At 44.0% G+C, this 288,358-nt stretch overlaps 3 protein-coding genes across 3 annotated transcripts; 1 reads left to right on the top strand and 2 right to left on the bottom strand.

Annotated features, from left to right (window-relative positions):
• Positions 1-34,592: 34,592 nt before the first annotated feature.
• Positions 34,593-45,861, bottom strand: E2F6 (E2F transcription factor 6). Its single transcript, XM_075269160.1, has 7 exons — positions 45,729-45,861; positions 43,144-43,189; positions 41,995-42,211; positions 39,580-39,738; positions 39,199-39,313; positions 37,580-37,727; positions 34,593-34,861 (listed from the first exon to the last, which is right to left on the bottom strand). Exons 1-7 carry the CDS (start codon positions 45,801-45,803, stop codon positions 34,857-34,859), a joined length of 765 nt encoding a protein of 254 aa, XP_075125261.1. The 5' UTR covers positions 45,804-45,861; the 3' UTR covers positions 34,593-34,856.
• A 60,314-nt stretch (positions 45,862-106,175) lies between these two features.
• Positions 106,176-225,980, top strand: GREB1 (growth regulating estrogen receptor binding 1). Its single transcript, XM_075269143.1, has 32 exons — positions 106,176-106,332; positions 113,674-113,784; positions 115,647-115,823; positions 125,944-126,126; positions 127,202-127,333; positions 128,848-128,967; positions 129,125-129,250; positions 130,131-130,268; positions 190,884-191,069; positions 191,247-191,597; positions 192,912-193,040; positions 193,163-193,270; positions 194,467-194,664; positions 196,059-196,239; positions 197,610-197,805; positions 198,874-199,010; positions 200,104-200,443; positions 201,947-202,062; positions 202,264-202,463; positions 205,135-205,224; positions 206,827-207,407; positions 209,957-210,059; positions 211,223-211,381; positions 213,212-213,354; positions 213,855-214,016; positions 214,661-214,865; positions 216,545-216,719; positions 216,868-217,086; positions 219,206-219,341; positions 221,641-221,841; positions 223,588-223,726; positions 225,624-225,980. Exons 1-32 carry the CDS (start codon positions 106,176-106,178, stop codon positions 225,785-225,787), a joined length of 5,763 nt encoding a protein of 1,920 aa, XP_075125244.1. The 3' UTR covers positions 225,788-225,980.
• A 13,279-nt stretch (positions 225,981-239,259) lies between these two features.
• Positions 239,260-271,064, bottom strand: NTSR2 (neurotensin receptor 2). Its single transcript, XM_075266805.1, has 4 exons — positions 270,231-271,064; positions 262,901-263,186; positions 240,122-240,212; positions 239,260-239,509 (listed from the first exon to the last, which is right to left on the bottom strand). Exons 1-4 carry the CDS (start codon positions 270,873-270,875, stop codon positions 239,320-239,322), a joined length of 1,212 nt encoding a protein of 403 aa, XP_075122906.1. The 5' UTR covers positions 270,876-271,064; the 3' UTR covers positions 239,260-239,319.
• Positions 271,065-288,358: the final 17,294 nt, after the last annotated feature.

Here is a 288,358-nt window from a genome sequence, read left to right on the forward strand (position 1 = left end):
ACAAAGGTCACATATGTCTTGCATACACCAATGGAAATTGACGCAACATCTCTGCGACTTGATTTTGTTTTAGGTCGTACTGACCAAAAGTCACTGTGTCGCCCGTGCAACTCTACTAATGTGCAGCACTGGAGTCCTGGGTTCAAATCCTGCCAAGGACAACATCTGCAAGGAGTTTGTATGAACCCTCGGGTACTCCGGTTTCCTCCCACACACCAAAGACATACTGATAGGGACTGTAGATTGTGAGCCCTATATGGGACAGTGACTGTCAATGTCTGTAAAGCGCTGCGGAATATGATGGCACTATATAAGTAAGCATAATAAATAATGTACGTGAATAGAGACACAGTGTGACCCTGAGCCCCTGATTTTTGTGCAACAAGTCACAGTTCTGGGTTGTAATGCAACTCCATTGGCTTATGTTGGTGAAGAAGTTGCAGTGATCTTTGGTCACGCCATGGATTTGTGGTCAAAGTCACCTTATAGCCCTGGCTTTAATATTAGCAATTTCTCTGATATCCAGAATATCTATTTTAAGAGGTTCTTTCACGTCCTCTGACATTGGCCGTGTAATGTATTGCCGGGAAGTGAGGCACGCCCTCCTGACTGTACACTTCTATAGTCTTATACTGTCAGGGTGGGGGTCTAACTGCCGGGACCCTCACTGATCCTAAGAACTGGACCGTTAGGGCTAGTTCACATGGGACAAGTTGGCAGCGGATTTTGACACGGAATCCGCCTCAAAATCCACTGCTCCCATTGACTTCAAAGGGAGCTGCTCGCTTCTTTTTTTCTAGCTAGTAGTGGAACAAAGAAGCGAGCTGCCCTATCTGGCCGCGGATTCCGCGGCTGAATCAGCCGTGGCGTGGGGCTCTGGCCCATTCATTTGGACCTAATCCATCATGGAATGCCGCGATGGAATGTGTACATGCGGAACCTCATCTCAACTTAGCCCTTAGGGTGTACAATGTACTGTTCCATTCATTTCAGCTGGACCACCTGAAATACAGTCCTAGGCTTTCTCTTACAGTTTCACTAGGGTGCAAAGCATCCCATGTCTTGTTGGGGGTACCAACAATCAGAATGCCCCCTTCAGGCTAAGGCCCCAGGGCTGCAACTCATCGCATTTCTTCCCGCAGCACTTTAGACAGAAAGTTCGCAGAGTCTTTCTCCGCAGACTTTCTATTACAATTAAATCTATGAGGAAACCACTGGCATTACCGTAAATATAATTGACATGCTGTGATTTCCAAAACCACTCCGGTTTTGGAAATCGCAGTGTATCTGCACCATGATTTCTAGCGGAAAGTGGGCATGGGATTCACTAGAATCACATCCACTTTGCCCTGACTGAAAAGCTGCGATTTTTCCCGCAGCAAATTGCGGCATTCACGTCCCATGCAGCCCCAGCCTAAATATGGTTTTCCAACCCCATTATCTGATCTCTGAAGGTCCAACACCTTATGGGTGCCAGAACCTATAGCAGTAGATGCATGCAATCTTCTCCTATTCAAGTAATAGGAGCAAAGCTTCATCCCCATCCACTGTATAGCGGTGGTGGCAGGAAACTGCAGCTTACCTCAGCAGGCTGCTCGCACTCCCTGTATACTGCAGCAGCTTCAGATGCCTTGAGGTTGCCAAATCTGCTGAAGTCTGTGGGGCCGGGGCGTTCTGTATAGGTCATCAGTATGAAACCTAAATTAGAGGCCATAAAGCCCCTTTAGGCTAAGGCCCCACTGGGTGGAAAAGCAGTGTGAGAAAACGCTGTGTTTTCTGTCATGGAAAAAACGTGCATGTACATGCGTTTTTCATCGCGTTTTTCAGTTTTGTGCTGCCGAAATTCATATGAGTTTTCTGTTGAGTTTTTCATCGTGTTTTTGCTCGAGTTTCACATGTGCAATAAAAGTAATTTAAGGGCTATGTTGAAAATCCCAAGGAATTATGGACCTCTGCTATTTAGGCCGAGGCCCACAGGCCGGAAACACTGCGATTTGGCCGCGGCGGAAATGCCGCAGGAAAAATCGTGGCGTTTTACAGTACTTGCAAAGTGGATGGGATTCATGCGAATCCTATGCCCACTGTGGAGAAAAAATCGCAGCGTGTCAGTTATATCTACGGAAACACCGGCGGCTTTCCCATAGATATAATTGTAGCAGAAAGTCAGAGGAGGAAAACTCAGTGAACTTTCTGTTCAAAGCGCTGCGGGAAGAACTGCAATGCGTTCACGCTGTGGTTATTCCCACAGCGCTTTAGCACAGCGGTTTCGGCCTGTGGAGCCTTAGCCTAAACCAAGCAAAACAGTGAATCTTTGTTTGCAGATTTTGATGCTTTTCTGCGGAGTTTCCGCAACACATTTATCATGCTGCGTTTTTGCTGTGGTTTTCACATTCTCCATAGAAATCTATGGAGGAAAAACGAAGCGTTTCCACAACTATAATTGACATGCTGCAAAAGACAAAATTGCATTCACTATGCTGGTACTGTAAAACGCAGCGTTTTTTTCCGTTGCGTTTCCGCAATGCCCAAAAACGCTTAGCCTTAAAGGGGTTATTCGATTTCTAAAATTGATGACCTATCCTAAGTTTCTGGACAATTTTGAGGTAGAAGGCCCTTGAACATACTCTCAAAGGGGTTATCTGCTTTTAGAGATTGATGGCCTACCCTCAGGATAGGCTATCAATGTAAGATCAGCTGGGGTCTGACGCCCAGTAACCCCGCAGTTCACCCAGCTGCGCTGGTCACTCGCCGTACAAACTGTAGCAGCAAGTGTAGGTACTGCAGCGCTGGGTCTATGGGGTTACAGTTTGTAAGGCGATTCAGCAGCAAGGCTATCCTGCACGCTCGCGGTACCGATGACCTGTGGGGGTTCCAGGTGTCAGACCCCCACAGATCTAATATTGATGGCCTATATCCTAAGGGCAGGCCATCAATCTTAAAAACCACATAATCCTTTTAAGGATATGTTAAAACAGTGGAACTTGAGGTGGTCTTTCTTCTCAAAATTTTCTCCAGAAACTGACTCCCATTGTTTTCAAAAGGTGGTAGTAATGAATGCGCTGAAAAATTACAAATCTTGATCAACTTTATGGCGGTTTCCGTGACTAAAACACCACCACAGAAACTACAGCTCGAGGGGCACGTACAATTCTCCCCAATGTGTATAAAGCTAATCACACGTGGAAACTCAGCAGAAAGCCAAGGCTCAGCTTCAACTTTCCACAGGGTAGTTTTTGGACAGGATTTGATATGGAAGACCGCCTTAGATTCTGTTGTGTTTCATGTGGATTACCACAAAGAAAACTCATCGGTATCATTATGGAAAATCTCCTGAAATCTTTCTCCCATTGGTACCAGTGACAGACAGTTCGATTCTTCAGTCGCTGCCCTATCTTGCCGCAGTAGGTGGCCACACAGTGACTGATGGGGCTACTCAGCATGCCGACCACACCAAAAATCTGAGGCTCAGCCTTGGATTCCTGCTTCGGGCTCTATTTCATAAAAATACATGTCAGGTTTTACTAAAGTGTATTTTTTGCTGTGTGAACATAGCCTAAAGGCAGTTTTACCACATCAGAGTTTGCATGAAAAAAAATTCTTCTACTTACTGCCTCCTAAGTAGGAGACCACGCCATGGTAATGGTGTCGAATTTAAAGGAGGACTTAAAGGGATCCTATCATTAAAACACAACTTATTGTGACTAACACGTAGGAATAGCCTTAAAGGGATTCTACTATTAAAATTAAATTTTTTCTCGTTGACACATAGGAATAGCCTTAAGAAAGACTATTCTTCTCCTACCTTTAGATGTATTCTCCGCACCGCCGTTCGGTAGAAATCCCGGTTTTCATCAGCATGCAAATGAGTTCACTCGCAACACTGGGGGCGGTCCTCAGCACTGAAACAGCACTGGGGGCGTCCCCAATGCTGAAAGAGAACTCTCCAGTGCCGCCTCCATCTTCTTCAGGAACGGCCTCTTCACACTTCTTCTTACGGCGGTGGCGGTCAAACATCTAGGCCTTGGGCAAAGCCGACTGCGCATGCCCACAGGCCACAAGAAAATGGCCGCTTATTTATGCTCTCTACAGCATCAGCATCTGCCGAGCGTGTCTTCAGGATTCAAATCCCATTCATGCTCAGATGGCTCTGCCATTTCGCATTGGACCGAGCCGACTGCGCATGTCCAGTCAGCCATTTTCATGTGACCTCTTACACGTTCTGTCCAATGTGAAATGGCATAGCTGAATGAGCATGGGCAGGATGTGAATGGTGTGTGGGTGAACTACACTCCCCTATTAATTCAGAGGCCACAGGTCCAGAGAGAGGAGACTGTGATATATGCAGGACATGATATGGTTGAAAAATACATTGCCCTTAAAGGGAACCTGTCAGGTCGATTTGGAACACTAAACCACACGCAGGTCTTTATGGACCTGTGCAATGAAGACCACGTGTTTGTCCTCGGCTTCACTGAAGAACTACACAGGCCCTGGGAACACCAGAGAGGAGACTCATTGGACTCATTTCTAGGTAAGTATAAAGGTTTATTTTATTTTTTTATTGAACGTAATGATGGGTTTATAACGGGGCAATTTGTGACCTATAAGGACCTGAGGGTGGTTTAGTGTCCCAAATAGGCCTGACAGGTTCACTTTAATTCATGGGAGAACAAGGCTCTAAAAGGTGAGTCATTTTAGTTTAGGGACCCATCTAATAGAGGTCGCCTTGATGTGACTGGTGGGTTTACAATTATAGTTTGATGTAAAGTACCAAAGACCTAATTTCCATGTGTCCTTTTACACGGTCTACCAATAAGTATTTGGACCCCTGTGGTAGAATAGAAAAACAACATTTCTTCATATCCAATAGTTGGTAGACCCCAGCAGATGCTTCCTTATGGATGGGATTGATGGACACAATACTCCCGGATGCCTGGTGAGACTCCTGGTGTATGTGAACCATCGGTTGGGTGCGGTTTCTCTGACCAGCACCCGTCGGTCTCTATCTCCCAGTTTCGGGGGTCTGACGACTCGGGGCACATTCCGACAATCACCGTTCACTTTCCACTTTGTAATCACATAGGTCACTGTCGATTTTGGGTAATTCAGTTCACTTAAGGATCGATCATTTCTACCTCAAAATGGGACAACTCTGCACTTCGCAGCATCTTGCATGCGACTAATGCCAATGGTGTTTCCTATTTAACGGCGGAAGGCGTGACGTACATCATGAGCGCAGATATCTTCATTTGCATGGGTGTCCAAATACTTATTGGTAGACAAGTAGGTATTTGCAGTAATGCTTTTGGTGCTTAGCAGAGCACTCCTGCAACTTTTTGTATTCATATTTGTATTGCAGCTACAGCAACATGCACCTACATTTCTTGTTCACATTGTTTGGCAGAGCTGGCCAACTTTTTTTGGTGTGTGTGTTTGATTCATTTGTCATATGGCTTGTTTATAGCTCAGAATAGGGTTGAGTTGTAATGCTAAGTGCAGATCCAATGTATGGCACAATGCTTGGTATTCAATGACAAAGTTGCTGCGAGCACTCAAACACTGCAGTCTGTTTAACCCTTCCCAATTTATATATGCCGACTGCTCGAGAGCCGAATGGATGCAACAGCTGCCAGTCTTCGCTGTATTATACAGCAAAGACCTGTGGCTAATGACCACATGGGCACTGCCATCTTGGAGAGGATCGCTGGTCTCTGGTATGAGAACATATAATACTGTGAGTATCCCTGGAATTGTACCAAGCAATAGAATACAGGGGACATGTCTTGTCGTTTATACATCAAATGCACTAAGATGGAAGCCCATAAGAAAGTTGCACAAGTGCATTTTTTCTCCAATTCCACCCCATTCTGAATTTCTTTCCAGCTTCCCAGTACATTGTACAAAATATTAAATGGTACCATTATGAAGAACAATTTGTCCCGCAAATATTAAGCCCTCATATGGCTTTGTGAACGAAAAAAAGCTATAGGGTTTGGAAGGGGGGAGTCAAAAACGAAAAGCAAAAGAAGAGGTTAAACACCTGAAACAGGGTGGGTGGGTGGCAGCACACAGATTAGCCCCATAGAATAGGGTTATATCTGTATGTGGCCCTGAGACCTGCTGAACGGTGGCTGAGCATTATATTTCTACCGCATATTACACAACATGTGGACATACACCAAGACACACGTTTGTGCATATTTATTTGGAAACATATAGAAAAACAAATAAACCTTCACTTCAGGTACAGAATAATACAGCCTTAACTTCAGGCAAAAATGGCTAATAAAGCCCTGCTCGTCCGAGCACTAACTAAACAGGAAAAGGCTAACTATACGTTTGGCTTACTACCAACCACACAACTGAATGTCCCTATGATGAATGTCCCTATGATGACCCCACTTAGTTTGAGCCACCACATTTAGCCAAAACATAGTCTAAGTGCTACTGTCTTACGCTCGTGTGACCCTAGCCTTACAATTTAATCTGGCTGTGGTGGCCCTATAACAATATAAAGGGTGACCAGAAGGTTTTAGAGGCCCAGTGTGGCCACTCCTGGTGGCAGAGTCTGTTGGATGTGGCCTAGTCAACTCAGTGCTTGAATCGCCTCAGATTCATGAAGTTGATGCCCCACAGTGCTAAATCTGTAACTTGGCGCCCCACCTATCCTATATCATTTATAATACAGGTGTCTTCTTAGATGGCAGAGGGGTCCAGATGTGACTGATACTCCTCTCCCACTATAACTACCGTATATACAATTTATTATGAATCCATTAATGATTCATTGTAATGGCAGATTTTGTTTTGTGCTGGAGTTCCCCTTTAAATTTTCTGAATCATGGCAAGTTGAAAGAAATTGCACTTAAGCAACTGTGCTCATACTCATGCCTATGGTATACACGACATCTGGGATCTCCGACTCTATGTACCCATAGATTTAATCTGAAGGATTGCAGGGCTGCAAAAAAATGTGAGCAACGTAAGCCATGCAGGTGACTGGAGGCCTCTGTCATGGTGTATTCTTAGATCTGATAGCAGATGAGACTTTGGCCTGAATGACTATGGAAAATGAAACCGTGCGCTCTCAGGGGATATGGGGTAATGACTGTATGGAAACCATCAGCTGTTTACAAGTTCAACACATCATGGCATCCTCCTGTAGAAGATGAGACAAGTTATATCCCCAAAGAACAGCACAGAAAGTCCAACATTATGGCGGATTATCAGATCTAGCTTCTCAAACCTGGTGTAATAAGTAAGAGCTAAAGGTGGACAGATTTCACCAAACCCTAATATGTATAGTGTCAGGCAGAATCTTGGCCAAGACCATGGGGCGAGCCATCAGAGATGAGCGATAGTGTCTGGCAGCCTCTTATCCCCCTAAGTAATAAGGATGACCGTTCCTTCATTATACTGTATTCTTTTTATCTATAGTCACCTTTAGGTTCTAGCCCAGGCCCTTGCTGACCCGTGTTTTACCCCTCTGAAGTTATGAGATTTCTATATGTTAGCTATGGCTTTTTCTACCCTTGAGATATTTTGAAGACCCCAAAATGCCTCTAGTGATGATTCTAAAATCTGAGGTTGTGAGACACCTGTACTAATACCGATCAAGGGTCCATACTACAGGCCCAGACTACAAGAGCCCGCACAAGCGTCATAGTCTGTATACTTCCAATACAACAATATATGATTATACTACTGTCTATACCAGGGGTCTCAAACTCAACTCAGCATGAGGTCCGCACCACGGCAAATTTAGCTCCACCCACTTTTATGTTGACTCCGCCCATTCATTTTTCATGTGCCCCCACACTGTATAATCCTCCTACAGTCACCCGTAAACTATATGCCCCCCCTCCATCTTTCCTCCAGTTACATATACACCCTTCATCTGCCCCCAGATTCATGTCCCTCCATCTCTGCCCCCAGATTCATGTCCCCCCATCTCTGTCCCCAGTTTCATGTCCCCCCATCTCTGCCCCCAGTTTCATGTCCCCCCATCTCTGTCCCCAGTTTCATGTCCCCCCATCTCTGCCCCCAGTTTCATGTCCCCCCATCTCTGCCCCCAGATTCATGTCCCCCCATCTCTGCCCCCAGATTCATGTCCCCCCATCTCTGCCCCCAGATTCATGTCCCTTCATCTCTGCCCCAGTGTCATGCCGTTCTCCCCCCTCCTTTCGTCTGCCCCCAGTGTCATGAGCCCCTTCATTCCACCTCAATGTTTAAAGAGGACCTTTCACCATTTTGCCGACAGGCAGTTCTATATACTGCCGGAAAGCTGACAGTGCGCTGAGTTCAGCGCACTGTTGGCTTTCCCGATGTGGGCCCAGTGTGAAGAGCTATCGGTCCCGGTACCGTAGCTCTTCTATGGTCAGAAGGGCGTTTCTGACAGTTAGCCAGAGACGTCCTTCTTCACAGCACAGCCAATCGCGCTGTGCTGTGAGAGCCGGGAGGAACTCCCCCCTCCCTCCCTGATAATGCTCGTCTATGGACGAGTACTGCGAGCAGAGGGAGGGGGGAGTTCCTCCCGGCTCTCACAGTACAGCGCGATTGGCTGTGCTGTGAAGAAGGACGTCTCTGGCTAACTGTCAGAAACGCCCTTCTGACCATAGAAGAGCTACGGTACCGGACCGTAAGCTCTTCACACTGGGCCCACATCGGGAAAGCCGACAGTGTGCTGAATTCAGCGCACCGTCAGCTTTCCGGCAGTATATAGAACTGCGTGTGTGCAAAATGGTGATAGGTCCTCTTTAACACACAAAAAACCCACTTATACTCACCATCCAACGCTCCCCCGCCGCGCTCTGCAGTTTCACTAATAGACCTGTAGGCGCGATGTGATGATGTGACGTCATCACATCGCGCCTATATGTCCACTAGCCAGAACGTAGCGGCTAGTCACGCTAGGGACGCCGGATCCGCGTTGAATACATTGCGAGATGATTATATCCACTAGCCGCTAGTGGATATAATCATCTCGCAATGTATTCAACGCGGATCCGGCGTCCCTAGGCTTGTGCGGGCCGCACAAAATTGTTTGGGGGGCGGCATGCGGCCCGCGGGCCGCGAGTTTGAGACCCCTGGTCTATACCTTAGACCTCTGTCATCGATTCCACTCCCTCACACACATGCCCAGTGGGTTCAACCCAATATACATTTGTTCTAAATAGGGAATTTCAACATGGCCGATGCTGATTTCCCCAGATATCTGTTCTCGGGAGAGTCAGGACTCTTCCATGCACAGCCGACTTTCATCTAATGTGCACGGTCACTGTAAGACCAGGGGCTTATCTTAAGAGAGTGCAGTCACACTTGGGCCCAGGAGCCTTAGGGGCCAATAGGAGGAGACCAGTACTATACACTATACATTATAGTTAGGGGGCCTGGTTCAGATTTTGCACTGGCGCCCAGAAGCATTGTGTTATGTCTCTGAATGGGACCATATGCGCAGGCTGCAGCGGATGCACATGGACTATAATTTTGGGTCCTCTTTCTAAATCCATGTTACAGTCTGTATACTGCCTCGTGTGCTTGGTTATTTTTAGTCTAGTTAGAGAATACAATATAGCAGCATGCGATGGAGCTTACTGCAATTTACTGCTTTGTGCAAACAAGTCTCCATGTGAAAACCCGAGGCCCACAAAGGCTCAGCACGAGCGCATAGAATATAATGGGGTGCGAATTCTGCCAACCATGGTCATTGCTGACTATTATTGTGTGTATGACCTGTTGTGAACAATGGAAGTCAGCTGGAACACTTATGTATCATAACAATTTGGTCTTGGTTGTTAGAAGTATACAAACCCGACTACTAGTGTGAACCTAGCAGAACACTTAACTTCAAGCAGTAACCTTATTATACTACAGTGTCAGTCTACCTGTGACTATGTAAGAATGTCAGGGAGTTTTGCTTTATCTAAGAACTGTCCAATAGATTTTGCAAAATAATAACTTCAGCACATGTGCAGCCCTGGATTAATTCTGTCTCTACTGGAATGGTACACAACAATACATAAGCAAAGAAAATTCTATCTATCTGTTTTTGGGAAGGTAGCTCAGTAGCAGCAATGGTGCAGACCCAACCATTCAGAGACAGGGACACAATGTCTAGTGCAAACAGGTTTATTTGGAAACATATAGAAAAACAAATAAACCTTCACTTCAGGTACAGAATAAGCAAAATAAAATACAGCCTTAACTTCAGGCAAAAACAGCTAAGAAAGCCCTGCTCGTCCGAGCACTAACTAAACAGGAAAAGGCTAACTATACGTATGGCTTTCTACCAACCACACAAACAAATAAAATGACACAGTATGGTCTCACCAAACTCTCGGAGTCTGCTGTAGCTTGCAAAATCGTGTTAGGAGCCATTCATGTGGAGAAATTTGGAGCTGATTTTGAAGCAGATTCAGCTTCAAAATCCCCTCTAAATTCAGGCCACGATCTGTCAATTATTTTCAATGGGTGACATCACAGAACCTTCATTGTGAGACTACCTTTCTTTAGTCCTATTGTTTCTGAGGCTCTTCAATGAATAAACCCCAGGACACAGAGCTGAAGTTCTTTGAAGGGAATCCAAATTGGAAGACCGCCTCAAATTAATTTCCAAATTCCAGGCCCTTATGGTGATTTTGGGTTGACCATCAGTGAAAGATCACCCAAATAATGAAAGCATGGATCACCCAAAAAGTACCCATGTACATGAAAAAATGCAAACATGGATTGTCCTTGCATATCATGAGCTGATGGCGCCTAAGCTCTTGGTACGGATAGCACCTTGTAAATCGGGTGGAGTACATGGAGGCCTATCTCACTTTTATCATAGAGATATAAGGCACTGAAGAACCTGCAACCTCCCTGCAGACTCAGTAATAAAAGCCTTATTATCAGTCTCTGTTATTAGCTGTCAGAAAGGCCAGGGGCCGGGTCATATTATTTGTCTGCTGTGTTTGCCAATTGTATTGACTTTACACTGAGCATACAATATAATGGCAATAGAGGTACGGTCAATATTGGACTTACCCCTGCTGTACTACAAGACATTGGGACAGAGCAAGTGTCTGCTTCTTTATTAGGAGTCCTTATGTTCAAGCATGGGTAATCCATCACAACTATGGGGAAAACTCTGTCAGCCACTGCTATAGGCTGTATGTTCTGGTTTTGGATTGAAAGATCTCTCAGCTTTTTAAAGGAGCATGAATATTGATCCTATATACACTGAATGGCCACTTTATTAGAGACACCTTCCCTTTCATGAATGGTGCTTCCCTGTATGGACATTAGACATATGATCCCACATCACAGCATAAATGTTCTCTGTGGATACTTGTTATTGCAAATCTACAATAAAATGGGAAACTAAGACATTGGGGAACATTTTACAAACTACTTGCGCCTATTTTGGCTTTTCAGTTCGAGATCCGATGCTGGTGCCGTTAGTTTTGGCACCAATATCTCTCCACTGTCAGAAAGGCGGGCCTTACACTCTGCATCATTGCTGCCCCCTCCCTGTCAGTACAAGTCTATGGAAGAATACTGTTGGGAGGGGCGTTCTTCAAGGCCAGCGATGGCGCTGATCTGTCAGGCTTGCCTTTCTGACAGTGGGGAGATGTGGGTGCCCGTGTTCCCTACATCACCACACCAGCAATGGTAAGATGAAGTGCTCACCATGAGGCCAACCATTGGCAGAACCTGGATGTGTTGCTAAAGACAATACAGATCCAGTCTGTAACCGTTTAGGTTTTTCGTAAATGAAGGCAAAGATGGCTGACAGGTCATGTCATGGGCTCTGTGACATCAAATTATCCAGGCAGAGACAGGGGGTATGTAATGAAGGTGACGTATGTATCTGGATGGTGGACAAGCAAACTGTGAGAATTGCATGAGTGTAAATTATAGGCAAACATTTTCTACCATTTCCTACTAAGTGATTGTGACATTGAGCGTCACTTGGCGATCCAAACCGCAGTCACGTAATTGTCCATTGTTAATTTAGCAGGTTCTCTAAACGGAGATTTGTGACCATGTAGATTATCAATCGCTGGTCACTGTATTATTACAATGATACAATTAACAATAACCCGAACCACCATGTGTATATATGTGTGTGTGTGTGTGTGTATATGTGTGTGTGTGTATATATATATACAGTCCTATGAAAAAGTTTGGGCACCCCTATTAATCTTAATCATTTTTAGTTCTAAATATTTTGGTGTTTATAACAGCCATTTCAGTTTGATATATCTAATAACTGATGGACACAGTAATATTTCAGGATTGAAATGAGGTTTATTGTACTAACAGAAAATGTGCAATATGCATTAAACCAAAATTTGACCGGTGCAAAAGTATGGGCACCTCAACAGAAAAGTGACATTAATATTTAGTAGATCCTCCTTTTGCAAAGATAACAGCCTCTAGTCGCTTCCTGTAGCTTTTAATCAGTTCCTGGATCCTGGATGAAGGTATTTTGGACAAACAATTCAAGTTCAGTTAAGTTAGATGGTCGCCGAGCATGGACAGCCCGCTTCAAATCATCCCACACATGTTCAATGATATTCAGGTCTGGGGACTGGGATGGCCATTCCAGAACATTGTAATTGTTCCTCTGCATGAATGCCTGAGGATTTGGAGCGGTGTTTTGGATCATTGTCTTGCTGAAATATCCATCCCCGGCGTAACTTCAACTTCGTCACTGATTCTTGAACATTATTCTCAAGAATCTGCTGATACTGAGTGGAATCCATGCGACTCTCAACTTTAACAAGATTCCCGATGCCGGCATTGGCCACACAGCCCCAAAGCATGATGGAACCTCCACCAAATTTTACAGTGGGTAGCATGTGTTTTTCTTGGAATGCTGTTTCTTTTTGGACGCCATGCATAACGCCTTTTTTTATAACCAAACAACTCAATTTTTGTTTCCAAAATGAAGCTGCCTTGTCCAAATGTGCTTTTTCATACCTCAGGCAACTCTATTTGTGGCGTACGTGCAGAAACGGCTTCTTTCTCATCACTCTCCCATACAGCTTCTATTTGTGCAAAGTGCGCTGTATAGTTGACCGATGCACAGTGACACCATCTGCAGCAAGATGATGCTGCAGCTCTTTGGAGGTGGTCTGTGGATTGTCCTTGACTGTTCTCACCATTCTTCTTCTCTACCTTTCTGATATTTTTCTTGGCCTGCCACTTCTGGGCTTAACAAGAACTGTCCCTGTGGTCTTCCATTTCCTTACTATGTTCCTCACAGTGGAAACTGACAGGTTAAATCTCTGAGACAACTTTTTGTATCCTTCCCCTGAACAACTATGTTGAACAATCTTTGTTTTCAGATCATTTGAGAGTTGTTTTGAGTAGCCCATGATGCCACTCTTCAGAGGAGATTCAAATAGGATATCAACTTGCAATTGGCCACCTTAAATACCTTTTCTTATGATTGGATACATCTGGCTATGAAGTTCAAAGCTCAATGAGGTTACAAAACCAATTTTGTGCTTCAGTAAGTCAGTAAAAAGTAGTTAGGGGAATTCAAATCAATAAAATGATAAGGGTGGCCATACTTTTGCACCGGTCAAATTTTGGTTTAATGCATATTGCACATTTTCTGTTAGTACAATAAACCTCATTTCAATCCTGAAATATTACTGTGTCCATCAGTTATTAGATATATCAAACTGAAATGGCTGCTGCAAACACCAAAATATTTAGAACTAAAAATGATTAAGATTAATAGGGGTGCCCAAACTTTTTCATAGGACTGTATATATATATATATATGTGTGTGTGTGTGTGTGTGTGTGTGTGTGTGTGTGTAACTCCCTTTACATCAGCAGTAAGGATGTTGTCATTGCACAATGTCTACTAGAAGTACTCTATTAATAGCTACAAGGATTGCAATGTTCCACAGAATACCCAGTTATGTGACTAACCCATGGCTCAACACATGACAAGACCTTTAGTCATCTGCAGGACTTTGCTATAGCCTGGCCATCATTGGTGGGGTAATATGACCTGAAAGGTGTATAACTAAAGGACGCTGGTGCAAAACCTTCTCACAACCATAAGCTGCGTCCCCTTTCCTTTTTATGGGTCTGTATAAATGAGGGGGCTTTGTCTGGGGTCTGAATTAATTTTGAAGTCTGACCTGGAATCTTCCACAGAGTCTTGCCAACGTACATCTTCCCCTTGTCTCACTCTACCCATTCTGTTGCCTTCTCATCCCCAAGGACTGCTTGGCCACATGGGGTCTAGCCCATCCTTCATGTTTTGTGATATAGTATTTTGTCCATCAATTTCTCTACAATTTGTATTTTTGTCTTGACATAACCGAGGGGCCCCAATGAATAACTTGTAACCAGGGGCTCAGCTTGAGAGGGTGCAGTCTCACCCAGGCCCAGGACCCTTAGGGGGTCCATAAGCACTGGCATCAGTATAAAGGTTGCAGTTTCCATCTGGCCCATAAGCCAAGGAGGCCCACAGATTCCCCTAACCACACTAAGGTGAATTGAACTCCTTAGTACTCGTAACCATCACTATAGGGATGTGGTAGGGGGCCCCGGACAAAAGATTGCACCAGTGCCTACACGACTTTAGTTACACCTCTGCTTGTAACTGACCCTCCTCCACCATATGCCATTTGTACCACTTGTGTCTTCTTATTATGAAGAGGGTCTCTTTGGGGCCCCATCAGTCTCGCTGCCTAATATATATGTATCCAGTTCTTGTCTATAGCTGTTATATAAAGCATATTTGATCATTACAGGCGTCTGACCACTTTACGCTTAACAGTTTTTTCCTGCTGCTCGAAGACAGAAGAATGGATTAGCATTGAATGTTCCTGAAGTGTCATGAACAGAAACAAACTAGAAGTCGTGACCAGTAATGGAAAGATTACATGAGGTTCCTGCCTCTAACTTACTTTGTGGCTTGGAGGGGCCAGAGATATATTCTGCTTTTCATCAACTGTTTCAGATTATATTACCATGCGGAGATGCCGACATCGGATACCTAAACTATGAAATATAATTGGTCATATTACCACCAGAGTGTCAGATGAGGATATGAGCATGTTCAAAGACAGAAACCAGTGTAAGCGTATTACTGGGATAGAACACACACAGTCCTAATCTTCTAAACATACAGAATATTCTATAGTGAATTCAATGACAGCAAATTCCCAACATTAAATACTGTACTTGCCGAGTTTACCCGCAGCTTATGTATCATTGTTTAGGGGCCTGTGATATATTACAAGACATTTATATAAACTTAAAGGGATTCTAGCATTAGAATTTCTTTTTTCAGTCCTACCCCGTCGGAATAGCCTTAAAGGGATTCTGTCATTAAAATTGTATTTTTTCTGCCTACCACGTCGGAATAGCCTTAAGACAGACTATTCTTCTACCTTTAGATGTCTTCTCCGCATCGCCGTTCGGTAGAAATCCCAGTTTTCGTCGGTATGCAAATGAATTTTCTTGCAGCACTGGGGACGGTCCCAAGCGCTCAAACAGCACTGGGGTGCCCCAATGCTGCGAGAGAAATCTCCAGAACCGCCTCCATCTTTGTCTGGAACAGCCTCTCTTCACGTCTTCTTCCAGAGCTGGGTTCAAACTTCTAAGCCTCAGGCACAAGAAAATGGCTGCTTACACAGCGCCGGAAGAAGACGCGAAGAGAGGCCGCGCTGGAGAGATCGCTCACAGCATTGGGGACGCCTCCAGTGCTGTTTGAGCGCTTGGGACCGTCCCCAGTGCTGCGAGAGAACTCATTTGCATACCGACGAAACGGGATTTCTACCGAACGGTGGCGCGGAGAAGACATCTTAAGGTAGGAGAAGAATAGCCTTTCTTAAGGCTATTCCGACGCGGTAGGCAGAAAAAATACAATTTTAATGATAGAATCCATACCTTTAGAATTCTTCTCTGCACCGCCGTTCCGGTGATATTCACGTTTTTTTCCATATGCAAGTGAGTCTCCAGACAACACAGGGGACAGTTTGCCTGCACTCTAACAGCACAGGGGGTGTCCCCTGTGCGTCCTGAAGACTCTCCAGCGACGCCCTTTTTCTTCTACAGCCGCATCCTCCTGACGTCTTCTTCCGGCGAGATTGCGTTCACTCGTGGAGCGGCCACAGAAGAATGGCCAATAGGACATGTGCAGTGTGGGGCTGCGTCTTGAAACGTCCAGTAAGCAGCTAACTTTGCAGGCAGATGTTGCTTCTACAATGGAATCCCCAAGGAAATCCAGAAAACAGATAATTTTGCAAGGGGAAGCCGTGGCTAGCCAGGCAATAATTTTTCTTGAAATCTCAAACTTTACTCAAAACGGAGAATGTCAGAAGCAAATCTTATGGTCGGGGTAATGAGTCACATAAGGTGGTGCAGCACAGGAGAAGTCCTGGAGAAGGGAGTGAGAGGATGTAATGAGGGAGGATGAGAGGAAACCGTGGGTGGCAAGGATCCTAGACCAAATCAAGGCTAATGTTTCACTTGAGATGCAAATGGCCAGACTTAAGGAACACTCTGGTCTTGTTTATGTTATTCTGAAAATATCATGTGATGGTCCAGCTTATTAAAAAAGGAAATTTAAGGTTGAAATAGTCAAGGGGAAATTAAAGACTAGAAATAAGATGGTCTTCAGACATCCCTTCAGATTGGGTTACCTTAGGGCGCACCAGTAGTGATGATACTGAGGACTGTGCCTCCATTTATATTTATAATATCTGTAAACCCCATTACATATCCTATCCTACTAATATTATAAGTGTGAAAGTTTGTGTGTTTGGATGTTTGTGAGTTTGGATGTTTGTTCCTCAATCACGCTAAAACGCCTGGACGGATTTGCGTGCAATTTTCCACAAACATAGTTTTCCCTTAGGATTGAGTCACAGGCTACTTTTGGTGCCACTAAACAACATGGCTTCCTAGCAGGAGACTCACAAAAGCAGGACTCCTAGCCCCAGCTATAGACTCACACACACTGCCTGGCATTTCCTGCCTCAACCTGCCTGCACACTCCTTACTGTCACCTCAGGAGTAGCCCTCACTCTACTCACTCACATTGTCTGTATCACTACATACACAATATAACACACCACATTGTCTGTATCACTACATACACAATATAACACATCACATTGTCTGTATCACTACATACACAATAAAACACATCACATTGTCTGTATCACTACATACACAATATAACACATCACATTGTCTGTATCACTACATACACAATACAACACATCACATTGTCTGTATCACTACATACACAATATAACACATCACATTGTCTGTATCACTACATACACAATATAACACATCACATTTGCTATCCCACCAAACTTTTTAAAGCACTTTTACAGATTCACACGTCTGTGTCCACCCAATTCTTAAATCACCGCAGACGAAGTCGTGGGTAAAAGCTAGTAGTCTATAGTTCAAAGTCACCACCAAATAGGTTTGACTTCTACCGCAGCTTTGGGACCCAATATTATGTGTCAAAGCCTGGGCTCACTAGAAGGTCCTCTGGTACTTTGGATGGCCGGTCCATCCCTGTGTACCTACTATTGAGACCCCCCATCTGTCACTTCTAATCTGTGTGGTGATACAAAACCAAGTGTTCATTCCTCTGCAGCACAAGGACGACATCTGCAAGGAGTTTGTATGTTCTCCCCATGTTTGCATGGGTTTCCTCCAGTTTACTCCCGCGCTCCAAAGGCATGGATAGGGAATTTAGATTGTGAGTCCTATATGTGAGAGTGACTGATCTGTAAAGCGCTGCGGAATATGTTGGCGCTATATAAGTAAGCACAGTAAATAATAAAAGAACCTCTTTGTTTTTGTTTTTCCATCCAAAGCAATCCCTTTACTGATGTTTATAACCATATGTCCATGGCTCCTATTTTGCTGATGATGAGAACTTATAAGATCGGTTTCAGCAGTAACTCAAGGTTTTGTTTAATTTGTGGAGTAAATGAATAAAACGATCTTAATGGATAAATCAATACAAATAAAAAATTAAAGATGAACTAAGAAGTGCACAGATATAAAGTACCAGGAACTGTGCTCTATTGTTAGCTGAGCCTAGAATATGTAATGCCATTACCTATCAATGAATAGCACAACTGCAAGCTATGATAAGCCTAATGGAAGGCCATAATCCCCGGAGACCCCGCTACATTAGCGTTACGTACTGTAGAAGAGATAAAGGAGGCCAGATATAGAGCTGATACATACTGCAACAATGACAGCACTGTGTATTTATAAGCTGATGGATTCAGGTTGTGCATTTGGTCCGCCCACACTCATGTTATACATAGTCATTTATGTGTTGTAGGGTAGTCACTAATCTGGTGACCACAGGAGCAAATGAGGTATCTACAGAAAGACGGATAGCCTAGGTGATAGATCTAAGAGCGCAGGAATTCTGGGGACCTTGGAGCTTTGTAGCCCAATTTATGTGGGTTAAGGCCCTTTGTAGATGACCATGGACTGGACGCTGGCCGTGATTGATCGGACAGCCGGTGCATGGGTGGCACTCGGATCCGTGTGTACTTCTGTGGCCCCATTCATTTAATGAATAGGAATCCAATGAGTGATTTGGCCCCCAATTTATAGCAGCACTTAAGCTGTCCCATGATGTGGAAGGTTTAGTCCATTAACACTGTAGGCCAAATAGACGTAAAGGAGGAATTGGCTGGAGAGGAGCGGTGCAGAACGGGACAATGGGTGTAGACCAGGGGTGCTCACACTTTTTCAGCATGTGAGCTACTTTATAAACTGACCAAGGCAAAAGATCTACTACCCACTTCTTGTGGGCGGGGCTGGTGCGGGCCCGGGATGGACCTGTGGGCGGGGTGTGTCTTTGGGCGGAGCGTGAGAGCAGGAGACAGCAGCGTTCTGTGGCCGCCCAGAGATCCCGGTGTCTGCTTGTTCACAGCGCAGGCTGAGAGTTATCTCTGGACACTAGCAGGCTGGAGCTGTGGCAGCCCCGCCTGCTAGTGTCCGGAGATGACTCTCAGCCTGCGCTGTGAACAAGCTGCACCCCGGCTCCCTCCATCCCTAAGAGTGGGGAGCGCGTCATTCCCCCGGAGCTGCTGCTGCCCGGCCTGCAAGTGTCTGGAGTGCTTGTTCACAGCGCAGGCTGAGAGTTGACTCTCAGCCTGCACTGTGAACAAGCAGACACCGGGGATCCCTGGCTGCATCCCACGATCGACCCATACGTCCTTTGCGATCCACCGGTAGATCGCGATCGACGTACTGGGCACCCCTGGTGTAGACTAACCCACCTCTTCTGTAATAGGTCAATAGGAAGACAACATTGGTTTGAAAGTGGACCAAAACCTTCCAGAGTATAAATGTTGTATGAAGAGACTGTTCAGGAAAAGTTCCTAAATATTTAAGCGTTCCATACCACCATGAGTGACTAGTAACCACCAAGCGTATAGTGCCAGCTAGAATATACTGTAACTCCTGTGCCCGTAAGTGTAAACGAGATCCACTTCCTGCTACACTACACCAAATACTCAGCTGTGAGGGCCGTCTACTTCCAAAGACTCTCTGCCCATAGCCTAGACTTCATATCTGCAGATGAGAAGAGGAAACTCTACATCCTACTGGGAGAAGAAGAGGCCACTGTGGGAATCGCTGCCCAATACGTGTCCAGCTGTCACCAAACAAGAGGAAGATGAGACTCCACGGACTGTTATATTTATCCCAATACACCCGCCCCACCCCACCCCACCCCCACCTCTCTATATAGCGGTCACCAACTAAGAGGAAGATGAGACTCCACAGACTGTTATACCCCAAACCATCCGCCCCACCCCACCTCCCCATATAGTGGTCACCAACTAAGAGGAAGACGAGACTCCATGGACTGTTATACCCCAAACCACCCACCCCACCCCCCCATACCCACCACTTACCCACCCGAATCCAACTCCCCCTCCACACACACACACTTTACTAGCTTTGGCAATGCCAAATATCTATTCGGACGTGCCAATAAAGCTTGTTTGATTTTATTTGATTTGTAAACTAAACCATTATGCATATGGCGACTGAAGAAAGTAAAGTTGTCTGTTTAACCAATATGCAGGGGTGAACCTGCCCTTTTCGCCGCACGAGGCAGACGACAGAAAGTCGCCCCCGAAGGGGGCGGAGCGAAGGGGCAGGGTGGAGCGAAGGGGCGGGGCTTAGCGGCGTTCGCAGGCAGAGAGCAGGCAAGGAGAGGACCAGCTCTCTGCCTGAGCTTGAGGGGCGTCCGCTGGAGCAGCGCTGCTCCAGTGGCCTCCCCAATCCACTGCTCGGTGCTAAGCCAGTCCAGGACAGCTTGTCCTGGACTGGCTTAGGTAAGAAAAAATGCTGCCCTCTCTGGGGCCCTGGCATAGCGCCGCCTGAAGCGGTCGCTTCAGGTCGCCTCATGGGAGGTGCGGCGCTGCCAATATGGACCAAAATTACATCTTTAAAGGGAAACATTTGACCACTATCTTTGTACTCTGAGTTCCACCTATATATTACACCAGATGATGTCTGCTGCAGCACTATAGCCACAATCCGGGCCACAGGCCACAATAAGTGGTTGATATTAGATTGACTATGAGCTATTTCTCGTTACTAGCCATGTTGTAACAATTAAAAAGAATATGTTGCCAATTTTAATGAATTCTTTATATATTAAACTTGTTTTTCTAATCTGTTTTTATTTCCTGATTGTAAATTTTTTTTAACTCTATTTTCTGTAGCTGAATCTTTAACCAAAAATAGTAGGTCTGCACTCCTCGGGTTCCATAAAATATAACTTTTAATAAGCCATTAAAAACTCACACAACATAGAACACTTTGTGAAAAAAGTAGGAAAAAGACACATAGTGCTTAAAACCGCCGACGCGTTTTGAAGCTTTACAGCTCCTTAATCATGTTAGTTTTTAATGGCTTATTAAAAGTTATATTTTATGGAACCCGAGGAGTGCGGACCTACTATTTTTGGTTAAAGATTCAGCTGTGGAGTTGCCTTATTCAGTCCGGAGGTTAAAGGCCGTGCACCCGGAGGGTTATCTTGGAGCATACTTATATGGTGAGATCGAGACTTTCTTCTTTTCTTTCGCATCTATTTTCTGTACATATTTATGGGGGCGGCCATCTTGTCTGAGCTTTTCCTCTGCTTTACACCATAGTCAGGTCAATAGGCGGTGAATCAGGAGTAGGGAGTAGACTGTGACATTATTTATTATCAGCAGTGGATACAATGATGGGTCAAGGCTGTGTTATCTCCTATTGTAATATTGTTTGGGATCTAAATGAGGCAACTGCTGCAAAAAAAAAAAAAAAAACACAACAGAATTGGCAAATGTCAATCTACAGTAGATGGTAGAATGCAGTGGATAAAATCAGGTTCTGCCTGGTATGCCGTGGTTCCAGTAGGTGGTGCTGCCTCCCGTGACGGTTAGTATGAGGCGCCACCTGCTATATCCACGTCGAACCAGGTTGATTAGGGTTGTACAGTATATTGGAGAGGCATAGTTAGCCTCTACTTCAACAATTCAACAAATGAAAATGTCCAGGCTCTAGGTGTCGTACGGCTGAGGGCAGAGCTGATATGCCTGATTTAAACCACTCTATTCTTCTACTGTTAGGCTTAGTGGCCAGAGTGAAAATTTCAGAAATATAGCCATATATCATAAAAACCTGGTTTAAAACAAAAAAAGAGGTAATTTTCTGATAACACATTCCCTTGAGTGGTTGATACACATCATAAGTGTTACTTACAATATGAAGTAGATGGCGGCTTTTATTGATTGATACAGACAATTTACTGCTAATAGACAAGGAAACATTATAATAAATTGCAACCACTTGACCTCCCCTATCTACATAAACACAATGGCTGTGTCATGGATCAATACTATTAGCGGTAACGTGTGCGTTGGGATTACATCCATAATGTATGTGAAGTGTAGTACCCTATTAATACAGCTGCGGTTTATCCACTTAGCAAGTGGTTCCTGCCTGATCAGCCGGGATATTGTAAATGAAGAGCTCTTGTAAATGGAAGGGATAATTATCCTAATGTTAGAGCCTCACGGGTGCGAGGATGGAGGTGTATCATTGGGGGACGTGAGCAATAATTATCATTGGAGAGGTTCTTCAGCTGTGAGATCTCGTAAGTGCCGTATATAAGAGGCACCGCACAGAGAATAATTACAGTAGGTGATATGAGGGCAACACTGTAGGTGCAGAATATCTATAGGATATTGGGGGGACCGTGTATATGTGGCATAATAGTAACACCCCAATATATTGATTGGGTTCAGTGGCTTAACTAGGAATTGCGGGGCCCCGTGCCGAACTTTTGACATTCACCCCCTCCCGTATTCCTGCGCGCTCTATTATGTCCCATAGTGGCCCTTGCACATATTATGCCCTATAGTGGCCCCTGCACACAGTATTATGCCCCATAGTGGCCCCTGCACACAGTATTATCCCCCATAGTGGCCCCTGCACACAGTATTATCACCCATAGTGGCCCCTGCACACAGTATTATGCCCTATAGTGGCCCCTGCACACAGTATTATGCCCATAGTGGCCCCTGCACCCAGTATTATGTCCTATAGTGGCCCCTGCACACAGTATTATGCCCCATAGTGGCTCCTGCACCCAGTATTATGCCCCATAATGGCCCCTACACATACTATTATGCCCTATAGTGGCCCCTGCACACAGTATTATGCCCCATAGTGGCCCCTACACACAGTATTATGCCCCATAGTGGCTCCTGCACCCAGTATTATGCCCCATAATGGCTCCTACACATACTATTATGCCCTATAGTGGCCCCTGCACACAGTATTATGCCCCATAGTGGCCCCTGCACACAGTATTATCACCCATAGTGGCCCCTGCACACAGTATTATGCCCTATAGTGGCCCCTGCACACAGTATTATGCCCATAGTGGCCCCTTCACCCAGTATTATGCCCCATAGTGGCCCCTACACATACTATTATGCCCTATAGTGGCCCCTACAAAAAGTATTATGCCCAATTGTGAACACCCATGACCAATTATTATACTCTGGGGTCTTTTCAGACCCCAGAGTATAATTATCGGAGACAGAGAGGGGATACCAACATAAAAGCCACTGTTACTTACCTATCTCTGGCTCCGCTGCACTACTCGGTGGTGTCAGCCAATGGCGTCCGGGGTGTCACATGTCCTGGGCCCTGTGGCAGCTACTACTGCTGCTACTCCGGTAGTTACACCCCTGATTGGGATGGGTCAATGGTTAACTACCCCCACCCCATTAACATGTACATTAATTCAGCCAACCAAAGCAGACATTTTCTAATTTGATGGATGATTTTTTTGTTCATTTTCCTGACTTTTGGTTAAATTATCAATGATTGGCCAATACTAGCCATTTTGGTTAACTTTTATCTTGTATTTGGGGCTGAGCAGTTGCCGCTGATATTGCGAAGATTGAGGGGTATAATAAACTATGTATATAAAACATGGCATAACATGAAGCTCTTGGGCCACAATGCATAACTTTATATACTGGTCTCCTCATATTGGGATGTAACACCTTATGGGCCGCCCCCCTAAGGCTCCTGGGCCTGGAGACAATCACATCCTCTGCACCCCTCAAGTTGGGCCCCTGCTGATAAACAAATGGACATTGAAATTGAGCAAATGTTGGATATACTGGCATGGCCTGGATGCATGGTGGCTTTAGACTGCTGCCATGCCCTGATGTGGTATTCTGTAGGTGTATAACCAGATTATATTACTCCTAAAGGGAGGGTTCCAGATAGCTATTTAATCAGTTTTCTATACCCTGGGTCATCTGTCATTGCTTTCATTGTCAATGTTCAGCTAGGAAGCTCTGTTCTTGGGTTTGTTTCATTACATTAGTCAATTAATAAGTAAATCATCCGGTTAGGCTGGGTTCACACTAGCATTAGTGAAGTTCATAGCTTTTCATCTGTCATAGGATCAGACCAACGGCGATAGAGTTGCTGATGCAGGCTGAGCCCTCACCATCTGAGTCTGTTCCCATTCAGTCTAATGTAGAATGAATGAAAGTCCTGCAGGCATGTTATAGAAGCAGACATGACGGTAGAAAGCTTACATCATGTTTATTTTATACTAGCTGGTACCCGCGACTTCGTCTGCGGTGATTGTAGAAGTGGGTATATACAGGCGCGGGTAAGGTTTTCGTACTGTGTATAAGGTCTGGGATCTGAAATGTAACTTTATATCTTGTTTTTGCTGTAATTCAGAGAATACGTGAGACTTTTGTGTTGCAGTTATTTTGTATTTGAGCTGCTATATATACGGTGTTGTGAGAAACGTTACATAGTGACTTTGGGACAGAGGGATTTGAAGTTAACCCTTTCCCGCCGATGGCATTTTTTGATTTTCGTTTTTGACTCCCCTCCTTCTAAACCTCATAACTTTTTTATTTCTCCGCTCCCAGAGCCATATGAGGTCTTAATTTTTCTGGGACATTTTTTTCTTCCTGATGCCACTATTATTTATTCTATATAATGTACTGGGAAGCAGGGGAAAAAATTCAGAATGGAGTGGATTTGAAGAAAAAATGCATTTCTGCGACTTTCTTACGGGCTTTGGTTTTACGGCGTTCACTGTGCAGCCAAAATGACATGTCCCCTGTATTCTGTGTTTCGCTACGATTCCGGGGATACCAAATTTATATGGTTTTATTTACATTTTGACCCCTTAAAAAAATCCAAAACTATGTTAAAAATTTTTTTTTTGAAAAGTCGCCATATTCCGACACCCGTAACTTTTTTATACGTGCGTGTACGGGGATGTTTAGGGCGTCTTTTTTTGCGGGACCGGGTGTACTTTGTAGTTCTACCATTTTTGGGAAATGTTATTGCTTTGATCACTTTTTATTCAAATTTTTATCAGAATCAAAACAGTGAAAAAACGGCAGTTTGGCACTTTTGACCATTTTTCCCGCTACGGCGTTTACCGAACAGGAAAAATATTTGTATAGCTTTGTAGAGCGGGCGATTTCGGACGTGAGGATACCTAACATGTATGTGTTTCACGGTTTTTAACTACTTTTATATGTGTTCTAGGGAAAGGGGGGTGATTTGAATTTTTAATCCTTTTTATTTGTTTTTATATTTTTTTTACTTTTTTTTAAACTTTTTTTTTTGCATTTATTAGACCGCCTAGGGGTATTGACATGGGTGGGCGGTGTCGCGGATTGTCAGAGCGGTGGGGGTCGGCAAACATGGCTGCTCTGGAGCGTTATAGAGCGCCTCCCGGAGTATCGTTAAGGTGAGGGGCAAAGTGGTAAAGTATATGTATATGAGATTGTGTGGGGTTAGGGGCTAGGCTGTAGAGGGCAATATGAATTTTGTGGCTTGCTATGGTCCAAAGTGTGTGAGATTGCAGAGATGGTGGTGTGAGTTTGGGTTTTGTGGGGGTCCTGGCACAAACGTATGTGCGCTATTGTGACAAAAAGTAGCCTATTGCGCAATCGGGTGTATTAACTATGTTTGTGGAAAATTTCAGCCAAATCGGTCGAGCGGGTTTTGCGTGATTGAGGAACAAACATCCGAACATCCAAACTCACAAACCCACAAACTTTCACATTTATAATATTAATAGGATAGGATTAGAGTGAATGGGAAAAGTTGAGAACAGATGAGAGCAACGGACTTCAGATAGGTTCACACTGCTGTTAGTAATCTGGTAAGACTTAGTATAGTACCAGGGTCCTGAACGCTTTTAGAGAGGTAGATCCATATATCAAACCCATAAAAAAAAAACCCATGAACACGTCTTTCCTTTTTATGTTTTTTTCTGGTGTTTTTATGAGTACTATATGGCGCTATTATGAGGTAGTATTTATTATTAAAGGTAGTATTTATTGAATAGTGTTCAGAGAAGGCATCGAAACACAGTCTAGGGCCATGGTGACAAACCTATGGGGGGCACTGAGAGCCATCCTGTGGGTACATATGCTATCGCCCTGCAACCGGGCCGAAGAGGTTGTGGGTCCCACAGCACTAGGTTGTGGTCAGGGAAAGCCTAGTTCACTGACTGCTATACATATCCTTAACGGAAAGGGTCCCCTTACAAATAGTAGCCTGACCAGGTGAGGTAATTAAAAAAATCAAACAAAAAAAAACAACACATACTCACCTCTCATGGGTTTCTGATGGTTCCCTGTATTCTCTTCGGGGCTCTTCTGGCCTGTAACTGAGGTCACGTGTCCCAGAGGTCACTGCTGGGGACTGTGTTTGGGCCTTAGCAGTTACAAGGGGCACGCCAGCCCAATGACAGTGACATCTGGGGCGCATTGACTCAATCCCAGGGAGAAGAAGACTGGAAAGAGTCGAAGCGAGGATGCCCAGGAGAGGTAAGGCAAGGTGAGTATAAGTGTTTGTTATTTCCACTTACCTCCCCTGGACCTACTTATTTTAGCAAAAAACCACGAGGAAAAATATCCAGCACAGCAGAGACTTGAAAAAAAAATTATAAAACTTAACTTTTAATGGTCATGTTTGGAAACAGCAAAAACATGAACTTCAAAAAATTCCAATAAGAAACAGGAAAAGAAGAAATTCAGGATCAAAAAACATGACAAACGTACAAATACAGATACACTACATATCAAATTTTGCTTATGCGTTTCAAAATATAAGCCCCTTACTCATAGCATGTGCTACGTGGAGCATATTATACTGTGTGGGGACCGCTGTGGAGCATATTATACTGTGGGAGAGCCAATGTGGTTTAGATAATTGAAAGCCCTGTAACGCCCCATTCACATGACCGTATTTTGCAGGTCCGTAACTGTCAGCAGTTGTAGATCTGCATTTGCAGACAGTTATGGACATATTAATTTCAAAGGTGCCTTGAACACGTCCTGTTTTTTTGCAGTCTGAAACACCAGAAAAATTAGGACATGCCATTATACGCTTTTTCAGTGATGAAATATAACACAAAGTTTGTTAAAAAGTTAGTGATCATTCAGACTTCAAAAGGTGCTCTGTGATTTGGACAATCCTTACTTGTTAGAAGAGTCCGTTGACAATAAACTAATCATTTTCCCTGCAGCGCCACCACTGGGGACATGAATTATTACACAGTGTCCATGCAGAAGTAACAAAGGACAGGACAGGTCTTCCAGAGCAAGAGACTCTCTTTGTAACCATTCATTCTCTGTAGAGGAGTCTTCTACACAGTCTTTCTATCAAGGCATCTAGAGACAAAGAGGTCGCTCGCCATGTCGTATCGTCTTCGAGTGCTATAGAAGTAGAGAAGAGCCGCGGTCACATGACCACATATCAATCACCCACCAACTTCACCACAACACGGCCCAGCATTCCTTCTCCCCCTGCAGAGCAGGAAACCTCCATATGCTCGGTGTCTCTATCTGTCAGCTCTAATTTTAGCTTCACTCTGAAAATTCGGCATACTTTTCCTCCAACTTCTTTAAGACGTGTTGCTGCCATCAATTTCTAAAAAATTTTTTTAAGTGAAATGGAAAAATGTCTGATATCACCTTCTGCTATATGTTCTATTAAGGTTATATCATTGCATTCTCTTGTTTTTTTTTTTTTTTCGGAATTGGGGTTGTACTCTCCCTTATGCACACTTACCTGAATGTACATGTTATACCATTGAATTGGAAAGGTCTAGTCTTAATTCAGTAACATACCTTGTGTGCAAAAGATTTAGGCAGTGTTGTGGGGCGATTCTTTCAAAAATACAAAAGTTCATCGTTCACTTTCGTCCATAAACAATGAAGAGAAATCTAAATTTCATCAATACTTGGTGTGATCTTTGCTCTTTGGAGGAGGAGTCCTGGGAGTGATGATACGGCCCCCGCAGAGCCCTGATCTCATCATCATCCAGTCTGTCTGGGGTGATATGACGAGACAAAGGGATTGGAGCAAGCCGACATCCACAGAAGATCTGAGGTTTGTTCTCCAAGATGGCGGGAACAACCTTCATTCAAAAGATGTCTGGTGCCGAGAATTGATGGAAGGCAAGGTCACGACAAATATTGATGGAGTTTATGGTTCTCTTTTCTTCATTCACTTCATTTTTTTTTTAATTGCCAAATCTAAATGGTTAAAACTTTAATTTCTGAAAGCGTTCTTACTACGCAGCACTTTACCCACACCTGTCTAAAACTTTTGCACAGCACTGTGCCTCTAATGTGTACGGCCAGTTTTCAGCTTTGGTAAGATCTATTACAGGCTCATTACCATCTTCTTCCCCTCATGCTTCCAACTAGAGTGAAGTTGTAGTGTCAGACATGGCGACAAATTACTGACCACCCCCCACGACCTGAAGCTTTGCCATATAGCCCAGAGCTCCTCAGTTATACAGTATGTTACATACATGATATGTGGATGTGACAGGAGTAGATTATATATAGCTAATGCTTCATCTCCCACAAGCGGGGGCAGTGATGGTATATAAATATGCCTCCATTATCTCTTCTTGGTGTCAGCAATATAGACTTTGAGGATCGGGGGAATTCTATAACCGTCTCCTCTGCCTGAAAGCATTGCAGAGAATGTAAAGTCGCATTGCGGTCAGGGCAGACATGACCATCACGTAATTCCTATTATAAGGATCATCTACTTCAGTGTAGTATTAAAGAAACAGGACACAAATTTATCTTTATTTCCCATGCAACTAAACGCCAGTCATTTCAGGCTGGGACAGTCTGATACAGTGCGGGTTAATAAAAAGGAGTACTCCTGTATATTCTCATCTGCAATGGCGGTAGCATTCACCTATAGGCATGTGAATTATATCAGCGACTCCTTCCTTGGCCAAGCTCCCATATGTTCTGTATGGGGAGAGAGGAGCAGCTGGCCATGCTGAAATTCAATATGCCTGATCTTCCCAACCGAGTCCAGGATACACATTGGCTGGTCAGTCAGCGCCGCTGAAATCCGCAGCTGTAGGAAACATCAATCTCGTGTGTATGGTCGGCTTAAAGGGGCGATAAAGCCTACTAGTGCAATCCCTGCACCATATAGGTTTTATTAGAACTGTATAAATAGGTGAGGTTTTGCTTTGCAGGGTATTTTTGGGCGAGATCAGGAGTCTCGTACCTCTACCGTTCTAACCCTCAGTCATATGACTGGCTCCCCTCTACTCTATGGACTTGTGAAGGAGTAGAGCAGAGTCAGTGACCTAACAGAGAACCCGAGGCGCAGCGGGGGCATCTACACCCTGCAAGTATAATCGGGGCTCCTGTGTATAAAATTAGTTTAACGGCGGATTCACACCAGCGCCCGGTCTCCGCGTTGCAGGTTTCCATCTTCTGCCCGAGAAACTGGACAGGAGACCGAAACCGGCAGTCAGTTTTCAAACCCATTCACTTCAATCAGTTTGCAAAGTGTCCGCCCATCAGCATCTTCTGCCTCTCCACGGCAAAACCGTTTTTTTTAACCGGACACAAAGTCAGACATGCAGCAAAGCATTGGTAGGTTTTACTTTTCCCCTGCGTACCCCTTTAAGATAGAGCCCTTTGGTTAAAAGGGTTCTCTGCTGTAGACAATATTTTTATTTCTGCTTCTGACCCCCAACCACCTCAATCGGCTGTAATTTATTGGGCAGACTGGTAGCAAGTATTCAGTTTCCCTGAAGCGCCGCCACAGGAGAAACTGAGGATTTCACATTATAATCTGTTGGTGTATTGTACCCTCATGACAAATCCTCCAGAGCAGGAGACAACTCTACTCGCCACAGGAGGGTCTTCTTACCTGTATCAGATGTTTCTCATAGGTTAGACTGCAGAGAAATGCATTATTGAGACAGACAATACTATAGATTTCACATTGTTTTTTTTAATAGAGTTCACAAAAAAAAAAAGAAAAAAAGACAACTGTACAAAGACTGTATAAAATAGAGAGATCTGTCAGACAATACAAAGCTGGAAATCATTGTACAATACGATGAAGGTTTCTTGCCTGGAAGGCGATTGGCAAGTAGAGGCAGAGAAGAGGTGAGCTTATACTTCTCATAGATAAACTTCATTGTTAAGAAGGACAAGTCTTAAAGAGCACAGACTAAAAACCTTTCATGGTCTGGGGCACAGGCAGTTCTATATACCGCTGGAAAGCCGATTTCAGCGCACTTTCCCAATCTGTGCCCCAGGTGAAGAGCTATCGGTCCCGGTACCTTAGCTCTTTACAGTCAGAAGGGCGTTCCTGACAGTCAGCAACGTCCTTCTCCACAGCAGCGCCTATCGCGCTGTACAGTGTGAGCGGGGAGGAACGCCCATAGACGAGTATTAGCAGGAGGGGAGGGAGCGTTCCTCCCCGCTCACACTGTACAGCGCGATAGGCACTGCTGTGGAGAAGGACGTTCCTGACAGACTGTCAGGAACGCCCTTCTGACTGTAAAGAGCTACGGTACCGGCACTGATAGCTCTTCACCCGGGCACAGATCGGGAAAGCCAATAGTGTGCTAAATTCAGCGCACTGTCAGCTTTCCAGCAGTATATAGAACTGCCTCTGCCCAAATCAGTGAAAGGTCCTCTTTAAAGGGATATTCCCATCTTATAAAGTCATGGAATATTACCAGGATAGGCCACAACTTTATGACAGATGAGAATGACCTCTGGGATCCTGAAAAGGGGATGAAATGCTGGTTTAGAGCTGCAGACCTTTCATTAGTATTGGTTGGAGTCCTAGAGGTCTATACACGTACATTTAGAAAATAAACATATTTCCTTGAGTCACCTTCTAATGTAAAGATCCAGCCAAGTGTTCCCAAGTTTCGAGGAAACATTGGGCACAAGAATCATGCCTTAGCCTATATTCACAAGGACAATTTTTTTTAATGGCTGTCCCACAACTTTATTAAATTCACTGGACGTAAATGGGGGCTATTCACAGGACCGATTTTTTTGATGTCTTATTTTTGCCCATTTTCACAGATACCTCAAATATATGGAGGGATTTGTGAAGACGGGGGTGCCCCTCAGGTGAAAATAATATCCTGAATGTTTGTTAGAATTTGGTTTTGCAGTCATGAAGACAAAGCTGTGGCTTAGCTATGTAGCAATACAGCAAGTCAAAACAGAGGCAAATAGGAAAGGTGGGGCATTTCATCATTGGTTGTCGAATAACCTTCTGAGGCGCTGAGGGAACTATAGGGTTGTCCACCAGGTCCGCAAACCCATTCATTTCATTAAAGAGCTTGGGCTGGATTAGGATCTGTCCTAAATTTTGCCCCTACACGGACCCATAATAACACACATGTATGGGGCCGTAAGAAAGTAATGGCTCAGTTTGCTCATTGATATAGCACGCAGTTGTGTGCATGGAGTCCAAGTCTGAGAGACCCCCTCCTCTATAGGTGACAGATTACAATGTGACAACCAACTACACAGGAACGGATGAAAATTTCCCACAAAATCATTTGCCATTTGCAAATACTTGGATCCTTGGAAATAAATAGAGGATAAAGCATTTATGGATTGCAGTATTGTCATGATCCAAAACTGAATGATAAAGATGACAGTGAGTAAATGTATGACAGGTGGAGGGCCGCCAAGGGAGAAAGTCAGTCAAAATATGGATTCTGTCCTCTGCCGAAAGAACAGATCATCCCACAGAAATGTACAAAACCTCTTTACAGATATACAAAGGACACTTCTTACATTAGTGCAGAGGAATCGCTCACAAGACAACCTGCGCTGCTCCAGCGACACTACAACTACCAGCAAATAGCAGAAGATGAGGAGCCGCATAGAGTGGGGTCCACTAGATAGAGATATATATATATATATATATATATATATATATATATATATATATATATAGGCAAAACCCTATAGTGCATTAGGAAGGTAACAAGGACTAGAAAACATTATAACCTACTACTGGGACCCTAAGTAATCACAAGAATGGGGGGCCCCCGGGGTGAATGGAATGGTTTTGTGTATGTGAGACCACTACTCCTCTCAGGTCTATGGGACTGATGAACAGCCATATTCAGGGCAAGTTCACACGGAGATTTTTGGTCAGGATTTTGATCCCATATTCACCTCAAAATCCTGACCAAGAAGACTCCTGACTCATTGAAATCACCCTCCTCCCATTCATTGGGCCTAATCCGGAGCGGAGTCCGAGACTGGATGCCGATGCAGTGCACTCCGCCTCAGGTTCCAGTCCAAAAAACCCCATGTGAACTTACCCTTAAGTCAACAGAAGTGAAGGGAGCAATGGGAAGACATGCGCACTATCGCTCCATTAACCCCTCATGTCATCAGACACTTAACCCTATCCTGTGGATACAGAAGATGTGTTAGTTGAAAAACCCACACAAGTGTATAGGTCTATATACATATATTATGTATTTAAGTTAGAATATTACTAGAGAGGATTTTCCTTTCCTTAAAGTTCTCCACTTTGTATCACTGTGTTTAGGCCCAATACTCTGAACTAATTTACTTTCCTATATAACCGGTATCCAGAGTTGTGTTTACACAGATCTACTGCATGGAAATAGCATTAATATGACTTCCTGCTGCCACCACTAGAGGGAGCCTTAAGTATACTGCAATGCTATTATGATAAGGTAAAACAGCATGCTCCTAAGCTCCCTATAGTATCAGGTACAGGTAGCCATAATGTCATTCTACAGGGCCTTTCTGGGAGTTACAGACTATGGTATTGAGCTTCACTTCATCTTCTCAGACCAGTGACATCACCTCCATTTGTCACATGACCATGCTATAGCTCGGTTCCATACAAATGAATAGGCTGAGCGGCAATATCAAGGTTGGCCATTATACAATATACAGAGCAGCGCTTGGCAAGTAGAGACGAAACCACAGGAGTCAATATCTGATCAGAGGGATCCAACACTCACGACCCCACAGATCACCTGCTCGAAGCAGCAGTGGCTCTTCAGCGAGTGCTGCTTCTACTTCACAGGCCGGTGATGTCACCTGTTATGTAACCCATTTGCAGCTTAGTCCCATTTAAGTGAATGGGGCTGAGCTGTAAAGTCATGCGCAGCTTCTATGAAACGTATGGCACTGTGCTTGGGGTTTAGTAAAGAGGTCACAGCGCTCACTGAATGATACATTCTCTTCAAACACATGATCAGTGCTGGGTGTTGAACTCCCAGTAAGGGCAGGTTCACATCTGCGTTTGGGTTTTCATTCAGGGACCTCACGAACGGAAACCTATCCGCATAAAAAAGCGGTTACCTTAGGAAACCCGCAGACCTCATAGACTTTAATGGGGTCCATGTGGTTTCCGCATGAAACATGCGGAGAGAAAAGTGCTGCTTCTCTCAGATTTGCTCTTATGTTTACAGCAATCCATTGTTAACCCTTGCGCTGCTGTAAAACCGGAAAGCTTTGCCTGTCTGGAGAACTGACTGACTGACATCCTTTTGCTTACCCAGCTTTTCTAGAAACGACAACAGAATTAGTTCACCACAGCTTTACCTAGAACAATATAGAAGTATAAACAAACTTAACCACAGACTAAAAACCAAACATGTGACAAACCTCAGTGGTTATAGGAAAGGTAGAATTAACCCAAAGGCATCATGGGGAGTAAGCCATCCATTCATTATAATTATCTAACATCCTAATATGTATAATTTTGCAGAACATCCCCGGAATAGTCCTCCTGTCACATGGCTGTGGAGATGGGAGACCCTTTGTCATGTGATCCTTTTGTGAGAATGACCCTTGAGAGTGCCTCAGTGATCCGTGACCAGAGGTAATGTCCACACAGTATACGACTTCTGGTGAAAAATCTGAGCAGCAAAGTGGGTGGCAGCCAAATCTTATCCACATGCTGCAAAAAACAAAACAAAAAAACAAACAAAAACAAGACAACTTATCCCGTAACCACATGAAGGCAGATAAATGTCTCAACGCCAATGGTTCAATTACTAGGCCTCAGGCATGCCCAGGCCACAAGAAAATGGCCGATTGGTATAAGCGCTCATTTTCTTGTGGCCACTTACACAGTAAGCTGGTGTAAGAAGCCATTTTCTTGTGGCCCAGGCATGCGCAGTCGGCTGTGCCTGAGGCCTAGAAGATTGCAACCTAGGACAGAAGACGACACAGGGAGAGGGTGTTCCTGAAGAAGATAGAGGCATCGCTGGAGATTTCTCTCGCAGCATTGGGGACGCCCCCAGTGCTGCGAGAGAACTCACTTGCATATCGAAGAACACCTGGATTTCTACTGAACGGCGGCGCGGAGAAGACATCTAAAGATAGGAGAAGAATAGCCTTTCTTAAGGCTAGTACTACGTATTAGTAAGAAATAAAAGGGTATCCAATGATAGGATTCCTTTAATATCAGTCATGCAGCTCAAAGTGGGCTGTAGATTTCACCCTTTGCAAATCCATTGCAATGACATGTAAAATTTGAAACAAAAAAAAAAAAAATTGATGATTTGTTGCAGTTGATTATCTGCAATGAAAAATCCAGAGCACGGACGATGTGTGAACATATCCTAAAATGCTTAGCAGCTAGGTCAGGGAGTGAAGGGAAAAATAAAAAAAAAATCTTCCAAAAAGCAGCATTATCTATTTTTTTTTTCAGATCTGTGAGCCAAGAATGAAGACGTCTCTGCGCCAGTAGAGCGCTCTGTAGACATGACGTTCCAGTGACATACCAACCGTCTTGACTCCCCCATAAGAAAAGTGCAAGATCCTCTTTGATGAGACAGACGATAAGTCATTTCCTGGACGTTTCTACATCCATGAAGCCCGGATGGTGACTGGAGGAACCAGGAATCTCTTCTAACGTGTCTGTGTAGCACATTGGTAAACAGTCACATGAGTCTGACACCTTCATATATCAGTCTGAAAAATAAAGGAGACGCTAAAATCAGTCACAATATAAAAAAATCCCAACGCTGCTAGATGCCCAGTCATGTTATTCTTCCAGATTTATGAGCCATCAGCCTGGAATTAGTTATCTGAGGCTTTCCCACATTCAGTATCCCTGCTATCTCCTGCAAGCAGATGTTCCCCGGGCCGCCCTCCATGTGTCTTATAGGAGAAATCATTACACACAGCATATTGCTGCGAGATGTGAACAGCCGACAAGTAACAGAGCAACCAAAAGCAATAAATCTAAACGTCTGCATTGTATTTTACTAACAGCGTGTGGGCTTCAGGAAGATGGAGACCAGTATGGAGCCTGATTTATAGGACTGGAGATAATAGGACCAGGCAGCTAACTCAGAGGCTGCGCCATACTGCTAAAGCCAGGTCGTCTGATCATCTGGCACAGATCTATACACTGGAATTTACCAAATCACATACAGTGAAGAAAACAAGTATTTGATCCCTTGCAGATTTTGTAAATGTGCCCACTGACAAAGATTTGAACGGTCTAAAATTTTAAGGGTAGGTTCATTTTAATAGTGAGAGATACAATATCAAAACTAAAATTCAGAAAAATTACATTGTATATATTTTATAAATGTATTTGCATGTTGCATAGAGAAACAAGTATTTGATCCCTCTGGGAAACAAGATGTAATACTTGGTGGTAAAGCCCTTGTTGGCGCACAGCAGTCAGACGGTTTATGTAGTTGATGATGAGGTTTGTGCACATGTCAGGAGGGATTTTGGTCCGCTCCTCTTTGCAGATCATCTCAAAATCATTGAAATTTTGAGGCTGCCGCTTGGCAACTCGGAGCTTCAGCTCCCTCCATACGTTTTCTATGGGATTAAGGTCTGGACACTGGCTAGGCCACGCCATGACCTTAATGTGCTTCTTTCTGAGCCACTCCTTTGTTGCTTTGGCTGTATGTTTTAAGTGATTGTCCTGCTGGAAGACCCAGCCAAGACCCATTTTTAATGTCCTGGCAGAGGGAAGGAGGTTGTCGCTCAGGATTTTCCTGTACATGGCTCCATCCATTCTCCCATTGATGCGGTGAAGTAGTCCTGTGCCCTTAGCAGAGAAACATCCCCAAAACATAATGTTTCCCCCTCCATGCTTGACAGTGGGGACGGTGTTCTTTGTATTATAGGCAGCATTTCTCTTCCTCCAAACACGGAGAGTTGCATTACTGCCAAAGAGCTCAATTTTTGTCAAACGTATGGAGTTGTGCATGTTATTTTGTGAAGAGGCTGCAGGGCTCACTTTAACGCTGCAGTCTCGTTAAAGAAACGATTGATAAGGATCCTGAATGACTTAAGAATACATCGTCAATGGAAGCCTGGAAAAGGCCCCACATAGTGAGCTGCGGCCAAAAAGTGCTGCGGAAAAGACTGCAGCAGAAACGCATTGCAGTTTTTCCATAGCGCCTTTTATCATAAATTCCACAGAGTTTTCCTTTGTAGACTTTGTCCCCATTATACCTATATGGCAAACGCCAGCGTTTCTGTAGGTATAATTGACATGCTGCTATTTACAACAAAATTGAAATCGCAACATTTCTGTTGTGGGTATTTTCTACAATGTGTGGACGGGATTAGCCAGAATCCACTCTGCAGCTACTGTAAAATGCTACAGTATTTCGCAACGTGGGGCCCCATCTTAGGCCAAAACCACATATTGCGAAAAATCTGCTTTTTTTTTTATTATAGATTTTGTGCGTTTTTTGAGCTAAAGCCAAGAGTGGCTGCAAAGGGAATAGAAAATCTATAGAAAATACTTATACGTTCTCCTTTCTGCTCAATCTAGTCCTAAAGTTTGCTACATGTGTATAGCGGTGACAAATCCACTGTGAACCTGCAGCACAATCCTACTTATATTATTATAATAATTGTGAAAGTTTGTGTGTTTGTTCCTTTATCACGCAAAAATGGCTGTATGGATTTGAATGACATTCGGCACATAGATAGATTATAACCTCGATTAACACATAGGCTACTTTTTATCCCAGTAAATAACATGGCTTCACGACTGTTATGAATTTATGTTCACATACTATATTACAACTGCTCTTATCTCAGCTTCTGAGAAAGCCAGGGCTGTTATCTCTCTGTGTAAGCACACACTAACCCTCTGTGATCACACATTTGCATATTATCTGCTCTGCTCCAGGCACTGCAGACAAACTGACATGGGCAGTCACCTTTAATCCAAATTGTGAGTTTCTCAATTTTAAACATGCTGGGAAAAAGAAAATCTAATTTGCCGCAAACAACGAGCGTTATGAAGGAGCCAGAAGTCACAGAGTTCTCTTCAAGTGGAGCTGAGGCATCGCAGCGAGCTGCTGAGATGCCAGAACATTTACAGGCACAGTGCGAATAACAACTTTAGTGCCAGGGCAACTTGAGAGCTGTCGAAACGCCGGAGCAGGAGGATCATCAACGCCAACAACATGCTCATTATACGGCGTCCCAGTGAGCCGCTGAGATGCTGGAACAATCACAGGAACAGCGCGAGGAACAAGTTCAGCTGCAGGACAGCTTGAGAGCTGCCGAAACGCTGGAGCAAGCAAACCATCGACGGCAGCAATTTGCTAAATTTAGGTGGATCATACACGCCAACAACCCGCAGACGAAGTCACGGGCAGAGACTAGTCCACATATAACACATACAAGGATTGTGGCAATCTGTACCTTCGTCTATAGGAATTGGCTCTGGCTCCATCTTCACAGTCTTTGTTAATTTCTGAAAAGTCTTCTCATTCGTGCTTTCCTGCTCTACTTCACACAGGAACACATCGATCGGCCCTTTTGTACTCTTGATATGGATTTCAATGCAATCCTAAAAGAGGAAAATTTTCAACAAAGTCATCAGTTTACTCAGCATAAAAAAAAAAAATCCTCAAATTTAACCAACAAGTTGCTGCCTTTCAAACTACACGGCCAAAAGTATATGAACACTTATGTTTGGTTAGAAAATTAGGCGAACAGCCATGTAATCTGCATAGGCATACACTAGAAGTGGAATGGATTGTAGTGGTTTGGGGTTTTCCACGGTTGCGCTGTGACGACTCCTTTACAAGTTGGCTTCTATCCCAATGTCCCCCACTTGCCAGGTTTGGGCTGTTGTGTTATGGGGCCACAATCCAGGATCTCTTTACATTACACTTCATCTGATTCACAGAGGTCGAGCAATCTAATTGCAGCCTCATCCCATTCACTTCTATAGGATCAGGCTGTAATGACATCACATGGAAGCTATGAATCAGATGGCATGTGACGTAAACAGTCACGCCATCACGGCGTAAGCTGATCTGCCATTGATCCCAGGTGTGAGACCCCCGCTGATCTCTTATGACATATCCTAAATTTAGTCATGAATTAAGAAAGAACTGGACAAACCTCTTAAAATGTCAAGCTCAGCAGGACCTGCAATATTCTCATATGTATTGGAAAGCCCATAACAAGGATAGAAGAGGTTGAACTATAAGGCTCCGTTCCCACAGAGTAACTCGCCGCTGATTCTGACACGTAAACGCGTGTCACAGTGAGGCGCTTCAAAACAGATCCCATTGACTTCAATGGGTGCCGGCTTACGCTCGCTACACATTGAAATCAATGGGAGGCTTTATAACCCATTGATTTCAATGTGTAGCGCACGTAAGCCGGCACCCATTGAAATCAATGGAATCTGTTTTGAAGAGCCTCACTCTGACACGTGTCAGAATGAGCGGCGCGTTACTCCGTGGGAACAGAGCCTTACATGCCTGGTGCTTCTATTCTCATGAGAAAAGTGGCACTATGTGTCTAATTACAATTAAAGCCGCCCCCCCCCCCATACACCGAAGTACACCGCACCCACTGATTTTTGGATGGCTTGCCCACCTATCTAATCTATATGGAAGCCTCCCAACACATCAGGAGTAAATAGACATTGCAAATCAACCTGCCGGATCGCTTTGTTCTCTCCAAATATATGTCACGACCAGAGATGTCTGGTAGCAGCTTACTCCACTCTCCCCCCCTTGAAAATAGATACCTACCCTGTTGAACTGAGTGTGCAGATGTATGGGGTGAGATGGAAGGAATAGCTACTGGCCAAACAACAGCATCTATTGATGGTGCATGGGCAAATTTATCCTTCTCTGTCACGGTAATGGGGCAGCAGCTATCTGGATAAGGTAAGTTATACAAGCAAGTGTATTTCCAGTGTTGGATAACAGGGTGCTATTGTGATAAGCGAGCCTGGAAAGGGGCTCAGACACATATCTGTACCTGGGTGTGCAGCCCTCACCTGTATACAACTTACTGACCTCATTTGGAGTCGGCACTTCCAGCTTGGTTTCTTCTGGAGCTTTCACAGCAAAAACTACCTGCTCGTGGTAATCTTCAATACTGTGGAGGTCTTGATATGTTACATAGGCAAATGTTTCCCAGGTTAAGGACCAGCAGATAGTATGTTATGTGTGTACAGCACGTAATCCTGACATTATGGGATCAGGCACTAAATGCATGTGATATATATATCCGTAGGAGGGGAGTCAGGTAGGGATGCATGTATCTATATAGCAGAGGTGGGCTTGTCACTTGGAACAACCAATGTAGGTAGCATAGGGAGCTATGGGATTAACCTGATGACCAGAACAGCTGTATGCTATATACCACCGATAGTGTATATAGAAATAAAAGGATATTTCTTGTTAGCCCCATCGTCTGTGAGTCGGAATAACTGGTGGGCACAATCCAGAATTAATTCATCCAGCGCTTCCTCCATCGCTGTTAAGTCATTGATATCATTGCGTATTCGTTGTTGTTGTGAGATCTCAGTGCCTGCGAGGTTCAAGTCTGATCCCCTAAAACAAAACAAACAGTATTCTTATACATCAAAAACCTATATGGATAATGCTTAGGCTACCGTCTTATGTCCACCATGATATGAACATTGTATGAATCGTATGACGTGAGGTCTGTAAATAGCCGGATTTCTTTCATAAAACATGTAAGAATGGATCTGCAGGTTGTGTTTGCTTGCTGCTGCTCCATTCATCTCTATGGGACTGCCAAAGTATCTACAGCGATCCCACAGAGCTGAATGAACTACCAAAGTGCATGCGTGACCTGCGGCTCCATTTATACAGGGCACATGGGATCTCTGTTCTCGTAACTGGTGGGATTAACCCATGGTCTCTCCCCCACCACTGAAGGGGTTATCCATTTACTAATATTGATGGCCTATATCAATATTAGATCTGCAAAGGTTCAACACCCAGGATCCCTGCAGATATGTTGTTCGGGTGCCATGAACCAAATTGCACACTTGTCATGCAAACTGTAGAAGCAGCCCTATTAAAGTCTATAGGGCAGTGCTGAAGTACCAAAACACACCCCTACAAATTGAATGGGAACTTAGTAGCATGTAAACATGCAAACTGCATATTTCCTGTAACTTTATATCTAGTTGGGGGATTTGGAGTTCTGTAATAGAAAACGGGAGGACAGAATTACTGAACTATTTATTTATTATCAGAGGGCAGCTGGGGAGGCCGAAACTGTGATCCCTCCCCTACTGACGCTCAGGTCCAGTTGGTCACATGACTGACTCCTTTCTACTCAAAAGACCTATACCTGAAGTAGAGCGGAGCCGGTGACATTCACAGAGAGGAGGCAGCGCTCAAACAGTTCCACACAACTATGGTGCAGCTAGTTGTACTTGCTTAGCCTCCTTGGCACACTGTGAACACACCGAAAGTCATAAGTCTATAGGAAAAGGTTTCCCAAGACAATTAAGAAGGATTGGGAGTGTTTTGGGCATGTCCATCCTTGACCCTTTGCCTGAATGGATCCAACTCCTTGACTTCATAAAGGTAATTTCATACAGCATGTGGTGGAAAAGCGTATGAAAAATTTCCTATAAAGAGGCATTTAATAAAGCTTACACATTTATGGCCTATTCACAGTGAGCGCAGCCTCAGGCACACCATGGAAAGGTGAGTTTGAGGAACTCCATTCCAACCTGAGATCTGAAATTATCAGACGTTTATGGTGTATCTTATGGATATGACAAACATCTAAAAAATCACCATATGTTATACCGTATATCTGGTTACAGGTTATTAGATGTATTTGTGAGATTCAATGCTGCCACTTAGTGGCGAGATGAGGATGCACACACTACTTGGTGGGGTATAAATCCTGCAGCAGAGTGATCAGTGAGGACTGCTGAATACTAAAAATGACATTTCTTAATACATAAGAGACTAGCAGGAGGACCCGGCTTTGCACGAGTATATTTCATCTTTTGTTTGTGTAGTGGCCCCATAAGAATTGCCCAGTTTTGCACTGGTGTATTTTGTATGTTGTTTGTGTGTGTCCCCATAAGCATCATGTGATCATTTGTATCTCAGTGAAAAACCTGTAATCGGTTGTTATGGAAACCTGGAGTAAAGCTGCGTGTATGTGACCTTATGTAACAGTGTCACCAACCGTGCCCTGTCCCTTTAAAGCTAACCTACAGTTGTGAAGAAAAATGGCTGGGTTGTTAGAAAAACCTAAAGTAGAGCTGTGTGTGTGTGGAGACTAAGCGCCTGTGAGCTTCTATTGGCTGATAAGGGACAGTGACTTTGTGTATGGCCGTTGAAATATGAGTGAAAGACTTACAGGCTTGTATTGGTTAATGTAGGTCATTTTTTGGGAATACTGTATCTCAGGAACGGTACGTCCTAGAGAGCTGAGACGTGGTCTAAAACCTTCCCGGACACCTGATGTACCTGTGTGCCAAACTTGGTGAGGATCAGTCCAGTCATTTGGTTGCACATAAAGAACACGGAGAAACTAATTTCTATACATGCAAGATACATAAACCTGGCCGAAGAGACATCCCAGCACTATTAACATCTGCACAAGCTAGTCCTAAACCCCCCCCACCAGTATTGACTGCATTAACGCGATGGATCAATCTCATAAAAAGGCTCTCAGACTGCTTCATAACATATAACGGCAGTACATAGTCAGCGTGCTTCCTAGAGACAGTAATGGCTGCTAAATACTTTGTAGGCAAAAGTAATAATGTAAAGTTATTAAGATCTAAAATAAGACCTGACGTGACTTACACCCACTGGACAAGGTTCTTGGATCTCTTCTGAATGAGCCGAATCCCATCTAATACATTGGTGATATCGTATACTCTCCTCTTTCTCACCCCCAGCTGTTTGGCGGCATCATTTAGGTCCACGACGCCCTGTGGAGCGGATTTAATGATGTCCACGAACTTTCGTGTTAAGAAGAAGAGTGAGGCATCGAAGCGAGGTCGCGGTAACGCCAGAGACTCTGCGATACGGACAAAGGAAAATATTCAGAGCATTGCATGCAAGATTAACAACAACCATTACATGACACTGACTGCTAACCAAAGCCTTCCATTCAAACTGGGGTGCAAAAAAAACCCAGCCATTGTAATTGGGAAAGGGGGCCCCAGCAGTCAGATCCCCCCCAAAAAATCAGTAAGTTATCCTATGGAGGGTCCTGTATGCTTTAATGGGACACTGTTACAATACTCATTATAAAAGCAGCTCATTGGAGGGTCCTGACAATCTGACCCCCACTGATATAAAATGCACCTGTGACCCCATTAAAGCATGGCCACAAAACCAAACTGGAATAGGACCTGTCCAGAGTTTTGTGGCCCGGACTGTGATACATGGTCACGTGCGTGGGCCAATAGATATGAATGGGTCAGTATGCCATCCAGGAAAAAAATAAAAATGACCTACCCCAAGGGGCCTTAGGGTCACTCTATCCGTCCTCTGATTCAATAGACGGAAACAAACTTCTATGTGACTACAGATGTAGCAGAGTTAACCAGAACTTATTCAATTGGTTAACCTGCTGCAGTGAGATCTCATCACAGAAGACAACAAAACACAATGAGAAGTCACTGAAAAATATTTTTCCAACTCATTGGTTTTAGTTGTCCTCTGTGATAAGATATCTCGCTGCAGCAGTTTAACCAATTGCAGAAGTTGGGGTTAACTCTGCTACATCTGTGTGTGTTTTGCATGAATGAAATGGTCACATGGACGTCAACATTACTACTGTGAGCGACGGCGTGGTGAAAAATCTGAATCAATAATGACAGGTTTCTGTATTAACCTTTATTTTTACATGTCACTTCGGATGCTGCAGACAGTCGCTCAGTCGGACATCTTGTGGCATCATTATATATTCATCCATCACAGTATAATCACAAGGGGGGCACTTACTTTTTGAAGACATCTTGATCTCATCACCAGGAATGTTTGCCATGACCTAAAGGAGTTAGAGGCAGAAATAAGACATCTTTATTAAAACCAAATGTCCTACAGAGTACAGTTACACAATATCACATAAAATATCATTTATAAGGTGCCAACAAATTCCATATCAGAAGACAGGAGAAGAAGGCGCCGCCGTGTGCCTGCGGTATCATTACCAGGATTTATGGCACATTACACACATTAGTGCTGCACATCATTCCACTGGATCAGTGCAAGCTCAGGATAATCCAAGATCAAAGAAACTCAATACTAGCACACATCACAGAATTCACCTAAACGTGATGGAAATGGAGTCCACCTCCAGAATTAGGCAGTCAGAGGGAAGCAACAACGTGTCCTTAAAGGACTGCTCCCTTACCTCTGATCCCCACTTTCCGTCCTATGCCGTCACAACCCAGAAAGGAAGGGAAGCAGCGCAGGCGACCTCTGCGGATTCAGTGATTATAGGGTGGGAATCAGTGACGTATTAGCAATAACTGGCCACAGTGGTCACTTGAGCCGCCTCACTTCCAGTCTGACCACACAGGATGGAATGGGGGTCTCGAGAACGAGGGGGTGACCATTGTTTTGTATTTTTAACCCCAGGTAAACCCATTATGCATACTTATCTCCTATGCACAGGATTGGGGATGTGTTCAATCCCTGGTGCCCTGAACGCTGGGTCCGCAGTGAGAACAAGAGTACCCCTAAAGTTTCCATGCTAGTGGAGCTCCGGTGTGCTTGTGTCACCGGCACTCCATTCACTGCTATGGGGCTGCCAGGATTGTAATCTTACCATAGAAGTAAATGGAAAAAAGTATATTACAAAAATGTTCATCACACACCCCCTGCCACAATAACAAAAAAAATAAGATAAAATGGAAGTTACACGTTAAAATGCCAGCATCCACTGTAATAGTATGGGGATAGATGACGGCATGTTAAGCTGTTCTCTGCCACCAGTAAGGAACAGGTTAACATATGCTGTAATTGATTAAAGTCATATAACATGGGCGTGCTGCAGCTCTGGTCCCTGCTCATACACTAATCATCCAAGGCTGGGATGGAGCTGCTGCACGTCCTGGGGGCAGAGCCTAAGGGTAAGTTCACACAGGGTTTTTTGGACCGGAACCTGAGGCATCCTTAGGTTCTGGTCCAAGAGACAGGTAGCCGCGACTGAGTGCCAGTGTACTGCACCGGTATTCAGTCGCGCACTTCGCTCCAGATTACGCTAGGTTCACACCTAGGTTCAGCCTTCCATTCTGTGCTTTCCGTCTTCTGCATGCCAGAAGACGCAAAGCACAGACCGGGTCCGGCCGTGAGCGTTTTATGCTCTCCGCCACGAAACCGGATTTTTTAATCCGGACACAGAGTACTGCATGTCCAACTCTGTGTCCGGATTATAAAACCCGATTTTGCGGCGGAGAGCGCAAAACGCTCACCGCCGCACAGCTTTCTCACCCATTCAAATGAATGGGTGAGAAAGTCTCCTGCAGGTTTCCGTCTCCTGCTCTGTTTTAGGCAGGAAACGGAAACCTGCAGAACGGACACCACAACGCAGATGTGAACGAGCCCTTAGGCCCAATGAATGGGCCTAGTCGGGAGTGTCTTCAGGCCGAATCGCGAGGTGAAACGGTATGAAGAATAAGCACCTCGCTTCTTTCTCCGGGAGCCGGAACAAACCAGCTCCAGGAAAAAAACACCTGAACAGTTCCCATTGATTTCAATGGGAGTCGTCTTTTTGGTCAGGATTTTGAGGCGAATACAGCCTCAAAATCCTGACCAAAAAACCCTGTGTGAACTTACCCTAAGTGTCTATGATGCCTGTACAGGTGTTATTACAACCTTTGTCTACCGATCAGCTGTTTGAAGAGACCACAGAAGTCTGGTGAGTGCTGCGGTCTCTTTACAGGAAGCCAAGAACAGCAGAGCCATACCTATCATACAAGCTATGCTTTGTCTTGCAGCTCAGCCCCATTCACTTGAATGGGACTGAGCAGTGAACAAGCCATGCCCCCGCCGCAAAAAAAGACGCCCTATGCATCCCTGTACACGAAAGTATAAAAAGTTACGGCTGTCAGAATATGGCGACTTTAAGAAAAAAAAAATTGGGCACAGTTTTGGATTTTTGTTACGGGGTTAAAATGTAAATAAAACCATATAAATTTGGTATCCCCGGAATCGTACTGAAACACAGAATACAGGTGAGAGGCCATCTTGGCTGCACAGTGAGTGCCGTAAAAACGAAGGCCGTAAGAAAGTCGCAGAAATGCATTTTTTCTTCAAACAGGGTCTGAGTGCAATGCAGAGAAGCAGTTGCCAAAAGCAACCAGGTTTTCCTTGACTCGTCATATGACTTGGAAGCGGCACCCTGATTGGTTGCTATAGGCACCACGGGCTTGGAAGTCACATGACCTCAGACATAAGAAAGGCGGGAGACTGCTGAGGGGACGGTCATGAAACTCAAGTCATAAGTAAGCGAAGCCTCAGCCACGCAAGTACAAGGAAACCTAGTAATTATGGCAGGCGCCTCAGCGCGGTCACAGCATTACCTCAGCCTCGGCGTCCAGAGCGCCGTCTCCCTGCAGCACCTCCATGCTATCCGTTGAGGGAGCTGGCGACGCCATTATCACCGCACACACCGGACCTAATACCGAGGAATCCGCGGGAAACCGCTCATCCCCGAACCTCTAACCAGTCACATGACAATTGAAGTCAGTGCGCGGGAACCAATCCAGTCCCGCGAGTTCTCTCACGCACGAAGCTCAGGCCGCTGATTGGTGGGTGGAGTTGCCATTTAGGTTCTGATTGGTGCACACTAGAAGCGGTCCGGGCACAAGATGTCGACTATTCACTAAACACATGTCTCCAGGCGGACATCTTGTTGAGGCCACTGCTTGTGGTGCAGGTACACGAAGAATTGTTATTAATAATAATAATAATTCCTCCGCAAATATAAGTCACTATTATTGTCTTTTTCTGCCAAATTGATATAAATTCTGTTCAGATAATTGTATCTGCTTTTGGGAAAGCTGGGTGATAAGTGATGCAGTTGTCATGACATTGTAGCATCAGTTGTTACTAAGGGGGCGAAATTTCTGTTCAAGGCATGACAAAAATTTTGGCACGTGATGCTTTTTGTGCAAAATAATTGTGACTTTTTCTTTCCCGCCACACTTATAGAAATCATATATTTCAAGATTGTTGGCAGTTGTCCCGGAGGGACATTACATAAGAGGTGACCATGGTCCTGTCCACGAGACCTTGTTCTGCTGGGTGAAATGTCCTGCCACGTCTTTCCCCGTCTTTGGCCCAATTTTTGATTACCCATTAATTTTTCCTGCACTGCTATCGGTATATACTCTAGTCAGGTAATTGACATAGCACCACATGGGGGCAGTCTATCACAGGGGTTAACCTCTATACTATTTGCATAGTGTACCAATAGTATACTAGGTGCACACTAGTATTTGGGTGTCCATTCTTCGGGTTCGCATGAGGACGCCGGTTTCTGCTAATTTTATACTGAAACCGGTGGAGAGAAAAGTTTTCCTTGCTGATTTTCAGCACATTCTGCAGTCCTACGGATACTCCAACGTTAGGGAGCCTTCACACGGAGTAAACGCGCGTGTATTTTTGCAAAATACACGTGTAAAAATAAGACTCTCATTGACTTCAATGACATTTTACAGGCGTATTTTTACACGTGTAAAAAAATATCATTGAAGTCAATGGGAGTCTTATAATTACACGTGTATTTTGCAAAAATACACGCGCGTTTACTCTGTGTGAAGGCTCCCTTAGGGTGAGTTCACACTGAGTATACGGCAGCTTATTCTGAACGTAAAACACGTTCAGAATAAGCAGTGTATAAAGCAGTTCCATTCATTTCTATGGGAGCCGGCATACGAGCGCTCCCCATAGAAATGAATGGGCTGCTTTTTTCACTACGAGCACTCCCATTGAAGTGAATGGAAAGTGCCCGCGTGTATGGCTAGCTCTGCTCATGCCGAGCCGTACACGCCAGCACTTCCCATTTACTTCAATGGGAGTACTCGTCGTGAAAGAAGCATCCCATTCATTTCTATGGGGAGCGCTCGTATGCCGGCTCCCATTGAAATGAATGGAACTGCTTTATACGCTGCTGATTCTGAACGTGTTTTATGTTCAGAATAAGCTGGCGCTTACTCCGTGTGAATGAGCCCTTAGTATGTATCCAGACTAGCTGATTGTCCATGAAATTACCTCAGAACGCCACATTTTATTCTCTTGCAGACTCCTTAAGGGCCCATAGTTAGGATCCTGGATCCTTAAGCTGTGTTCACACCTACTTTTTTTGGTCAGGAATCTGCCTCAATATCCTCCTCTGAAAAACGCCTCACCATACAGTCCTATGTAACCTGCTTTTTTTTTTTTTTTCCGCTAGCAGATTGTCCGCTAGCGGAAGAATCCACTAGTGGATTTTCTGCTAGCGGAAAAAAAGGAGCGACATATCTATTCTTCAGGCATTTGCCGCCTGAAAAAATTCAATGCAAGTCAATGGGAGGTGGAAAAACCGCTATAATTTTTTCTGACAAAAAATGCCTCAAAAAACGCCAGGCCTCCCATTGACTTTTGCATTGATTTTTTTCAGGTGGAAAACGCTTCAGGAAATGTCTCAAAAAAAAAAAAAAAAAGCCTCAGGATTTTTCCTGACCAAAATAGTCTGTGTGAACGCAGCCTTAGGGTAAGTTCACACGTAGTTTTTTTGGTCAGGGTTTTGTGCAGTGTGCAGTGCAGTGCACCGCCTTTCAGTCGCTGCGACCTGGCTTTTGGATCAGAACCTGAGGCGGAGGCCGCCTCAGGATCTGATCCGAAAAACTACGTGTGAACTTACCCTTATAGCACTCGGGTCCAGACACTCTCAGTATCAATGTTCTGTCGTCCATTTTAGTCAAATCTGTCACAGATTTGTTATTTTGACAGAGATAATAACACGGGCAGGTATTTTGGCTCTGTTCAAATAACAGATTTATGATGGATATGAAGTGTCCCCTATTTTTTTTAACATTACTGCCCATGTCTAACAGATGTATGATGGTAACAGACGATTCTCCATTATACCATTTGGTCATCCGTTATACCATTTGTTATTTCTGTCCACTTTTTTCTATGCATGCTCAGAACGCAGAAAAAAAAGCCTGAGTATATAATAATAGACATTAATGGACTTTAACAGATTAATTTTTGTCCGGTTTTACTAATTTTTTTTTTACTGTATCTGTTAAAAAAACGGATGCATTAACATCCATTTCCAGTTCATTACTCCAGTCTTCCAATGATAGTGTGAACCTACCCTAAGGCCAACAACACACACTGCTGAAGTTCTATCAGGGAAATTCAGTAGTGAGTTCCCCTAAAGGTAATCGCGGTAAAAAAAAATATCACTAAATCATCAGCATTTTTTTAAAAAAGAAAACCTATGAGGGCGATTTCTCATAACTCCCAGACCTCGTTCACACGGGGCTCAGGACTGCGTATTTTGGTCCTGATTCTGATGCGGGAAACCGCATCAGAATTGGACCAAAATGCGCCAGCCGTGGCTTCCGACAGTCACGGCTTCTCCCTCCGGAGTAGGCTCAAACGAGAACGTTCACGTGTGAACGAGTCCTTATGCCATTTTTGGCACAAAATAGTCACAAAACGTTCACATCTGCTCCAGAGTCTCCAGTGAAAACTGTTGGAGAGTCCACCGAAAATTGATGGACCACATTATTAACAATGGGGTCTTCTGGACTCTGTGTATAAACACTGTTTAAGGCTAAGGCCCCACGGGCTGTAATCGCAGTGCTAAAGCGCTGCGGAAAGAACTGCGGCGTGAACGCATTGCGGTTCTTTCCGCATCGCTTTCAACAGAAAATTTGCGGAGTTTTCCTCTGCGGACTTTCTGTTACAATTATATCTATGGGAAAGCTGCTGGCTTTTCTGTAGATATAATTGACACGCTGCGATTTGCAAAGTCGTAACAGCTTTGCAAATCGCAGCATGTCCGCACTGTGTTTTTTTTTTTTCAACAAAGTGGGCATGGCATTCGCATGAATCCCATCCCCTTTGCTTGCACTGTAAAACGCTGCAATTTTTCTTGCAGCGTCTCAGCTGCGGGCATATTGCGGCGTTTACGTCCCGTGAGGCCCCGGCCTTAGACTTCTACCTCTTCATTGTTTGGGCCACTCGACGAACCCAAAGAATGGAGATATAATCCTAGTGTGAACCTAGCATCATATGTAACGTCACTTGCAACTAAAATAGACTCAAATGATGTTTTTATGCTGGCAAAAAAAGTGCGCAAGGGCTGTGGCCACTGTCTGAGCCATGTTCATTATGTGTTGGGAGGATGTTCCTAATTTATGATGAGCGGGCCCTGTTCTGCTGTAAAAAATATCGGAATTTGCTGATCTCCATTAATTTCCCCAATGTCTGTTGGAACCTCAAGATATAGGTTTACGTATTAAGTCAAGTCTCCTCCAAAATATTTCCAGGTCTTTGATGCTGCCAATTCTGGGGTTGGGTGGATTAAATAGAGTGAAAGGATGATCTGGTGCTGATGTATGGGATATTTACTGCATGCTGTACTGCAGACGAGATACACCTTTTGTGAGTTTTCCACAGTGTTCCTACTTATCATTGTTCACCCTATAACTAACAGTAGATTATGTTCACTCTGACTCTGCCATCAGTCAGGAAGTCCCTCTGATAGAAAGCTGTATAGACATACAGTATGGTAGATTGGGACCCTGGGTCTGACTGCGCTATCACTACCCTTGTTCTGTCTGTCCGCCCCTGAAGAGGTTGTGGTGTCTGTATATGGGCAGTGACATTGTAGCATACTGACCTGATAGAGGTCAATAGGACACTATTTTGTACTCCATATCGCTAGTGTAAGGCGTCATGTACACGACTGAGTTCAGATTTTTATCTGTGTCATCCGAGCGGCTTCCCTGCTCCATTAACTTCAATGGGGGTTTCCATTCGGACTTTCGATTGGAAGAGCCTCGGGCTGGCCACTCGCTCATGTGTATCAGGACTAATCCTATACATAATAGTAGATCTCAGACATGCACGCTAAACAAACAAAAGAAAAGCATTGTCAACTTTCAACATAGTTGCACACAATAGGAAAAGCTCCCTGCGAACAGATCAGGCAGAAAGATAGTAAATACTTTTTTTTTTTTTTTGGGCTGATTTGCAGATGACTGGAAAGTGTGTCAACATCCGAGTCCGGAGAATCCGCATCTCAACATCTGGTGTAGTCTGCATCCTATGAGGTAGACGAAGAATCCAGGGATCATGGAGGTAGTTTTATGCAGATCTCTGAGGAGGGAGAAGTGGTTATCACATTTATGGATTTCTTATACAAGGTAAATACAAATGGAGCGTATTATGATCTTACAATCTATGATCTCATAGACTGTAAGCCCTCGCGGGCAGGGCCCTCTACCCCACTGTGCCAGTCGGTCATTGTTAGTATTATATCTACTTGTTGTTATGTCTACTTGTATTGTATGTAACTCCCAAATGTAAAGCACCATGGAATTAATGGTGCTATATAAATAAACAATAATAATAAATAATAAAAAAGGTTACTTTGACATGGCAGTATTTGTATGACAAAAGAAGAAGTGGAAAAGAATACAGAAATAAATGAAAACTGAAATATTTGTGTCTCCATTGTTGGACCTGTTTCTGGTTTATGCTTACAAATAATGCTCCAAGATAGGGACCAAAATACTACTGTGTGAAAGTGTTCTTATCTGAAACTAGCTGGTACCCGCGACTTCGTCTGCGGTGATTGTAGAAGTGGGTATATACAGGCGCGGGTAAGGTTTTCGTAGTGTGTATAAGGGATGGGATATGAAATGTAACTTTGTATCTTGTTGTTGCTGTAATTCAGAGAATACCTGAGACTTTTGTGTTTGAATGTAATTTGTATTTGAGCTGCTATATATACGGTGTTGTGAGAAACTGTACATAGTGTCTTTGGGACAGAAGTATTTGAAGTTAACCCTTTCCCGCCGATGGCATTTTTGGATTTTCGTTTTTTGTTTTTGACTCCCCTCCTTCTAAACCCCATAACTTTTTTTTATTTCTCCGCTCCCATAGCCATATGATGTCTTAGTTATTGCGGGACAAATTTTTCTTCCTGATGCCACCATTATTTATTCTATATATTGTACTGGGAAGCAAGGAAAAAATTCAGAATGGGGTGGATTTGAAGAAAAAATGCATTTCTGCGACTGCTTTGGTTTTACGGCGTTCACTGTGCAACCAAAATGACATGTCCCCTGTATTCTGTGTTTCGTTATGATGCCGGGGATACCAAATTTATATGGTTTTAGTTACATTTTAACCCCTTAAAAAAAAAAAAAAAAACTGTGTTCAAATTTTTTTTTTGAAAAGTCGCCATATTCCGACAGTCGTAACTTTTTTATACGTGCGTGTACGGGGATGTATAGGGCGTTTTTTTTTTTTTTGCGGGACCGGGTGTACTTTGTAGTTCTACCATTTTCGGGAAATGTTATTGCTTTGATCACTTTTTATTCAAATTTTTATCAGAATCAAAACAGTGAAAAAACGGCGGTTTGGCACTTTTGACCATTTTTCCCGCTACGGCGTTTACCGAACAGGAAAAATATTTGTATAGCTTTGTAGAGCGGGCGATTTCGGACACAGGGATACCTAACATGTATGTGTTTCATAGTTTTTAACTATTTTTATATGTGTTCTAGGGAAAGGGAGGTGATTTGAATTTTTAATCCTTTTTATTTGTTTTGGTTTTTTTTTTACTTTTTTTAAACTTTTTTTTTTTTTTTTTTTTTTTTTTGCATTTATTAGACCGCCTAGGGGTATTGACATGGGTGGGCGGTGTCGCGGATTGTCAGAGCGGTGGGGGTCGGCAAATATGGCTGCTCCGGGGCGTTAAAGAGAGCCTCCTGGAGTATCGTTAAGGTGAGGGGCAAAGTGGTAAAGTATATGTATATGAGATTGTGTGGGGTTAGGGGCGAGGCTGCAGAGGGCAATATGAATTTTGTGGCTTGCTATGGTCCAAAGTGTGTGAGATTGCAGAGATGGTGGTGTGAGTTTGGGTTTTGTGGGGGTCCTGGCACAAACGTATGTGCGGTATTGTGACGAAAAGTAGCCTATTGCGCAATCGGGTGTATTAACTATGTTTGTGGAAAATTTCAGCCAAATCGGTCGAGCGGGTTTTGCGTGATTGAGGAACAAACATCCGAACATCCAAACTCACAAACCCACAAACTTTCACATTTATAATATTAATAGGATACAAGTCGTCCACATCCTCTGTCAGTTTATCAAGATGTGGAACCTCCTAGAAGAAGAAGAAATAGCTGTTTTCTTTTTAGATAGATGGATATATGGAGGGAATTTATTAAATCGTTACTAATGTGAAGGTTATAATCATGTAATGTATCAAAAACATTGTTATCCTTACAAGCTGAATGCTAGATATAGTTGCTTATGCTTGTAACTGGTATAATGTTATATGATAAGTTGGCGCCTGTATCCAGGATGGGTGCAAGAAAAACAAATGCTTGGCTTGCTGCCAGAAGACATCTCCCCAAGGTTACCACGCAGGACCAGAAGCAGCCGGCTATATATGACACTGCTTAAACGTTTTGTGTTTGATTGAGATTTACCATACCAATCAGGAATGAAGATGAAACTTACATTATTGTTATATCACTTCCTTTCTCTGCTACTATTTATCCCCCGTGTCTTAATAAAAATGCGTCAGCACATATTCCTTAGCTGAGAGAGGAACTAATACCAACACATAGAGTGGTGTGACTTCTTTACTGCCTGGCACTCAGCCTAATTAATTAGGACAACGACAGTTACCCGGGATTACTGGTCATTTGGTCATAAACACGGCTTTGACCTTATTACTAACGTTTTAGACATCTTAGAAAATGTAATGGACATTATTTAGGCTAGGTTCACACCTATGCCTGCCCTCTGCTGGGGTATTCCGTTCCTCATTCCACTTGAAAAATGCAGAGAGAAAAGCACTGCAAGCATTTTTTGCCATTTTCCACCTGAATGCAGGTGTGAACCTAGAGTTAAAAATGTTGCTGTTTGATAGCGTAGCGATTAGAGATCGTTTCTATCAATATTACTCGGACCTTTACCGCTCACAATTAAACGCTCCTGCTCAGGAACTTGTTCAGTATTTGACAGATGTCCCCTTTCCCACTCTGACAGTGGAGCAGCGGTAATCCTTAGATGCCCCTCTTACACTGGATGAGTTGTCCATGGCTCTGGCGGCTATGGCCGGGGGCAAATCACCTGGTGCGGATGGTGTCCCGGTGGAGGTATATATGCAATATCAGGACATACTGCTACCTGTTCTATTGGGACCCGCACTCTGCCGGATTAGTTTTATGACACTAGTGTCATTCTTCTTCTTAAAGAGGACCTTTCACCACTTTTGGGCACATGCAGTGTTATGTACTGCCAGAAAGCCGACAGTGCGCTGAATTCAGCGCACTGTCGGCTTTCCCGATCTGTGCCCGGTGTGAAGAGCTTACGGTGCCGGTACCGTAGTACTCTATGGTCAGAAGGGTGTTTCTGACCATTAGCCAGAGACGTCCTTCTGCCTCGCGGCGCCAATCGCGCTGTTCTGTGGAGCGGGGAGGAACGCCCCCTCCCTCTGCTCACACAGCTCGTCCATAGACGAGCATTATCAGGGAGGGAGGGGGCGTTCCTCCCTGCTCCACAGCACAGCGCGATTGGCGCCGCGAGGCAGAAGGACGTCTCTGGCTAATGGTCAGAAACGCCCTTCTGACCATAGAGCACTACGGTACCGGCACCGTAAGCTCTTCACACCGGGCACAGATCGGGAAAGCCGACAGTGCGCTGAAATCAGCTCACTGTCGGCTTTCTGGCAGTATATAACACTGCATGTGCCCAAAAGTGGTGAAAGGTCCTCTTTAAACCAGATAAGGACCCGTTGGAGTGCGGGTCTTACAGGCCTATTTCTCTTCTTAATCTTGATTACAAATTGCTTAAGAAAGGTCTTGGCTAACCGCCTGAATACTGTGATACTGGACTTGATTCATTCAGACCAATCAGGCTTTATGCCTGGCAAGTCCATCTCTAATAATTTGCGTCGGGTCCAAGTTGTATCTCAAATAGGGGCTGTTCTTAATCAGGATTGGGCGGTGGCTTCTCTAGATACCACTAAGGCATTTGACTCAGTGGAATGGCCCTTCTTGCTCCAGGTTCTGAAATTTTTTTGGGTTTGGGGACTCATTTATTGATTGGATTAGGCTTCTTTATTTGTCCCCTAGAGCTGCACTCTCTATTAATGGTGCGCTATCCCCGTTTTTTTGCCCTCCACAGGGGAACTCGCCAGGGATGTCCTCTGTCTCCTTTATTATTTGCCTTGGCGATAGAGCCTCTTGCTATTCTCCTTAGAATGGACCCGACATACAGGGGAGTACTGATTGGCGCTAAGGAGGAGAGGACATCCCTGTATGCTGACAACCTCTTATTATTTATGTCAGACCCTGCTAATACACTTCCTAGAGCTATGGAGATTATTGACAGATTCGGAATATACTCTGGTCTGAGGATAAATTGGTCCAAATCGTCATATATGCCCCTTTCTGCACGGCCGCCAAAAGGTGAGGACGGGAATATTTGTGGCCTTAAGATTGTAGACACTTAAGTATTTGGGAATTCACATCTCTACTGATCATAAACAATTCTTGAGTCTTAATGTGTTCCCACTCCTTGGTCACTTTCGGGGCAAGTTTCAGGTGTGGCGAGCTTTGCCTTTGTCAGGGGCTGGGCGGATTAACCTCATCAAATTGGTGGTTCTTCCAAAATGTCTGTATGTTTTAGAACACGCGGCTGTGCCAGTGCTGTGGCGATTCTTTTAAACAATCGGACTCCTTATTTATTCCCTTTATATGGGGTAATTCAAGATCTAAGGTACGCCTCTCCACTCTACAAAGGCCTAAAGCTATGGGAGGGATGGCTCTTCCTAACATATTTTTATATTACCTGGCCAGCCAGCTTCGCTATCTGAGTTCCTGGGTGTTATTGGATCCTTTACCTAACTCGGAGGCCCATTTAGCATCTTATCTGCATATTTACAATTTATGGCCAGTGTTGGAACACCCCCATTTATAGGTAACTTATTGCCAATTCATGTCTTGGCATCGCAGATTTGGCAGCGGGCTAAGCAAGTAGCAGCTTACACTGAGGACCGTATTGAGACCCCGATGTGGGATAATCCGGGTCTAACGGGACTATTTGCCCTCCCGGGTGCACAGAATTGGAAGCCGTTTGGTGTTATATCCCTAGCTGATGTTTATGACCAAGGGGCTTTCCATACTTTTGAATCCCTAAGCACCCAGTTTGGTATCCCCTGTTCCCAGTTCTATAGATTTCTCCAAATCAGGCATGCTATTTCTACACAGTTCCCCTCACCTAGTGTAACCATTTCAGCATATCCTCTTATAGGGGTGCTCCATTCCCAGGGTCCTCAAAGTCTCATCTCGACATTGTATGACCATCTCATACGGGTTAAGATGTCTAGTTTGGAAACCCCTGCTTTACTGAGAAGGCGCACTCTTATCCCTGATCTCACAGACGATACTTTCTCTGATCTTCTGGAGTCAGCACAGTTTGTTTCCCCTGCTGCTAATAATAAGCTGATACAAGTTTACATCCTGCATCAAAGCTATCTGACTCCTGCACGCTTATACACAATGGGAAGGCTGAGACACCCTGGATGCTTGTGATGTACTGGTATATATGCTGATTTTTGGCATATGATCTGGGAGTGTCCGATCATTAAAGGTTTCTGGTCCGAGGTTGTAGGCCTGTTATCTGATATACTGGCCACTCCGATTCCACTCTTACCTGAAGTATGTCTGTTCGGAGTTTTAGATGAAGAGGTATGGCCGCACCACTCGCGTATCTTTTTACGGGAATCGCTTTTCTTAGCCAGGAAGGTGATTGCCCCGCGATGGATGGCTCCCAGACCCCCCTCCCTCCCCATGTGGCGGAAGCTGGTGAACTCCATTGTCCCGTATAATAAAGTGGTATATAAAGGCAGGGGCTGCCCTCAAAAATTTTGTAAGGTTTGGGGCACGTGGGGCGACTCTCCCTTGATTCTGTATACTGACTATTCTTTTTGCTCTGCCCTGAATGCACTTGTTCCTTACATGTTCAAGGGGTGACTCTGGTCCATGCTTATACTGCATTTGGAGTAATGTGTATGTTCCTGTGCATGTTTTTCTGTTGTCTCTTGTTTTCTACTCGTCCTCTGCAGGTTGGATGGAGATTGAGACCTCTCTCGACTTTCTGGATTTGGACTTTCTACTGCACGATTTTGCAAGCCTTCAGTTACTAATATGGACTTTGCAGCATGGTTTTTGGTTCTTGTTCTGTTTGACAAGATTTTTTGGTCCGAGGTTGCTTTGGATTGTGTACCCTTTGCCATCTCTTATGTCTTGTTTTATCTTGTACTGTAATTTGTTATATACTTTCTCAATAAAACAAGTTTTAAAAAAATGTTGCTGATTTCTGCCTGAAAAAAGCAGTCTAAAGTTGCTGTTATGAGGTGTCCCTTCTAGCTAATATCTAGCTGTTCGCTCCCTGTTACCAAAGAAGTTCAGTCTATAGATACCATCAGCCTGAGTGTAGAAGGAAGGCATGTTCTCTTTTCACACAGAGAATGGAAAGGGGGAGGGTCTGGTTCATAAAGCCTCTACACGTCTGCAAACAGCTTTCTCTGTGAATAGCAGGCATGGAGAGAATTCTTCATCTTCTGCAATGCAAAGAGAATTTACTAGGTACTTCCATATACTTCTGATTAGCTGCTTGTGTTATTGCTGATGGGATGTTAGTCATAGACAGCCGGCAGCTTTCCTTACTGTGCTCAGATTTCTCTTTTCCTGTGTCAGGGTGGTACATGTCTCTGGTTAGTGGTCAGTCTTAATCTAGTCACCAGGATGATTATCCAGCTCCCATTACATCTGACCCTCAGGGCTAACTTAACCATAGATCCAACAGTGCACTTGCATTGGGCTCAATGGTAGTGGGCACCTCCTTGGGATAGCGGGACAGTCCTGCACTTAGAGTGTTGTCCCATTGTTCCAGGCCACCCTGAAATGTCACAGCTTCAACTCATCTGCATCCAGAGGATGCAGATGAGTGAAGTACAATGTTGATGCAGGGAGATGTCTCTCCCTGAATCACCATTTGACTGCCCCTCTGTCTCTACTCTCAGTGTACTGCTCGGGAGCCGAAGTCATGATTTAGTGCGTCACTTAGGGTAAGTTTACACAGGTTTTTTTGGATTGGAACCTGAGGCGGAGGCTGCCTTAGGTTGCGGTCCAAAATACGGGTAGCTGCGACTGGATGCTGGTGCATCGCACACTCTGCTCTGGATTAGGCCCAAATGAATCCGCCTGAAAGAATGATCAAGTCGCTTCTTTTTTCCAGGAACCGGAACAAACGGCTCCCGGAAAATAGAGCTGACCGGCTCCCACTGATTTCAATGGGAGCTGTCTTTTTAGTCAGGATTTTGAGGTGGATACGGCCTCAAAATCCTACCAAAAAACCCTGTGTGAACTTACCCTCACATTGCAACTGTTGCTCCCTGAAGCTGATGGCAGCAGAGACAAAAGACAACAGGGGAGCTGGGAAAGGTTGAGTTTTAGTTGTTGTTTTTTTTTTTGTTTGTTTAATTAATACCATGGGAGCAACCTAGAAAGGGGACAATATATTGTGGGGGCAACCTGGAAATGTGACATAAGTGAGGGCAACTTAGAAAGGGGACATCATACTGGGAGGGGAAAGTGGAGGAGGACATAATATGTCTGAGGGGCCACTGGGGTGGGACAAGTTAATAATGTATGAGAGGCCACTGGGGGGCATTTGATAGTGTGATGGGCATTATATTGTATTAGGGCCACTAAGGGGCATTATACCATGTGGGGCATTATAATATGTGCGTGATAGTTATTTCTTAAATATGTTGGTGGGGGAGCATTTATGAAACCTTTGCACTGGGCCCACAAATGTGTTAAAACGGCCCTGCTGCCCCTGTAACTGAATGACAATGTAAAATGGGTGGTTTGCGTGGCGTAGAGGAGGTGTGCTTGCCTGCTACCTCCCTGAACCTGGGGTAACTGTTATCCCTGGTTCTTTCTCCTGTTGTCCTGTCCGTCTTTGCTCGCTTCTTGGTTTTTACACCACAGAGGAGTTCTGGCCCTCTCCTTCTAGAAATAGCATTAATGTCTCCATGATGTCTCTCACTGGTGGAAGGTCTTCCTTGCTGTCTTTCAGCAGAACTCAATCCTTGAACATGTACTGTATGACATGATCTTTTCAGGGCATACAGACTTCTCCCAAGCTGCACCACTTCTCTGGAATGCTCTACCCCGGACAATCAGATTAACTCCCAATTTCTACAGCTTCAAGTGCAAACTTAAGACACATCTTTTCAGACAGGCCTATCCCAATTTCTAATGTAAACCCTTCCGTACTATAATTAGAATCCCCAAAATTTAACCCTCCTCTGTTCCCGCTTCCACATTACCCCACATGATATGATGCCATTTCAGGCTAACTTTATAGGTCCAAGCTCCATCCACATGTTAAAGGACACGACTGTTGACGACTCATACAGTTTTATGTTTGTGTAATGACAGTCACCTCTATTACAGAATTGTCTGACCTCTGTATGAGCAATGCCGCCCCTGCCACCTCTTGTGTCACCCCCTCTACCTCATAGATTGTAAGCTCTTGCGAGCAGGGCCCTCAGTCCCATTATGTGACGGGACTATCTCTTTGTAATGTATCTTTCCGTCTGTATTTGAACCCTACTAATTGTACAGCGCTGCGGAATATGTTGGTGCTATATAAATAACATTTATTATTATATTATCTTTAAAAATATAATAATTATAACTATACTAAATGTCTATGGTAAATGTAGAGGGACATAAAACAGTGTTATACCATAGAGAGAAACCCTGCATCTACACTGGGGGGCTTAAAGTATATCTCTGATTATAAAACAACATTTCATGAATGAATAGTACAGGGGAATATACTAACCTTGTAATATATCTTATTAAACAATTTTGTTCCCTTCCCTACTATCAACCTGCTGACCTCCTACTTATATGTACTTGGGCCTAGTTCACATCTGCGATCGGTAATCCGTTCAGGGATTCTGCATGGGGACCCTCCGAATGGACTATCGAACGCATTGGCAAGTGGTGAGCAGTGAAAACACATGGACTGCATAGACTATAATGGGGTCCGTGTGCTTTTAGCACGAGTCATGTGAGCAGGAAAGTGGATCATGAAGTACTTTTCTGTCCACATGTTTCTCGCGGAAAGCACACGGACCCCATTATAGTCTATGGAGTCCATGTGCGTTCATAAGGTCACTGCTTGCCAATGCATTTGGTATTCCGTTTGGGGGGGTCCCCATGCGGATTCCCTGGACGTATTACCAAACGCAGATGTGAACCAAGCCTGAGACAGTTTATCCTCTCCATTCACCATGCACACTGAAGTCTATGGAGAGGGACGGGAAGGGGGGAGAAGGCTGTTAATAGACATTTCACAAGTTCCATTTATCTGCTGTATTATCTACTTTACTTTGGAACAGCCTGCAATCTGCTTTTGTAACAGTAGAGGGCAGTACAGCATTAGCATTTATACCTGATATAGTTCAGCTTCTAATTAATTTCTGATGGTAATTAGCTGACTCATTTGTGGAGTGTATCCTGTGTGATGATACTTATTGGATAGGTTTGTGTCTGCCGCATTTACCAAGGCCAGGGCTATGAGTCATAGATGGCATCAAATCTGCGGGCAGTGACTGTACTGACCTATTCTATCTATGACTGGCATTCTATTCATACACTAGTTTATGCTTTGTAGGAAGGGCATTATACTTTATACTCTGAGCACATTGACCCCGCCGCCACAGCCATCAGATTTTCTAGCAGTGAGACACAACTGGATCAAGACTTAGACATGTGTTTTACAAATCAGTTTGGGATCCATTTTTTTCATGGAGCAGTGTAGCTTAGATTCACACAACCAAGTTTCACCCATGAACCTCATTCCATGTGCCAGATTTGCCAGCCTGAATACCCTGCCAGTAGAAGGACTCCATCCATGACTCTAGGAGTCTCTGCCTTCCTGTGCCATATTGTCCTGTAGATACTATAGTATGGGGCAGTATGTCACTGGGAAGCCGGGACTCCTAGTATCATAGATAACTATTATGTAACATCTTTGCCTGTTCGGGTCTCTGTGCCACCCTCAGTTATGATTCCTTGCTTTAAGTTCTTGTTGCTCACTCTGTACACTGCTCTATTCCTCATCTCTGCAATTGATTTTCCACCACATCCATCTCTTACACCTTTGTTTCCCTCTGCTCCTCTAAGGGTGAGTTCACGCATGGTTTTTTGGTCCGGAACCTGAGGCGGAGCCGCCTCATGTTCCGGACCAAAATATGGGATACACTCCGCTTTGGATTAGGCCCAAATGAATGGGTCTAGTCGGGAGGAGGGAGTGTCTTCAGGAGGATGTCGTGAGGTGACTCCGCCTGAAAGAATGAACATCTCGCTGCTTTTTCTGGGATCCAGAACAAACCGGCTCCCAGAAAAAAGAACTGACCGTTTCCCATTAATTTCAATGGGAGCCGTCTTTTTGGTCAGGATTTTGAGGCGGATACGGCCTCAAAATCCTGACCAAGAAACCTTGTGTGAACTTACCCTAATAGTTATCTTAGCCTTACCTGTGTGATTGACAGCTTATGTACCAAGTTCTGGGCTTCCTTAAGCAGGTCATCTGCTCACACAGGTTTGCTGGCTATTGTGACTCTGTCCTTGCTAAGCGTTTCTACTTACTATTGTATTGTATTTACTGACTTCTGACCTTTGGCTTTTTTGTGACTACTCTTTTGGATTACAATTTGGTACTGCTTTTCTCTCTGCCTTTGACCCTTGGCTTGCTGACTCCTCTTCTGTGTTGTGTCATCTTGACCACGTTTTGTGTTTACACTTCTCTAAAGAAGGGACTGTCGCTTAGTTGTCCCTGTCATTAGGACAGTTGTGACAATTAGGTAGGGACAGGGGCTGGATTGACTTTAGGACTCACTGTCTCTGTCTATTTCTTTCCTTACAGGTTTCGGCAGCAGCAATGGGGAGTTGCTGAACTGGCAATTCCCTTACATATTTTGTTGGAAGCCGCTCTCCTGACATGATATTGAAGCAAGTAAATCCAGCACAAACAAGGACCAAGTTTCAGTGGTACAGTACAGAGGCCACGCTTACTGGTTTGGTATGGAACGCCTATTACTCCAGTGTAAGTGGAATAGAATAATCCTTTTGGAGTAAATATAATACACCTTAGGCTACTTAACATTTTCCCAAAGACTCCATTGTAATATCTGCTTGAAATTTTTTTTGCCAGCCAGATTCAATTTTAAAACTACAGACACCTGACAGACCCCATTACTGTCAATAGGGTCCATCAGTCTCCATATGTAACCATTATATGTGTGTGTGACTAGGGGAAAGAGAAGGAACATGGCATGGTCTCAAATCTGCTGACATTGCTTATGACACAGTATTTCTGCCTTGCTTGTCAGGCCTCTGCAGTAGGTGGCAGTATACAGTCCTATGAAAAAGTTTGGGCACCCCTATTAATCTTAATCATTTTTAGTTCTAAATATTTTGGTGTTTATAACAGCCATTTCAGTTTGATATATCTAATAACTGATGGACACAGTAATATTTCAGGATTGAAATGAGGTTTATTGTACTAACAGAAAATGCGCAATATGCATTAAACCAAAATTTGACCGGTGCAAAAGTATGGGCACCTCAACAGAAAAGTGACATTAATATTTAGTAGATCCTCCTTTTGCAAAGATAACAGCCTCTAGTCGCTTCCTGTAGCTTTTAATCAGTTCCTGGATCCTGGATGAAGGTATTTTGGACAAACAATTCAAGTTCAGTTAAGTTAGATGGTCGCCGAGCATGGACAGCCCGCTTCAAATCATCCCACAGATGTTCAATGATATTCAGGTCTGGGGACTGGGATGGCCATTCCAGAACATTGTAATTGTTCCTCTGCATGAATGCCTGAGGATTTGGAGCGGTGTTTTGGATCATTGTCTTGCTGAAATATCCATCCCCGGCGTAACTTCAACTTCGTCACTGATTCTTGAACATTATTCTCAAGAATCTGCTGATACTGAGTGGAATCCATGCGACTCTCAACTTTAACAAGATTCCCGATGCCGGCATTGGCCACACAGCACCAAAGCATGATGGAACCTCCACCAAATTTTACAGTGGGTAGCATGTGTTTTTCTTGGAATGCTGTTTCTTTTTGGACGCCATGCATAACGCCTTTTTTTTATAACCAAACAACTCAATTTTTGTTTCTAAAATGAAGCTGCCTTGTCCAAATGTGCTTTTTCATACCTCAGGCAACTCTATTTGTGGCGTACGTGCAGAAACGGCTTCTTTCTCATCGCTCTCCCATACAGCTTCTATTTGTGCAAAGTGCGCTGTATAGTTGACCGATGCACAGTGACACCATCTGCAGCAAGATGATGCTGCAGCTCTTTGGAGGTGGTCTGTGGATTGTCCTTGACTGTTCTCACCATTCTTCTTCTCTGCCTTTCTGATATTTTTCTTGGCCTGCCACTTCTGGGCTTAACAAGAACTGTCCCTGTGGTCTTCCATTTCCTTACTATGTTCCTCACAGTGGAAACTGACAGGTTAAATCTCTGAGACAGCTTTTTGTATCCTTCCCCTGAACAACTATGTTGAACAATCTTTGTTTTCAGATCATTTGAGAGTTGTTTTGAGTAGCCCATGATGCCACTCTTCAGAGGAGATTCAAATAGGAGATCAACTTGCAATTGGCCACCTTAAATACCTTTTCTTATGATTGGATACACCTGGCTATGAAGTTCAAAGCTCACTGAGGTTACAAAACCAATTTTGTGCTTCAGTAAGTCAGTAAAAAGTAGTTAGGGGAATTCAAATCAATAAAATGATAAGGGTGCCCATACTTTTGCACCGGTCAAATTTTGGTTTAATGCATATTGCACATTTTCTGTTAGTACAATAAACCTCATTTCAATCCTGAAATATTACTGTGTCCATCAGTTATTAGATATATCAAACTGAAATGGCTGTTGCAAACACCAAAATATTTAGAACAAAAAATGATTAAGATTAATAGGGGTGCCCAAACTTTTTCATAGGACTGTAGGTGAGAAGGCTCCTGCATGGGAAAATAAGACCGGATTCATACAGGGTTTTTTGGTCCGGAACCTGAGGCGGAGGCCACCTTAGGTTCCGGTCTAAAATACGGGAGCTGTGACTGGATGCCACGGCAGTGAATCGGCATCCAGTCGCGCCCTCTGCTCCGGATTAGGCCCAAATGAATGGGCCTAGTCGAGAGGAGGGAGTGTTTTCAGGCAGATTTGTGAGGCAACTCCGCCTGAAGAATGAGCATGTCCTTTCTTTTTTCCGGGAGTCGGAACAAACGGCTTCCGGAAAAAAGAACTGACCAGCTCCCATTGATTTCAATGGGAGCCGTCTTTTTGGTCACGATTTTGAGGCAGATACGGCCCGAAAATCCTGACCAAAATACCCCGTGTGAACTCTGCCTAAGAAGGCACTATATTGTCAGCTGCCAGAGGGTGAAGGGGACTGATTCTGTCCAGAGTCTGCCCCAAGCAGCAAAAACTGGCATCAACATCAAGCATGACACATGGAAGAAAAAATCGTGAGAGAGGTATTTTATGATTTAATAGAGGGAACCTCTGTCTGGGACCTTTATTTCTCAGTCAGGGGAGAGAGCCATTACAAAGAGTAATAGATTAATGGATGACACATTGATTTAATGGATACTTCAGGATTTGCCAACGCATGTGATATCAGTTGAGGTGCGGCGGTGGGCACTGCATACTTTTTACTGGGAGACCTTTTTAGCTAATAGGGGTCATCCAACCCAAACCCTTGCTCCAGTTCTGTAGCAAATCTAATTAGGAGTTTATGTTAATCTGTATCAATGAAGAGCAAACTGCAAAATCTAGATGACCAGGTTTGTCCTGGACGTTACATGACGGACAGGTTATACAAGGGATGACTGAGCAGCTGCTGGAGCAAAATCTGCAAAGTGACCCTTGAAAATGTTTTAAAATAGATTCACAAGACAGGGGCCATGAGCATAATGAATATTCCTAAACCCTTGCCCTTTAACCCCTTCCTACAGCAGCCATTTTTCTATTTATTTATTTACATTTTCATTTTAGTACTCCCCACCTTCTAAAAAACATAACTTTTTTATTTTTCCTTTCACAGAGCTGTATGATAGCTATTTTTTGGGGGTGGGGGGCATAAATTGTACTTGATAATGGTACCATTGCAATTGTGCAGCCAAAATGACGTGCTACCTATAGTCTGCAGATACAACAATTTATATTTGGCCCTATGGTTAAAGCGGCCCATTAGACACATAAGGCCTGGTTCACATCTGCGTTCGGTATTCCGTTCAGGGAGTCCACTTGGGGACCTCTGGAACAGAATATCGAACGCATTAAAAAGCAGTTAGCTTAGAAACCATATGAACCGCATAGACTATAATGGGTCAGTGTGGTTTCCGCACGAAACATGCAGAGAGAAAAGTGCTGCCCCCATATGGAATACCGAACGCAGATGTGAACCAGGCCTTAGTCACATTTGACTGCTCAGATCGGACTCTGATCATGGCTATTGTTGCCAGGTCTCTGCCTTGTAATGGAAAGGGATCCTATCATTAAAATGACTTTTTTTTCCCCTAACACGTAGTAATACCCTTAAGAAAGGCTATTCTTCTCCTATCTTTAGATGTCTTCTCCGCGCTGCCGTTCGGTAGAAATTCCGGTTTTCTATGGTATGCAAATGAGTTTTCTCGCAGCACTGGGGGCAGGCCCCAATGCTGCAAGAGAAATCTCTGCACCGTCTCCATCTTCCTCTGGATTGCCCTTTCCCTGTGTCTTCTTCTGTCCTGGGTTTCAATCTTCTAGGGCTCGGGCAGAGCCGACTGCGCATGCCCGGGCCACAAGAAAATGGCCACTTGCACATTAAGCTGGTGTAAGCGGCCATTTTCTTGTGGCCCAGGCATGCGCAGTTGGCTCTGCCAGAGGCCTGGAAGAACGGCAGCACGGAGAAAATATCTAAAGGTAGGAGAAGAATAGTCTTTCTTAAGGCTATTCCTATGTGTTAGAGAGAAAAAAAAAGGGTATCCAATGATAGGATCCCTTTAAATTATGATTTCCAGGGTGAAGCCTATCTACCGAGGTGCCTCAGTGCAGAACTAGAAGATCTGGTCAAGCCAATGCATGACCATAGTAAGTGTTAGCAGGACCTGTTATAGAAGGTCTGGTCCTTTCAGTTACTAGAGGGAAGTTTTCAGGACATTTTCTGGCAGGTGTGATGGTAGTTCCAAAAATAGATCCTTGTACTAAGTCATAATACGGAGACAAACTATTGGGTCTTGACCAAAGACACTAAATAAGGTGAGAGAGGATGCTTCTCCAACTGGATGCGCTGCGAGGGTACAACTACCACCACCACCATCAGATACCGCGCAGTCCCCCTTTGACAGTGTCCGGCCTAGGAGCTGGTCTGGAGGAGTTTGAGTGTACTAGGCCTACCCCATGACATCACCACCCACCATCAATACTACTCCCATCCTCTGCTCCTCTCCATTGGGTTGTAGCATAATGACAATGGTACCCTTCATAGCAGTGGCCTGAGCATATGTGTCTATATAATAGGTGGTACAAATTTGGCATTGCTTACAAGAAAGAGGAATCATTGACAGCTAAGGGCGGGTTCACACTTGCGCCCGGGCTCCGCTTTTAGGTTTCCGTCTTTTGCCTTAGAAACTGGACAGGAGAAGGAAACCGGCAGTCACTTTTCAAGCCCATTCATATGAATGGGTTTGCAAAGTGTCCGCCCGTGAGCGTCTTCTGGTCTCCGCGGCGAAATTTATTTTTTGGTTTTTTTAACCGGACACAAAGTCGGACATGCTTGTTTCGCCGCGGAGACCACAAAACGCTCATGGTCACTCACGGGCGGACACTGACTGCCGGGTTTCCGTCTCCTGTCGGCAGAAGACGGAAACCTAAAAGCGGAGACTGCGGCGCAGGTGTGAATCTGCCCTAAGTCTAGGTTCTCATTAAAAAAATCGTGCACGCAGCATTTTATCTTCCATTTGAAAAGTAAACAAATAAGATGGCAGAAAGCTTCATCACATTTTCTCATTCTAGTGACTGAAGATGGATGCAATGCAGGGTGCTTTGTCTGCAGCCGTCATTATATTGTTTTTGCAGTCCATTGTTCTGTTCTAAAAAAATACAATAGCCTTTATTACCATACAAATTTTGTATAAAAATGACATATACATATTCAAATATGTATATAGTATATGTATATAGTTGAATATGTATGTGTAATTTTCATACAAAATTTGTATGGTAATAAAGGCTTTTGTATTTTTTGACATGATGTTGAGTGCTTGTTTGCTTTAGTCTTTGGTCTTTTTGTGTATTGGTTAAAGAACAAGTAGAAATAAAATATTGCATTCTGGCAAAAAAAAAAGTGCACAGAGCTTCACAGCACAACTCATTTATTAAAGGGATCCTATTAGTCGGACACAATTTTTTGTAGGTACCACGTCGGAATAGCCTTAAAGGCTATTCTTCTCCTACTTTTCGTCGTCTTCTCCGCGCTGCCGTTCGCCTACAATCCCGTTTTTTCTCGGTATGTAAATTAGCTCTCTTTCAGCACTGGAGGCGGGTCCCAGCGCTCAGACAGCACTGGGGGCATCCCCAATGCTGCGAGAGAACTCTCTCCAGCGCCATGCATGTGGCAATCATGCAAAAAACACTGAACGGATTTGAATGAAATTTGGCACATAGATAGATTGTAACCTCGATTAACACATAGGCTACTTTTTATCCTGGTAAATGACATGGCTTCACGACTGTTATGAATTTATGTTCACGTACTATATTACACTACACTTGCAGCAGCTTATCTCAGGTTCTGATAATGCCAGGTCTGTTATCTCTCTATGTAAACTCTCAGATAACCCTCACTCCATTGTGTACAAGCATTTGCATATTATCTGATCTGCTCCAGGCAGTGCTCACACACTGGATGGGAAAACACCTTTAATCCAAGTTGGCAGTTTGCTACTTTTAAACATTCCAGGAAAAAGAAAATCTAATTTGTTGTAAAATTCTAAAACAATGACGACTATGAAGGAAGCCAGGAGTCACAGAGTTCTCCTCAAGCGGAGCTCAGGGGATCATCGCCGCCAACAACACGCTCATTATATGGTGTCACAGCGAGCTGCTGAGATGCCGGAACAATCACGGGCACAGCGCGAGGAATGAGTTCAGCGGCAGGCCAGCTTCACAGCAGCCAAGACGCTGGAGCAGGTGGATTATCACTGTCAACAGCACGCTCATTATATGGCGTCCCAGCGAGCTGCTGAGATGCCGCAACAGTCACAGGCACATTGTGAGGAACAAGTTCAGCAGCTGGCCAGCTTAAGAGCTGCTGAAATGCTGGAGCAGGCAAACCATCGACGGCAGCAATTTGCTGAATATAGGCGGATCATCGACGCCAACAACACGCAGACGAAGTCGCGGGCAGAGGCTAGTATGTTATAGATGCCTTCCCTTCTCTGGCAAACAATGCCATGCTCTGTAATTCCCTGCAGTGTCCGTCTGTATGAATTCCAGCAACGCCATTCTCTAGAGTTTCTTCCAGTACAATTCGGTATAATTCCCAGCAGCGCCGTCCATCCATCCAGATCCACCTGCTGTGTTTTATACCATACCTTTTCAGTAACGGTCCCTGGTGCTGATGCTGCCCCATTGGCAGGTGGTCACTCTATATGTCCGCCTTTTTTTTTAAGTGACAGCCCCTTGTCTGGGTCTTTTCATTCCCCTGGTTGCCTAATGGTGGGAATATCTGTTTGTGCACTTTAAGGTCTGTCCACTATTGTGAAAGAGTGATGGGACTGCCCGGGATCTGTCAGTGCCTCCATGACCTCTGCCTGCAAGGTCTCGGGCTGCCCCTGGGGTTAGCCCAGTCTTGGCCTCCGTCTTTATCCTTCCAACACCTTTCTCCCCTAATGGATTACTTCCCCCAGCCCCCTCTGCATCTACTCCCCTTGAAAACCACTGCATCTTAAGAGCAAACAAGAACTGCTGGTTATAGAGGAGGGGGAGTGGGAGAATCCTGGGGGAGGGGAGCAATTCAGCAACAGGAGGCTCAGCATCTAGAGAAGAAGTGAAGACCCTGGTCACTTCTACACCACTGTCTGCATCCTCCTAGGGACTAGGACGCCCCAGAGGTGAGTGTATTACTGTATGAGGGTCCATCTCCGGGTCTGCGGGACATCAGGTGCTTCCCATTCTTGGGTTTATAATCCGCAAATGTAGGCGATTCTAGTCTTCAAGTCTCAAGATTGAAGAATAGTTTTGCCTGTTTGTGCTGGAAGCCGCCTGAAGGCTAGAGGGCTACAGACCTTACTGGTCAGTTCAGAAGCATGTGCTGAGGAGGGGGCTACACATGGAAATAGTATGAGGAAACCTGATGGACCCTTTCTAATTCCTACAGTAACTTTTTCATTCTGTGCAGAACTCTCTACTTTTAGGAGTATATACTAGAATTTATTGTGTGCAGTATATACTATAAGTGGTGGTGGCCATAGACAGCTCTGACAGCTCATGGGGGAGGGGAGGGGGGATCCGAGAAACAGATTGGAGAAATGTCAATTTATTTATGAAATGCAATATTCTTTGGACCTGCTTCAGAATCATCCTTGGTCATTGGTTATGATATATGGAACGTATGTTTGGTCGGAACATTTATCAGACATAGCGATGCAGCAGAGCTAACGTGACTTACTGCAGCAGTGTAATCTTATTAGAGATGAGTGAGTACTGTTCGGATCAGCCGATCCGAACAGCACGCTCCATAGAAATGAATGGATGCACCTGGTACTTCCGCTTTGACGCCGGCCGGCCGCTTAACCCCTCGCGTGCCCCGCTACGTCCATTCATTTCTATGCGAGCGTGCTGTTCGGATCGGCTGATCCGAACAGTACTCTCTCATCTCTAAATCTTATCACACAAGACAACAAACCCCCTTAGGGCGGGTTCACATCTGCACCCCGATCTCCGTTTTCAGTTTCCATCTTCTGCCCAAGAAACTGGACAGGAGACGGAAACCTGCAGTCATTTTTAAAGCCCATTCATTGGAATGAGTTTGCAAAGTGTCCGCCTATGAGCGTTTTATGATCTCCGCGGCGAAACCTTTTTTTTTTTTTTTTTTTTTTTATCGGACACAATGTCAGACATGCAGGACTTTGTATCAAGTTAAAAAAAAAAAGCGTTTTTGCCGTGGAGATCATAAAATGCTCACGGGTGGTCACTGACTGCTGGGTTTCTGTTTCCTGTTGGCAGAAGATGGAAACTGAAGGCGCAGACCGGGGTGCAGGTGTGAACCCGCCCTTAAGGCCCGATTCACATCTGCGTTCAGGTTTCCATTCGGATAGTCCGTTACAGGACCCCCCTCCTGAACAGAAACCAAATCCGCTTAAACCATCAGGCCCCATAAATTATAATGGGCTCTGCGTGGTTTCTGCTCAGTCACCGCACGAAAAATACAGAGAGAAAAGTGCTGGGATGGGGAACAGAACGGCCCGAACGCAGATGTGAACTGGGCCTAAAAAGTCTCCGTCGCAGTGTTCACCTGAAAATCGGCGGAGACAAAAGTGCTGCACGGGGGACTTTTTCCTCCACCAGTTTCAGTTTGACAACAATGGACACCGGGCGGGCTTCATAATAGTCAATGGGGTTCATCGGACTCTGTGTGTTTTCACTATGTAAACGGACTGATGGACAAGAACAACAGCGAGGCAGCGCTTCTGTCAACTCTGCTACATCTGTATGGGGTTTCAGATTATTGTCGATGATTTTTGACAGGATTCTCCAAACATCTGATGGGTAAAGGGACCTCATGATTCTCCCTGATGGGAATATAAGGATCAGGCAGTTGGATTGCAACATGCCCTCTCCATTTGTTCTAAAGAGAGCTAAGCCGTCCCCAGAGGTGACTGGCAGCGGATTATTATTGTGCGTGTACGAGTGTGTGCATGTGTGGGAAATTTAGAAGGAATAGCTATCATTTGTATGGCCAGCCTAAGTGTCCATGTTTAATGAGATCTCCGGGGAGATAGGTCTTAGCTGACAGCTGTATATGATGCATGCTCAGCTTTAGGCAATGATAGATTGGATTATGGGTGTGTGTCCACAGATTACTGTCAAGCGGCTGATAATGTATAGGATTGTACAGCGGGTTAGATCTGATATTCCTGCTGTATGTTACAGTGAACAATACCAGTGCTGGCCATTGCCTAACAAACTCTTGTATATCAGTATTATGGTGACCGACATAAATGTACTGACATATCTAAGTAGTTGTGTTTTCTTCTGGATCACTACTACCTAATATTATACTTCAAGGACCCCGAATACAAATGTGAACGGGGCCTTAGTTGCTTCAAAAATCTTCAGTGCATATTGACAACAGCAGCAATTTCTTGGCAATGGAGGCAGCGATTCATAAGTGATTGAGGTGACCCTAACCCATCTACCCCCAGAGCCGCATTGGTGTGCTGGGATCTGGGGGCAAATTCCTTTTAACCAGAGATGGGAGGAGAATACTGCCAAACAGTTCTGACAACAGCTTAACAGCATGATCCTTATCTCCCCCCAAAATCTGGCATGGGGGACGGTTCAGGAGACCCTCATAGACATTTTATGGTCGGCTGGTCTGGTGGAAATGGATGGCTCTCACTGACAATCATCGAAACTATATGGGCAGCAGAAGTTTTCTTCATGTTGTCACCTCCGGGTACCATACAGAGAGCGCTCCCTGGTTGTCACTTTTTTTTGGAGGGGGTGTACTGCTATAGGTATAAGGTGATGGGCAGTTACCCATCATCCTCTGCACCTAGACAGGTTGGTCTTGACACTTATGACAGGGGTCTGGACCACAGAAGGTTTTGGTCTATTCCTGGTGATGTGATGTAGCCCTCGGGATGAGACCTGTATGATTTACCCTGAACTTTGTATTCATTGATATTATCTATTTTGTGGCTCAGACTTTTAACTACAAATCTATATTTTATTAGAAAACCGTAGCGCCTTGGTGCAAAATGCATGTACAGTAGGTGCCCATGGTAGTGCTAGGTGTCCTAGTCACAATGTGACACGTGTCTGCTTTTTGTTATATACAGTATATGGATGTATAGTATCCTTTATAAGTCATATTATTGTATAATTCATGTTTATTTGAGTCTATATTGAACATTTTCCTTGCACGCCCCTTAGGTTGTCTTTTTCTGCCATCTTCAGAATTCATAGAGATATCTGTTCCTGATAAGGGCAACTAGGTGACAAACCAACATAGATGCCAGTACAGATATTGTTACCCAGCTTTCCCAGGTATCTAAATGGAAAACCAGTCTGGTTAGAGCCTGATACATTGCCCAACCTAGTACTGTATGATGAGCACCATCTTCCTGGGAATCTGTGAAAGTTATGTGATGTAGGAGCGGTACATAGTACAGCCATGATGTGTGTACCCTGGTTAGGGGCCCTTTGGTTTTCTTCTGGTGCACAGGGCCTTTATTGCTGGTAGTCAGCTTTCCAAGGGCCTATAATACTAATATCCAGCTTTCCACAGGACCCACATTACTAATATTCAGTTCTCCACTTAACGTATATTACTAATTTTTCCACACAATTTATATTACTAGTACCCAGCTTTCCACGGGACTTGTATTACTAGTATCCAGCTTTCCATAGGGTCTATATTACTAGTTCCCAGCTTTCCACAAGATCTATATTTCTAGTACCCAACTTTCTACAGGACATATATTACTAGTACCCAGCTTTCCACAGGGTTTATATTTCTTGTACCAAGCTGTCCACAGCGCCTATATTTCTAGTACCCAGCTTTCCACAGCGCCTATATTTCTAGTACCCAGCTTTCCACAGCGCCTATATTTCTAGTACCCAGCTTTCCACAGCGCCTATATTTCTAGCACCCAGCTTTCCACAGCGCCTATATTTCTAGTACCCAGCTTTCCACAGGGCCTGCATTTCTAGCACCCAGCTTTCCACAGGACTGGTTGAGTCTTGAATGTTGTGACTCCAGTAGGTGGCGCTGCCTTGACTCTGCCAGCTCAGAGCACTATATGGCAGCACAAGGTAGTTCACAGGGTGCAGTAAATACACTTGTTAGACTGAGTTTGGCATCTGAGGCCTGAAGCAGTACACAGCAGGGGTAGCGCTGAGCTCACATGGGTCCTTATACTTCTGCTCCTTCTACACTTCACTAGTTTTCAGGGTAAGCCCTGCGTACCACTACCAAACTGACAAGTCAAATTACACAGAGACAGGCAGATGAAACAGGCACACTGAAATTGTGCTTGAGTCTTGAATGTTGCGACTCCAGTAGGTGGCGCTGCCTAGGCTCTGGTGGTGTTAGCTGCCCGCCAGTCCTCCATAGCTAACACCCCCTGGGCCTCTGTATTCTCAGTGGTTGCATTGGTGAAGTAGAAGCTAACTATGTCTCTCCTATATACAACCCTAACCCGCCTGGTATGACATGGATATAGCAGGTGATACTTCATACTAACAGTCACCGGAGGCAGCGCCACCTACTGGATCCAAAGGATATCAGGCAGTACTAGTATTTACCATTCTAGCATCTCCCAGGAAAGGTGCGAGAAAAGTCCTTCATGCGAAATTTCCCCACCTTGGTGCGTTCAGCAGTGTACATGGCACAGCCAATAGGTAAAAACACAGTAATATTCTTCTGTAGCTTCACTCTTTTTCTTGACAATCTGGCCACTAGATGTCACTGTTGCACAGTTGTATACAGCTCCACACTACTACTATAACTGTTTCTGGCTTTCTTCTATCCTGACATTAGATACATGGCATGGTTTAGCGCTACAGATGGTTTGCTATATAGGTATTGGCTTTTATGGATACACTAGTTTTCTGATTTACGTCCGCTGCTTGCATTAACCGGATAGACTGTAACATTATGTCTGCAGCACCTCATAACCACCCGATCTGTTCATTTCCTGAGTCCAGGCCTGCGCCCTCATGACAAACATGCAAATATAGAGATAGAAAAGACCCATCCAAGTATTCTCTGCTAACTCTAAGATGTTTCTCACTTCCTATTTGTTAGTACAAGATTGTCCTAGTACCTACACTATATCCCATTCTGAAGGTCAGTCAAGGGCTTTATCTTCCAAGGTAATGGTAAGCAGACGTAAATAGAGAAGCCGTATTGTCATTCACAGACACAACAGCCTTGTGTCCTGTTCACACTGCTCCTCCTACGTCCTGGTAATTGACTATTATAGCCAAGGGTTGACCATTAAAGTGCAATGTGATGAGCCGTCAACACCAAGGTGCAGAAGTCTCAACCTTCATTTCCTCCCGTCTTTTTTAGACTCTGTTTTTTGATCCTCTGTTCAGAGTCCCAGAGGTCTAGGGATTAAGTGTCCGGCTTGTGTCTTAAGTGTTGTAAACTATTGTACAGGGCCTGTGCCTATGAAGTTGTAGGTACGTCTTCTCCGGCATGACTTTCCTTTGATGCTCCTGGTCTTTGTGTGATACAAACTTTGTACAATAGTTGTGTTATTGCCTCTTAAGTGTGAATACTTTCACTGCTGATGAATGGCTATTGTTACTACCTATGTAACGCCATGTGTTCTCCTTAAGTACTGTCTTTTTCATCAACGTGGCAGAAAGACATAAAGCAGATTTTGATTTGAGTACTTCCAACACGCCTTGCCCTTAGCTGAGGCTCAGGACCGGTTCACAGTAACGTTCAGGTTTCCGTTCAGGGAATCCGCTTGGGGACCCTCCGAATGGAAACCTATACGTATTAAAAAATGGTTACCTTCACGAAACCTGTGGACCCCATAGACTATGATGGGGTCCGTGTGTTTTCCACACAAAACATGCAGAGAGTGCTGGGCTTGCAGGATTTCTGTTCGGGGGTCCCCAAGCAGACTCCCCAAACGGAAACCTGAACATAGAGGTGAATAGGGCCTAAAAGGGTTTTCCAGATTTTTTGTTGTTGTTGTCGATCCTCTTAATAGTCCATTAATATCTAATCTGTAGGGGTTCAACTTTTTAAATCCCCCACAAATCAGAAGATGCTCGGTTGAGTGACCCTTCCACTTCACAGGCCAGTGACATCACATACATTAATCTGTTTGTGGCTTAGTCCCCTACAATATGTAGGGCTTCCTACAATATATATGGTGCTGTGGTGGTCCTAGCGTCAAATCCGCACCAATTTGATATTGATATCCTATCTTAAAGATAGACAACGTCAAAGGAAAAAAGGGGAAAAATACTCAGCCCTCCTGGAGAACAATTCATCAAGTGTCCATGTTCCACTCCCAGACCTACAATGTGCGGCACTGATTCCAACCTCCTCCATCGAGGCAAACAGATGAGTCCAACAGTAAAATAGATCCAGCCGGCACGTAGATAGATAAAACGGAACCTTTATTCTTCTAATACATCGTAAAAAATGTGTTCACATGAACTAGGCAATGAGACACTGCCAGACTGACGCGTTTCGGAAGAGTCCTTAATCATTAATCCATCATTAAGGACTCTTCCAAAACGCGTAAGAAGCAAGGTGCTCATTCTTCAGGCCGTTTAGCCTCGCGATTCAGACTGAAGACGCTCCCTTCTCCCGACTAGGCCCATTCATTGGGCCTAATCTGGAGCGGAGTGCGCGACTGGATGCCGGTGCAGTGCATCGGCATTCAGTCGTGGCTACTCGTATTTTGGACCGGAACCTGAAGCGGCCTCCATCTCAGGTTCCGGTCCAAAAAACCCCGTGTGAACTTACCCTTAAGCCTCCTGCACATGACAAAGGTGGTCTGATTACTTTCGTTATCCATTGATTTCAATGAGAGGTTCTTTTCCTAATCTGAAACTGGATCAGAACGGTCCTACTCGGATGCTCGGGGGGTCTAAACCCCTCTCAGAAGAGCCTCAGGCTGCACATTTATTAAAATGATTTTGAGGATCCTTTCTTCTAGAAGTTCTGCTATAACATCAAATATTAAGCCTCCGTCTAAGAGGTAAGTCTCTTAGTATCCCATAATAGCCAGATACGTAAAGACTATGTTAGAATATCTTATTGTTATTGACGGTTACATTGGATTTTTGTAGGTCGCCTTGTCCCATCACAAAAGCCGTGTGGGAATGGAAGCCATGTCATTGCTAGTGAGGACTTTTGATGTGTCTGGTCCGTGCTCACATTCATGCTTTGTGTGAGAGGTCATGGGTCATTCTATAGAAAAGTCTGGATATCAGAAAAGGGGCACAAGGGACATTTCCAATGGATCTATTGTCTGTATTGGTCACTTGTCATGACTTATGCCTTCGGACATCAAAGAAGCGTCTAAATAGTGTTATCCAACCCTGTCCCTTGCCCCCTGCCAAGCAAGAGGCCCCCATCGGCAGCGGAGCATTAAAGCGGATGACGATAAATCCCTTGTTTTGCTATTTCAATGACTCAATGTGGATTACAATTAACAATTTTGGTTACACCCTTGCTTTTGCTTTGTTTGTCAATTTTAGAGAATTGGTGTTGGCTTTTGATAGTGGTGCAATCTAGCAGTGCGTGGGCAGGGTAGGCCAATGCCTATGGCGGCAGAGGGGGAGATTATTATGTACAATATCATTGCTAAATGCAGAAGGTTGTCACACAGTATAGTGCAGGTAGTAGTAGATCATATTCACATATGGCAGTATAAATCTCTGTACATATGACACACTAGCCTATGCCCGCGACTTCGTCTGCGTTTTGTTGGTGTTGATGCCTGTAATTCTTCCGGCATCTCAGCAGCTTGTTAGGACTCCATATAATGAGCGTGTTGTTGGCGTTGATTATCCGCCTGCTCCAGTGTTTTGGCAGCTGTCAAGCTGGTCTGCCGCTGAACTCGTTCCTTCCGCTGTGCCTGTGATTGTTTCAGCAGCTCGCTGGGACACCATATAATAAGCTTTTTGTTGGCGTCGATGATCCGCCTGCTCCGGTGTTTTGGCAGCTCTCAAGCTGGCCTGCCGCTGAACTTGTTCCTCTTGCCATGCCTGTGATTGTTCCGGCATCTCAGCAGCTCGCTGGGACGCCATATAATGTGTGTTGTTGGTGTCAGTGATCCCCCTCAGCTCCACTTGAGGAGAACTCAGTGGCTTCTGGCTACCTTCACAGCTCTCGATGTTTTAAAATTTTGCAACAAATTAGATTTTCTTTTTCCCGGCATGTTTAAAAGTAGCAAACTGCCAATTTGGATTAAAGGTGTTTTCCCATCCAGTGTGCCAGCACTGCCTGGAGCTGATCAGATAATATGCAAATGCATTTACACAATGGACTCAGAGTTAGCGTGTGTTTACATAGAGAGATAACAGACCTGGCTGAGATAAGGCTGCTGCAAGAACAGTGTAATATAGTATGTGAACATAAATTCATAACAATCGGGAAGTCATGTCATTTACTGAGATAATGTCTTAATCGAGGTTACAATCTATCTGCATGCCAAATTTCATTCAAATCCATTCTGCCGTTTTAGTAGGATAGGATAGGATTAGTAGGAGGATAGGATAGGTTAGTTATTACAGCTGTGAGCCTGGCCGAACTTGTGCTCATATGTGCATTGGATGCTCTGTTAGAAGCTTCCATTGCAGATAATGAAAAAATCCGACAAGATAGAGCTGCATGCTGTACTAATATGTGCAGTCGAATGCCAAACCCCCTATACACAGTATAAAGCTCCTCAGCGCCCCCTATACACTATATAATGCTCCCCACACAGTATGATACCCCACTAGGTGTGGTGGCTCCATTTGAGGACCCTCACAGTATGGTTATCCACTATTGACCCCCTGCACAGTATTAAGCCCTACACAGTAGGATGCCCCTTTAGTTACCAATTAGTGCCCCATGCACTATGTTTCTGTATATAACCCCTCCTTGCATGTGCATTATAACCGACGATCGCGCCTCCTCCATTCTGTCAGCCCTCAGCACCTACAGACATCAGTCTAGTCCATAAATTGGTGGCGGGGGGAGGACCACGTGACTGTATACGTGCCAACCTCTGTTCTATAGAAACTATAGTAATCTTCTGTGTAGGTTGCACAGACTGTAAAAATCATAAAGTATAAAGATCTAAGGGGGCACAATTTTTAATAAAAAATAAATGAGGCTGCATTATTTTGTCCCATTCTTCTATTTAACCACTTCAGTACCGGGCCAATTTGTGGTCCAGGACCAGACTCATTTTAGGTTTATTTTGTATGTGCGGTTTTGAGGGCTGTAATATTTTTCTCATACGTCTCATTCAACTAATTTTTGCGTTTTTTTTCGGGGACACATTGGGCTTTATTTTTATGTTGTTTTTATTATCGAATGTGTTTTAATTTTTTTATATCCGGGAAAAAATAAACAAAATAGGAGGGAAATTGTGTCTGGTTTTCACTTTTCTTTTTTTTTTTTTTATTTAATAACACAAAGTGCAACTGAAAAACTTTATATAAAGTAGTTTTTACTCTCCGTTACGGTAATTTTTATTTTGTATGGCGTTGTTGGGGGTGGGGCTATAACCTTTAATAACGGGATTTTATTTATTTTTTAATTATTTTATTTCCTTTTTTTTTTTTAAACTTGTTGATTTTTTTTTCTTTTTTTTTTTCCATATGGTGTCCCCATAAGGTCATAATAGACCTTTGGGGACATCTGATCACTTTTTCTTTGTTAGGGAGGTTGATTTCCCCTATAACTGGGGCTGGTACCTTTAGCCCCAGTTGAAGGAAGAATCCAGCCTCCTGCTCGTTAGTATACACCTTACTAGAGCTTATCCTGGTCCTTTAGGACTGAGCAGCTCTTGTAAGATGCTGACACCAGCGGATTACGTGACCACCAGGTCAGAGGGCGGCCGCATCATGGCGGCGCCCATAGCCATGTATACAGCACTCATTGAGCGCTGTATACACAGCGATTGAGAAGGCAGGGAAGGGAATAAACCTTCCCTGCCTTCTCTCTGGGAGCTCCGGCTGAAGTTACAGCCGGCTCCCAGTATCTGCAGCTGCACGATCTCGTACCGGTACGTCCTATCAGAACAAGGCAACCACTTTCCGAACGTCTATGGGCAGTCTGCAAGTGGTTAAGGCTGGGACCCCACGTAGCATAAATGCCACAATTTAGCCGCAACGTTTTAGATTACCTGCAATCTGGCGAATCCCATCCACACATTGCAGAAAAATACCCGCAGCAGAAAACTGTGATTTCAAAAACCATTGCGTTGTTGTAAATTGCAGCGTGTCAATTATATCTGTAGAAACGCTGGCAGTTTCCGTATATGTATAATTGAAGTAGAAAGTCTTTTGTGAATACCACTGCAGGTAAAAATGCAATGCTATGGTTTTTCCTGCAGTGCTTTATGGCCGGGGCCTGCTCTGTGGGGCTGTAGCCTAAGGTTGGGTTCACACAGGGTTTTTTGGTCTGGAACATGAGACGGAGGCCGCCTCAGGATCCGCACCAAAATACGGACAGCTGCAACTGGATGCCAGCGCAGTGCACCAGCATCGAGTCGCACACTCCGCTCTGGATTAAGCCCAAATGAATGGGCCTAGTCGGGGGAGGGAGTGTCTTCAGGCGGATGTCACGAGGCGAATCCACCTGGAAGAATGAGCTCCCAGAAAAAAGAACTGACCGCTCCCATTGACTTCAAGGGAAGCCGTCTTTTTGGTCAGGATTTTGAGGCGGATATGGCCTCAAAATCACGACCAAAAAACCCTGTGTGAACTTACCCTTAAGGGGTTTTTCAGGTCTCTATCAGTGTTTTTATACTGATAGGATCGGCCATTAGTAGGTGATCAGTGGGGAGTTTGACACCTTTACCCTGCACATACACCTTGGCGCCACTGCTATAGTGTGGGTGCAGCTGCAGCTAGGTGTGTATTACCTGAAAAGGGGCTGAGCTGCTTCTAGCCCCGCACACAGTAGTAGCTGGCGCCACCCAGAGGCAGCAGGACTAATCGATTGCTATGGGGTCAAGTTGTCAGACTTTCACTAATCAGATATCGATGACTTGTCAGTTGAATAGATCATCAAAATAAATAAAAAAAAACACTACTGGAGCCTGGAAAACCCTATATTTGTTATATCCCTATATTTGAATGGGGGATTGTCATCCATTTTGTCCGTGCTATTATGAGTCAATTCACCGAGATGGCAGCGATAATTACTTTGTGTAGTCCTAATTGATGACCTGTCAGGGCCAGGTATTTAGGATCGGCATTAGTAAGTGCCGCCATCTCCAGGGTGTCGTAGTGTCTGTGGTCCACCTGGCTGGAAGGTTGTTGTCATTGTCATGCTAATGGCCCCTTCACCATGCTCAGGCTAATGGCAGCAGGCGTAGGAATCACATTACATGTGGAAGGGATCTATCTGGAGTTCCCACGTCTTACAGACTAAGGTCTTCTATCCCAGAGGACAGGATTAGATTGACCCCTTCCTTGCCTCAGGGAGAGGGGGCAGCAGTTGTGTTTTGTAAGCTGACCACAACCTATGGCCCATATTGATCTTTATTAATGGTCGTTCACTTGGGTTATTCTCATTACTTAATATTTTAATACCTTATAATGGATATCTGCATTCCCTTTTAGTGTCAGTTCACACTTGCATTAGATCTTAGGTTAGTCGGGTTTTTATTGTTCTTGTATAAAGTCTAAGAATACTTTGAAGTCCTCCCTGACCCTTTGCAGAACAGGCGTGTTGTGGTTATTGGGATAAAGAGACTGTCACAGTTATGGGGCCACTGTGGCTATCACTGTTAGGGAGGATGGTAAGCACTGCAGCGCTGGAGTCCTGGGTTTCAGTCCTGCTAAGGACAACATCTGCAAGGAGTTTGTATGTTCTCCCCGTGTTTGTGTGGGTTTCCTTTTGGTAGTCAGGTTTCCCCCCACACTCCAAAGACATACTGATTTGGAAAGTAGATTGTGAGCCCTATATGGGACAGTGACAGAACCCGGGCTTCTTCCGTCCTGGGTTTCAATCTTCTATGCCTCGGGCAGAGCCGACTGTGCATGCCCGGGCCACAAGAAAATGGCCGCTTACACCAGCTTACTGTGTAAGCGGCCACAAAAAAATGGCCGATTACACCAACTTACTGTCTAAGCGGCCATTTTCTTGTGGCCCAGACATGTGCAGTCGGCTCTGCCTGAGGCCTAGAAGATAGAAAGCCAGGACGGAAGAAGACACAGGGAGAGGGCGTTCCAGAAGAAGATAAAGGCGTCACTGGAGATTTCTCTTGCAGCATTGGAGACGCCCCCAGTGCTGTTTGAGCTCTGAGGACCACCCCCAGTGCTCTGAGAGAACTTATTTGCATACCCAGATTTCTACCAAACGGCGGCGCAGAGAAGATATCTAAAGGTAGGAGAAGAATAGCCTTTCTTAAGGCTAGTCCTACATGTCAGTCAGAAAAAAAGGGTATCCAATGATAGACTCCCTGTAAGGGCGCGTTCACACGATGTAACGTGTACGATCCTAACTCCCATTGAAATCAATGGGAGCGTATACGGCACGCAAACTCTCACACGCCGTATACGTGCCATATCACGCGGCACGTTACATCGTGTGAACGCACCCTAAGACTGGCATATCATATGGCAGTCTTAACAAAGGCCCAATCTGGCACAGGGAACGAGTGATATAAAGAAACGTTCCAATGCCAAAATGGAATCCACCTCAGAATGGAACTGGTATAGATTTCCATTATATCTCAAGTCAGGAAACTGTCACAATGTGGCCAGCGTGGCGTGGAGCAGGGGTTGGGGCGCATGTTTGGCACATGCCACCACAAAATCATAGCGTAGGGATTGATAAAAAAAAAGTATTTATTTGATTGACATTGGGGGGGGGGGAAGGGAAAATATACTGTGGGGGCAACCTGAAAAGGCAACATGATACGTGGGGGCAACCTGGAAAGGGGACATTATAGTGTGGATGAAACCTGGATGGGGCGACATGAAACTGTGAAGGAAACCTGGAGGAGGGAAATGAAAATGTGGTGGCACCCTAGAGGGGAGCATGTGGGGGCATCTGGAGGGGAATATGATAATATAATCTCTGAGGGACCAATGGGTGGGGTCAGTTGGACAGGTTAATGTCTGAGGGGCCATGATGGTGGGGACATGTTAAGGTTTGATGCATGCAGGGGCATTTGACTGTGTGATGGGCCACTGAGGGGCATTATACTGTATGGAGCCACTCGTGTGGCATTATACTATGTGGGGGAACATTATAATTTGTGCAGGTATTTCTAAGCGGTGGTGAAGAGGGACCAACCTATGATACCTTAGCACAAGGCCCTCCAATGTGATAAATCGGCCCTGCTGCTTACAGGACTTTTTTGCCCGCAATTTCAGACGGACTCTGTGCTGGACGGAGATGTTATTGCAGCCTAATAAACTGACTCAGAAAAGATAATACAAAATCTCAGCAATTTACAATCTCCCATAAAGATAAATTGTGAAAGTTAAATAGGCCAGGGGTTATGAGAGCACTAGAGGATGCGTCCTCTACGTGTCCTTTACCTCCGGCTTCACAGCCAAGATATAAAGTGTTGTGTTGTGTCTGTATTCCAGCGTGACATCTCCAGCGCGGTGTGTTATGACTAGAGAGCTCACATCAGCGTGAGAGATTATCACACAGGGCGGCCGTCATCAGACCTAGCCGCTATTAGGATATGAGGAGTTAGTCACTACAGGTCAGGGTGACATGGCCCACTGCAACTGCCAACAAAGACAATTAATACATGGCAGGGGCCTAGCCCAGGGGCTATTGAACCTGTATAGATATCCCCTTCCCCAGTCACAACTATGCTGGTAAGGACGGGAGGAGGGGTGATAAGGGCGATAAGCTGCGGGCCCCCCTGCCCCCTGTGATTGCTTCTGCCAGGGCAGAGTGCCCTATGTACACTACTGATATCATACATATTTGTGGTAGGGGGAACATAAAACTTAATAAGTATTAAGTAAACAGGAAATATAGCTGTCAGTCTGCAGCATTATCTGCACAAGCCCGGCGCAAACAGTAGAAATTCTGCAAAGTACACAGGGGTTAAATCCTGCTGATCATCTCAATCTTTGGCTGGAGATCCAGTGAGGTCTAAGAGGTGAGGCTTAAGGATCTTTGTCTGATTGCTTAGAGTATAGAATGGGAAAAATATGCAAATCTGTTTCCCAGAATGTAAATAGGGAAACAGTGCCTCAGAGACACTGTTTCCCTATTTACATCTTGGGGAACAGATTTGCTTATTTTTCCCATAATCCCCCCAGTGGAGCTCAAATGGCTTTTTGTAAGACTCCATACACCTGAGAAGGTGATCTCTCCTTAGGGCAGCGGTTCTCAACCTGTGGGTCGCGACCCCGGCGGGGGTCGAACGACCAAAACACAGGGGTCGCCTAAAGCATACCTCCCAACCGGTCGGTGGGAGGTATGTCCCGGTTTCAACTTATCGGCGCCCGGAGGACGCCGATGAGTTGAACACACAGGTGATTAAAGCAGGAGCTGTCACAGCCAGCTCCTGCTTTAACGCTGCGCTGCAGCTTCTGCATGTGTAGCCGCGATATGATGACGTTACATCGCACCTACAACTATATGAGTAAGCGAGACTGCGTAGAGAGCGGCGGGGGAGCGTTGGAAGGTGAGTATAAGAGTTTTTATTTGTTTTAAACATTAAGGTGGAACATAATGAAGGGGCAGATGAGGGGGGAGGGGCGGCATGACACTGGGGCAGATGAAGGGGGGAGGGACGGCATGACACTGGGGACAGAGATGGAGGGACATGAAGCTCTGGGCAGAGATGGGGGAACATGAAACTGGGGAACAGATGGGGACATGAAACTGGGGGAAGAGATGGGGGGACATGAAACTGTGGGCAGATGAAGGGGGGGTACGGCATGACACTGGGGACAGAGATGGGGGACATGAAACTGGGGGCAGAGATGGAGGGGGGACATGAAACTGGGGGCAGATGAAGGGGTTATTTGATACTTGTGGAGAGATGGCGAGGGGGCATATAATGTACAGGTGACTGTAGGAGCAGTGGGAGCACTGTGTGGTCGCACATGAAAAATGAATGAGAATGGGCGGAGTCAACATAGAAGTGGGCGGAGCTAAATTCACCACAGCGCGCTGCGCGCGCCGCATATTTTGTCCCTCTTTCTAGTCTTCAAAAATTGGGAGGTATGCCTAAAGCCATCAGAAAATACATATTTCCGATGGCTTTAGTCACTCAGAAGCCGCACTACTGTCTGCAGCAACACTATTCAGCTGGACGCACATTCCAAACTGAATTGGATCACTGCAACATGAGGAACCGTATTGCTGGGTCACAGCATTAGAAAGGTTGAGAACCACTGCATTAGGGAGTGACATTATCCCCATAACTTGGTCTAGAAGTCTCTCATCTCTGCCAAGTCAGTTCTCCCTAGGCTGTGCTGATGAGACCAACCACATCGAAATGGCGCCATCCACAGCTGGGATACAAACTTGGCAAAATCCCACATCGTAGCAGTAAAGGCTTGTTGGAAATTCAGGCATGATGTTCAAGGGAGTTACCCCTAGAGGGCAGCAGACAGAGTCACTGTTTCCCTATTTACATCTTGGAGAACAGATTTGCATATTTTTCCCATAATCCCCCCAGTGGAGCTAAAATGGCTTTTTGTAAGACTCCATACGCCTGAGAAGGTGATCTCTCCTCAGGGAGTGAACTTATCCCCAGAACCTAGACTATAGAATGGGGAGAGTTGTCTTACAACCATAATACAGAGGAGGAGTGACGTGGCTAACCTCCTAAGCAGACGGGTCCCATAGCAAATGTTTAACTGTGGCCCCTTCAGCTTCCACATTGTATAGCACCCCTTCTACTGGCACCCATACAGTATAATGCCCCCTTTACTGGCCCTCACACAGTATAAAGACCCCTATATTGGTCCCATAAAGTCTTCCTTACTTACCTCCACATTGTATATTGCCATCTAATTGGGCTCCCCTTGTATGCTGCCTCCTTTACTGCCCCCCCCCCCCCCCCCCCCACACACACACACAGGATACGGCCCCCTTTATTGGCTCCCATGTAATTAGTACCCCCTTTACAGGCTCCATATAGTAAGTGCACACCATAGTGACTTTAGGATGCTACCTGCTGGAGTAACAGATGCTATTTACTCCTGCCCATGGTCACCTATGCTTTCCCGTCAGCATGGCGCCTCTTGGAGGCTGAAGGAGAAGTGGAGACAGCCATGGGCAGGAGCGGGGATCGATAAGTAAATAGCATCTGTGACCTGCTGGAGTAATCCGGCAGGTAGCAGCCTAAAGTCACTATGGGGGTGATCTGTGAATGTGCAACTGGAGTGGTGACCAATGTTGACGTGTAGCCCTAGCCTAAATCTCCTGTATGGACCATTACGCAACTGTTGCAGTATTGTTTATGGCCAGCAGATGGCGCCACAATGACTTCTGATTTCTATGTTTGAAATGTTCTAAAGGAAAGCTATGGCATGGACTAGTACAGAGTCGCAGCTAGACTTTCCTTCCTCTTGGTCAAAAAGTCTGGTTACTGCCCTAGCCCTGTGCCTTAAGTCATATCCTCTACAGACATTTTCTTTTTCTTTTCTTTTTTTTTTTTTTTATTTTAAAAGTTTTTTTTATTATTTTTATTTTTTATTTTTCTGTTTGCAGATCCATAGGAGGGCCTATATTTTAATAGAGAAATTACTCCATACCAAAACATATTGGTACCATACCAATACCATACCAATACATATTCCGTATGAGGTGCTGTGAAGCGAAGGTAGACTTAGAGAAAAACAGCAATTGTGCCATTTTCATACTGATTTTATTGTTATGGCATTCACTGTGCGGTAAAAATGACTTGTTACCTGTATTCCATGGCTCAGTATAATCAGTTATGTCAAACTTATATAGTTTTTTTTTATGTATTAATAAATTCAAAAAGATTAGAAATTTTGAAAAATCGAAAATTGCTTTGAGCCGTCATATTACTATCGGAACTTTTTATATTTCCATACACAGGTGTTAGTCCTGGGTACAAACATAAAATCTGCATTGGGGCCCACACCTACCTGGTACCAGTTACAATAGAGGTATATTTTACGTGATCTTTGAGGCCCCCTTAGCGTCCAGGGCCTGGTAGTGACTGCTATCTCTGCACGCCCGTTTCCATATACAGAACTCTGTAAGACTGCGTGTACAAAAAAACCTCCATATAGCCATATAGCTGCACATGGACAATGTACGTATAAAAACACCTCTATACTACCATATACACAGTCCAGTCATATTAATGTGACCACCGTCTACTTTTGACATTAACGTTAAATAACCAATCGTAGAAGGCACGTGTCATCAGCCATCTGGGTGCACTCATCATTGTGGAAGGCATGATGGATAAACACCAGTATGCATCTATCCTTGCGGACCATGATCACCCCTACATGTAAATTGTTTTTCCTCAGGATGATGGCATCTACCAGCAGGACAATGCGACGTGTCATAAAGCTCGCAGTGTAGGTGCGTGGTTCGAGGAGCACCAGGATGAGTTTACCGTACGCCTTTGGCCAACAAATACTTGAACCCAATCGAGAATCTGTGAGACCACCTCGATCGGGTTGCTTGCGCCATGGATGCTCAATTGCATTACCTAGCACAGCTGGCCACGGCACTGATGTCGGCATGGCTCAACATCCCAGTGACATCATCACAACATCCCCTCTCTTCCTGCACGTCTCGCAGCGGTCCGCTCTGCCAAAGGGGGTTATTCTGGATTTTGACAGGTGGTCACATTAATGTGACTGGACTGTGTAGCAGCACATGGACAGTGTACGTACAAAAACCCCTCCATACAACCTTATAGCAGCACACAGAATGCGTACAAAACCACCCTCATATAGCCATATAGCAGCACATAGAAAGCGTACATAAACACCCTCGTACAAGCCATATAACAGAATATGTGGAATGTATAAAACACTTCAATACAACTATATAGCGGCACATGGAAAGTGTAGAAAAACACCTCCATACATCCATATAGCAGAACATAAGAGAGTGTCCAAAAATACCCCCATACAACCATATATCAGCACATAGATTATAGATACTTCTCCAACCGACCATATAGCGTCACATAGAGAGTGTACAACCCCCCCTCCATACCACCATATAGCAGCACAAGGAGATATGGAAACCTCCATGGCATAATATTAGCACTTTTTATGACTTTGCTTTGGTTCCATTACATTATTCTCTTGTGTTCATGAGGCCTTTGGCCTTGTCTCCCCGTCTCACGCTGATCCTCCCGCTGTCCACACAAGTAACGTGTCCGGTTACGACATCCCTACATCTTCTGGACACAATTGTATTATTTTGATATGTTTAGTGATCTATTACTTTGTATGGCCAAGTCGTACATTGTGTATGAATAACAGTCCATTAGCAGCACTTGGCAGGTGCGGGAATGGCGTATACAATCCTGCAAAAGTCATTAAGGAAATCGCTCTTGGGTCTAATTGTCAATCACAATGAGTTTGCTTGAGGTGATTGACCCGGTGCAGCTTGACCCAGCCAAAATACCTCGGTATTCTTCAGACATGAAATCTTTGGATGAGGCTGACACAGGCTCACGTCCGCACATTTACAGAAAACATTTTGCCGGTATTGTGGTCTACTTTGTTGATGTTGTTGTTCAGACTGAATAGATAGCTTTGAAAATGTCTCCTGTACTGCGGGGACGAGAGCACATTCGTGTCATGTCGACCTGACTGAATATTTAGCAGCTCTTTCTGCTCAACAAGCTGCATTACGTGATCGTGGGCGCTGCACCTAGAACAGCAAGGAGAGCAGACAAATCTATAATCGACACTCGCAGGAGATGTTAATAACAGGAAAGGAAGAAGAAAGAGCTTTCTGCGTAATGTCGCTTCACCGCGTAATTCGCCATAAAGTAACCATAATGTACCGAAAATCACGTTTTGTACCGATTCTTCAAAGACACGTCTTCCTTAAAGGGATGGTCCACTTATAAGTTATACTTTGTGGAAGTAATCAGTATCTGTGTGTATGAGTAGCATTAGGAATGGCTGCTATGGCCCATGTATTTCTGGCTTAAAGGAATTCTATCATTAAAAAACATGTTTTAAACTAACTAAGAGCACGTAGGAATAGCCTTTATGGAGGCTATTCATGTCTTACCTTTATCTTGAAGGTCAGTGCTGCTGTTTTTGAATTTTTCCTCATTCTTCATTGTGCTCAGAAAGCACAGGAGGCGTTCCCCCATGCTCTGAGCACAGCGTTGTCATCCATTCCAGCGCCACCTTTCCTTTGCTTCTTCAGCCATTCTCCTCTTCTTCTTGCAGGAGACCACCAAAAAATGGCTGACAGACATGCCCTGTCGGCTGTTCCGTCGGCATTGCCTGACAGAGCAGAAGGCGGCGGCGATGGAATGGATGACAACGCTGTACTCAGAGCACATTGGAGAGTGAAGAAAAATTTTAAAATGGCGGCCGATTTTTTTTTTTACGTCATTCATTAAAACCAGATGACCAAATTTTGTTTTCTAATCTGTTTATTTTCAGATTATGGTTTTTGCTTTTTTTTTTTTTTTTTCTATTTTCAGTACATGAGTATGGGGCGGCCATTTTGCCTAAGCTCCTCCTGTGCTCTGTTGATAGCATTTAGTGATATTCAACAACGGTCTATGCCTACAGTGAAAATGGCCATGAAAAATGGATGTTTTTCACGACTGTTTTGCACTCGTTTTCACAGGTCCCTCATACTTTATGGTGGGATCTGTGAAAACAGACAAAAATAGAGCATGAGCTATATTTTGACAGTCCATGACAACAAACCATCAAAATATCAGTCCTACGAGTAGTTCCCAGTCACCAACAGTAAAATAAATGTGGCCGTCACGTGGCTGATATTTACTGTCAGGTGAGTGTAGGCTAAGGATGACTCATAGAGGTCTGTGGGAGAATTTTCTAGGCATGCTCAGTGCAGGGAGGGAGAGGAGCTAAACTGTGACAAATAGTAACAGATGCAATGATGGCTAAGTGGTGTTATCTACAGAAGTGTTATCTCTAGAGATGAGCGAACACTATTCGAAACAGCCGAAACAGCTCCCATAGCTTCGGCAGTGACTTTCATTCCCTGTCGCTATGTACATGAATGCCCAGCCGAGCGTGTATGTGTATAGTATCATCTGATCCTTCATTCATCAAGTTCTGCAAAGACCTGGCCAAAAACTGCATTGCAATACCATGCCATATAACTGAGGACTAAATAATGATAACATCTACAGTGTACACACCGTGCTGGGCAAATCCACTGATCCTAAGCCATGTCTCAAACCCTGCCCATGCCCATTATTGCTCTGCACAATTCCACCCAGTGCCTTCTTTCTGCCAGATAGTATAATGCCCCTATAGGTCAGGTTCACACAGGAGTTTTTTGGACCGGATTTTGAGGCAGAGGCTGCCTCAGAATCCGGTCCACAAAAACGGCTAGCCGCGACTTGATGCTGTTTCAGTGCATACAGCATACAGTCGGGAGGGAGTGTCAGATTGGGCCTAGTCGGGAGGGAGTGTCGCGAGGCGGACGTCTGCAACTGAATCGGTCTGAAGAAAGGGCAGGTCGCTTCTTCTTTGTTCCCACGGGAAAACAAAATGACCGGCTCCCATTGATTTCAATGGGAGGCGTTTTTCTGACGTGGGTTCCGCATCAAAATCTGGCCCAAAAAACCCTGTCTGACCCAGCCTTAGTTATCTCAACACTGTAATGCCCCTATAGCGTGGCCATTCAGTATCATGCTCCCTTGTTTCTCCCATACAATATAATGTCAACCACAGTATAATGCCTCCTCTTTGTGGACCTCACACACAATAAATATAATTCCCCCTTAGGGCTTGTTCACACGGGGGGTGGTGGGGTGGATTTTGGCACCGAGAGTGACGCGGGGAGCCGCGTCACTCTCTGGTCAAAACCCGCCTGCCACGACCGTCACAGTCGCGGCTTTCTCCTCGGGAGTCGGCTCAAATGAATGGGCCGACACCGGAGGTTGCTGCCGCCAGGCTCGACATGCCACTAGCGGAAAAAAGAACGACAGTGGTATCCATAGACCACCATTGTATGGAGGTGGATTTTGAGTTGAAATCCGTTGTCAAAATCCACCTCCTTGCCCCCGTGTGAACTAGCCCTTATATTGAGCCACACTAGTGACATCACTATATCGGAACCAACTACATAGTTCTATCTTCGTTCAAGCTGAAGTCAAGACATCGGGAGGCAAGACAGCAGGACGGCACCTGAAATCCAGGACTTATGTGGTATGTCAGTACAGTGAAACTGAAGTACATGTTTGGTGGAGGGTGTTTTTCTAAAAACACAGTTTGAAAATAGATTACCATCTTCTGACTATAGATGATAAAATATTCTTCTTACAAGTACACTATGTGATCAAAAGTATCCGGACACCTGGCTGAAAATGACTTACAAGTTGGTGGCGCCCTCCATCGGTAATGCTGGATACAATATGGTGTTGGCCCACCCTTAGCCTTGATGACAGCTTCCACTCTCGCAGGCATACGTTCAATCAGGTGCTGGAAGGTTTCTTGGGGAATGTCAGCCCATTCTTCACGGAGTGCTGCACTGAGGAGAGGTAGCGATGTAGGTCGGAGAGGCCTGGCACGAAGTCGGCGTTCCAAAACATCCCAAAGGTGTTCTATAGTATTCAAGTCAGGACTCTGTGCAGGCCAGTCCATTACAGAGATGTTATTGTCGTGTAACCACTCCGCCACAGGCCGTGCAGTATGGACAGGTGCTCGATCGTGTTGAAAGATGCAATCGCCATCCCCGAATTGCTCTTCAACAGTGGGAAGCAAGAAGGTGTTTAACACATCAATGTAGGCCTGTGCTGTGATAGTGCCACGCAAAACAACAAGGGGTGCAAGCCTTCTCCATGAAGAACACCACCGCCTCCGAATTTTACTGTTGGCACTACACATGCTGGCAGATGACATTCACCGGGCATTCGCCATACCCACACCCTGCCATCGGATTGCCCTACCTTGTACCGTGATTCGTCACTCCACACAACGTTTTTCCACTGTTCAATCGTCCAAGGTTACGCTCCTTACACCAAGCAGGCGTCGTTTGGCATTGACCTGTGTGATGTGTGGCACCCAATCACCTGACCACGTTCGAAGTCCGTGAGTTCCGCGGAGCGCCCCATTCTGCTCTCTCACGATGTCTAATGTCTACTGAGGTCGCTGATATGGAGAACCTGGCAGTAGGTGGCAGCACAATGCACCTAATATGGAAAACGTATGTTTTTGGGGGTGTCTGGATACTTTTGATCACATAGTGTATATCTATAAGAGACTGAAACACAAAGTACAGTGTTGGCCAAAAGTATTGGCACCCCTGCAATTCTGTCAGATAATACTCAGTTTCTTCCAGAAAATGATTGCAAGCACAAACTCTTTGGTAATATCTTCATTTATTTTGCTTGCAATGAAAAAACACAAAAGAGAATGAAAAAAAAGTCAAATCATTGATCATTTTACACAAAACTCCAAAAATGGGCCGGACAAAAGTATTGGCCCCCTCAGCCTAATACTTGGTAGCACAACCTTTAGACACAATAACTGCGCACAACCGCTTCCAGTAACCATCAATGAGTTTCTTACAAGGCTCTGCTGGAATTTTAGACCATTCTTCTTTGGCAAACTGCTCCAGGTCCCTGAGATGTGAAGGGGCCTTCTCCAAACTGCCATCAAGAGATCTCTCCTCCCCCACAGGTGTTCTATGGGATTCAGGGCTGGACTCATTGCTGCCACTTTACAAGTCTCCAGTGCTTTCTCTCAAACCATTTTCTAGTGCTGACCTGAAGTGTGTTTTGGGTCATTGTCCTGCTGGAAGACCCATGACCTCTGAGGGAGACCCAGCTTTCTCACACTGGGCCCTACATTATGCTGCAAAATTTGTTGGTAGTCTTCAGACTTCATAATGCCATGCACACGGTCAAGCAGTCCAGTGCCAGAGGCAGCAAAGCAACCCCAAAACATCAGGGAACCTCCGCCATGTCTGACTGTAGGGACCGTGTTCTTTTCTTTGAAGGCCTCTTTTTCCTGTAAACTCTATGTTGATGCCTTTTCCTACTTTTGTTTCATCTGACCAGAGAACATTCTTCCAAAACGTTTTTGGCTTTCTCAGGTAAGTTTTGGCAAACTCCAGCCTGGCTTTTTTATGTCTCTGGGTAAGAAGTGGGGTCTTCCTGGGTCTCCTACCATACAGTCCCTTTTCATTCAGACGCCAACAGATAGTACGGGTTGACACTGTTGTACCCTCAGACTGCAGGGCAGCTTGAACTTGTTTGGATGTTAGTCGAGGTTCTTTATCCACCATCCGCACAATCTTGCGTTGAAATCTCTTGTCAGTTTTTCTTTTCCGTCCACATCTAGCGAGGTTAGCCACAGTGCCATGGGCTTTAAACTTCTTGATGACTCTGCGCACGATAGACACAGGAACATTCAGGTCTTTGGAGATGGACTTGTAGCCTTGAGATTGCTCATGCTTCCTCACAATTTTGCTTCTCAAGTCCTCAGACAGTTCTTTGGTCTTCTTTCTTTTCTTCATGCTCAATGTGGTACACACAAGGACACTGGACAGAAGTTGAGTCAACTTTAATCCATTTCAACTGGCTGCAAGTGCGATTTAGTTATTGCCACCACCTGTTAGGTGCCTCAGGTAAGTAACAGGTGCTGTTAATTACACAAATTAGAGAAGCATCACATGATTTTTCAAACAGTGGCAATACTTTTGTCCATTCCTTTTTATGTTTGGTGTTGAATTATATCCAATTTGGCTTTTTGACAATTCTTTTTGTGGTTTTCCATTGAAGACAAATTAAATGAAGATAATAATACCAAAGAATTTGTGATTTCAATCATTTTCTGGAAGAACTGAGTATTATCTGACAGAATTGCAGGGGTGCCAATACTTTTGGCCAACACTGTATATTAGATAGTTACGTGAGTTTTATTAGGGGGCGCTCACAATACCGTTGTTAGTGTCCATTACTAGCATCCGTCAGGAAATTTTAACAACAGACACTAAAAGATCCGTCAAAAATTTAATTAAATGAGTTTTGATCTGTTGTCCGTTAGTGTTTGTTTTCACCAGATCCATCACAGGTCCATTATTATGGCAGACATAAAGGAGGGTGCCGGACTTTTGGCTCCGTTATTTTTTAACATTAATGACTAAATGACCATAATGGATGATTGTTCTTTATGCTATTCATTTTTCTGAGCATGTTCAGACAGCAAAACAAAAAAATTTAAAAAAACGTGCAGACATTAACGCTTAGGTCGGTTCACACAGGGTTTTTTGGACCGGAACCTAAGGCGGAGTCCACTTCAAGTTACAGTCCAAAATACGGGTAGCTGCGACTGAATGCCAGTGCACTACACCGGCATCCAGTCACGCACTCCGCTCTGGATTAGGCCCAAATGAATGGGCCTAGTCAGGAGGGTGTGTCTTCAGGTGGATGTCGTGAGGTGAATCCGCCTGAAGAGCTTGCTCCCGGAAAAATAAACTGACCGGCTCCCATTGATTTCAATGGGAACCGTCTTTTTGGTCAGGATTTTGAGGCGGATACGGCCTCAAAATCCTGACCAAAAAAACCTGTGTAAACTTACCATTACAGACACAGACATTTTTCATTTTTGTGTTTTCATTTTTTAATCCTTACCTTCCAAAAGCCATAACTTCCTAATTGTTCTGTCTATGCAATCTGATGAGGCCTTGGTTTTTGCGTGACAAGTTGAACTTTAAAATGGTACCATTAATTATTTTGTATAATGTACTGGGAAGTGGGAAAAAAATTCAGAATGAGGTGGAATTGAGAAAAAAAATGCAGTGCTGACGTTTTCTTATGGGTTTTGTTTTTATGGCTTCAACTCTGCGGTAAAAATGCTATGTTAGCTTTGTTCTTCAGGTCGGTATGATCACGGGGATACCAAATTTATATACCGTATATACTCGAATATAAGCCGACTTTTTCAGCACATTTTTCACGCTGAAAAAGCTCTCCTCGGCTTATACACGAGTCAGGGTCCACGGAGCACAGAAAACTGGAAGGACCTGTAAGGGGGAGGTCCTTTAGTGCTACTGCTCTGTGATTGGCTTGTCATGAGGTCATGTGACTGTGATGTCATCAAAGGTCCTGTAGCCACTGGTATGTAACATCTGCAGATAAGGTTGAGTCTAAATCCTAGTAGCTCCACCCACACTAGAGTCCGATCACATGGTCATGACGTCATCAGAGGTCCTTTAGCACACTAGGATTTAGCATCTACCCTGCAGATGAGTGGCCAGGATTCATTGTGTCTTATGGAAGATGTCTGTTGTATGGAGGAGAGGAAGCTACAGTAACGTGACACTCACAGGGACCTTCCTTTAGTTACTCTGCCTATTAATGTCAGGCATTTGGGGTTATACATTTAGTTTCAGTAACTCCATGTGCCTCACATTAATAACAGTTAACCCCATCATTTCCCTCATATTAACCCCTGTGTGCCCCATATAAGGATTGCTAATATGTGAGACACATGAGGGTACTAATGAAGGACCTTAATTATGAAGATACCTAATTATTACCTCCATATGTCCCACATATCAGTAACTCTTATGTGAGGCACACAGGGGGTTAATTTGAGAGACATGAGGGTTAACTGCTATTACTATGAGGCACATGGAGTTACTTAGCGGCAATGCACATGACCAGACTTTTTATCTGCAATGGTGGATTTCCCCCCCTCAGCTTATACTCGAGTCAATACGTTTTCCCAGTTTTTTGTGGTAAAATTAGCGGCTCGGCTTATATTCAGGTCGGTTTATACTTGAGTATATACGGTAGGTTTTTTTCATGTTTTAATAACTTTACAAAAATTCTAAATTTTGACTATGACCATGGACCGTAAATCACCATACTCAGACTTTTATCCACTAGAAGCAATACAATGAATGATAGCAAGCAGAGATCTAGAAAACTGTGAGGAATTGATACAGAAATTATATTGGAAAACTGTATATCTTTTTATCATACAAACAATAACAGTTGTTTCTCAATATTGGTCTGAAAGTGGCCAACCCCTTTAAAGGGATTTTTTTTCCCTATCAGTATGTCTTTTTGGAGTATGGGATGGAAATCCATGCAAACACGGGGAGAACATACATACTCCTTGCAGATGGTTTTTTGGCTTTGGCGGGATTCGAACCGAGGACTCCAGTGCTGCAGTGCTAACCACTGAGCCACCGTGTGGCCCCCCTTTAAACACTTTTTTTTGTCGATCACATGTCAGAATAGCCTTAAGAAAGGCTATTTGTCTCCTACCTTTATAAGTCGTCTCCGACCCGCTGTTTGGTGAAAAATCAGTTTTTTGTAGGTATGTAAATGAGTTCTCTCGCAGCACTGGGGGCAGGCCTCAGCACTGAAACAGCACATGCCCCAATGCTGCGAGAGAACTCTCCAGCGCTGCCTCCATCTTCCTCTGGAACGATGTCTTCACCGCGTCTACTTCCGGTGGTGTCTTCTTACTTATTTAACACTAGATAGTGGCTCATATTGTCCATTATGAAAGGCGTTCATTTTTATTTTTAAACAGACCAACTGTAGTGTGAACACCTCCTTTCAGCACTATAGTCTGTGTCTCTCTCCTGCACACTATTACAATCTGTAGATGAAACCTAAAGCTTCCTGTCCTTCACATATGGAATGAATTCAGCGTAGTAAAATGTATGTAATGATTGATTGTCTACAGAACAGTCACAATGAATGACTTCCTTGTCAGCAGTGTGCACCACTACATCTGAATGGTGAGGGTGGGTGATCTGAATTGGTCTTTTCATGAGGACTCCTTAGCCACTTCCTTGTAGTCAGCTATTACCTCAGGTGCGTGCCCACTCTCCGATACTTCATGTAGGGAGACATCTCTCAAGTGAAGTTTCCTCTGTATTGTGTTTTACTGAGATGCAGTCTTATATCTATCTATCTATCTATCTATCTATCTATCTATCTATCTATCTATCTGTATATCTGGATTAAAATGGCAGCACTCCAACAAGTTCAATACCCAGTGCTTTTATTTAACCCCTTCCCGCCAATGGCATTTTTTGATTTTCGATTTTCGTTTTTGACTCCCCTCCTTCTAAACCCCATAACTTTTTTATTTCTCCGCTACCAGAGCCATATGAGGTCTTAATTTTTGCGGGACAAATTTTTCTTCATGATGCCACCATTAATTATTCTATATAATGTACTGGGAAGCAGGAAAAAAATTCAGAATGGGGTGGATTTGAAGAAAAAATGCATTTCTGCGACTTTCTTACGGGCTTTGGTTTTACGGCGTTCACTGTGCAGCCAAAATGACATGTCCCCTATATTGTGTGTTTCGGTACGGTTCCAGGGATACCAAATTTATATGGTTTTATTTACATTTTGACCCCTAAAAAAAATTCCAAAACTGTTTTAAAAATTTTTTTTTCTAAAAGTCGCCATATTCCGACGGCCGTAACTTTTTTATACGTAAGTGTACGGGGATGCATAGGGCGTCTTTTTTTGCGGGGTCGGGTGTACTTTTTAGTTCTACCATTTTCGGGAAATGTTATTGCTTTGATCACTTTTTATTCAAATTTTTATCAGAATCAAAACAGTGAAAAAAAGGCGGTTTGGCACTTTCGACTATTTTTCCCGCTACGGCATTTACCGAACAGGAAAAATATTTGTATAGATTTGCAGAGCTGGCGATTTCGGACGCGGGGATACCTAACATGTATATGTTTCACAGTTTTTAACTACTTTTATATGTGTTCTAGGGAAAGGGGGGTGATTTGAACTTTTAATACTTTTTGTATTATTTGTTTTTTTGTTTTTTTTACTTTTTTTTTTTTTGCATTTATTAGACCCCCTAGGGGTGTTGAACCCCAGGGGGTCTGATCACTAATGCAATGCATTACAATGCTAATGCATTGCAATGCATTGCAAAAAATCATCCTTTCTTTTGCAGGCTGCATAGACCAGCCTGCAAAAGAGAGGATTTGCAGACAAGCCTGGGAGCCTGTACAAGGCTCCCGGCTGTCATGGCAATGGGGCATCGGCCCTGGAGCATGCTCCAGGAGCCGGCGATCCCGGGCAAAATGGCGGCGCCCATGCGCTGCCGGGAAAATGGCGCCTCCGGCGCCTTTGACCGCAGCGCCGGAGGGGTTAATGCCTCCGATCGGTCCCCGGAGCCGGTTGTCTACTGCTCCCGGGCGGTCGCCATAGTTACAGACCCGACATGCGCTGTACTATTACGGCGCATGTCGGGAAGGGGTTAAAGGAATCATTTCGGTCCTCAGTCTGGAACCTTTCTCAAGCAGTTTCCCTATCTATCTATCTATCTATCTATCTATCTATCTATCTATCTATCATCTATCTATCTATCTATCTATCTATCATCTATCTATCTATCTATCATCTATCTATCTATCTATCTATCTTTAGGATTATTATTATTTATTTTTAGACCACCATTAATTCCACGATGCTGTACATTATTATATTCATTCCATGGTGCTGTACATTATTATATTCATTCCATGGTGTAGTACATTATTATAGTAAGCCCTTAGGGCTAGTTCACACGGGGTTCCGCGTGAACACATTCCGTCACAGCTCTCCGCTCCGGTTTAGGCCCAAGCGAATAGGCCTAGTCCGGAGGATGGTGTTGCGAGTCGGAAGCCGCGGCTGAATCAGCAGCAGAATCCGCCTGAAGAAAGGGCAGCTCTCTTCTTTTGTCCATGAGCGGGAACAAACTGCTCATGGAAAAAAGAACGTTTGTGGTCTACATAGACCTCTATTGTGAGGAGGCGGATTTTGAGGTGGATTCAGCGTCAAAATCCGCCCCTCTTGCTCCTTGTCAACAAGCCCTTTTAAGGCCACAGCCAATTTTTATTTTTACTTTTCCATTTTTCCCTTCCCCCATTCCAAGAACCATAATTTTTTTATTTTTTCAGCTTACAGAGTCACGATGGCTTATTGTTTGTGGGACAAATTGTACTTCGTAATGGTCACCATTTAATATCATGCATAAACTGGAAAGCTGAAAATTCTGAATGAGGTGCAATATATTGCAAAAATAATAATGAATATGCCTACCAAAGACTGGAACGCCCAACGCGCATTTCACCACGGATGACTTCGTCAGAGGACGCCAGAATCAACGCCAACAATGAAAGTATATGCCAGATGAACAATGGCTTTGGTGATGGTTCCTCCTGCATGTCCTCAGCCTGTGCAGAACAAGCGCTGACTGGCACGCTTTGTCGCCAGATAACGCTCCTTCAGAAATACCTTTAGGTATAATGACACCCTAAGGCTTTTCTGGTGCCGCTTATCTCACACAAATCAGAAGGATTGCATTTTAAGAATAAGGGACTCTTAAGCCTGATATGAAATTCTTGGAGTTCCCACCAGTTCTTTGCATTGGGGAAGTAAACCAGAATGAAGTCCATTAGTTCATCCTCAAAAGACAATTACATTGCTATAAATTTTCCATACAGAACAGTGAGAGGTCGAGTCTATAATTCATACAGCTCTAATATAAAATACTAGAATAAAAGAGAGATACATAATAGATATTACTCTTCTTCATCATCGCAGCAGGCAGAAGTAAAACAAAACTGGCTGTTCCCTGAACAAGTACAGTACATTCTCTAATATGAGAAGCTTCTAGTGCTGGGAATCAAAGCAAACAAGAGCGGCGGCTGTATCTCATTGACTGCAAGAAATAGGGGACAAGGATGAATATATAATAATGCTTTAATATTGTCTTGCTTCAGTCCCTGTTACAGTCTAATCTCTAGACCTCAGTCAATCTTAAGGCTGCATTAGACAGCTCTGTCTAGGTCGGTGCAGACTGTATAGGTCAGGTTTGATCTTGTTGGGGTCGTTTCTTCCCCGATTTGGCTCCATGGATACACAGGACGATCTGCTGCCAATAATCGGCATGTTATATCTGGCATAAATGATGTGATCGATAGTTCTATTAGATAGATATATTAGATAGGACAGATAGATAGATAGATAGATAGATACCACCCGAGTCCAAACCCCCCCCCCCCACACACACACACACACACTTTACTAGCTTTGGCAATGCCAAATATCTATTCGGACGTGCCAATAAAGCTCATTTGATTTGATTACTGTAGATAGATAGATAGATTAGATAGGATAGATAGTTGGATAGATAGATAGATAGATAGATAGATAGATAGATAGATAGATAGATAGATAGATAGATAGATACTGTAGATAGATAAGAAATGGAAAAATTGCAGCACTCCATTATTTAGAAAAAGTGTGGGTTTATTCTACTACTGTAGATAGATAGATATATAGATAGATAGATACTGTAGATAGATAGATAGATAGATACGATAGATAGATATGATAGATAGATAGATAGATAGATAGATAGATAGATAGATTGATTATATAGGACAAATACATACTGTAGATAGATTAGATAGGACAAATAGATAGATACTGTAGATAGATAGATTAGATTAGATAGATGGATAGATTCTGTAGATAGATAGATAGATAGATAGATAGATAGATAGATACTGTAGATAGATAGATTATATAGATAGTGTCAGTGGCGGATCCAGGGTTTGCGGGGCCCTGGGCAATTGACTTTGGCGGGGCCCTACTTACTGGGGGGTCTCGCACTTCTAACCTGTACTTCCCAACTGTTGAAGACTAGAAAGAGGGAATAAAATGTGCGGCGCGCGCAGCCAGTGTCATGCCATTCTCCCCCCCCTTCATCTGCCCCAGTGTCATGCTGTTCTCCCCCCTCCATGTGCCCCAGTGTCATGCCATTCTCCCCCCTTCATCTGCCTCAGTGTCATGCCGTTCTCCCCCCTTCATTTGCCCCAGTGTCATGCTGTTCTCTCCCCCTTCATCTGCCCCAGTGTCATGCCGTTCTCCCCCCTCCATCTGCTCCAGTGTCATGCCGTTCTCCCCCCCTTCATCTGCCCCAGTGTCATGCTGTTCTCCCCCCTCCATCTTCCCCAGTGTCATGCCGTTCTCCCCCCTTCATCTGCCCCAGTGTCATGCCATTCTCCCCCCTTCATCTGCCCCAGTGTCATGCCATTCTCCCCCCCTTCATCTGCCCCAGTGTCATGCTGTTCTCCCCCCTCCATGTGCCCCAGTGTCATGCCATTCTCCCCCCTTCATCTGCCTCAGTGTCATGCCGTTCTCCCCCCTTCATTTGCCCCAAGTGTCATGCTGTTCTCCCCCCCTCCATCTGCCCCAGTGTCATGCCATTCTCCCCCCTTCATCTGCCCCAGCGTCATACTGTTCTCTCCCCCTCCATCTGCCCCAGTGTCATGCTGTTCTCACACACACACACACACACACACACACACTCACTTTTCCTCGTTCGCCCGCAGCTCTCTCCGCAGTCTCCCTCATACACATATTGTAGGAGCGATGTGACGTCATCACATCGCGGCTACAAATGCCGGAGCTCAACATTAAAGCAGGAGCTGAGCTGTGACAGCTCCTGCTTTAAATGCCTATGTATTCAGCTCATCGGCGTCTGTAGGACGCCGATGAGTTGAAATCGGGCCATGCTGACCGGGACCATTTTGTTAGGTCCGGGCCGCGCCACGGGGCCCCAGGCGGTTGCCCGGCTCGCCCGGCCCTGGATCCGCCCCTGGATACTGTAGATAGATAGATAGATAGATAGATAGATAGATAGATAGATAGATAGATAGATAGAAACTGTAGATAGATTAGATAGGATAGATAGATACAGTAGATAGATTAGATAGGATAGATAGATACTATAGATAGATAGATAGATAGATAGATAGATAGATAGATAGATAGATAGATACTATAGATAGATAGATTAGATGGGACAAAAACTGTTCCTAGGAATTATCACTGTTGATGATAGTCCTGAATATTAACCCCTTTAGGGGTATATTCAACATTTTCAGAATCATTTTCTAGCCCCCTTCCTATTGTGTTTAACAGGAGGCAGAGATTGGAGCAGGACGCTGGAAATATAAGCATCCTGCTCCATCTCGATCTGAATCAGTGTGGGTGGCTCTAAGCCAGTGGTGTAACAAAAGTCTTGGTGGCCCCCGTGCAATCTTTTGTCCGGGGTCCCCTACCTTATCCCTACAGTGAATTCTTGATAGTGATGGTTATGGGTGCTAAGGAGTTTAGTCCTCCTTAGTGTGGTTAGGGGGATCTGTGGGTCTCCTTGGTTTATCGCAATACTGATGCCAGTTCTTATGGGCCCCTGGGCCCTTGTGTGATTGCAACCCCTCAAGTTACGCCCCTTCTTGTGACATCCCAAGGTGGAATGCCAATACTCTGGAGGGTTGTTTGGGGGCAAAGATGATGAGGAACCTGAGGTGATTGTCTGTCTGCCTCAAATTCCTCTTCATTTCCGCTGTGTGAGCTTAACCTAACAGGGCCTTCAGTCTAGAGCAGGGGTGGGCAATTAATTTTCCCATGGGGCCACATAAGAAATTGAAACTATGCTAGAGGGCCGCACCACGGCAAATTTAGCTCCACCCACTTCTACATTGACTCCGCCCATTCCCAATCATCTTTCCAAGTTCCCCCACACAGTATAATCCTCCTACAGTCATCCGTACATTGTGTGTCCCCACATTATAATGTTCCCTTCCAACTGCCCCACAGTATTAGGTCCCTTTCCTGGTGCCCCAGTATAAACTGGTGGAAACTAGAGGGGACATGAAACTGGAGCAGCTGGAGGGGGACATTAAACAGTGGGGGTAGTTTGAGAGGGGCAATAAATTGACAGCTAGAGCGGGACATTAAACTGGGGGCAACTAGAGGCAGACAGGTCCCCCTCCAGCTACCTCCACGGTTTAATGTCCCCCCAGTTTAAGTGCCCTCTTCATCTACTCCCAGTTTCATGTCCCCCCCTCCATTTCTCCCTCAGTTTCATATCCTCCTTTATTTGCCCCATTTCATGTCCCCCCCAGTTTCATGTCACCCCCTCCATCTGCCATCTCTGCCCTAGTATAACATTCCCCTTCCATCTCTGCCCCTAGGTTACTGAGACACACACACAGACAGACACATATAGACAGACACACACACACACATACAGACACACACATATAGACAGACACACATACAGGCAGACACACACACATGCAGACACACACATATAGACAGACACATACAGACACATACACTCTCTCTCCCCCCCCCCCCCCCGACACGCCTCCCTACCAGAGAATCATACTTTGCCCAGGTCTGGTCTAGAGTCATGTTTATCATCTAAGATACTTAGTGATCAAGACATTGCTGAGGTGTGGGAGGAGCTTTGTAACTTCACATAATGTAGATATCTCTGATCAGATTTGAACCCAGGTTCCCCATATTATAGAAGGTGCCAAAACATTTTCTCAGTAGCTGTTGGCTCAACACTCAGCTGACAACTATTCTGTTGTGTGCTCATGTGTTGTCAGGTTGAATGAGCCACTGCCAGGGATGAAATTCCACACTTGGGGCCAACATGGTGGCTCAGTGGTTAGCACTGTACCTTTGCAGCGCTGGAGTCCTGGGTTCAAATCCCACCAAGTACAACATCTGCAAGGAGTTTGTATGTGCTCTCCGTGTTTGCGTGAATTTCCTCCCATTCTACGAAAAAGACATACTGATATGGAAAAAAAAAAGTATATTGCGATCCCTACATAGGTCTCACAATCTACATAAAGAAAAATAATTCCACACTCCCCGATATCATCTGCCTGGAGAGTGTTGGCTCACCTAGAACTGGCCTTACATTGCATCTACAAGGGTTTAGATAATGTGACACATTTTATAATTGAATTTACAAAAACTAAAAATAACAAAAATAAAAAGTGCTATACGTAGTAAAAGATGAATCCATCCTTTTATTATGTTTTTCTGGGAAGATAATTTGGTACGGCTATATTCACATCTGCATCAGTATCGGTCGGTCTGAAAATCAGGGAGAAAATAACAAATATCTGACAGACATACCATATCCTCTGCTTCCTCTACATAGATCATGTCTGATGAAGGTCCAACGACCGAAACGTTAATTTGATCTATTGTTTTCCTTTTTGCCTATTTCCACATGTCCATGGCACAACGATTGTGTAATTTATGTAAATAAACTTATCACACCCTTAGCAAATTCAGTGTGTGCAGCAGCATTTTTACATTGTTTGCTGTTGGATTGAAGGATCCTTTCTGCTAGCACCACGCTATATATAATTCCTTGAGTGTGCGGCACCATTGTTCTTTATTAGAGATGAGTGAACACTAAAATGTCCGAGGTTCGAAATCCGACTCGAATAGCCGCACACTGTTCGACTGTTCGAACGGATTTCGAACCCCATTATAGTCTATGGGGAGAAATGCTCGTTTCAGGGGTATGCAAAATTCGATAAAATCATACTGAATCTGCTTGAAATCTTCTCCCGGCGCAGGGTCCCCGCGTCTTCTTCCGTGTGGAATTCACTCTGCCTAGGCATCCGGCCTAGGCAGAGCCGACTGCGCATGCGCGGGCATGCACGCGTATACACGCGCAGTCTGCTCTGCTCAGGCGTCGGGCCTGGGCAGAGCTGACTGCGCATGCGCGTGCATGCCCGCGCATGCGCAGTCGGCTCTGCCTAGGCCGGATGCCTAGGCAGAGTGAATTCCACCCGGAAGAAGACGCGGGGATGCAGTGCGGAGAAGACTTCGGAAAGGTAAGAGAAGAACCAGCGTTGATTGGCAGAATGTATAGCATTCTGCCAATCAACGCTGGTTCTGCATCGAACCTTAAACTTCGAACAGCTAGTAGTGTTCGATCGAGTACGAATATTTCAAATACCATAGTATTCGATCGAACACCTACTCGATTGAATACTACTCGCTCATCTCTATTCTTTATGTATCTTAGTGTCTGATGCTAATGTCCGCGGAAGATTTTAGCATCAGACACTAGCTGTGTCCATTTGCAATTTACATTGTTTTAAATGGGACGTCATGTAGTGTCCGTGGGTGTCCTTAAGTGTCCGTTTACAAAGGTGTCTGATTTTTCAAGCGGACAGCTAAATCCTACATTGGACATCTTTGCAAACGGACACTTAAGGAGACCCACAGACACTTAAGGACACTACATGATGTCCCTTTTATAACAATGCAAATTTCAAGCAGACACAACTAGTGTCCCATGCTAAAATCTTCCCCGGACATTAGCATCGGACACTAGCTGTCTGACACCGACACTAGTGTGAACCCTGCTTTAGAAAGAAATGCTCACTTGGAAGGGCAACGGAGTTTGAGTCAGAGTGATGAATTCGGAGTTGTGGGTGGAGTCAGAAAACCGTTATTGACCCTTCCAAATAAATCATATATAATTATATTACACAATTATTATTGTACAATTTATTAGAGATTTTTCCATATTTATTTTTTGTAGAATACTTCAATCACAGTCTTCTCCTGAATAAGACTGGGACCCCACATGGCATAAACGCTGTGATTTGCCTGCGACGGAAACGCCACAGAAAAAATCATGGCGTTTTAGGGCTCGTTCACACGGAGCAAGAGGGGGCGGATTATGGCGCTGAACCCATGTCATAATCCGCCCCCTCACAATGGAGGTCTATCTAGACCGCTAGCCTTCTTTTTTTCCGTGAGTGGCAACATGAAGAAAAAGAAGCGAGCTGCCCTTCCTTCCAGGCGGATTCCACGGCTGATTCGGCTGCGGCGTCCGCCTCGCGATACCCCCCTTCGGACTAGGCCCATTTATTTGGGACTAATTCGGTGTGGAAAGCTTCGACGGGCTGCCGTGCACTGCACTGGCATCCCATTGGGGCAGCCGCGACGGAATATGTACAGCGGAATCCACATGTGAACTCAGCCTTACAGTCAGAGCAAAGTGGATGAGAGTCCAGCAAATCTCCTGCCCACTTTGCGGTAAAAACAGCGCTGCAGACACGTCATGATTTCCAAAACTGGCGCGGCTTTGGAAATCGCAGCATGTCAATTATACCTACAGAAATGCCAGTGGTTTCCCCATAGGTATAACTGAAACCTCTGCGAACTTTCTGTCTAAAGTGCTGCAAGAAGAACCGCGATGCACTGCCGCCGTTGTTTTTCCCGCAGCGCTTTTTTGCTGTGGGACGCCACGTGGGGCCTTAGCCTAAGAGGATCTTTACTGCTTCTGTCTAACCCTGGCCACCAGCCATTTATAAAGGAGTCGGAGCAGGAGTTGAGCTGTGGAAAAGTAATGGTAACTCTATTGGGAGGCTTTTTTTGGAGGCTGATTTTGAGGCAGATTCAGCCTCAAAATCAGCACCAAAAAACTCCTTGTTCACACTGAGTAAACTCTAGCTTATTTTGTAGAGTAAAATTACACTTGTAAATTTTGCTATCCCATTGACTTCAATGACATTTTACAAGCGTATTTTTACAGGCGTATTTTTACACTTGTAAAAAAATATCATTGAAGTCAATGGGATAGCAAAACTTACAAGTGTAATTTTACTCTACAAAATAAGCTAGCGTTTACTCATGGGGCTGAATTTGGTGTGGAATCTGCGTCAGATTCAGCGCTGAAAAAAAAGCCTCCCTTTGACTTCAATGGGTTCCTTTTTTTGCTAGCAGAAGTCAATGGGGGGCTTTTTTTTTTCATCGCTGAATCTGACGCGGATTCCACACCAAATTCAGCCCCATTTTCCTCCGTGTGAATGTATACTAAAGGAGTCAGAGTTGTGGTTTGGCCTACCGACTCCTGACACATGACAAGCCCAGTTTCTGTGAGTCGAGGGGGAAACAGGGTGTCAAGACAGAGGGATGGATATCTGATTGATATATATTTACTGATGATTTTTTTGGGGGGGGCGGGGGGTGGGCTGGTTGGGGTACACTTATGTGTACTTCATATATTAAGAGACTCAGAGACTAACATCAGCAGTTTCATCATCTGTCTTCAGGGCAGGTTCTGAATCACTTCAATGACGTTTTGAGCCTTATTATGTGAAATGAAGGGTCACCCTGTCCCCGTCATTAAGGGGTTAATTGGAGCGCTGTATTGTATGTGTCTCCTCACAATGAGCCTCTCTCTTCTGGGGGTAGGAAATGTATTGTCTGACAAACCGTTCTGTGATGTTCTTGTACAGCTTGTAAACCATAGGGAGTCTCCTCCAGGATCACAGACCCAGTCAGATCTTTTATAAGGTGTCATTCTGTGGTCACTGCTGGTGACTTGGAAATAGCTGCTGGCAGGTTGCTTCCTGTAATATATCAAGCCCGGGCTCAGATCACACAGTCACAGAGGAGGAATTGGCTGCCTCATTGCAGTACAAGGCGCTCACTACAACACTCTGCTCATTGCTGTGCACCAGGACACACCGGCTCCTTGGACTTCTCCTTCTCTTCTATCACCATGGTTCTTCTCCACCAATACCCCTATACGTGACTGTACACACAGGAGTGGAGGGCGTCTGAACCCGCCGCAGGGGATCTGTACTGAGACTTTACAAAAAAAAATTTCTCCCGTGTTGCAAAAGTCTAACTTCTGTGCTCTTTTCCTCCTATGGAAGATGGGGAATTCGTATGCCGGACAACTGAAGACGACGCGTTTTGAGGAAGTTCTGCACAATTCCATCGAGGCTTCTCTGAGGTCCAACAACTTAGTCCCAAGACCGATATTTTCCCAGCTCTACCTAGAAGCTGAGCAGCAGTTATCCTCTCTAGAAGGTAAGGGGTTGCGCTATAGTATGCGGTGTATGACAACTACTCTACTGTCTTAGTTCCAGACATAAGAATCCTGGGCTTGATTCTGACCAGGGGCAACATCTGAATGTTCCTTTAGCATGTGAAGATTTCTATTAACTACCTTAGTGTATGAGTCTGATGTAGGCTGTGAGACCCTCAGGGCAGGGGTAGGTAACCTCCAGCACTCCAACTCTTGTGGAACTACAACTCCCAGCATACACACTTGCTCTTCTTGAAGCTATCCTCCGGTTATTTGTAGTTTCACAGCAGCTGGAGTGACAAAAACTCAGTACGGACTGGGATTGATATGATAGATTTCACTCTGTGTACAGCGCTGCAGAATATGTTGTCGCTATATACTGTAAATTGATCTGAAATTTCCCCACTGTGGGACTATTAAAGGATTATCTTATCTTATCTTATCTTGATCCCCAAAGGACCATTATATTATACATTACATAATAGAGGGAATATAGACTTATAACACAGCATGGAAAGAAATGAGAAGGTTCTGCACAAAGGAGCTTACTATCTAGAAGAGCAGTTGCAAGGGTCACTATGACAATTGGGGTGGGGGATGGAGATTAGGAGAGCAGGCTGATGGTATACAGGGATTAGGAATGAGGTAGAACAAGAAGGGGCACATTGTACACTCGCATGTAATGTACTGGACGGTAGAATAAATCACCGAGAATAGAACTTTATCATATACAGGGAATGTGGATAAAAACACCGTAAAGGGTTAAACCGTTTAAAATAATGTGTCCTAAGGAGTCACACTGTGCGGAGATATATGTAACATGATTCAGCCTACATCACAAATAAGCTGAAACCTCTCAAAATAGGGAACAAAAGTGTCCTCACATAGTATAATGCTGTGACTATAAGAGCAAAGTAATAGATCTATCTGTATATCTAAGTGGGAAAATATCTGAAATAGTAAAATATATATATCTACATTCTGTCTATTAGTCTATCTATCTATCTATCTATCTATCTGTCTATCTATCTCCTATCTATCTATCTATCATCTATCTATCTATCTATCTATCTATCTATCTATCTATCTATCCATCTCCTATCTATCTATCTATCTATCTATCTATCTATCTATCATCTATCTATCTATCTATCTATCTATCTCTCTCTCTATCTATCTCCTATCTATCTATCTATCTATCTATCTATCTATCTATCCATCTCCTATCTATCTATCTATCTATCTATCTATCTATCTATCTATCTATCTATCTATCTCTCTATCTCCTATCTATCTATCTCCTATCTATCTATCTATCTATCTATCTATCTCTCTATCTCCTATCTATCTATCTCCTATCTATCTATCTATCTATCTATCTATCTATCTATCTATCTGTCATATTTGTTTCCTTTAGATATTTTCTATGTATATAAAACCTATTCGTTTATCTATTTTTCTTTTTCTTTCTTTCTTTCTTTCTTTCTTTCTTTCTTTCTTTCTTTCTTTCTTTCTTTCTTTCTTTCTTTCTTTCTTTCTTTCTCTTCCTTTCTTTCTCCTATCTAATGTATCCTTTTTATATATTATTTATCCTTCTATTATTTATCTTCTATCCATCATCATATCTCTCTATCCTTTTGTTTAGGTATTAAGTTGTATCGGTCGATCTGTATATTGTACAGAGTATCTGTGTAGATAATACCTATTTATCTATGTATTTTCTTTTTTCTCTCTTTCTTATCTATCTATCTATCTATCTATCTATCTATCTATCTATCTATCTATCCTTCCTATCAAAACTATGACTGCTACTGTCGTTAAATCAATTGTTATTGTCAACGGTATGAACCCGTTTAGTGTATGAAATATCTGGAAATACCATGAAGTGATCTATTAGATTTGCCAAATTTTACTTAATTAGATTCTGCACTGTTTGATTTGATTATAATACCATACTATAATACAAAACTGTTATACCGTAACTATATTGATTATAAACCATACTATAATACCATACTATTAGGGGGCATTCACACGGAGTAACGCCGGGCGTGTATCACGGCCGTACACGCCGGCGTTACGGCAGACTGACAAACACTTCCCATTCACTTCAATGGGAGCGCTCGTAAACGCCGCTGTTACGAGCGCTCCCATTGAAGTGAATGGGAAGTGTTCGGCAGTCTGCCGTAACGCCGGCGTGTACGGCTGTGATACACGCCCGACGTTACTCCGTGTGAATGCCCCCTTATACCGTACTATAGTACCATACTATAATACCGTAACTATCCCCGACTTTTATAGCCATCCATAACTGCATAGCATCAAATATTACATTATTAAAATACTAATAATGAAGTAATAAGAATTAGAATTATTATTATTTTTCAGGCTTGATTTTAGCCATTACTTATAATTATGGGCTAGTTCACACGGGAGCAAGGAGGTGGATTTTGACAGCGGATTTCGCCTCAAAATCCGCCTCCATACAATGGTGGTCTATGAAGACCACTAGCGTTCTTTTTTCCGCTATCGGCATGTTGCCCTTTCTTTAGGCGGAAGCAACCTCCGGTGTCGGCCCATTCATTTGAGCTCCGGAGGGGGAACAGTCGTGGCAGGCGGGTTGTGACGCGGCTCCCCACGTCACTCCCAGTGCCAAAATCTGCCCCACCGCCCCCCGTGTGCACTAGCCCTAACAGAGCAGTCTGTGGATCATGAATGACAATACTTACACTAATCTATGTAGCCTACTAGTCTAATCTATAAGGTCTATCTTGTCCTCAGACTCATTTCCTATATTATCTATAGATGCCCCCTCTATACAGTCAGAAGTGAGTTCCCGGAATCATTAGACCCCGTATTATATTTGTCATCCGTCCGTTCCTGTAATACATCGCAACAGCTAAAAATAAAAAAAAAATTGTATAAAAATAATATAAAATATCACCAGTGAATAATGCAACTTGTCAGTTCAAAAAAATTGCTGTCATTACAGTATGTTACCCATCTTTCCCAGGCTTCTGAAAGTTCGCTCATTGTGCTTGTGACTCATCGTTTCACTATACATACTGGAAATACAGAGTGACAACCAAAATGCCGACAACTGGCCTTATAGGTTGTCACCCAGTTTAAGGGTAGTGAGGGAACAAAAATTCTGACAAGAATATAGCGTATCCTTAAGGGTTTGTTCAGATGGTGGAAAATGAATTTGAAGTAGATATCCGCCGCAGATTCCTCTTCATTTCCTACCCCCTTAATTTATCCATTTTGCTTGTTATGGGCTTAAGAGTCCAGTGGGCGGTCCTATCAGTCTTTACTGAAGGCTATCCATCACTGAGTAGGACCGCCCACTGGACTCCCAAACCATGAATGAGCAGAATGACTATATGACAAGTTATACTGGAAAATTCAGATCCCGGACTTACTGGTAAAGTCAGATAAAGGTGAGCGGGCTGTTATCAGTCACACGTGATGGTTGTAAAGCTCCTCCGTGCTCAGGTTTCAGCAGCTTTCTGGTAAATTGAGAAATGGCTCCTAATTCCATGAAATTTCCTGGATTAGTGCAGATGGGATCTTACTATTCATTTCAAGGCATTCACTTTCTAAAGGAAGTGCAGGATTAAGGCTTTAGCAGGGAGCGTCTCGTAAGATTATATTGGTTTACATGAGATATTCTTACCAAGTGACACGTTTTCTACCATCTTCTTCAGGTCGTCCTGTCCTGTTTAGGGTTCTCATATGGCATAAAAATAAAGATAAGTCACATTTGCACAGAAGTTGTGACTACAGGCCAGCAAATCTGCATTAGGACCTTTTATAAAGGTCACTAGACTGAGGGTTTGCAGGATGTCACTCCCAGTCATTGGCCCACGTGCGATGAGGCTGAAAAATGATCACTGACAATGTAAATAAGGGAATGTGCTGCCGAAAATAGGCAAACTGTATGGACAATCCTAATAGCAGTCTATCGTCCCCGTACAGGTTACATTGGGCCTTTAAATGAGCAGAATTGGCTTTCTATTGAGGGCAGAAACCAGCCCTTGTAATAGGAGGCGTATATATGCAGTTTTTGGCATTGTGAGGGTTAGGTGGAGGATGTAACTGCTGCTGATAGGGGGGCAATTTATGGAGTTAAATAAAGTTCACTTTAGGGAATGAGTATCATAGGCAAGACTTATAAGTACCTGGGTGCACTGCACAGAAAGGGCCACAGAAGATTCTACCTGCTCAGGAGGCTGAGGGCCTTCAGAGTCCAGGGGACACTTCTTAGGGCCTTTTTCATCTTTTTCCATCTTTTTCGGTGTGGCTTGCTGGGGGAGCAGTATATCAACCAGGGGCAGAAATAGACTTGACAGGCTGATTAGAAGGGCCAGCTCTGTCCTGGGGAGCCAGTACAGGTGGTGGGTGACAGAAGGATACTGTCCGTGGTGAGCTCCATGCTGGAGAACAACTCCCACCCCATGTATGAGACCGTGACAGGACTGGGCAGTGTTGTAAGTGACCAACTGCTTCACCCCAAGTGTGAGAAGGAGCTATCGCAAGTCCTTCCTTCCAACCACGATCAGGCTGTATAATCTACATCAGAGCAAGCGAAGATCACCCCGCACAGAGAACTAAATGACTCTGAAGTCTTCTTTCTTTCTTCTCTTCCTTAGCTGATATGGGCTCCTAGTATATCTTCTCTTCTCAGCTTATGTGTGTCTACTACTGTAATATATTACTGTGTATTATCCTGTATCTATATTACTACTGTGTTTCCCCGAGAGAAGGACACCCCCCCCCGAAAGTAAGGCAAAAAATGTTTTGTGTTTCTACTGTATTTGTCCTTTATTCACACCTGTAGTTTTAATGCAGTTGTTGTAAAGTTACGGTTTTCATTAATATTAGAACTATGAGAGCAACAGAGCAATACCACAAACTGAGCATGTTACATTTTGTAAAAAAACAAATCATTTAGGCTAAGGCCCAACGTACCAGGCTGCAGCGAAAATCAACATGGAAAAATCATGGAGGAAACACGTTGCAGATTTTCCCACAGCACTTTTCACAGAATGTCCGGTGTGTTTTCCTCTACTGACTTTCTGCTTCAGTTGTATAGGGAAAGCGCCAACGTTTCTGTAGGTATAGCTGACTTGCTGCAATTTCCAAAAATGAAACGCTTTTGGATATCTCAGCGTTTCCGCTGCGGGTATTTTTCTGCTATGTGTGGATGGGATTTGCCACATCAGGCCCCGGTTTTAGAGTTGTTTCCAACATGTGACATCTGAACTTACCCTTAGCCTATATTCATACCTCCGTGGTAGAAAGTGGCCATGTAAATTGTAAGTTTTTGCACCCAAGCGGCAAATGTTTTCACAGATTCCTCGTACATTTCAGTGTATTGAGGGATCGGGGAAAACAGACAAAAATTGGACATGTCTGTAGTCATTAAAAAAATGCCCGTCACACAACTGAATCTAAGCCATGTGAATCCAAGCTGAGGGGGATAAAGGTTTCCTGCTGCAAATCTTATAATTTGCAGGAGTCGCATAGGAAAAGGTCCTTCTAGGGGCAACACGATGGCTCAGTGGTTAGCACTGTAGCTTTGCAACACTGGAGTCCTGGGTTCGAGTCCTGCAACATCTGCAAGGTGTTTGTATGTTCTCCCCGTGTTTGCGTGGATTTCCTCCCATACTATAAAGACATACTGATTGGATGGGAAAAAAAAGCACATTGTGATCCCTATATGGGGCTCACAATCTACATAAAAAAATGGGGGCAACATGGTGGCTCAGTGGTTGCCCAAAAATATAGCTGTGTGTGACAGAATATTGTACTCCTCTGTACCTATAGCTCCTTGCAGACGACCGTGGCGTGGTTCAGTGTGCTATCTGGATTTTTTCCGGATAGCACACTAGCCCATTCATTTCTGTTGGTGAATTACACGGTCCCATGTGTGGTCCGAGAGTCTAGGCTGCAAAACTCAGGTCAGGTCCTATTCGGATCACATTGAAAACAATGGGAGCCGGTACCGTATACGCGGCGCTATTCTGCAGCCGTGATTTTGTGGCGGCCGCAAAATAGCGCCACGTATGCGGTACCGGCTCCCATTGAAAACAATGGGAGCGAATACAGCCCGCAAAAGCTCCTGCGCCGTCTACTTACCACATTACGTGTCATAATACATCGTGTGAACCCGGCCTAAGATCGCACCGCCTAAATTGTATTGAAGGTTCTTAAATACGTTGTGCGCCTACCCTTACAAAGTTGGGTCTTACAGGTGCAAAACTTGGACTGCTGAGGGGTAATATACAACGTAGATCACCATAGAACAAAATTTGGATCAATGCTTGGTTTTATATGAAGGGATTTAGGATTTGTTTCCATAATACAGATATTACGGCCACATTAGCTAGATTTGGCCCAACTTGGCACCCGTCCATATAGTTATTTAATGGTCTTTTTTGCAAAGTAGATATCGAGTTATACTAAAAGGTTATAATGCTTCTGTCCCCTTTAGGCTGGTCTTATACGGCCGTAATGTAAGTCGGCAATTGAGGGTTTTGAATTGCGGACCATTTGTGGACACATTATATTCAATGCGGCCTCTTACACCACCGGATATTTTATCCGTGGTGTGCCGGGCCGCAACCGTGGTCCGCAATTTATAGGACATGTCCGTAATGTTCGTGAATTGCGGCACTGCACGGACTCGCCCATAGAACTCTATGGGTGAGTGCGGCAGGACATGGACATCTGCGGAGTCTATGTTGCCGATCAGCAACTTGCGGACCGTACATTCAATACGGTCGTGTAAGACCAGCCTTATAAACACCTTTTCTTAGTCATTGCTTAGACAATGGCCGCTCTCTTCTTTCTTGCTACAAAGGGACCTTTAGGAGGGACGTTAGCATTTCCTTTAATGAGCTGAAGCTTCCAGAGCGCTGATATGATCACAGCCCTGCTCCCTGTCAGACCGCCTTTCATGTAGTAAATTCCACTAATGACTTCCATTACATTAGCATTAAACCTATGCGTGCCCCCCCCCCCTCCCATAGAGGAAAGTGAAAACAAAGTCTACCCCACAGTGAAAGTCTGCTTGTCATTATGGCTTTTTTCTTGCACTCTCTAGTCAAACTATTAGATGACATATCAGGCCGTTGCTGCCATGTCTTCACGTCTCCAGCCATAACTACTGTTTTGTGAGCTGGCGCTGGGCTTGTGCTTATACAAAGCGGCCGATCCAAACAGGCAGAGCTTCAGTATAAAGCTTAGATGGAAATTTTTGATGCTCAGATCTTAACAATTTTGCATGCGCTTCGTGATCAGTGTTTCTATTTATAATCATCCCATTTTATCCTCGGTAGGTGGTGGGGACAATGACGATGACGATGAAGACGATGATGCATCTGGGTCAAGCAGTCCAGCTCATTCATATCAGAACAAACCTCCCCCTGAAGGCTGCTGCACGACGGATGGTGAGGACTAAGAGCCCTGGGTTCTTGTTGCATAATATCTTCTGCAAGATTTTGCAATAAACTATTGTTGATGAGGAATTCAATTTTCTTCATGACGGAACTTCGTCTTGTGTTTTAGGCCCTCACAATAAAAATCAGAGCCATTGAGACAATATTTCAGTGATTTTAAAGGTTGCCATTCACATTGGGTAAACATTGAACAAAACTGACTGGTTTGTTGGGACCAGACAACCATCTAAAGTACATGGAGATGCCCCAACTCTCACGAAGAAGAAGAATTGGGCTGTTGGATTCCAACATGCCCAATCCTTTGTTCCCACAGGAGATAAATAATTTCCAGAGGTTTCTGGTAGCGCCTTATGCCCTCCTCCCATTGAGAACACTGCTCGCTTGGCTATGCCAAACCTCTATTTGTATGGTGTGGTTGATGTAGGCCAAAAATAATTTAATAAAACTATGACATAGCTGTAAATATTCATTGTGCTGCCATATACTGCCTACGTATGGCACTATATTAAGGAAATCGACAATGGCATAATTCTTCATGGCATAAAATCAGAGGTATGTAAGGTGAGCATGGACCATAGACACCACCTTGGCCGTACTATAGCCCTATACAGCTAGAAACTTGCATGAAGCCATGCTATATATACGTGAAGGCTAACCGGTTGGCCTAGACAGGTCCGCAGATCTTGGAATTTTAACCATATCCTTTACCCAGGGTCCTTATAAGTTGTGAATATTATGTAAAGCCACCCTTAGCCTTGTTCTTTTGGTCACCTCTGCCATCATAGTGGGTGGACTGCAGCATTCACATGAGCTCTGCATCTCCTTTAGACCGGGGCCCTACGGGACGTAAACGCCGCGAAAATCGCGGTGTTTTACAGTGCAAGCAAAGGGGATGGGATTCATGCGAATCCCATGCCCACTTTGCGGAAGAAATCGCAGCGCAGCAAAGCCGTCGCAGCATGTCAATTATATCTACGGAAACACTGGTGGCTTTCCCGTAGATATAATGTTAAGAGAAAGTCCACAGAGGAAAACTCTGCAAACTTTCTGTTGAAAGCGCTGCGGAAAGAACTGCAGTGCGTTCACGCCGCGGTTCTTTCCGCAGCGCTTTAGCGGAAAAAAACACTGCGTTTTACAGTATGTTGTACAGCATAGTGAATGCAATTTTGTATAATCCTAACCGCACACTGCGGAAAAAAACGCTGCAGAAAAGCTGTGTTTTTCAAAAACGTTTGCGTTTTTCAAAAACGCAGCACGTCAATTATGGTTGCGGAAACGCTGAGTTTTTCCCTCCATAGATTTCTATGGAGAGTGTGAAAACTGCAGCAAAAAACGTTGCATGATCAATGTGTTGCGGAAACTCCGCATAAACGCCGCGGAAAAGCAACAAAATTCGTAGACAAAAATTCACTGTTTTGCTTGGTTGAGGCTAAGGCCCCACGGGCCGGAACCACCACGCTAAAGCGCTGTGGGAACAACTGCGACGTGAACACATTGCAGTGCTTCCCGCAGCGCTTTGAACAAAAAGTTCACAGAGTTTTCCTCCACGGACTTTCTATGACAATTATATCAATGGGAAAGCCACCGGCGTTTCCGTAGATATAATAAAATGCTGCGATTTTCAAAATTGCAACGGTTTTGGAAATTGCAGCGTGTCCGCGCTTTTTTTTCTGCGACAGAAAACGCCGCGTTTTCTCTGCGTTTTTTTACGCTGAGTTTTTTTCCTGCCTTCCCGCCCAGTAGGGCCTTAGCCTTATTGTTGAGACTAAAAAATTGTACGTACCAATGGCCCGACCAGGATATTTGGACATAATAAAAAATTATAATTTTGTATTTCTTTATCTTTCTTTAAGGCTTTTGTCAGGCCGGTAAAGACTTGAGATTGGCGTTCATAGCGTCTGAACAGTTTGAAGTTCCTCCTGGATTTTTATTGGTTGGTGCGAAGTCGCCCAGTTTACCAGATCACGTCCTGGTGTGTGCCGTGGATAAGAAGTTCCTGCCAGATGACAATGGCCGCAATGCACTTCTAGGTACGTTTCTCGATGCTTTTGCCCTGTGACTACAATGGCCACAAATGGGCTCCAGAGGTCCTTATAGTCGGGATTGCAAGTGTGACTTACAGATTTTACATTGGGGGTCCTCAAGCTACATTTTTGCACACATTGTCATGGCAAAATAATTTTTGCATGTGGACTCATAACAAGGTCTTTTTTGGGGGCAGTTTTGGTTAGATGTGCCATGTATGGTCAGAGAAAAAAACCAGACGCTGCTGTTGAAGTGCAGGTATAAGGCCGGGGCACCGTGACCAAGTCCTGCATTACAACGAGTACTATATAAATAGAAGATAATGAGAGTAGGCTGGGAGAAAAACGAGTAGAAAAGATTTTTTTTTTTTATGTTACTTCAAGTCCCATGTCCTTGAATTATTTTGATTTATTCGTGCAGCCATTTATATTAGTTTCCTCCTACAACATATACAGGCCTGATACTTGTAACCTATGTAGAGGGGGCTGCAACTCGTATAATGCAAGGCAATATAAAAAGGAATGGTGTGAGATCTGGGGGCGATTTTTCAACTCAGATCAAGCTGCACTCATTGTCTGTTCGGGGATTCCGACACCGAAAAGTCGTGCAAGGGGAAACTGGGGTCTATGGGGTCCGAGGGTTTTAGTGGGTAACCATTTTTTAAGTAGATTGGGTTTTTGTTTTTCAGGTCCCCAAGCAGACCCAAAGAACGGAAACCCCAACGCAGGTGTGAACCTAGCTCAACTAGTATCTTTATATGTGACCAGTCCCAAAAGGGATTGGTATAAAATGGCAAAAATGCATCATTTACAGGATCGCTGCAGCCAAGGACTGGTCTCAGCGACCATGGGTGTACATGCAAGCGTCACCAATAGCATATAAATGATGGATGTGATGTGATTGTGATGTCATGGTGCAGTTGGAATAATTTGTCCTATAGGAAATCCTTCCCATTATTTCCTATAGTGTTCCCATTATCCCAAAAAGTGTCCTAAGGTTAAATGCACACAAGGTTATAATGATGTAATGTATGAAACACATTGTTATCCTTAAAAACTGAATGCTAGATATAGTTGCTTATGATTGTAACTGGTGTAATGTTATATGATAAGATGGCGCCTGCATCCAGGATGGGTGCAAGAAAAACAAATACTTGGCTTGCTGCCAGAAGACATCTCCCAAGGTTACCACTAGAGATGAGAAAATACTATTCGAAACTGTAGTTTCGAATACCTTGCTCCCATAGGAATGAATGGGAGCCGGCGAACTACAAGGGGTTAAGCGCTGGCGCCGGTCGGCGCGCAGCTGCTCCCATTCATTCCTATGGAGTGAGGTATTCGAAACTGCAGTTTCGAATAGTATTCGCTCATCTCTAGTTACCACACAGGACCAGGAGTAGCTGGCTATATATGACACTGCCTAAACTTTTTCTGTTTGATTGAGATGTACCATACCAATCAGGAATTAATATGAAAACTTATGTTGTTGTTCTCTCTCCTCCTTTCTCTGCTACTATTTATCCCCCGTGTTTTGTAATAAAAAGTGCGTCTGCACACATACCTTAGCTGAGAGAGGAACGAATACCAACATATAGAGTGCTGTGACTTCTTTACCGCCTGGCACTCAGCCTAATTAATTAGGACGACAACAGTTACCCGAGATTATTAATCAATTAGTCATAAACACGGCTTTGATCTTATCACAACCATAGTGGTCTTAACTACTTGCATAAATGGAACCATAACTACGGTCATCCATAGTCACAGATCGGTACAAAGACTTATTTGATCCCATAGACTTGGGCAAATCAAATTGCTGCAAGTACAGACAATAATAGGATCTGCTCCGTAGTTTGCCACCCAGTCACTGAATTGCTGGATTGCTGGATTGCGGCCATGCATGGAGTAAAACCCATTTTATCCAACAACCAGTAAGGGTAAGTTCACACAGGGGTTTTTTTTTGGTCAGGATTTTGAGGCCGTATCCGCTTCAAAATCCTGACCAAAAAGACATCTCCCATTGAAATCAATGGGAGTCGCTCAGGTCTTTTTTCTGGGAGCCAGTTTGTTCCGACTCCCAGAAAAAGTTCATTCTTCAGGCCGTTTCGCCTTGTGATTCGGCCTGAAGACACTCCCTCCTCCCGACTAGGCCCATTCATTGGGCCTAATCTGGATCGGAGTGCGCGACTGGATGCTGGTGCAGTGCACTGGCTTTCAGTTGCAGCTACCCGGTTTTTGGTCCGGAACCTGAGGTGGCCTCCGCCTCAGGTTCTGGACCAAAAAAACCCATATGAACTTACCCTAATATAGAAATTTTGGCAGTCTGACACTTCCAAACAGAAATGACTACTTTATTTCACAAGATCAAGGCAGAAGAGAAGTCCTTAGAGACTCTGCTGTCCTCACTACATTGTACATATACTTTTTGTCTATAATGCAATAATTTGGAATATTTAATATCAGTTACCCAGCACAGTATATACACACTAGTAAGGCTAGACTATATGATGACTTTTGATGCATAACGACGTATCTAAGCTGGGGCTACATGTAAATCTAAATCTTAGGCCTGATTCACATTTACGTTTGTGCCATTCTGTTCCCCTATACACATGAAATATGCGGAGAGAAAAGAAACCACTTTTTTACGTAGATAGATTTTTGTTCAGGGGTCTCCAAACAGAGTCCCCGAATGGAAACCCAAACGCAGATATGAACGGGGCCTTACAGGACCAAAAATGGCCAAGTCACCATGTCCTAATGCAAGTGAAATTCGTTTTCCATGTGTTAGTCTAGGTGTCGCCGGGTGACAAAAATCACTTTGTAGCTCCTACCTGTCTATGGGGTCACGTTGCAACCTATAACCTTGTGCAACCACAGTGGTCAAAAAATCCAAACCTGCGGGATATTTTGTCACGGATCACAAGTCGCACATGACTTTACCATCGTGGACTCAAGGGATGTTGAATGCAACCGTGATTCGCATATGATATATTTTTTTTTCTGCCAATTTGTACCCTAAAAAAAATCAGCACACTGTTTTTGGTTGTGTGACACAATCCTTGGCCTAAAACCCCTTGAATTTCCAAATGTTCGGCATGTGTGAAAAAGGATATTATGCCGTAATAAACTACACAAAAGCAGAACTTTCTACAGATTGTTTCCTAGTGTACAGATTTCCATAACAAACACTTGTAGGTCATTTAGTTGAACAATTCCTGGATTCTACAAACAAGTCCCATCCTCTTCCTAGGGATAGATAATAAAATTCCAGAAGAGCAGATCTGTCTGGGACATGAAAGCTCAGCAATTAGAGCGGAGGAAGCCATTGTATGACTAGCACTCTAAACAAAGGCACAAAAGAACAATAAATGATAGTAGTGGAGGCCAGACCTGTACAGCCCCAAGACAGACTCCCACCCCCCTACATCCTCAATAAACATGTCTGCAGACCTTCCAGACAGAGGAGCCGCTGCAGGTAATGGTCAGCAAGGTGTGTAGTCTGCCCCAATGTAAACATTACCAGCACCTCTATAAAGGTGCACCTCTGCTTTTGTGGAGGTGGCCATAGTTGTAAGCTCTGGGAGAACCCTTGAGGAAACCAGAACAAGTCGCCCCTCTGCTCCAGTAGCAGGTAGTTGTTAGCCTTAGCCACTTGGTACCTTCTGGTCCAGTAGTCTGGGGAGAGTCGGGAGCCATGGTGTTCTATACATATTCGCATATAGATTTGACTTAATTTTTTTGTTAAAGGGGTTGATCCGAAATTACAGGACTTGGGCAGGAGACCGGGGAAGATGAAACATTGAAAAAAAAATAAATCATAAAGTCCAATTTACTTCTATGGGACAGAAACAATTTTCGGAACACCAGTAAGGGGTGACTAATAGGGCAGTATATGACGTGTTTACATCGCCATGTGTGGTGAAGCTTTATATAGCTAGAGCCAAACTATTAGTGAGACTGTGGAGTTGTGCAATAAGAGTCGGGATAAAGTCACTGTCTGCCCTGTATCACTATATGATCCAATGCTATATACTGTATAGCCCGCAGAGTGTAATGCCATGAGACTCATGTATGACATATACCGGTATGCTGGAGTGCCATGACATAACCAGGTACATGACCATGATGAAATACTGAAGCAGACAATAGGGAGCCGCAGTCTGGATAAGAGTGTGTACATAGAGATAACTAAGGTGTCACGGGGCGGTGTAAATAGTATATAGTCAACTGCAATTACACATGGATGAAGGGTGTTATACTACAGGCAATAAATCCTAACTACACTCACAACTTTTATTCATTCCCTATAAAAAGTTTTCTAGGTGGGGTGGCATAGACCCACAAGTCCAGTTTCTTTAGTCCAAAAACAAGGGTAGAGTTTATTTTCACTCAAAAAAGGTAGTGCAGCAACAAAAGGAAACAATACATAAATAAATCCCTGCCCGGCTAGGCTCTAACTAAACATAGAATAAGTTATCTCACCTAGAATAACAGAAATCAAGAAGCCGTAGAATCATTCAGGACACAGCTCCAAAAATATGACCTCTCTGTCAGCTCTCCAGCCAAACTCTGACAAAGTGTTGCTGCTGGAGCTGGCTTCTTAAGCCTCCTTGACGAGGAGACTCTCTGCAGCTAAGTCACTGCTGGAACATCCCCAAAGTGTGGACTGGAGGGGGGTGGAATGACAGGTCCCACTACCAACTTACCTGTCATTCCTAAAAATCCAACCCAGTACTGAGCATTTACCAAAATGCTCAGCAGACGAAAGTTGTCTGGGTGAGATGTACACCCCCTCCATTACCTGACCAGTCATTGGATTACAATAAATATAATATATATATATATATATATATATATATATATATATATATATTTCTGTAGCCGTTTTCATCAGTTTTAGGACTGGGCGAGTTTGCAGTACTTCCTAGAATATGCAATAGCTCAGATGCATATCATTATAATCACCATTATTGCCCCTCCCAGCATGTTTTGCCACCTCTGCATCAGGGATGAAGAGCCCCAATACCCCAGAACATGACACAAATACAGAAAAACTCTTACCAACACTATCATCTGCATGTCACTCATCAATTTTAAGAATATGGGCAGAGCAGAGTGGGCTAGAGCAGCGGGCCCTTGACCTGACATATTCATTATAACTCATGCCAGTTATAATGGCAATCTATGCCAGTTAGCAACTCTGTCACTGGAGCATACAGGTGATATATGAAGAGATGTACGAAACACCAGTTTAATAAACGTGTCTTAATATGTTTAACATGGAAATTGGTTCAAAAATGTGCTAATACACAAGGCTGTATCCAGTCTGTGCCAGTCACTACACTGGCTGCCTATTCACTATAAACTTATCACCCTCATCCACAAGGCTCTCCGTATATTTCCTCCCTCATCTCCGTATACCACCCCCCCATGCTCTTTCACTTACATCCTCTATTATCAGAACTTCCTACTTCCATCTCCCAGTCTTCTCCCGAGTTGCACCACTTCTCTGGAATGCTCTACCCCAGACGATAAGATTAACTCCCAGCTTCAAGCACATCCTAAAGACACATCTCTACAGGCAGACAAGTCTCTTCTCTTCTTCTTCTTCTTATTATTAGTGACAAATCTTGCATGTAATCGACGCATTGCTCCAGACCTTATCTCAACGTTGTCTTCTTAGGAATTGTTATCTTAGCAGTTTCCAGATACTTTTAGCTCCATGACTCCAAGGTTGAGATTCTCTTGTAAGAATATCGACCTCACCTAGCAGTTCTTTGGGAGAAGTCGCATGAAATGAGATATGCCCCCTCTCCCGGGGCTGTGCGGCACTATTAATCTTTAGCTCGAGGAGTATTATTTGATTTCACAGTTTTGAGTTTCCTGCATTTTATGAGCCAATGTTCGGAGATAATGTTCTGGAGAGGCTCATGTTCCTGCGGCTTTTTCATGGATGTTAAGCAGATGGCTGGCAAATACCTTGATTAGTACTGTGGATTGTCCTGCCGGCCCAGTTGTCTTGACCCGAGATGTCACAGTGACCTGTGCAGGCAACCTGTGTACCACAGCATGTGATGCTACCTCCTGCATCAGCTAATGCTTCGTACAGTCCCTGGTACCCATAGAAACTAGACAGGGTGCACTAGGAATACTATTAAAAGCCCATAGAAATGAGCATGGCATCGGTGTCGCTTTGGTCTTTCTTTGCTCTTAAAGGAGATGTTTTAGCATTTATTTTATAATTTATTAAAACCAGGTAGTGAAATAAATCCCTTTTTTTCTAATCTGTTTTTATTTTCTGATTTGTGATTTTTTTTCTTCCTTTTATTCCATTATCTATACATGGTAATGGGTCTGCCATCTTGTCTGAGCTTCTACTTTACTTTGTTAACAGCATTTAGTGACTTGCTTTACAGCATAAGCAGAAATATTCTAGAATAGACTCATTGAGGTCTCTGGGAGAGTTTTCTGGGCATGATTTGCACAAGTAGGGGGATAGATAAGCTGTGATCTCATCTGTTTTCAGTAGTGGAAGCAATGATGGGTCAGTGGTGTTATCTATAGAGGTGTTGTCTTCTATTGTAATCCTGTCTCTGATGTAAATGAAGGGACTGCTCCAAAGAAAATCCACAAGAAGTTGGCAAAGTGTCAAATTACTGGATATAGCACTTTTTAGAATTCATTTCTGATGATTTTTTTAATTGTCTATCATATTTAATTAATTAATTAATTAATGAAATAAAAAATATATAATGACATGGACAACAACAAAAAAAAAAAATCTGCAAAAATTAGGACACTTTCTGGTGACACATACCATTTTGGAAGCTCAAAATGTCTGTACACTGGGCTGTGGATCACCTGGTACTGGGCCGCACGGTTACCAGAATGTGTAGCTGGTCCCGGGGAAGGATGTGTATATGTAGTGCTGGGAGTGCACTCTGGGTGGTGCATACAAACTGCACTCACCAAGGCCCTGATCTGTACACATCAATATAAATAGCACAACCCAGACCAGCATGCACATTGTCCAGTAGACCTGGGGAGGTAAGTGATGCCTGTATCCACAGGAACTGTCTATGTAATATCAGAATTGAATGCTATAATTAGAGCTCAAAACATGTAGAGACACATTATAGCAAATATATGAGCGATGGTGATCGCAAGGAGGTGCAAGCGGGCACAAAGTGGTACGGGGCCCACAGCCAGTTGGAAATGGTCAGGGAAAGACTTGTTCCCGACCGCTATACATATCGTTAATGGAAAGGAGCCTGAATGGGCCCCTTTCCATTAAATGCCAGCCCAGGTAAGGTGTATAAAAATAAAAATACTTATACTCACCTGTCCTGGGCTGAGCATCTGTTCCTGGGCTTTTCCTGAAGTAGATGCTAAATCCTAGTGGGTTAAAGGCCTTTGATGACATCATGACGTCATCAAAGGTCCTTTGCCCACTAGGATATGATCAGACTCTTGTGTAGGCAGAGATATTCTGATAGTACAGGACAGTGTGAAAGCTGCTGGGAGCAAGACTGATAGAAGGTGAGGAGGAGAGAAGAAAACATGTGTGAGCAAGAGGGGGGAATGGGGGGTTCAGGCTCTGGTGGGAACTGTTAGCACATAATATTGTGTGGGGCCACTGGTGAGCACATAATATGTGTGTGGGTTACTGTGGGAGCCACAGTGGAGCATGTAATACTGTTTGGGGGTCACTGCAGAGCTTGTAATCTGTCCCAGTATTGTTTACATTGTGAGCGCTGCTTACTCACTGTATTCTTGATAACTGCAATTGTGGGTACTAAAGCTTTATCCCTTTCAAGTATCCGAAATATTGCTTCAGCACCCGTAACCGCCACTATCAAGAATTCACTCTAGGAAGGAGGTAGGGGGCCCCGGACAAAAGTTTGCCCACAAGACTTTTGTTATGCCACTGTGTATGAGCATATATTATCAGGGCATAATTTGAGGCAGTGCAGAGGGTCCAGTCGCAGCGGGGCCCAGAAGCCTTAGGGGGCTCATAAGCACTGGCATGAGTATTGAGATTGCAACTTCCATCTGGCCTATAAGCCAAGGAGAGCCACAGATCCCCCTAACCACACTAAGGTGGATTAAACTCCTTAGCACCCATAACCATCACTATCAAGAATTTGCTCTAGGGATGAGGTAGGGGGGCCTGGACAAAATATTGCACCGGGGCCCGCAAGACTTGAGTTATACCACTGTATATTATAGTATAACATATGCTCATACATCTGCAGAATTTGTCTGTATGTGTGTTAGCCAGTGTTGTATGACTCCCATGTGGTCAGGGTGAGGTCTCTCTGGTCACTTGGTTGATCTATGAGCTGCCATGTGTAGAATGAACATATAAGGTCTGTCAGGAGTTGAGCCTGTATAATGTATAGTCTGGCCTGTCCGCTGCTTGCACAGTCCCTGCTACAATGCTCTGACTCTATTTAAAGGTCCTATGAGTAAGGCTTTTTCCACTAGACCACTCCTTCCTCCCCATAACCCAGGTCATGGGCAAGCTATCTTGTTTGGAACTGATCCATGGTGCAAAAAAGTTTTGGGACTGCTGGTCTAGACCAGTGGTTCTCAACCTGCAGTATGTGCACCCCAGGGGGCTAACCTCAGAATCCCTGGGGATATGTCCATGGTAAAAGCACTGCTGTAGTGAACAACGAGGTGAGTAAGGATTTAATATTTACCGTGCTGCTCCTCTGTTGTGGGCGCTAACCACTGACATCACATCGGACCCTAGAAAAGAGAACGAGCAGGAAAGTAACAAATCCAGTTCACTACTTTTTAATTGGATATTATACTGTGTGTTTATGGGCACTGAGGGAAGCCATTATACTGATTGTGGGGGCACTGAGGGGGCCATTATACCGTATGTGTGGGCACTGAATGGTGCCTTTATACTGTGTGAGGAGAACTTGATGGGCCATTATACTGAGTGTGTGTGTGTGTGGGGGGGTCACTGAGGGACCATTATATTGTGTGGAGGGTGCATAGGGGGCCATTGTACTGATTGAGGGGGCCATTATACTGTGTGTATACCTAGGGGGCCAATATACTGTGGGTAGGGGTACATAGGGGACCATTATACTGAGCGTGGGTGTACCGAGAGTGCCATTATACTGTGTGTGGAGATACATAGGGGGCCATTATGCTGTGTGTTGGGGGTACTTAAGAGGCCAATAATAACTTTATTTATATTGCGCCAACAGATTCCGCAACACTGTACAAATCAGAGGACACATGAACAGACAATATGAGACATTACAATGTGGCAAAAAAAATAAATAAACATATCAAACAATAGGAGTGATGGCACAAGAGCTTACATTCTGTGAGGAGGTAGGGGGACACAAGAGGTCAGAGGGATTGTTTGCTACAATGGTCCAGCCATCTTTTAATAGAAAAGATCATATAAGTGAAGTTGTATGAGCTGCCACCATCTGGTATCTGTGAATATACAGATACTAAATGCAAGTGCAGGGAAACTTCTAAATGGAGAAGACAGGATCTGAGGAATGGAGGAGGAAGGATAAAAAGAGTTCTTGTTCTACACCTCCGCATACTACATGGTGATCAGGTCACGTGATAAGCCTGAACAAACAGATGTGGTTTTAAGGCAGTTTTGAAGCTGCTGTAGATGGGGATTAATCGGGTTGTCCGGGGTAAAGCATTCCAGAGCACTGGTGCAGCTCAAGAAAAGTCTTGGAGGTGGGAGTGGGATGTTCAGATAACAGAGGATGCAAGTCTAAGGTCATTGGCAGAACAGAGAGGTCGGTTAGGGCGGTAAGCAGTGACGAGAGAGGAGATAAAGGGGAGTGCAGTGCTATAGGCAGGTTCACACCTGCACCCGGTTTCCATCTTCTGCCGAGAGAAACTGGACAGGAGACGGAAACCCGGCGGTCAGTTTTCAAACCCATTCACTTAAGTGGGTTTGCAGAGTGACTGTCTGTGAGCGTCTCGTGCCTCTCCGTGGCAAAGGACCATAACATAACTTATATTGCATGTTGATTTAAAGGGGGTCTCCAGCTTTTATCATTTATCACCTAACCAGCAGTGAAGGTTAGATGGGTTCAGTAATCCTAATCTTCTGTCTGCTCACATGCAGGCTTTTCGGGCAATTGTGTTGGATGTGGAGAGAAAGGCTTCCGCTACTTTACTGAGTTTTCCAACCACATTAACCTTAAGCTGACCACACAGCCCAAGAAGCAGAAACACTTGAAGTACTATCTCATCAGGAACGCACACGGATGCTTGACAAAGGGCGCTCTTATTTCCTGGAAGGGGACAGGTGAGCTAATGCAAGGACTATGTCTGTGGGGGCTCCCTGACATTTTTTCAAAAAGGGACATGAGTAATATTGCTATAATATTACAATAACAGAGCACAATATGGAGCAATAATAAGTGTGCACAGCATACTGCAAAACAGTACCATCAAGTTCTATCCATTTACTGCGATAAATTGCCTAAATAATACTCCCATACAGTGCCTGAAAGTATAATAAAGTACTATCAATCTAATGCCATATATTGCCTAAATAATACCGCACAGTACCTGGAATAGTAACATACAGTTCCTAAAATTTACTGTCCTATGTTGCTTAAATAATATTAAGTCACATTGCCTGAAAACAATACCATCAAGTTCTATCAATTTACTGCCATATATTTATTAAATAATACTCCCACACAGTGCCTGAAAATAGTACCATAAAGTACTATAAGTTACTGCCATATATCGCCTGAATAATGCTACCATAGAGTTTCTATAAATAGCGCCATACAATGCCTACCCACATAATTTGTAAATAATACTGCCAAACCGTGCCATAAAATTCTATCAATTAACCACCATAGATTGCCAAAATAATAGAACTGCACAGAGCTTGAACAAAGTATGATACAGTGCCTACAATATACTGCCATATAGTGCTTAAATAATTCTACCAGTGTCTAAATATACCATCATAAAGTGTTATCAATGTACTGCCATATAGTGCCTAAATAATACTGCACAGTGCCTGCCAGTCAGATCCTACAGTACCCACAATATATTCTTATATACCCAATAATACCCAACACAATAGCGCATAACAGTGCCCAAACAAACATGGTAACGTAGTAATATATACTGCAGTATACGCCATGATGTAAGGGTGTATTTACAAGTTGCACTAGAGGTGCGCTTAAATCGGCAATTCAAAATATTGCCCGTCTTTACTGCTACTATTATTTCAAATTGCTGCAAAGAACTTCTATCCTATATTACATGATATACCATAGTTGTAGTTATGGACTTGGCTCAGTTACGTTAACATTGACAATTTATTTTTTCAATTCATTTCCTATCTGCTGTCCCTGAAGAGGTAAGAAGCCGCCATTCTTCTTCCAGCATGTGCTCAAGCGCCGGACTCCCCCTGGTGGACGGCCCAGCTAGCGTGAGCAATAAGATCAGTGACCCGGCTACACACATGACTACTGGCAGTCCACAGGCAGGTAAGGGTTAAGGTGAACACTAATTCATTATTTTTACATCAATGTCTTGGTGTCAAATAATTAAAAACTGGCTGTTTTTTTTTACGTTGTTCTCGCTACTTTTCAAAAATAAATAAATGAACGGGGGCGGAGCCATCACTCACATTAATTGTCATTTACACCACTATTGTGGCGTAAATGATGCTAAAATCTGCGTAGAATTCAACCTAGGTACAAGGACACTGGAAGGATTCACCAAACTCCTCACAAGGTGCGGGGGTAAATCTCCCCCATAAGCTAATAGAATTATTAAGATTGGCGTTCTGTAAACACGTCGTAATGAAACCACTGTAAGGCGCAAGATGTGCCTAACCTATTATGAGGATGCGACCTCTTTATAATTTAGGTGTGGTCTAAATAAATTTGTCCCTACCATAGTCCGCTTTGGTGTCTGCCATGCTCCATCAACTTTAGTAAAATGTGGCAAGCCAGAAAACTGGGTTATCATTCACAATGCAGGATACTACTGCCCTCTACTGGTTTAATGCCTGTATGATTTGATACATCATGATGCACTGTGAGAGTCTTAATGTTCGCACCTAGCACTGTGCAGTATTCTGATGGAGAAGATACAGCATCCCTCACATCCACTCTGGATTATGCTGTGTTGGACTGGGGTGCCTAGGGCCCAATGGTAAAATGAATTCTAAGGTCCGCCATGGGGGATCACCTGGCTCAGGGCCCACCAGGAGATTCACCTGTGGACCAGTTTGAGCCTAGGATTATGTGTGGTGTGCACTGGATAATGTAGGTCAGCTACAATGTAGTTGGACCTTTCACCACCACCTCCTCCACCAACTCAAGCTCTTTTCATTCTTTAATAGACCTCCCTCCACTTACTTATTCTTGCACAGTTATAATTTTCTCTCTAGCCCCCACCATTCTGGAGGAATCAGTGCAGTTACTTTTGTTACCAGACATGCCAACTAGACTCTCTAATGCCAAGTGGGTGATGAGACTCCTCCCTTCCGCTCCTGTCTGACACCACCCACTGGACATGAGAGAGTCTAGTCAGCATATCTGGTAACAAAACTAACTGCACTGATTCCTCGGGAATGGTGAGGGCTGAGAGGAAAATTGCAACTAGAATCAGTAGAGGGGTGTCTATTAAAGGATAAGGGTTGGTTGAGGTGGTAAAAGGTCCCCTTTAAAAAAAATATTACTTACCAAAAATGATATTATATAATTCTTACTAGTATTAATCCATTATACCTTATATTAGATAACCTAAAATGTACAGTATTTGATTTTGGGCTTCTTTGCCTATTCTGCTGACACAACATTGTAGGGTTTTCAATTCCTCACACTTCGCCTGCAGGTTATTACTGGCATTGCATCTACTTGTAAGTAAATTATATTAAGGAATTGCTATTTATTCAATTCTGTGATCGTATAATCCTTAAAGAGACTGAAAACTGGAGACTTATTGTAATAAAGGGCAGCAGTAAGTATGATGTGGTACCAATGTTTTGCAGGAGAAAATGGATTTCCCCAAGTGCAGAATGGAACATCTTATCAGGGTCTGAACGGCACGTGTCACTCTCAGCAACCTGCAAAGGTGAATCTGTCTGTACAGCCCAGACCGGCTGTATTAGGTAGGTTTTTTAGTATGTGTTCAACTTAACACATTTGGACTATAGCTAGACTCGTCATCATGATTTTATAGCAAAAATACCGTGATTTCATTTATTTTCTGAACTATCATTGTGGTATTATTGTATATTTATGACATTTGCTTTTGTTGTTTTGAAGGAAATGTCACAAATTCTGGCCCTCCTAAAAAACGACACAAAGGGTGGTCCCCGGAGTCTCCCCCTTCCACAGATGCCAACCATCCCCAAAACACCTCGCACAACATCAGTAACTATGGAAAAGTGGGTAAGCAAACAGTATCAGATGTATAGATGAGCATAACAAAGCACTTTCATGATCCTGTGTACTGGTGCTTTAGTGTCCCAGACTTTCCTGTCCTAAAAAAAAAAGTTTTCCCCGCGGACAGGCTGCAGGCTGACACCGGCGGTCACCTTTACAAACCCAGTCAAGGGAATGAGTTTTAAAGCCAACAGCCGGGTTTCCGTCCCCTGTCCAGTTTTGCCGAGGACTGAGGACGAAAACTGGGGGGGAATATACACACTGGACACGGGGCGCAAGTGTGAACGAACCCTCAGAAGGTTTTAGGTTGTTTATTTTTTAATCTATACTGGGTTGCAGTTGTTACACCAAATCACTGCTCCATTAGTACATGTTGGAACCCAACAGCTTGACAACTCCCATTGGGGAAAACTTGGAAGGTATGCATACACATTAGATGGATGGCCAGTCTACTGAAATCAGTGGCTTTTTGCTGACTTTAATGTGGATGGGCTGCTTAAAGAAGGTGTACAGGGAATTATAAAAAAAACAAAAAAAACCCAAACCTTATCCTGGCTGCCACCACTCCGAGTGCCGCCCTCTGGTCCTCAGCACCAGGATCTGTATACATGCCTGCAACAACTAGGCGCTCATATACGTGACTGCAGCAACAAGGCGTCCATATACATAAATCCCTGCAGCATCCAGTCACTGGCCTCAATGCAAAGGGTGCTGTATACCAATGGGGCCAGTCATGGACGTCTCACCATCTAAGCAGCCAAGGATGGCATCAGTTTACACAATGCAATGAGCTAAAGTCTGTTTTTAAATATTGTTTAGAAGTGACTTCACTATAAGAATTATATTATACTAATTGCTAGATATAATAATGTATTGTTTTTTCTAGATATGGTAGTTCAGCAGTGTGCACCACAATCCACCCCTGGCAACACTCTGTCTTCTCCTCTGGTGGCCACTGGAGAACCCGTAGTCATCCCTGACAATCTCGTGAAGACATGCATGGTGACACCAGTCATTTTTAAAGGTACACATCTGAGTAAAATTTATATCTTATGAGGAGGCGCAGCTATAGGAACATTGCTGTTTCTTTAAATCCAGTGTGCCAAGGAGGAGGGATAAGTAAAGTTATACTCCTTGTCATGAATACTCTATAGGCAAACAGCAGCATTATTCCTCTGCTACTGTTTATTTTTGGCTAGATACATCTAAATGAAATAAATAAGCAATAGGCTGAAACAGTCTTAAAATGTGTAAGTCTACAGCACAATGGGAATTCTACGCCAGTTCCTGACTGGTATAGATTTCCATCATGGTGCATGGGCAAGCGCCTGATTTATTAGGAGGCCGGTGCCTCTTGATAATTCAGGCATGCCTTGCTCTAGTCGGGGCCTTTATTTAGACTGCCATACAAAACACCAGTGGTAATAAATGTGCCCTACAGATCTTAATAGGGACGTTATGATTTGCTGACAAGCAGGGATCATTAAAACCATGACAAGGCTAAATACTATGCTCAGTAAGGACCTTCTGATGTCAGACAAGTCACATGGTATTTTCTTGGCATGTGACTGGGAAGGCATATATTTGCTTGTAAGAAGATCCTTCCACATGAAGAAAAGTTGTATTCCATGCTATCGAGGAATGTGGAGAGATGTGGGGTGCAGGTTGTAATGTGAGGGGCTGAGATATGGAAAGCAGGGTGTACTGTGGGGGGGAGATATGGGGTGCAGGGTGTACTGTGTGTGGGAGAGAGATGTGAGGTGCAGGGTGTACTGTGTGGGGGAGAGATGTGGGGTGCAGGGTGTACTGTGTGGGGGAGAGATGTGGGGTGCAGGGTGTACTGTGTGTGGGAGAGAGATGTGAGGTGCAGGGTGTACTGTGTGGGGGAGAGATGTGGGGTGCAGGGTGTACTGTGTGGGAGGGAGAGATGTGGGGTGCAGGGTGTACTGTGTGGGGGAGAGATGTGGGGTGCAGGGTGTACTGTGTGGGAAGGAGTTGTGGGGTGCAGGAAGGGGTTAAAATATCAAGTGCAGCAGCGCTGTTTAGTGGCGGGGGCTACAGTCAATGTACACACTTATTTTGGCTTATGATTAGACCTATTACTATCCCTCTATTCAGCTACCCCTATTATCCTGACTTAGAAACATTTCTTACATTTCTCCAGGTCTAGTCTGGTTCCTTCTAGAGGTGGGACCACTACTTATTGGCTGCCCTATATAGGCTGAGATTGACAGACATTGATCTACAGAGATCCTACAATGTAATAGTATACAGGTAGAGACCTGGCAGCTCTATATATTTGACAATTGTAGACTCGCATCACTTTATAACATTCATAGAAATGGCCAAATCTTGGATTTTTCTCTCCACAAGAATAATTTCTAATCCACCTCTCAGGCCTGGTCCACACCTCACATCTCACGTTCTGTGAAGACATTACTGCAGCTCAGCTCATACAATGTCCACAGAACTGCAGGAATTTCTTCACGTTAAACATTTTACAAATTGAAACACAGAAACATATTTTTAACAACTTTTATCTAAAATCAGTTGGATAATGAGGTATTGGTGATAGTTTTGCCAAAATGTAAAAAAAAGTTCTATTAAATTGTTCTTTTAAAAAAAAAAAAAAAAAAGGTGCAAAAAAATATTTTGGCAAAAATATGTCAGCTCGCAACCCACGTCAAGGGTCCTCATTTTCTTGCGAGTCCCTACTCTAACTAAGGGTAAGTTCACATGACAATTTTTGGTCTGGAACATGGGGTGGAGGCCGCCTCAGGATCCGGACCAAAAGCCAGGTGGCTGCGACTGAAAGCCGGTGCACTGCACCATCATCCAGCCGCGCACTCCACTCCGGATTAGGATGAATGGGCCTAGTAGCACCTCGCTTCTTTTTTCCAGGAGTCGGAAGAAACGGCTCCCGGAAAAAACTCCTGAGCTGCTCCCATTGATTTCAATGGGAGACGTCTTTTTGGTCAGGATTTTGAGGCGGATATGGCCTCAAAATCCTGATCAAAAACTCTGTGTGAACTTACCCTAAGGGTGCATTCACACTACGTATACTGAAACTTATTCTGAACATAAAACACGTTCAGAATAAGCGGCGTATAAAGCAGCTCCATTCATGTCTATGGGAGCCGACATACGAGCGCTCCCCATAGAAATGAATGGGCTGCTTCTTTCACCACGAGCAGTCCCATTGAAGTGAATGGGAAGTGCTGGCGTGTACGGCTCGGCATGAGCAGAGCTTGCCGTACACGCCGGCACTTCCCATTCACTTCAATGGGACTGCTCGTGGTGAAAGAAGCAGCCCATTCATTTCTATGAGGAGCGCTCATATGCCGGCTCCCATAGAAATGAATGGAGCTGCTTTATACGCCGCTTATTCTGAACGTGTTTTACGTTCAGAATAAGCTTCAGTATACGTAGTGTGAATGCACCCTTACAAAGCAAACCTGTCTAACTAAATGGCAGTAAGGGGGCATTCACACAGAGTTTTGTGGTGCCGTTTTTGCCACAAAACTCGTGTGAAGAATCAGCGCTGTAAAAACAGAATCCTATTGTGTTCAATGGGTTGCGTCTTACGCGCGTTAGACAATGAACTCAATGGGATTCTGTTTTTACAGCGCTGATTCTTCACACGAGTTTTGTGGCAAAAACAGCACCACAAAACTCCGGATGAATGTAACCTAAAGGTAAACTTCTGACGTCTTCTATTTATTCAGTGAATGATTGAGGAGACGCGGAGGACAAGGGAAAAACTAATATTATACCTTTTATATAATATTATATAAAATAATTCCTTCCTGACCCCAAATATGGCGATCGGTGATATAACCCTGGATCATGTCTATCCATCTGCCTACTGCTGATCAGAAACCTGACGCCTGCTCCGAAGAGCTTACAGTCTAGAAATACTGAATTCAGCGCACTGTCAACTTTCCATCAGTATATAGAACTGCCTGTACCCAAACCCATGAAAGGTCTTCTTTAAGATGTCTATTGACTTTAAAGGCTTACAATGTATTCCGGAGAGTTCCTTCCAACCTTCCATGATAAGACCAGCCCTGCTCTTCTGAGCTTACAATCTAATGGAAACCATCATTAATGTCTGCCCTGCTCCAAGGAGCTTACAATCTAAAGGAAGGAACCCTCCATTCCCTAGTCTAATACCTGTGTTGTTGATGTGTTGAGAAGACTTTGCGTAGAGAACTTCTGCAAATAAAAAAACCAAAGGGAAAATCAAAATGATTTCTCTCCACTGCATCCTGACTGTGATGTCACATGGCCTTGTGATGTCATACGAGCTAGTGATGTTCCATGGGAGAATTAATCTAAGGTTGTTTGGAGTTACTAAAATGGAAAATTTTGGCTGTGCCGACATTTGCACAAACATCAATTTCTAGTGAGTGTGGCTTATCAGATTGGGTGGAGCCTCCCCGATCCTGACATATCCACTGGGGCCTCCCCAATCCTGACATATCCACTGGGGTCTCCCCGATCCTGACATATCCACTGGGGTCTCCCCGATCCTGACATATCCACTGGGGCCTCCCCGATCCTGACATACCCACTGGGGCCTCCTCGATTCTGACATATCCACTGGGGCCTCCCCGATCCTGACATACCCACTGGGTCCTCCCCGATCCTGACATATCCACTGGCGCCTCCCCGATCCTGACATATCCACTGTGGCCTCCCCAAACCTGACATATCCACTGGGGCCTCCCCGATCCTGACATACCCACTGGGGCCTCCTCGATTCTGACATATCCACTGGGGCCTCCCCGATCCTGACATACCCACTGGGTCCTCCCCGATCCTGACATATCCACTGGCGCCTCCCCGATCCTGACATATCCACTGTGGCCTCCCCAAACCTGACATATCCACTGGGGCCTCCCCGATCCTGACATACCCACTGGGGCCTCCTCGATTCTGACATATCCACTGAGGCCTCCCCGATCCTGACACGATCCTGACATATCCACTGGCGCCTCCCCGATCCTGACATATCCACTGGGGCCTCCCCGAACCTGACATATCCACTGGGGCCTCCCCGATCCTGACATACCCACTGGGGCCTCCTCGATTCTGACATATCCACTGAGGCCTCCCCGATCCTGACATATCCACTGGGGCCTCCCCGATCCTGACGTATCCACTGGGGCCTCCCCGATCCTGACATACCCACTGGGGTCTCCCCGATCCTGACGTATCCACTGGGGCCTCCCCGATCCTGACATACCCACTGGGGCCTCCCCGATCCTGACGTATCCACTGGGGCCTCCTCGATTCTGACATATCCACTGGGGCCTCCCCGATCCTGACGTATCCACTGGGGCCTCCTCGATTCTGACATACCCACTGGGGCCTCCCCGATCCTGACATATCCACTGGGGCCTCCCCGATCCTGACATACCCACTGGGGCCTCCTCGATTCTGACATACCCACTGGGGCCTCCTCGATTCTGACATATCCACTGGGGCCTCCCCGATCCTGACATATCCACTGGGGCCTCCCCGATCCTGACATACCCACTGGGGCCTCCCCGATCCTGACATACCCACTGGGTCCTCCCCGATCCTGACATATCCACTGGCGCCTCCCCGATCCTGACATATCCACTGGGGCCTCCCCGATCCTGACATATCCACTGGGGCCTCCCCGATCCTGACATACCCACTGGGGCCTCCTCGATTCTGACATATCCACTGGGGCCTCCCCGATCCTGACATATCCACTGGGGCCTCCCCGATCCTGACGTATCCACTGGGGCCTCCCTGATCCTGACATACCCACTGGGGTCTCCCCGATCCTGACGTATCCACTGGGGCCTCCCCGATTCTGACATACCCACTGGGGCCTCCCCGATCCTGACGTATCCACTGGGGCCTCCTCGATTCTGACATATCCACTGGGACCTCCCCGATCCTGACGTATCCACTGGGGCCTCCCCGATCCTGACATATCCACTGGGGCCTCCCCGATCCTGACATATCCACTGGGGCCTCCCCGATCCTGACATATCCTCTGGGGCCTCCCCGATCCTGACATATCCACTGGGGCCTCCCCGATCCTGACATATCCACTGGGGCCTCCCCGATCCTGACATATCCACTGGGGTCTCCCCGATCCTGACATATCCACTGGGGCCTCCCCGATCCTGCTACTGTACTGTACTGGGCTACTGTACATACCTGCTGTAGTCCTCTCCCCAGCATGGATGCCCCCTATAGTACTGGGCTAAATCTTCCCTATTGTACTTACCTGTTGTAGTCCTCTCCTCAGCATGGACATCTTCATCTGTCACCGTCCTCTGAGCAGCTCCGGCAGTGTCAGGTCGTTTTATACCTTTGCCATCATTGTGATGTCATCATGTTCTAGTGATGTCATAATGGTCTTGGAATTCCAATGCAAAAGGTCAACCTCATTTAAATACGCAGTAAAGGTCAACCTCATTTGCATATGACATCATTGTGATGTCATCATGTTCTAGTGATGTCACAATGGTCTTGGAATTCCAATGCAAAAGGTCAACCTCATTTAAATACGCAGTAAAGGTCATCCTCATTTGCATATGTCACTGACAAGAATATGTGTTTTAAACCCTGGAAACCCGTTTAATACTTGGATGTGGTCTCGTGTATCTTATGACATTCTAGTAGAATACCCGGCGGCTTCGCTCGCGCAAAATATGTTGAATTATTGGTTATGTTATAGTAAAATTTTCCATGTCACACTGCAGTAAATCTTTTTTTCCACTTCCAATTTTTTATTATTTTGACATTTTACTAATTTGTCAGAACATTGATGTGAACTTTTATTTTATTTCAACATTTTTATTGTTTTTCCATATTCAATACATATTATGTAGTAGAAACTATTACAACGATTTTTTTGAACTATTTTTCCTCAAAGATTAAAATTTCTGCCCCTTACACAAACATATAAAACAATTCCACCCAATGAACAACATAGTGCAGCCCTTCCCCCCTCCCTCCAGTGTCGTCTATAAGTAGTTCATGGACAAAAGAGTAAAATTGGTTTCCAGTTACACAACTATCTATTGTCGGGCTTCAGTGATGAAAGCTCCCGGTATAGTCAGCAATAATGACAAGCTTACTATCAGGCAGTTTTCTCCTGACCAATATTGCTGCTCAGTAAGGCTGCTTTCACACTACAGTAACACTACAGTCTGCGGCAGTGGCGTAACTAGGAATGGCGGGGCCCCGTGGCGAACTTTTGACATGGGCCCCCCCCCCATCCCAACTGACGCCGAAGACTTCGACCGACCCCCTCCTCCGCACTCTATTATGTCCCTTACTGGCCCCTGCGCACAGTATTAACCCCAATAGTGTCCCCTGCACACAGTATTAACCCCAATAGTGTCCCCTGCACACAGTATTAACCCCAATAGTGTCCCTCTGTGGACACCCATAAACAATTATTATACTCTGGGGTCTTTTCAGACCCCAGAGTATAAAAATCGGAGACCCGGGGAATAAAAACATTAAAAAAAAAAACCACTGTTGCTTCTTACCTGTTCCCCGGCTCCTGTGCTGTGCTGTCCTCCTGTGCTGACCAGCGCTCGCGTCCTTTGTTAATGACGTCGGAAGTCACATGACCCGGTAAGCATGCCGGGTTCATGTGACGTCAGAGACGTCAGACAACAGTAGGACGGAGGCCTGGCAGGATTGTGGAGAGGTAAGTAACAGTTTTTTATGTTCCCTTACCTCTCCAGTCCGCCGATCATTATACTCGGGGGGGTGCAAAGACCCCCAAGTATAATGATAGTGTCTGTGGGGCCCCTGGTGTCACTTGCCGATCCCGGCCCAGCCAGGATCGGCAAGTGAATAGGGCCCGTAACAGCCTATTTAAAAAAAACCGCAGCGGTAGCGGCTGTCACCGGGCCCCCTAATGGCCCGGGCCCTGTGGCAGCCGCCTCCGCTGCCTCTATGGTAGTTACGCCACTGGTCTGCGGGCCGTGGATTCTACATCTCCGTAGACTTCTATGGAGCCTGCAAAATTCACAGCTTTGTGCACAAAGAAGTCTATGGAACCACCAAATCCATGGCCTGGAGGCCCGTGAAAAATACTGCAGTGTCCAAGCAGCCACTAAGGATACCAGACCTGTTTTGTCAGTGCATGCATGTGTAATCCATGCGTATGTATGCATATGTGCATGCATGTGTGAGTTCTGTGTATATGTTTGCATGTATGTGCGCATGTTATCCATGTGTTTGTGCGTGCGCAGTGCAAGTGTCCATGTGTGTGATAGTTGTGTATGAGTACGCATGTGCTCTGTTCGTCCGTGTGTGTAGTGTGCATTCATCTGAGTGTGTTTGTGTGCGTGTGTGGTCCTTGCATGCATGCGTGTGTGTGTGGTATTTATTGGGTGGTGTTGTGGTGTTTGTGTTGTTTGTATCTAGAGTGGTCTGGTGATTGTGTGGTGTTGTGCTTGTGGGTTGGTGTATATGTGCGGTCTGTGTGATGTTTGTGTGTTGTGTGTGGTGGTGCGGCCCCTTTAGCAGCGACTCTTTGGCGCTGTTGTTATAATCCGTCCCTGTGCTAGCAAGATTTAGCTTGCACAGTATTCTGCTCCTGTGGCTGGAGAGGGGGCGTTCAAAATTTCTCCCAAATTGGGCGAGAACTGTGGATTTGTATAGAGCAGACTACTACAGATTGTAAGCTCTATATATATAGATGTAATAAAGGTTACGTTTATTGGCACAAGCTCATATCTCACAGTAGCCATCTTTCCTTTCCCATAGTCTACAGTCCATACATAACCAGCTTTATTTTGACTTTGTTCACATATCTGTGTCGTCTTCAAAATGTGTCCATGTGTTCCCTGGTCTGGGCTCTTGATATTGTAGCTCTTTGTAATGGCCTGACCCTCCAGAATATGGATGTTGTATTCCATTGTAGCTTTATAATTCGGTACCATAGATGTCTTTATGGCCTACACAGGAGACTGAACATTACTATATAGCAGCGGTCCTCAAACTATGGCCCACGGGCCACATGCGGCCCGCCGAGGACATTTATCCGGCCCGCCGCATGTGGCCCGCGCTATCGCCTGGATCGCTCACTGACGGGGAATCCGATTCCCCGTTAGTGAGCGGATCGCCGCTTTCAGTTGTATGTGCATTTGCACATACAACTGAAAGCTGTCAGGGGCCGCCGACCGCGGCCTACACTGATGGCAGAGCGTGACCTCTGCCCCCGACGCGGACGCCATGACGTCATCGCTCCTGCAGTCTGGAAGGAGGAGGATGCACCGCGGCGGCTCTTCATGGGTAAGTATGACAGTGTGGGTGTGATTGTACTGATGAGCATATAATACAGGGGGCAAGGGTACTGATGAGAGGAGAGGGTACTCCCCCCACTGTATTATATGCTCATCAGTACCTCCACTATATTATATGCTCATCAGTACCCTCCCCCCACTGTATTATATGCTCATCAGCATTTAATATACTGGGGGGAGGGTACTAATGAGCATATAATACAGTGGGGAGAGGGTACTGATGAGCATATAATACAGTGGGGGGAGGGTACTGATGAGCATATAATACAGTAGGGGGAGGGTACTGATGAGCATATAATACAGGGGGGTACTGATGAGCATATAATACAGTGGGGGGAGGGTACTGATGAGCATATAATACAGTGGGGGGTACTGAGGAGCATATAATACAGTGGGGGGTACTGATGAGCATATAATACAGTGAGGGAGGGTACTGATGAGTATATAATACGGGGGGGTACTGATGAAAATATAGTACAGGGGGGAGGGTACTGATGAGCATATAATATAGTGGGGGGGTACTGAGGAGTATATAATACAGTGTTGTGGGGGGGTACTGATGAGCATATAATACAGTGGGGGAGGTTACTGAGGAATATATAATACAGTGGGGGGTACTAAGGAGTATATAATACAGTGTGTGTGTGTGTGTGGGGGGGTTACTGAGGAGTATACAATACAGTTGGGGGGGGGGCATACTGAGGAGCAGGGGTGAACCTAGCCTTTTTGCCACCTGAGGTGAAATATTTCAGCCCTTCAGTGTTTTGAGGGACAGTGAACTGGCCCCGTGTTTGAAAAGTTTGAGGACCCCTGTAGGAATATACAGCGTATAGAGGTTTATTATATGGTCATATCCAGGTGTATGGGCATGTGTTTTCACTATAAAACTCAGTCAGGAATCTGAAACCTGCCGAAACATGACCGACGCCCCAATCTAGAAAAGAATGGGTGGACGCAGAACGCCCTCACTAGTTTTATGTCAGTGAAGTCTCAATGAAGTGAACTGACCACATTCTGCAGCCAACGCTATATTTAGGATGAGGGTGCAGTGGAAGAGGCGCTGGCTTTTGATTTTCTAACCAACAAACATTCCTCCTGAGCAGGTGTCTTGTGGGGTCTGCCGGGGGGAGAGATGTGGGGTGCAGGGTGTACTGTGTGTGTGGGAGAGATGTGGAGTGCAGGGTGTACTGTGTGGGGGGAGAGATGTGGGGTGCACGATATACTGTGTTGGGGAGAGATGTGGAGTGCAGGGTGTACTGTGTGGGAGGGAGAGATGTGGGGTGCAGGGTGTACTGTGTGGGGGAGAGTTGTGGGGTGCAGGGTGTACTGTGTGGGAGGGAGTTGTGGGGTGCAGGGTGTACTGTGTGGGGAGAGAGATGTGGGGTGCACGATATACTGTGTTGGGGAGAGATGTGGGGTGCAGGGTGTACTTTGTGGGAGGGAGAGATGTGGGGTGTAGGGTGTACTGTGTGTGGGAGGGAGATGTGAGGTGCAGGTGTACTGTGTGTGGGGGAGAGATGTGGAGTGCAGGGTGTACTGTGTGTGGGGGAGAGATGTGGGGTGCAGGGTGTACTGTGTGGGAGGAAGATGTGGGGTGCAGGGTGTACTGTGTGGGAGGAAGATGTGGGGTGCAGGGTGTACTGTGTGGGAGGGAGGGAGATGTGGGGTGCAGGGTGTACTGTGTTGGGGAGAGATGTGGGGTGCAGGAAGGGTTAAAATATCAAGTGCAGCAGCGCTTTTTAGTGGCGGGGGCTGCAGTCAATGTACACACTTATTTTGGCTTATGATTAGACCTATTACTATCCCTCTATTCAGCTACCCCTATTATCCTGACTTAGAAACATTTCTTACATTTCCCCAGGTCTAGTCTGGTTCCTTCTAGAGGTGGGACCACTACTTATTGGCTGCCCTATATAGGCTGAGATTGACAGACATTGATCTACAGAGATCCTACAATGTAATAGTATACAGGTAGAGACCTGGCAGCTCTATATATTTGACAATTGTAGACTCGCATCACTTTATAACATTCATAGAAATGGCCAAATCTTGGATTTTTCTCCCCACAAGAATAATTTCTAATCCACCTCTCAGGCCTGGTCCACATCTCACATCTCACGTTCTGTGAAGACATTACTGCAGCTCAGCTCATACAATGGCCACAGAACTGCAGAAATTTCTTCACATTAAACATTTTACAAATTGAAACACAGAAACATATTTTTAACAACTTTTATCTAAAATCAGTTGGATAATGAGGTATTGGTGATAGTTTTGCCAAAATGTAAAAAGTTCTATTAAATTGTTCTTTTAAAAAAAAAAAAAAAAAAAAAGGTGCAAAAAAATATTTTGGCAAAAATATGTAAGCTCGCAACCCACGTCAAGGGTCCTCATTTTCTTGCGAGTCCCTACTCTAACTAAGGGTAAGTTCACATGACAATTTTTGGTCCGGAACATGGGGTGGAGGCTGCCTCAGGTTCCGGACCAAAAGCCAGGTGGCCGCGACTGAAAGCCGGTGCACTGCACCATCATCCAGCCGCGCACTCCGCTCCGGATTAGGCCTAATGAATGATCCTAGTCCGGAGTGTCTTCAGGCCGAATTGTGAGGCGACTCGGCCTGAAGAATGAGCACCTCGCTTCTTTTTTTCCAGGAGTCGGAAGAAACGGCTCCCAGAAAAAACTCCTGAGCTGCTCCCATTGATTTCAATGGGAGACGTCTTTTTGGTCAGGATTTTGAGGGGGATATGGCCTCAAAATCCTGATCAAAAAACTCTGTGTGAACTTACCCTAAGGGTGCATTCACACTACGGATACTGAAGCTTATTCTGAACGTAATGGGAAGTGCTGGCGTGTACGGCTCGGCATGAGCAGAGCTTGCCGTACACGCGGGCACTTCCCATTCACTTCAATGGGACTGCTCGTGGTGAAAGAAGCAGCCCATTCATTTCTATGAGGAGCGCTCATATGCCGCTCCCATAGAAATGAATGGAGCTTCTTTATACGCCGCTTATTCTGAACGTGTTTTACGTTCAGAATAAGCTTCAGTATACGTAGTGTGAATGCACCCTTACAAAGCAAACCTGTCTAACTAAATGGCAGTAAGGGGGCATTCACACAGAGTTTTGTGGTGCCGTTTTTGCCACAAAACTCATGTGAAGAATCAGCACTGTAAAAACAGAATCCTATTGAGTTCAATGGGTTGCGTCTTATGCGCGTTAGACATTGAACTCAATGGGATTCTGTTTTTACAGCGCTGATTCTTCACACGAGATTTGTTGCAAAAACAGCATTACAAAGCTCCGTATGAATGTAACCTAAAGGGAAACTTCTGACGTCTTCTATTTTTTCAGGGAACGATTGAGGAGACGCGGAGGACATGGGAAAAACTAATATTATACCTTTTATTAGCAATAAGCAGAGGAGCCATTATTAATAATAAAGGCTTGTATTATATTCTACTAAATGATGGGGGTTGTGGTTCTTATCTCAGGTCCATGGAGTCTGAGCTCCTGTGATAGTCCATCTGACCATCCATAAATAAGGTCCTGAGATAAGAACCCCAACCCTATGATCCAGAAGAAGGCAAAGAAAACCCCCGGAGATCTACGTCTCAGGGGAAAAAATAATTCCTTCCTGACCCCAAATATGGCGATCGGTGATATAACCCTGGATCATGTCTATCCATCTGCCTACTGCTGACCAGAAACCTGACGCCTGCTCCGAAGAGCTTACAGTCTAGAAATACTGCCCGAAGGCTCACAATGTGTATATATATATATATATATATATATATAGTAACATACTGTATCTATCAGGGGTAGGTTTGACGCTGAGTGGTGAGGAACGCCCCAGTACTAGTTTATGGACGGGTACTGTCAGGAAGGAAGGGGGGACGTTCCTCACCGCTCAGTGTCATGGCTGGGTGGTAATGAATGACTCCTCACAGTACGGCGCTACGGACAGACTGTCAGGAGGGGCGTTCCCGGCTAGTCTGTCAGGTACACCCTTCTGACAGTGAAGAGCTCTGGGTAAATGCACCAATAGCTCTTCACTGGGGGCACATAAAGGGAAAACAGACAGTGCGCTGAATGCAGTTAACCCCATCATGGCCCTCACATTAACCTCTGTGCGCTTTACATAAAGGTTACTGATATATGAGACATGTGGAGGTAATAATTAAGTATCTTCATCATTAAGGTCCTTTATTATTACCTCCAACCTTTATATGAGGGACATGATGGGGTTAATTGCAATTAACATGAGGCACATGGACTTACTACAACTATATTAATAACCAAATGCCTGACATTGCCCACCCCCATACCCACCAGTCTCCCTCCCACCCCGCATGAGGCAGATGGAGCTCTTCTCCTCTCCTCTTCTTTGCAGGAGTCTGAAGTCTCACAATGTATACAGATAAGTATGTAGTAATATGTATATAATATACAACAATCCCCTCTAATGATGGTAGTTATCCTGCTCCGGAGAGCTTACAGACTAGTAAGAAATCCTCTCTATGATGATACATAATAAATGATGACCATGATAGCTGCTTATCTGCGGGGCAGGGGCTACACGCCAACTTCAGCCACAACACACATCACACAGTCAAAGACCACTGTGTAGTGGCCAAATTCCAGCATCACCGCCAGTAACGTGAATGTGGTTGTGTCTCGGTGACTCACAAGGTCTCAATGATGGTCTGACCACCAGTTGTAACCACTGCCAGAATATAGCAGATTACTTGCTTGTCATAACGCAACCACATTCACTTCCATTAAATGGAAAAGCCCTAACACTGTAATCTCCAACCACATGACATATGCTGCAGCCAAAGCTGCCATGTAGCCCCAACCTCAGAGATAGGAGCCATCCTGGCCATCATTAGCCCTAGACTAAAAGAGAGGATTCCTGCCAATAAAGTCAGTTTTAAAGAGGACCTTTCATGGGTTTGGGCACAGGCAGTTCTATATACTGCTGGAAAGTTGACAGTGCGCTGTATTCAGTACACTGTCGGCTTTCCCGATCTGTGCCCCAGGTGAAGAGCTATCGGTCCCGGTACCGTAGCTCTTCACTGTCAGAAGGGCGTTCCTGACAGCCAGTCAGGAACGTCCTTCTCCACAGCAGCGCCTATCGGCTGTACAGTGTGAGCGGGGAGGAACGCCCCCTCCCTCTTCTCACAGTGCTCGCCCATAGACGAGTATTATCAGGAGGGGAGGGGGCGTTCCTCCCCGCTCACACTGTACAGCGCGATAGGTGCTGCTGTGGAGAAGGACGTCGTTCCTGATAGACTGTCAGGAACGCCCTTCTGACAGTGAAGAGCTACGGTACTGGCACCGGTAGCTCTTCACCTGGGGAACAGATTAGGAAACCCGACAGTGCGCTGAATTCAGAGCACTGTTGGCTTTCCTGCGGTATATAGAACTGCCTGTGCCCAAACCCATGAAAGGTCCTCTTTAAGATGTCTATTGACTTTAAAGGCTTACAATGTATTCCGGAGAGTTCCTTCCAACCTTCCATGATAAGACCAGCCCTGCTCTTCTGAGCTTACAATCTAATGGAAACCATCATTAATGTCTGCCCTGCTCCAAGGAGCTTACAATCTAAAGGAAGGAACCCTCCATTCCCTAGTCTAATACCTGTGTTGTTGATGTGTTGAGAAGACTTTGCGTAAAGAACTTCTGCAAATAAAAAAGAAACAAAGGGAAAATCAAAATGATTTCTCTCCACTGCATCCTGACTGTGATGTCACATGGCCTTGTGATGTCATACGAGCTAGTGATGTTCCATGGGAGAATTAATCTAAGGTTGTTTGGAGTTACTAAAATGGAAAATTTTGGCTGTGCCGACATTTGCACAAACATCAATTTCTAGTGAGTGTGGTTTATCAGATTGGGCGGAGCCTCCCCGATCCTGACATATCCACTGGGGCCTCTCCAATCCTGACATATCCACTGGGGCCTCCCCGATCCTGACATATCCACTGGGGCCTCCCCGATCCTGACATATCCACTGGGGCCTCCCCGATCCTGACATATCCACTGGGGCCTCCCCGATCCTGACATATCCACTGGGGCCTCCCCGATCCTGACATATCCACTGGGGCCTCCCCGATCCTGACATATCCACTGGGGCCTCCCCGATCCTGACATATCCACTGGGGTCTCCCTGATCCTGCTATTGTACTGTACTGGGCTACTGTACTTACCTGTTGTAGTCCTCTCCTCAGCATGGACATCTTCATCTGTCACCGTCCTCTGATCAGCTCCGGCAGTGTCAGGTCGTTTTATACCTTTGTCATCATGGTGATGTCATCATGTTCTAGAGATGTCATAATGGTCTTGGATTTCCAATGCAAAAGGTCAACCTAATTTAAATACTCAGTAAAGGTCAACCTCATTTGCATATGACATCATTGTGATGTCATCATGTTCTAGTGATGTCGTAATGGTCTTGGAATTCCAATGCAAAAGGTCAACCTCATTTAAATACACAGTAAAGGTCAACCTCATTTGCATGTCACTGACAAGAATATGTGTTTTAAACCCTGGAATCCCGTTTAATACTTGGATGGGGTCTCGTGTATCTTATGACATTCTAGTAGAATACCCGGCGGCTTCGCTCGCGCAAAATATGTTTAATTATTGGTTATGTTATAGTAAAATTTTCCATGTCACACTGCAGTAAATCTTTTTTTCCACTTCAAATTTTTTATTATTTTGACATTTTACTAATTTGTCAGAACATTGATGTGAACAACTTTTATTTTATTTCAACATTTTTATTGTTTTTCCATATTCAATACATATTATGTAGTAGAAACTATTACAACGATTTTTTGAACTATTTTTCCTCAAAGATTAAAATTTCTGCCCCTTACACAAACATATACCGTATTTTACGGACTATAAGGCGCACTGGACTATAAGCCGCATTGCCCATGAGCGCCTTATAGTCCGTCTCGGTTCATATATAAGGGTGCATGCACACTACGTAACGCCAGGCGTGTATGAGAGCCGTACACGCCGGCGTTACAGCAGGGCTACTGAACACTTCCCATTCACTTCAATGGGAGCGCTCGTAAACGCCGCTGTTACGAGCGCTCCCATTGAAGTGAATGGGAAGTGTTCGGCAGTCTGCTGTAACGCCGGCGTGTACGGCTCTCATACACGCCCGGCGTTACGTAGTGTGCATGCACCCTAAGGCGCACCGGACTATAAGCCACAGTCCGGTGCGCATTATATGTTATTGAAAGCGGCGGCAGGCAGACTTTGCCAGCGGCCGCTTAACCCCCCGCGTGCCAGCCGCTTCTATTGGAAGCGCTCGGCAGGCGAGGAGGGGCTCTATCAGCAAAATCATGCTGATAGAGCCCAACCGTAAAAGTTAGATTAAACTACCCCCCCCCCCCCCCCCCCCCGTTTTAAAATAAAAGCCTGAAACAGAATGTGAAACTTACCGAGCGGTGCAGGGTGGGCGGGCATTCAGGCCTCCTCTTCCTCCGATGTTCCGTCCTCCTCCTCCGCCGCTCAATAACTGAGAATGGCATGCGCCCAGGCCATTAGTTCGCGAGCGCCGGAGGAGAAGGACGGAACATCGGAGGAAGAGGAGGCCTGAATGCCCGCCCGCCCTGCACCGCTCGGTAAGTTTCACGTTCTGTTTCAGGCCGGCGTGACAGCAGGGCTGCCGAACACTTCCCATTCATTTCTATGGGAGCCGGCATGCGAGCGCTCCCCATAGAAATGAATGGACAGACACTTCCCATTCATTTCTATGGGGAGCGCTCGCATGCCGGCTCCCATAGAAATGAATGGGAAGTGTTCGGCAGCCCTGCTGTCACGCCGGCCTGAAACAGAACGTGAAACTTACCGAGCGGTGCAGGGCGGGCGGGCATTCAGGCCCTCATCTAGGGGTTGACCTCATCTAGGGGTCATATGACCATTTTGAATGGCCAGAATTTTCACTGAACTTCTTTGAATTTGGCCGTCAGTTTAAAAAAATGATAATTTCTACAGTTTTATGCACTTTTTCATATTTTCTTTCCCTTTTACCAGGGAATAAAGTAGCCCATCTTGTTACCCAATTTCTCTCGAACACAGAAATGCCCCATTTGTGGTCAAAAACCTCTGTTTGGGCACAGAGGAGGGCTCAGAAGCAAAGGAGTGTTATTTCTCTTTTGGAGCTCTGATTTCACACAAATGATTTATAGGTGCCATGTTGCATTTGCAGAGCCCTAGAGGTACCACAACAGTAGAAAATCCCCAAAAGTGACCCCATTTTGGAAACTAGACCCCTTAAGGAATTCATCTAGGGGTATAGTGAGCATATTGACCCCACAGGCTTTTCCAAATGATACTGCATAGCAGACGGTGCAGAGTGAGAATTGCAATTTTCAAACCATATATGCCATTTCAGTGCCCAGTACATGCCACAGGAGACATTGACCCCATAAAATGTAACGTAGGTTCTGCTGGATATGGCAATACCCTACATGTGGCAGTTGTATAATGCCTGATGACACGGCAGGGCTCAGAATGGAAGGGCCACTATTTAGACTACTGGAGCACAGTGAGAATTGTAATTTTCGAATCATAAATGCCATTTCAGTGCCTGATATATTATGCCCAGCTTTTATTACCATAGATTTTCCTGGAAATGGCAATCCCCCATGGCTGCTATGTGATACCTGGGCACACAAGGGAAAGAGAAGGGAAAGAGGCAGCATGCAGCAAGGGGATAAGCTGTGCGGAGTGCATCAGGGTAAAATTAAATATCAAGGGATGTATGATAAATGCGAAAACATTCTTTCATACAGAGCCCTGGTTTTTCAGGACACGTATCACACTGGTATATAGTGTCCTTCCTTATCCCCCTCTTTGCACAGACTCGGCACCTCTTTTGATTCTTTCCCTTCTTGGAAGTTTGAGGAACTTCTCCTGGAAAGTGTTGTCCTGGAACGATGCGTGGGGCCACGCTTCCAGATGTACTGGGTACCGTTCCTTCCTGGTCTCTAAACAGGAGGTTCTTGATAACCACCTCTTGAAAATCCAGGAAAGTTCCCCTCTGGCCTGCACATCGAAATAGCACGTACGCATTGTACATTGCCATCTGTACAATGTGCACAGCCAGTTTTTTATACCACACCCTTGATTTGCGCATGGCGCTGTAGGGCTTCAGGATTTGATCTGACAAGTCTACCCCTCCCATGTACCTATTGTAGTCCAGGATGCAATCTGGTTTGGGAGTCTCTGTACTGGTACCTCGTACTGGTACATGGGTGCTGGTGTGGCCATGTATTGTTGTCAATGCAAGGACGTCTCTCTTGTCCTTGTACTTGACACACAATACATTGCTGGTACATTGAGCCCTGCTCTCACCCCTTCTGAGTGTTTGCCCAAGCAGGGTCTTAGGGAGGCCTCTCTGATTTTTTCGGATGGTGCCGCATGCTGCAGTATTTCTGGAGGCGAGGCTATTGAAGAGTGCCACGCTGGTATAAAAATTATCCAGGTAGAGGTGGTAACCCTGGTCCAGCAGTGGGTGTAGCAAATCCCACACAATTTTGGCACTAACTTTCAGGAAGGAGGGGCATTCTGGAGGATCAATTTTGGTGTCCTTCCCTTGGTATATCCTAAATCTGTAGGTATACCCTGATGCACTCTCGCACAGCTTATACATCTTCACGCTATACCTTGCCCTCTTGCTTGGCAGATATTGGCGGAATTTAAGCCTCCCTTTAAAATGTACCAGCGATTCATCAATAGAAATATACTTCTCTGGGGTGTATGCATGGACAAACCGGGCACTGAAATGGTCTACTATGGGTCTCAATTTATATAAGCGATCAAAACTGGGGTCATCACGGGGTGGGCACTGTTCATTGTCTGCATAGTGCAGGAATCGAAGTATAGCCTCATAGCGCATCCTGGACATTCTAGTGCGATATAATGGGGTGTAGTATAATATGTCCGTGCTCCAGTAGTCTCTAAGGGACGGCTTTTTTACAAGCCCTATGTTTAACAAGAGTCCCCAGAATATGTACATTTCATTTACTGTTACAGGGGTCCACCTGTGGGGTTGCGAAAGAAATGCACCAGGGTTTTTGGTTTTGTACTGTTCGGCGTACAAATTCGTCTGCACCACCATGAGCTCTATGAGGTCCTCAGAGAAAAAAAAATTAAAGAAATCAAATTCTCTGAGCCCTGCCGTGTCAAATTTAATCCCTGGGGTGCCTGTGTACTCGGGGATCTGGGGAACATAGTTCTCAGGAACCGAAGTCCAAATGGGGCAACTTTCCTCTGGGCTTTGTACTGTGCTGTCACTCCTTTCTGGGGTCTCAAGTGCAGTGGGTCTAGGGCGTCTTCTTGGGGGTCCCTCATCATCATCCTCACCATGACTTGATGAGGATGATGATAAATAAAACAGTGTGGCACCATCAGAAGATTCGCTTTCAGAGGCGAGAAATTGATACGCCTCTTCAGCAGTAAAGGAGCGCTTGGACATTTTTGTACGTAATGTGTGTTCACAGTTTATTATATTGGTGTGTTCACAGTAAACTGTATATACAGTAAAAACTGTATAAAGAAAAAAAATAATATACCCCAAAAAATCAGGTATATAAATGAAGATTGGACTTCCCTACACTACACTAAGGATTCCCTAAACTACACTACACTACACTACACCTAATTTTATTTATTCCCTGATGCTAAACCTAACTAACCTAACTAAATTTTTTGCAAATTTCCTGACACTGACTATAATAATTAAAAAAAAAGACATACAGACAAGACGCAGGGGGTAGACAGTAACAGTAAACGCACCTAACTAACACTGAACTAATCCCTATTACTAAAACTAAGGTGACGGGTTCCTAACACTAATCTACTATTATTATTATTATTATATAAAAAAAACCCCACAAAAACCCACAAAAAACAAGGACAAACAGACAAAGATGGGACACAGGTAAGGAGGTGGACGGACGGGGAAATGCAGGTGGTGCAATAAGGAGGTGGGCAGAGGGGGTAATTCAGGTGGTGCAATAAGGAGATGGGCAGAGGGAGAAATTCAGATGGAACACAGTGGGCACAAACACACAGGAACAGAGTTTTCAATATATCTCAAAATAGCACAGCACAGCAACCACTAGCAACCTCTCTCAACGACTGACTAAACCCAACAGAGAAGATGGAGGAAGGTGCAAGATGTAGTAGCAGTTCTGTGTGACATCACTGATCACTACTATTGGTCAGTAGTCAGTGACTAAACAATAGTGGCGATCAGGAGGCAGGACTACTACTACAGTAGCCAATCACAGCATGGGCGCCAATGCACATCTGGATAGATGCAAGCAGCAGCATATCGCTCACATATGCAATGGCGTTGATTCACAGCAGGATAAACATGCATTTGCGTTTGCATATTGGCGATTGCTGCCATTGCAGACATTGCAGACATTGTTCAGATGTCTGCAATGGCGGCGATCGCCAATATGTTCACGATCCTAACAGGCGACCGCAGCCACTTTTCTCTTTTGCGACTCATGCCTCATGCTGGCCTCTCATACCGGGGTTTGGTGCATCATACTGGGGCCTCATCTTGCATGCTGTGATGACTGCTGTCCCTTACAGCAACTATCACAGCAGGAATTTTATTTATTTGCAGCGACGAGACTCACATGGCAGGGGTCGCACTTCCGCGGTCGCCGCCATTACCCACGTGACTAATGGCGGCGATCGCCGAAGTGGGACCACTGCCATTTGTCACCTGGCAGTTAGCTGGGTTGGTCTGCTGTCTCAGACAGCAGACCATCCCAGCTTGTACGCATAATGAAACAAAATAGCAGCGATCCAACTTCGGCGATCGCCGCCATTAGTATTCTATCAGTCAGTGACTAATAGCGGCGATCGCTAATGTGAGACCTCCACCATTTGTCTTTTTTTACTTGCCTGTGATGGTCTGCTGTAGGGAACAGCAGCCATCACAACTTTTTTCGGTGAAACAGAGGCAGGAGGGTGAGGGGAAGCTGGTCAGTAATAGTACTGACCTGAGCGTTAACATACTACATGCGAGGACGTACTATTACTGACCAGAGCGTTAAGGGGTTAATGGCTAACTCAAAAAGTTTTTTGATGACATATCGAGCTTTCGGGACTACTATAAAGGTCCCTTCATCAGGATGATATAACACAATGTCTGAAGGTAGGCATATATATACAGAGAAATGGAGTGTTAGATGCAAAATAGATGGAAAACAGAACATAAACAGTTTAAAAAAAAAACCCCCACATATATATCAGTTCGCAGGAAAGTTCTCTGAGTTTATGGCTTCTTTGATCAGTGACGTGGTGTCTAATGGTTATAAAAGGCCATAAAACCCTGGGCCCTGTTTAAACCTTGTTGGAGAGTGCAAAGGGTCGTCATAAGTTTAAATTCCCATATGAGGCGATCTTTTCTGTCTCTGAAATTCCCCCTTAGTACCAGGATCTTCATATCCTGGGTCATATTATGATTTTGATTACAGAATTGTTTTGGCACCGGGAGGTCCATTCTTTGCTCTCTAATCGTATGTCTGTGTGAGTTCATCCTCAGTGACTGTCCTGTCTCACCTACATACAGCCTTACATATGGCCTTTTATAACCACTAGACACCACGTCACTGATCAAAGAAGCCATAAACCCAGAGAACTTTCCTGCGAACTGATATATATGTGAGTTTTTTTTTAAAAAAACTGTTTATGTTCTGTTTTCCATCTATTTTGCATCTAACACTCCATTTCTCTGTATATATATGCCTACCTTCAGACATTGTGTTATACCATCCTGATGAAGGGACCTTTATAGTAGTCCCGAAAGCTCGATATGTCATCAAAAAACTTTTTGAGTTAGCCATTAAAAAAGGTATCAACTATTGAGGACTTCTCTCAAAAAATTTCTTTCATCACTCTAGGAATATACAGCGTATAGAGGTTTATTATATGGTCATGTCCAGGTCTATGGGCATTTGTTTTCACTATAAAGCTCAGTCAGGAATCTGAAACCTGCTGAACATGACAGACGCCCCAATCTAGAAAAGAATGGGTGGACGCAGAACGCCCTCACTAGTTTTATGTCAGTGAAGTCTCAATGAAGTGAACTGACCACATTCTGCAACCAACGCTATATTTAGGATGAGGGTGCAGTGGAAGAAGGGCTGACTTTTGATTTTCTAACCAACAAACGTTCCTCCTGAGCAGTTGTCTTGTGGGGTCTGCAGGAGGGAGAGATGTGGGGTGCACGATGTACTGTGTGTGTGTGGGGGAGAGATGTGGAATGCAGGGTGTACTGTGTGTTGGGGAGGGATGTGGGGTGCAGGGTGTACTGTGGGGGAGCGATGTGGGGTGCAGGGTGTACTGTGTGTTGGGGAGGGATGTGGGGTGCAGGTTGTACTGTGTGTGTGGGGGAGAGATGTAGGGTGCAGGGTGTACTGTGTGTGGGGGAGGGATGTGGGGTGCAGGGTGTACTGTGTGGAGGAGCGATGTGGGGTGCAGGGTGTACTGTGTGGGAGGGAGGTGTGGGGTGCAGGAGGGGTTAAAATATCAAGTGCAGCAGCGCTGTTTAGTGGCGGGGGCTGCAGTCAATGTACACACTTATTTTGGCTTATGATTAGACCTATTGTTATCCCTCTATTCAGCTACCCCTATTATCCTGACTTAGAAACATTTCTTACATTTCACCAGGTCTAGTCTGGTTCCTTCTAGAGGTGGGACCACTACTTATTGGCTGCCCTATATAGGGTGAGATTGACAGACATTGATCTACAGAGATCCTACAATGTAATAGTATACAGGTAGAGACCGGGCAGCTCTATATATTTGACAATTGTAGACTCGCATCACTTTATAACAGTCATAGAAATGGCCAAATCTTGGATTTTTCTCTCCACAAGAATAATTTCTAATCCACCTCTCAGGCCTGGTCCACATCTCACATCTCACGTTCTGTGAAGACATTACTGCAGCTCAGCTCATACAATGTCCACAGAACTGCAGAAATTTCTTCACATTAAACATTTCCGGACCGCCCATAGACTATATACGTCCGGGAAGTGGTTGCCTAGTTCTGACAGGATGTACCTGTACGTCCAGTCAGAAAACAGCAGCTGCACGGAGATCATGCAGCTACTGAAGCTGGGAGCTGGCTGTAACTTCAGCCGGAGCTCCCAGAGAGAAGACAGGGAAGATTTATTACCTCCCCTGCCATCTTGATCGCTTTGTATACAGCAGTGTCCTGCCAGAGCTGCTGGGTCCTACAGGATCCAGATCAGCTCTACATATTGTGTATACAGCGTGCAGGAGGCTGTATTCCTCCTGCAACTATGGCTAATTGTACCAGCCCCAGTTGCAGGGGAAATCAGCCTCTGTAACAAAAAAAAATAATAATACGCTAATAACACGCCGTTATAACAGGTTATAGCCCCACCCTCGACAACACCATACAAAATAAAAATTACCGTAACGGAGAGGAAAAACTATTTTATAAAGTTTTTCAGTGACACTTTGTGTTATTAAATTAAAAAAAATAATAATACATTGAAAACCAGACACAATTTCCCTCCTATTTTGTTTATATTTTCCCGGATATAAAAAAAAATTAAAACACATTTGAAAATAAAAACATAAAAATAAAGCCCTGTGTCCCCGAAAAAAGATGCAAAAATTAGTTGACTGACATACGAGAAAAATGTTACAGCCCTCAAAACCACACATAAAAAATAAACCTAAAATGTGTCTGGTCCTGGACCACAAATTGGCATGGGACTGAAGTGGTTAAACATTTTACAAATTGAAACATAGAAACATATTTTTTACTACTTTTCTTTAACCCCTTCCCGCCGATGGCATTTTTTGATTTTAGTTTTTCGTTCTTGACTCTCCTCCTTCTAAACCCCATAACTTTTTTATTTCTCCGCTCCCAGAGTCATATGAGGTCTTAATTTTTGCGGGACAAATTTTTCTTCATGATGCTACCATTAATTATTCTATATAATGTACTGGGAAGCAGGAAAAATATTCAGAATGGGGTGGATTTGAAGAAAAAATGCATTTCTGCGACTTTCTTACGGGCTTTGGTTTTTCGTTCTTGACTCCCCTCCTTCTAAACCCCATAACTTTTTTATTTCTCCGCTCCCAGAGTCATATGAGGTCTTAATTTTTGCGGGACAAATTTTTCTTCATGATGCTACCATTAATTATTCTATATAATGTACTGGGAAGCAGGAAAAATATTCAGAATGGGGTGGATTTGAAGAAAAAATGCATTTCTGCGACTTTCTTACGGGCTTTGGTTTTACGGCGTTCACTGTGCAGCCAAAATGACATGTCCCCTATATTCTGTGTTTCGGTACGGTTCCAGGGATACCAAATTTATATGGTTTTATTTACATTTTGATCCCTAAAAAAAATTCCAAAACTGTGTTAAAAAATTTTTTTTCTAAATGTCGCCATATTCCGACGGCCGTAACTTTTTTATACGTAAGTGTACGGGGATGCATAGGGCGTCTTTTTTTGCGGGGCCGGGTGTACTTGTTAGTTTTACCATTTTCGGGAAATGTTATTGCTTTGATCACTTTTTATTAAAATTTTTATCAGAATCAAAACAGTGAAAAAACGGCGGTTTGGCACTTTTGACTATTTTTCCCGCTATGGCGTTTACCGAACAGGAAAAATATTTTTATAGATTTGTAGAGCGGGCGATTTCGGACGCGGGGATACCTAACATGTATATGTTTCACAGTTTTTAACTACTTTTATATGTGTTCTAGGGAAAGGGGGGTGATTTGAATTTTTAATTCTTTTTATTTTTTTTATATTTTTTTTACTTTTTTTAAAATTTTTTTTTTGCATTTATTAGACCCCCTAGGGGTGTTGAACCCCAGGGGGTCTGATCACTAATGCAATGCATTACAATGCTAATGCATTGCAATGCATTGCAAAAAAGCATCCTTTCTTTTGCAGGCTGCATAGACCAGCCTGCAAAAGAGAGGATTTGCAGACAAGCCTGGGAGCCTGTACAAGGCTCCCGGCTGTCATGGCAATGGGACGTCAGCCCGGAGCATGCTCCAGGAGCCGGCGATCCCGGCCAAAATGGTGGTGCCCATGCGCCGCTGGGAAAATGGCACCTCCGGCGCCTTTGACCGCGGCGCCGGAGGGGTTAATGCCTCCGATCGGTCCGGGGACCGATCGGAGGCATTAGAGCCGGTTGTCTACTGCTTAAAGCAGTAGACACCCGGCGGCTATGGCGGCCGCCCGGCTCCCGGGCGGTCGTCATAGTTACAGACCCGACATGCGCCATACTATTACGGCGCATGTCGGGAAGGGGTTAATCAGTTGGATAATGAGGTATTGGTGATAGTTTTGCCAAAATGTAAAAAAGTTCTATTAAATTATTCGTTTAAAAAAAAAAAAAATGGTGCAAAAAAATATTTTGGCAAAAATATGTCAGCTCGCAACCCACGTCAAGGGTCCTCATTTTCTTGCGAGTCCCTACTCTAACTAAGGGTAAGTTCACACGACAATTTTTGGTCCGGAACATGGGGTGGAGGCCGCCTCAGGCTCCGGACCAAAAGCCAGGTGGCCGCGACTGAAAGCCGGTGCACTGCACCATCATCCAGCTGCGCACTCCACTCCGGATTAGGATGAATGGGCCTAGTAGCACCTCGCTTCTGGGGGGAAGATATGGGGTGCAGGGTGTACTGTGTGTGGGAGAGAGATGTGAGGTGCAGGGTGTACTGTGTGGGGGAGAGATGTGGGGTGCAGGGTGTACTGTGTGTGGGGGAGAGATGTGGGGTGCTGGGTGTACTGTGTGTGTGGGGGGAGAGATGTGGGGTGCAGGGTGTACTGTGTTGGGGAGAGATGTGGGGTGCAGGGTGTACTGTGTGGGGGAGAGATGTGGGGTGCAGGGTGTACTGTGTGGGAAGGAGTTGTGGGGTGCAGGAAGGGTTAAAATATCAAGTGCAGCAGCGCTGTTTAGTGGCGGGGGCTGCAGTCAATGTACACACTTATTTTGGCTTATGATTAGACCTATTACTATCCCTCTATTCAGCTACCCCTATTATCCTGACTTAGAAACATTTCTTACATTTCCCCAGGTCTAGTCTGGTTCCTTCTAGAGGTGGGACCACTACTTATTGGCTGCCCTATATAGGCTGAGATTAACAGACATTGATCTACAGAGATCCTACAATGTAATAGTATACAGGTAGAGACCGGGCAGCTCTATATATTTGACAATTGTAGACTCGCATCACTTTATAACATTCATAGAAATGGCCAAATCTTGGATTTTTCTCTCCACAAGAATCATTTCTAATCCACCTCTCAGGCCTGGTTCACATCTCACATCTCACGTTCTGTGAAGACATTACTGCAGCTCAGCTCATACAATGTCCACAGAACTGCAGAAATTTCTTCACGTTAAACATTTTACAAATTGAAACACAGAAACATATTTTTAACAACTTTTATCTAAAATCAGTTGGATAATGAGGTATTGGTGATAGTTTTGCCAAAATGTAAAAAAAAGTTCTATTAAATTGTTCTTTTAAAAAAAAAAAAAAAAAGGTGCAAAAAAATATTTTGGCAAAAATATGTCAGCTCGCAACCCACGTCAAGGGTCCTCATTTTCTTGCGAGTCCCTACTCTAACTAAGGGTAAGTTCACATGACAATTTTTGGTCCGGAACATGGGGTGGAGGCCGCCTCAGGTTCCAGACCAAAAGCCAGGTGGCCGCGACTGAAAGCCGGTGCACTGCACCATCATCCAGCCGCGCACTCCACTCCGGATTAGGATGAATGGGCCTAGTAGCACCTCGCTTCTTTTTTCCAGGAGTCGGAAGAAACGGCTCCCGGAAAAAACTCCTGAGCTGCTCCCATTGATTTCAATGGGAGACGTCTTTTTGGTCAGGATTTTGAGGGGGATATGGCCTCAAAATCCTGATCAAAAAACTCTGTGTGAACTTACCCTAAGGGTGCATTCACACTACGTATACTGAAGCTTATTCTGAATGTAAAACACGTTCAGAATAAGCGGCGTATAAAGCAGCTCCATTCATGTCTATGGGAGCCGGCATACGAGCGCTCCCCATAGAAATGAATGGGCTGCTTCTTTCACCACGAGCAGTCCCATTGAAGTGAATGGGAAGTGCTGGCGTGTACGGCTCGGCATGAGCAGAGCTTGCCGTACACGCCGGCACTTCCCATTCACTTCAATGGGACTGCTCGTGGTGAAAGAAGCAGCCCATTCATTTCTATGAGGAGCGCTCATATGCCGGCTCCCATAGAAATGAATGGAGCTGCTTTATACGCCGCTTATTCTGAACGTGTTTTACGTTCAGAATAAGCTTCAGTATACGTAGTGTGAATGCACCCTTACAAAGCAAACCTGTCTAACTAAATGGCAGTAAGGGGGCATTCACACAGAGTTTTGTGGTGCCGTTTTTGCCACAAAACTCGTGTGAAGAATCAGCGCTGTAAAAACAGAATCCTATTGTGTTCAATGGGTTGCGTCTTACGCGCGTTAGACAATGAACTCAATGGGATTCTGTTTTTACAGCGCTGATTCTTCACACGAGTTTTGTGGCAAAAACAGCACCACAAAACTCCGGATGAATGTAACCTAAAGGTAAACTTCTGACGTCTTCTATTTATTCAGTGAATGATTGAGGAGACGCGGAGGACATGGGAAAATCTAATGTTATACCTTCTATTAGCAATAAGCAGAGGAGCCATTATTAATAATAAAGGCTTGTATTATATCCTACTAAATGATGGGGGTTGTGGTTCTTTTCTCAGGTCCATGGAGTCTGAGCTCCTGTGATAGTCCATCTGACCATCCATAAATAAGGTCCTGAGATAAGAACCCCAACCCTATGATCCAGAAGAAGGCAAAGAAAAACCCCGGAGATCTACGTCTCAGGGGAAAAAATAATTCCTTCCTGACCCCAAATATGGCGATCGGTGATATAACCCTGGATCATGTCTATCCATCTGCCTACTGCTGACCAGAAACCTGACGCCTGCTCCGAAGAGCTTACAGTCTAGAAATACTGCCCGAAGGCTCACAATGTATATATATATATATATATATATATATATATATATATATATAGTAACATACTGTATCTATCAGGGGTAGGTATGACGCTGAGTAGAGATGAGCGAACAGTGTTCTATCGAACTCATGTTCGATCGGATATTAGGCTGTTCGGCATGTTCGAATCGAATCGAACACCGCGTGGTAAAGTGCGCCATTACTCGATTCCCCTCCCACCTTCCCTGGCGCCTTTTTTGCTCCAATAACAGCGCAGGGTAGGTGGGACAGGAACTACGACACCGGTGACGTTGAAAAAAGTAGGCAAAACCCATTGGCTGCCGAAAACATGTGACCTCTAATTTAAAAGAACAGCGACGCCCAGCTTCGCGTCATTCTGAGCTTGCAATTCACCGAGGACGGAGGTTTCCGTCCAGCTAGCTAGGGCTTAGATTCTGGGTAGGCAGGGACAGGCTAGGATAGGAAGGAGAAGACAACCAACAGCTCTTGTAAGAGCTAAATTCCAGGGAGAAGCTTGTCAGTGTAACGTGGCACTGACGGGCTCAATCGCCGCAACCCAGCTTTCCCAGGATCCTGAATGGAATACACTGTCAGTGTATTCCCGTATACCCGATATATACCCCGATACCCGTTCCAACGGTGTGCCCCCCCACCTTCACCCCAGAAATACCCTGCAAGTCCCCTAGCAATAGAATTGGGGCTATATACACCCACAATTTTTACTACTGGTATACAGTGCCATTGTCTGACTGGGAATTCAAAGAATATATTGGGAATACAAATACCCTCATTTCTTGCTACTGCCATATAGTGCCAGTGTCTGACTGGGAATTCAAAGAATATATTGGGGTTACGTGCACCCACAATTTTTACTACTGGTATACAGTGCCATTGTCTGACTGGGAATTCAAAGAGTATATTGGGAATACAAATACCCTCATTTCTTGCTACTGCCATATAGTGCCAGTTTCTGACTGGGAATTCAAAGAATATATTGGGGTTACGTGCACCCACAATTTTTACTACTGGTATACAGTGCCATTGTCTGACTGGGAATTCAAAGAATATATTGGGGTTATAAATACCCTCATTTCTTGCTACTGCCATATAGTGCCAGTTTCTGACTGGTAATTCAAAGAATATATTGGGGTTACGTGCACCCACAATTTTTACTACTGGTATACAGTGCCATTGTCTGACTGGGAATTCAAAGAATATATTGGGAATACAAATACCCTCATTTCTTGCTACTGCCATATAGTGCCAGTTTCTGACTGGTAATTCAAAGAATATATTGGGGTTACGTGCACCCACAATTTTTACTACTGGTATACAGTGCCATTGTCTGACTGGGAATTCAAAGAGTATATTGGGAATACAAATACCCTCATTTCTTGCTACTGCCATATAGTGCCAGTTTCTGACTGGGAATTCAAAGAATATATTGGGGTTACGTGCACCCACAATTTTTACTACTGGTATACAGTGCCATTGTCTGACTGGGAATTCAAAGAATATATTGGGGTTATAAATACCCTCATTTCTTGCTACTGCCATATAGTGCCAGTTTCTGACTGGTAATTCAAAGAATATATTGGGGTTACGTGCACCCACAATTTTTACTACTGGTATACAGTGCCATTGTCTGACTGGGAATTCAAAGAGTATATTGGGAATACAAATACCCTCATTTCTTGCTACTGCCATATAGTGCCAGTTTCTGACTGGGAATTCAAAGAATATATTGGGGTTACGTGCACCCACAATTTTTACTACTGGTATACAGTGCCATTGTCTGACTGGGAATTCAAAGAATATATTGGGAATACAAATACCCTCATTTCTTGCTACTGCCATATAGTGCCAGTTTCTGACTGGTAATTCAAAGAATATATTGGGGTTACGTGCACCCACAATTTTTACTACTGGTATACAGTGCCATTGTCTGACTGGGAATTCAAAGAGTATATTGGGAATACAAATACCCTCATTTCTTGCTACTGCCATATAGTGCCAGTTTCTGACTGGGAATTCAAAGAATATATTGGGGTTACGTGCACCCACAATTTTTACTACTGGTATACAGTGCCATTGTCTGACTGGGAATTCAAAGAATATATTGGGAATACAAATACCCTCATTTCTTGCTACTGCCATATAGTGCCAGTTTCTGACTGGTAATTCAAAGAATATATTGGGGTTACGTGCACCCACAATTTTTACTACTGGTATACAGTGCCATTGTCTGACTGGGAATTCAAAGAGTATATTGGGAATACAAATACCCTCATTTCTTGCTACTGCCATATAGTGCCAGTTTCTGACTGGGAATTCAAAGAATATATTGGGGTTACGTGCACCCACAATTTTTACTACTGGTATACAGTGCCAATTTCTAACTAGGAATTCAAAATGCGCAAGGCTCCCGGAAAGGGACGTGGACGAGGCCGTGGGCGAGGTCGGGGGAATGGTTCTGGGGAGCAAGGTAGCAGTGAAGCCACAGGGCGTCCCGTGCCTACTCCTGTGGGGCAGCAAGCATTGCGCCACTCCACAGTGCCAGGGTTGCTTGCCACATTAACTAAACTGCAGGGTACAAACCTTAGTAGGCCCGAGAACCAGGAACAGGTCTTGCAATGGCTGTCAGAGAACGCTTACAGCACATTGTCCAGCAGCCAGTCAGACTCTGCCTCCTCTCCTCCTATTACCCAACAGTCTTGTCTTCCTTCCTCCCAAAATTCCGAAGCTTTACAGAACAATAACCCAAACTGTCCCTGCTCCCCAGAGCTGTTCTCCGCTCCTTTCATTGTCCCTCAACCTGCCTCTCCACGTCACGATTCCACGAACCTAACAGAGGAGCATCTGTGTCCAGATGCTCAAACACTAGAGTCTCCTCCATCTCCGTTCGATTTGGTGGTGGATGACCAGCAACCCACCCTCATCGACGATGATGTGACGCAGTTGCCGTCAGGGCATCCAGTTGACCGGCGCATTGTGCGGGAGGAGGAGATGAGACAGGAGTTGGAAGAGGAAGTGGTGGATGATGAGGACACTGACCCGACCTGGACAGGGGGGATGTCAAGCGGGGAAAGTAGTGTGGATGTTGAGGCAGGTGCAGCACCAAAAAGGGTAGCTAGAGGCAGAGGCAGAGGTCAGCAGCTTAGGCGAAGCCAGGCCACACCCGGAATCTCCCAAGATGTTCCAGTTCGTACCCAGCCCCGAAAAACTCCCACCTCGAGGGCACGTTTCTCGAAGGTGTGGAGTTTTTTCAAGGAATGCGCCGAGGACAGATATAGTGTTGTCTGCACAATTTGCCTCTCGAAATTGATTAGGGGCTCTGAGAAGAGCAACCTGTCCACCACTTCAATGCGCCGTCATTTGGAATCCAAGCACTGGAATCAGTGGCAGGCAGAAACGGCAGGACAAAGGCCGCCTGCCGTTCACGCCACTGCCACTGCCTCTGCCTCTGCCTCTGCCACTGCCACTGCTGACTGTGCTGGCGATGCACTCCAGAGGACGAGCCAGGACACCACTTCATCTGCCTCCGCCACTTTGTTGACTTCTACCTCATCCTCCCCTGGTCCTGTCTTATCTCCTTCTCCTGCACCATCAAAGGCACCATCAGGCGTTTCTTTACAACAACCCACCATCTCTCAGACATTGGAGCGGCGGCAGAAATACACTGCTAACCACCCACACGCGCAAGCCTTGAACGCCAACATCGCTAAACTGCTGGCCCAGGAGATGTTGGCGTTCCGGCTTGTTGAAACTCCCGCCTTCCTGGACCTGATGGCAACTGCGGCACCTCGCTATGCCGTCCCTAGCCGTCACTACTTCTCCCGGTGTGCCGTCCCCGCCTTGCACCAGCACGTGTCACTCAACATCAGGCGGGCCCTTAGTTCCGCGCTTTGCACAAAGGTCCACTTGACCACCGACGCGTGGACAAGTGCATGCGGACAGGGACGCTACATTTCACTGACGGCACACTGGGTGAATGTAGTTGAGGCTGGGACTGCTTCCCAAACTGGCCCGGTGTACCTCGTCTCCCCGCCTAACATTCCTGGCAGGGACACGAGAAGAACACCCCCCTCCTCCTCCTCCTCCTCTACCGCCTCCTCCTCCGCCACCGCCTCCTCCTCCGCCACCGCCTCCTCCTCCGCTGTTAGATTGACCCCAGCTACGAGTTGGAAACGTTGCAGCACTGGCGTTGGTAGACGTCAGCAGGCTGTGCTGAAGCTGATCAGCTTGGGGGACAGACAGCACACTGCCTCCGAGGTGAGGGATGCCCTCCTCGATGAGACGGCAATATGGTTTGAGCCGCTGCACCTGGGCCCAGGCATGGTCGTTTGTGATAACGGCCGGAACCTGGTAGCAGCTCTGGAGCTTGCCGGACTCCAACATGTTCCATGCCTGGCCCACGTCTTCAACCTAGTGGTGCAACGTTTCCTAAAGAGCTACCCCAATGTTCCAGAGCTACTGGTGAAAGTGCGGCGCATGTGCGCCCACTTTCGCAAGTCGACAGTAGCCGCTGCTAGCTTAAAATCTCTCCAGCAACGCCTGCATGTGCCACAACACCGGCTTTTGTGCGACGTCCCCACACGCTGGAACTCAACGTTTCAGATGTTGAATAGAGTGGTTGAGCAGCAGAGACCTTTGATGGAATACCAGCTACAAAACCCTAGGGTGCCACAAAGTCAGCTGCCTCAGTTTCACATCCATGAGTGGCCATGGATGAGAGACCTTTGTGACATCCTACGGGTCTTTGAGGAGTCCACAAGGAGGGTGAGCTCTGAGGATGCGATGGTGAGCCTTACAATCCCGCTCTTGTGTGTTCTGAGAGAATCCCTGATTGACATCAGGGATAACTCAGATCACACAGAGGAGTTAGGGATAGCATCCGATCCGTCACAGCTGGAGAGTAGGTCCACACATCTGTCCGCTTCACTGCGTTTAATGGAGGAGGAGGAGGAGGAGGAGGAGGAGGAGGAAGAAGAGTTGTCCGATGATGTGATGGTGATACAGGAGGCTTCCGGGCAACTTCGAATCGTCCCATTGTTGCAGCGCGGATGGGTAGACATGGAGGATGAGGAGGAAATGGAGATTGAACTTTCCGGTGGGGCCAGAGGAGTCATGCCAACTAACACTGTGGCAGACATGGCTGAGTTCATGTTGGGGTGCTTTACAACCGACAAGCGTATTGTCAAAATCATGGAGGACAACCAGTACTGGATCTTTGCTATCCTTGACCCCCGGTATAAAAACAACATCTCGTCTTTTATTCCGGTAGAGGGGAGGGCCAATCGCATCAATGCTTGCCACAGGCAATTGGTGCAGAATATGATGGAGATGTTTCCAGCATGTGACGTTGGCGGCAGGGAGGGCAGTTCCTCCAGTAGGCAACCAAGTTCTCACCGGTCCACACAAACGAGGGGCACACTGTCTAAGGTCTGGGACACCTTGATGGCACCCCCTCGCCAAAGTGCCGCCACGGAGGGTCCTAGTGTCACCAGGCGTGAGAAGTATAGGCGCATGTTGCGGGAATACCTTTCCGACCACAGCCCTGTCCTCTCCGACCCCTCTGCGCCCTACACGTATTGGGTGTCGAAGTTGGACCTGTGGCTTGAACTTGCCCTATATGCCTTGGAGGTGCTGTCCTGTCCTGCCGCCAGCGTCCTATCTGAGAGGGTGTTCAGTGCAGCCGGTGGCATCATCACTGACAAGCGCACCCGTCTGTCAGCTGAGAGTGCCGACCGGCTCACTTTGATAAAAATGAACCACCACTGGGTAGAGCCGTCATTTTTGTGCCCACCTGTGTAAAGCACCCCAACATGAAACTCCATGTCTGTACTCAACCTCTCCAATTCCTCCGCATCCTCATACTCATCCACCATAAGCGTTGCACAATTCTGCTAATACTAGGCTCCCTCCACCCTGATTTCCCCCAACTCTGCTGGTTAGAGGCTCCCTCCACCCTGATTTCCACCAACTCTGCTGGTTAGAGGCTCCCTCCACCATGAATTTGCCCAAACTGGGCTGTTTAGAGGCTCCCTCCACCATGAATTGGTCCAAACTGGGGTTTTTAGAGGCTCCCTCCACCATGAATTGGTCCAAACTGGGCTGGTTAGAGGCTCCCTCCACCATGAATTTCCCAAAACTTGGCTGTTTAGAGGCTCCCTCCACCATTAATTGGTCCAAACTGGGCTGGTTAGAGGCTCCCTCCACCATGAATTGGTCCAAACTGGGGTTTTTAGAGGCTCCCTCCACCATGAATTGGTCCAAACTGGGGTTTTTAGAGTCTCCCTCCACCATGAATTGGTCCAAACTGGGGTTTTTAGAGGCTCCCTCCACCATGAATTTGCCCAAACTCTGCTGGTTAGAGGCTCAATCCACCCTGATTTTCAAAACAAATGTTGGTGCCAACCTCAACTTACTACAAGGGCCAAATTCACTGCTGGTGACAAGCTCTCCTCACTGCAAGTGCCAAATACACATGTTTCAAGGTGTTTTCCTACTGTCAGAGAGGTGGTATTGAGTGTGTAAAGTGTGTAGTTGTTAGGCTGTGATGTTGGGGTAATAGAGGGTCTTTGGTGTGTTAGATGCCCCCAGACATGCTTCCCCTGCTGTCCCAGTGTCATTCCAGAGGTGTTGGCATCATTTCCTGGGGTGTCATAGTGGACTTGGTGACCCTCCAGACACGGATTTGGGTTTCCCCCTTAACGAGTATCTGTTCCCCATAGACTATAATGGGGTTCGAAACCCGTTCGAACACACGAACATTGAGCGGCTGTTCGAATCGAATTTCGAACCTCGAACATTTTAGTGTTCGCTCATCTCTAACGCTGAGTGGTGAGGAACGCCCCAGTACTAGTTTATGGACGGGTACTGTCAGGAAGGAAGGGGGGACGTTCCTCACCGCTCAGTGTCATGGCTGGGTGGTAATGAATGACTCCTCACAGTACGGCGCTACGGACAGACTGTCAGGAGGGGCGTTCCCGGCTAGTCTGTCAGGTACACCCTTCTGACAGTGAAGAGCTCTGGGTAAATGCACCAATAGCTCTTCACCGGGGGCACATAAAGGGAAAACAGACAGTGCGCTGAATGCAGTTAACCCCATCATGGCCCTCACATTAACCTCTGTGTGCTTTACATAAAGGTTACTAATATATGAGACATGTGGAGGTAATAATTAAGTATCTTCATCATTAAGGTCATATGAGGGACATGATGGGGTTAATTGCTATTAACGTGAGGCACATGGGGTTACTACAACTATATTAATAACCAAATGCCTGACATTGCCCACCCCCATACCCACCAGTCCCCCCTCCCCCCCCGCATGAGGCAGATGGAGCTCTTCTCCTCTTCTTCTCTGCAGGAGTCCGAAGTCTCACAATGTATACAGATATGTATGTAGTAATATGTATATAATATACAATAATCCCCTCTAATGATGGTAGTTATCCTGCTCCGGAGAGCTTACAGACTAGTAAGAAATCCTCTCTATGATGATACATAATAAATGATGACCATGATAGCTGCTTATCTGCGGGGCAGGGGCTACACGCCAACTTCAGCCACAACACACATCACACAGTCAAAGACCACTGTGTAGTGGCCAAATTCCGGCATCACCACCAGTAACGTGAATGTGGTTGTGTCTCGATGACTCACAAGGGCTCAGTGATGGTCTGACCACCAGTTGTAACCACTGCCAGAATATAGCAGATTACTTGCTTGTCATAACACAACCGCATTCACTTCCATTAAATGGAAAAGCCCTAACACTGTAATCTCCAACCACATGACATATGCTGCAGCCAAAGCTGCCATGTAGCCCCAACCTCAGAGATAGGAGCCATCCTGGTCATCATTAGCCCTAGACTAAAGGAGAGGATTCCTGCCAATAAAGTCAGTTTTAAAGAGGACCTTTCATGGGTTTGGGCACAGGCAGTTCTATATACCGCTGGAAAGTTGTCAGTGCGCTGTATTCAGTACACTGTCGGCTTTCCCGATCTGTGCCCCGGGTGAAGAGCTATCAGTCCCGGCACCGTAGCTCTTTACTGTCAAAAGGGCGTTCCTGACAGTCAGTCAGGAACGTCCTTCTCCACAGCAGCGCCTATCGGCTGTACAGTGTGAGCGGGGAGGAACGCCCCCTCCCTCTTCTCACAGTGCTTGCCCATAGACGAGTATTATCAGGAGGGGAGGGGACGTTCCTCCCCGCTCACACTGTACAGCGATAGGCGCTGCTGGGGAGAAGGACGTCGTTCCTGATAGACTGTCAGGAACGCCCTTCTGACGGTGAAGAGCTACGGTACCGGGACCAATAGCTCTTCACCTGAGGAACAGATTAGGAAAGCCGACAGTGCGCTGAATTCAGAGCACTGTGGGCTTTCCTGCGGTATATAATACTGCGTGTGCCCAAACCCATGAAAGGTCCTCTTTAAGATGTCTATTGACTTTAAAGGCTTACAATCTATTCCGGAGAGTTCCTTCCAACCTTCCATGATAAGACCAGCCCTGCTCTTCTGAGCTTACAATCTAAAGTAAACCATCATTAATGTCTGCCCTGCTCCAAGGAGCTTACAATCTAAAGGAAGGAACCCTCCATTCCCTAGTCTAATACCTGTGTTGTTGATGTGTTGAGAAGACTTTGCGTAAAGAACTTCTGCAAATAAAAAAAAACAAAGGGAAAATGAGGCAGATGGAGCTCTTCTCCTCTCCTCGTCTTTGCAGGAGTCTGAAGTCTCACAATGTATACAGATATGTATGTAGTAATATGTATATAATATACAACAATCCCCTCTAATGATGGTAGTTATCCTGCTCCGGAGAGCTTACAGACTAGTAAGAAATCCTCTCTATGATGATACATAATAAATGATGACCATGATAGCTGCTTATCTGCGGGGCAGGGGCTACACGCCAACTTCAGCCACAACACACATCACACAGTCAAAGACCACTGTGTAGTGGCCAAATTCCGGCATCACCGCCAGTAACGTGAATGTGGTTGTGTCTCGGTGACTCACAAGGGCTCAATGATGGTCTGACCACCAGTTGTAACCACTGCCAGAATATAGCAGATTACTTGCTTGTCATAACGCAACCACATTCACTTCCATTAAAAATGGAAAAGCCCTAACACTGTAATCTCCAACCACATGACATATGCTGCAGCCAAAGCTGCCATGTAGCCCCGGCCTCAGAGATAGGAGCCATCCTGGCCATCATTAGCCCTAGACTAAAAGAGAGGATTCCTGCCAATAAAGTCAGTTTTAAAGAGAACCTTTCATGGGTTTGGGCACAGGCAGTTCTATATACCGCTGGAAAGTTGACAGTGCACTGTATTCAGTACACTGTCGACTTTCCCAATCTGTGCCCCAGATGAAGAGCTATCGGACCCGGTACCGTAGCTCTTCACTGTCAAAAGGGGCGTTCCTGACAGTCAGTCAGGAACATCCTTCTCCACAGCAGCGCCTATCAGCTGTACAGTGTGAGCGGGGAGGAACACCCCCTCCCTCTTCTCACAGTGCTCGTCCATAGACGAGTAGTATTATCAGGAGGGGAGGGGGCGTTCCTCCCCGCTCACACTGTACAGCGCGATAGGCGCTGCTGTGGAGGGCGTCGTTCCTGACAGACTGTCAGAAACGCCCTTCTGACCGTGAAGAGCTACAGTACCGGCCCCCGATAGCTCTTCACCCGGGCACAGATTTAAGATGTCTATTGACTTTAAAGGCTTACAATCTATTCCGGAGAGTTCCTTCCAACCTTCCATGATAAGACCAGCCCTGCTCTTCTGAGCTTACAATCTAAAGGAAACCATCATTAATGTCTGCCCTGCTCCAAGGAGCTTACAATCTAAAGGAAGGAACCCTCCATTCCCTAGTCTAATACCTGTGTTGTTGATGTGTTGAGAAGACTTTGCGTAGAGAACTTCTGCAAATAAAAAAAACAAAGGGAAAATCAAAATGATTTCTCTCCACTGCATCCTGACTGTGATGTCACATGGCCTTGTGATGTCATACGAGCTAGTGATGTTCCATGGGAGAATTAATCTAAGGTTGTTTGGAGTTACTAAAATGGAAAATTTTGGCTGTGCCGACATTTGCAAAAACAACGATTTCTAATGAGTGTGGCTTATCAGATTGGGTGGAGCCTCCCCGATCCTGGCATATCCACTGGGGCCTCCCCGATCCTGACATATCCTCTGAGGCCTCCCCGATCCTGACATATCCACTGGGGCCTCCCCGATCCTGACATATCCATTGGGGCCTCCCCAATCCTGACATATCCACTGGGGCCTCCCCGATCCTGACATATGCACTGGGGCCTCCCCGATCCTGACATATCCACTGGGGCCTCCCCGATCCTGCTACTGTACTGTACTGGGCTACTGTACATACCTGCTGTAGTCCTCTCCCCATAATGGATGCCCCCTATAGTACTGGGCTAAATCTTCCCTATTGTACTTACCTGTTGTAGTCCTCTCCTCAGCATGGACATCTTCATCTGTCACCGTCCTCTGAGCAGCTCCGGTAGTGTCAGGTCTTTTTATACCTTTGCCATCATTGTGATGTCATCATGTTCTAGTGATGTCATAATGGTCTTGGAATTCCAATGCAAAAGGTCAACCTCATTTAAATACGCAGTAAAGGTCAACCTCATTTGCATATGTCACTGACAAGAATATGTGTTTTAAACCCTGGAAACCCGTTTAATACTTGGATGTGGTCTCGTGTATCTTATGACATTCTAGTAGAATACCCGGCGGCTTCACTCGCGCAAAATATGTTGAATTATTGGTTATGTTATAGTAATATTTTCCATGTCACACTGCAGTAAATCTTTTTTTCCACTTCAAATTTTTTATTATTTTGACATTTTACTAATTTGCCATAACATTGATGTGATCAACTTTTATTTTATTTCAACATTTTTATTTTTACATATTCAATACATATTATGTGGTAGAAACTATTACAACGATTTTTTGAACTATTTTTCCTCAAAGATTAAAATTTCTGCCCCTTACACAAACATATAAATCAATTACACCCAATGAACAACATAGTTCAGCCCTTCCCCCTCCCTCCAGAGTCATCTATAAGCAGTTCAAGTTATAGTCAGCAATAATGACAATCTTACTATCAGGCAGTTTTCCCCTGACCAATATTGCTGCTCAGTAAGGCTGCTTGCACACTACAGTAACACTACAGTCTGCGGGCCGTGGATTCTACATCTCCATAGACTTCTATGGAGCCTGCAAAATTCACAGCTTTGTGCACAAGAAGTCTATGGAACCGCCAAATCCATGGCCTGGAGGCCCATGAAAAATACTGCAGTGTACAAGCAACCACTAAGGATACCAGACCTGTTTTGTCAGTGCGTGCGTGTGTAATCCATTCATATGTATGCATGCGTGCATGCACGTGTGTGGTCCGTGTATATGTATGCATGTATGTTGGCGTGTGATCCATGTGTTTGTGTGTACGCAGTGCAAGTGTTCGTGTGTGGTAGTTGTGTGTGATTGCACATGTGCTCTGTTTGTCCATGTGTGTAGTGTGCATCCATCTGAGTGTGTTTGTGTGCGTGTGTGGTCCTTGCTTGCGTGCGTGTGTGTGTGTGTGGTATTTATTGGGTGGTGTTGTGGTGTTTGTGTTGTGTGTATCTAGAGTGGTCTGGTGTTTGTGTGGTGTTGTGCTTGTGGGTTGGTGTATGTTTGCTGTGTGTGTAGCTCTTTGTAATGGCCTGACCCTCCAGAATATGGATGTTGGATTCCATTGTAGCTTTATAATTCGGTACCTTAGATGTCCTTATGGTCTACACAGGAGACTTAACATTACTCTATAGGAATATACAGCGTTTTCACTATAAAGCTCAGTCAGGAATCTGAAACCTGCCAAAACATGACATACGCCCCAATCTATGGGTGGACGCAGAACGCAAGTGAACTGACCACATTCTGCAACCAACGCAATATTTAGGATGAGGGTGCAGTGGAAGAGGGGCAGGCTTCTGATTTTCTAACCAACAAACATTCCTCCTGAGCAGTTGTCTTGTGGGGTCTTCAGGAGGGAGAGATGTGGGGTGCAGGGTGTACTGTGTGTGTGGGGGAGAGATGTGGGTTTCAGGGTGTACTGTGTGTGGGGAGAGATGTGGGGTGCAGGGTGTACTGTGTGTGGGGGAGAGATGTGGGGTGCAGGGTGTACTGTGTGTTGGGGAGGAACGTGGGGTGCAGGGTGTACTGTGTGTTGGGGAGGGATGTGGGGTGCAGGTTGTACTGTGTGTGTGGGGGAGAGATGTAGGGTGCAGGGTGTACTGTGTGTGGGGGAGGGATGTGGGGTGCAGGGTGTACTGTATGTTGGGGTGGGATGTGGGGTGCAGGGTGTACTGTGTGGAGGAGCGATGTGGGGTGCAGGGTGTACTGTGTGGGAGGGAGAGATGTGGGGTGCAGGAAGGGTTAAAATATCAAGTGCAGCAGCGCTGTTTAGTGGCGGGGGCTGCAGTCAATGTACACACTTATTTTGGCTTATGATTAGACCTATTACTATCCCTCTATTCAGCTACCCCTATTATCCTGACTTAGAAACATTTCTTACATTTCACCAGGTCTAGTCTGGTTCCTTCTAGAGGTGGGACCACTACTTATTGGCTGCCCTATATAGGCTGAGATTGACAGACATTGATCTACAGAGATCCTACAATGTAATAGTATACAGGTAGAGACCTGGCAGCTCTATATATTTGACAATTGTAGACTCGCATCACTTTATAACATTCATAGAAATGGCCAAATCTTGGATTTTTCTCTCCACAAGAATAATTTCTAATCCACCTCTCAGGCCTTGTCCACATCTCTCATCTTACGTTCTATGAAGACATTACTGCATCTCAGCTCATACAATGTCCACAGAACTGCAGAAATTTCTTCACATTAAACATTTCTGGACCGCCCATAGACTATATACGTCCGGGAAGTGGTTGCCTAGTTCTGACAGGATGTACCTGTACGTCCAGTCAGAAAACAGCAGCTGCACGGTGATCGTGCAGCTACTGAAGCTGGGAGCCAGCTGTAACTTCAGCCGGAGCTCCCAGAGAGAAGACAGGGAAGATTTATTACCTCCCCTGCCATTGTGATCGCTTTGTATACAGCGCTCAATGAGCGCTGTATACACAGCTATGCACACTGCCATGATTCGGCCACCCTCTGACCCGGCGGTCATGTGATCCGCCGGGAGAAGAGTCTTGCAAGAGATGCTGGGTCCTACAGGATCCAGATCAGCTCTACATATTGTGTATACAGCGTGCAGGAGGCTGTATTCCTCCTGCAACTAAGGCTAAATGTACCAGCCCCAGTTGAAGGGGAAATCAGCCTCTGTAACAAAAAAAAAAAAGTGATCAGATGTCCCCAAAGGTCTCTTATCACCTTATGGGGACACAATCTGAAAAAAAAAAAATAATAATAATAAAGTTTAAAAAAATGTAAATAAAATAATAATAATAAAAAAATAATAAAACGCTAATAACACGCCGTTATTACAGGTTATAGCCCCACCCCCGACGACACCATACAAAATAAAAATTAAGTTTTTCAGTGACACTTTGTGTTATTAAATAAAAAAAAAAATAATAATACATTGAAAACCAGACACAATTTCCCTCCTATTTTGTTTATATTTTCCCGGATATAAAAAAAAATTAAAACACATTTGAAAATAAAAACATAAAAATAAAGCCCTGTGTCCCCGAAAAAAGATGCAAAAATTAGTTGACTGACATACGAAAAAATGTTACAGCCCTCAAAACCACACATAAAAAATAAACCTAAAATGTGTCTGGTCCTGGACCACAAATTGGCATGGGACTGAAGTGGTTAAACATTTTACAAATTGAAACATAGAAACATATTTTTAACAACTTTTATTTAATCAGTTGGATAATGAGGTATTGGTTATAGTTTTGCCAAAATGTAAAAAAGTTCTATTAAATTATTCATTTAAAAAAAATAATAAAATGGTGCAAAAAAATATTTTGGCAAAAATATGTAAGCTCGCAACCCTCGTCAAGGGTCCTCATTTTCTTGCGAGTCCCTACTCTAACTAAGGGTAAGTTCACATGACAATTTTTGGTCCGGAACATGGGGTGGAGGCCGCCTCAGGCTCCGGACCAAAAGCCAGGTGGCTGCGACTAAAAGCCGGTGCACTGCACCATCATCCTGCCGCGCACTCCGCTCCGGATTAGGCCTAATGAATGAGCCTAGTCCGGAGGAGGGAGTGTCTTCAGGCTGAATTGTGAGGCGACTCGGCCTGAAGAATGAGCACCTCGTGCATCTTTTTTCAGGGAGTCGGAAGACACTGCTCCTGGAAAAAACTCCTGAGCTGCTCCCATTGACTTCAATGGGGGACGTCTTTTTGGTCAGGATTTTGAGGCGGATACGGCCTCAAAATCCTGACCAAAAAACTCAGTGTGAACTTACCATAACAAAGCAAACCTGTCTAACTAAATGGCAGTAAGGGGGCATTCACACAGAGTTTTGTGGTGCTGTTTTTGCAACAAAACTCGTGTGAAGAATCAGCGCTGTAAAAACAGAATCCTATTGAGTTCAATGGGTTGCGTCTTACGCGCATTAGACATTGAACTCAATGGGATTCTGTTTTTACAGCGCTGATTCTTCACACGAGTTTTGTGGTAAAAACAGCGGCACAAAGCTCCGTATGAATGTAACCTAAAGGTAAACTTCTGACGTCTTCTATATTTTCAGTGAATGATTGAGGAGACGCGGAGGACATGGGAAAATCTAATGTTATACCTTCTATTAGCAATAAGCAGAGGAGCCATTATTAATAATAAAGGCTTGTATTATATTCTACTAAATGATGGGGGTTGTGGTTCTTATCTCAGGTCCATGGAGTCTGAGCTCCTGTGATAGTCCATCTGACCATCCATAAATAAGGTCCTGAGATAAGAACCCCAACCCTATGATCCAGAAGAAGGCAAAGAAAAACCCCGGAGATCTACGTCTCAGGGGAAAAAATAATTCCTTCCTGACCCCAAATATGGCGATCGGTGATATAACCCTGGATCATGTCTATCCATCTGCGTACTGCTGACCAGAAACCTGACGCCTGCTCCGAAGAGCTTACAGTCTAGAAATACTGCCCGAAGGCTCACAATGTATATAGATATATATAGTAACATACTGTATTTATTCGGGGTAGGCATGACGCTGAGTGGTGAGGAATGCCCCAGTACTAGTCTATGGACGGGTACTGTCAGGAGGGGGACGTTCCTCACCGCTGAGTGTCATGGCTGGGTGGTAATGAATGACTCCTCACAGTACAGCGCTACGGACAGACTGTCAGGAGGGGCGTTCCCGGCTAGTCTGTCAGGTACACCCTTCTGACAGTGAAGAGCTCTGGGTAAATGCACCAATAGCTCTTCACCGGGGGCATATAAAGGGAAAACAGACAGTGCGCTGAATGCAGTTAACCCCATCATGGCCCTCACATTAACCTCTATGTGCTTTACATAAAGGTTACTGATATATGAGACATGTGGAGGTAATAATTAAGTATCTTCATCATTAAGGTCCTTTGCTATTAACGTGAGGCACATGGAGTTACTACAACTATATTAATAACCAAATGCCTGACATTGCCCACCCCCATACCCACCAGTCCCCCCTCCCACCCGCATGAGGCAGATGGAGCTCTTCTCCTCTCCTCTTCTTTGCAGGAGTCTGAAGTCTCACAATGTATACAGATATGTATGTAGTAATATGTATATAATATACAACAATCCCCTCTAATGATGGTAGTTATCCTGCTCCGGAGAGCTTACAGACTAGTAAGAAATCCTCTCTATGATGATACATAATAAATGATGACCATGATGGCTGCTTATCTGCGGGGCAGGGGCTACACGCCAACTTCAGCCACAACACACATCACACAGTCAAAGACCACTGTGTAGTGGCCAAATTTCGGCATCACCACCAGTAACGTGAATGTGGTTGTGTCTCGATGACTCACAAGTGCTCAGTGATGGTCTGACCACCAGTTGTAACCACTGCCAGAATATAGCAGATTACTTGTTTGTCATAACACAACCACATTCACTTCCATTAAATGGAAAAGCCCTAACACTGTAATCTCCAACCACATGACATATGCTGCAGCCAAAGCTGCCATGTAGCCCCAAACCTCAGAGATAGGAGCCATCCTGGTCATCATTAGCCCTAGACTAAAGGAGAGGATTCCTGCCAATAAAGTCAGTTTTAAAAAGAACCTTTCATGGGTTTGGGCACAGGCAGTTCTATATACCGCTGGAAAGTTAACAGTGCGCTGAATTCAGTACACTGTCGGCTTTCCCGATCTGTGCCCCAGGTGAAGAGCTATCGGACCCGATACCGTAGCTCTTCATTGTCAAAAGGGCGTTCCTGACAGCCAGTCAGGAACGTCCTTCTCCACAGCAGCGCCTATCAGCTGTACAGTGTGAGCGGGGAGGAACGCCCCCTCCGTCTTCTCACAGTGCTCGCCCATAGACGAGTATTATCAGGAGGGGAGGGGACGTTCCTCCCCGCTCACACTGTACAGCCGATAGGCGCTGCTGTGGAGAAGGACGTCATTCCTGATAGACTGTGACGGTGAAGAGCTACGGTAGTGGGACCAATAGCTCTTCACCTGAGGAACAGATTAGGAAACCCGACAGTGCGCTGAATTCAGAGCACTGTTGGCTTTCCTGCGGTATATAATACTGCGTGTGCCCAAACCCATGAAAGGTCCTCTTTAAGATGTCTATTGACTTTAAAGGCTTACAATCTATTCCGGAGAGTTCCTTCCTACCTTCCATGATAAGACCAGCCCTGCTCTTCTGAGCTTACAATCTAAAGTAAACCATCATTAATGTCTGCCCTGCTCCAAGGAGCTTACAATCTAAAGGAAGGAACCCTCCATTCCCTAGTCTAATACCTGTGTTGTTGATGTGTTGAGAAGACTTTGCGTAGAGAACTTCTGCAAATAAAAAAAACAAAGGGAAAATCAAAATGATTTCTCTCCACTGCATCCTGACTGTGATGTCACATGGCCTTGTGATGTCATACGAGCTAGTGATGTTCCATGGGAGAATTAATCTAAGGTTGTTTGGAGTTACTAAAATGGAAAATTTTGGCTCTGCCGACATTTGCACAAACATCGATTTCTAGTGAGTGTGGCTTATCAGATTGGGTGGAGCCCCCCCGATCCTGACATATCCACTGGGGCCTCCCCGATCCTGACATATCCACTGGGGCCTCCCCGATCCTGACATATCCACTGGGGCCTCCCCGATCCTGACATATCCACTGGGGTCTCCCCGATCCTGACATATCCACTGGGGCCTCCCCGATCCTGACATATCCACTGGGGCCTCCCCGATCCTGACATATCCACTGGGGCCTCCCCGATCCTGACATATCCACTGGGGCCTCCCCGATCCTGACATATCCACTGGGGCCTCCCCGATCCTGACATATCCACTGGGGCCTCCCCGATCCTGACATATCCACTGGGGCCTCCCCGATCCTGACATACCCACTGGGGCCTCCCCGATCCTGACATATCCACTGGGGCCTCCCCGATCCTGACATATCCACTGGGGCCTCCCCGATCCTGACATACCCACTGGGGCCTCCCCGATCCTGACATATCCACTGGGGCCTCCCCGATCCTGACATATCCACTGGGGCCTCCCCGATCCTGACATATCCACTGGGGCCTCCCCGATCCTGACATATCCACTGGGGCCTCCCCGATCCTGACATATCCACTGGGGCCTCCCCGATCCTGCTACTGTACTGTACTGGGCTACTGTACATACCTGCTGTAGTCCTCTCCCCAGCATGGATGCCCCCTATAGTACTGGGCTAAATCTTCCCTATTGTACTTACCTGTTGTAGTCCTCTCCTCAGCATGGACATCTTCATCTGTCACCGTCCTCTGAGCAGCTCCAGTAGTGTCAGGTCGTTTTATACCTTTGCCATCATTGTGATGTCATCATGTTCTAGTGATGTCATAATGGTCTTGGAATTCCAATGCAAAAGGTCAACCTCATTTAAATACGCAGTAAAGGTCAACCTCATTTGCATATGACATCATTGTAATGTCATCATGTTCTAGTGATGTCATAATGGTCTTGGAATTCCAATGCAAAAGGTCAACCTCATTTAAATAAGTTTAATACTTGGATGTGGTCTGGTGTATCTTATGACATTCTAGTAGAATACCCGGCGGCTTCGCTCGCGCAAAATATGTTTAATTATTGGTTATGTTATAGTAAAATTTTCCATGTCACACTACAATAAATCTTTTTTTCCACTTCAAATTTTTTATTATTTTGACATTTTACTAATTTGTCATAACATTGATGTGAACAACTTTTATTTTATTTCAACATTTTTATTGTTGTTACATATCCAATACATATTATGTAGTAAAAACTATTACAACGATTTTTTTTTAACTATTTTTTCCTCAAAGATTAAAATTTCTGCCCCTTACACAAACATATAAATCAATTACACCTAATGAACAACATAGTGCAGCCCTTCCCCCTCCCTCCAGTGTCATCTATAAGCAGTTCATGGACAAAAGAGTAAAATTGGTTTCCAGTTACACAACTATCTATTGTCGGGCTTCAGTGATGAAAGCTCCCGGTATAGTCAGCAATAATGACAATCTTACTATCAGGCAGTTTTCTCCTGACCAATATTGCTGCTCAGTAAGGCTGCTTGCACACTACAGTAACACTACAGTCTGCGGGTCGTAGATTCTACATCTCCATAGACTTCTATGGAGCATGCAAAATTTACAGCTTTGTGCACAAAGAAGTCTATGGAACCACCAAATCCATGGCCTGGAGGCCCGTTAGAAATACTGCAGTGTGCAAGCAGCCACTAAGGATACCAGACCTCTTTTGTCAGTGCGTGCATGTGTAATCCATTCGTATGTATACATGTGTGCATGCATGTGTGAGGTCTGTGTATATGTATGCATGTATGTGCGCATGTGATCCATGTGTTTGTGCGTGCGCAGTGCAAGTGTCCATGTGTGTGATAGTTGTGTGTGAGTACGCATGTGCTCTGTTTGTCCGTGTGTGTAGTGTGCATCCATCTGAGTGTGTTTGTGTGCGTGTGTGGTCCTTGCATGCATGCGTGTGTGTGTGGTATTTATTGGGTGTTGTTGTTTGTGTTGTGTATCTAGAGTGGTCTGGTGATTGTGTGGTGTTGTGCATGTGGGTTGGTGTACGTGTGCTGTACGTGTGATGTTTGTGTGTTGTGTGTGGTGGTGCGGCCCCTTTAGCAGCGACTCTTTGGCGCTGTTGCTATAATCCGTCCCTGTGCTAGCAAGATTTAGCTTGCACAGTATTCTGCTCCTGTGGCTGGAGAGGGGGCGATCAAAATTTCACCCAAATTGGGCGAGAACTGTGGATTTGTATAAAGCAGACTACTACAGATTGTAAGTTCTGTATATATAGATGTAATAAAGGTTACGTTTATTGGCACAAGCTCATATCTCACAGTAGCCATCTTTCCTTTCCCATAGTCTACAGTCCATACATAACCAGCTTTATTTTAACCTTGTTCACATATCTGTGTCGTCTTCAAAATATGTCCATGTGTTCCCTGGTCTGGGCTCTTGATATTGTAGCTCTTTGTAATGGCCTGACCCTCCAGAATATGGATGTTGGATTCCACTGTAGCTTTATAATTCGTCACCATAGATGTCCTTATGGCATACACAGGAGACTGAACATTACTCTATAGCAGGGGACTCAAACTCAATTTACGCGGGGGTCACTGGAGGTAGACAAAAAAGGTTTTTTGGAGCTCACCACACTTAATCCTGTGTCCAATTCGGGGTGCACGATAAACTTTCGGACCAAAAAAGCCAAGAGATAGAGGCAAACAAATAGAGGAATCGGCATCACTTCCGAGGACGATGAAAAAATTCTTCTTTAATTCATATTAAATATTAAAAGTACAGACAGTGCAAAAGAAATGAAAAAACAGGACAAAAAACATTAAAAAACGCCAACGCGTTTCGGAACACCCAGTTCCTTAGTCATGGCATCCTAAACTAAATACAAACTGACTAGTATATAAAGGAAGTAATCACGATCATTAATTGGTAAGACCTGTGTCTTGAAACTAAGCACACCTATGATGTCAGAAAATAACAGCACCATAGATTTAAATGGAGTAGTTCATATACAACTACATATGGATTAAAATAGGAAGTTTCACATATGTATGTACATTTATGACACCCATATATCCATATGGAATGGAACATATAAAAATATGCACCTACAAAAAGTGGAAAACTCTCATTTGAAAACCAATATATTAAGGACAAAATCCTAGACTACAAAAAGACAAAATATTTGAAGTAATTACAACAGGCTAATAAATAAGTCCATCCTACAAAATGACATTCTAGAATGAACGGAGCTGAGAAGTAATAATCAATTTAAATAATGTCAATAAATCTCCTACACAAACATCCCGTAGTGTACTAGTAACGGAGATCCATTCATGAAAGGAGCCAGGTCACGTGACAGGATTTGACCAATGGAAACCCTCTATCTGACGGCTGTCGTCCAATGAGATGACGATACTGGAGATTCATTCTTGACAGAGCTGGAACACGTGACCACATTTGGACCAATGGGATTTAACTCCACGGACAGCGGATAAACATAGTCTGCAGTCAGATGGTAAATTTCCCCATGAAGTGAAACGAAGACAAGCGAGCACACAGCTGCCCAGCAGAGAAGAAAACAAGAAGACCCAAGAAAAGACAAACGCCGAAGGTAAGTATCTAATTAAGATGTAAATGAGAAATGTTATAATAAAGCGGTAAACGGCATATAAATATACTTTTCATATAGAAGCAGTTTTTAACCAAATGCAAAGTCTGAAATATATACAGTAGAGTCTGGAGGTAGAGTCTGGGTGAGGCTGGGCCGCATTAGGTTTTCCACAAGCTATGCTCGCCGCAGCAAATTTAGCTCCGCCCAATTTTATGATGTCTCTGCCCATTCTTATTTATTGTTCATGTTCCCCCACACAGTATAATCCTCCTACAGTCACCCATACATTATATGTCCCCACATTATAATATTCCCTTCCAACTGCCCCACAGTATTAAGTCCCTCTCCTGGTGCCCCAGTTTAAACTGGGGGAAACTAGAGGGCACATGAAACTGGGGCAGCTGGAGGGGGATATAAAACAGTGGGGGAAGTTGGAGGGGGGCAATAAATTAATGGCAGCTGAAGTGGGACATTAAACTGGGGGCAACTAGAGGGGGACATTAAACTTGGGAGGCTAGAAGCAGACATTAAATCGTAGGGGTAGCTGGACGGTGACAATAAACTGGGGACAACTCTGCTCCCATGGTTTACTGCCCCCTCCAGTTGTCCCCAGTTTAAGTGCCCCCCTTCATCTACCCCCAGTTTCATCTCCCCCCACCATTTCTCCCCCAGTTTGATATCCCCCTTCATTTGACCCATTTTATGTCTCCCCTTCATTTTCCCCCATTTTATGTCCCCCCTCCATCTGCCCCCATTTTCATGCTCCCCCTCATCTCTGCCCCCAGTTTCATGTCCCCCTCCATCTGCCCCCAGTTTCATATCCCCCCTCCATCTCTGCCCCTAGGTTACTGACACACACTCCACTCTGCATCTCACATTCCTCTCAGTACTACATCTCTTCATCTTCCGGCCGCCACACTAAGACACGCCTCCCTTGTCACGTGACATCTGACGTGACACACAGGTCCTTCAGTTTTAAACTTCAGTAGTACTAGCTTTCCACCGATCACCCATCACTTTCTATTGCTGTTATAAGAGCGGGGGAGTGAAAGTTTAATGCAGGGAGGGAACTGTGCGGGGGCCACAAACTATCGTCCCGCAAGCCACAAGTTTCAGACCCCTGCTCTATAGGAATATACAGCGTATAGAGGTTTATTATATGGTCATATCCAGGTCTATGGGCATGTGTTTTCACTATAAAGCTCAGTCAGGAATCTGAAACCTGTCGAAACATGACAAACGCCCCAATCTAGAAAAGAATGGGTGGACGCAAAACGCCCTCACTAGCTTTATGTCAGTGAAGTCTCAATGAAGTGAACTGACCACATTCTGCAACCAACGCTATATTTAGGATGAGGGTGCAGTGGAAGAGGGGCAGGCTTTTGATTCTCTAACCAACAAATGTTCCTCCTGAGCAGTTGTCTTGTGGGGTCTGTCGGGGGAAGAGATGTGGGGTACAGGGTGTACTGTGTGTGGGGGAGAGATGTGGGGTGCAGGGTGTACTGTGTGTGTGGGGGAGAGATGTGGGGTGCAGGGTGTACTGTGTGTGGGGGAGAGATGTGGGGTGCAGGGTGTACTGTGTGTGGGGGAGAGATGTGGGGTGCAGGGTGTACTGTGTGTGGGGGAGAAATGTTGGGTGCAGGGTGTACTGTGTGTGGGGGAGAGATGTGGGGTGCAGGGTGTACTGTGTTGGGGAGAGATGTGGGGTGCAGGGTGTACTGTGTGTGGGGGAGAGATGTGGGGTGCAGGGTGTACTGTGTGGGGGGGGAGAAATGTGGGGTGCAGGGTGTACTGTGTGTGGGGGAGAGATGTGGGGCGCAGGGTGTACTGTGTGTGGGGGAGAGATGTGGGGTGCAGGGTGTACTGTGTGTGGGGGAGATATGTGGGGTGCAGGGTGTACTGTGTGTGTGGGGGGAGAGATGTGGGGTGCAGGGTGTACTGTGTGGGGGAGAGATGTGGAGTGCAGGGTGTACTGTGTTGGGGAGAGATGTGGGGTGCAGGAAGGGGTTAAAATATCAAGTGCAGCAGCACTGTTTAGTGGCGGGGGCTGCAGTCAATGTACACACTTATTTTGGCTTATTATTAGACCTATTACTATCCCTCTATTCAGCTACCCCTATTATCCTGACTTAGAAACATTTCTTACATTTCACCAGGTCTAGTCTGGTTCCTTCTAGAGGTGGGACCACTACTTATTGGCTGCCCTATATAGGCTGAGATTGACAGACATTGATCTACAGAGATCCTACAATGTAATAGTATACAGGTAGAGACCGGGCAGCTCTATATATTTGACAATTGTAGACTCGCATCACGTTATAACATTCATAGAAATGGCCAAATCTTGGATTTTTCTCTCCACAAGAATCATTTCTAATCCACCTCTCAGGCCTGGTCCACATCTCACATCTCACGTTCTGTGAAGACATTACTGCAGCTCAGCTCATACAATGGCCACAGAACTGCAGGAATTTCTTCACATGAAACATTTTACAAATTGAAACATGGAAACATATTTTTAACAACTTTTATTTAATCAGTTGGATAATGAGGTATTGGTTATAGTTTTGCCAAAATGTAAAAAAGTTCTATTAAATTGTTCTTTTTTTAAAATAAAAAAAAAAAAAAAAAAGGTGCAATAAAATATTTTGGCAAAAGTATGTAAGCTCGCAACCCACGTCAAGGGTCCTCATTTTCTTGCGAGTCCCTACTCTAACTAAGGGTAAGTTCACACGACAATTTTTGGTCCGGAACCTGAGGTGGAGGCCGCCTCAGGTTCCAGATCAAAAGCCAGGTGGCCGCGACTGAAAGCCGGTGCACTGCACCATCATCCAGCCGCGCACTCCACTCCGGATTAGGCCTAATGAATGGGCCTAGTCCGGAGGAGGGAGTGTCTTCAGGCCGAATTGCGAGGTGACTCGGCCTGAAGAATGAGCACCTCGCTTCTTTTTTCCAGGAGTCGGAAGAAACGGCTCCTGGAAAAAGCTCCTGAGCGGCTCCCATTGATTTGAAATGGGAAACGTTTTTTTGGTCAGGATTTTGAGGCGGATACGGCCTCAAAATCCTGACCAAAAAACTCAGTGTGAACTTACCATAACAAAGCAAACCTGTCTAACTAAATGGCAGTAAGGGGGCATTCACACAGAGTTTTGTGGTGCCGTTTTTGCCACAAAACTCGTGTGAAGAATCAGCGCTGTAAAAACAGAATCCTATTGAGTTCAATGAGTTCCGTCTTAAGCGCATTAGACATTGAACTCAATGGGATTCTGTTTTTACAGCGCTGATTCTTCACACGAGTTTTGTGGCAAAAACAGCGGCACAAAGCTCCGTATGAATGTAACCTAAAGGTAAACTTCTGACGTCTTCTATATTTTCAGTGAATGATTGAGGAGACGCGGAGGACATGGGAAAAACTAATGTTATACCTTTTATTAGCAATAAGCAGAGGAGCCATTATTAATAATAAAGGCTTGTATTATATCCTACTAAATGATGGGGGTTGTGGTTCTTATCTCAGGTCCATGGAGTCTGAGCTCCTGTGATAGTCCATCTGACCATCCATAAATAAGGTCCTGAGATAAGAACCTCAACCCTATGATCCAGAAGAAGGCAAAGAAAAACCCCGGAGATCTACGTCTCAGGGGAAAAAATAATTCCTTCCTGACCCCAAATATGGCGATCGGTGATGAACCCTGGATCATGTCTATCCATCTGCCTACTGCTGACCAGAAACCTGACGCCTGCTCTGAAGAGCTTACAGTCTAGAAATACTGCCCGAAGGCTCACAATGTATATATATATATATATATATATATATATATATATATATAGTAACATACTGTATATATCAGGGGTAGGTATGACGCTGAGTGGTGAGGAACGCCCCAGTACTAGTTTATGGATGGGTACTGTCAGGAAGGAAGGGGGGACGTTCCTCACCGCTCAGTGTCATGGCTGGATGACTCCTCACAGTACAGCGCTACGGACAGACTGTCAGGAGGGGCGTTCCCGGCTAGTCTGTCAGGTACACCCTTCTGACAGTGAAAAGTTCTCGGTAAATGCACCAATAGCTCTTCACCGGGGGCATATAATGGAAAAACAGACAGTGCGCTGAATGCAGTTAACCCCATCATGGCCCTCACATTAACCTCTGTGTGCTTTACATAAAGGTTACTGATATATGAGACATGTGGATGTAATAAATAAGTATCTTCATCATTAAGGTCCTTTATTATTAACTCCAACCCTTATATGAGGGACATGATGGGGTTAATTGCTATTAACATGAGGCACATGAACTTACTACAACTATATTAATAACCAAATGCCTGACATTGCCCACCCCCATACCCACCAGTCCCCCCTCCCACCCCGCGTGAGGCACATGGACTTACTACAACTATATTAATAACCAAATGCCTGACATTGCCCACCCCCATACCCCCCAGTCCCCCCTCCCACCCCGCATGAGGCAGATGGAGCTCTTCTCCTCTCCTCTTCTTTGCAGGAGTCTGAAGTCTCACAATGTATACAGATATGTATGTAGTAATATGTATATAATATACAACAATCCCCTCTAATGATGGTAGTTATCCTGCTCCGGAGAGCTTACAGACTAATAAGAAATCCTCTCTATGATGATACATAATAAATGATGACCATGATGGCTGCTTATCTGCGGGGCAGGGGCTACACGCCAACTTCAGCCACAACACACATCACACAGTCAAAGACCACTGTGTAGTGGCCAAATTCCGGCATCACCACCAGTAACGTGAATGTGGTTGTGTCTCGGTGACTCACAAGTGCTCAGTGATGGTCTGACCACCAGTTGTAACCACTGCCAGAATATAGCAGATTACTTGCTTGTCATAACACAACCACATTCACTTCCATTAAATGGAAAAGCCCTAACACTGTAATCTCCAACCACATATGCTGCAGCCAAAGCTGCCATGTAGCCCCAACCTCAGAGATAGGAGCCATCCTGGTCATCATTAGCCCTAGACTAAAGGAGAGGATTCCTGCCAATAAAGTCAGTTTTAAAGAGGACCTTTCATGGGTTTGGGCACAGGCAGTTCTATATACTGCTGGAAAGTTGTCAGTGCGCTGTATTCAGTACACTGTCGGCTTTCCCGATCTGTGCCCCAGATGAAGAGCTATCGGACCCGGTACCGTAGCTCTTCACTGTCAAAAGGGCGTTTCTGACAGTCAGTCAGGAACATCCTTCTCCACAGAAGCGCCTATCGGCTGTACAGTGTGAGCGGGGAGGAACGCCCCCTCCCTCCTCTCACAGTGCTTGTCCATAGACGAGTATTATCAGGAGGGGAGGGGGCGTTCCTCCCCGCTCACACTGTACAGCTGATAGGCGCTGCTGGGGAGAAGGACGTCGTTCCTGATAGACTGTCAGGAACGCCCTTCTGACAGTGAAGAGCTACAGTAGCGGGACCAATAGCTCTTCACCCGGGGAACAGATTGGGAAACCCGACAGTGCGCTGAATTCAGGGCACTGTTGGCTTTTCTGCGGTATATAATACTGCGTGTGCCCAAACCCATGAAAGGTCCTCTTTAAGATGTCTATTGACTTTAAAGGCTTACAATCTATTCCGGAGAGTTCCTTCCAACCTTCCATGATAAGACCAGCCCTGCTCTTCTGAGCTTACAATCTAAAGTAAACCATCATTAATGTCTGCCCTGCTCCAAGGAGCTTACAATCTAAAGGAAGGAACCCTCCATTCCCTAGTCTAATACCTGTGTTGTTGATGTGTTGAGAAGACTTTGCGTAAAGAACTTCTGCAAATAAAAAAAAACAAAGGGAAAATGAGGCAGATGGAGCTCTTCTCCTCTCCTCTTCTTTGCAGGAGTCTGAAGGCTCACAATGTATATAGATAAGTATGTAGTAATATGTATATAATATACAACAATCCCCTCTAATGATGGTAGTTATCCTGCTCCGGAGAGCTTACAGACTAGTAAGAAATCCTCTCTATGATGATACATAATAAATGATGACCATGATGGCTGCTTATCTGCGGGGCAGGGGCTACACGCCAACTTCAGCCACAACACACATCACACAGTCAAAGACCACTGTGTAGTGGCCAAATTCCGGCATCACCGCCAGTAACGTGAATGTGGTTGTGTCTCGGTGACTCACAAGGGCTCAATGATGGTCTGACCACCAGTTGTAACCACTGCCAGAATATAGCAGATTACTTGCTTGTCATAACGCAACCACATTCACTTCCATTAAATGGAAAAGCCCTAACACTGTAATCTCCAACCACATGACATATGCTGCAGCCAAAGCTGCCATGTAGCCCCGACCTCAGAGATAGGAGCCATCCTGGCCATCATTAGCCCTAGACTAAAGGAGAGGATTCCTGCCAACAAAGTCAGTTTTAAAGAGGACCTTTCATGGGTTTGGGCACAGGCAGTTCTATATACTGCTGGAAAGTTGACAGTGCGCTGTATTCAGTACACTGTCGGCTTTCCCGATCTGTGCCCCAGGTGAAGAGCTATCGTCCCGGCACCGTAGCTCTTCACTGTCAAAAGGGGCGTTCCTGACAGTCAGTCAGGAACATCCTTCTCCACAGCAGCGCCTATCGGCTGTACAGTGTGAGCGAGGAGGAACGCCCCCTCCCTCTTCTCACAGTGCTCGCCCATAGACGAGTATTATCAGGTGGGGAGGGGACGTTCCTCCCCGCTCACACTGTACAGCGCGATAGGCGCTGCTGTGGAGGGCGTTGTTCCTGACAGACTGTCAGAAACACCCTTCTGACGGTGAAGAGCTACGGTACCGGGTCCGATAGCTCTTCACCAGGGGCACAGATTAGGATACCCGACAGTGCACTGAATTCAGAGCACTGTTGGCTTTCCTGCGGTATATAATACTGCCTGTGCCCAAAAGTGGTGAAAGGTCCTCTTTAAGATGTCTATTGACTTTAAAGGCTTACAATCTATTCCGGAGAGTTCCTTCCAACCTTCCATGATAAGACCAGCCCTGCTCTTCTGAGCTTACAATCTAAAGGAAACCATCATTAATGTCTGCCCTGCTCCAAGGAGCTTACAATCTAAAGGAAGGAACCCTCCATTCCCTAGTCTAATACCTGTGTTGTTGATGTGTTGAGAAGACTTTGCATAGAGAACTTCTGCAAATAAAAAAAAAACAAAGGGAAAATCAAAATGATTTCTCTCCACTGCATCTTGACTGTGATGTCACATGGCCTTGTGATGTCATACGAGCTAGTGATGTTCCATGGGAGAATTAATCTAAGGTTGTTTGGAGTTACTAAAATGGAAAATTTTGGCTCTGCCGACATTTTCACAAACATCGATTTCTAGTGAGTGTGGCTTATCAGATTGGGTGGAGCCCCCCCGATCCTGACATATCCACTGGGGCCTCTCCAATCCTGACATATCCACTGGGGCCTCCCCGATCCTGACATATCCACTGGGGCCTCCCCGATCCTGACGTATCCACTGGGGCCTCCCCGATCCTGACGTATCCACTGGGGCCTCCCCGATCCTGACGTATCCACTGGGGCCTCCCCGATCCTGACGTATCCACTGGGGCCTCCCCGATCCTGACGTATCCACTGGGGCCTCACCGATCCTGACGTATCCACTGGGACCTCCCCGATCCTGACATATCCACTGGGGCCTCCTCGATTCTGACATATCCACTGGGGCCTCCCCGATCCTGACATATCCACTGGGGCCTCCCCGATCCTGACATATGCACTGGGGCCTCCCCGATCCTGACATATCCACTGGGGCCTCCCCGATCCTGACATATCCACTGGGGCCTCCCCAATCCTGCTACTGTACTGTACTGGGCTACTGTACATACCTGCTGTAGTCCTCTCCCCAGCATGGATGCCCCCTATAGTACTGGGCTAAATCTTCCCTATTGTACTTACCTGTTGTAGTCCTCTCCTCAGCATGGACATCTTCATCTGTCACCGTCCTCTGAGCAGCTCCGGTAGTGTCATGTGTTTTTATACCTTTGCCATCATTGTGATGTCATCATGTTCTAGTGATGTCATAATGGTCTTGGAATTCCAATGCAAAAGGTCAACCTCATTTAAATACTCAGTAAAGGTCAACCTCATTTGCATATGACATCATTGTGATGTCATCATGTTCTAGTGATGTCGTAATGGTCTTGGAATTCCAATGCAAAAGGTCAACCTCATTTAAATACACAGTAAAGGTCAACCTCATTTGCATGTCACTGACAAGAATATGTGTTTTAAACCCTGGAATCCCGTTTAATACTTTGATGTGGTCTCGTGTATCTTATGACATTCTAGTAGAATACCCGGCGGCTTCGCTCGCGCAAAATATGTTTAATTATTGGTTATGTTATAGTAAAATTTTCCATGTCACACTGCAGTAAATCTTTTTCTCCAGTTTAAATTTTTTTATTATTTTGACATTTTACTAATTTGTCATAACATTGATGTGAACAACTTTTTTTTTATTTCAACATTTTTATTATTTTTTACATATCCAATACATATTATGTAGTAGAAACTATTAGGGTGCATTCAGACTACGTAACGCCGGGCGTGTATGAGAGCCGTACACGCCGGCATTACGGCAGACTGCCAAACACTTCCCATTCACTTCAATGGGAGCGCTCGTAACAGCGGCGTTTACGAGCGCTCCCATTGAAGTGAATGGGAAGTGTTCGGCAGTCTGCCGTAATGCCGGCGTGTACGGCTCTCATACACGCCCGGCGTTACGTAGTCTGAATGCACCCTTACAATGATTTTTTGAACTATTTTTCATCAAAGATTAAAATTTCTGCCCCTTACACAAACATATAAAACAATTACACCCAATGAACAACATAGTGCAGCCCTTCCCCCTCCCTCCAGTGTCATCTATAAGTAGTTCATGGACAAAAGAGTAAAATTGGTTTCCAGTTACACAACTATCTATTGTCGGGCTTCAGTGATGAAAGCTCCCGGTATAGTCAGCAATAATGACAATCTTACTATCAGGCAGTTTTCTCCTGACCAATATTGCTGCTCAGTAAGGCTGCTTGCACACTACAGTAACACTACAGTCTGTGGCCTGTGGATTCTACATCTCCATAGACTTCTATGGAGCCTGCAAAATTCACAACTTTCTGCACAAAGAAGTCTATGGAACTGCCAAATCCATGGCCTGGAGACCCATGAAAAATACTGCAGTGTGCAAGCAGCCATTAAGGATACCAGATGTGTTTTGTCAGTGTGTGTGTGTGTGTGTGTGTGTGTGTGTGTAATCCATGCGTATGTATGCATGTACATGCACGTGTGTGGTCTGCGTGTATGTGCGCATGTGTTCCATGTGTTTGTGCAGGCGCAGTGCAAGTGTCCATGTGTGTGGTAGTTGTGTGTGAGTACACATGTTGCTCTGTTAGTCCGTGTGTGTAGTGAGCATCCATCTGAGTGTGTTTGTGTGCCTGAATCTAGAAAAGAATGGGTGGACGCAGAGCGCCCTCACTAGTTTTATGTCAGTGAAGTCTCAATGAAGTGAACTGACCACATTCTGCAACCAACGCTATATTTAGGATGAGGGTAATGTAACAGATTTTGGGGCTGACGGTGGGTGAACCTCCAAAAATCATGAATTTTATCCCCTGCCTTATGGATAACTTCTATTAAATTCCTAAATTTATAGTATTTATTTATTTTTATTTGCGATCTATGGAAATGGGGGTGTTTATAATTTTTAGGTTTTTGTAAAACAAAATTTAAGCCTCCCGAAGGGACTTGCCATCATTCGACAACTTTTACCATAGACCACAAGACAATTAATTTTGTCAGTGCTGAAACATATAAAACTATATAAATTTGGTATTACCATCGTTGTTCCTTCTCACATAATACAAGCAATACGTCATTTTGGCTGCACAGTAAATGCTGTAAAACCAAGACCCATAAGAAAATGGCAGGTTTCTTTGGTAAATTCCACCCCATCCCAGGTTTTGGCATCCAGATTTCCAGTACACTACTCAGTATAATAAATGACACTACTGCTAAGTGCGATTTGTCCTGCAAAAAATGAGCCTTCATTAAGCATAGAATAGAGGGATCTTCCAGGAGTTTGCATGGCTGAAGCAGGACCATGTAGGTGAAACCTCAAACACATTCAGGGACACATGAGATAAGCGGCCATGAGTAGCCCATTACCTCTCAGGGCTCGTTCACATCTGCTCCCGATCTCCGTTCTGTTTCCTGCACAAAACTGAGCAGGAGATGGAAACCTGCCAGCATCTTTCATACCCATTCGTTTGAATGGGTTTGAAAAGTGTCCGTCCGTGAGCGCTGGTGAGCATTTTATGCTCTCTGCGGCGAAACAGTTTTTTTTTAAAACCGGACACAAAGTTGGACATGCAGTACTCTGTGTCCAGTTTAAAAAAAAACTGTTTCGCCGCAGAGAGCATAAAATGCTCACCAGCGCTCACAGCCGGACTCTGCATGACAGGTTTCCGTCTTCTGCATGCAGAAGACAGAAACCTGATAACGGAGTCCTGACGCTGATGTGAACCCAGCGTCACATACATATCCCTGCCCAATCCCCGGCCCCAGGTATAACAAGGTGCAGGTAGCAGAAAGGGTTTACCTTCTTGTCTTTGTAAGTCAATATAGGAATTAGTATGTAAGTCACATTTCTTATTAGGTTGCAGTCAGTCAGTGCATAGCTACATGATGGGGACATGGGCAAAACAAAAATAAAGCTCAGGCCCCAGGGAACACAAGATGGCCCATAATAGATGAAAGGGTTTTACTTACTTTTCTTCCTAACCTGAGCTTCGACTTCACACTTAAGTCATATTATTAACTTGCCTTGTGCGCCATCTCCCAAAATACTCTACGTACACCACTGACTGCGCATATTAACAAAAACTTAGGCCCATTCAGGTGCTGCTGTCCATCAGAAAGTACCCAGGGTTAGGGTAAGTTCACATAAAGTTTTTTGGTCATGATTTTGAGGCTGTATCTGCCTCAAAATCCTGACCAAAAAGACGTCTCCCATTGAAATCAATGGGAGCCGCTCAGGTCTTTTTTCTGGGAGCCGTGTCTTCCAGCTCTTGGAAAAAAGAAGCGAGGTGCTACTAGGCCCATTCATCCTAATCCGGAGCGGAGTGTGTGGCTGGATGATGGTGCAGTGCACTGGCTTTCAGTCGTGGCTGCCCGGCTTTTGGTCTGGTTCTGGGGAGACCAGAAGAAGACAGAGGCTGTCGCTAGAGAGTTTTCTCTCAGCGCTGAGGACCGCCCCCAGTGCTGTGAGAAAACTCATTTACATACCGATGAAAACCGGGATATCTACAGAACGGCGGCGTGGAGAAGACATCTAAAGGTAGGAGACGAATAGCCTTTCTTAAGGCTATTCCAACATTTTAGGGAGAAAAAACGGGGGTACTATTCCGTTATCGGGCCAGCAGCAGCGCATTTCAGCACCAGCTTTCGGGACAGCAGTTCAGTTCAGCAGCGGGAATTACAATGACATCCGAGGACTGCTGGCCCGATGCTTGTGCCCAGTAGCCAGTACATCAATGACCCCCCCTCCATCTCCTCCTCCTTCCAGTGCTGCCCCCCAGCTCTCCTTACATCTACCCCATACCCTCTCCCCGCCACATGACTAAGCCGATGCTGGCCCGATGATAGAGGCTGTGCTTGTGTGTAGTAGGCAGTACATCGATCGATGCCCTCATCCTCCTCTTCCTTCCAGTGCTGCCCCCCAGCTCTTCTTACATCTGCCCCGTACCCTCTCCCTGTAATAGGCCTCACCGTAAATCTTGAGCAATGAATGCTACTAGATAGCCGCCGGACGCTGCAGAAAGTTTGTCCCTCCGGCTCGCTGTAGCTCACCGTTCCTATAGTCGGCGTGTTTCTTGTCAGGGCCTGGATTGAGCCCCGGTGTCTTTCCTTTCGGTCTCGGTACTAGCGCTGAGGTGAGGCCTAGTCGTGTGGCGGGGAGAGGGTACGGGGAAGATGTAAGGAGAGCTGGGGGGCAGCACTGGCAGGAGGAGAAGGATGGGGGAGGGGGGTCATCGATGTACTGGTTACTGGGCACAAGCATCGGGCCAGCAGTCCTCGGATGTCATTGTAATTCCCGCTGCTGAACTGCTGTCCCGAAAGCTGCTGCTGAACTGCGCTGCTGCTGGCCCGATAACGGAATAGTACCAAAACGGGTTTCAAATGATTGAATCCCTTAAAAATGAGAGGAACCCTGTTTTCTACCAAAGCATTAAAAATTTATTGTCATTTTTCTGCTAAATCGACTCCTGGCTTTGGCTCAAAAAATACAACAAATTCGGCAAACTCTTAAGTCTTAAACTTATTTTTAGAGACAAATTTTAGTACAAATGACATGACTTGTTTCGCCTTACAGGCCATGGTAACTTCCCTTACCTGTGTGGTAATGTGAGTGAGGTTATCGTCAGCCCCCTGTTGTACAACTGCTACAAGAACTCGCAGTCCATGCCGAAGACCTATGAACAATATGGACCCACCACCATCCAGCCTATCTCTGAGGAAATGCAGCTGCTGCTCACAGTCTATTACCTTGTTCAGCTTGGTAAGTGGAGAATGTGATAGATGGAAATAGTCAAAATATACAGGAATTACTGAACTGATTGTCTATGGTGTCCCTTACTCTGACTTACATGGCCCATCCCCTGTTCTGTGTCCTTAATGGCACAACCCCTTCACCAGTGATAGCAATTTACATGATTACATTTACCTTTGTTCCCAGCTCCAGACCAGGTGCCTCTCATAGAAGATCTAGAGCAGATATTAATGCGTTCCTGGAGAGAAACGCACCTCGCCGAGATCCGCCAGTACCAGCAGAACCTGTCACAGGCATTCCCTCACTTTCCGAGCCTTGTGACTGCCGTGACCGCCTCTCAGCTGCCCTGGCTAGCAGGCCTTGCTGCCAGTTCTTGTAATGAAAGTGTTAAAATCATCGAATGCAACTACTCCCTAGCAGAGGGTCTCACCGAGATGTTAAAACTGCTGGTGGAGGAAAAACTGACCAAAACCAACTACGTGGTAATAATCTGCACGACGCGACACAACGGCATTGACTCCTGCATCGTGATAACAGGTAGGTCTCAATAGTCTTCCACCGCGACTACGATAAGTATTGTTTTTATGGGGTACAAACATTTTTATTAGGGTTATTAATTAATTAATTTAGGGGACCATATGGAATATGGTTGTCACAAAGTGATGAGCTTTTCCCTCTCTAAGGCTAAGGCCCCACGGGACGATCCATGGCGGGAACGCATTGTGGTTATTCCCGCAACCCTTTGCACAGAAAGTTCACAGAGTTTTCCTCCGCGGACTTTCTGTTGCCATTATATCTACGGCAAAGCCACCAGCGTTTCTGTAGATATAATTGACATGCTGCGATTTCCAAAACCGCACCTGGCAAATCGCGGCATTTACGGCCCATGGGACCCCGACCTTAAGAACCGGAACAGAGAACTTCTGTAGGAGCATCTGCTGCTTTGGAGGACCCATGCTGACCATGCGTTACTTACTCATCCGTTAATTTGAATGGCTGCCATGTAATACTACATATCCCCTTCAGGGGGTACTGAAATGCCTGACTGGCCATGGTTGTCCCTGGAAAACTCATCTGCTTTCTGGGGTTGCCAGGGCCAGTATCTGGGACTATTCTCCCGGGGGGCTCCGTGCTAAATGCAGTTGTCTCTGTTTCGACAACCACTTTTAGTGGACCCTGGGGCAGACCAAGAGGTCAGGAGGTTAGACTTTGATCCATATTCAATGATAATTCTTAGTGTTCTTATACAATAAAACATTGTTCAAGGGGTTACCTGGAATTTTTTAATTCGCAGCTTATGTTTATGATCAATGCCAAGAATGCACAAACTGAGGGGGTCTGATCACCAGAACCCTCAGCGGACAACAGGGTGCATGTACTGCAGTGCTGACTGGGGTATGCCTGGGTAAACAATGAAGCAACCGATGATTGGTGAAAAAGCCCCTTCCCCTGTACAAGTCATGCCTAGAAAACTCCCCCAAAGACCTCAATAAGTCAGGCTCCAGACTATGACATTGCCGTAAAGCATGTCACTAAATGCTGTTAAAAGAAGAGAAGCTCAGGCAAAATGTTTCTAAGCTAGGTATAACTTAGTGTATACGTTTTACCCTTATAGGGGTTGTCCAGGATTTGGACAAACCCCTGTGGAGGCTGAAGGAGGTGCAATATGAAAAGCACACTCGCCTGTCACTGTTAGCCATTGGGAAGTCTTCTGGTCACACAGTCCCACAGGGTATATGGGTATAAACATATTTTCCTACTCTCTCCTCCTGCCATACCTGTCTGTATTGTGTATGTCAGTCTCAGAGTCACATAGATATCCTATAATGTACTTTTTTTTTACTTCTACAGGAAAATACCAGGCTCGTACTTTAATAGAAAGTATGTATTCCCCGGTGGACTACCTGAAGGAAATAAACTATGAACTGACAAGTGGGAAGGTTGAGTCCCTGCGTGCGTTCTTCAGCAGCTTCTGTCCAGGTATTATATTGTGTAAGACTCATGCCAGGGATCCCTATCTGATGTCTAACTTTCTCTATGACCCCTATCTGATGTCTGGCTTTCTCTATGGATTGACCTGCCTGTCTGATCTGTGTCAATAGATGGAGACATTGACGTCTTATTGGATAAATACCATCAAGAAAACCACAGCCTCATTTCTTCAACACCAAAAAAGCCAAACGGAGATAGCAGGCCAGCCACATGCTCCAGTAAGACTCTAGGACACTTGTCTGTATGTAAAGTAATGATGCGTCTGCAAGGATCGGACAAAATTGTTGCAGAATCCACATGCAGTTTAATTGACTTTACACTTTTCTGTTGTTGTTATCCGGAAAGTGAAATAATCTTTATACAGAATATCAACCTGACATGGTTAGAATAACTATACTGCATTTTTATTATTTCACCACCAGATGGCACAAGCACACTGTGAGGTGGAATCCACGATATTTGACTCAATTTCAGATAGTTACAAAAAGTTTGATTTACTATTGTTACGATTTGACACTGGCACAACTTTAGCGCATCTAGTTTGAAAATTTTTCCAATTTTTTTTAGACGCAATGTTTACACTATGTGGTGATTTAGGACCCACGTTACGGAAATGCAACGTTTTTTGTTGCAGACTAGCTGTGGTTTTTAAGACAAGGTGAGGGATGGCTTGAATAGGAATGAAAAATATATACAGGAAGCTCTTAGACATTTCCCTTCTGTTAAATAAACTCATTACTTTGGCTCAAAAATATGCAGCAAAATCTGCAACAAAAACACTGCATTTCCATAAGGTGGTACCTTAACCTGAGGTCCCACATTGCGGAAATGCAGCTTTTTTTTGTTGCAGATTTTGTTGCAATGTTTTGAGCCAAAGGCAGAAATGGATTGAGTAGAAGGGAGAAGTATTAGAGCTTCCTATTTATTTCCCATTCCATTTCTAGACATTCTTGGCTTTGGCTAAAAAAAAAAACACAACAAAATCTGCAACAAATCCGTACCATGGGGCTTTAGCATTAAGGGGTCTTACACGTGGTAGACTCCACACCTGTGTTTGGCTTTCCATTCAAAGTGGACTCGAAGAATGGAAACCTAATCAACTTAAAAAGCGGTTACCCGCGGAAAGTTGCGGACCCTATAGACTATAATGGGGTCAGCTGGGTTTGCGTCCGAAAAATGTGGAGAGTCCCGTCCTGCTTGCAGTTTTCAAGTAGAATCATGGAGAGAAACCCCCAACAGAGGCTGAGCGCTAGTTTGAGCCTTAAGTAGTTAAATCATCCCATTTTGTAAAATTATTATTATTAATAAAAATAGTAATAATAAAATTATAGAAAACTTCAATAAAAATTACAGTTTAAAAAAAATAAAAATAATATTCAAATTTGTCTTGCTTGCGCTTTCTCCTCCCGTACAGGCTATAATATAGAGTGGCACCAGTTGCGTCCCTCTCAGCTGGCGGTGGCGCAGAAGCTGTTATCTCACGTGTGCTCTATCGCCGACTCCAGCACCCAGAACCTTGATCTCGGATCTTTTGAGAAAGTAGATTTTCTTATTTGCGTTCCCCCATCTGAGGTCACTTATCAGCAAACCCTGTCTCATGTCTGGAACTCAGGTATGGAGTCATTTTTATATTTGTGTCACTTTTTATCTATAGAGATGTGGAGGTGTAGAAAGAGCTGCTCATTACAACTCCCGCATACACATCATGTTATAGGGCCCCATTGAGAATTAAATAGTGTCCCCAATTAATTTGTACACAGTTATTGATTCTTTGGAGCCTTCTAAGAGTGCATTCACATCTGCATAATTTTAGTCCGTTCTTCTGGTTCATTGTAAGACCAGAAAGATGGATTAAATGATAAAACTGATCTGTCTATAGATGGATAACAAAGGCTCCTTAGGAAGGCCCGTAACTATAAAGGGTTCCATCAGGGATCTACTGTTTTTCCCTGACATCATCAGACAAAAAAAATCAGACTTGCAAAACAGAGTTCATCATCTTCACCCCACCCCGTATGGCCCCTCCTCCTGACCGATCTATCAAAGTTAATGGAACCACATTTACCCCTGTCCCACGAGCCCGTTGCCTTGGGGTAACCCTGGACTCCGACCTATCCTTCAAGTCACACGTTCAAACCCTCAACACTTCCTGCCGCCTCCAACTCAAGAACATCCACCGAATCCGCTCCTTCCTCACCACTGAAACCACTAAGATACTCGTCCAGGCCCTCATAATCTCCCGCTTAGACTACTGCAGCACCCTCCTCCATGGACTCCCAGCTAACACCCTCGCCCCCTCCAGTCCACCTTAAATGGCGCTGCTCGTTTAATCCACCTCTCCCCCGATCTTCATCGGCTGCTCCCTTCTGCCAGTGAATATCGCTTAATATATATATATATATATATATATATATATATATATATATATATATATATATATTTAAAATGTAGATTGTGAGCCCCATATAGGGATCACAATGTACATTTTTTTTCCTATCAGTATGTCTTTGTAGAATGGGAGGAAATCCACGCAAACACTGGGAGAACATACAAACTCCTTGCAGATGTTTTCCTGGTGGAAACCCAGGACTCTAGCGCTGCAAGGCTGCAGTGCTAACCACTGGGCCACCGTGTTGCCCCTTGCTTAATATTTCTCTTCTGTCCGTTGTTGGTCCATGTATCTCGTCCATGTTTGTCGCCTTCTCTCGCATTCTCTACCTTTAAATCTTCTTGCAAAATGATACTCGCCTCTCCCGCTCTGTCAGTAGTAAGGTTGGCCCCTTTGGCTGCCGGGCTCCACCACCATAGCAGTTGCTGTGACTTCTCTGACATGTCATGTGCCGGATTATTGGACTTTATGGAAAATGGATTTTTATAGTGATCCGCACGATAACCTAGACAAAAAGCGCATTCTGGGTCCTGTTGTTCCATACAACTAGGACTACAACAGTAGCAATGCAGACAGTGATCGTGGTCAGTATGACATGACTTGTTCCTTTTATGCAGGTGTCCTGCTGGAGCTGGGATTAGAGAAGGACCGGCTGACTATACAGTGCGCTGAGCAATACGTCATGAAACTTGATGCTGACGCCTCCAGAAAATTCAAGTCTTTTCTTCAAAAAGCCATGCAAAATCCACACACACTGTTCGTCCTGGTTCATGACCACGCTCACTGGGATCTTACCAGGTGATATGTCTTTTACATGTATGTCTGTGCCAAACCTGATGTGATGGGTACACTAGCTCTTCTTGTCTTTTTGGTCCGGGTCTCATGAAGCTTCAGCCTTAGGGCCTCACAAATGTAATTGTAAAATAGAGACAGCATTCAGGGGGTGCACATATGGGGTTATTGGTACTTTATTCACCCACCAATGTTTGGGATATTGTCATCCTGTCTCAGGCTAAATATATATCTAGTCTATTTGGAGGAAGCATGTGCACAAGTATGTGACTCAATACTTAGTAAGAATAAAGCCGCCATTTTCTTTGCAATGAAGAGTAAGGCCTCATGGAGGCAGATGTGTGAGGTCCGTGATATACATGGACAGCGATCCAGCCATTTGTGGGTGGAGTGCTGTCCATAATTCATCCGCTTTTCACGTCTATAAAAGCAGGTCAACTTTTTTTTCCTAATTTTCTATATTTTGTATGTCTTTGGATCAAAGTGGATATCATCATTTTTTTCCCCACGAACCCATAGACTTTAATTGGTGTAATGCATCAGCCGTACAATGACCACCATAGTTCCTCCTCTGTCAACTATACAGGGAAGGTGTAGGGGACCCACAGGGAAAATCTCATAATTTGCACTTGTGTGCTGCCGTTATGAAGGTGCAAGGAGGCACGGGTCCGGACAGCTGACCTCCATAGTCTGGGTTCAGTCCACAATATTCCAGTTGAGTACCCCTGTCCTACATAACGCATACCGATTTCAACGGAAACTGTGTAATTCTTCATTTTACCTGCGGAGGCACTGCAGAGAAACCGAACACTTGCAGAGATTACAGCCAATCCCTAGGGATTTAACCAGCAAGACTATCCTATGATCAGCGTATGGTCAGGCCACCCTGACAAAATGAAATTGTGTGAAGCAGAGAAGAGATTGTACTATATAATATGCACATTTCACAAGTTAGTAAAGATGATCACTCTATATAGCTTTTCTGTAACCCCTTTTCTCTCTGCTTCCGAGAACTACATAGACCAGATGGCTTTATTGAATATTAGGGAATGGATTCATAGACTTACAGGAATATTCACACAGGCTGGGAGTTAGACGTCTGCTTTTATATACTGTAATAAGACTTTTATATTTGCGGTCAGGAATATATTGACATTAGAGATCAAAAGGTTTGTTGCTTCAATTACCCAGCAACCACTTGACTGCCCTATCTGTCAGGACTAAGTAATGTTCAGGGGCTTGAGGCACGTTCTTGACCGCAGTTCTATGAATGTATTAGTCTATAGATCTTTTCTTCTATTCTCCATATGGGCTATAGCTACATTGACTCTCTTAGTCATGTTGTTCCTGTGTCTTCCTCCATGTCTTCTTCTCAGCAGCTCCCTGTACAGCCCGTATCCTCAGAGGGAAGCTCCCTTTGGACTGGTCGATCGATTGCTGAACTGCAGGGAGTTAAGAGATTCGGCTAATATTTTACTTCTGCATGCAACATCTTGTCCCTACGCCCTGCAGACGCAGAACACCCGGATCAGCCCCTACAACGAGATCCACTGGCCCTCACCATATAGTCATGTAGGTATTATATTGTAATATAGTGATGGTGTTGCATACAAAGGACTTGTTCTACAAAGAACACTTATCCCCTAATCTCAGGGTAGGAGAAAAGTCTGTGATGACTGGTGGTCCCATCAAGAAATCAGGGGTCCTAGATATATCCAACATATATCCGGACATGCTGACCATGGCTCTACCCAACAATCAGAGACTTACCCCTTATATGGGTAGAACAGAGGTCCTGGCTATCTCTGACAGTCCCATAGACAGTGAATTAAATTCAGTAGACATACGTAACTACTACTCCATTTTAACAGGGGACATGGAACCCCCATTCTAACGGTCAATGGGGGTTCCAGTGGTTCACTTTTGGAAACAGGCTAGTATAACAAATACTACCTAGCTGTATGGGGCCTATCCAATTATTTAGTTTATCAAGAATCCATATGGGAGCCAAAATAGCCCCTTATGTAATAATGAGTGCCCTTATTTACATGAATTATGTAACCAATTCCCTTCTATAAGTGTCATAGTTCTAGATGTACAAAGCTAGATAATACCTTAAAGAAATTTCTTAAAGGGACATTCCGTACATTATGGTTTAATGTGAAGGCCTCTCTAACACCACTTTGCTAATCTTAATCCAAGAGGTTTATATTGCTTTGAGCTCCCATTCTGATACAAAACTACATATCTCCTGCATATATTTGAAACACTTTGGCTGAATGCACCCACCTCTAGAGGGAGCTCAAGAGCTGACTGCGCACTGTTCTACATAGAATTCCATAATAACGCAGTATGCAGCAAACTAGCCTCTAGTGGTGACTGCAGACAGTCAGAGTGGGGGGGGTCTTAAATCTATATCTATGCAGAGGATTTGGAGCTCTGTTACAGCCATTATAGGCATAATTTAGGAAATAAATATATACAACATTTCGGACCTATCCATAAAGTATAAAAGTGCTTTTTCTTATATTTTTTTCTGTATGGGAAGGAGCCAATCCCATGACTTGAGGACTTGTGTATTATGCTGTGTATTGTCTATCTCCTAATTGATCAGATGATGTGATGCTTTCCTTCCTCCAGGGGATGGAGCTGTACCATGAGAACAGGAAGTACTTTGGCCTGTCGCAGTACATTGAGTCCACGCTGTCCGGGCACAGTCTGCCATTGCTGCGTTATGACAGTTCCTTTGAAGCCATTGTTCTAGGATTAGGAAAAAGGTCAGAAATCGGATTATAACTATACTTGTGCTGGGGCTTGTGTCATTTACCTGCATAAAAGAAGATACTTGGAGACCCTTATGATTTCGAGAATGTCAGATGTTTCCATTGAAATGATCATGCAGACTTTATAAATGTAACTCAATAATAACAATTGTAGAAATTCATTGTGATAACTATTAGGGTGAGGCGGAATCCGCCTCAAAATCTGCCTCGAAAAATGCCTCCAATTCATTTCTATGGGCGCCAGCTAGCTAGAGAAAAAAATCATTAAGTGTAAGTTCACATGGGAGTTTAAAACATTTCCTAATTCTTGAAGCAGATTTTTTCAGCCTGTAAAAAATCTCTGTGTGAACATACCCTTATGCCGGGTTCACACAGGGTTTTTTGTTCCGGATATTGATGCGGAATCTGAACCGGCACAAAAAAACTGCCTCCCACTGAATTCAATGGGTTCCTTTTTCCGCGAGCGGTTTGTTCCCGCTCATGGAAAAAAGAAGCGTCATGCCCTTTCTTCAGGCGGATTCCGATGTGCGACACTCCCTCCTGACTAGGCCCATTGCACTGTATGCACTGCACTGGTATCCAGTTGCGGCTAGCCATTTTTTGGACCGGATTCTGAGGTAGCTTCCACCTTAAAATCCGGTCCAAAAAACCCCGTGTGAACCCGGCTTTAGAGTTAAGATAATGCTCTAGTTTCACCTGCCATCCAACCTGAACCCTAGACAACAAGCAAGCAAGCTCTGCTACATAAACATGTTCAGTCTATGGCCTGTTTCTAGTATTGCTGCTCATCCTTGTTCAATCGAAATGGGCTGAGCTGTGATACCAGACGCAGTCAATGACCAAATGGGGTGCCATTTCTAGAAAAGAGCAGTGGCAGGCACACCTACCCTGGAGACCCGGGTAAGCAATTGCTAGGGATCCCTCTCACAATCCTTGCATCTCTTTTGATGTTAGACAACACATATAGATATTCTGATCAGAGATAAAACTTGAAGACCTTCTTGTTTCATATGTGAGTCAAAGTATCCTCTTCCCCCAGTTTCACCATTTCTTTTTTTTTTTTTTTTGTTATGCTTACCCCCATTAGGTTTCCTAAGCTTAACAGTGCTGTGATCCGGACGTTCCTTCTCATCCAGCACTATTCCTCAGCTATGATGGCCGTCTGTGGACTCTCTCAGATGAAGAGCTATACCTCAGTGGAAACTCTAGAGATTGTCCAGAACCTCCTGAACTCGCCCAAGCAGTGTGCCAGTGGGCATGGACTTATGGTTCTCCTGCGAATCCCTTGCATTCAGCTGGCGACACTGGCCTATGAGCGCCTCTGCCATGTGAGGGAACGGCTGGGTTTACAGAATCGCTTTGAAGTAATACTCGGGATGGCCAACTCTACAATCACTATTGGAAAGCACTTTGTGGATCAGCTGAAGGTAACCATGCTTGACTTGATATTTGTGTCTTTTCCTGTAGATCTCTAATTCGTTCATTAGGATAGGCCATAATGATCTGATTTGTGGGGTGCCAACAGGCTGCCCCTGCACTGAAAAGCTTCTGACACCCCTACTATACACAACACAATGCTATGTATAGTGGCCAGGCCTGGATACAGCAGCTCAGCTCCCATTGAGCAGCCTCCAGCCACTATACAGGGACCAGTGCCAACTGCTTCTGGTTCCATATTGAGTATGGTGGTGTCAGAAGCGGCCCCATACAGCCGATCAGGGCATGCACCTATCACTTATTCATGGCCTACTACAAATTCCTGGACAACCCCTTTGTGAATCACACGTAGGAGTAGCCTTAAGAAAGACTATCCTTCTTCTACCTTTAGATGTCTTCTCCGCGCCGCCGTTCATTAGAAATCCCAAGTTTCGTTGGTATGCAAATGAGTGAAGATGGAGGCGGCGCTGGGGATTTCTCTCGCAGAATTGGGGATGCCCCCAGTGCTGTTTGAGTGCTGGGACCATCCCCAGTTCTGCGAGAGAAATCCCCAGCGCCGCCTCCATCTTCTTCAGGAAAGGCCTCTCTGGGCGTCTTCTTTCGGCGCTGGGTTCAAACTTGCAGACTTTGAGCAGAGCCGACTGTGCATGCCCACAGGCCACAAGAAAATGGCCGCTTACTTAATGTGTAAGTGTCCATTTTTCTTGTGGCCACGGGCATGCGCAGTCGGCTCGGCCCGAGGCTTAGAAGTTTGAACCCAGCGCCGGAAGAAGACGCGCAGAGAGGCTGTTCCAGAGGAAGAAGAGGCCATCGCTGGAGATTTCTCTTGCAGCATTGGGGACGTCCCCTGTGCTGTTTGAGCGCTGGGGCCCGCCCCCCAGTGCTGCGATAGAACTCATTTGCATACAGACAAAAACCAGAATATCTACCGAACAGCGGCGCAGAGAAGACATCTAAAGGTAGGAGAAGAATAGCCTTTCTTAAGGCTATTCCTACGTGTGATCTGCAAAAAATGTGATTTTAATGGTAGAATCCCTTTAAGCGGCTTTGGTAGAATCCCTTTAAGGAGAGCTTATTCACTTCTCCATAGTTTTCTTTTATTATTTATTTACACCGCACCAACATTTTTCTGCAGTGCTGTAAAGATATTGTCATCACTCACATTGATCCTTGTCCCCAATGGGGCTCGTAATCTTAATTCCATATTAACCTATCAAAATATTTTCTAAATGTGAGAGGAAACTGGGGACCATAGAGGAAACCTGCACAAACATGGGAAAAACATACAAACTCCATGCAGATGTTACCCTTGGTTTTGTCTCAAATCCAGGACACCAGCTCTGCAAAACTGACCACTGTGCAAGAGATGAAAACACATGCAAGTCGTGCAGAGTATGCATGTGCATGAGGGAACCTGGGGTAATAGCTGTCAGACAGACAAGCTTTTAAGGCGACATGTGGTAGAAATAATATTTATATCAATTAATTGGCAGGTCTGGCAAAAGAATGAGGAGGAAGACTGGCATCCCCGGGCATACCTGGCACTGGAGGGCCTTCCATGCATTCTGATTTTCAGCGGTATGGAACCTCTTGGGGAATCTTTGCCAAGGTGAGTCTAAGATTTGCTTAGAGAAAGCAGAATCTGATCTCTCCATTTGATCCAAATAGGATCTTTATTATTTGGCAAGTTCCAGAAGATTTTCTATATACCAGCATGTTTTCATCCAGCAGCCATATGGAGCACACTGGTCCTTACCAAGTCATTGGTATCATTAGCTAATGTGAAATCACTGATGTTTTTCTATTTCAGGTCTTTACGATACTGTGATCTCCGTCTCGTACAGTTTCATACTTGGGAAAGAACAGCAATAGAGCAGGAGCTGGGGTTTGCATCTTGTTTTCTTGATTCAGATGGATCTCAGGACAGAGGACTGGGCAAGGATGTCCTGGATAGTGACCCAGAAAAACTAAGTAGCACTGACAATGAGGATGAGGAGGTGGGGACGGATGGTAAGTAACTCAGACTGTCTTATAATTCCATATGGTAATAACACAAAGTATTATCCCTTCCATAGCTGTCAGCAAACTTTGGTGCTGAAACCATAGACAGACTATCTTTAATGATTAAAAACGCCACTATGGAGTTACCTGAGGTTGGACTGACGTTCCTTGGGCTCACCAGATGAAACACTCCTTAGAAAATAGACCATAGTACCCTTAAAATTTGGGTGTATTCTTCTGGACCATATGTTAGAGCCTGGGCCAGGGGGTGCAGAGGGTGCAGTCACATCGGGGCCCATAAACACTGGCATCAGTATTGAGATTGCAGCTTCCATCTGGACCATACGCCAAGGAGACCCACAGATTACCCCGACCACACTAAGGGATGTAGGGATGAAGTAGGGGGCCCCGGACAAAAGATTGCACAAGACTTTATTTATATGACAGGCCTGGGCCCATCAGATGATTCTCAGGCACTCTGGTGGGCCAGTCCGACAAAGTGACTACCAAGTATCCAATTTAAGACAGCATTTAAAGCATTCTAAGATATTCTCTGGATTTAGATATATATATAGCTCCATCTTTCCATTCTCAAGTGACTAGTCATCCTCCATCTCCCCGTCTAGTGTTCCGCGCTGAATTTCCTGTTAGTCTTCTTGAATTCATCTTCATTCTGTACTTGAGGCTTCATTTTCTAGTACTTTTCATGTCTCACTCTGTTACATTTTTGAGTCTGTAGTCAACATCCATGACTCTCCGAGTCTAAAGCTGGCTTCAATAAGTCATCTCGTTGTCTAATGGTCTGTTGTAGAACCTGCTATTGGCAATCTCTCTCTCATTTATGACTGTACTCTTGCATGATGTACTATCTTTGAGTCTCTAGCTAGCTTTTGTGACAGCTTTTTGGCCTAATGTTCTATCTTTGATTTCATGATTCAACCCGGTTACGCGCTCCCTCGGAGAATTAGAGTTTGTGTGTGTGTACTTAAAGGGGTTGTCCCATCACAAGGATCCTATCTATACTGCTAATTTATGTGGATTTAAGACTTTTCCTAAATACATTGCTTTATCAAAACTTCTTTGGCAGCCATCTTAATTTATTCACTTCATTGTTTACACTCCGTTTCTGTGGCCCTTGGGATTATCTGCTCATTTGATTTGTCAAGTGATGTAGCTACCTGCTCTCAGGGGGGGGGAGGGAGGGGCTGGGAGCAGCTCTGAGCGGAGCTTCTCAGATAGGGGAGGTGAGAGCTCCGGGATTTCTGAGCTCTTATCAGTCGGTTTAATTGAATTTGGCTGATAAGGGCTGAGATAGGGAGTTACCTCTGTATGTAATGCAAACTGACTCAAATTCAGCTCTGCTACATCAGCTTCACACTGTGGTAATTCATTTACAACCAATCCCGTGCAAGTGAAACCCCGCCCAACTATGTGCCGAGAAAAGCAGGAAGTGAAGAGAGCACAACAGCCTGCAGGTTAGTGAACAAGCGTCATGGGAATACCCCTTTAAGACCAGACAGTACACAGGTATATGGCTGTCTCTGCTTCTGGGAATCCATGTGATTTTCTGGACTGACAATTCAGCTTGGTATTTAGAAGAAACACCTCACTGTTTCGACCAGCGTTGATCAGGAGAACCTTTATGTGATGCTCTCATCCCCGCTGGTCCCTGGACCTTTGCATGTGACTTTTTAAAATGCCTACGCTCCATGGATAGAAGACATATGTGTTTAAGACTTGTCTTTCTATTCTATATTCTATTTTTGGAAGATTGAGGGTTGTACCACCAAATAACTTTCATATATCTTCATCACCAACTTTTCTCATGTACACAGTATTAGATCACAGACCAAGGCAAAAACAGGAGACTTGAAGGATCTGTACAGCCTGATCTGATGAAGGGTTGGCGCTCTTCGTTTGCACGGTTACCCCGAAACGGGTCATCTTTTTTCAATAAACTACCCTTTGTGTATACTGAACGCTCTAATTCTCCGAGGGAGCGTGTATTGTGGGAGACTCCTTCCATTGGCTGTATATTCTGATCCACCTTCACTAGTCGTATACCGGTAGATGCTGCCCATCACCCTCGGCCATCTATACGCCTATTAGGGCGCTGAATACAGATTTCTAACGGGCAGACCTTCAGACCAGGTTCAGCAGAGTACCTGAGTTCCTAAAGAAGCGCGGCCACTCTTGGTGACTATAACCATTCCTTGTGCTTTCTTTGATTTCATTAAAATGACATTTTTTGTTCCTAACACGTAGTAATACCCTTAAGAAAGGCTATTCTTCTCCTAACTTTAGATGTCTTCTCCGCACCGCCGTTCCGTACAAATCCCGATTTTCTTCGGTATGCAAATGAACAGATTACAGACGCAGATGTGAACGAGGCCTGAGTCTAGCATCATCCCAAATTCCCAATACCTTAATGTCCTTAATAGATTGATGTCACTATCATCTTCTGTCTTATGTAATGTCAGTATGCCCCCCTTCTGCCCCCATTATGTCTCCTCAGTACTTGTCATTCTCATTATTAGGGACCATTACATAACTAGTATAGAAAGATGTTGCTCTCTTGGTTGCACACTACGCCTTTAATTGCTCGCTTGTTCTGTAAGTCAATGGGATAATAGCTTTTGGCATCTGATAAATAGGTTTTTGTTTCCTTCCATTGACAAAGGGTCTAATTCGGAGAAACGGAGCCCTGGTAAAAGACAAAGATCTCCATCAGACGATTCTGCCTCTTCATCTCTTTGCTCAAAAGCCTCTGGTAAGATCCTGCCATTGTGTAATGGATTAGGCAATATTGAGCGAACTTGCTGTTCCTTTGAGGAGGCGGATGGGTCTTGTAGTTAGAGGAACAGCTGGACTGACAATGCCATAGAAAAGAAGACCTTGAAAGGCTGCAGTAAACACGGGTGATAGTTTCATACTACGACTACATCTGTCATTTCTTGACTCTGTAGTTAAAGGGATTTTACAGAATTAGAAAAACATGGCTGCTTTCTTACTGAAACAATCTTAGGGTGCATTCACACGGAGTAACGTGCAGCGTGATCTGGCACGTATACGCCGTGTGAGATTTTGAGCACCGTATACGCTCCCATTGATTTCAATGGGAGTTAATCTCGTATACGCCGCATTATTTCACGTCCGCAAAATCACGGCCGCAAAATAACGCGGCGTATACGATCCAGGCTCCCATTGAAATCAATGGGAGCGTATACAGCGCTCAAAATCTCACACGGCGTATACGTGCCAGGTCACGTGGCACGTTACGCCGTGTGAATGCACCCTTACCCATCGAAGTCGATGGAGCTGCAATACCACACACAACCTGTGGAGAGATGTGGCGCTGGTTTTAGAAAGAGAAGTCATATTTTTCTAATCCTTGGCAGTCCTTTTATAACCTAAAGCACCAATGTACCTCTGTAAAGAAGACATATAAAGAGGGAAGGATAAGGGCTCTTATAAAGGGCAGTGCTATGTACATAGAGCCTATATGGCTGCACATGTTACAACGCACCAGCGAGAATGGCATCTCCTTCATTGTGTATGAGTCACAACTCCATACATCTTGTGGTGGCTGCGTCTAGTATTGCACCTCAGTCCCATTTACTTAAATGGGACTGAGCTACAGTGCAATACCATGCCCGGCCACTATTAAATGTATGAAGCCATGCCTTGTAAACAATGAAGCAAATGATGCAACCGGTTCATATTTGTTGAAAGAGAATATGTCATCAGAAAATTACCTACTTTTTTTTTTATCTTATTGGATCTCTTCAGGCTATCCCCTTAACCCTGTCTAGAAGCCTCTCACCTCTGCCAAGTCAGTCTTCTTTGTGCCGGGCTGAAGAGATCCAATCAGATGGAAACAGCTGTCCACGGCTGAGAAGACTGGCTTGGTAAAATCCCACATCATTTGCAGCAAAGGCCTCTGGGAAGGTCGGGCATGATGTTAAAGGGAGCGCCCTCTATTGGGATGCATGACTGAGGCACTGTCTTCCTAATTACATCATGGAAGACAGATTTGCATATTCATTGCAGCAAAGGCCTCTGGGTAGGTTGGGCATGATGTAAAAGGGAGCGCCCTCTATTGGGCTGCATGACTGAGGCACTGTCTTCCTATTTAATCATGGAAGACAGATTTGCATATTCTTCCCATGTTCCTTTGCACAGTGGAGCGTCTATGGCTTAATATGACGCCACACACCTACATGGTGGTCTCTCCCTAAGGAGTGACAATATCCCCTTAACCCCAAATAAAAGCAGAATACAAAAAAAGTAATATATTTGATTATGTGGTTTTAATAAATACATCTTAAATGGTTATACATTTCCTTTAATAAGCTTTTTGTTCCCCTATTAGGTTCACTAGCTAGCAGCGAATCGTCCTATTCAGCAATGGCGGACGACAACACCAAACCAACACAACAGTCGAGAGTCTCTAACAGTGAGGACTGTGCTACAGAAAGAGGGAGATTACCCTGTGATAGCACGAAGAAACAATCTGCTGTCACTTGTGAACAACCGGACGGCAACAACCTCAGTCACACCATGAAGAGCAATCCGAGCTCAGTATCAACGCCCTCATCGACATCATCGTCTTTCTTTCACAGTGGCACAAGCCTACAGATTTCACAATGTGCTATGGCCAAGGCTTATAAACAGCCGCCTGTGGTTTTCCTTCCCAAACTGGTGTATGACATCATCATCTCCACAGACAGCAGCGGACTCTCCAAATCATCTTCTTTTCTGCCACATTGCGACGTCTCGTGGGCCAGTTCTTTCCGTCCACTATTAAGTAAGATGATGACCTGCACAGAGCAGTCGTTGTATTACCGCCAGTGGACGGTACCCAAACCGAGTCATATAGACTACTGCAATGTCAATGAGGGTAGAATGGATACCTTCCATCCCAGGAGACTGCTGCTTAGTGGACCACCACAGGTATACAACCTACATTGTGTCTATAGATGTCATAGAACGAGGGATCCAGCGCTCAGCGCCCTAGATTTATAGGCCAGTACAGACAACTAGGAGTCTTGTTCTGGTGGACTTCAGTTGTCCATTTATTACATGGATGTCTGTTCATCGGATGTGCTGCATATAACACTACAATGAACATTGGCCACGATATTAGAGACACCTGCCCTTCTGTTATTGGAGCCTCCCTGTATGGAAATTAGACCTGTGATACATTACTAAATGGGTGTCTCTAATAAAGTGGCCATTTAGTGTAAAGTTGGCTGCATGGCTTGCCAATTTGTTATATATACTTGCCCTTCTATGACTGGTGCCTGTCTGTACAAAAATCAGATCTGTGACGCACTACTACTAGGTGGGTGTTTCTAAAAAAAAAAAATGGCCATTCAGTGTAAAGAAGGCTGAATCTTCTCATTCATATGCGTCCATATAATGTATATACTGTATGTACGTTATTGTATGTGTGAGTGTTTATATAGTGTGTAGGTGAACATATCTATATGCATTGGCGTAACTAGGAATGGCGGGGCTCCATGGTGAACTTTTGACATCCACCGTGCCCCCCCACCCCCACCCGATGCCGAAGACCCTGACCAACCCCACCCCCCCATCCCGCACATTCCTGCACGCAGTATTATGCCCCATAGTGGCCCCTATACACAGTATTTTGCTCCATTGTGAACAGCCATAAACAATTATTATACTCTGGGGTCTGAAAAGACCCTGAGTATAATGATAGTGTTTGTGGGGCCTATGGCGTCACATACCGATACCGGCTCCCTGCCAGGATCGGTAAATACCGTATTTTTCGGACTATAAGACGCACTTTTTTTCCTCCCAATATGGGAGGAAAATGTGTGTGCGTCTTATAGTCCGAATGCAGCGTGTGCAGCGTCTGTGTCCCGTCTGTGCGAATGAAAAGGAGAGCAGCACGGTGCCTGCCTGGTCTGCCCCTCCTTCCCTGTCTGTGTCGCGTGTTTGCAGGAGCGAGATATGAGAGGCAGGGAAGTAGGGGCGGGCCAGACAGGTGAAGGAAGCGTGGTTTCAAGCTTGCCGAGAAAACCACGCCTCCTTCTCCCGTCTGGCCCGCCCCTCCTTCACTGCCTCTCAGATCTGGCTCCGGCAATGATGCTACACAGACAGGGAAGGAGGGGCGGGCCAAACGGGAGGAGGAGGCGTGGTTTTCTCGGCAAGCTTTAAACCACGCCTCCTTCACCCGTCTGGCCCGCCCCTATTTCCCTGCCTGTGTGGCATCATTGCAGAAGCGACATCTGAGAGGCAGTGAAGGAGGGACGAGCCAGATGGGTGAAAGAGGTGTGTTTTCAAGTTTGCTTAGAAAACCACACCTCCTTCACCCGTCTGGCCCGCCCCTTTTTCTCTTCTTACATAGCTTCACTGCAGGGTGTCTCTTTCCATCCATGGATGAGATTAGATAGAATAGATAGATAGACAGATAGACAGATAGATAGACAGACAGACAGACAGATAGATAGATGGATAGATAGATAGATAGACAGACAGATACACAGATAGACAGACAGACAGACAGATAGATAGATAGATAGATAGATAGATAGATAGATAGGAGATAGATAGATAGATAGATAGATAGATAGATAGATAGATAGGATAGATTAGATAGATATGTTCAAATCACCCCCATAGCCCTACAATACATATAAAACAAAAACATTACTGTGAAACACATACACATTTGGTATCCCTGTGTCCGAAAGCCCCCGGTTCTATTTACATTGGTGAAATATTATATTATTAGGTTATTAAATATTTCACCAATTTTTTTTCCTTAAAATTTTTTTTTTCCCTATTTTCCTCCTCTAAAACCTTAGTGCGTCTTATGGTCCGGTGCGTCTTATAGTCCGAAAAATACGGTAAATACGGCCCATCACCGTCTGAAGTAACTCCAGCCGGTAACGGCCTATTAAGGAAAAAAAAACAAAAACGCAGAAATAGCAGCAGTTGCTGGGCCCCTAATTGTCCCGGGCCCTGTGGCAGCTGCTACTCCGGTAGTTACGCCTCTCTCTATATGGTAGTATGCCTGTTGATATTCCATCTGCCAAATTGGGCCCATAGCGGCTTTCGCTGCGTAGCTCTAGGATTACTTCTTACGTCTTTAGCTTCTTCACAATTTTAAGGAGATTAAAGATCTGAAAAATAAGCAACACTTTGCAAATCACTTACGACATAACCGCCGCAGTCTTTTACAGCAAACAGAGTAAAACAAAGGGTTACTTTTGCTTTGACTTCTAAGGCAAATAGGAAATTGGAAAAATCCCATGTGCCGGAGGGCCTGTATGTGCACAAACACCCTGTATGTATCCAGCTGGGTCTTTAATGAACTTTAGAAATGTGTTTAATTAGTGCAGAACATACGGCGAATATCCCTAGTGGGCGCCTGCGAGCTGATAAATATTATTATGATGCCGCTTATCCTACAGTATCACAGGCTGCAGAAAATACAGTAAATAACGTACTGCTGACGTCTCTTCTAGGTGGGGAAGACAGGAGCTTATCTTCAGTTTTTGAGCGTCTTGTCCAGGATGTTGATCAGGCTGACTGAAGTGGACGTGTATGATGAGGAAGAGATTAATAGCAGTGAGTTATTATCCAATGTTACTTACATGTGACAACTTTCAGCGGAACATAGGTCTAAATGTTGTCAGCTGTGTTATGCACTGAAAGCTATCCAGCAATGTAAGGCTTTGTTGACATCTGCGTTGGTACTCCGTCCGTGGGAGTCTGCATGAGGACCCCGATGAACGGACTACCGAGCGTAACTGCAAGCAGTGTGCCAGTGAGAGCATACGGACCCCATAGACTATAATGGGGTCTGTGTGCTTGATGTCAGATCTCCGCAGGGATCATGCGGACAAGAAAGTACTTCACCATCTACATGATTCATGCGGGCAGTGCGCGGCAAGCACACGGACCCCATTATAGTTTATGGGGTCTGTGTGCTTATACTGCACACTGCTTGCAATTGCCTTTGGTATTCCATTCAGGGGGGTCCCATGCGGACTCCCCCGGATGGAATACCAACACAGATGTGAACCAAGCATAACACTGTTGATGCACAATGTGGGACATACAAGTATCTATCTATCTATCTATCTATCTATCTATCTATCTATCTATCTATCATCTATCTATCTATCATCTATCTAGTTCATTGCACCAGTCCCTGTTCCCCACTGTTACTTCCTCTTCACTACAGGCTCAGTCCTTGACAAATTTAGCAGCTTTTTCTCATGACACTACACTTGGGGCTGCAGTCTCATTACAAGACACTTACTCTGAATCCACCTAAAGAGAGCAAGTGATACATCAGTGATATAAAACTGCTATGCCATAACTCACACTCCGGGTCTCAGTGTGTCCTAAGTAATGCAGATTACACTTCACACTTCTTTTTCCTGCCTCCTGCATGTAAGAGCTAGCAGGGAGAAACCTATCACAAGCAGGAGGCAGGAGAGAGCATTGTGAAGCTGCATCTCAAAAAATACACCGAAGATTCTGCACAACTGAGCTGGGATGAAACAAATTACATTTCTAGAATATTACTGGTGCTTTAAGGATTATGTGTGGCGGAGAGTCACTTTAAGGTTCTGCCCACTGATGTGACTCCTGAGCCTGGTTAGTTGCTCGGTCTCCATATTACAGTACAGCTTTTGAAGACACTACAGACACAAGTTTATTTTCAATAATCTTACTTATATAAGCTCTGAATGATATTTTTACTTGTATTATTTGTGCCACAGGCCTCACATCCAAGCCTGAGCAACCTGTTCACCAGATGCAGGATATATGGCCAAATGTGGATTTAGTGAAGAGGATGGACTTCGATTATATCCTGCATGACCCCAAATATGAAGATGCAAGTGTGATATGTCCTAAATTTCAGGATTCCATCCAACAAGGTAATTCATTGTAAATACTACTAGTTTTCCCAATAAGGGCCAGTTCACACGGAGTTAACGCGCTCGCATTCTGGCACGTATACACGTGTCAGAATGTGAGCGCTCAAAACAGATCACATTCATTTCAATGGGTCGTTATGGGTATATAACGCAGGTAATTTTGCGTGCGTAATTTTGCGGCCACAAAATTACGCGCGCAAAATTACGCACGTTATACACCGTAACGACCCATTGAAATGAATGTGATCTGTTTTGAGCGCTCACATTCTGACACGTGTATACATGCCAGAATGTGAGCGTGTTAACTCAGTGTGAACTGGCCCTAAAGGGTTTTTTCACAAAATACACGAATAGCATATCTGCAGGATATTCTATAAATATTCACCTATTTCTAACATGAACCCCTTCCAGGTTCCTTTACCTGTCTCTACCTCACTTCAGCTTCACTGACATTGAATTCCAGACTGTCCTCTAGAGTCGGCTTTTACGGAAATAGCGTAGCTCTCATTGTCTATAGACTTGCCACCCACCAGCACCCATGATCACTTCCCATTAATTTGTTGCCATCACCCATTAGATTGTACGCCATAAATACCTTCTTCCTATTAAACAGTGCCCTTAGTGGTTTGCTGTTATAAAAAGGGAGAGGAGGAGTAAACAGTAGACAAACAACTCTTGGGTAGTGGAAACCAACAGGATTGACGCTTATCTTCCCCAATATTTGTCGTTGATGGGGATTTGGAGATCTCATACACGTTAGATCATAGGCTGTTCCACCAAAATGTGTGGGTTCAGCTGATCTGTACCTGATATATATGGCTGCTTTAGTGTGTATTGGCTTGTCTTCATCCTAATGCCACCGGACACAGAGAATGATGAGTTGTATCCGGCTGTCATCGGTCTACCTGTCTCCAGAGAGTTGTCCGGCACTTCTAATTCATCACATTTGTGCGATCCTCCTGTCTGTACGTTCTCCTGGTTATTTTCTCATCTTTCAGCTGTTTGCTCTTTGTATTGACTTGGTTATACACTGAATGCTTCTTCTCCTCACATAAAATTGCACATTTATTGCCACCTCGACTTCACATGGCGGATAATAAAAAACTCTGAAATTACTGTCACTTCATTTCTAGTCTTTGTTCTTGGTGATATTGTTCACACTTGTCTCTAGTACGTTGTAGGTTTAGCTTGGCAATACATATTATTATCTGACTGCACTGTTTTATAAGCCACAAGCCGTACGCACAAGTGAATGCTGGCCAAAAATACTAAGACTCGCCACCATCTAAGGGAAATGTCAAATGTCAGAGGAGACTCTAGACCTCCTCTGACATTTGAAGGAGCTAAGGGAGTAGAACTCCGGAAGACGCCTCCGTCGGTAGCTTATCTTCCAAAGAACTAAGGATGTTGAAATCTAGCGATCCCCTCCATGATGTGCTGATATGGGAGAGCCAGGAGGCCCCAGTACACATTATATGGTTGACCAGTCCGGCAGAAATTGGTTAATATGTACAGCCATCTTAAGTGTTCTGTTTCCAAACAGTGCCTCTACAGGTAAGGTAAGGCATTGCAGGATACTGATTGAATTCTAATGATGCTGGTAGTCGTATGGGCCTCCAGAGCAGTTCCTGTAGTTTAGTGGGTGCCATTGGAGTCACTAGTATAGTATTAGTGTGGCCTCAGAGTATAGCTTAGTGTGCAGGCTCAGAAGACATGAAGACCATATGCATGGTCACTAATGGTGATAGCTCTAGGACCAGCCACCCAGATGTGAGCAAAGCTTAGTAAACTACGATGATAACAATGGTTACCCCTCATTGTTATTCACAGATAAACTAACTAACAGGAAACACGAAGATATATTTGTACGGCGCCCGACAACACGGATGAGATTATCTAAATATGCCTCCTATAACACCTACCACCACTGTGAGCAGTGCCACCAGTACATGGGATACAACCCCAGGTTTCAGGTAAACTACAAATATCACTGCTTATTTCGCCACGTGAATATTTTAATGTTCTGTACTGTACCTTGTGCCCGCCTCATCTATGTAATAGTCATGACATGCCTGTTTTAGTAAATAGTTGCATACCCCTTGAAATAGCAATTCCACAGCATCTTTTCTTAGAACGCTATATTATGGCGTTCCTCTGTAATTCTTCCACGAAATAAATATATATATATATATATATATATATATATATATATATATATATATATAGTTACAACTTGGAGTTATTTTTTTTTTCACAGTGAGGTCCGTCCCTACTCATTTTGTTGCTGTTCAATGCTTATAACATATGTACCAGTAGACATATACCAGTGGTACATGTTATCCATGGAAGGATAGACTAGGGCCTGTGACCAAGATCATTTCCTACATATGTCCTTCTGTAACAGTGATAAAGGGGCTGATTATAAATGGGTACATGATAGGGGATGAAATAAATTGTATTGTTCTTCTCTTAGATGTACGAGTCAACATTACACGCTTTTTCCTTCTCCTATTCCATGTTGGGGGAAGAAATCCAGCTTCACTTCATCATCCCTAAGTCCAAGGAGCATCATTTTATCTTCAGCCAACCTGGGGGCCAACTGGAAAGCATGAGGTTGCCGCTCATCTCAGACAAGGTATCATATCTATCTATCTATCTATCTATCTATCTATCTATCTATCTATCTATTTATCTCCTATCTATCTATCTATCTATCTATCTATCTGTCTGTCTGTCTGTCTATCTATCTATCTATCTCCTATCTATCTATCTATCCATCCATCCATCCATCCATCCAATGTCATATCTATCTATCTATCTATCTATCTATCTATCTATCTATCTATCTATCTATCTATCTATCTATCTATCTATCTATCTATCTGTCATATCTATCTATCTATCTATCTATCTATCTATCTATCTATCTATTATCTATCTATCTATCTATCTATCTATCTATCTATCTATCTGTCATATCTATCTATCTATCTATCTATCTATCTATCTATCTATCTCCTATCTATCTATCTATCTATCTATCTATCTATCTATCTATCTATCTCCTATCTATCTATCTATCTATCTATCTATCTATCTATCTATCCAATGTCATATCTATCTATCTATCTATCTATCTATCTATCTATCTATCATCTATCTATCTATCTATCTATCTATCTATCTATGTCCTATCTATCTATCTATCTATCTATCTATCTATCTATGTCCTATCTATCTATCTATCTATCTATCTCATGTTCAATAATTTCCCTTTAGAGTATTGACAGCGTGAAAAGCCCAATCTTCACCCCAACGACAGGCCGTCATGAACACGGTCTCTTCAACCTTTACCATGCCATGGACGGCAGCAACCATTTGCATATACTAGTTGTCAAAGAATATGAGATGGCGATTTACAAAAAATATTGGCCAAACCACATAATGTTGGTCCTGCCGAGTATCTTCAATAGTGCTGGAGTGGGTAAGTAGAAGTCATTACATAGCGTCAAAAGAATAGCAAAGCATCATAGGATTATGTTATATGAAGGCCGGGCTAAGATGTTATGTGTATGATATCAATTAAAGGGTAGTCCGGGTAATTAAGGTTACCTTGACTGATCAGGCAGACACAGGGCGATGGACCAGGACTGACAATGTGTAAGGTCACCATTATCTACACATTTTATAACATTGCTAGTAGTGAGAGAGCCACAACCATATTTCTTGCCTTGCACGGATAATTAACCATTTCACCACCCAGAGAACAACCATATTTCTTGCCTTGTGGCCTTCCCCAACCTTGATCTTGCAACGTCATAGTAAGTAATGGAGGTCAGTGCAGCAGACAGGAGCTCTCTCTGTCCCTACTGGCACTTGTCAGACATAGTGCAGGACAGTGGGCATATCTGCCAAAACTCTGCCCCCTGCAGTCAGCAACATGCACTCATTTAAAGGGTTCATGCACAGTCTGCCAAAAACCTGTATGGGACAACGTGTATTAGTACACTTGCATCATTGTCTACAGAGTATCCCGTTTACCGGGGAAGACGTGTAACTGACCTGACATGATGATGTTTAGGCAGGTATGGCTGCTCCGTGCCCTATGGATGACCCTTTATATACTGGCCACATATTGCTGCCTTGTTTACACTGAGAAATGAATCATTGGCCCATGTAAGAGGTCTCAAATTGTGGGCCATGTTATCTTTGTGGATAACCCCCATCAAGGGGCTTATGATACCCCAACTCCATCCACAGCCAGATTATCAGGAATGGTCTTGTTTCGGTAGTATATCATTATGTCTTCATTCTCCATTAAAGTATGATTAGAAAGTTATCTCAGCCCACACCACAGAACAACAAGGAAAGCGTCTGTACATTAGGGCAGGGGAGTATATGGCGTTAGTTAATTGCAGGAAGGCTGCTGCGGGGACATAATGATGAGGGTGACCTGTTCTCTGCGACACGGCCATCATTAAACATGTGTAGTGTCAGCCCCTCATTATTCCCATACACTTCCAACACCTCATAGCATAAATGGCCGCCTCCTTACACTGACTCATCTATTTGCTATTGCGCTTTTATAAATGGTTTAGTATCATTATGTAATCGGTGTGTTTACATGTCCAGGTAGGTCACAGAATATCACAATGTAATGGGGAGGATAATTCAGATACGTGTCCGTGCGCCAGAATCAAAATCTATACCAGTTCCTTACTGGCATTAGGTGTTATACACATGATCGAATGTGCAGACTGCGTGGATTCCGATTTTTTTTAATCTTAGGCACTTGGGTTACCTCCTGTTCTCCATTCATTTCTATGGTAGGATTCCAATCCAATGTGCCCTCATGGAGCTGGATAGGACCTGGTCTATAATTTATGGAATGGAGGATCAAAACCCCACTTATTGCCCCCAGTTATCCACTATCTTGGAATGAAGAGAGTCGGACTGTAGTGGATCTGTCAGTTCTCCTAATGCTCTAGTAAATACATATATTGAAATAACAATTCTAGAACATGGTTTCTATAGTCATTCCTGTCTTATTCTTTAGAGGCAGCCTTGTAGATCCCTCTAAAGTCTAACACTGTCTGCACTCATTGGTCAGACCTCCCAATAACCTTCGTAAATGTGACTTGTCTTGTTTGCTATATTTCCTAGGGGCGGCTCATTTCCTCATTAAGGAGCTCTCCTATCACAACCTGGAGCTGGAGCGGAACAGACAAGCGGATCTGGGCGTCCTCCACGAAGATGTATGGCCCTTCATAGTCCTAGCTGATGACTCTTGTGTCATGTGGAACTTGGTGGATGTTAACATCACAGATGATCGCCCAAGGTACTGGAGAGTCTCACTATTTACTAATATATTTAGGGGTGTGTATGACTATGTAGGTCCAAAGTGACATGACTACACCATCATCAATGGAAAAGTTAAATTAAAAGGGTATTAACAGTGACTTTTTATGTCTTTGGTGATCTTTCAGGGATTTCTCCTGCCATGAGAGGAATGTGTCTTTAAAACATATACTACAGCACATGGAGGCCACGCAGAACATTGCCCAATATGCTATGCTTGGGATGAGGAAATGGACAAGTAAGACGAAAGGCGTAGACATGATAGATCCCTTCTCCCGCTGTCACCTGCATGATTTCATCCTCCTCAATGTGGACCTGACAAGAGACGTACAATACAACCAGAACAGGTGGGAATGCTTCTGAATATACCAAAAATCTAATCAAAGAATCCTTAGATATGATCTTTCCACCATAGAAAGCCTCCGTTCCCACGGAGTAACGCGCCGCGCATTCAGACACGTATACATGTGTCAGAGTGTGAGCGCTCAAAACAGATCCCATTCACTTCAATGTGTGCCGCCTTACGGGCGCTACACATTGAAATCAATGGGAGGCTTTTTAACCTATTGATTTCAATGTGTAGTGCGTGTGAGCCGGCACACATTGAAGTGAATGGGATCTGTTTTAAGCGCTCACACTCTGGCACGTGTATACGTGTATGAATGCGCGGCGCGTTACTCCGTGGGAATGGAGCCTATCATTGTTCCATTGTCTGTGGCAGGGACAGCATTAATGTGTGACAGCACCAGAGGCGGCCATTGTTATGTAGTTACCCTGTACTCATGGCAACAACAGCACTTAATGCCAGTTATTTACAGACTGGTATCCTGCTGCTTTGTAGATCTCCAAAGGCGCTGGAGGTCAATAGCCGCAGCAAAGTGTCCCGGTGTTATCCCTGTGTGGAAAAATACTCCTAGCATTGTCTTAAGGAGGCAACCAACTTTTATCTTTTCCATTCTGATGTCTACAAAGATGACACCCATCGAGAATGGCTAGAGGATGCCAATGAGGCTTTCGCTAAGAAGTGTTGACGCTCACATTTTTTGTCATCTGACAACCTACCTAAATATTGTATCAGTACTCTTGAATCCTAATTTTCAGAGTAGGTTCCTTGAAATTCTCATCATGGTAGCATCTGTAGCACTGAAAGTAATACAGTTTAGCCAGTGAGCTAATGAATTGGCCCTAGGCAATGCAGATAGGTCACAGGTTAGTATGGGTCATATGGTGCTGCACAAAAGTATTAGGCACATGTGGAAAAAATGCTGCAAAATAACAAAGCTTTCAGCAATATAAGTGTTAATAATATCTAAAGCTCATTAATATTGGGTGTGACCTTCACCCTTTGGAGGAGGAGTCCTGGAAGTGATGATACGGCCCCCAAAGAGCCTTGATCTCATCATCCAGTCTGTCTAGGATTACATGAAGAGACAGAAGGATTGGGGCAAGCCGACATCCACAGAAGGTCTGAGCTTAGTTCTCCAAGATGGCGGGAACAACCTCCCTGCCGAGTTCCTTCAAAAACTGTCTACAAGTGCCGAGAAGAACTGATGAAAGGCAAAGGGCAAAGGTCACACCAAATATTGATGGGATTTAGATTTCTCTTTTCTTCATTCACTTCATTTTGTTAATTGACAATAAAAAATAAACTATTAACCCTTCTATTTCTGAAAGCATTCTTACTTTAAAGCATTTTTCCTCGCCTGTCTTAAACTTTTGCACAGTACTGTATATCAATTGTGTGTTGTTATCAGATTACAGAATATTTTGTTAGAATGATCCCCTTTCTCCCAAACTATAAGCTGATCACAGGATCTCCTGCTTACAGGGAATCACAGTGATCAGCTAAATTTAGCAGCACACATTCATTTTTTCTACAGCGCCTCCGCAGGAGAATTGAAGTATTACACTACTCATTGAAATCATTATAACATTTAGAAATTGAAGACACTTTTTTTTTTTTTTTTTTTTTTTTTTTGCTGAGTATACACCCAGGTTGAGAGACTGAGTTGCTGCAGGGGTAAAGACCTCCCTTTGGTTGGTGCTGTCTTGCCTTTTTATATTGTTGTAATAACGTTTACGCCTTGGTGGAATTGTATTGACCGCCATATTGGTTGTCTCATAGTTGCAAATAACAAAAACTAGCTAAATATAATTTTGCTGAATTTGATGGAGAATCAACCACAGACCCAAATGTGCCAGTAATTTGTATATTTTAGGTAGGGTGTTCTTTAAATTCTATTCTATGCCCAGGCATCCAATGAAGTCTTATTGTAATACAGATTTCTGGCCATATTTCCATACATATCAGTATTCCTGGTGGTTGATAACCTTTCTTACAATCCGTCTTTGGCACTAGACAATATTACAACTTGCACAGTGTTAAATCATTGTCAGGTAGGTGGTGACAGTACATCTATGGCTTCCTCATGACTGATGACCATGCTCCTGTGTTTCCCCTGCCAGGTTCACGTGTGATGATATTGACTTTAATCTGCGAGTGAACAGCTCGGGGCTCCTCATATGTCGCTTTAATCGCTTCAGTGTCATGAAGAAGCAGATTGCCGTCGGAGGGCAGCGTTCTCTACATATTAAACCAAAAGTAAGGACAATTACAACTTCAGATCTCACAGATAGAATCACCTACCATGATACAAAAGCGCAGAGGCACTGTATGAGACTAAAGAATCTGCTTTTTACTAGAAACATCCCCATTGTGGTTCGGATAGTCTTTAGTACTACAGCTCAGCTCTGTTCACTTTATTCATGTTCTGAGAAGACGTGAATAAACCAACGTTAGACTTCTTTGAGACTCCGTTCCCATGGAATAACGCGCCGCGCATTCATACACGTATACACGTGTCAGAGTGTGAGCGCTCAAAACAGATCCCATAGGAAAAGAAAGAAGAACACCGAGCCCACCCTAGTGTAGTATTTAGAGCATAGTTACAGAGCAAAGGTGAGCAAAAAAGTGGTCGCTCACCGGATAAGGTTGTGTGGAACACAACAAACTTTAGAATATGGCACAGAATTGGCGGAGCAACAGCTGGATGACATGTCCAGAAGACGTCAGGACAACTACATAGTGGACCAGCCCCCTCAACAAGACGGGCAGAAGGAAAACAGCGCTCGCTCAAGTGGATACAAAGAGGAACTTTATTTGCACAACGTGTTTCGAGTCCTTCTGGGTCTTTCTCAAGTGCATGTAATAAACCCTGTCCATATATGGTACAAGAACTTCTTTAGCTTCATCAAATAGTGGACATGGATTCTTACAAATGCTTAAATGGATGAATGTGCAAAAATTCCCATACACAGTCCAAGTTCTTGTAGAAACCCTTTCCAAGAAGAGTGGATGTGTGATACAGACGTTCTTGTTCTTATTGTGGGGGCTGATCTGCTATGCAAAACAGATCCCGTTCACTTCAATGTGTGCAGGCTCACGCGCGCTACACATTAAAATCAATGGGTTAAAAAGCCTCCCATTGATCTCAATGTGTAGCGCGCGTGAGCCAGCACACATTGAAGTGAATGGGTTCTGTTTTCAGCGGTCACACTCTGACTCGTGTATACGTGTCTGAATGCGCAGCGCGTTACTCCATGGGAATGGAGCCTGACATCAGCTTATCTTCCCTGAGTACATCAGGATCAGGCATGTTGAAATTGAGCTACCCAATCCTTTTCTTCCTTGACATCTGCCTTTGGGGAACAGTTGTAAGGTCCATAATAGATTGTTGGCCAGTCCTGCCAAAATTGTGGTGCTTTATGTGTATAGCCAGCTTCATGCTGTAAGAAGGGAGGATGGAGGAGAGTAATATGTTGCAGCTTCAGCCCTTAAAATGGGGTGGGGAAGCAGGAAGGGCAAGACATCTCATTGACTTTGTGTACATAGCACAGTTTTTCCATCAGTCGCAAATATTTACACAGAAGCTAGGTGTAACAGGCAGCAAATTATGGACCCAATGTGCTACCAAATGCTTAGGGCCACCTCTAAGGGAGTTGTTTAAACATAACCTTGGTCTTGATCCTTTAAACCCCCAGATGGGGATCTAGACTTTGCTGCAGGGAGTCTGCGAGGTCACTACCTCCTAAGGTGGTCCCAATCCAGACAGGAATCCAGTGCAGGATATCAGGACTGGTTAACAGAGGTACAAACTTGGCAGAAGCCCAAAGGCTCCAGGTAGCAGAAATATAAACATAGCAGAAGAACATACATGCACATATGGCAGTCAAAGACCTGGTCATAGTTCATACATGGTATACAGAAAAACATATGTCTACATGGCAGCAGATATGCAAACATGGTAGAAGGACAACACATATCGTGTTCACACAGTAACAAATGCAAACATGGCAGAAGCCTAATGGCCAGTCAGCTAGAATGGAAGTACAAATGTCCAAATGTGACAGGTGGAAACTAGGACATAGTAAAAACAGAATCCAAAACATGGCAGGCAGATATTCTGAGATGTCATAGACTCTGAGATGTCATAGAATAGGCCAGGGTGTAGCTGGAGGAGCAGACTTATATACATGCAGGCCGATAAGGATAGGCAGAAGGAAGCTTAGCAGGCGAGCACACTAATTTTGAAAGAATCAGAAGCACTCTCACAGAAGTAGCCAGGATACTAGGTCTGCTGGGACAAGTAATATGCCAGGAAGTGCAGAACATTGGCATTACACTACAGAAGCAGAGGACTCAAGCTATGCAGGTTACACACCACTTTTCTGGCTGAATGGCATCTAATACAAATCTATAGGTACTTAAGGGATTATGATTTGTGTTTTGTAGCGGTAGGATTATGATATTTAGTGGCTGCTCAGTATATGATAACTACAGACTACAGTTACTTTGACTTGTGCACTATATGCAGTAATTTGATTTCTGGTTTCTCCTCCAGGTCCTTGATTCATCGCTGTCAGTTTCCTCGGCCCACTACATTTGCGCCCCTGATAGTAAGCACACTATCCTGGCAGCCCCCGCTCAGCTACTGCTGGAGAAATTCCTCCAGTTCCACAGTCAACGAATTTTTCCTCTATCAGTGAATAACCGCAAACACCCAGTGCTGATAGTAGATTGTTACCTAAACCTTGGACCCCAGGTACATAGACTACACAGTTGTTTGAAATCACAATGAAAGGTATATTTTTAGTTTCCCTAAAAAGCACCACTCCTGTCTATGGGCTGTGGTTGGTATTGCATCTAAGGGTAAGTTCACATGGGGATTTTTGGACTGGAGTTTGACACAGAGGTCATCTCAATATCCAGTCCAAAAAATGGCTAGCCGCGACTGGATGCCGGTGCAGTGCCACCAGCATCCAGTCGCGGCATTCCGCTCCGGATTAGGCCCAAATGAATGGACCTAGTCGGAACAGGAGTGTCGCACCGCAGCGGATTCAGCTGCGGAGTCCACAGCAAGAATGGTCATGTCACTTTTTTTTTACACTACTATGTAGCGGAAAAACAGACCGAGCGGCTCCTCAATGGGAAGGGATTTTGAGGTGGATTCTGCATCAAAAAACTCTGTGTGAACTTACCCTAAGCCCTATTAACATAAGCAGGGTTGTGCTACAATACTAGATACAGCCCATAGACAAGAATGGCGCTGGTTGCGAAAAAAAAGCAGACCCTGATTTCTAATTCCGTTTACACCCCCCCCTCCCCTACTATTCTACTCAAGTTTCTATCCAGATAACGTTAAATATCCAACCTGGTAAATTAATTCCTGCAAAGGCCCAGGATACCGAAATATATAGTGGTTGGCTTCTTGTAACAATTTTAGATTTTCTGGCAATATTTGTGTCATTAATACATTTTGTAATATACTTTAATAACACAATTAGTATTTTCTGTTAAATCCTACATTTCATTATTCCTTCCCTTACTTCTCTATTGAGAGCTGTCCCCAGTTTCTCATTGTGTGTAATGCAGGGAAAATAAGAGGTGGCTCACCATGAACAGTTATATCTTGGGAAACATAGAAACTTTCTTCTTGTGTTGTATGAAAGAGCAGATTCTCATGTTTGGATATAGCCTTACATATCCAGATGGGAATAACTTAGCCTCTATGCATATCTCCTGTCCTGATCTCTGCGGCAGAGAGCCTTATCTTATGTCCGGTTCTAGTGTCCTGCATTATCTAGGCCTCCAGTAGTAAGTGAGTTGTCATTTACCTACTAACCCTGTAGTAATGAAGTGACTCTGCTGCTCTGTCCTGCTCTATACAGCAAAGCTAAGAAATGAACTGCAGGAAACATCAGTAAATAGTAACAAATAATTATATAATGAAAAACCTGATCTATAATATGCCATACTGTATGTCATAATACATTGCCTGGAAGCTGCAATTTACTTGTAAGGACATTATTGACACCAAAAATAGAAGTTTTAGAATAAGAAGTGTTAATTTATTTTTTGTCAAAATTTTTGCAAAATTAAGTAAATGAAAAAAAAGAGAAAGCTAAATCCCATCAATATATGGTTTGAGTGTCCTTTGGAAGGGGAATCCTGGATGACATGGTCCACACAGAGCCCTGATCTCATCATCCAGTCTGTCCGGGATGACATGAAGAGACAGACGGATTGGAGCAAGCGATATCCACAGAAGATCTGGGCTTAGTTCTCCAAGATGGCGGGAACAACCTCCCTGCCGTGTCCCTTCAAAAACTGTCTGCAAGTACTGAGAAGAATTGATGGAAAGCAAAGGCTAAAGGTCGCACCAAATATTGACGGGATTTAGATTTCTCTTTTCTTCTTTCACCTAATTTTCCCGTTAATGCCTGTAACTTTTGCACAGTACAATTCTGTAACAATAAGTGAATATCTGCTTTTCTTTTTCTGTTTTCAGATTTCGGTTTGCTATGTCAGCTCGCGGCCACACTCGGTTAACGTTAGCTGCCCCGACATACTGTGCAGTGGGCTCCTTCTGCACCTCTGCGACTCTTTTGTTTCTGCCAGCTTCTTGAAGAATTTTCAGTTCCTTAAAGGTAAGTCAAGCGTGGAGACTGCACAATCCTCGCTGCCGTAATCCTTCAATGGGTTGATGTCTCTGGATGACGATTAGACATAAAATATCACAAGCATCCATCATAATTATTATGTGTTTCTTCATTAAAGGAGCCTTCCGCCGCTGCACCCCCGAGGTTAAACCGCTGGCAGATTGTAATTAGCTTTCCCCAAGTAATGTGAATGAAAACAAACACATCGAAGGTCTCTTCAGAAAGGCTCATTACAGTATTACTCCTTTTCGACATTGACACTAAGATATATAGGTCACGACTTAGAAAGAGCACTAGACACACGCTCAGTGGATCAATGGGGCCATTAGGGTCTTCTTATTTTAGCCTTTAACCCCTTCCTGCCGCAGGCATTTTTCCATTTTTGTTTTTTTAAATCACTGCCTTCCAAAAGTCAGAACTTTTATTGTTAGGCCATATTAGGGCCTAATTTTTGTGGGACAAATTGTGCTGTATAGTGGTACCATTTAGTATTCTCTAGGATGTACTGGGAATCTGGAAGAAAAATCAGTATTTTGGTGGAATTAGATAAAAACTGCATTTGTGCAACTTTCTTAACCCATTCCCGACCTTAATAGTATGTTGGATGTCAGGTATTTAAATAGGCCGTCTTCTCAAGACCTGAGCGGCTGCAATAGCTACCAGGTCTTTGCTATGTTGAAATAAAACCTACTTAAAGGGGTTGTCCACTTTCAGACCAATGTTGAAAGACAAATGTTATGGTTTGTATGATAAAAAGGTGTACAATTTTCCAATATACTTTTTGTATCAATTCCTCACAGTTTTCTAGATCTCTGCTTGTCTTTCATTCTGTTACTTCTAGTGGATAAAACTCTGACCATGGCCATGTGATGTACAGTCTATGGTCATGTGATGTACAGTCTATGGTCATGTGATGTACAGTCTATGGTCATGTGATGTACAGTCTATGGTCATGTGATGTACAGTCTATGGTCATGTGATGTACAGTCCATGGTCATGTGGTATACAGTCCATGGTCATGTGATGTATAGTTCATGATCATGTGATATACAGTCCATGGTCATGTGATGTACAGTCCATGGTCATGTGATGTACAGTCCATGGTCATGTGATGTACAGTCCATGGTCATATGATATACAGTCCATGGTCATGTGATCTACGGTCCATGGTCATGTTATGTACGGTCCATGGTCATGTGATGTACAGTCCATGGTCATGTGATATACAGTCCATGGTCACGTGATGTACGGTCCATGGTCACGTGATGTACTGTCCATGGTCATATGATGTATAGTCCATGGTCATGTCATGTACGGTCCATGGTCATGTTATGTACAGTCCATGGTCATGTTATGTACAGTCCATGGTTATGTGTTGTACGGTCCATGGTCATGTGATAATTACATAGATGTATATTGGAAAATTGTAGAACTTTTCAATATACAAACAATGACACCTGTCTCTCAATATTGGTCTGATAATGGACTACCTATCTCGTATTAAGATCATTGTTTTCTATACGATTTGTATTGTTAGCAGAGCACCGCATCAAGTACCTCCCACCTTCTTACCCCACTCAATATGTCCCGGAGTTAATATATCTCCTATTCTGCGTTGCAGTCATACATCATGGCAATTTTTTATTTATTTTTTTTTAAATATAGATTGGGAGCCCCATATAGGGATCACAATGTACATTTTTTTCCCTATCAGTATGTCTTTGTAGAATGGGAGCAAATCCATGCAAACACGGGGAGAACATACAAACTCCTTGCAGATGTTGTTCCTGGCGGGATATGAACCCAGAACTCCAGCGGTGCAAGGCTACATTGCTAACCGCTGAGCCGCCATGCTCACTTGATTTTCTTTTCTTTTCTCCTTTAGATGCCACCCTGTGTATCGTGTGCCAGGACCGCAATGCTCTGCGCCAGACAGTAGTCAGACTGGAGCTGGAGGACGAGTGGCAGTTTCGCCTACGGGATGAGTTCCAAACAGCCAACGCCAAGGAAGACAAACCCTTGTTCATATTGACTGGACGCCATGTTTAAAAAACTATGGGCAAAGTACCCCCAGGGGCTGCCCAGCCCAGGACTGCTTTATGTTTTGCACTGGATAGGACTTGGTTACAATGTCGGAGCTGACTGATAGCGATATGTGACGTGTAACATGGAGAAACACATCAGCTACATTCCTAGTTTTATTTATATGTAATATGTATTTGTATATACTTTAGGCACTGAATAGGGACTGATGTAACTTTATTATTGTTTTTTTCCCTTGTTTTTATTATAAAGCAATTATTGATATTTTTAGTCATTTTTAGAGATTTTGTGGTGTGAAATTAGGGAAAGAGGAGGAGGCGGGTCCATAGAGAACAGAATTCACTTTCAGCATGGGACTAACCTATAGTATAGATAGTGGTGGTACCATTTTTTGGTAACTGGCTCTAGGTGTATGTAAGACTTGAGGTCACAGTGGGTCCTTTGAGAGCTCCAAATTTGTAGGCACACTATAGAACATACTAACCTAAATATCCATGGGGAGAAAAACGGTGAGGAATTTCAGCAGTGAAAAAAAAACCCCATTGACTTCAATGGGTTCCCTTTTCAACTAGCAGAAAAAGGAAGCCATTGAAGTCAATGGGAGGCTTTTTTTCAGTGCTGAAATTTCACATCAAATTCCTCACCATTTTCCTCCGTGTGAATGGGCCCTTACAATAGCTAATCTGTGAGGGCACTGGGGGTCAGATCTAATGTAGATCAACAATATTGAAATCCAGGAAAACACCTTTCCCCCTACGCCCAAACAGCAGCACAAGATGGGGTATTCCTGCCCCTGTGTACTGTTAGGACAGGTGGAACTTTTAATAAACTAACTAGTTACCCTCCCATAAAAGGTCCAGGAGACCTCCCCCTCCCTGTGTTTTTTTCTGTCCTGTTACCAGGACAGGTGGAGGGAGAGGTCTCCTCCTCTCCCACACATTCCTTTCTTTTTTGTGGAGGAAATCTCCCTTTTCTAGCCCCCCCCTCCCCCCATCTTGTGCTGCTGCTGTCGGGTCTTACCTGGGGTTTGGGGCTTTCTTTGTTTTCCAGACGGCGCCTCCTCCCTTCCCTGGTCTGACGCGGCCCCCGGGGGGGGGGAGGTGGTGAGAGGCAGCATCTCTGTTCTTGGCGCTGCGGCGCCACACGCTCCCGGCTTCCCCGCTGCCTGAGGAGGTTTTTTACGGCGGCCGGGGGAGGAACTGTATGTGCAGTTCCTTGTTTCGCCGCGGGCACTACTAGCGGTGCTCCGCGGACTTCCGCTCTTCCCGCGCATGCCGGACTTTGGGAGCGCTTGAGCAGCGTTCCCACCCCGCTTTTGGGCTAAATTTAAGGGGATAGTGTTCCCTCTTCTCTCCTTCCTCCTAGCCAGCTTAGGCTAGGAGTAGAATGGTGCCCCCTATCCTGGCTCTGGCCGAGGGGATGGAAGGGGCGGAGCTAAGGTCCGCCCCGCCCCCGTTTTTTCCCTATTTAATCCTGGTCTGCCCAGAGTAGGTTGCCTGTCTGCTTAGCTTGCAGGTTCCTACTCTCCCTGGGCAACCAGAAGGTAGAAGAAATTTTCCTGGCACTACAGGTGCTCTGAATTCCTTCAAAGATGTCATCCTCCTCTTCAGTGGCGGATAACCCTAAAAGGAAGGCTTCCAGTAAGCGTCGCCACCTTGCCTGCGCCAAATGCGAAGTCCCCTTACCTGATGGCTACGTTTATCAATGTTGTCGCGGGTGTCGGGGTCCCCCCTCAGAAGACACTTCGGTCCGTGACGTGGTCGGTTGGGTAAGGGAATTCGTCGAGGAGTCGATGAAAGAGATGAAACTCTCAATCTCTCAATTGTCCAAGAGACCACGCCTGGATTCGCCTCCTTCTCTCCCACCGATGGAGGGTCTCCAGATCTTGGACGAGGTATCCTCGGAAGAGGACAACCTGGACCCATCTAAGCCGGTATTCTCGGTGGATAGGATGCCCAAACTGCTAAGAGTGGTTCGGGCTAAGGAGTTGGAGGAGGCGGCTGAGGAGGCTCCATCTACCTCTCTCAGAGCCTTCAGGGCGGACCCAGACTTGGTAAGAAGGCTGGAGGCTGAATGGCGGTTCCCTGAACGCCCATTCATTGCGTCTAGACGCTTTAGGTCTCTTTTTCCCCTATCCGAGGCACAATCCAGCTCCTGGGGCCCTCCGCCCAAGGTTGACATAGCCGTCTCCAAACTGTCAAAGCGCACGGTAGTACCAGCGGAGGATGGCTCTAACCTCCAAGATGTGATGGATCGCAGGGCGGAGGGGTCCCTGAGGCGTATATACGCCTCTTCCTCGGCACAGGCCTCAGTGGGCATTGTGGCTAGCGAGGTAGTCGCTAAACTGCGGTCAGACATCTCTAAGCTGGAGAGAGATATTGACTCCGGGGTCCATCGGGACGACTTGCTGTCGGCCATGACAAATATTTCCCTCATGTCTGACTATCTCTCGGAGGCGGCCTTCTACCAGGTCAAGCTGGCCGCAAGATCCATGGCATTGTCCACCGCCGCAAGGCGCCCCCTTTGGCTTAAGCCCTGGAGGGCAGATAATGCCTCCAAGTTTAATCTATGCGCCTTACCATTCGAGCCCGGCAGGCTATTTGGCAGCGAACTCGACCGGATAATGGAGGGTCTGGCCGATTCAAAGGGTAAGAACCTGCCCCAGTCCACAGGATCCAGGCAACGATCCTTTCGGGGCTACGCCCCCTCCAGAGGCATGTCTAGAGGCCAGTTCCGTAGGCGCCCCTCGGGCCCAAGAGGCGGTCGAGGTTCCTCCCGTGGTGGTGAGAAGAGATCCACCTTCTGACTGTCACGATCCCCTTGCCTGCAGGGCCAAGGTGGGGGGTCGTCTCTCCTTACATTTAACCGCCTGGCACCATCATATCCAGGATTCTTGGGTTCTCCAACTTATACGGGAAGGCTACAAGATAAGCTTCCTTTCCCTTCCTCCAGACAGATGCAGGAGGACCCGCCCTCTTCAGGGCACCAGACAACTTCATCTGCAAAGATCTGTGTTGGAGTATATCGACAAGGCTGCATTGGAACCCGTCCCTCTAAATGAACAAGGGCAAGGCGTTTACTCACCCGTGTTTCTAGTGCCAAAATCAACCGGAGGGTGGCGCATGATTATCGACCTAAGGTATGTAAATCAATTTATCCGCAAGGTCCGGTTCCGGATGGAGACCATAAGGTCGGTTCTCCCTTTCCTGCAGCCAGGAGATCTATTCGTCACCTTGGATTTGAGGGACGCATACCTCCATATTCCTATCTATCCTCCACACAGAAAATATTTACGGATTGCCACATATCTAAATGGAAGATTACATCACTTCCAGTTTACAGCTCTCCCGTTCGGTATAACTTCAGCCCCCCACACCTTTACAAAGGTAGTGGCCCCGGTCATAGCCGCCCTGCGCCTCCAGGGGATGTTTATTGTCCCATATCTAGACGATTGGCTAATAAAAGCTCAGTCAAGGGAGCTCCTCGCCACGAAGTTGAGCATCACAGTGGCATTTATAAGCGAACTGGGCTGGCTAGTAAACTGGCAAAAGTCAGTAGTGGTTCCATCTACCCGGATTCAATTCCTAGGGTTCAACCTGGATTCTCTCAGTATGATGATCTCCCTGCCCTCTCCTCGAAAGGAGAAGATTGGTCGAGCGGTTCACTACCTATCCCGAACCAGGAAGGTTACAATCAGGACAGCGATGAAGGTCCTAGGTCTCATGTCCGCGACCATCGAGGCAGTTCCCTGGGCTCTATGGCATATGCGCCCGTTACAACTCGAGATCCTGAGAGTATGGAACCACAGTCCCATGGGACTTCAGAAGCCTATCCAGCTTTCCATCAGTGCCCATCGATCACTACAATGGTGGTCCCAACTCAAAGACGGGAGGTCCACGGTCCAGACCTCCTGGACCCTGTTGACCACAGATGCCTCCCTAACAGGCTGGGGAGCGCATCTGGGGGAGACCCTAATACGGGGAACATGGAACCCGCAGGAGAGAACTCGCTCCTCCAATTGGCGAGAACTTACGGCAGTTTTTCTGGCACTACGGACTCTGACTCCCCATCTCCAAAGGAAGGCTGTCAGAGTAAGAACAGACAATTCTACAGCCGTCCAATATATCAACAAACAAGGGGGCACCAGGTCCCCCTCCTTGATGCGGGTGACCGACCTGATATTTTCATGGGCGGAGAAGAATTTGTCCCGGCTGTCAGCGGTACATATCAAAGGCCACCTCAACGTCCTGGCAGATCAACTAAGCAGGGGACTAGTGACAACAGCCGAATGGTCCCTGTCCCCGGAAATTTTCCAACAGCTTACCAGGATATGGGGTCTCCCTGAGGTGGATCTGATGGCCACCCAACACAACGCCAAGGTGGGACGGTTTTGCTCCCTGTACCGGGACGGCAATCCCTTGGCGATCGATGCCCTGTCAATACCATGGAGCTTCAAACTAGTATACGTTTTTCCTCCCATTCCAATGATTCCCAGGGTGTTGGCAAAACTCAGGCAGGACCAGACATCGGCCATTGTCATCATGCCATTCTGGCCGAAAAGGGCATGGTTTACCCACCTCATGTTAATGAGTCGAGGGACCTACTGGAGGCTTCCGTGTGTCCAAAACCTGGTAACTCTAAACAGTCAGCTCTGCCAGGATCTGGACAGGTTCAACCTCACTGCCTGGAGGTTGACCGCACCGTACGTGGAGACAGAGGATTGTCCCAGGCCGTTTTAAGAACACTGGCCCACTCTAGAGCGGACTCAACCAATCGTAGTTACCAGAGGATCGCCCAAGTATTTAACGATTGGGGAGCCAGGAGGCAGTGCGATACAACATCCATCGAATCAGTCCTGGAGTTTTTACAAGAAGGGTTGGACAAGGGATTGTCCCCAGCCACCTTGAGAGTACATGTCTCGGCGTTATCCGCTCTATTGGGGACTAGACTGTCTCAGAATCCTCTTATAAGGCAATTCCAGAAAGGGGCCTCCAGGCTCCGACCCCCGGTTCGGCCCCCGGCTCCCCAATGGGACTTAGCTGCGGTCCTGCAAGGGCTATGTGGCCCTCCATTTGAACCTTTAGCTGAAGTGGACTTCAAGTACCTCTCTTGGAAGGTGACCTTTTTGCTGGCAATCACATCTGCCAAGCGAGTGGGTGAGCTCCAGGCCTTGGCGGCATCAGAGCCATACACAGTCTTTTTTCCAGACAGAGTCCAGCTTAGGTTTGTTCAAGGTTTTCTGCCCAAGGTTCCGTCAGTGGAAAATATAAACCAGACTATAACCTTGCCCACCTTTTTCCGCTCTCCTTCCTCGGAGTGGGAGGAGAAGATGCACAGTCTGGATCTTGTGCGAACATTGCAAATATACCTGGACCGAACAGGCCCATTCCGTAAGTCAGAAAACCTGCTCATCAATTTTTTTGGTCACAACAGAGGGGTTAAGGCGTCCAAACCTACTCTGTCAAGGTGGATCAGAGAAGCCATCTCAGTGGCCTTGCAGACACAAGGGCTGCAGGTTCCGGAATTTTTGCGAGCCCACGCTACCAGGTCGGTGGCTGCATCATGGGCAGAGAGGCAGTCCCTCTCAGTAGACCAAATCTGTGCGGCTGCATCTTGGTCTTCCCACTTGACGTTCGCCAGACACTATAGGTTAGACTGGCATGTTTCCAAGGCAAAATCTTTTGGTTATTCTATCCTGACCTCTGCTTGTCAGGATCGCCCTCCCTAGAAGGGGTATTACTTGTTAAATCCCCATCTTGTGCTGCTGTTTGGGCGTAGGGGGAATGGAAGATTATGTAGATAATCTGTTTTCCCTTAGCCCAAACAGCAGCACAAAGCTCCCTCCCTTTCTTGTTAAAGGATAAATTATTATAGTCGGTATGGTACTTGGAGACTAACACAGGGAGGGGGAGGTCTCCTGGACCTTTTATGGGAGGGTAACTAGTTAGTTTATTAAAAGTTCCACCTGTCCTAACAGTACACAGGGGCAGGAATACCCCATCTTGTGCTGCTGTTTGAGCTAAGGGAAAACAGATTATCTACATAATCTTCCATTAGTTTGTAACACCATGCCTCATAGACTGCACTGGGCCTCTGTTGGACTCAGAATCACGTAGATTTGGATCATGGATTTCAGTACAAGAAAGAGGTTTGTGAATGCTTTAGTCTCATACAGTATTGCAGAAATATTGTCCTCTAGAAGCTTTGCCTCCAGGGCCGAATACAGACTCGAAAGCTTTAGGGCACGTTCACACGGGGCAAGAGGGGCGGATTTTGGCGCTGAATCCATGTCTTAATCCGCCCTCTCGCAATAGAGATCTATGTAGACCGCTAACTTACTTTTTTCCGTGAGCGGTCTGTTCCCACTCACGGAAAAAAGAAGCGAGCTGCCCTTTCTTCAGACGGACTCCGCGGCTGATTTAGCCCCGGCGTCCGCCTCGCGGCAGCACCCTCCGCACTAGGCCTATTCATTTGCGTCACAATCGGGATCAAAATGCGCCATACGACCCCCCCCCCCTTGTGAACTAGCCCATAGGGTCTGTGCACAGGGTAATGGACTATCTATCTATCTATCTATCTATCTATCTATCTATCTATCTATCTATCTATCTATCTCCTATCTATCTATCTATCTCCTATCTATCTATCTATCTATCTATCTATCTTCTATCTATCTATCTATCTATCTATCTATCTCCTATCTATCTATCTATCTCCTATCTATCTATCTATCTATCTTCTATCTATCTATCTATCTTCTATCTATCTATCTATCTATCTATCTATCTATCTATCTATCTATCTATCTATCTATCTCCTATCTATCTATCTATCTCCTATCTATCTATCTATCTATCTATCTATCTATCTATCTTCTATCTATCTATCTATCTATCTATCCATCCATGTCCCAGTGGAGTGGATTGAACCTGATTTATTTTAGTAGCATTCTCTCCATATCTTGATGTGTGATATTAACTACATTGTTTTATAACGATTGTGTACAGTCAGAATTATGTAAGTGACATACATTGTAGCGTACGACAGAAAATCCCATGGATTTAGTGATTCCTGCTTCTGACATTAAGTTGTGTAGGTTATATGATGAGCGAGTCTCCGGCTGGCGTTCCTCGACTCCCTGGCAGTCTACCCAATGACTGGCATAACGTGCGGGGTGATGTTATGTAACATGAGTGAGTCAGCGCCTACATCTGGAGAACATGGTCTGTTCATGTTAATGAATCTTGACGTTTTGTTTACACTTAGTTAGGGACTATCTTGGCGTCTTTTAAGTTTGCGTGTCAATCTTAAAACGGCTTTTATCTTTGTAAATAGTGTATGTGCTATGTGCGAGTATTTCCCGGTTTGGCCATGTCATTATTTAATATGTCGAAGTTTTTGAAATAAAATACATATTGGAAATACGTCTCCATATTATTTATTATCCCCCCTTTTATTTGGGGAATTAACTCTTTGATCAACACTTTGTTACCATTTTATATTTCTCCCAAAGCCTCTAAAATAACGGAAATTTGCAATTTGTATTGATTAAAAATATCTTACCATTGGGGTATACAGCTCCAGTGCCGATCTATGTGTCTCCATGGTCACAGACTGTACTGAGAGGGTGTGACATATCACATGACTCCAGGATCAGACTACATAGAGTGTTTGTAGTCTGTGACCATGGAGACACTTAGGTCCACATAAGAGACATATGCACAAAATGGTTTGAGATTTCTATCTACGGCCTTCAAAGTTGCTTCATCTTATATCTTAGATGCTTTGGAGCAATAAAATGAAGGTTGCAAAAATGGACGAATCCTTTAAATAGAGACCAAAACAGGATGGAACTTTGGGTCCCATTTATTTCCTAGTTGTATTAAAACTGTTCTCCACAATTTGTTGTTCATTGCCTATTCATAGGCCACAGATATGTGATTGGGGGAGCAAGGCTGGCAGCCAGCTCCTACACAGATCAGCTGTTCCAGGTTGCTTCGGATGCCCATACTACACATTGCAGGCATTGAGAGCAGTAATGGCACCCAGCCACTACTCAGGGTATGGAGCTATCTGCTTCCAGGATCTGGACACTGTATGCTGTACATTACAAGGTTGGCTTGCTTTACAAAATCATGCACCTATGGAATTGGGATGTTACTACAGCCAGAAACCCTATAAGGGAAGGTAGGGATTAGAGATGAGCGAACAGTAAAATGTTCGAGGTTCGATATTCATTTCGAGTAGCCCCTCAATATTCGACTACTCGAATCGAATATCGAATCCTATTATAGTCTATGGGGGAAAAATGCTCGTTTCAGGGGTAGGCAACATTTGATCAAATTATACTTACCAAGTCTACGAGTGAGGGTCGGGCTGGATCCTCTGAGAAGTCTTCTCCGTGCAGCTTCCCCGCGGCGTCTTCCGACTCTTCATTCACTCTGCCAGGCATCGGGCCTGGGCAGAGCTCACTGCGCATGTCCGCACTACAAGCAGACAAGCGCAGTCGGCTCTGCCCAGGCCCGATGCCTGGCAGAGTGAATGATGAGCCGGAAGACGCAGCGGGGAAGCTGCACGGAGAAGACTTCTAAATGTAGGAGAAGAACCAGCGTTGATTGGCTGACTGTATAGCATTCGGCCAATCAATGCTGGTTCTGTATCGAACTTTTACATTTGAACAGCGAGTGGTACTCGATAGAGTACGAGTATTTTGAATACCGTAGTACTCGATCGAATACCTACTTGATTGAGTACTACTCGCTCATCTCTAGTAGGGATGTTTTATTACCATCCCTACCTTCCCAATTGCTGTGCGTACAGCTATAAGAGCAACCGTAATGCGGCTCCCCTCTGACCCGACAGTCGAAGGACCGCTAGGGATATGGATACTCCGAGAGCAGTATGGTCCTATAGACCCCAGGTCAGCTCTAGAGTACAGCATAGGAGGCGGTATTCTTCCTGCAACTGGGACTGTATGTATCAGTCCCAGTTACAGGAGAAATCATAAAATAAAAAAGAAAGTTAAAATGCCCTCAGATCTATTATTATTATTATTATTATAATACTCAAAGGCCTATTATTATGGGTTTTTAAAAATAAATAAATAAATAAATTAAGGGCTAGTTCACACGGGGGAGGGGGGGGGAGTTGGCAGTGGGTTTTGATGCGGAATCTGCCTCAAAATCTGCTGCCAAAAATGGCTCCCATTCATTTCAGTAGGAGCCGCTCGCTTCTTTCTTCCACTAGCCTATTCCATCACGGAATACCGCAACGGGATGCCAGTGCATGCGGAGTTCATTTACCTCTGTGTGAACCAGCCCTTACTCCCACCCCTGTCACTACCACGGCCCCCCGTCTAACTACGCCTCCATGACACAACAACTCTCACCAAAGGAAAAATGATCGTAATGGAGAGGTGAACCTATTTCCAATTTTTTGTTTTAGTAAAAAAAAAAATAATAAAAAAATAAAACATGTAACTTGTGAAAAAACAGACATTTCCCCTCGTTTTTTTGTTTATATTTTCTCAGATATTAAAATAAAGAAAAAAAATTAACCATAATAAAAACATAAAACTAAATCCCTATTTTTTTTTCTTAATCTACATGTTTCCCTATCAGTATGTCTTTGGAGTTTGGGAGGAAATCTACACAAGAATGGGGAGAACATACAAACTCCTTGCAGATGTTGTCGTTAGCAGGATTAGAGCCTAGGACTCCAGCGCTGCAGTGCTAACCACCAAAGACAAAAATAATTTGAATAACCCAAAGGAAAAAAAAAAATGTTATAGCCCTCAAAACGGCATGTACGGAAACAAAAATGTGTCTGGTCCTGAACCAGGGAAAGCAGTCCAGTACTGAAATGGTTAAACATAAAATCCTGGAGTCCCCTATGAAGTGTTGTCAAATTTCTTTACACCACATCAATAGATATAGATATGTGCCAGAGGCCTAGATATATACTGGATGACTGGACTGTCATAGAAAAGTATACATAATGCCCATGTCAAGGTAAAAAGACTCAAGCAAGACACTGAAGTATATAATGTGCGGATTTCAGGTCGTTATTCAATCAGAGAATTTGCCAAATTTTTGTTTAATCTTCTGGTTTTGGAGTCGTCATATTCCAGATTATCATGTGTTTCTGTGCTGGATTATAAGAATTCCTGGATTACCAGATTAAACACATTTTATGGAAATATTCTCAACATACAGTCGGTCATAGGCACATAAATCTACTACTAAAAGTAATAAAAGGTCACATCTAGAGGATCCGTTGTTTTCCGTAACTATAGGAAAACCCTTAGTGGCTAGAGTTGAACCGATCTTGAGATTTCAGGATCGATTTTAAAATGCGATTGCTCGATCACCGTTCGGGATCTGATCTTTCCCGATCCCTATAGCTTAAAGCGGTTGTCCCATCACAAGGATCCTATCTATACTGCTAGTTTATGTGGATTTAAGACTTTTCCTAAATGCATTGCTTTATCAAAACTGCTTTGTTTGGCCGCCATCTTAATTTATTCACTTCATTGTTTACACTCAGTTTCTATGGCCTTGGGATTATCTGCTCATTTGTCAAATGATATAGCTGCCTGCTCTCAGGGGGGAGGAGGGAGGGGCTGGGAGCAGCTCTGAGCTGTTTGTGTCCGCTACGGAGCGTCTCAGATAGGGGAGGTGAGAGCTCCAAGATTTCTGGGCTCTTATCAGTCGGTTTAAAGGGGTATTCCCACCTCACATACTCATCAGTCTTTACTGCTGTAAAATCTTCTTTCTTCCTGGTTTCTTGCATCATTTGGTGGGCGGGGTTTCACATGCAACCTGCCATTTAGCTCCACCCCCAAATTCATGTGTAGCTCCGCCCACCCATATTGGACTATGAAGTACAGGCAGCAGCAACTCCATTCTGTGTTACATACAGAGACTGCCTGTCTCTGCCATAATGAATACAATTGAATTAGCTAGCCTGATAACTGGGAGAACAGAAGAAATGAAAGCAACTCCTCTCCTCTATCTGAGAGCAGGAAGCTAGGTCACGTGGTGTAGACACAGGAATAGCTAGAAACACAGGCTCGCTCCCTGCACTTAGCCCCTCCTTCCTCCCCCCTGAGAGCAGCAGATACATCACTTGACTCATGAGCAACTAAGTCAGGGCTGTGGCCACAAAGAATTGAATAAAGTAAGATAGTGGACAAACAAAGCAGTTTTACTGAAGCAGTGTATTTAGGAAAAGTCTTAAATCCACATTAACAAGCAGTATAGATAGGATCCTTGTGATGGGACAACCGCTTTAATTGGTTTTGGCTGATAAGAGCTGAGATAGGGAGTCCGTTACCTCTGTATGTAATGCAAACTAAGTGAAATCCAGCTCTGCTACATCAGCTTCACACTGTGGTAATTCATTTACAACCAATCCCGTGCAAGTGAAACCCCGCCCACCAATGTGCCGAGAAAAGCAGGAAGTGAAGAGAGCACAACAGCCTGCAGGTTGGTGAACAAGCGTCATGGGAATACCCCTTTAACCCTAGTGAATGCTTCTCTATGGGAAAAGTCACTTTTAGGGTTGAGCCGATCTTGAGATTTCAAATTCCGATTTCCAATCATTTCCTAACCGATCCCGATCACGAAATTTGCTCGATCGCCAGAGGCCTCTGAACAGCATAAGACACCAGTATTAAAAATAACCACATAAGTGGGTTTCCCATTACAGATTTTCCATTAGGGCCCAGGAGCATACATTTAGGCCTATTAAAAAAAAGGGGAGCACCTGCATTGTTACATGATTTACGCCATTTCCCAAGGTAACCCCATCAATTTATGGAGACTATAATTAACGATTTTTCCATGTCTATTCTGATTTTTGTGCCTCTAGTCATGAGCCTGGTGCCAGCTGAATCTATTTACATAAAATTTAGCAACTGCTAAGCTAAAGGCCACCTAGAAGAAGCTGGCGCAGGCGCAAAAGCTGTATGTCAATATTAGTGAAAATATCACATCACCAGGGAGCAATGGTAGAATTATTTACAGCGAAAACATGTACAATACAAGGCAGGGATTGAGATTTTTCTTACGACGGATACATATTTGTTCTGCACATTACATTCAATGTTCTGTATTCTGTATCTACAGTGAAGAGATGGCTGCGCATACACGGTCACTACTTTGCAGTCTATGGGTTGTTCCTGTATTTCTTGTCCATTGTAATGGGGATTAACTGTACATGTTTGGCCACCTCTCTGCTGTTACATACACTGTACATTCTATAGAGAGGAGGGCGTAGGGGTTGCTATATGAGCACCTAAGGGTTATATGGAGGCCGTATAGATTATTCACCACTGACCTACGTATTTGGACATTGAGACATTCATTAGTCACTTTGGCATTATGAAGGGGTTCCACATGTTTTATACCTTAAAAATCCCCTCATTTCTTACCGCAGCATCCCAGTTCATGGTCCCTGCAGAAAAAAAACATTGGCCGCCAGTGACCACCATGTCCATAGCAATGAAGGTGGTGGTAGCCATGTAATTTACCCATGTGACTGCTTCCATGACTCCTTTAAGCACATGCACAGACACAAGCATCAGAATCTCCTGTATTTGCGCATGCGCTGAATGGAGCATAATCAGACAAGGAAGCATAAGGGTGGGTTCACATTACCATTATTTAAGTTCCACTGCACTAATCTGTCATAAGACACACGGACACAGAGCTCCCTCCATGGAGTGTCATCTGCATTCATCCCCATATAAAATGTATGGCAGGACCTTCTTCTGTCATATTTTTTACTTTTCTGATGGAAGCAAACGTTTATTTTACATTATATTACATGGAAATGGATGCAGACAGGGGAGGGGGGAGGAAGGGAGGGGCACCTCCTGCATCCATTACCTTACTATGACAGATGACACCAACAAACTTTAATAATGTAATAGTGTGAACTTACCCCAAGGAGGCAGTCGCAATCTTAAGTGAATGGTAATTACATATGAATTTATATAGCTACTACTGATAACGGTTGTCTACATCTATGTGCAGTGAGCTCCTCCTAGTGGTGGCTGCAGGTAGCCTCTATATCAGGTTCAAGATAAGCAGGGGATGTACTTAAGTACTAGGTTCCCTCCCATTAGGGGCAATAAGGAAGATGCGTTCTCTACCTCTATATATCATACCATGAGACTACTTTACTTGTACAATCATCGCAAGTATATGTGAGGGAGAAGTCAGACAACTGCAAAAAGGAAGTGACTAACAAAATAAATAATGCAATTTAAATAAAACTTGACCCTCTGGATGATCTTCATGGGTATCTTCATGGCTTGGTGACCACATAGTCCTCCCTTTTCATATAGAGGTTGTTGATGTCATTGAATGTCATTGAATCTACGTCAGTCAGGACCAGTGGACAGGTCCGAGCACCTATCACATAAACACTAATAGTGAAGTCCAAGGTTGGTGAACTAAGGGTATCACTGATGACATGGACCTATTTGTACCCACGCGGTTCATGTGGGGCACATAGCTACGTAATACGCGTTACTATCCAGTGGAAGAGGTTGATACAGAGAGATTTATGCTGCTTTTACTGCAGGACAGGCCCATAGTCTCCAGGAACAGCTGTCGGAATGAAGAAGAGACCATATTGTAGAGGACGGGGTTCACAGCAGAGCTGACATAGAACAATGTGTTAGTCAGCATGTAGAAATAGTGGTAGAAGGTGTAGAGGAACCTGCAGGAAGAAAGCATCAGAACTGAAGTAACTAGTCAGGAGGGGTGCAGATAGAAATCACAAGGCCCCATGCAAAACTTAAGACTAGGTCCCAACTCCACCTACACCACCAAATTTAAAGTGTTCCCCATAATTCCAAAATACAGCAGTTCTTGAAATTTTGCAAACCCTTCAGTATTTTCTATATTTCTGCATAAATTTGACATAAAACTACCACAGTGCTAAAAGTAGGACTTGTAAAGGAGGGTATGTTCACATGGTGCAAAATGGATTCCGCTTGTGAACATTCCATCGCGGCTAGCCGTGCGGTATGCCGATACAGTGCACTGGTATCCCGTCGCAGCATTCCGCTCTGGGTTAGTCTAGAATGAATGGGCCTAATTGGGAGGGAGTCTCACACCGTGGACACCGGGGCTGAGTCAGCCACGGAATCCACGGCAAGATAGGGCCCGTTTTTGGCAGCGGGTTCTGCGTTAAAATCTGCTGCCAAAAAACTCATTGTGAACATACTCTAAGACTTTTCTAGCCTAATGAGCATCAACAACTCTTCTTCTGAGGTCCTCAGAAATCTCCTTTTGTTCGTGCCATGATGTCAAAACAGCCAGTACTCACCCCGACCAGTCATCATCCGGGATGTAGCAGAACATCAGTCTTCTGGCGTGGTAAGGTAACCAGCACACGATGTAGGCAATCACAATGGCTCCTATAGAATACAGATAAGAATATGCTGAATGAACATCTCATAGTAAATGACAAGCTGCAGGATATATGGCAAAGCACATCTACATCAGCTATACGTATATATATATCTATCTATGCCTGTCTGAATAAATGTTGAGCACTTAGTATATGACATTTCTTACCTTGTACACAACCCAGATATATATACTGTATGATCAGCCCTTCTACTGGGCTCAAATCTCATATTATCCATCTCATGACTTTGCCCATCCCTGGAGGATAAGGGTTCTTTGCCTAGTGCCCTGCCACACTCATGCTTATGGCCCCACTCCCTGACCTCCTCCTTTCTTGTCTATAGTGTCTTGAATGTGATCAGCTAAAATGAATGAACATCGACTTCTTTCATTGGCTACACTTTACCCAACCATCTCTCAATTCATTGCACCATTTCCACTCTTGTTGCACATAATACTCATAGAATCATGTACTAGTTTTAGTGCACACCAGTGGCATAACCATAGGGGTTCCAGAGGTAGCAGTCCTGAAATCTGAGGGGGCCCCAAAGCTCCCTCTTCCACATAGAATATACCACTATTCTAAATGGAACATAATATTTAGGGTTCCCCATGCCAAAATTTGTAATGGAGCTTCATGTTACACCCTTGTGCACAACTCATACAGGATGGTCACCATTGCTAAACTGGATATACCAAGAACACAAGGCCTGGGCATTGACATATTCTGTCATCTAGTGGATGACGTATCAAAGTACCCATGATATCACAGTTATATCTAACTACAAGCAACAGATCCATGGGAAGAAACTAGGAGAAACAGTGCCACTGTCATCTATGGGCGGTGTCAGGTATTGCAGCTATATATGGGGGAGGGACTCAATACCAGATAAAGTCCATGGACAAGCATGATGCTTTTCTAGCACTAAAAAAATGAAACCCTTATTTCATAATTCTGGACAACCCCTTTAATTTAAAGGGAGAACTCATTGTAGTGCCCATTCATGTTCTTAACATATGATTGAATACAACAAATATTCATATTGCTGTATCTAGTGGCAAAGACCATAAGCAGGTTTACCTGTTCATTAGTATTCTCATGAGACAGCGTCCCCCCATGGTAATATCCATCAATGGTAATAATAGCAATCTATGCAATAATTCCCAATTACTCTGTTCTTTCTGAGCAAATCGCTGCGAAATTACACAATCCCATTTTCGGCATTATCTTCCACTAGAGTCCCCTCTAAAGCCATTTTATAATCCATTATATTTTTTACAAAGTGCCTAATTCCTGCACCTTAAAGTAGTCACCAAACTGCTTTAGACACGGTCCTTAGGGAGGGTTAACACGGTGTAACGTGCAGCGTGATGTGGCACGTCTACGCCGCGGGACCCTTTGCGGGCCGTACACGCTCCCATTGATTTCAATGGGAGCGGGGATCGTATGCGCCGCGCTAGATTGCGGCCGTGATGTTGCGGCCGCAAAATCGCGGCCGCAAGCTAGCACGGCGCATACAATCCCCGCTCCCATTGAAATCAATGGGAGCATGTACGGCCCGCAAAGGCTCCCGCGGCGTAGACGTGCCACATCACGCGGCACGTTACACCGTGTGAACCCTCCCTATATAGAGATTCCAGTAAAACAGACCCGGAAGAGATTATATGATATAAACAGCTGCGCAGTCAGTAAAATGGGCTCTAAATATGGACATTTAATGAGGACCTTTCACCACCTTCACCAGGTCCAGCTCTTTGGTACCTTCAATAGGTGCCACGCCATTGATTCTGGCAGAGTTGGAGTTTTATCTCCAGTCCCCCGCCGTTCCTGAGCAATTTTTTTGTTCATTTCATTGCCTAATATGCTAATAATAGGCTCTACTGTCAGGTAGGTGGTCGAGGACTGGAACACATAGTCTGGGACCACCCATCTGACAATATGGACCCAAATTAGAATACCAGTTGCGGAAACTAACAGCACTTATTGCTCAGGAATGGTGGGGGCTACAGAAGAAATTCCAGGTAATCCAGAATCAGTGGAGCTTCACCTATTGAAGTACACAAAGAGTTGGACTTGGAGGACGTGGTGAAAAGTCAGTCCTCTGGGACAACCCCCAAACAAGACCTAACCACTCACTTTTGGGTGGTCTTTAAATAAGCCAAACCCCTTCTGTGATGAGTTTTCTAGGACTTGTCTGGTTTGGTGGGATTGTTTCTGAAAATTTGGGACAATCCCAGCACATTTGGCAATTATGAGATGGAAGTAAATGACTTCAAGGCAAGAATACCAATGGAGAAACGCATCACCTGAAAATAAATATGCAAAGCAAGAGCAGAAATATAGGACGGTGATGGAATGGAATTTGTCTGCGTGATCCTGGTATTTCATATTAATAAATCTATATTGACTCCGGACAACGACCTATCCTATGGAAATGAGGCATGACTCACGGGATAGCAGCTCAAATATCAAAGGTGAGGGAGAAAATAGCTTTTGCGAACCAGAACATCACAAACAGAATTTCATGTAACCTATTTCGGCGAGGCGGTAAAGGGCAGATCAGAAATTAAATCTCCATAAAATGAGTACCAGAAGGGGCACAAGTTACTGTGCCATGGCCACGATATCGACATACAGAAAACGGAATCTAGGAAATTCACCATCTCCAACAGGTCCAGCTCTTTGCATCATTTAATAGCCACTGCTCCACTTAAAGAGGATTGGAGCAAGCCTACATCCACAGAAGATCTGTTCTCCAAGATGGCGGCACTAAATGTGTAGTATATGCCCACCAACGTCATCCTCCATCTTGAAGCGTCATCAGTGGGCATGCACGGTACATTCAGTATTGCGCTTGCTGAACCCATGGAAAGCGACAAATGAGGAGGCAGTTTCCACTCAACCAGTGGGGAGTGGGCACAGCTAGGCAGTAGTTGGGGGTATTTACTCTACAGCACTTACACAAACCTAAACTGTAAATTAAATGCCACTGAAGCCCCTAATATAATTAGAAAACACCAAAATTATAATATATATACATATATATATATATATATATATATATATATATATTTACAGAAATATATCTATATTATAAAAATGAATTGGGCCGATCTTCACCAAATTTGTCACACAGATACTTCAGGTGTCCGGGAAGGTTTAAGACGAGGCCCCAACTCACTCGGACGTACGTTCCGGAGATACAGCTTTCCCAAAACCCTGACCCCCCCATTAGCCAATACAAACCTGCAAGTCTTTTACTCATATTCCAACTGCCATAAACACGATCACTCCACATGTACAATCCAACTGATATCCAAACTGAGATACACGCATCAGAGGATTAGATACACAGGTCAGCACCCAGTATCACATGCCAGAGGATTAGATACACGCATCTGCACGCAGTTCCACACACCAGAGGATTAAATATGTGCATCTGCACACAGTTCCACAAGCCGAAGGATCATATACGTGTGTCTCCACATAGTTCCACATGCCAGAGGATTAGATACGTGCATCTACGCACAGTTCCACACGCCGGAGGATTAGATTTGTGCGTCTGCACAAAGTACCACTCACCAGAGGGTTAGATATGCACCACTGCACACAATACCACATGTCGGAGGATTAGATACAAGGCTCTGCACAGAGTACCACATATTAGAGTTTTACTCCATTTTTCCATAGCAACCCAGCCATTTTTCTTCACTGCTTTATGTCAGCTTTGAAGGGGCAGGGCGCTGTTACACAAGGTCACATACACACAGCTTTACTCCAGGTCTCCATAACAATCAATCACAGGTTTTTCACTGATATCCAAAATGAGATACACATGATCACATGATGCTTATGGACCCACACGAATGATATACAAAATACACGAGTGCAAAACTGGACAATTCTTATCCGGCCACTACACAAATAACAAATGAAATGTACCCATGCGAAGCCGGGTGCTCCTGCTAATATATATATATATATATATATATATATATATATATATATACACACATATATACTGTATCTGTTAAAGTTTTGCATTGTATTGTATACAAGTAACAGTGATGTAATTGTTCTAAGCACAAGTCAATTATCAGACTGGATTAATTCTGTTAATTAACTCTGTTTAGTAGATAACAATACTCATGTGGACGAGGACGTGATGTTGGCTCCTTGTCTGCAGATTACAAATTCATATAAATAGTAAATTTCCTATCCAGGATAAGGAATAATAATAAAGTAGGGAAGTAAAAAGTATCGTAAAATCAACTTCAAGGACTACACAATTTAAAAGATGACAAATGAAATCTAGAATATATAATCAAATGACTGCAAGTTCAAGTGAAGAACTCTGTAATCCTAGGGTTAGCTCCTCTATATCATATGGAAAAGATTTACCACAGCACAACATATCACTCCAGCCCTGCAGATAGATAGGTTAGTGTCACCAGAATCCAGCATATCAACCCAGCCCTGCAGATAGATAGGATAGTATCACCAGGACCAGTATATCAGCCCAGCCCTGCAGATAGATAGGTTAGTGTCAGCAGATCCAGCATATCAGCCCAGCCCTGCAGATAGATAGGTTAGTGTCACCAGAACCAGCATATTAACCCAGCCCTGCAGATAGATAGGTTAGTGTCACCAGATCCAGCATATCACCCCAGCCCTGCAGATAGATAGGTTAGTGTCACCAGACCCAGTATATCAACCCAGCCCTGCAGATAGATAGGTTAGTGTCACCAGAACCAGCATATTAACCCAGCCCTGCAGATAGATAGGTTAGTGTCACCAGATCCAGCATATCACCCCAGCCCTGCAGATAGATAGGTTAGTGTCACCAGACCCAGTATATCAACCCAGCCCTGCAGATAGATAGGTTAGTGTCACCAGAACCAGCATATTAACCCAGCCCTGCAGATAGATAGGTTAGTGTCACCAGATTCCAGCATATCACCCCAGCCCTGCAGATAGATAGGTTAGTGTCACCAGACCCAGCATATCACCCCAGCCCTGCCGATAGATAGGTTACTGTCACCAGACCCAGCATATCACCCCAGCCCTGCAGATAGATAGGTTAGTGTCACCAGACCCAGCATATCAACCCAGCCCTGCAGATAGATAGGTTAGTGTCACCAGACCCAGCATATCACCCAGCCTGCAGATAGATAGGTTAGTGTCACCTGAAATGAACATGTGTATTGGTGTTGTGCAACATCTCTGCCTGTTCTGGTCTCTGCGCCACCCTCTGCTCGCACGCTGCAGCGCAGGAGGCATGCACAGTTTGATAACTTGCTTAGAGTTTTTGGTCACATTGTCTGAACACTGTCCTATTCCTTCACCTTGTTAATTGATTTTCCACCACACCCGTCTCCTTCACCTTCATTTCCCTCTGCGCCTCTAAGAGTTAAGTTTTGTTTTGCCCTGTGATTGACAGCCGGCCTTCCTATCAGGTTCAGGGCGGGTTCTTCCTCCCTATTTATTCTTGGTTCACATTCACATTGTTGCTTGCTATTGCCTTGTGCTTGCTGGCTTTTCGCTTGCTGTTTTGTTACTTGTATTCTTAATCCTGACCTTGGCTTTTCCTATTGACTATTCTTTTGGACTCCAATTTGGCACTGCATTGCTCTACTGTTACCGAACCCTGGCTAGCTGACCTCCCTTTGTTGTTGTTTGTCTTGTCGTTTTGTGTGTCACATATATAGGAAGGGATCGTCTTCTAGTTGCCGCCTATTACATAGGATAGGGCCTGGCAAGAGGAAGGGACAGTGGGGGGCTTCAGGTTAGGGCTCACTGTCTCTTGTGCCCCTTCCTCCAGGGTTCTCCAGCAGCTACTGGGGAATTGTCATCTACGCACTGGGGAACTGCTGTCTGCACTTCCCTAACATGTTGCAAAAATTTCACTTTTTTTTGTCAATATGCCAATTAGCCCATAAGTGCAATGAGGGTGCTACCTTTTAACTCTTTGGTGTAACAGCAATGTCTTCATTGCTCCAAACAGCTTGTTTGAAAAAAAAAAGGCAATATCTCAGCAAAGGAGGCAGCGACTCACAAGGAAAAAACACAGTTTGATCCAGATGATCTTTATCTATTTGTGGGATTGGGTTGAGATCGCTGGGTTCTGGTGACTCCCTGTTAACTCTTAGTCGCAACTGGATGTACAAGTACGTGCCTAAGTATGGTGCCAGCTCAGAAGCAGATAACTGCGATAAACAACATTTAACCACTTAGATTCCATGGTGGAATGTGACCACGGCCTCTGGGTGACAACTTTCCTTTTCACGATTGGTTATGGGAAGGCTCTCCTGTGGTGGGAGCTGTCCTGTTACCTGTCATGGTAATGTATGGAGTAGGCTTCAGTAGTCACACAGGTCATTTTTCATAGTCTGCAATACAATAGTACTGTAGTCTATGGCACAACCAATCTAAAGAGTGCAGGTTCAAGCCCCCTAGAGGGAATAAAATATAGTAGAAAAGAGGTGTAAAAAAAAACAAACTAAAATTTTACATTCATACCCCTTTTCCTTAGATCACATATAGGTATAAATAAGACAAACTAACCCTAATCCAGTGGTTCTTAACCTTGTTTGAGGTACCGAACACTAGTTTCAAATGCAGATTCACCGAACCCTTCTTTAGTGATAAATCAAATATGATTTTTTTCCAAATTCAAGACATAGGTATATGTTTTTTTTTACTGGTACACAAAATGAACCGTGCATAGGGCCTAGGGTTTGATCGAACCCTGGTTAAGAACCACTGCCCTAAACACATTGGGCATCCACAAATCTTAGTGGAGGAAAATGGAATACTAAAAGAGCTCAAAACATCGACTCAAACACATGGTTTCCTTTAAAATTTAGAATTTTTGTAAAGACATTAAAAATGAAAAAAACAATACAAAACATAAATTTCGTACCATCGGTGGTGCTATATTTTAGTTTTTTCAATTCTACCTTATTCTAAATTTTTTCCAGCCTTCCCATACATTAATTAGAATACTTAAACCATTTTCAAGTACAATTTGTTGCCCAAAAACAAGGCCTAATACAATTATGTAAAGGAAAACTGAAAAAGTTCTGGATTTGAAAGGCAGGGAGTAAAAATGAAAACAGATGTAAATATAAAAAATGGCATCTTCTATGGCTTACATTGTTATCAGGCTGTAAAGCTGTGAGAAACTAAATCTCTGGGCATCACTGGACGTTTGGCAGTGCTTACAGGCAGCTGATGGATACTGTGCTGAGATTTCCTACTAAGAGAGGGGCACAAAGGGCTGTTTTACTTATGTGTTGACCATATTATCGGATTCAAACTTTGCATTGGTTTGGAGCACTTTTGGGCTTTTTTTGGGGGGTGGGGGGTGGACATAAGATAGGTCATCAGTTTTTGATCTGTGGGTGTCTAACAGCTGGACCCTGCACCGATCAGCTGTTGTGGTAGCCTTTGAAGTGCTGGAAGCTGCTGCAGTGAATAGGAAGTCTTTTCCTATTCATATAATAGGAGTGGTGTAGCGGGGCACTGGATAGTGCTGTTGTTGGGGAAGGTACAGTTCCCCATCCAATGCAGCAGCTTCTGACACCCAAAGGGAGCCAAAACAGCTGAATGGTGCCTGGTTCAGGTGTCGGACCCCCCGTATTATATTTCAAATACTGATAACATATCCTATAAATTTCAACCATTCATTTATAGGTAAACTTTTAAAAGTGGAGGTTAGGTGATGTCAGCGACTCGATCCTTCACTGTCGGGAAGTGTATGACAGTCGGCATTGTCCTATGTTGTGCAGAGGGTGGTAGACGGTATAAATAACCTATTGTTCAGGACTGAAATCGTCAATGGTTTCCGGGACGTCAGAAATCTGCTCTATCTGATTTTTTTCGACTTCTAAGCAAACGAAACATCATCAATCAAGTGAGAAGTCAATATCTGAGCGATTGTTCGGCGTCCTCATAGCGGCAGCATTTTCATTGTACTGTCAGCGTGTTCGCCTTTCACACGTTTCGACGCTGGAGACTCATTTGCATATGGTGAAAACCATGAATATCACTGCAAAAAGTGGAAAAGACATCTAAAGGTAGGGGAAGGCTATTTCTTAAGGCTATTCCAAGGTGGTAGGCATGAAAAAAAGGATTCTAATTGTAGAAGTGGTTGTCCAGGAGTTAAAAAAAAAAATCATACTCACCTGTCCCTGGCGCTCCGGTGTTCCCCACCGCTGTGCAATCCAACATCACCGATTCCTTTACTTAGAAGGCAGATTGGCCTCAGCAGTCACATGTGGCTTCCACCAGCACAATCACTGGCTTGTGGTGTACTGGACAGTGTTGGGGACACTGGAGCCTCCTGACCAAGTACTGAGATTCCTAGACAACCCCTTTAAGCTGTCTTCCCCCAGTGACCTTAGACATTGTAATTCATTCACAAAAAAATCAGACCTAGTCGCTTTCCCATTGTGCTGCTTGTAAGCTCCGGCTCTAGTGATGTCTTTGGACCAGCGCTGATCGGCCTGAGATAGAACTAGCGATAAAGAAGAATGCTGATAGCTCCATACGCCACCATTGTATTTGAGACCCATGGCCCGAAACAGCAGGGCCGCACTCTAAATACAGGACTGTCCCACTATTCTGAGGAGGCCCCCACTACCATAGGCTTTGCCCTGGATGGAAAGGACTTCCTCTGGCTAGTCACTGGCATCCTACAATGTGATTGTGTAATATCATCTATTGCCCTGGAAGCTGGGGGCTCAACAAAGGTTCCAAGGTCTTCATTGATTTCGGCCTATTGTGCCACGCCAAAGCCATAGTTATCCCATAATAGAATGTCTGTGTGTGTAATTCAATGTGTAGTTGAAAAATGGACGCATGTAATGGCAAGATGTAACAGAGAATCTCCTTTAAGGCCATGGCTACATTTGGCAGACATAGTAGGCAGATAACCCGCTGTAGTGTACGGTGTACACATTGGTGAAACAACCTGCAGCACAACAGAGAGATGGCGCTATTGTGAACCTAGTAGTGACACTGCAGGTTCTGAACCGACAGCAGGACTACTTTTCGCTGCAGGTTTGATAACCAGCTGCAGGAGTAAAACTTTTGGTGAAAGTCAACCAATTTTGGCTGCTTATTGCCATAGGCAGGGCTACTGCAGCATATCTGCTGTGAACAGTCCACAGTGGCCTAAAGGAGAGTCTAAGTCTGGTCCCTGCAATGGAGTGCTCATGGTTGGAACACCCCTTGATATTTGCTTATTTTTCGGCTTTTGAAACTCGATATGAGGCAAAAATCTCTAAAATATAATCTGCTATAGATGAACGTTTTGCTCATTCATGCATTTATTCATCCTCTCTGATATGCAATCATTGTGTCTTCTCTCTCCGAATTGCCTCTGTTCACACCGCATACGATAGACTCATTATAGGGATAATAGACATGGCGTCACATACAATTCCTCTATCAGAACTAAGCTAAGATCTAAATTACCTTATCATCACACACATTGTCTACATTCACCTTAAAGGGACCTTGGTGTGCCACGTAAGTCTGAACTGGGGTCTTTACATGAAGATTTGTCAAGTTATTAACTGTAATAGCGTCATGGCCTCCATGGGGATATATACTCCACATGCAGAGGACATAGTCTGGACTACTAACCTTTAGATATGTATAATATACTGTATATATATATTTTATTTATTTATTCCAGGGGTCTAACCAAATGGGACTAATAGGGTATGACTGAATCACACTTATCCCTGTCCCACGGGTCCGATGCCTTGAGATAACCCTGGCCTCCGACCTATCTTTCAAGTTGCATGTTCAAACCCTCAACACCTCCTGCCGCCTCCAACTTAAGAACATCCATCAAATCCGCTCCTTCCTCACCCCAGAAATTACTAAAACACTAGTCCATGTCCTCATAATCTCCCGCTTAGATTACTGCAACACAGAATTAATATAATAATGTACAGCACCATGGTATTAATATAATAATGTACAGTACCATGGGAATAATATAATAATGTACACACCATGGAATTAATAAAATAATGTACAGCACTATGGTATTAATATAATAATGTACAGCACTATGGAATTAATATAATAATGTACACACCATGGAATTAATAAAATAATGTACAGCACTATGGTATTAATATAATAATGTACAGCACTATGGAATTAATATAATAATGTACAGCACTATGGTATTAATATAATAATGTACAGCACTATGGAATTAATATAATAATGTACAGCACTATGGAATTAATATAATAATGTACAGCATCATGGAATTAATATAATAATGTACAGCACTATGGAATTAATATAATAATGTACAGCACTATGGAATTAATATAATAATGTACAGCACTATGGAATTAATATAATAATGTACAGCACTATGGAATTAATATAATAATGTACAGAACCATGGAATTAATATAATAATGTATAGCACTATGGAATTAATATAATAATGTAAAGTACCATGGAATTAATATAATGTACAGCACCATGAAATTAATGTAATAATGAATAGTATCATGGAATTAATATAATAAGGTCCAGCACCAGGGAATTAATATAATAATGTAAAGTACCATGGAATTAATATAATTTACAGCACCATGGAATTAATAGTGCTTATGAGTAAATAATACTAGGGTCAGGGGATAATCATACATATTAGGGAGGATGTGTGCCTACATAGGCGTACGGAGACATACAAGTCATTCCTGCTCCGCTAGGGATTCTGGGTAAAAAAATATGCAAATCTATTCTCCAGGATGTAATTAGGAGAACAGTGCCTCTGTATGCTGCCCTCTAGAGGGCAGCCCCCTTAACATCATGCATGACTCAGTTAAAGAGGACCTTTCACCACTTTTGGGCACAGGCAGTGTTATATACTGCCAGAAAGCTGACAGTGCGCTGAATTCAGTGCACTGTCGGCTTTCCCGATCTGTGCCCGGTGTGAAGAGCTTACGGCCCGGTACCGTAGCTCTTCTATGGTCAGAAGGGCGTTTCTAACCATTAGCCAGAGACATCCTTCTGCCTTGCGGCGCCAATCGCGCTGTGCTGTGGAGCCGGGAAGGAACGCCCCCCTCCCTCTGCTCACACAGCTCGTCCATAGACTAGCATATAATAATGTACAGCACTATGGAATTAATATAATAATGTACAGCACCATGGAATTAATATAATAATGTACAACACCATGGAATGAATATAATAATGTACAGCACTATGGTATTAATATAATAATGTACAGCACTATGGAATTAATATAATGTACAGCACCATGGAATTAATATAATAATGTACAACACCATGGAATGAATATAATAATGTACAGCACCATGGAATTAATAAAATAATGTACAGCACTATGGTATTAATATAATAATGTACCGCACTATGGAATTAATAATGTACAGCACCATGGAATTAATATAATAATGTACAGCACCATGGAATTAATAAAATAATGTACAGCACTATGGTATTAATATAATAATGTACAGCACTATGGAATTAATATAATAATGTACAGCACCATGGAATTAATATAATAATGTACAGCACCATGGAATTAATATAATAATGTACATCACCATGGAATTAATAAAATAATGTACAGCACTATGGTATTAATATAATAATGTACCGCACTATGGAATTAATAATGTACAGCACCATGGAATTAATATAATAATGTACAGCACCATGGAATTAATATAATAATGTACAACACCATGGAATGAATATAATAATGTACAGCACTATGGTATTAATATAATAATGTACAGCACTATGGAATTAATATAATAATGTACAGCACCATGGAATTAATATAATAATGTACAGCACCATGGAATTAATATAATAATGTATAGCACCATGGAATTAATATAATAATGTACAGCACCATGGAATTAATATAATAATGTACAGCACCATGGTATTAATATAATAATGTACAGTACCATGGGAATAATATAATAATGTACAGCACCATGGTATTAATATAATAATGTACAGTACCATGGGAATAATATAATAATGTACAGCACCATGGTATTAATATAATAATGTACAGTACCATGGGAATAATATAATAATGTACAGCACCATGGAATTAATATAATAATGTACAGCACCATGGAATTAATATAATAATGTACACACCATGGAATTAATAAAATAATGTACAACACTATGGTATTAATATAATAATGTACAGCACTATGGAATTAATATAATAATGTACAGCACTATGGAATTAATATAATAATGTACAGCACCATGGAATTAATATAATAATGTACAGCACCATGGAATTAATATAATAATGTACAGCACCATGGAATGAATATAATAATGTACAACACCATGGAATGAATATAATAATGTACAGCACCATGGAATTAATATAATAATGTACAGCACCATGGAATTAATAAAATAATGTACAGCACTATGGTATTAATATAATAATGTACAGCACTATGGAATTAATATAATAATGTACAGCACCATGGAATTAATATAATAATGTACAACACCATGGAATTAATATAATAATGTACAGCACCATAGAATTAATATAATAATGTACAGCACTATGGAATTAATATAATAATGTACAGCACCATGGAATTAATATAATAATGTACAACACCATGGAATGAATATAATAATGTACAGCACTATGGTATTAATATAATAATGTACAGCACTATGGAATTAATATAATAATGTACAGCACCATGGAATTAATATAATAATGTACAACACTATGGAATGAATATAATAATGTACAGCACCATGGAATTAATAAAATAATGTACAGCACTATGGTATTAATATAATAATGTACCGCACTATGGAATTAATAATGTACAGCACCATGGAATTAATATAATAATGTACAGCACCATGGAATTAATAAAATAATGTACAGCACTATGGTATTAATATAATAATGTACAGCACTATGGAATTAATATAATAATGTACAGCACCATGGAATTAATATAATAATGTACAGCACCATGGAATTAATATAATAATGTACATCACCATGGAATTAATAAAATAATGTACAGCACTATGGTATTAATATAATAATGTACCGCACTATGGAATTAATAATGTACAGCACCATGGAATTAATATAATAATGTACAGCACCATGGAATTAATATAATAATGTACAACACCATGGAATGAATATAATAATGTACAGCACTATGGTATTAATATAATAATGTACAGCACTATGGAATTAATATAATAATGTACAGCACCATGGAATTAATATAATAATGTACAGCACCATGGAATTAATATAATAATGTACAGCACCATGGAATTAATATAATAATGTACAGCACCATGGAATTAATATAATAATGTACAGCACCATGGTATTAATATAATAATGTACAGTACCATGGGAATAATATAATAATGTACAGCACCATGGTATTAATATAATAATGTACAGTACCATGGGAATAATATAATAATGTACAGCACCATGGTATTAATATAATAATGTACAGTACCATGGGAATAATATAATAATGTACAGCACCATGGAATTAATATAATAATGTACACACCATGGAATTAATAAAATAATGTACAACACTATGGTATTAATATAATAATGTACAGCACTATGGAATTAATATAATAATGTACAGCACTATGGAATTAATATAATAATGTACAGCACCATGGAATTAATATAATAATGTACAGCACCATGGAATTAATATAATAATGTACAGCACCATGGAATGAATATAATAATGTACAACACCATGGAATGAATATAATAATGTACAGCACCATGGAATTAATATAATAATGTACAGCACCATGGAATTAATAAAATAATGTACAGCACTATGTTATTAATATAATAATGTACAGCACTATGGAATTAATATAATAATGTACAGCACCATGGAATTAATATAATAATGTACAACACCATGGAATTAATATAATAATGTACAGCACCATAGAATTAATATAATAATGTACAGCACTATGGAATTAATATAATAATGTACAGCACCATGGAATTAATATAATAATGTACAACACCATGGAATGAATATAATAATGTACAGCACTATGGTATTAATATAATAATGTACAGCACTATGGAATTAATATAATAATGTACAGCACCATGGAATTAATATAATAATGTACAACACCATGGAATGAATATAATAATGTACAGCACTATGGTATTAATATAATAATGTACAGCACTATGGAATTAATATAATAATGTACAGCACTATGGAATTAATATAATAATGTACAGCACCATGGAATTAATATAATAATGTACAACAAAATGGAATGAATATAATAATGTACAGCACCATGGAATTAATATAATAATGTACAGCACCATGGAATTAATAAAATAATGTACAGCACTATGGTATTAATATAATAATGTACCGCACTATGGAATTAATAATGTACAGCACCATGGAATTAATATAATAATGTACAGCACCATGGAATTAATAAAATAATGTACAGCACTATGGTATTAATATAATAATGTACAGCACTATGGAATTAATATAATAATGTACAGCACCATGGAATTAATATAATAATGTACAGCACCATGGAATTAATATAATAATGTACATCACCATGGAATTAATAAAATAATGTACAGCACTATGGTATTAATATAATAATGTACCGCACTATGGAATTAATAATGTACAGCACCATGGAATTAATATAATAATGTACAGCACCATGGAATTAATAAAATAATGTACAGCACTATGGTATTAATATAATAATGTACAGCACTATGGAATTAATATAATAATGTACAGCACCATGGAATTAATATAATAATGTACAGCACCATGGAATTAATAAAATAATGTACAGCACTATGGTATTAATATAATAATGTACAGCACTATGGAATTAATATAATAATGTACATCATCATGGAATTAATATAATAATGTACAGCACTATGGAATTAATATAATAATGTACAGCACTATGGAATTAATATAATAATGTACAGCACTATGGAATTAATATAATAATGTACAGCACTATGGAATTAATATAATAATGTACAGAACCATGGAATTAATATAATAATGTATAGCACTATGGAATTAATATAATAATGTAAAGTACCATGGAATTAATATAATGTACAGCACCATGAAATTAATGTAATAATGAATAGTATCATGGAATTAATATAATAAGGTCCAGCACCAGGGAATTAATATAATAATGTAAAGTACCATGGAATTAATATAATTTACAGCACCATGGAATTAATAGTGCTTATGAGTAAATAATACTAGGGTCAGGGGATAATCATACATATTAGGGAGGATGTGTGCCTACATAGGCGTACGGAGACATACAAGTCATTCCTGCTCCGCTAGGGATTCTGGGTAAAAAAATATGCAAATCTATTCTCCAGGATGTAATTAGGAGAACAGTGCCTCTGTATGCTGCCCTCTAGAGGGCAGCCCCCTTAACATCATGCATGACTCAGTTAAAGAGGACCTTTCACCACTTTTGGGCACAGGCAGTGTTATATACTGCCAGAAAGCTGACAGTGCGCTGAATTCAGTGCACTGTCGGCTTTCCCGATCTGTGCCCGGTGTGAAGAGCTTACGGCCCGGTACCGTAGCTCTTCTATGGTCAGAAGGGCGTTTCTAACCATTAGCCAGAGACATCCTTCTGCCTTGCGGCGCCAATCGCGCTGTGCTGTGGAGCCGGGAAGGAACGCCCCCCTCCCTCTGCTCACACAGCTCGTCCATAGACTAGCATATAATAATGTACAGCACTATGGAATTAATATAATAATGTACAGCACCATGGAATTAATATAATAATGTACAACACCATGGAATGAATATAATAATGTACAGCACTATGGTATTAATATAATAATTTACAGCACTATGGAATTAATATAATAATGTACAGCACCATGGAATTAATATAATAATGTACAACACCATGGAATGAATATAATAACGTACAGCACTATGGTATTAATATAATAATGTACAGCACTATGGAATTAATATAATAATGTACAGCACTATGGAATTAATATAATAATGTACAGCACCATGGAATTAATATAATAATGTACAACACCATGGAATGAATATAATAATATACAGCACCATGGAATTAATATAATAATGTACAGCACCATGGAATTAATAAAATAATGTACAGCACTATGGTATTAATATAATAATGTACCGCACTATGGAATTAATAATGTACAGCACCATGGAATTAATATAATAATGTACAGCACCATGGAATTAATAAAATAATGTACAGCACTATGGTATTAATATAATAATGTACAGCACTATGGAATTAATATAATAATGTACAGCACCATGGAATTAATATAATAATGTACAGCACCATGGAATTAATATAATAATGTACATCACCATGGAATTAATAAAATAATGTACAGCACTATGGTATTAATATAATAATGTACCGCACTATGGAATTAATAATGTACAGCACCATGGAATTAATATAATAATGTACAGCACCATGGAATTAATATAATAATGTACAACACCATGGAATGAATATAATAATGTACAGCACTATGGTATTAATATAACAATGTACAGCACTATGGAATTAATATAATAATGTACAGCACCATGGAATTAATATAATAATGTACAACACCATGGAATGAATATAATAATGTACAGCACTATGGTATTAATATAATAATGTACAGCACTATGGAATTAATATAATAATGTACAGCACTATGGAATTAATATAATAATGTACAGCACCATGGAATTAATATAATAATGTACAACACCATGGAATGAATATAATAATGTACAGCACTATGGTATTAATATAATAATGTACAGCACTATGGAATTAATATAATAATGTACAGCACCATGGAATTAATATAATAATGTACAACACCATGGAATGAATATAATAATGTACAGCACTATGGTATTAATATAATAATGTACAGCACTATGGAATTAATATAATAATGTACAGCACCATGGAATTAATATAATAATGTACAACACCGTGGAATGAATATAATAATGTACAGCACTATGGTATTAATATAATAATGTTCCGCACTATGGAATTAATAATGTACAGCACCATGGAATTAATATAATAATGTACAGCACCATGGAATTAATATAATAATGTACAACACCATGGAATGAATATAATAATGTACAGCACTATGGTATTAATATAATAATGTACAGCACTATGGAATTAATATAATAATGTACAGCACTATGGAATTAATATAATAATGTACAGCACCATGGAATTAATATAATAATGTACAACACCATGGAATGAATATAATAATGTACAGCACCATGGAATTAATATAATAATGTACAGCACCATGGAATTAATAAAATAATGTACAGCACTATGGTATTAATATAATAATGTACCGCACTATGGAATTAATAATGTACAGCACCATGGAATTAATATAATAATGTACAGCACCATGGAATTAATAAAATAATGTACAGCACTATGGTATTAATATAATAATGTACAGCACTATGGAATTAATATAATAATGTACAGCACCATGGAATTAATATAATAATGTACAGCACCATGGAATTAATATAATAATGTACATCACCATGGAATTAATAAAATAATGTACAGCACTATGGTATTAATATATTAATGTACCGCACTATGGAATTAATAATGTACAGCACCATGGAATTAATATAATAATGTACAGCACCATGGAATTAATAAAATAATGTACAGCACTATGGTATTAATATAATAATGTACAGCACTATGGAATTAATATAATAATGTACAGCACCATGGAATTAATATAATAATGTACAGCACCATGGAATTAATAAAATAATGTACAGCACTATGGTATTAATATAATAATGTACAGCACTATGGAATTAATATAATAATGTACAGCACTATGGAATTAATATAATAATGTACAGCATCATGGAATTAATATAATAATGTACAGCACTATGGAATTAATATAATAATGTACAGCACTATGGAATTAATATAATAATGTACAGCACTATGGAATTAATATAATAATGTACAGCACTATGGAATTAATATAATAATGTACAGAACCATGGAATTAATATAATAATGTATAGCACTATGGAATTAATATAATAATGTAAAGTACCATGGAATTAATATAATGTACAGCACCATGAAATTAATGTAATAATGAATAGTATCATGGAATTAATATAATAAGGTCCAGCACCAGGGAATTAATATAATAATGTAAAGTACCATGGAATTAATATAATTTACAGCACCATGGAATTAATAGTGCTTATGAGTAAATAATACTAGGGTCAGGGGATAATCATACATATTAGGGAGGATGTGTGCCTACATAGGCGTACGGAGACGTACAAGTCATTCCTGCTCCGCTAGGGATTCTGGGTAAAAAAATATGCAAATCTATTCTCCAGGATGTAATTAGGAGAACAGTGCCTCTGTATGCTGCCCTCTAGAGGGCAGCCCCCTTAACATCATGCATGACTCAGTTAAAGAGGACCTTTCACCACTTTTGGGCACAGGCAGTGTTATATACTGCCAGAAAGCTGACAGTGCGCTGAATTCAGTGCACTGTCGGCTTTCCCGATCTGTGCCCGGTGTGAAGAGCTTACGGCCCGGTACCGTAGCTCTTCTATGGTCAGAAGGGCGTTTCTGACCATTAGCCAGAGACGTCCTTCATTAGCCAGAGACATCCTTCTGCCTTGCGGCGCCAATCGCGCTGTGCTGTGGAGCCGGGAAGGAACACCCCCTCCCTCTGCTCACACAGCTCGTCCATAGATTAGCATTATCAGGAGAGGGAGGGGGCGTTCCTCCCGGCTCCACAGCACAGCGCGATTGGCGCCGCGAGGCAGAAGGACGTCTCTGGCTAATGGTCAGAAACGCCCTTCTGACCATAGAAGAGCTACGGTACCGGACCGTAAGCTCTTCACACCGGGCACAGATCGGGAAAGCCGACAGTGCGCTGAATTCAGCGCACTGTCAGCTTTCTGGCAGTATATAACACTGCCTGTGCCCGGATATGGTGAAAGGTCCTCTTTAATAAGCCTACTAATATGATGCAGGGTTTATTGCCAAATTAATATTTCCATTCCAAAAGGAACAGATTCCTTTTGGAATGGATATATCTGGAAATCTGGGAATCTGTTCCTTTTGGAATGGAAATATTAATTTGGCAATAAACCCTGCATCATATTAGTAGGCTTATTAACTGAGTCATGCATGATGTTAAGGGGGCTGTCCTCTAGAGGGCGGCATACAGAGTGCACTGTTCTCCTAATTACATCCTGGAGAATAGATTTGCATATTTTTTTTACCCTTAAATAATAATATTATTAATAATAATAATAATAATAATAACTCTGTCCTGGCCAGTGGTAACTAAATCTTCATATCATTTTCGGAGTATTGTCGGCCATTGCATTCACAGTTTTCTCTTTACAATACTTGTTGATATCCTTTCTTATCTCTCCTCCTTTGTGTATTCTTCACCTCAGGTTGCCTAGGAACCACTTTATTTGATGTCTCCATGTGGGCGACTACATGTACAGGGGTGGTCACAGGTGAAGTTATGAAATGGTGCAGAAATGAAAAATATTTCATCTGTGTACTAGGAAAGAGAACGTGGTATGGCGATAGGGATCCATATCTAATTTATTTGGAGATGATCTATGAGGAGTGGCTTTGTTAACGCCAATCTTCATATCTTCTGCGCTGGTGGAGGGTGCAACCTCTGCTGACCCCTTCAACTGCACTGAAAGCTACTCCAGTTCATGCCTGGCATAGATTTCAGGTATCATACATCTGGTGAGGCCATTGACCCCTTCCCTCAGCAATTAGAATTTTTTTGCACAAAAATTTGTGAATTTACATATCTTGTATGCTAGAAAACTACCATACAAGGAAAGTTAAAACACCTCCTTTAAATGCTGGACCACTGGGCAGTTTTGCTTAGTCCAGATTTTTGGGAATCTTGGATTAAGAGTTAATTTAAGTGGACAGCATCTTCTTAGATAAAAGCCATCCTGGCTGCTCTAATCCCAGGGGACTGCGGAGATTCTGAGCGATTAATTTACTCTACAGTGGCCACTGCAGGAGAAATGTAGTATTACAAGGAGCCCATTTACAGCAAGAGTCTGTCTTTACACACTAGGTTATAAACAGGGTTCCTGAGTGTGGGACCCCCAGTCAGTGAGGGCCATACCCCTACTTTTCCCCAGAACAGTATCACACCTATCTAGAGTATTGTAGCACCATCTTTTTCATTTCAATGGAGCCAAGTTGCAATACCAGACACAGTCCAATTTTTGTTTAGTGTATGGTTCATTGTCTATGATCTTATATATGTGTGTGTGTTTTAAAATGTAATTGGTTTTGTGTTTCTTGGCTTTTTTTTTTTTTTGACTGGATACTGGATTTTGAAACTATTCCACCTGCCCTGACCTGCTACTGAATGCTAGATTCTGAAACTGCGCCACCTGTCTCGACCTGCTACTGAATGCTGGATTCTGAAACTGTGCTATATGTCCTGATCTGTGACTGGATTCTGAAACAGAACCACCTGTCCTGACCTGCGTCTGGATACTGGATTCTGTATTTCCTGAACTGCGCCCTGATACTAGATTCTGAAGCTGTACCACCTGCCCTGAACTGTGACTGGATACTGGATTGTGAGACTGTGTGTTACGGTTCTGTGTCTCTATATAAAAATAATAATGAACACAACCAGAGCCGCTAAGCTGCAGAGCACTGCGGCGAGGTCCACAGGCCCAGATGGGCAGCCGTATGTCTGATTATGCACCACCAGTTGAACTGCACTGGCAGTGATGTTGTGCAACACAAATGTGAACAGGCGGCAACAGACTCTCTCCAGTTAACTTCACTGGGAGAGCGTGCCTATGTATAGCAGTTGAGCAAATGAAGCTTTGCCAGAAGCCCTTGCTATTTACAGCAGGAGAACCAGGCCTTAGCATATGCTTCACTCTACTGCAAACACAAGACTGCCAGGGGTTAACTTCACTCCTGTCAGTCACACAACAAACTCCTAAACCTGCAAGGAGATACAAAGCAGTTGGACTAGGAATAGGTTGACTGATTCCAAAGGGCAGAGCCAAGGAATACTAACTGGATCCCTACTCAGCTCCTGCAATTGACTGGACCCTGGCCCTAACCTCCTGTCTCAACGTATTATTAGGCAAAGTGTGAGCACCAGGCGGGCGTTGGCTCACACTATTTAAAGGCTAGACCCCGCCCAACAGGGGCGGTGGCATGACGCCACCGATCATGCTCAGTATGGCCAAAATGGGACTTAGCCTCTGACCGGACCCAAAATGTCTGAGCATGCTCAGTAGGGAGAGAATGGCACTTAGCCTCTGAGTGGCTCCAAAATGTCTGAGCATGCTCAGTGGGCCGAAAGCTGGACTTAGACTCCAGACATCTTACTGCACAACGCTGAGGGCGAGGTTCGGATTGGCCCACAGGTGGCGCTATGCGCTGGACGGGAAGCCTGCGGGACCCAATCCTAACACTGTGCTATATGTCCTGCCCTGCACCTGGATACTGGATTCTGAAACAGTCTCATCTGTCCCAACCTGCGACTGAATACTGGAATCTGAAACTGTGTTATGTGTCCTGACCTGCAACTGGATACTGGATTCTGAAACTGTGCCACCTATCCTGACCTGTAACTGTATCCTGGATTCTGAAACTGTGCTATATATCCTGACGTATGCCTGGATACTAGATTCTGAACCTGTGCCAGCTGCCCCGACCTGCGACTGGATATTGGATTCTGAAACTGTGCTATATGTCCTGACCTGCACCTGGATACTGGAATCTGAAACTGCTACCTGTCTTGACCTGCGACTGGATACTGGATTCTGAATCTGTGCTATATGTCCTAACCTGCGCCTGGATACTAGATTCTGCAGCTGTGCTACCTGCCCTGACCTGTGACTGGATACTGGATTCTGAGACTGTGCTATATGTACTGACCTGCACCTGGATACTGGATTCTGAAACTGTGCCACCTGTCCCAACCTGCGACTGGATGCTGGATTCTGAAACTGTGCTATATTTCCTGACCTGCGCCTGGATACTGTATTCTGAAACTGTGCTATATGTCCTGACCTGTGCCTGGATACCGGATTCTGAAACTGTGCCACCTGCCCTGACATGCGCCTAGTTATCTGACCGATTCTGTGACACTTGTCATAACTTATGCCTGTATACCTGAATCTGTAGCTGCATTGCCAGTGCTGCCAGTAGGTTCACACAAGCTGCATATTACCTGTTGGACATGTAGGGCCCATGGACCTTGTGTATTGCCTATAACTAGGACTGAGAAGGATATTCATCCCCTTCAAATACCTTCATGGAGCTTTGCTTCTTGTGCAGGAGTTGCTGAACTTAGAATCGATGAAGCATGTAAATTTTCACATTTCCCATGATGATAATTTATACACTGATAATATATACAAATTATGCAATAATATAACAAGAAAAATAGGTGAATTTCTTAACTGAGCATGTAAATGCTGTGCTGTAGGGACTGAATGCGGTTGGGTTCACTGGACACCGTCAGGCTCTTCTTGCCACTTGTTCCTCCTACACTTATCTTTGACGGACCAGTGGAAGAAGAGACAGACCACTGGGACTTATGAACTTCTTTAGAAGCTCTGTGACTCTTGGTAGAAGAATGTAACGTCAAACATGCCCGGGAACGTAACGTCTCAAGTTGACTGACGGTAATGCAATTCAGTCCACCAATCAAGGTCACTGGAAGGACGAATGATACAAAGGCATTGACCTGAAAGATGGAAAAAGCATAGATAAAAGAAAAGGCATACATAACATCAGTTGGGAGAACCCATTACATTGGGGGTAGACGTGTCAAGAAACAACCATGAACATACAAAGATACCGTATTTTCTACTGATGGTGCCAACTTTATTTATCGATTTTGCTTGCTTATATAGCACCAACATATTCCACAAAACTTTACAGACATTGTCATCATATATCGCCTGTTAGTATGTCTTTGGATTGTGGGTGAAACCTGGAGTGCTTGGAGGAAACCCACACAAACATGGGGAGAGCATGCAAACACCATTCAGATGTCGTCCTAGGCTGCAAGCAAACTCTGGACCCCAGTACTGCAAGGTTACCGTCCTAACCACTGAGTCACCTTGCACCTGTCCTCTCAGTAGGACCCCACCAATCCTTAGTACAGTGATTCTCAAGTGGGAAGCAACAGAAACTTGCCAGGGTTGCTGAGACACTTTGGTAAGAAGATGAATGCATGTCTTGATTCAACTATATCTGCATCCTCAGGACTCAGATATAGCTGAATACAATTGTGAAGTTTTTAGCTTCATGATACGCCATTCAAGCTGCTGCTGGTGATGTCTGTGACTCAGTATAGGCCTGATGCATTAAGTTTAGGACAAGAGGAGGAAAGCAGCAGAGAGCTCTGTAGGAATGGGACAAGAATGACTTATTTATATGGCACAAGAGTGGGGTTACTGGGGAGCATTATAATATAAGTAGTGGCCTCTGGGGAGCATTACAAGGTGTGTAAAGGTCAATAGGTATCATTGAAAACTGAGTAAGGATTTATTGGGGATCATTATAATATGTGTAGGGGCCACTGGGGGGCATTATAATATATGTAGTGGCCACTGGGGGGCATTATAATATATGTAGTGGCCACTGGGGGCATTATAATATATGTAGTGGCCACTGGGGAGCATTATAATATATGTAGTGGCCACTGGGGAGCATTATAAGGTAGGTAGAAGCCAATAGGGACCACTGCAAAGTGAGTAAGGATTCATTGAAGTTCATTATAATATGAGTAGAGACCACTGGGGAGCATTATAATGTATAAAGGAGCCACTGTGGAGCATTATACTGTACAAGGAAAACTAAGAGAGCATGGTGAAAGTCAGTTTACTATGGATGGTGGGTTGTGGTAAAAGATGAGTTTTGATATGTGCTGAGTGGAGGTTGTTGGGTGGGAATGGTTTAGTAGGGGAATCTGAGTAGACCCAATGACCCTAAGTATTATAAGGTCAGTTATTCATCTTAAAAGCCACCATGTAATACTACATTCTCCCTCCATAACCGGTGGAAGGAATAAACCATTACAGAATGTAAATGGCATTTCCTTGAGATATACCATTAAATTACAGGATTGGAATACCCCTTTAACCGCCATCACTTGGAACTGAGTGATTCATGTAATAAGTATTTTTAGGATTGTTATTTTTACCAAGCAGTATTACGACTGTACCAGCCTGACTGACGTATGTAGGAGAAAAAACCCTTGGTCCTCAAGTGCTGGTAACAGGTGGGAGGAGGTAGAAGAGAGAAACCAGAGGCGGACTGCTGTTCTCCCCGCGCCCGCACCTGCTCGTTCTATAGAGACACCGGTGGATATTTTTAGTATTGTTATTTCTATCAAGCAAGAACTTTAATGTGCTTGTTGTTCCAGAACAATGCTTTTATGTATGGTAATTGTATGGTATCCCTAGCTGGAGGACCCCCTTATATGCCAAGAAGACAGTGGCATCTAGAGTCAAGGGAGCTCAACTTTATTCACGTCATTGTCAAAGAAGATCTAATACAGAAAAAGCAAGTTCTGAAAGTTATACATTTATATTGCATCAAGCTATCTATCCATCCATTATCTATCTATCTATCTATCTATCTATCTATCTATCTATCTATCTATCTATATTATGTCAGTCTTCATAACCCCAGAGCAGGTAGGGGTTAAACCTCATTTATGAGAAGACTTGCATGTTGAGGGGAAATGTACTGTGCACCAGGTATAGGAGGTGTGCGCCTCAGGGGAAATGTACTGTATGTCAGCTTATAACTGGCGTACGTTTCCCACATTCTTTCTTACGCCAAATTTCTGGTGTAAATGATAATATATCTGCGCCCCTTGCATGCCCTCACCATTCTCACTTATTGGGAAAGTGGCAAAGGTGAGTTTTAAAAAAGTCTCAAAAACTGAAAAGTGACATACAAGGCATAATCTATCTGGTCCATTATACTCAGATAGATACAATATATACACATTACACATATATATGAACATTACACCTATACATTACACAAAGACATACAAAATACACAGACATTACATACATGATACACACTTGTAAATTACAACTTTCTTCTGCAGAACTGTCACGTCCCCGCAATGGAGAGCCCCCCTGTCCAGCAGGACCTGCGCCCCGCCTGCGCTCTTCTCTGCACCCTACAGCACCTCACTTTCTGTTACTCCAGACAGAGTTGGCAGAGAATAAGGGAAGGCAGGAGCTCTAGAAAGCCAAGTCCTGTGTGTACAACCTCTTTAATGAAGTTGTGCTATATTACTAGGCTGTGTTGTCATTTTATGATTTTGGGGAAATCACTCCCTGTAATAAATCAGCACTGCAACCCCTTCATTCTGAGAATTGTGATGCATAATTCCACTGGGGCTGCATTGTGCAAATATATCTATCTATCTATCTATCTATCTATCTATCTATCTATCTATCATCTATCTATCTATCTATCTATCTATCTATCTCCTATCTATCTATCTATCTATCTATCTATCTATCTATCTCCTATCTATCTATCTATCTATCTATCCATCCATCTACTATCTATCTATCTATCTATCTATCTATCTATCCATCCATCTACTATCCATCCATCCATCTACTATCTATCCATCCATCTACTATCTATCTATCTATCTATCTATCTATCTATCTCCTATCTATCTATCTATCTATCTATCTCCTATCTATCTATCTATCTATCTATCTATCTATCTATCTATCCATCCATCCATCTACTATCTATCCATCTATCTATCTATCTATCTATCTATCTCCTATCTATCTATCTATCTATCTATCTATCTATCTATCTATCTATCTATCCATCCATCCATCCATCTACTATCTATCTATCTATCTATCTATCTATCTATCTATCTATCCATCCATCCATCCATCTACTATCTATCTATCTATCCATCCATCTACTATCTATCTATCTATCTATCTATCTATCTATCTATCTCCTATTTATCTATCTACAGTCCTATGAAAAAGTTTGGGCACCCCTATTAATCTTAATCATTTTTAGTTCTAAATATTTTGGTGTAGGCAACAGCCATTTCAGTTTGATATATCTAATAACTGATGGACACAGTAATATTTCAGGATTGAAATGAGGTTTATTGTACTAACAGAAAATGTGCAATATGCATGAAACCAAAATTTGACCGGTGCAAAAGTATGGGCACCTCAACAGAAAAGTGACATTAATGTTTAGTAGATTCTCCTTTTGCAAAGATAACAGCCTCTAGTCGCTTCCTGTAGCTTTTAATCAGTTCCTGGATCCTGGATGAAGGTATTTTGGACCATTCCTCTTTACAAAACAATTCAAGTTCAGTTAAGTTAGATGGTCGCCGAGCATGGACAGCCCGCTTCAAATCATCCCACAGATGTTCAATGATATTCAGGTCTGGGGACTGGGATGGCCATTCCAGAACATTGTAATTGTTCCTCTGCATGAATGCCTGAGTCGATTTGGAGCGGTGTTTTGGATCATTGTCTTGCTGAAATATCCATCCCCGGCGTAACTTCAACTTCGTCACTGATTCTTGAACATTATTCTCAAGAATCTGCTGATACTGAGTGGAATCCATGCGACTCTCAACTTTAACAAGATTCCCGGTGCCGGAATTGGCCACACAGCCCCAAAACATGATGGAACCTCCACCAAATTTTACAGTGGTTAGCAAGTGTTTTTCTTGGAATGCTGTTTTTTTTGGACGCCATGCATAACGCCTTTTTGTATAACCAAACAACTCAATCTTTGTTTCATCAGTCCACAGGACCTTCTTCCAAAATGAAGCTGGCTTGTCCAAATGTGCTTTTGCATACCTCAGGCAACTCTATTTGTGACGTACGTGCAGAAACAGCTTCTTTCTCATCACTCTCCCATACAGCTTCTATTTGTGCAAAGTGCGCTGTATTGTTGACCGATACACAGTGACACCATCTGCAGCAAGATGATGCTGCAGCTCTTTGGAGGTGGTCTGTGGATTGTCCTTGACTGTTCTCACCATTCTTCTTCTCTGCCTTTCTGATATTTTTCTTGGCCTGCCACTTCTGGGCTTAACAAGAACTGTCCCTGTGGTCTTCCATTTCCTGACCTGGAAACTGACAGGTTAAATCTCTGAGACAACTTTTTGTATCCTTCCCCTGAACAACTATGTTGAACAATCTTTGTTTTCAGATCATTTGAGAGTTGTTTTGAGTAGCCCATGATGCCACTCTTCAGAGGAGATTCAAATAGTAGAACAACTTGCAATTGGCCACCTTAAATACCTTTTCTTATGATTGGATACATCTGGCTATGAAGTTCAAAGCTCAGTGAGGTTACAAAACCAATTTTATGCTTCAGTAAGTCAGTAAAAAGTAGTTAGGAGTATTCAAATCAATAAAATGATAAGGGTGCCCATACTTTTACAAATTTTGGTTTAATGCATATTGCACATTTTCTGTTAGTACAATAAACCTCATTTCAATCCTGAAATATTACTGTGTCCATCAGTTATTAGATATATCAGACTGAAATGGCTGCTGCAAACACCAAAATATTTAGAACTAAAAATGATTAAGATTAATAGGGGTGCCCAAACTTTTTCATAGGACTGTATCTATCTATCTCCTATCTATCTATCTATCTATCTATCTATCTATCTATCTATCTATCCATCCATCCATCCATCTACTATCTATCTATCTATCTATCCATCCATCCATCCATCCATCCATCTACTATCTATCTATCCATCCATCCATCCATCTACTATCTATCTATCTATCTATCTATCTATCTATCTATCTCCTATTTATCTATCTATCTATCTATCTCCTATCTATCTATCTATCTATCTATCTATCCATCCATCCATCTACTATCTATCTATCTATCTATCTATCTATCTATCTATCTCCTATCTATCTATCTATCTATCTATCTATCTATCTATCTCCTATCTATCTATCTATCTATCTATCTATCTATCTATCTATCTATCCATCCATCCATCTACTATCTACTATCTATCTATCTATCTATCTATCTATCTATCTCCTATCTATCTATCTATCTATCTATCTATCTATCTATCTATCTATCCATCCATCCATCTACTATCTATCTATCTATCTATCTATCTATCTATCTCCTATCTATCTATCTATCTATCTATCTATCTCCTATCTATCTATCTATCTATCTATCTATCTATCTATCTATCCATCCATCCATCTACTATCTATCTATCTATCTATCTATCTATCTATCTATCTATCTCCTATCTATCTATCTATCTATCTATCTATCTATCTCCTATCTATCTATCTATCTATCTATCTATCTATCTATCTATCTATCTCCTATCTATCTATCTATCTATCTATCTATCTATCTATCTCCTATCTATCTATCTATCTATCTATCTATCTATCTATCCATCCATCCATCTACTATCTATCTATCTATCTATCTATCTATCTATCTATCTATCTCCTATCTATCTATCTATCTATCTATCTATCTATCTATCTATCTATCTCCTATCTATCTATCTATCTATCTATCTATCTATCTATCTATCTTCCACTTGTCCATCTTTCTGCATTCTCATCTATACACATTGACATCTTGAAGATCCCCGGGTAACCCTGACAGACACTGTACTGTATATAAGTCTGGGGTCCCTTTTCTTATTCATTTCGTTCAGTTCTCTCCCTCTTCCCCTCCTGTCACTTGTCCTCCGTTGCCATCTACTGTGTTTAGAGACATAATGGACCATTATACAGCGATACACTCATGTAGCAGAGATGTATTTGTCATCTAGTGCTCAGTTGCTCCATTACAGTGAAGTATGTCTGCGGTAATAGATCAGACTTGGGCGGACTGATCAATAGTAATTGTACTGAGATGGTCAGCAGATATTGCTGTATTTCTGAAGCACATCACCTATACAAGAGTATTCCAGTTACTACAAGTGACAAGATAGTGGGTGACTTGTTGCTTATTGGGCGTCTGACTGCTGGGACCCCACCGGACATGAGAATGGGGGTCTCTTGTAGCCCCTTGTACATGGCTGGCACTCTGTTCACCTCTATAGGTTGGCTGTCGCTCCATTTAGATGGGAGAATGCTCTGATTTCTGTGATTTCAAGGGGGTTGTACTGCTGGGTAGGGGGTAACTTGAAATACCCCTTTAAGGAAAAGGTGCAGAGTCTTTTAAAATGTGCCATACTCTGTGCCCAATTTTCCTGTCCATAAAGTGTCAGGTACAGTAAAAAGCAGGCACGGATCAATAACATGCCCTATAGAAGAAGTACGGAGCACACGGATTAGTCAATGTGCTCAGATGAAACAAAGGACACACTCATCTCAACATCTGACTCACTCAGCTCTGCTACATCATTGTTTAGCAGATTATTGCAAAGATACATTGACGGTATATAGAATTAGAATACTGTATAGAAAATATTCGTAGAAACAAAGAATACTACATTATCTTCTATAGAGAGTGAGGTCTATCTTGGATTTGTCATGTGTTTCCCACCTGTAGCTCAAGGCATATCCAGATGGAATAGGAGTCAGACAACCCTCATTGCATCTTCATATAAGTATACAGATGTAGCAGAGGTTGAAGGGCAGATGCGAGTTTGCTAGCTGGTACAAATGAATGAGCTGGTTAAATGACACATTCAGCTCTGCTACATACACACATTATAAATGAGCCTTGTAGTTACCTGTATAAAGATCTTCAGAGTGGCCGTAGACACCAAACTGGTACACACTAAAGAAGAGGGGTCCAGCTCTCCTTCAGGGGTGATGTTCTGGTACCTTACCCCCATGATAAAAGCCATGGGCAGGGCAAATACTATGGACGAGATCCAAATGACAGACAGAATCTTCTTAGTCCTCATCCTAGACATGATCATCTTAGCCTTCATGGGGTGGCAGATGGCTAGATACCTCTCACAGCTCAAGCTGGCGATGTTCAGCACGGTGGCATAGGAGCAGATGTCACGTAGGAAATAGTAACTTCTACACACAGCATCCCCAAATACCCAGGGGTAATGGAACCAGATGAAGTTATAGAGCTCTATGGGAATACTGATGACCAGGATGAGGATGTCGGACAGTGCCAGGCTCACCAGGTGGTAGTGCACGGTGCCCTGTAAGCTGTGCAGGCTGCACTTCTTCAGCACCAGCTGTATGGTCAGCACATTGCCTATGGTGCCCACCAAGAAGATGAGGATGTAAAGAACCGTGATGAAGACTTTCGACGACAAGTTGGTGTCGACACCCAGGGGGTGCGAAGTGTCACTGGTGGCATTTGGCACTTCCGAGAACCAAGTAAGATTGTTTAGTGCCAACATCTCGTCTGCCATCCTGCTACTGATTCCTTTAGATGTTCCTCTGCCAGGTGTGGACTTCTTATCACTCCATGTCCTCTCTGTTTCCCACTTGGCCTCACTTAGTCATTCTTCATCCCTTTACCTGCACAGCCCACCTACTCAGAAATTTCCTGTCTGACTCTGCACTAGTTTATTAGTCATGCCAGCCTGATACCCAAGACGTATTCAGCTCCAATGTGAATGGATAATAATATTGGAAGAGAAGTCTGTGAGCTGGGCTGAGAGGCAGCGGCAAACCAGCAGAGGTGTAGGAGGTATTTCAGGGGCTGCAGGCAGGGAGGGCTTTGCTTGCTGAGTGACTGCTTGTCTGCCAAGGACCTATCAGCTGTGTACTGTATAGTTTCCAAGGATTTGATTCCTGGAGGTACGGATTGATATAAATGCGACATTTAACAGGTGTGTAATCCCCGGGGTCTCATCCATGGTTACAATAAATCCATAATCAGCGTCACAATGACAGGAGATTATGTTACCTGCGGCAGAAATGACTAAATGACTGGAGATCATAGCGCTAAAAGACCGGCTACAGAAATGATTATGTTCCAGCTTTGCATTGGTAATAGGCTGGGTTCACACCTGCATTCCTTACAGAGTGGGTTTTTGTGCAATAGACTATGAGAAAAAAAAAAACAATGTTACTCGCCCGATGCAAGAATAAAGACTCAATGCTTTTTCGTCATATTTCGATCAGTGGGGATTCAGCGGAGCCGGCGTAGATCTGTGACTTCGAAACGAATAAAGGCGCGGTATTAACAATGGAACAATGGAAATGTCATAAAGTAGCAACTTATACAAAAACACTGTATAACTTACAGTGAAGCAAAAGGCAGGGTGGGATGGCAATATTACTGGAGGGGCACCACTATTAAGTGTATGTTCACGTGGAGTTTTTTGTAGGCGGATTTTGACGTGGAATCCGCCTCAAAATCCGCCTGCAAGAACATCTCCCATTCATTTCAATGGGAGTCACTTGCTTTTTTTTCCATCCAGTGGCGGAGTCCACGGCTCGAGACTCATTCCTGATTAGGCCCATTCATTCGGGCCTAATTAGGAGCGGGATGCCGCGACGAGATGGCGGTGCACTGCATTGGCATCCCGCTGCGGCTAGCCGCGTAGAAAAGGTTTCCGTCATGTGAACATACCCTAAGGGACTGTTCATACGGCAGAATCCGCTCAAAAATCTGTGCCAGATTTTGCCCTGAATCTGCCTCCTACTGTTTTCAATGGGAGACAGAGATCGGGGCAGGATGCTGAAATATAATCATCCTGCTTGATTTTGCAGCAGATTTTGTCGTTGAGCGGCCATAGAACCCGCAGCGTAAGACAGTCATGTGGAAAGTCAGAGGGACAGAAAATGAGGAGGAAGCTGTCATATGTCTGACTCATTTCCATTTCATTCTCCAGTGTCTGAATAGGCCCTAGGGGTAGGTTCACATGATGTGGTCTTCTGACGCTAGGTTCACACCAGCGTTCTTCTTTCCGTTCTGTGCATTCCGTCTTCTGCATGCCAGAAGACGGAAAGCACAGACTGGGTCCGGCCATGAGCGGCCGTGAGCGTTTTATGCTCTCCGCCGCGAAAGTGGATTTTTTTATCCGGACACAGAGTACTGCCTGTCCAACTCTGTGTTCGGATTATAAAACCCGGTTTCGCGGCGGAGAGCATAAAACGCTCACCGCCGCTCACGGCCGGACATCTCTCTCACTCATTCAAATGAATGGGTGAGAGAGACTCCTGCAGGTTTCCGTCTCCTGCCTCTGTTTTAGGCAGGAAACAGAAACCTGCAGAACGGAGTTCACAACGCAGATGTGAACGAGCCCTGACTTAGATTCCTCTCCAAATACCAGCCCAGTGGAACTAGTGCTATAAAGATGAAATCAGACCTTGGATTCTCATATTAAGTAGCCTCATATTCAATGGGTGCACCACATACTGCAGTCCAGCCATTGAGCATGCAAAACAGGGGTGGTCATTATTAGCTTCCATTGAAAACAATAGGAGGCAGATTGCATCCAATTTCCAGACTAATTCTGATGCAGATTCCTTATCAAAATCAGCTACAAATTCCTCTATGTGAACTTAACCTAAATTGCCAGGTGATACTCCCTTGTCCCTAGTCCAGTTAATAGCTGGTGAGCCTACCACCTCCATCCACCCTCTGTTAGAGGAATATTAAAGGGGTTCTCCCATCTCAGTGTCTCAGCACTCTGGCTGCAGCGTATGCTTTTTACTTCCTGTATTTCTCACCCCTCTCTTCCCTCTTGCTGAACGGGACACAGAACACTTATACAGATCAGATAATCTGCAGATGCTTGTACAGAATGAACTCAGTGTTATCTGTGTGTTTATATAGAGCGATAACAGACTCGGATTTATCAGCAAACTGCAATTAGCTGAAAGATTGTCATTCCGGCAGAGCAGTGAGTGACGTCACTTGTCCGATAGGTTCTTGGTTATAGCAATGCTGTTTAAACAATGGGAAGAATAATGTCACATAGCAGGCAAACAAAGCACAATTTCTAAAGCAATATATTTAGAAAATGCTTCAATTTACATAAGCTACCAGTATAGATAGAATCTTTGAGATGGGTCAACCCCTTTAATGTTATGGCATATTCCATGGGTATAGGATATAACACCATGATTCATGGGAGTCCAACCTCTCAGAGACCCAACTATCTAGAAGACAGGGAGAATGTATGATGGGGATTTAGTGCAATACCATGTATCCTAGGTGTCTAGGAGCGTCACCTAACTAGGTTTGCTGCATGTTTATGTCACTTGTACGTGTTGCTGCCAAGCAGCAGGTCTGCAAGCAGATTATTGCCCTTAATTGCCAGGCTATATCGGGATTTGCCACTTCAAACAAGTCCAGGCATAAATAGCAGAAATCAATGTCAGCAACTTTATTCTAAAAACCATGAAACTGTGGGACTTCCATCAGTCAGTACATTTTGGTCTATCCTAGAGATATGTCACTTATAAAAATGCCTTTAAGGTCTCATGCACACCATGTGTACAGACTGAGGCTCTTCCGATGGGGGGACCGATGCTCTGTGCCATTCCTATTATTATTCAGCAGGTGATATCCTACTCTATGAGATGATCCTCATGGATTGTGATTGTCATCAAAACATGCCATTAGGTTTTGATACAATTTGCACCAATTTTGCCATCTTGTAAGTTCAATTGTGCTAGGCAGCTATTTATACCTCTCCCCCATTGCGTGCACTATGAATATGTCTTCTGTTTGTGCAGCAGGTATGACAGGTCTATCATGTTAAAAAAAAAAGACAAAGACAAATGATGCAAAATGAGAGCAATGTGAGTATTTGGCCCTAAGATATACCAGAATAGATGCCATCTGTGACATCTGTCATTTTTTCAGTGGTGCAGGTCTCTGGGCAACAAATCCCAACACTGGAACAAAGACTATACATGATAGTTACTTACAATATAGAAGAGAAGACTGTATATGTGTTTTTGTTACAGTGATAGATGAGCCAGAAACTCCCTTAGACTTTAGTTGAGATTTCTGCAATGTCTTGCTGGGCTGTCTGTTCTACAACTGTATAAGGGCTCGTTCACATCTGCGCCCGGGACTCCGTTCTGCAGGTTTCTGTTTCCTGCACAAAACAGGGCAGGAAACGGAAACCTGCCAGTATTTTTCCAAACCCATTCATTTGAATGGGTTTGAAAGGTGTCCGGCCGTGAGTGCCGGTGAGCATTTTATGCTCTCCGCGCCAAAACGGACACAGAGTCAGACATGCATTATTCTGTGTCCGGTTTAAAAAAGCCGGTTTCGCTTCAGAGAGCATAAAATGCTCACCGACGCTCACGGCCGGACTCGGTCTGCCAGGTTTCCATCTTCTGCATGCAGAAGATGGAAACCTGATAACGGAGACCCGAACGCTGGTGTGAACCCAGCATAACTCTTCAAACATGCTATCCTATCAGTTTTACTTTTGCCAGTAATCACATTATGGCTGAAACACATTTTACATTTGTCACTCATGCTATAGGGATATATAGTAAGATGCAGTCTGCTTCCCACCCCTATCCATAACTGATATTGTTCTGCCATTCTTCCAGGAGTAACTGTATAATAGCAAACAAATAGCTGATGTAGACACTGAGAACCAAAGGTTCGTGTTGGAACAGAGGTCTGCGCTCACTGGTGGGTCTTAATAACAATGTAGAGACCGGATATTCTGATACAAAACAGGTTTATTGCGAAACAGAAAAACAGCACGACACATTTTGGGCCACTACGGGTCCTTTCTCAAGTGCAAGAAATGCTGGTTCTGTGTCTACATATTCCTCCTCTGGGTACCCGGTGTACTGTTGGTTCTGCTGCCACTCTTTTCCAAAAGTGTTACGTATATACTACGCTTAGAGTGCTCGGCGTCTCTCCTCTGTGTTTTACTGTAAACAAATAGCTGAGAAAAGCCCAATTGATCATAATATAGGAGATCCAGGAACACTGAACTGCAAGTATGGGCCAAATCCATGCAGCCATGGAGGCAAAATACAGGATAAAAAAAATCTATATCCCATCTGTAACCACACAAGCAGCCAGAAGTAGATACTAGTACAAAGAAGGCTTTTCTTACATTGTAAGCTGTGAGATTTGTAAAATCTTTAGTCCTTTGCACACAGCAACAGTTCGCAGACGTGTGTGTGGAGGTTATGAAGTGAATCAACTCCACCTATCTGCATTCACTGTAGGAAGATAGAACAGAGCCTCCCCTTACAGACGTCTTTCTTATCTAATGTATCTATGGATGGACTTCCCTGGTAACAAAGGAGTGAATGGCATATTAGCTAGAACAGAGACTCCATTAAAACTTTAGAGAGGTTTTTCAGGCACAAGAATTGTCACCAGTCCTGTTTGTAGCTCAGTCCCTTTCAAGTAAATGGGACTGAGCTGCAATACCAAGCACAGGCACTATACAATGTATCGTCGTGTTTGATGAGCAGAATTCAAACATTGCAATCTCTTCAAACAGGTAATGGATGAATTACTTGGTCAAGGACAGGTCAACAATGTCTTAGTCGTCTTTATGGAAGATTTTTATGCACATGAATCCTACAGAAGGAAATTCTGTCTGATGCCGTATAAGAGTATTACAGCCTGTTCACATGACTCTGCTGTGTGCACAAGGCATTACAAATTACTCATGGAGACCACCAGCGCCGCACCTCCCGTGAGGCGACCTGAAGTGAGCGCTTCAGGTGGCGCTATGCCAGGGCCTCAGGAAGGGCGGCATTTTTGACTGGCTTAGCACCGAGCGGTGGTTTGGGGAGGCCACTGGAGCAGCGCTGCTCCAGCAGCCTCCCCTCACGCTCAGGCAGAGAGCAGGTCATCTCCGTGCCTGCTCTCTGCCAGCGAACGGCGCTAAGCCCCGCCCCTTCGCTCTACCACGCCCCCTTCACTCGGCCACCCCCTCCTCCCGGGGGGGGGGGGTCGGCTTTCTGTAGTTCGCCTCGGGCAGCAAAAGGGGTAGGTTCACCCCTGGAGACCACCATGGACTCCACCAATGGTGTCTATGACAATGGAGATTTTTTATTTCAAAAATTCTTTAAAAAATAAGTAAAATGTTGACTTTTCAGGACTTTGTTCCACCATCTGTCAGTCATATCCTCCACCAGGTAAAATCAGTGAATGCCACCTGCTGCCAAACCATACACGGCCATACCACCTTATTGTCCTGCTTCTATAGATTGTGGACACTCAGTCTAGAGCGGCAGAGAATAATACCAATGATAACATGTAAAATCCATTATGTTACCGATGAATTAACCCTGTACAGACAAAAAGATCTGTCCAGGTCACTTCATTGAGAGTCAATGGAGGACTGCACTCCAGAAAACAACTCGGCTATAAGGAGCAGATAACTATACAGTACGACTGTCCAGGTTAGACCTTGGCGGACAGTTATCATGGAGGAATTTGTAAAGTCAATTTTGCTGGAGTCTACAGATGACTGAAAATGAGCCATACCGTGATACAATGGTGTATGATGGAGGCTGCGCAGGTGTAAACTATAGGAACATCTACTTACTAGAGATGAATGAGTAGTGTTCGATCGAGTAGGTGTTTGATCGAATACTACGGTATTCGAAATACTCGTACTTGATCGAACACTACTAGCTGTTCGAAGTTTAAGGTTCGATGCAGAACCAGCATTGATTGGCAGAATGCTATACATTCTGCCAATCAACGCTGGTTCTTCTCTTACCTTTAGAAGTCTTCTCCGTGCAGCGTCCCCGCGGAGTCTTCCGGCTGGAATTCACTCTGCCTAGGTATCCGGCCTAGGCAGAGCCGACTGCGCATGCGTGGGCATGCCCTCGCATGCGCAGTCAGCTCTGCTCAGGCGTCGGGCCGGGCAGAGCCGACTGCGCATGCACGTTCGGCTCTGCCTAGGCCCCGATGCCTAGGCAGAATGAATTCCAGCCGGAAGACTCCGCGGGGGCGCTGCGCCGGGAGAAGACTTCAAGGAGAATCCAGCCCGACCATCACTCATGGACTTGGTAAGTATAATGTTATCGAATTTTGCGTACCCCTGAAATGAGCATTTACCCCCATAGACTATAATGGGGTTCGAAATCCGTTCGAACAGTCGAACAGTATGCGGCTGTTCGAATCGGATTTCGAACCTCGGACATTTTAGTGTTCGCTCATCTCTACTACTTACACATGTACAATTCATGAGGGAGTGGATGCAGTGACATACAGAGAGGGTGCAGAAGTAGTAATCGCTACAGGGCCCTGGAGCCTCAGGGGGACCTCTCTAAAATATAAGTAGACTAGCTGTTACCCGCGACTGCGGTCTGCGGTGATTGTAGCAGTGGGTATATACAGGCGCGGGTAGGGTTTTCGTACTGTGTATAAGGGATGGGATATGAAATGTAACTTTGTATCTTGTTGTTGCTGTAATTCAGAGAATACGTGAGACTTTTGTGTTGAAGCTAATTTGTATTTGCGCTGCTATATATACGCTATTGTGAGAAACTTTACATAGTGACTTTGGGACAGAAGTATTTGAAGTTAACCCTTTCCCGCCGATGGCATTTTTTGATGTTCGTTTTTGACTCCCCTCCTTCTAAACCCCATAACTTTTTTATTTCTCCGCTCCCAGAGCCATATGAGGTCTTAATTTTTCCTGGGACAAATTTTTCTTCATGATGCCACCATTATTTATTCTATATAATGTACTGGGAAGCAGGGAAAAAATTCTGAATGGGGTGGATTTGAAGAAAAAATGCATTTCTGCGACTTTCTTACGGGCTTTGGTTTTACGGCGTTCACTGTGCAACCAAAATGACATGTCCCCTGTATTCTGTGTTTCGTTACGACTCCGGAGATACCAAATTTCTTTGGTTTTATTTACATTTTGAGCCCTTGAAAAAATCCCAAACTGTGTTAAAAAATTATTTTTTGAAAAGTCGCCATATTCTGACAGCCGTAACTTTTTTATACGTGTGTGTACGGGGATGTAAAGGGCGTCTTTTTTTGCGGGACCGGGTGTACTTTGTAGTTCTACCATTTTCGGGAAATGTTATTGCTTTGATCACTTTTTATTCAATTTTTTATCAGAATCAAAACTGTGAAAAAATGGCGATTTGGCACTTTTGACCATTTTTCCCGCTACGGCGTTTACCGAACAGGAAAAATATTTGTATATCTTTGTAGAGCGGGCGATTTCGGACGTGGGGATACCTAACGTGTATGTGTTTCAGAGTATTTGTAGCATTTTTAGATCGCCTAGGGGTATTGACATGGGTGGGCGGTGTCGCGGATTGTCAGAGCGGTGGGGGTTGGCAAACATGGCTGCTCCGGGGCGTTAAAGAGAGCCTCCTGGAGTATCGTTAAGGTGAGGGGCAAAGTGGTAAAGTATATGTATATGTGATTGTGTGGGGTTAGGGGCGAGGCTGCAGAGGGCAATATGAATTTTGTGGCTTGCTATGGTCCAAAGTGTGTGAGATTGCAGAGATGGTGGTGTGAGTTTGGGTTTTGTGGGGGTCCTGGCACAAACGTATGTGTGCTATTGTGACAAAAAGTAGCCTATTGCGCAATCGGGTGTATTAACTATGTTTGTGGAAAATTTCAGCCAAATCGGTGGAGCGGATTTTCCGTGATTGAGGAACAAACATCCGAACATCCAAACTCACAAACCCACAAACTTTCACATTTATAATATTAATAGGATACCATTACTATAGATAGCACATAGTAAGTGGGTCCCATTACATGTTTAGCATTGGCGCCTGGGAGATTCAAGACAGACCTCTGAGTGGTTGCTTATTTGGAGTCTTTGTTGCCATGATTGACTCCAAATTGATCACAATGTTTGATAATTTTATGTAGAAATTATTAGGGCGCATTCACACGGAGTAACGCCGGGCGTGTATCACAGCCGTACACGCTGGTGTTACGGCAGACTGCTGAACACTTCCCATTCACTTCAATGGGAACGCTCGTAACAGCGGCGTTTACGAGAGCTCCCATTGAAATGAATGGGAAGTGTTCGGCAGTCTGCCGTAACGCCGGCGTGTACGGCTGTGATACACGCCCGGCGTTACTCCGTGTGAATGCCCCCTTAGAGAGTTTATTCACTTTCTACAATTGATGACCTATTCAATGTCGTACCCTAATATATCACCGGTGCCGAGGCAGCGTGGCAGAGCCATATTGCTCACTTGCCATACTAAGTGTAGCAGCAACTGTAGTTACCGTAGCATTGTGTTATTTAAGTCTATGGGACAGAGCTGCGGTACCTATACTCGGCTCTACAGTTTGTATGGCAAGTGAGCAGCACGGCTCTCCAATGCTATGTCGGTACCGGTGACCTGGAGGGATCCCAGGTGTCGGACCCTTGCAGATCTAATATTGACATAAAAAACAGATCTTTTTTAGAGCGACAAACTTTAACTGGGGTTATTTTAGAAAGTTTCATTTGCATTAGGACTTTTGGCACTGAATCACACCTATTTGTAACTCCTGGGGGTCCCTTTTATTTAACAGAAGCTGAAAAGGGGTTATTGAGTACAGTCGTGTGGACCATTATCAAGCACTTAGGGATAATAAGAGGCTGGGATTTATTTATAGTAATAAGTGGCTAGAGTTGAAGAGTCGCACAATTGATGTATGAATTTACACCTGCGTAGTACATGGTAATAACTGGTGCTGGAAAAAAAGGGAAAGTGAAAAAATAAACATTGTAATTAACACCTACGATGACGCCACGCTAAAACCGAAATCACAGGAAATAGAGATACAGTACACTAAGCATGCACACGCTGTACCGCCTAATAACAACTGAAGTTCAAAAACTGACGCAGTTTTTGAGGCAGTTTTTCACGAAGTTCTTAAACCAAAAACAATAAAGAATTCAATATGAATGGTGAATACGAAGGAAGTCTTAGATTTCTGGCTTTGGCTCAAGAATTGCCCAAAAACGAAATTTCTTGAAAAGAGCTTTGTGCGAAACTACTCAGGCCTGGTTCACATCTGCGTTCAGTAATCCATTCGGGGAGTCTGCATGGGGACCGAACGCATTGGTAAGCGGTGTGCAGGGAAAGGACACGGACCCCATAGACTATAATGGGGTCCGTGTGCTTTCTGCGCGGTGTCCTGTGTCATGTGCACAGAAAAGTAGATTGTGAAGTACTTTTCTGTCCATATGACTCATTTGGTCACCACGTGGAAAGCTCACGGACCCCATTGTAGTCTATGGGGTTGGTGCCATCAGTTGTGTTGTGCAGAACTCAGGTGGATACACAGCTGATAGTCCTACTGAATAGACTGGTAGAATTTGTATTATGGTAAGAAAAAAGCAGCTAAGTGAAGAAAAACGAGTGGCCATCATTACTTTAAGAAATGAAGGTCAGTCAGTCCGTCCAAAAACTGGGAAAAATTTGAAAGTGTCTCCAAGTGCAGTTGCAAAAACCATCAAGCGCTACAAAGAAACTGGCTGACATGAGGACCGCCCCAGGAAAGGAAGACCAAGAGTCACCTCTGCTGCGGAGGATAAGTTCATCCGAGTCACCAGCCTCAGAAATCGCAGGTTAACAGCAGCTCAGATTAGAGACCAGGTCAATGCCACACAGAGTTCTAGCAGCAGACACATCTCTACAACAACTGGCCTTCAAGGTAAAATAGCTGCTAGAAAACCACTGCTAAGGGCAGGCAACAAGCAGAAGAGACTTGTTTGGGCTAAAGAACACAAGGAAATCTGTGCTTTGGTCTGATGAGTCAAAATTTGAGATCTTTGGTTCCAACCACCGTGTCTTTGTGTGACGCAGAAAAGGTGAACGGATGGACTCTGCCTGGTTCCCACCCTGAAACATGGAGGAGGAGGTGTGATGGTGTGGAGGTGCTTTGCTGGTGACACTGTTGGGGATTTATTCAAAATTGAAGGCATACTGAACCAGCATGGCTACCACAGTATCTTGCAGCGGCATGCTATTCCATCCGGTTTGCATTTAGTTGGACCATCATTTATTTTTCAACAGGACAATGACCCCAAACACCTCCAGGCTGTGTAAGGGCTATTTGACCAAGAAGGAGAGTGATTGGATGCTACGTCAGATGACCTGGCCTCCACAGTCACCATACCTGAACCCAATCGAGATGGTTTGGGGTGAGCTGGACCTCAGAGTGAAGGCAAAAGGGCGAACAAGTGCTAAGCATCTCTGGGAACTCCTTCAAGATTGTTGGAAGACCATTTCCGGTGACTACCTCTTGAAGCTCATCAAGAGAATGCCAAGCGTGTGCAAAGCAGGAATCAAAGCAAAAGGTGGCTACTTTGAAGAACCTAGAATATAAGACAGATTTTCAGTTGTCACACTTTTTGTTAAGTATATAATTCCACATGTGGTAATTCATAGTTTTTATCCCTTCAGTGTGAATCTACAATTGTCATAGTCATGAAAATACAGAAAACTCTTTGAATGAGAAGGTGTCTCCAAACTTTTAGTCTGTACTGTATATAATTTTCCTACCTCCCCTTCTCTCTGTATGTTCTGTTTTTACTGAAAATTATTAAAAAACAAAAAAGTGACTATGACCGTGTGGTGATATTATTTTATCCCTGTATGGCGACATTATTTGGTCACTGTATGGCACTGTGTGGCTATTATAGCCCTCACATTCTATATGGTATATTGCGTATAATTCTATTTTATCAGTGCTGTATAACCACAGCTACAAAGTCTGAATACGTCCCTGGCAGTCATTAGAAACCACAACATACCAAAATGAACATTTTTCCCTTCTTCTCATCTTCCCCCTTCTCCTCCTCCTTCCTCGTGTCTAAAAATTAGCACAAATGAGGAAACTGACACATTTTGTAGGTCATTTTGCAAAATAAGGTTACGGAAATAACCTCATTAAATGTTGTGGGCAGAATCATCTTTTCTCATCTGGGCTACATTTTACTAATGACCCTCATGGCTTTCTTTTTGGAAATACTTGCAAAGCGTGATCTTTTTAACTATTGTTATACCGCACAAAATTATGATGTTGTTTCATGCATTGTTAAATTAAAGAGGACCACCATCAAATCCAACTTTTTCCATTCTTCAATAAGCGCTGCTTTACTGATTCCGGCGCAGTTGGATTTTTTTCTCTAGCCCCCACCATTCCTAAGCAATCAGGACTTTTAGTTTTAGCACACTATACACTAAGTGGGCGGTTCTAAGCAGGAGTAGGTAGTCTGGGACTGCCCATCTGAGAGTAGCATAGTAGGCGCTCAAGCTAACAATGCTGATTGCTCAGGAACGGTGGGGGCTAGAGAAAAAATTCCAACTGTGTCAGATTCAGTAGAGTAGCACCTATTAAAGGATAGACAACGTTGGAATTGGTGGAGATGGTGACAACTCCTCCTGAAAATGACTTTTTCTCTATTATTAAAAGCTCATATACTGTATAGTGGTGAGCATCATCTTCCACCAGTATCGACTATGACCTTTTCTGCTCAATTAATGGAAAGTAAATCTTGGCCGTAGATTGGGTCGATCTTCACTTTAATTAAATGTTGTCATATAGGAAAATCTAAAGATTATGGCTGCGGCAGAGTTGTGTCTGACAGACCCACGCTTACTGAAAAGTCATTAAATTGTATATTTCCATAGGTAGATATCCTTATAAGATGTCAGAGATATTACAAGAAACTGAGAAGCAACAACTCTGATGAAACGGAACAGTCAGCTGGTGAATATTAATATTTGCAAATCTATATTAAAATTTACTTTATATGTTCATCACGTCAATGAACTATTGGTATCAGATTATTAAGAAATGAGGAGGGACCTCCATGGCATTCATAGACGGCGTAGATATTATTACTTCTCCCCTCGCTGTACATATGACCGGCAGGGATAAACTGTAGGAAATTATAACATTGATAATTACAAATACAATATCATGACATTTCAATCACTTAAAGGGATTGTGCAGGACTAGAACACATGGCTGCTTTCCTCTTCACAGGAAGTGGCATTAAGTATGTTGGTCACATGGCAAAGCTACAGCTCAGTGCCATTGAAATTAATGTGACCAAAAAGCAGCCATGTTTTCAAAATCCTGCAAAACCACTTTAACCACATTATGTCTGGGTGACCACCGTCCAGGGCAGTTTAACCATTGGGCTAATGATGTATCCACAGTGGGCTCTATGGTAGAAGGGGCAATCGGGACAGTCTGCATTTCATCTGCTGTCTCCATGTTATAGGCAGCAGGTACAAAAGTCAACTCTATCTGATTGGGGGTTCACTTAGGAATATTTTGGTAAACACCACTAATCTAGCTCCTTGGGAATTGAGTAGGCGCCATGTAAAGCTTTATCACTGCCCCCTCCAAATTGTAAAATCTATTCCAAATGATAGCGATTGGGTCATTGGTAGTGGGTGGGCTGATGGAATGGGTCCGTGTGATTGCCGCGAGATCTCCACAGGGAACATGCGGACAGGAAAGTACTTCACAATCTACTTTCCTGTCCACATGACTTGGCAAGCACACGGACCCCGTTATAGTCTATGGGGTCCATGTGCTTTATTTTATTTTATTTGATTTTTATTGAGGAAAGGATTAACAAAGGGATAAATTTTACATTACAATAAACTGAAGATAAATGAAGGAAAAAGGAACAATGCTCATTGTCAGACTAAACATGAGTTTAAATCAGAGTTTAACACTAAACGCAACCAGCAAACAATCGCGAATAGGCTTGAGCGAAGTCGTTGAAGTGTGCATAGATGTACGTTGGCCGTGTCACTCTTCAGGAGCTATATGATGGTAGACCGATTAGAGCATGGGTCAGGACGGGGGGGGGGGGGGGGATTTAAAGGGGCTGGGATGAAGGGAAACAGCATAAAACACATAAGTAACATGCCGAAAACAGTATTACTTTAGTAGCATATATATCACAGCATAGCTCAAAGCAAGGTAGCGCAATATCTGGCGATGGTGCAGATGAGTGCATAAATCGGTAAACACGATGTCCTCCAAACTAGTAGAAATCTAGTAGATAAAGCAAATGTCAAGGAGCCACACTGGGAGAGAATGGGGTCTGGGAGGGGGGTCCCTCCTGCTCTCCATAAAGGAGAACCAAAGGGTCCACTTGGATCGGAAAGCGGGAAGAGCGTGACTTTTAATAGCCAGCATCCGCTCCTAAGGAAAGGCCAAATCAACATGGTGTATCAATTCACCCACTGTCAAGCAAGGCGTAGATTTCCACTGTCTTACAATCATAGACCTGGCTGCTAGTATAATCTGTCCCAACACTACATATGTACCCGTGGGGAAAGAGCCAGCATCCAAGTAGCAAAGTACTAGGCTCGGGGAAGGGAGGATAACGAGACCAGGTACAGAAGATATAAATTGAAATACAGCTACCCAAAAAGCCTGCATCGGGGGGCATTCCCACCACATGTGTAGGAGAGAACCTACACGACCACATGCCAGCCAGCAAAGCCTTGAGAAGGAGGAATCTACATGCGCAGGTCCATGTGCTTTCACTGCAATGCCAATGCATTCGGTTGTCCGTTCGGATTCCCATGCGGACTCCTCGAATGGCTTAACGAACGCAGATGTGAATGAGGGGTAAGTCTTTGCAGCTCCACTCACTGGCTTCAGGACCTACACAGGTCGGGTCATGTGACAGTATGAGGTCCTGCACACATTGCACATCACAATTTCATCATAGTCTTGAAATGTATGTTAACTCCCTTTCTTGATCTTGGCCTGACTTTGTTTCTCATATGGTGGTACTACAGGGGAATTAAATATATACTGCTATGTTACCCGGCAGATTATACCCTGTGGGAACGCATCTCACTAAAAGGGTTTGTCAAAAATGGACAACCCCTTTTACCGAATTTTGTACCCAACATTCCAACCAGCAGTGTTCAGGAAAAGACTTTGGGAAAGTATTTTAAATACAAAATACTTTCATCCCAAATTATTTTAAATAGAAATACTAAATACTACTTCAAAAGTATTTTAAAGATACTAAAATACTTGAAATATTTAAACAAAAATTTTTATATATTTTTTTAAGTTTACCAAAAAGTGTAATGTATAGGTTTAAACATCTTTTAATAACAAATGCAAATAAAAATCCAATCATTTTATGGGAAAAATACAGAATTTTTTTTTTCATTGAATGGCATTGGCAACACTATCCCAATTCCTGAAAAGCGCGAAATGTGCATTCAAAAAACCTTAAAAAAATATGCGGGAAAAATATGCAGAAGGAGCTATTTTACTGTATTTTATGATATGATACAGTAATATATTCCCGATCGGACACTTTTTAAAAAAACAAGTAAATAACATGTTAAAAACTTAGAAATTGTTCGTTTTTATCATTAATAAATTAACAAGATAACGTAGCGTGGGTGAGATTCTCGTCAATTCTCCTCAATCTCGGGACACGTGAGAAAATTCTTTGAACGTATTTTACTTGTTTTAAAAAAGGATATTAATTTTGTTTTTTATATTTTATGTAATTATTAGAGATGAGCGAACACTATTCGAAACGGCCGAATAGCACGCACCCATAGGAATGAATGGACGCAGCCGACACGCAGGGGGTTAAGTGACCGGCCACTGGCAAAGTCTGCGTGCCAGCCGATTCCATTCATTCCTATGGGTACATGCTATTCGGCCGTTTCGAATAGTGTTCGCTCATCTCTAATAATTATATTTAATTTTTAATTTGAAATCGGCTTTTTATTTAAATTTTTAATAGTGTGGTAAAAAATAAATTGTCCAAAAAGAAAGGAAAAGGCTTTTATCACTTTCAACTCACGCACCCCTAAACCGTATGTCCAGTTTTAAAAATTTGCTTCGGGGTTGGGGATTGTAAAATAAAAAGCAAACGGTTATGTAATTAAATAACTTTCCCTTAAGTTCTTAAGGAAGTTGAACGTTGAGTTTATTTGACCTGTGATGAACTTGTTTGGACCGGCCTTGCAGTAAGCAGACACTTTTTGTCTTGCCCCTGCCGCTTCGGATTTAGTATTGTTAATTTTGAAAAAAGTTCCGTCCAAAATTGCAGGGAGATGTTTGAGATCTTTGAGATCTGAATCATTGTCGGTTGCGTCCCCTTCACTGGTATTACGATTTTCCTCCATTTTTGAAGACATTTTACGGAATGGATTACGCGATCGGGAAGATTAAAAACTAGAAATAAATCACGCCTCAGTACAAGGCGGACTTGCGTTGCTGGAACGCGCTGGAATTTTCCCTCCTCTCGTCCCACCTCACATGAGATATGAGAAACGATGAGAAAAGAGTGATGACGTGACTCGCGCTGTTGCTTTTTATTTAAGTGCGGTGAGGCGGGTTATTTAAATTACGTTTATTTTGAATTTAGACAGTAATTAAAATACGTAAAATACTTCCTAAAAGTGTTTTAATTACAAATACAAAATACTGAATAATTACAAAATACAAATACCTGACAAGTATTTTAAATACTATTTTAATTACCGTAAATACTCAAGTATAAGCCAATTTTTTTTTTTTTCTTTGGGGGGGGGGTCTCTGACCAGCCGCAATAGTAATGTATAGAATCTCCCATAAAATAGTGAAAAAAAGATGCTTTAAAAAAATATAATAAAAAAAAAAAGTAAATAGAAGTTGTAAATCCCTCCTTTCCCTAGAATACATATAAAAGTATAAAATGACTGTGAAACACAAAAACATTAGGTAACCCTGTGTCTGACAGTGCCCGGACTACTGAATATAGCGTATCTGCAGTGCTCCTGTTCCATCAGGAAGGGGTTAATAGGGAGCACTGCAGATACCCTATAGTCAGCCAGGCTGAATTCCAAGTGGGGGAAAAATACCCAGTCCTCAAGCTCAGGGAAGGGGCAGACAGACAACCAAAACACCCCCTCCCCTTCCCCAGCACCTACTGCACCCAAAAACTCCGACCATTTTAATGTTTGAAATTTTCCAGTAGCTGCTGCATTTCCCCCCCTCGGCTTATACTCGAGTCAATAAGTTTTCCCAGTTTTTTGTGGTAAAATTAGGGGCCTCGGCTTATATTCGGGTCGGCTTATACTTGAGTATATTCGGTACTTGTATTGTAAATACTCCCGTACACTGCCATCCAGGCTAAATCAAATGTGTCAGCCCCATTAACCTACTGAACTAGTATTTTTTTTATAAAGTGCTCACAGTCATCGATAATAGTTTTTTCCTATAGTCTGGTCTATGCTGTTCAGTATGCGCCAAATACATTGGCTCCTTTGCCTACTGAGCCTATTGCATGGACGAGTAAGTAAGTTACAACATGTTCTATACAGTAGGCTGCATTACAACACCTGAAAGTGGAAAATCCTGAATAAATCTGTAGTAAGTCCTTTAGTAGTGATCCCACTGAGACCCTACATAATCCTCAAGCTCCAGACTGAATGACTTTGGATAAGACCTGTACTCCGCTCATACATAAATACAGCTCCGACACGCTGCTCCTGACAGCGAGCGACACGCGTAAACACTCTCTGTTGCTAGGTTACAATTTATTATCATAGTTGGAAACCATCAGCTATAAATACAAGTCCATTAAATTCATAAATTTTCTGAAATTCATAAATTTATTAAGAGGCGTATTACCTTCCGACGTCTTGGTGTCAATGCTGAATTCCCCCAATGTCATCTTTCATATTTTATTATATTTATTTTAGATGGATATAGTTTTTTTTTACAATTTATGAAATAAATGCAATAATTAAAAAATTTTTAACAAAATAACTACAATAGCTGAATTTATCACCTTTCATAAAGAGGTTGATCTACAAGGATGACCTATTCTGATCCAACAAAATTTTTTAAAAAATTAGCAGGGGCCCACTGGGCCCTCTAAGGTTGTGGGTAGGGTTGAGCGATCGTGTTTGGAAAAGATCGGATTCCGATCGGCGATCGAGAAAATTTCACGATCGC

The sequence above is a fragment of the Leptodactylus fuscus genome, chromosome 3 (assembly GCF_031893055.1).
Source record: "Leptodactylus fuscus isolate aLepFus1 chromosome 3, aLepFus1.hap2, whole genome shotgun sequence".
Classification (NCBI taxonomy): Eukaryota; Metazoa; Chordata; class Amphibia; order Anura; family Leptodactylidae; genus Leptodactylus; species Leptodactylus fuscus.

Coding starts and splice junctions, on each gene's coding strand:
- NTSR2 (XM_075266805.1), bottom strand. CDS start 270,875: ATGGCAGACGAGATGTTGGCACTAAACAATCTTACTTGGTTCTCGGAA. Junction 240,213..262,900: donor GCACAGCATTTACATGCTCA/GTTAAGAAATTC, acceptor TGTATTCTATAG/GAGCCATTGTGATTGCCTAC. Junction 239,510..240,121: donor CCGGATGATGACTGGTCGGG/GTGAGTACTGGC, acceptor TTCTTCCTGCAG/GTTCCTCTACACCTTCTACC.
- GREB1 (XM_075269143.1), top strand. CDS start 106,176: ATGGGGAATTCGTATGCCGGACAACTGAAGACGACGCGTTTTGAGGAA. Junction 115,824..125,943: donor TGGCCGCAATGCACTTCTAG/GTACGTTTCTCG, acceptor GCTCACATGCAG/GCTTTTCGGGCAATTGTGTT. Junction 194,665..196,058: donor GTCTCATGTCTGGAACTCAG/GTATGGAGTCAT, acceptor CCTTTTATGCAG/GTGTCCTGCTGGAGCTGGGA.
- E2F6 (XM_075269160.1), bottom strand. CDS start 45,803: ATGGCGTCGCCAGCTCCCTCAACGGATAGCATGGAGGTGCTGCAGGGA. Junction 42,212..43,143: donor GATCAAGATGTCTTCAAAAA/GTAAGTGCCCCC, acceptor TCCGTATCGCAG/AGTCTCTGGCGTTACCGCGA. Junction 39,314..39,579: donor GACGATGGGGCTAACAAGAA/ATATCCTTTTAT, acceptor AACCTGGGAAAC/ATTTGCCTATGTAACATATC.